At 35.9% G+C, this 288358-nt stretch overlaps 2 protein-coding genes and 1 long non-coding RNA gene across 6 annotated transcripts; 2 read left to right on the top strand and 1 right to left on the bottom strand.

The window, feature by feature from the left end:
- Positions 1-50903: 50903 nt before the first annotated feature.
- Positions 50904-102286, top strand: FBXL5 (F-box and leucine rich repeat protein 5). Of its 2 annotated transcripts, none has more exons than XM_007496706.3 (11): positions 50904-51132; positions 62556-62771; positions 69083-69178; positions 71226-71412; positions 73071-73253; positions 75346-75474; positions 78661-78809; positions 79135-79217; positions 79453-80178; positions 86381-86529; positions 101479-102286. In XM_007496706.3, exons 1-11 carry the CDS (start codon positions 51049-51051, stop codon positions 101553-101555), a joined length of 2079 nt encoding a protein of 692 aa, XP_007496768.1. In that variant the 5' UTR covers positions 50904-51048; the 3' UTR covers positions 101556-102286. The 2 variants fall into 2 exon arrangements, with proteins under 2 accessions (XP_007496768.1, XP_001363313.1); XM_001363276.5 differs by having other exon boundaries at positions 50913-51132; positions 75349-75474.
- A 15077-nt stretch (positions 102287-117363) lies between these two features.
- CC2D2A (coiled-coil and C2 domain containing 2A) lies at positions 117364-262017 on the bottom strand. Of its 2 annotated transcripts, XM_007496714.3 has the most exons (37): positions 261844-262017; positions 256951-256999; positions 254786-254866; positions 251566-251689; positions 240302-240390; positions 239869-239967; positions 232206-232307; positions 231339-231518; positions 224086-224248; positions 217636-217772; positions 215299-215430; positions 204242-204451; positions 203370-203476; positions 198319-198459; positions 195746-195902; positions 193121-193353; positions 189681-189858; positions 178856-179012; positions 176609-176756; positions 171779-171917; positions 167126-167329; positions 165174-165266; positions 160195-160286; positions 154777-154944; positions 152407-152512; positions 152119-152228; positions 149412-149508; positions 148355-148453; positions 145257-145433; positions 138643-138846; positions 132983-133072; positions 131245-131358; positions 128283-128417; positions 126905-127027; positions 126657-126715; positions 119024-119201; positions 117364-117923 (listed from the first exon to the last, which is right to left on the bottom strand). In XM_007496714.3, exons 2-37 carry the CDS (start codon positions 256987-256989, stop codon positions 117735-117737), a joined length of 4854 nt encoding a protein of 1617 aa, XP_007496776.2. In that variant the 5' UTR covers positions 256990-256999; positions 261844-262017; the 3' UTR covers positions 117364-117734. The 2 variants fall into 2 exon arrangements, with proteins under 2 accessions (XP_007496776.2, XP_007496778.2); XM_007496716.3 differs by lacking the exons at positions 254786-254866; positions 256951-256999; positions 261844-262017 and adding an exon at positions 253350-253482.
- LOC130455041 (uncharacterized) lies at positions 131352-171534 on the top strand. Of its 2 annotated transcripts, none has more exons than XR_008912833.1 (5): positions 131352-132327; positions 151060-151169; positions 154468-154607; positions 162498-162603; positions 169786-171534. It is a non-coding gene; the product is annotated as an uncharacterized LOC130455041 (long non-coding RNA). The 2 variants fall into 2 exon arrangements; XR_008912834.1 differs by lacking the exon at positions 169786-171534 and adding an exon at positions 164033-165186.
- Positions 262018-288358: the final 26341 nt, after the last annotated feature.

The following is a 288358-nucleotide window of genomic DNA, read 5'->3' as shown; positions in this document are numbered from 1 at the left end:
AAAATACTTATAAGTTTTAGTTTCTACATCTCACTTGAAAATTTTGTTTACTTTCAAAAGCTTTTATGTATCCAAACATAATGTCAATACTTTTGCCAAAACCTTGTAACTTTAAGTTCAGTTAATTAATATGAACCAAGAGATCTGTAAAAAACATAAGGGTGTTGACACACTTATCATCATCATTGAGCTAAGGAAAGTTTCCCAGATCCTTATCCTCAAGAAATACTTTAATTTCTTCAAAGCACTCCACAAAGCACTCAAGAACTTTGCCTCGGCTCAACCATCTTACATTATTATACATTAGCAGTCCACTGTAGGTGGAATCAACCTCCAGTAAAAGTGCAGAAAATTCTCACTTGTGAAGAGGACAAGCACCTATTAAATTAACTATTTTTGTAACAACTGACATTAAGTCATTTAAGTAGGTGAATCCTGCCTTGGCACATAAAGCCTCCTGATGGATAATACAATGAAAAGGTACAATCAGATGTCCAATAGCTTCTGTAAACAATTTGACAAATTCAACTTTTTCCCCCATTATGTTTAGTACTCCATCTGTCATCACTGACACAACTTTAGAGATATCAATGCATAGGTCATGGAATGTTTGTATAACTACCTTACATATTTCACTTCCTGATATACTTGTTGACTCTGATACCAACTTTACCAACTCTTCTCTATAAGACCATCAGAATATAGACCAATAATGGCCAACTGAACATATGATGTGACATCAGTAGTTTCATCAAGAGAGATTGAAAAATATTTACAATTGCTTATGTCTCTCTTTAATTGATGTTGTACATTTGTGTTCAGTCTCATTATTCGGTCTTTTATATTTCTATTGAGTTGTAAGATATTCTTTTAATAATTGCTTCTTTATTCTGCATATTGTAAAATAGAACTGGTGCACATCGTAGGAGAGCTTCTTTAATAAATTCTCCCTCACTGAGTGCTTTTCCATGCTGAGCTATGCTCAAACTTGCAGATGCTAAATTTGTAGAGCCTTTTACAAATTTAAGGATGGAGTTAGATTGGCTCTTATAAAGGTGTAGCTGCCTAGAAATGTATTCCTTCCTTTCATCCTCATTTTTTTTTCAAGAGCTGGGAATGATTAATTTCAAAATGTCTATATTCCACATTCTGCTTACTACCATTTCAGTACATAGAATGCAAAATTATCTGCCATTTTTTCTATGCAATACATCTTGGTCCATGTCTCTTGAAAGAATTGACTACTGCTACTATCACTTCCTTTACTTAATCTTGATTTTTTTATTTTTGGGTTCTCCATCCTTGGGACAGTGACAGAAGATAGGATTATAGATAAACTGTTAGCCCTGTGGGCACTTAGGGGTTAACTAGTCTAACTGATCACAAGATGGCACATGCAACTATCTTTTATGAAAGGGCAGGGTTAATAAGCAGAAATAGGAGTTAATAAGGATGCACAACATAATAATGGTGAAATGGAGTCTGCACTCTGCTGCAAGATGGTGTTCCTTATGTAAATTACATATACACATAGCAGGTATGCCACTATATGCACACACACATATATGTACAACCCACTCAGACACATATACACACTCATATACAATATAAAACTAAGAGACCCAATGTGGAATGATGATAGAGAGCCAGCATTATAGTCAAGAAGTTCTAGCCAGTTCTGCCTCTAACTCATATTAACTATATATTCCTAGGAAAACCATTTCACCTCTCAGAACATCTTGCAACTATCTATAAATTACCAAAGAACTGCCAATCTGCTTTAGTGGAATGAAGGTCCATACCAGGAGTTTCTCATATTGATGAAAACATAGTCTTGGACCTCTCCTCCCTTTTAAGAAAAAGACTAGAACATTATTTTCATTTCCTTTTTTTTTTAAACCCTTACCTTTTATTTAAGAATCCATACTAAGTATTAATTCCAAGGCAGAAGAGCAGTACACTCTAGGTATTTGGAATTAAATTACTTGTCCAGAGTCACCTAGATAGGAAGTATCTGAGGCCACAGGACTTCCCATCTCCAGGCTTGGCTCTCTGTCCACTATTCCACCTAGCTGCCCCTAGATCATTATTTTTAAATGTTCGTGATTAAAATAATGGGATAATTCAAGTATGATCTGATATTTATATGTGAAAAATTTTTCCTTCATGTTCCCAACTTTTTAAATCTAGATTTAGTTCATGACTAAGGACTTTACAAAGGAAAAATAGAAAGAAACTCAATATACAATATGAAGCAGTTATTGAATAACTATTTATTTCTTCTATTCAAAAGAAATGATTAATACACACAAGCATGTTTGCTTTGATGGAAATGTTGTGGGGGGCTTGACGTGAACCCCCTGGGTTTGGGAAGGGGACTTTTTGCAAGAATGCAAGACTCCATAACTTAGCTTTAAAAAGGGAAATTTATTAATTTGGAATTCATGTTGAATTTGGCTGGGAGGACAACATAAATGGAAAGCTTCCTCCTAGAGGATATCAATTCTGGGGTCTTTATACTCTTTACAACTGACCATATGTGACTGAAGGAAGATATGCACTCATGCATGGTTGGGTCATCCAATTGGAGTCAGCCTGAAGACATAGGGGTGACCCTCATAAATTAGGGGACATATAGATGTCTTAGATACAACACTATGGTATCAAAACATAGCCTAGAGGTGTATCTCTATGTCTATCTCAAAACCTAAAAGATCTAAGGAGGATAATTCTCTCAAGGGTCTTTCTTATCATTAGACTTTGAAGTCCAGGCCAACCTTTTTGTTAGCCATAACAAAAATGCAAGGAAACAAAGGAATTTTCCTGCTTACGGTTTGGCGTAAAACACTTCTATAATTTGGGGGTGCAAGGTAAATGTAGGGTCCCACATCAGTAATAATTAAAATAGGTTATTGTAAATTTTTTTCTTATTACATTTTTCTGGGATGTTTACAACCTCAAGACTTGACACAATTTACAGAATTTCGCATTTGTGTTTCACCTGGGCTTTTGCCATATAAAAAATTCCCTACCCTTTGACCCAGCCATAGCACTGCTGGGTCTGTACCCCAAAGAGATAATGGACACAAAGACTTGTACAAAAATATTCATAGCTGCGCTCTTTGTGGTGGCCAAAAACTGGAAAACGAGGGGATGCCCATCAATTGGAGAATGGCTGAACAAACTGTGGTATATGTTGGTGATGGAATACTATTGTGCTAAAAGGAATAATAAAGTGGAGGAGTTCCATGGAGACTGGAACAACCTCCAGGAAGTGATGCAGAGCAAGAGGAGCAGAACCAGGAGAACATTGTACACAGAGACTAATACACTGTGGTATAATCGAACGTAATGGACTTCTCCATTAGTGGCGGTGTAATGTCCCTGAACAACTTGCAGGGATCCAGGAGAAAAAAACACCATTCATAAGCAAAGGATAAACTATGGGAGTGGAAACACTGAGAAAAAGCAACTGCCTGAATACAGAGGTTGAGGGGACATGACAGAGGATAGACTCTAAATGAACACTCTAATGCAAATACTATCAACAAAGCAATGGGTTCAAATCAAGAAAACATCTAATGCCCAGTGGACTTACGCGTCGGCTATGGGGGGTGGGGGGGGGGAGGAAAAGAAAATGATCTATGTCTATAACGAATAATGCTTGGAAATGATCAAATAAAATATATTTTTTAAAAAAAGATATAAAAAACTGAGACCCAAAGAGCTCAGGCAATTTATCCCTAGTGAGGGAGTAGCAAAGTAGATGTTCACAGCAGGCCTTCTCACTCTTCCAGCAGACAGAAGTTTCTTGAAGTCAGCAAAATGTTCAGTTTCTGTCTTTCTTTGTCTAGCCCCTCATAGGCACTTAATAAATGTTTGTTGAATTAAAAAAAAAAGAATTCCCACATATTAAAATTTTTGGGATACAGCAAAAGCATTACTCAGAGGAAAATTTATATCTCTGAGTGCCTGTATTAATGAAAGAAAGGAAGGAAGGAAGGAAGGAAGGAAGGAAGGAAGGAAGGAAGGAAGGAAGGAAGGAAGGAAAAAGAGATGAACAAATTGGGCATACAATTAAAAAAACTAGAAAAAGAACAAATTAAAAACCCTCAGATAAAGAACAAATTGGAAATCCTAAAAATCAAATGAGAAATTAATAAATTGAAAATAAAATAACTATTGAACTAATAAATAAGACTAGGAGCTGGTATTTTGAAAAAAATAAATAAAATAAAATATTGGTTATTCTAATTAAGAAAAATAAAGAGAACCAAATTAACAGTATCATGAATGAAAAAGGTGATCTCATCTCTAATGAAGAGGAAATTAAGGTAATTATTAAAAATTATTTTGCCCAATAGTATAGCAATAAACATGGCAATCTAGGTGAAATGGATGAATATTTACAAAAATATAAATTGTCTAGATTAACAGAGGAGAAAATAGAATACTTAAATAATCCCATATCAGAAAAAGAAATTGAACAAGCCATCAAAGAAATCCTTTAAAAAAATCACCAGGGCCAGATGGATTCACAGGTGAATTCTATCAAACATTTAAAGATCAATTAATCCCAATACTCTACAAACTATTTGACCAAAATAGACAAAGAAGGAGTCTTAACCAAATTCTTTTTATGATACAAATATGGTACGAATTCCCAAGCCAGGAAGGCCAAAAATGAGAAGGAAAACTATAGACCAATATCCTTAATGAACATAGAGGCAAAAATATTAAATAAAATATTAGCTAAAAGGTTACAAGAAGTTACCACAAGTATTATTCTCTATGACCAGGTGGGATTTATACCAATAAAAACCCCACTTTATTTATACCAATAAAAACCCCACATTTGTCACTTTAGGCAGGCAGACTCTCACTAGGGAGCTGCCTCCTAGCCATCCTTCTCCCTAATAAGCCTTTTTGACTTTATTGGAGTACTTTTATAATTCTTTAGGTAGGAACTTTCTCTGGAATGAGGACAACTGTCCCACAACACATGTCTTCTGACAAATCCAACCAAGGTTCTTCTAACAAATCCAGCCAAGGGTCTTCTCTCTTTACATAGTCATCCTCTCCAATGCAGAAATTCCCCCTATTCTTAATGAATGCCAACCAGGGGACACAGGATTTTGAGACTTATCAAATATATAACACTTTTCCAGGGCTGGATACATCCATCTCAGGATCGCTGTTTGGTCACCATTTGGAAAAAAACACAAAGCCAAAAAAAGGAAAAAAATCCACATTTGACCAAATTTGCTCTGCATCTTCAGTCTTGTGACAACATGTATAGTGTTCCTGAAGCAGGCAGAGTGAGCTGCTTATGTTCAATGGGATATACCCAAACTACAATGCCTACTCCAACCCCCACCAAACAAAAAAAAAAGAAAAAGTGATTTGCTGGATCATAATTAAGCCATAAATTATAAAGCTACACAAGGAAACTAAGATGGAGAAATAAAGGACTTTGGGGGGAGGGGGGACATAAGATTCTTTAAAATACTATTGAGGCAAGATAGTTTTCCCCAGGTTGACTTTCTACCTAATTCCTCATATTGCTTTCCTAAAATCCCAGAGCATCTCTAGTCATCTCAAAGAACTTATTGAAATTCTCTTATAAATCTGCAAGTTTAATTTTAATTCATTCAAATGTTTTTAAAGTGCACATCAGGGAGCAGTGAGGTAGCTGTGACAGAAGCTGGCACTAGAGAAAAAGTGCCAGGCTGAAGAGTGTGTGGAACTGATCACCTCGACAGGGGAGGGGACCCAGGAAATTAGAATCTTGAGGAGCAGAAGATTCTGACTGGTAGATCAATTGGTCTCTCAGTCTAGAGAAGTCAGAGAGAAAAGTTTGATTAAGACTTTCTCCTGAGGGTTACCCACTTTTTCCTGTTTGTGACTGGAAATACTTCCCCCCCCCAACATTTCCCAAGAAGATCCTCACTGAAAAGAAACCTGAGAAAAGGCATTTTGAATCTCTGTCAGACTTTACCTCAGCTCCTGTTGCCCTAGGTCTGAACTGTGGCCAAGGGGCCAAACCTAGGGTCAGCCAACCTGACTATCTGTCAGGGGACTTAGGGCTGCCAAGGCCTGGTTCCCCCCAAATTCGAGGAGAGAGGAAAATGGGGTTAGAAAGAGACAGGGACCCCCTTTTCCCACTTTCCTTTTCCCATTCTTCCCTGCCCGTTATTCTTTTTGTATTACCTGATTGAGTTAATTTGACATTAAAGTAGTTATCTTACCCAAGCTGTGAATCAAGTGTGAGTGAACAGATGAAGGGGAGAGACATCTTCCTAAGAAGAAACCCTTTGGTCTCTAGTAGTGGAGGGGGGACAAGAGGGACAAGAACAAATTCGGGAGAGTAGCCATAGCTAAGGAGACAGAGGCTGAAGGGGGAAAATCTTCAAACCCCCTCTCCTCTCTCTGAGCCAACCCTAAACATCAGCTGTCTCTTTTAGATTCTGTTCCCTTTACCATCTACAAACCTTTTCTTGATTACATTTGCTGTCTCCCCAACCCCATTTTTGAGAAGAGAGGTCTCCACTCTTTTTCTATATATATATATATATTGAAAGACTTAACCTTCTCTCAATTACATAGCTCAGTGTATTGAAAGCTAGAACTAGAGAAAGGAAGTCTTAGGTTCAAATCTGGCCTCAGACACTTCCTAGCTGTGTGACCCTGAGCAAATCACTTGACCCCAATTGTCCAACCTAAGGGTCCCCAAACTAAAAACACAGGGAACCAGTTCATTGTCCCTCAGACTGTTGGAGGGCCAAACTATATTTAAAAAAAAACTATGAACACATCCCTATGCACACTGTACATATCTTATTTTAAAGTAAAAAAAAGAAAAAGAAAAAATGGGAAAAAATATTTAAAATAAAGAACAATTAAATTTAAGTCAACAAACTGACCAGTATTTTGATGGGAACTATGGGCCTGCTTTTGGCTAATGAAATGGTCAATGTCTGGTTCCATATATGTCACTCTAATCCTTACTATTCTGCTGCATTAGAATCAATACAGTCTTAACTCTAAGATGGAAGGTAAGTGTTAATAAAAAGCATACATAATATAAGCACCTGGTAAGTCACTTGATCCCTATGTATCTCAGGTTCTACATCAATACATAAAATGAAAGAGTTGTACTAGATTACCTAAGGGGTCACTTCCAGTAATAGACATATCACCTATGGCTTTAAGGTTATGAGAGACTCATGGGAAATGTCACTGATTTAAACAATAACAAAGTTTATTAAACAATGTCAGAGTTAAAAATTGTTAGGAATCACTGGAATTCAATTTATTGGAGAAATGATCAATTCTCTGTTTCACTGGCTTGAGCCAACAGATGTCATTTTCAAATATCTAGAGAACTTGGTCCTCTGTGCCGTGGTGAAGCAATCAGCTGCTAGATTTCATCATAAAAGTGACTGGAAGCCTGTCAGCTTTCAGGAAGTGTGTCATTCTTGTCAGCTCCAAACACTGGAGATAATTATTGAGTAAAGCTGTCTCAGTAACTAGAGAAACTCTGCCTTCAAGTTAAAACAATGTTGAACACTTCTTATGCTTGTTGCTTGTAATTACATAGTCATTCTTTTGATTTGAAGGTAGAGGATTGAGTATCAATGTGTGGTCATTAGAAAGGGAAAGATAGTCAATAGGAGGGAATAATTGTTTAAATGGAATGTGATCCAACTGGGATTTTTAAAGTGAACCTCTGTGGGAAGTATTATTTGTTGTTATTGCTGTGGTTGCTTTTGCTGTAGCTGTGCAATGCTACTTGTAGAGAAGTCCATTACATTTGATTGTCCCACAGGGTATCAGTCTCTGTGTACCATGTTCTCCTGGTTCTGCTCCTCTCACTCTGCATCAATTCCTGGAGCTTGTTCCAGTTCACATGAAATTCCTCCACTTTATTATTCCTTTAAGCACAACAGTATCCCATCACCAACATATACCACAATTTGTTCAGCCATTCCCCAGTTGAAGGGCATCCCCTCATTTTCCATTTTTTTGCTACCACAAAGAGCACAGCTATGAATATTCTTGTACAGGTCTTTTTCCTTATTATCTCTTTGGAGTACAAACCCAGCAGTGCCATGGCTGGATCAAAGGGCAGACAGTCTTTTAGTGCCCTTTGGGCATAGTTCCAAATTGCCCTCCAGAATGGTTGGACCAATTCACAACTCCACCAGCAATGCATTACTGTCCCAATTCTGCCACATCCCCTCCAACATTTATCTCTTTCTTTTGTATCAGAGTGGGATACAATCATGTATCTATGGCTACATTGATAATACATAAACCACCTTCACACCTATTCTTCAAACATTCTTGGAAGGTAAGATGGTATCAAAGAATTAGATATGTTCCAGAGAGCACTTTATTGGAGAATTTATATAGTGGCTAATCAAGTAGCCAGTGCTATTTTAGAAGAAGAGATGGAAAGGAAGATAGATAAGGAAATAAAAGTGGTCACTGATTGTTGAACTGAACTCAGTGGCAGATTTAGCGAGGTTACAGGTTATAGGATTTTACAGGATGAAATGCCTTTACAAAATCAAGCAACCATGTATAACCAACCCCTCTTTGGGATAGAAAAGAACTAAGCCTGTCAATTGGGGAAAAGCTAAACAAATTTTGGTACATTAATGTAATGCAATACTATTTTGCCACAAAAAAAGGGTTGGTTTTGGAGAAAACTGGAAAGATTTGTATGAACTGAGAGAGAAAATTAAACAGAACTAAGAAAACAGTACAATAATAGCAACATTGTAATGACAACTTTGAAATACTTGAGACCTCCGAGCAATGCAAATATAGCCATAATTCCAGAGGACTAATGCTACTGTATCGTATTTACCTCCTGGCATATAAGTTATGAATTCTCATATGCAGAATGAAATATACATGTTTTAAAATATGGTCAACGTGGGACTTTGTTTTGCTTGTCTATAATTACTTGCTCTGAGTTTTTGTTTCCTGTTCCCAATGGGGGAAGGGAAAAGTGTGATGAAAAGAAAAAGAATATTTTGCTAATTAAAAAAATAAAATTAAAATTGGGATCTATTTTCATCTCTTTGTATTCCACATGTAAAATGCTCAATAAAATGAATAAAGCAGGTGCCTCATTCTAAGCTTATAGTCTACCCCATCGCATGGTAGAGGAAGAAAAATATCCTTGTGGTATCAAGATGGAGAAAAATAATTTTTTTAAGTCAAGAAAAAAAACAAACAAACCCTTTTCATCCCCTCTCTGTGATGTCTTTGACTTGGTTTCAGAGGAAGAAGACCTTTATTTACCTGTCTAAAAACTTTATTTTCTTCTTAATCCAACTCCTTACAGTTTTCTTTAATACCTTGTCTCAGTTCAATAATCCCTTTCTCTTTTATCTTCAAACTTTCACTGTGTACAGTAGCAGTTCTCAAACTTTTTTGTCTCAGAATTTCTTTATATTGTATATAATATATAATATATTATAAAATATAAATGTAAATATAAAATATTGAGGAACCCCTCTCACACACACAAAAAGAGTTTTTGTTTATCTGACATATCACTTGACATTTACACTAAACTATCTTAGTAGTATTATGAAAATAATTTTGATCCTTCAAATACCCTTAAACTGTCTTGGGAAATTCTAGGAGTCCCCAGAACAATTTTGAGATCATTCATCTACAGATCCCTTCTCATGTGCTTAAAAATACACCCAGGTCATCATATCATTTAGGAGATCAATTTGTAGTTATATCCAAAGAGATATAAAATTATGTAATGTATAAATGAAAATCTGTTACCCTAAAGAGGTAATACATTTCCTGGGAGCCCACTGACTTCCTGTCCTTACATACTTTCTGTAGACAGGGGATATTAGGCAGGGATGTGGAAGGTCCCAGCCTCTCTTTGGCTTCATGGCAAGGATGGAGGTGGTAAGCCTGGGGATTTTGAATAGGCTGATTAGCCATGAGCACCAGGTTGGTTTTTTATTTTTGTATTCCTTTTTATTCCTTTACTTTTAATGGTCTTTAATAAATCTCCTAAAACATAATATTTTTATTATTGAGATTTAATTTTAACTTTTATACTATCTTCCTGATATCTGACCTTATCTGCCTGGAAAGAAAAGATATTTTAATGTATTCTCAGCAGAATAAGCATGCTTGCAGGAACCTGGGAACCCCTCTTTCCAGGCCAACAGAAGAATTACCACTGGCAACAGGACACATCATTTTCATGGCAACTTGTCTCCCAGCACCTCAGACCTTCCAGGTGCCTCCCATGTGGCTGGCAGGATGCCCACAAGAGAGACAGATTGCAACAGACAGTGTAGAGAGAGGGAGAGTGAGGGAGAGAGACAGAGAGACAGAGAGAGAAACAGAGACAGAGACAGACAAACAGCAGAAAGAGAGAGAGAGAGAGAGATTGAGCAACCCCCTTCAAAAGGCCTATGACACTCCAGGAGGAGGAAATCATCCTGCAGCTGATGGAGCCTTAATGAGCAGCCCAGTCCCAGGTCCACAAGAACAGATAGACAGAGGAACACTAAGGCAGCTAGCTAGAGAGGAGGCAGCAAGGAACATTTTAAGCTCTTCTGCTAGATCATCATCTATCTTCTGTCCTCTAAGCATGGCTTAGATCAGTCCTGGGTAACCTGTTTTTCTCTCTGTACACTTACTCCCATGATTCCATTATCATCTCTATGCAGGTCAAATCTATTTCCATTTCTAATCCTTCTCAATACTCCAAATCTATATTTCCCCTCTCTACTGGAAAACTGTACTGAATGTTCCTTCAGCACCTAAATCTCAGCATGTCCAAAATGGAGCTCAAGTCTCATGTTTCATCTTTCCCCTTGAAACAAGTCCCTCCTTTGAATTTATTTCTGTTGAAGCCCTCCTAGTTACTCAAGTTCACAAACTCAGTCACATTAGACTTTTCTCCTTCCTTTACACCCATAAACAACCAGTTACTCAACCCTACTATTTCTATCTCCATAGCATCTTACATCTAGTCACTTCTTTCTAATCATGAGACCACCACTTTAATTCAGGACTTTATTACTTCTCTCCTGGGTCATTTTAGTCATTTCCCAATTGGTCATCCTGGCCGATAGTCAAGTCATTTCCCTTTCTAATTCTCACTCTGTAGAGTAATAATAATTTTTTTGTTTATTTTTCCATTCCACTGCTCAAGAACCTTTAGTAAAAAAACTCCTCGGCCTGTAAATTAAGGCTATTTATAATTTTATCTCTAATCTATCTTTCCAGCCTTTTACTTTTATTTCATACTGTCTTTGCCATAGAGATAGCTAGTTTTTCAATTCTAGACAGACCACTGATTGGTTAGAGTGACTCTTCAAATGCGCATTGTGCCTCACCATCCAAAACGCGCCCAGACAGTTCGCACATCTTATAACGTGAGTCGTCTTAGAGATCCATCTCATTTGCAAACATTCCAGTCCTGCCTAGATGACAAGTTGTCTGTCAAGGGACCACTCACTGGAAGCTCAACAGAGAAATGGAACCAGTGAAACATCAAAGGCAGTCCTAGGCCTCAAACAATGCAACCACCAGGACTGGTTCAACAAGGACAACACTGCTATTGAAGACCTATTGAGCAAAAAGAGCAAAGACTTTATGGAGTGGCAAAATAACCCAAACTCTGCTCCTAAAAAGGACAGATTCAAGTCTCTCCAAGCCATGGCGCAGTGTGAGATCAGGAAGATGCAAGACTGATGGTGGAAAAAAAAAGGCAGAAGAAATCCAGTGCTTTGCTGATACGAAAAACTACAAACAATTTTTCAGTGCCCTTAAGACTGTCTATGGGCCATTAAAACCCACCACCACTCCCTTGCTATCCTCTGACAATGACACTCTCATAAAAGATAAAAAAGGCATCAGCAACAGGTGGAAAGAACACTTTAGTCAGCTTCTTAACCAACCTTCTTCAGTCGACCAAAGCGCCCTTGACCAGACCCCCCAAAACCGCACCATTGAACAACTTGATGTCCCTCCATCAATAGATGAATTCCAAAAAGCCATTAAACAAATGAGTACAGGCAAGGCACTCGGTAAAGACGGGATCCCAACCAAGGTGTACAAGGCCTTAAAGGGAAAGATGCTTCAAGCATTCCACATAGTGCTGACCAGCATACAGGAAGAGGAAGACATGCCCCCAGAACTCAGAGATTCCTCCATCATAGCCCTTTACAAGAATAAAGGAGCACGAGCAGCCTGTGACAACTACAGAGGCATCTCACTACTCTCCACTGCTGGAAAGATCCTCACCCGTGTTATACTCAACAGACTCATGTCATCTGTTTCAGAGCAGAACCTGCCTGAATCACAATGTGGCTTCTGACCAGATCGCAGCACCATCAACATGGTCTTCATGGTGAGGCAAATGCAGGAAAAATTCCTTGAACAGAACCTGAGTCTCTACATTGTCTTCATAGACCTGACGAAGGCATTCAACACAGTGAACAGGGACACATTGTGGGTGATCCTTAGCAAGCTCTGCTGCCCAGCAAAATTTGTCAAACTGATCCAGCTCTTTCATGTCGACATGACAGGGGAAGTCTTATCTGTTGGAGAGACTTCCGATCGCTTCAACATCTCCAGTGGCGTGAAACAAGGCTGTGTCCTCGCTCTGGTACTATTCAACCTATTTTTCACCCAAGTATTACGACATGCTGTGATGGATCTAGACCTGGGCGTCTACATCAAATACCGACTGGATGGCTCACTATTCAACCTCCGCCACCTGACTGCAAAAACAAAGACAACAGAGAGACTCATCCTGGAAGCTCTCTTTGCTCTCATGGCCCACCAAGAAAATCATCTTCAAATCATTGTGGACAGGTTCTCTACCACAACAAAACTGTTTGGCCTGACTATCAGCCTCAGCAAAACAGAAGTGATGTTTCAAACTGCACCAGGGAGGCCAACTAACCAGCCGTGCATAACTATCAATTGCACACAGCTTTCTAACGTCAACACTTTCAAGTACCTGGGCAGCACCATCACCAACAACGGGTCCCTAGACCACGAGAGCAATGCCAGGATCCAAAAGGCCAGCCAGGCACTCAGGAGGCTGCGCTCCAAAGTCCTCCAACAGAACGGTGTAAGCACTGCAATAAAGCTCAAAGTGTATAATGCATTGGTCCTCAGCTCGCTCCTGTACGGTGTGAGACATGGACACTGTACTGGAAGCACATGAAACAGCTGGAGCAATTCCACCAAAACTCCCTCCGGTCAATCATGAGGATCTGATGGCAGGACCGAATCACCAACCAGGAAGTCCTCGACAGAGCCGACTCCACCAGCATCGAAGTCCTGGTCCTCAAAACCCAGCTACGATGGTCTGGACACATCATCCGCATGGACCCACAGCGAATACCAAGACAGGAATTCTATGGTGAACTGTCAGCTGGACTCAGGAAACAAGGCCGACCAAAGAAAAGATTCAAGGATCAGCTAAAGTCAAACTTGAAGTGGGCTGGCATGACACCAAAGCAACTAGAACTCACTGCCTTTGACAGAAGCAGCTGGTGAAACCCACATTAACCATGCCGCCACCACCTTTGAAGATGAGCGACGTCGACGTCTTGCCGCTGCGCGTGAACGCCGACACCAGGCCACAACCCACAACCGCACCTCCTGTAACAACTGGCGTCCCATGCCCCATGTGCCACAAACTCTGCGCCTCAGCCTTTGGACTCCAAAGCCACATGAGGGTACATCAATAGATGAGAATGCATAAAGACAATTGTCATTCTCGGTCACCGAGAGACTACTACTGTTTGGAGTCACAACCTGAATTCAAATCCAGCTTCATACATTTATCACAGTGATCCTAGGCAAGTTGCCTAACCTCTTCATCTGTAAAGTAAGCAAACAAACAAACAAAAACAGTACCTACCTCACAGGATTGCTGTGAGGATCAAATGAGATAATATTTGTAAAGCTCTTAGCACAGTGCCTGGCATATAATTGGCTACCATCATTCATTAGTTTTCTCTAACTCTAAAGCCTCTGTGCTTTTTTATTAATGTAAGTAGCTTATAGGCAGAGTCTCTCTCTCTCTGTCTCTATCTCTCTGTCTCTGTCTCTGTCTCTGCCTCTCTCTCTCTCTCTCTCTTTGTCTCTCTCTCTGTCTCTGTGTCTCTCTGTCTCTCTCTGTCTCTCTGTCTCTGTCTCTGTCTCTGTCTCTCTCTCTCTCTCTCTTTGCCTCAAACCCTTACCTTCTGTTCTGTCTTGGAATCCATAGTAAGTATCAGTTCCAAGGCAGAAGAACAGTAAGGGCTAGGCAATTCAAACATAGGAGCTCCCATCTCCAGGCCTGACTCTATCCACTGGGCTACCTAGCAGCAACACCCCCTCCCCTTTTTGGAAATCTTCTGCATTAGGAATACTGTTCAGAATTAAATTGTTTTTGCTAAATTACTTTAAATCTAGGCACAGGCTTTGAGCTAAAAGGCTTACTTCTAGTTCTCCCCAGTGGACCTTGTTATTTGGGCTAATTATGCCCCACTAGGCCTCATTATAGGGTGGAACTCCCTTACTCACATCCCCCCTCACAAGCATAAAATAACATTTTAAATAAAAGTAATATATTACTCTGACTTGGGATGAGGGAGGCTTTTTTCCCAGATATTTTGTTAAAATATAAAACATGTAATCTCCATTTTTACAAGCACTGGGGGGCAGCTGGGTAGCTCAGTGGATTGAGAGCCAGGCCTAGAGAGGGGAAGTCCTAGGTTCAAATCTGGCCTCAGACACTTCCCAGCTGTGTGACCCTAGGCAAGTCACTTAACCCCCCATTACCTAGCCTTAGCCCTTACCATTCTTCTACCTTGGAGCCAATACACAGTATTGACTCTAAGACAGAAGGTAAGGTTTAAAAAAAAAAAAATCACTGTACAAACAAGAGTATCATTGTCACTGTTTTGTTTCTTTGATTCTTTTTTTTTTCTGATAAAATACTGTGTTTGAAACTGTAGATTAACAGGAAGGATTGAAGTAGATTTAGGAAGGGAATTCTGATGACAGCTACTACAAGATAAGCTTAAGAATTACTGAAGTATTTATTCTGGGTTAAAGAGATATTGGGAGTTTCTCAACCAAGAGATCCCAAGATCTTCTGGAAGAATAATTCTTCCCTTTTGATTGATTTGACTGATTAATTTGTGTGGTTACCAGGTGATTAGCAATGCCAAGGAACAAAGGGAAATACACACATCTGGATTATATATAGCTTTAAGGCAACATTAGTCCAAGGTCAAAGGAGATATCCAAGGAGGATGCCCAGCCACTTTCCTTACTTGGAGGCTGATGGATAGGAAGTGGATGTCAAGTGAATTGGGGAGAGAACATTTTAATCTTGGGGTCTCAGGAGTTGGAAAGATCCCATTTATTTCAGTGACTAGTCTTTTTTTTAATATAATTTTTAAAAATATTTTTTCATGGTTACATGATTCGTGTTCTCTCCCTCCCTACTCCCAGAGCTGACAAGCAATTCCACTGGGTTATACATATATTATCACTCTGATATCACACTCAGATATCAGAATATTTGGATAGGGCAGGAAATCTCTAAGCTAGAAGAAGTCTTCTTAACAATGAAATCAGTAAGGCTCATCTTGTCCTTGCCAGCCCTATTGGCTCCATTTACACAACCTTGTACCTCTGTTTCTTTGATTTTTAAGATTTCTTTTTGTGGGAAAATGTTTCCCCAAAACTCTTTGTCTTCTTCCTCCACTGATACTTTCAAAAAAGTCTTGAACCTATGAAATGAAAGTGTGTTCTTTTTTCATTCTTTTGTTTTCTTTCCTTTAACTGTTTATTCTATTTTTATTTTTTCCTTTACTCCTCTTTTTTAAATTCTCCTCCCTAGGTCATATAGGCAATGTATTCTGCCTTTATATATTTGCAATTCAGTAAATATTTAAGTGTACAAGATGCGTTAGACAAAGATGGAAAATCTGTCTTAATGGAGCTTATAATCAAATAGGGGAGAAATAACATGTACATAAATAAGCAAGATACAGAGAATGTTACTTGAGGCAAAAGATAGACTCATGGGAAAATGTTTTAGAAAAATTTGAGGAATGATTACTTTTAGCTGGGGGATAGAATTCAAGAGAGGAAGAATCTAGGAAATTTTAATGAAGAATGTAGTATATCAGATGAGTTTCAGAGGAAGAAAGGGTTTCACAGGTAGAGAGAGAGAAGGTGTGTATTTCAGGCATGGAAGATGTTTGTGTGAATGCAAGTAGAATACATCAAGAGATTTTAGAACAGCTGGTCAAGTTTTTCTGAATCATAGATTATGGTTGTAGAGTATGAGAGATGAAGTTCAGATAGACAGTGGATTCCCCACAATGAATCACTAAAATGGGGTCAGGGAGCCTTTCCATCAAAACAAGTTAAGTTTCCCATTACCAACCTAAGCCCCAGATCATACAGATAGTATTGAAACAGTTCTTCTTTTGACTGGTTAAAACCCACTTGAATAATTAGGATAATTGGTTTTGTAAATTGCTAGTTCCAATTAGCTAGCTTTCAGGATAAAATTGTAACTCTCAAGTAACCAGCCAGTGGTGAGCAAGGAAAGAGACCATCTTTGTGGCAGGGACTAGGATTAAAAGGAGTCTGCCTGATCCCATTCTTTGTACTTGTTGTCTGGCTGTAACACTTGTAATACCAGCTGGTGAGTACCCATTCCCTCAAGGATGAAATAAAAGAGCCTTTGACACATAGGCATGGAGTTCAAGATTCTTTTGAGTAGGTGGTCATTCCTTTCCCAGAATCACAGAACCTTAGAGTTCCATGGGTCCTTAGGAGGGTTTGAATCTAAACTCTCTAATCTTTTTTTTTCCCTTTTAATTTAAATGTATTTATTTAGTCAATTTGTAACATTATTTTTTGGTTACAAGAATCATATTGTCTCCCTCCCTCCCCCTATATACCCTTCCTGTAGCTCATGAGCAATTTTACTGGGTATTACATGTGTCTTTGATCAGAACCTATTTCCATGTTGTTAATGTTTGCATTAGGATGTTCATTTAGAGTCTACATCCCCAACCATATCCCCTCCACCCATGTATTGAAACAGTTGTTTTTCTTCTATGTTTCTAACTCCCACAGTTTTTCCTCTGAATGTGGATAGTGCTCTTTCTCTTGGATCCCTCCAAGTTGTTCAGGATCACTGCATTACCACTAATGGTGAAATCTATTACATTCAATTGTACCACAGTGTATCAGTTTCTGTGTACAATGTTCTCCTGGTTCTGCTCCTTTCACTCTGCATCAATTCCTGGAGGTTTTTCCAGACTCCGTGGAATTCCTCCACTTCATTATTCCTTTGAGCACAATAGTATTCCATTACCAACATATACCACAATTTGTTCAGCCATTCCCCAATTGAAGGGCATCTCCTCATTTTCCAATTTTTTGCCACCACAAAGAGCGCAGCTATGAATATTCTTGTACAAGTCTTTTCCCTTATTATCTCTTTGGGGTACAAACCCAGCAGTGCCATGGCTGGATCAAAGGGCAGACAGTCTGTTAGTGCCCTTTGGGCATAGTTCCAAATTACCCTCCAGAATGGTTGGACCAATTCACAACTCCACCAGCAATGCATTAATGTCCAAACTTTGCCACATCCCCTCCAGCATTCATTACTTTCTGTTGCTGTCATGTTAGCCAATCTACTAGGTGTGAGGTGATACCTCAGAGTTGTTTTGATTTGCATCTCTCTGATTATGAGAGATTTAGAATACTTTTTCTTGTGCTTATTAATAGTTTTGATTTCTTTAACTGAAAATTGCCTATTCATGTCCCTTGTCCATTTATCAATTGGAAAATGGCTTGATTTTTTTTTTTACAATTGGCTTAGTTCTTTATAAATTTAAGTAATTAGACCTTTGTCAGAGGTTTTTGTAATGAAGATTGTTTCCCAATTTGTTGCTTCCCTTCTAATTTTGGTTGCATTGGTTTTGTTTGTACAGAAACTTTTTAATTTGATGTAATCAAAATTACTGATTTTACATTTTGTGATTTTTTTCTAGCTCTTTCTTGGTTTTAAAGTCTTTTCTTTCCCAAAGATCTAACATGTATACTATTCTGTGTTCACCTAATTTAATTATAGTTTCCTTCTTTATATTCAAGTCATTCACGCATTCTGAGTTTATCTTGGTGTAGGGTGTGAGATGTTGATCCAAACCCAATCTCTCCCATATGGTTTTCCAATTTTCCCAGCAGTTTTTGTCAAATAGTAGATTTTTGTTCCCAAAGCTGGGCTGATTGAGATAATCATGTGATTTTTGTTGTTTTGCTTGTGCCTTTATCATTTTAGTAGGGTCCGCATTGTGTGTCTAATAAGGTTGGAAATATAGATTGGAGTCTGGTTATAGAGGATCCCAAATGCCTAAAGAGCCTATATTTTCACAGAATCTCAGAATGTGAGAATTGAAGGGACCTCATTGGCTGTGTCATCAAACCCATATATGAAAGGAGTCTGAACTACAAAATAACTGACAGGTGTTCATTCAGCTTCTCCCTGAAGACTTCCAAGTAAGGAGTAAAATAGTCATTGATGACTATATGGAACACCCCCAATTTACCTTTGTCCCTTTGGAACCTGCCTTCAAGGAACTTGTCTTAGACTAAGCAATAAACCTTAAATAATAATCTCAGCATAGATAGAATTAGTACATATGATGAAATCTTAAGTATCCTTTTGTCTTAGAAATTTCTCCCATTGTATATAGGCCTTTTCCAGATAGTCCAGTCCCTGGCTGGAATCCTCCTTCCCTTGTCTCCATGTAAGCCAATCAATTGTCCCCAATGAGTAGATAAGATCCCAAGTTCTTCAGTTCATTTGAAAATTCACTTTCAGGTGCATTTTTCCAGAAACAGTGTTCCCAGAGTCCCAGAGCTTGACTCTGTGTGGTATTTTGGGAATGACTCTATGTGGTGGCCATTAGAATATTGCCTTCCTTGTCCTGATTAAAGACTTGCTCTTTCTAACTACTTTGGTGGTTTTGTGTTTTTCAAGTTTGTCAATGATAACGGTTGAGAACATTAGTTCTGGGTTTTGTTCATATTGCATTTCTAATATATTCTTTTTTTTAATTTAATTTTTTTTAAATTGTATTTAATTAATTAAGAACATTTTCCCATGGTTACATGATCCATATTCTTTACCTCCTCTCTTCCCTCCCCCTTCCCATAGTCAATGAAAATTCCACTGGGTTTTCCATAGATCATTGATCAAAATCGATTTCCATATTATTAACACTTGCATTAGGGTGTAGAATCTCCATCCCCAATCACATCCCCATAGAATCATGTGATCAATCATATGTTTTTCTTCTGCGTTTCTACTCCCACAATTCTTCCTCTGAATATGGATAGCGTTCTTTCTCATAAGTCCCTCAGAATTGTCCTGGATCATTACATTGTTGTTTCTAATGTATTCTTAGATGAATGTTTCTCTATAATAACCTTAAATGCTTATAGTTTTAATATTAGTCAATAATGTTTAAAACTATATTAATTATTTGTTCCCCAATAGCTGCAAATATAGATGATCTGGGTATCAGAATCTCTAGCAAAAGATAAAAGAAAGGTCCAGTATTCATGACATTTTATTTTAGTGTTTTAACAGCATTTGACATGGTGAATGTGGAAAATATTGTTAGTCAACAGCAGCTGATGTTTTTAAAAACCCTTACCTTCCATCTTAGAATCAATACTGTGCATTGGTTCTAAGGCAGAAGAGTGGTAAGGGCTAGGCAATGGGGGTCAAGTGACTTGCCCAGGGTCACACAGCTAGGAAGTGAGGCAAGGTTTGAACCCAGGACCTCCCATCTCTAGACCTGGCTCTCAATCCACTGAGCCACCCAGCTGCCCCCAGCAGCTGTTTTTTTTTAAATGATGCCAGTAATGAAACGTATACTTATTATAGTATTAACTCTTGATTTGAATATTATAATTACAAAATGGTTAAGCTTAATTCTACCTCGATAACAAAGGACTTTTCTGATTAATATGTATGTAAGAAAGTAAATTTAGGTTAGGTAAACTGCAGACCTGACAGGTTATTACAAATAGACAAGAATTAGTTAGGAGAATACTTTGTGACTAAAGTAAAAAACAAAACAAAACCTAGAGTGTTTTAATCAAACAGCCCAAGTTTCTCTTCAAAGTGACTTCTACCTGAGACCAAATGAAAGATGGTTGGAGCATAGCTTATGCAAATGTAATCTTTTCTTGGAGATGAAAATGGAATAAAAAGAGAATTAAATCTGAACTCCTTGAGCCCTAATTATTATCTCAGACATTTCCTAGGAAGCTAAAACTCCCAGACAAACTTACTGTACAGCCTGAATTTGATGGAGTTCATCTAAGATTTACAAGGAATGTTATAGCCAAATGGGAAGGACCTCATCAAGTCTCTGAAGACTCCTAATATGGCTAAGGATCCTCTTTGCTCTCCCTTCTATTGTCCATTAGATTTCTTTCAATACATGTCCCTGTGGTAGCTATAAAATTTGGTCTTATTATTTCCCCCCAGGAAGTCTAGTGGTACCTACCCTGAATGAGGAGGTCCCTTTTAAGAAAGGCAGTTATTCTGCCCTGAGAACTAGAAAAGTCAGAAGGAAAAAAAGTTAGTCTTCATATACAACTAAAGTAAAAATGTTTCAACTCAGTCATGTTTATTTTGTTATGAGGTTTAATATCTATTAATTTGGATATTTGCAACAAATTTTCCAGAGTGGTTTTTGAAGTTTGTGCAAATTTTCATATACTCAGTATTTTTGTAAAATTGTAGAACATAATTATTTCTTAATCTGATGTCAAAAGAATTTAGGAAAGAATAGTGGGATCTGATGATTTTATCAATATAGTTGTAACAACAAGAGATAGTCATATTCAACCATAAACATGATTGGAGAGAACTGCCATTGAGCTTAAATTGTATGGAACCTAATTAGAAGAAATGCTATGGAAACAATTGGTCGATAATTCAAGCAGTCCATCAGGGGTGTCTTCTTGTAACTGCATGCATAGTTCCGTATCATGGGCAAGCTGAGAGGGTTTTCAGTTGTCTTCCCTAGAAAGAAACTTCAGTTTTATACCTAGCATGTTGGATACATGACTTTGCATCTTTGCCAACTTCTACCTGGTATTAATTAATATTCCAAGTTAAGGGGAGTCTTCTCTTGTTTTAGTTATATCCCTTATCTCTCCTTTTACAGCAAGTTTTCTATAATCATGAAAAGTGATATAGTCCTAGGTAGGTTAATGCTCAGATACAAAAGGGAATTGAAGATGAAGTTATGTAGAATTTTTAGTCATTCAAACAATAAAGCAGTGAGGAATAGTTCCAGGTCTATTTCTCACTCTTCACTTTTATTTGACTTCTACTTTCATTCTTCTTTCCAAGTGTACATTTAGAAAGAAGTCTCTTAAAGGTCTCTCTATTGTTATTTTGTTACTGTTGTTGCCCTTGGTTACTGTATTTCTTTGCCCTTCAGGTCTTTGTTTGTTTTAGCCTAAAATTATTTCTAATTTTCTATTGAAAATCCATCTTTTAACATTTTATGGTTAGGCTTAGATTTTCAGGGTAGGTCACCTTGGCTACAAGGGAGTTTCATTGCTCTTTGGAACATTTTCCATTACTTTTTGTATTTTCTGATGGATACAGAATAATCCTGTGTTGCTTGAATTTCTTCTCCTTTATGTTTGAAGACTCTTTCCCTCATCACTTGGCAAAATTTGTAGTTTCTCAATGGAATTGTTTCATTTCACCACTATGTGTCTTGGAGTTTGCTGCCTCAAGGTTTTTGTTTTTGTTTTTGTTTTTCTGGAGGCAATCTTTGAATTTTTTAAATTGGCACTAAAGTTTTCTGTTTTCTGAAGTGCTGAAAATTCTTATTTCTTTTGTTATGTTCAGTTTTTCATCTTGTGTTCTTCTTGGAGGCCTATATTTCTTAAGTTGTCTCTACATCCTATCTTCAAGATCATTATTTTCCTTAGAGAATATGTTTTCATGTTATTTTTTTTATTTAATAAATTTTTAAATTTATGGTCAGTCTCTTAATTTTCACCCTTACACAATCATGTCTATCCCTTCATGACTCCATTTGGGGTTTTCTTGGCAAAAATTTTGGAGTGGTTGACCATTTCCTTCTCCAGCTCATTTTACAGAGGAGAAAACTGAGGCAAAGTAGGTTCTCAATGGGGAATCCAGAAGCCCCAGACTTATAGCCTAGTAAGATTCCATGACCCCCAGTTTAGTTAGCTTAAAGGTGAAAAAGCTCCAAGATCTTGTCACATGTGAGTCTCTCTCTGAGGGAAAGTCCAATTTAAGAGTCTCAGACTAACAATAGACTTTAAAGTAGTTTAGGTGGGATTGGCTAATCCCATCAGGTATTAAGTACCTCTTTTGTCCCAATGATCTCTCACCTTAGACCAAAGCCCTTTACCTAGGTCCATGATGGCAAACCTATGACACATGTGTCAGCACTGAAACGCATAGCCATTTTTGATGACACACAGCCACGTGGGGGGCTCAGTGCGCCTCGGGGCCTAGGAGCCACTCAGGGAGAAGCCATGGCTGTGGCCATGCCCTGCCCAGCCCAGAGGGAGTGGTGCTTCACCTGCTGGCTACAGGGGTGGAGGGTGAGCAGCAGTTGGCATAGGGTAGGCAGTTGGAGCAGATGGGGCTCCCATGTGCCTGCAGAAGGAGCGCACAGGGGCAGGCAGGTTGGCAGGCAGCAGCAGCAACTCAGCACCCCCAGGCCAGGTGGCTGGGGAGGGGAAGAGTAGGGCCTATGGAAGACTGGGCTGGGCTCTGGGCTCTGGGCCACCTGCAAGGGAGGAGTTCCTAGAACCCATCACCAGACACTTTTAGCACCCTGAAAAATATAACAATGGCCTTACTCACAATTTTTCCCTCTACATACTTTTGTGAGACCTTAGTCTCAGCATTAAATAATATCAAAACCAACAAAATAAACAGACTGACAGATGAAGTTAGTAGCGCTTGCTTGTTTGGATTTAAAGTATACAAAATACCAACCTTCAATTAAAGATTTAGCCAATGAGTCTGTCTTTGTTTCCTGAAGCACTTATGAGGTAGTTTAGGAATAATGTTTCAATCTGATATTTAATTCAAAGGGAGAAATGCTTGTTTTCTTTCCTTTAAATTTTTTTTTTAAATCAAAATAGTGTGATGGGTGCTAATTCCCTTTCTGCATGGTTTACAGTGTGTACTAATTGACTTTAAAACCTCATCACAAATAAGTTTATGAAAATGGTTAGAGTACACACTACTTAAAAGCATTTTTCTTATTTTGTTAATGCTCTAAGAATAGCTTTTTTCTGAAGTCATAACTGTCTTATGTTTTCTGCCCCGTAGATTGCAATTGTTGTAATGGCAAGTCCTTATTTGATTTCATCCTTTGTTCCCCCACCCCAAGAAAAGAATCCTGTCATTTATTCCATAGTCTGAATATTATGATACTGTGGCCCTTGTTATAGAGAGGATACTTATAAATATTCTGTTTGTCTTGAAAACTCTTGAAAGTAATTGCTTGTTGTTATGTGGTTCTTTTTTAAGAGATTAGACATGATGTGGAAACATCATTTGTATATGGCTGTCTATGACCGTTTATCTGATTTAAAATGTTCAGGTGGTGGGAAAACCTGCCCATGGATATGGGGTACCAGAAAGATCAAGAAAATCAATCTACAGTTGGCATATAGTAACGCACCTGTAATTCTGAGAGGTGGTAGTTTCTACAATACTGCATTTCTTGGTGTTGTGCTGTTACTGGTATAAAGTCAAGTGCCTTCAATGTTAAAGGCACTTGACTTTATACCAGTAATGTTAAATGTCCTTGGGAAGGAGATGTGAGAGAGAAGGGGTTGGGATGTGGAGTTGGATTCTGTTTCTGGGAGTTGGTCTTCTTGTATAGTCTTGATGCTAGTGAGTGGAATATAATGTGTCTTTCTCATAAGAAGTGTTAAGTACCTAGTTAGAAGTTAGTATTTTCCCTTCCTTTTAGAACACCTGGGTCTCTAAAAACAAAACTCTTGGACCATCCACTTCCCATTTCAAAGGGTAGAATACTTCTTTGGGCCCAAAGAGTCTTCACCAATGGTAAGTCAAGATCGATCCATCAATGTCTTTATTTTGTAATCCACAACCCAGTAATTTACTTATCTATTAACTAGATGTCTAACTCAGTGTAATCTACAACACAAGACTTCACTTACTAGATGTCTAACTCATTTCTTATAATCTACAAACCAGTAAATTACTTCATGTCTAACTCAGTGTAATCTACAACCCAGGAATTCACTTATCTTTTTAAGATATCAATAATACAACTTCTGGCCAGAACAAAAGGTGGGAAGAGGAAGAAGGGAGGAGGCAAGTGGAGTTTCTTTGGTTGGAAGACCCTATAAATTGAGTCTTTGGACTCAATTCTTTGATGATCCTTAGGCACCCAGAGCTAAGGAATGTCCTTTTCCCAAAAGAATAAACTGATGCCTTCTACATTGACTTCTGAGCTCCATTTTTGTGAATTTCTTTCAGTGATGGAGCCCAGCATTAGTAAAGCTGTCCCACACACTGGGGACACAGTGGGTGGTTCTGGAGGGAGTGTTCAATGAACACTTGTAAAGGGGTTAGTGAATATTGACCTTTTCTGCAGTTAGTTTATTAAGATTTTACCTTGCTTGGGTTCTTGCTGTACTAAATCATGGAGACGATTGAAATTGCTTTATCGCTGATGCATAATTCCTATTTTGGAGAGGTTTGAGAAGTAGAAGATCAAGGAAAATGCTTTGTTTTCCACCTTGTTAGTCAAGTAACCCAGAAGTCCCCATGAACAAGTATTTTGATTTGTTTCTCCATAATTCTGCCAGACCTATTTCATTGCTTTAAATGAGCTATTCTTAATTTGGAATCTGAGTGTTTGGATGACTTTATTTAAATACAGTTGGTTTCCTTTGTAATCTTATGTATTTTATTTTATGCATTTAATAATATCCTATTCAGTCATTTCTCCCAATCATTGCATTTGTATTATTTCCAGTTATTTTGTCATTACAAGCAAAGCCTCCATGAATATTTTCATACACACATAGCTTTTTACTCTCTCAATATTGCCCTAGTAATGGGATTTCTAGGTCAATGAGTATGAACAACTTTACAGTTCTGAATGTATATTTCCATCTTCTTTTCTAAAACCAATTCACAGTTATACTGGCAATGTAATATTGGGCCTGTTTCTCCATGTTCCTATCAGCATTTAATTTGATCAATTTAACCTATCTGGTTCTCAGTTAACATCCTTTACCAGGGCCATATTTAATTAGATTGGTCTTCAGGTAGCAAATAGTCTTTTACGAAGATTACATTCCTTTCAAAACCAAGTCTTTCCATCTTGGTCATACCCAGTGGAACTTTTGTTCCAATGCCATCATCCTTGAGGAATGCAAGATTATCTCCCCAATAAGATGCATGTTAAAGATTTTTACAGAATATTTATGCTCTCTATACCATTGTTCCACCAGAAATTATATTTGGATTATGTATATGATCAGGCTTAGATCTACTACTAGACTTATGCAGGTGTGTGTGGGCTTTCCACATGTCTGTCATGTTTAACTTATCTAAAGTTCTATTCTTCTCCTTGACTTCTTATTTATTTTTTGGTTAGATTTATCTAGTTCTGAGAGGATAGAACCAAAGTTCCCCTAGTATTGTTTTGTTATCTATTTCCATGTCTATATCATTAGTTTTTCTTTAAAAAATTGGATGCTATCACTCATGGTGCATATAGGTCCAATACTGATAATGCTAGTCTGTTGTATCCCTCAACATAATTACCCTCTTCATCCTTTCCAATTATATCCCTTTTAACTCCAACTCTGCTAAAGAGCATGACTGCTACCCCTGCCTTTTTTATATCAGCCGAGTCTTAGTATATTCTGTGCCAGTCCCTTATTTTTACTCTATATATGTCTCTAATTTTTAGTGTGTTTTTTATAAAGAGCACATGGCCATGTCCTGGTTTTGATCCTTTCTGCCATCCATTTTCTTCCCATGGGTAAATACATCCCATTTATACTAAATGTCTTCGATACTAGCTGTGCATTTCCATCTACTCCATTTTTTCTCAATGTTTGTTTACTTCTTTTTTTCTGCCATACCCTTTCTCAGATGTCTAATTTCTTTTGACCAATACATCTCCAAGTCACATCCTTTCCCCAAAATATTCCCTTATCCTTTTCCCTTCCTCTCCTAATTCCAAATTAGTCCACCTTTCCAATGGTTCCTCCTTTGCCCCTTCTACTTTACCTTTTAATTCTTATTCTACCCATCTTTCCCTTTCCCAGTAATCCCTTTCTATTCCCCAACCATGCCCTCCTACTTCTTGATTTCCCTTTTTCTTCACCATACCCCCCCACCTCTTGATATATATACTCCCCTCTAATATCCTTCCTTTTCCTCCCTTTTCTTATCTCCTTGTCCCACATTTTGGTTTGTGTGGATTTAATATAAATTGCACTGCTTATTCTGTTTGAAAACATCCTTTGACTGGGTACCATGGCTTCCTGGCTGCTCTGAAGGGTTTGCCTTAAATCTCAAATGATTCCTGCATCTGGATGATAGGGCTCTGACCTGAACTGATTAAGTTTGAACAACCAGAGAAATCTAAGAGGAGTGGCAAAAATGGCTTTATAGGAAAGGGGACAGGGGGAGTAAGGACTCTGTTTTGGGATGTTTGACTCTTGGTATAGAGGGGCTAGAGACTTGCTGGTGTACCCACTTTTGGTAGGTGAACAGAAATAGTGTGGCAAACTCAGAAGAATTAAGAGTAGCTAGATGATCATGTGACTTTCTCTTTCTCTATAACTTTTACTAATGAATAATTACAAATTAATAGTCTCTAGAGAATTTTAATCATAACAGACCCATTTCATTAAATTCACTTTGATCTTGAGTCTTCCATCTGTTATGATGGGATTTTGGGTGAGGAAAGAACAAGAGGGAACAGATAAATAAATTCAAATTTATTGGTTGGGAAGAGTAGTAAGGAACAAGGGTTTAGGAGTAAACTATACTTGTATGTATCTTAAGAGCTAATATCTATAAACTATCTAAACTATCTTATTAAGTTAAGTATTAACTTTCCAATATCCAAGTTTCATACCAGGAGTCTAATCAAATGGGCCAGGATCTTCAGTTGGTTGATATCCAAGCAGGTCCACAGATCTTACTGATGCTGCCAGTAGCCAGATCCAAAAATCGCTTTCCTCTGTTGGTCCCAAGAGAAAACCCTTCCAATCCTTAAACTCAGGTCCTTCCAGGATAGAAGTCAGTTGAACATAGAATCTTTTCTTCAGATCTCTAGCCTCAGGCTCCCATGTGACCCTTAGTCACATGCTCCTATCAATCACTCTGAGGTTTGCACCTCTCAGTTTTTGCAAACTTTTCATCCTTTATCACACATCCATATATGCTCCTTTAAAATACCTAGGAAATTATGCCATTCCCAGGGACAATAAATGACATTTTCCCATACAAGAATCCAACACTGGCCTTTTGGGTCTCTTATGATTAGTCTTTAATTACCTTTGTATGTTTCTTATATATTAGATTTTCTGCTGAGTTTCAGGTTTCTCCACAGGAAAAGTTGAAACTCTTTGTCTTTTATAATTATGCTTATCTTTGCCAGATACGTTATTCTTGTTTGTAAGTCCAGTTCTTTTTTTTTTTTAATTTTTATTTGGTCATTTCCAAACATTATTCATTGGAAACAAAGATCATTTTCTTTTCTTCCCTTCCCCCCCTCCCACCACCTCTCCCATAGCCCATGCGCAATTCCACTGGGTATCACATGTGTTCTTGATTCAAACCCATTTCCATGTTGTTGGTATTTGCACTAAAGTGTTCATTTAGAGTCTCTCTTCAGTCATTTCCCCTCAGCCCCTGTAGTCAAGCAGTTGCTTTTCATCGATGTTTTTACTCCCACAGTTTATCTTCTGCTTGTGGATAGTGTTTTTTAGATCCCTGCAGATTGTTCAGGGACATTGCATTGCCACTAATGGAGAAGTCCATTACCTTCAATTGTACCACAATATATCAGTCTCTGTGTACAATGTTTTCCTGGTTCTGCTCCTTTCCCTCTGCATCACTTCCTGGAGGTTGTTCCAGTCTCCATGGAATTCCTTCACTTTATTATTCCTTTGAGCACAATAGTATTTGATAGAATTCATTTGTGAATCCATCTGGACCTGAGGATTTTTTCTTAGGGAGTTGTTTGATGGCTTGTTCAATTTCTTTTTCTGAAATGGGGTTGTTAAGGTAATTTATTTCTTCCTCTTTTAGTCTAGGCAATTTATATTTTTTTAAGTATTCATCCATATCACCTAGATTGCCATGTTTGTTGCCATATAATTGGGCATAGTAGTTTTTAATGATTGCCTTAATTTCCTCTTCATTAGAGGTGTCTCCTTTTTCATCTTGGATACTGTCAATTTGGTTTATTTCTTTCCTTTTTTAAATTAGACTGACTAGTACTTTGTCTATTTTATTTGTTTTTTCAAAGTACCAGTTTCTAGTCTTATTTATTAAATCAATAGTTCTTTGACTTTCAATTATATTAATTTTTCCTTTGAGTTTTAGGATCTCTAATTTAGTCTTCATCTGAGGATTTTTAATTTGTTCACTTTCTAATTTTTTAATTTGCATGCCCAATTCATTGACCTCTGCCCTTCTTAATTTGTTAATATATGAACTCAAGGATATAAATTTGCCCCTGAGTGCTGCTTTGGCTGCATCCCATAGGTTTTGAAAGGATGTCTCATCATTGTCATTTTCTTCTAGGAAGTTATTAATTGTTTCTATGATTTGTTCTTTAACTAACTGGTTTTGGAGAATCGTATTGTTTAATTTCCAATTAATTTTTGATTTATCTCTCCATGTTCCCTAACTAATTATTATTTTCATTGCATTGTGATCTGAGAAAGTTGCATTTATTATTTCTGCTCTTTTGCACTTGTTTGCAATGTTTTTATGCCCTAATACATGGTCAATTTTTGTTAATGTACCATGTGCTGCAGAAAAGAAGGTATATTCCTTTTTGTCCCTATTTCTTTTTCTCCACATGTCTATTAACTCTAATTTTTCTAACATTTCATTCACTTCTCTTACCTCTTTCTTATTTATTTTTTGGTTTGATTTATCTAGTTCGGATAGAGGAAGGTTCAGGTCTCCCACTAGTATAGTTTTTCTATCTATTTCGTCCTTGAGTTCCTCTAGTTTCTCCTTTAGAAATTTGGATGCTATGCCATTTGGTGCATACATGTTGAGTACAGATATTTCCTCACTGTCTATATTGCCTCTTATCAGGATGTAATTACCTTCCCTATCTCTTTTAACTAGATTTATTTTTACTTTGGCTTTGTTGGTATCATGATTGCGACTCCTGCCTTTTTTTTGTCAGTTGATGCCCAATAGATTTGGCTCCACCCTCTTACTTTCACCCTATGTGTATCTACCTTTCTCATATGTGCTTCTTGTAGACAACATATGGTAGGGTTTTGGATTCTAATCCACTCTGCTATTCGCTTGCGTTTTATGGGTGAGTTCATTCCATTCACATTCAGAGTTATGATTACTAGCTGTGTATTCCCAGCATTTTGATTTCTGCTCCTTTACCTGCCTTTTCTTCTTCCACTATTTCCTTCTACACCAATGTTTGCTTTTGAACAGTCCCCCTTGTTCCCACCCTTATTTTACTTCCCTTTCTACCCGCCTCCCTATTTATCCCCCCCCTTATTTTCCCTGTAGTCTTTCTAAAATTAACCCCCCGCTCCCTCTCTCTCTTGTACTGCTTTCCTCCCCACCAGACCATTTGTTACCCTTCTACTCCCCTATAGGGTGCAAATCTATTCTCTGCCCCCAATGGATTGGATTGTTTTTCCCTTTTTGTCACTTTCAAAGCACGTAAAAGTTGCGTATTTCCTGTCTCTGACCTCTTTACCCTTCCAGTGTATTGATGTTCTCCCCCTCCCACCATGAGCTTCTTTATGACATATAAATTTACCCCCATTTGTTTCTTTTCCCATTTCTTTTAATATTAACCTATTTTTAAGCTCTAGTTATATATATATATATATGCATACTCATGCGTATGTATTTTTGCATGCATATATCTATATACCTATTTATGTCTTGTCCTTTCATCCTATACAGTTAGTTGCTGTTCCCTCTAAGTATACTTCTTTTTGCTGCCCAGGTAATAACAACAGTTTTTAAGAGTTACCAATGACCTCTTTTCTTATAGGGATACATATCATTTTAACTTATTGAGTCTCTTAAATTTTTTTTTGTTTTTGTTTTTCTTTTTCCCCCTCTTTTTTAATTACCTTTTGATGATTCTCTTGAGTTCTGTGCTTGTACATCAAATTTTCTGTTCAGGTCTGGTCTTTTCTTTACGAATTCTTGAAATTCTTCTATTTTGTTAAATGACCATACTTTCCCCTGTAAGAATATAGTCAGTTTTGCTGGGTAGTTGATTCTTGGTTGTAGACCTAGTTCCCTTGCTTTCCGGAATATCGTATTCCATTTCTTTCTTTTTTTCAGTGTGGATGCAGCCAGATCCTGAGTTATCCTCACTGTGGTTCCTTAGTATCTGAATGACTTCTTCTTGGCAGCTTGTAATATCTTTTCTTTGGTCTGATAGTTCTTGAATTTGGCTATAACATTCCTGGGTGTTGTCAGTTGGGGATTAAATACAGGAGGTGATCTGTGGATTCTATCAATCTCCACTTTTCCCTCTTGTTCAAGGATTTCAGGGCAGTTTTCTTTAATAATTTCCTGTAATATAATGTCCAGGCTTTTTCTTTTGTCATGGTCTTCTGGTAGGCCAATAATTCTTAAATTGTCTCTCCTTGAACGATTTTCTAAATCCTCTGTTTTGTGAATGAGATGCTTCATATTTTCCTCAATTTTTTCATTCTTTTGGTTTTGTTTTATAGTGTCTTGCTGCCTTGTGAGGTCGCTCGATTCAAATTGTTGTATTCTGGTTCTTAAAGACTGGATTTCATCCTTAGTTTTTTGGTCGTCCTTTTCCTTTTGGTCGGATTTTCTTTGGAGGTCACCTTTCATCTTCTTCCCCTCATCTTTCATCTGCTTTGCCTCATCTTTCATCTCCTTTGCCTCATTTTCCAGCTGGTTGATTTTGGCTTTCAAGACACTATTTTCTGTTTCCAGATGACTTATCTTAGTTTTTAAGTTCTTTTCCCAATTGTCTTCAGCCTCTCTTAATTGTGTTTTGAATTGCATTTTGAGTTCTTCCAAAGCCTGTATCCAATTCGCTGGGATTTCTGATTTTTCCTTTGCTGGGTCCTCCCCCTCTGTTTCATTCGATCTTTGCTCATTACCTGTGCAGAAGCTGTCTATTGTAATTTCTTTCTTCTTTTTCTGTTGTTTGCTTGAGTTTATCCCTTCTTTGCTCCCCGTATTTGGCTGTGCTCTTGCTCCTCTCATTTGGTTTTGGTTTTGGGGCTGTCAGTCTCCCCTCTTGGAGCTTTGTCAGATCTCTTGGTACAGTCTTTAGGGGAGGAATGTTAGCTTCCCTGTCCTCTGGAGGCTTTTGATTGGATTGAGTTCAACTGGGCTGGGCTGCATATGGTATGAAGTTGTGAGGCTCTGAAGACTCCTGGAAGGCTGGGCCACCCAAGCTCTCTCCCATTCTCTCCAGCTGCTTCTCCGCTGTCCCCAAGTGCTTTTGCCTGCCTCCCTAAACTCTGAGGAGTTCTGATGGGATTATATTTAACTGGATTGGTCTGGATATGCCCCGAGGCAATGGTGAGACAGGAGCCCGATGGAGGGACCCAGCCATGGCCCGTTTCTCCCTGGTTTCCTCCCCGCTGTCCAAGCTGGAAGCTCCGAGCCCGGCACCCCCCTGCTCACAAGGTAGACCCTTCAAACCAGCACCTTTGCCCGCTCAGAGGTTCCCGCTGCTGCTGGGGGCTCAGCCCTCTAGGTTGTGGGGGACGGGTCCTGGGACCTACCCTATGCCTTCCCCTTAGCCCTGAGTATTCTCGGATTCCAGCTTTTGGGGGGCATACCTTTTGATTTGAGTCCAGAAGGAGGGTTTGCCGCTTCTGTCCTGTTGTTCAGCTTGAATTTTGGTGCCCTAGGAGCCCTAGGAGTCTGTATCGGTTAAGGAAGGGTCTTCCACGAGGTCTGAACTTTTGCTGCTTGCTAAGCTGCCATCTTGACCCCACCTTAAGTCCACTTCTTTTGCCCCTCAAAATGCTGTGTTTCATGTCTTGTGTTCATTTAATTTTGAGCCTGGTAAATCTTTTGTTATTCTAACTGTAGCTTCACAGTATTTAAATTGTATTTTTGTTGTTGCTAGTAACATTTTCTCCTTAATCTGGGAGCTACAGAAGTTTGTAATGATGTTCCTGTGCATTTTCATCTTTGAGTCTCTTTGAGGTGAAAGAAAATAATAATAAAATTTTAAAAATAAAAAGTATATAGTTCAAAATCAGTGACACACTGTGTTTGCCTAAGGAGAGGCAGACAATATCAAATAAACCTGATACCATTAGGATTCACATGAGTCTCCACTGCCACTGACACTCATGGATACTTGTCATGATTTATTTAGATTTAGCAAATCTTTCAACCTTGACTGAGACATTTTTAACAAAGTCTATTACTGCCATAATTCCAAATTTTGGCAGAAGGACCCAGAAGAAAACCTCTGCACTGCTGATGAAAATCTTTTGGATCTAAAATGTCACCAAGAATCTAGATCATTCTGGCCAAAGGGTAGAGTAAGCTGAAGAGTTACAAATATAAAAAAAAATCATAACCTACTAGGCTTCATGGGAAATGATCCCTTTTGGGGCCATTCAGGGGTATCATGCCCCCTAGGAATACCTTCCCACTTCCCATGTGGGATTATAACCCATAACAGGGTAACCAAACGACTTGGGAAACTTCCCTCCTCTGTCATGAGACTGTAACAGCTGTAAAAGACATGTCTTTATATAAGAAATCCATTGCAATGTGGAGGCAAGGGCTACAATAGTGAAAATAACTTCAGATGTCTTATCCATTACATTTTTATAAATGTAGAGATGGGGAATATAATAGTGCTACAGCACTCCATTTCAGCTACTAAATGGACCCTTTTCCTCTTGTTACAAATAATTACAAACAACTCAAAGGTAGGTAAATGATAAGTCAGAGGTAGTAGTGCTACTGGATATCTAAAAATCATTTCTTAATCTTAAAATCAATTTAAATTTTTAGATCATTAAATTTTCCAAAGGTTGTATACAAGTTGAACCAGTTTGATGGAGTTCATCCATCATCATCTGTGTGTTAATTAACAAAGGCCAAAAGGCACAAAAGACCGTTTAGGCTACATGTGACCTTGATGGATATGGTGACAAACCCAGCATCCATAAGGACTTATGGTTTTGCCATGGAAAAGGGTTTGTGCAAGTTGTTTATGGACTTTTACAATGATATCTTCTCCAGTCCAGTCAAATAAAGATAGTAAAATGGTGCAAATAAAAACAGTGTAAGAGAACATCTGGCTAATAGCCAAAACACAGTAACTTAAAGTGACATAGTATAACATAACATATTGGATTAGATCAATATGTCAACTTAACAAACAAAATTAAATCTTAAAAAAATAATCAGCAAATACAATATAGGTGATAGGATATAGGAACTAAATTAAAGACTTTTTTTCAATTCTGATGGCTGTGTTACAGAGACTTCTTTGCTATTTGGAGGGAAACAAAACTGAAAGAGTTAACCTTGGAGTCTGAAAAGTCTTAAAAATTCACCTCCAAACTCTTTAAGATTCCTTCCCCTCCTGAGTATCATCATCCATCTTGATTCCTTTGGTCACACTTCTGGGGTTTCCCATTCTTACACTGAGCATAGTGGGATATGTTGCAGAGACTGGGCAGCCCAAAATGCCAAGGGGGTATAGGGAGATGAATCTCCCCCACCCCCTGAATCTCAGGATTACTTAAGCTAATCACAAGGACCAGTGCACTGGGGAACAGTAGCAAGAAAAGATACCCCAAAACTTTGAGCAGTGAAAGCTTGGTAATGATCTCCCAGAATGAGAACTGTTTGAGATAAGCAAAAAACTGGGTCATGCTTGCAATTCTATTTATTAAATTGGTTGCAAATCTATTTCCTGTTTGGAAGAGTAACCTTCCTTCCCCTCCCTCCAGTGGGTAAAAATGTCTGGGGCCACGTGAAACCTCAATCCCCACCCCCACAGCCAGGAACATGGAAGCCCTCCTGGGTTAGTTTAAAATCGACCTGGGAGGTAAATGAGGGTAGTAGTAAGTGGGGATAGGCAGAATGGAAAGGGCCCAGGATTTCCTGCTCATGTTGAGCTGGTATGGTAGGCTGGTGCTAGTCTAAAAAACCCTTTTGGTCCTGAGCTACTACATACATGCCTGAGACCCATGGGGTTTGGGGGAGTTAAGAGGGTGGAAGTGTCCCTGGGAAAGTGGCTCACAAGAACCCCCAGCTTGAAGAGTGGCAGGTTCACAACAACAGGTGGCAGTATCAGCAGTAGCAGGTGCAGCAGTAGCTGTATAAGGACCACCAAGGCAATTAGCATCAAGAGGAGGAGGAGTGGCAGCAGAGCTGGAAAACTCTGAAGAGTGTTGGGGCAGGGGAACAGCACCTGAGAAGGCAGTGGCAGGAGAGAAATGTGGTTTATGTTCAAACTAATTTACTCAGAAAAAAATAAGGGTTCTAAACACAACTTCTGGTCGCCATAAATGTAGGATTTAAATTAATATCCAACTCTCCAAAAATTATAGTTTATAAAGTTTATTAATAATCACTTGAAGTAGGAGGAAGAAAAGGAAATAGAACAATAAAAAACCCAATTACTTAACAAAATTAAGACCTTGTGACTAAGTTCTCTTTGCCTATTTAAAAGGCCCCCTCCACCAAAGCCTTGACAGGAAGAGAATGAGAGACAGGGCTATGCCAAAATTTATATCCTTCCTACGGCAGCATGTAATGTGAGAAGGAGAGAGGGGTGCTAGGAATAGTAGTTTTAGGGTACAGAAATTCTGTACAGTGAGTTTTGAGTTCCTACCCTTAGGACCTGGCACCTATGCATTTAATAGCATCCACTCCTTCAATTCCCAACTATGGGCTAGCTGAGGTTTCTGGAGTAGAGGTCTTACCAGAGGAAGTTTCTGCCATGTTCCAAATTTCAAACTAGTGATAACCACATGAAAATTGCTTTAAATAACTAATAATATTAGAAATAGAAGTGATAAATACTTTGAGGGTTTACCTCAAACCCAGTAAATTGGTAAAGATGACAAAAGGAGGGATGATCAATGTTGAAATTAGGTGGCACAGTGAATAGAGTGCTGGACCTGAGTTCAAATTTTATATCAGCCACTTAACTAACTGTGTGATCATGGGCAAGTCACTTGACTCTGTTGGCCTCAGTTTTCTCATCTGTAAAATGAGCTAGAGATGGAAATGGTGAACTGATCTAGTAGTTTTGCTAAGAAAATCCCAAGTGGAGTCAGGAACAGTCAGATTTGACTCAACATGTTGAAGGGAACATGGAAGTCAGGCACATAAATCCATCATTGTAAAGTTGTATATTGGTCCATCCATTCTGGAAAGCAATTATTAATTATTTGAATTAATGAAAGTGTCCATGCCCTTTGACCCAGAGATCTCATTGCTAAGCATATACCCAAAGGAGGTCATATATAACAAAACTGGTATAGTAGCACTTTTCTTGCTGGCAACGAATTGTAAACAAAGTAGATGCTCATCAATTGAAGAATTGCTAAACAAATTGTGATACATGAATGTGATGGAATATTATTGTACTGTGAAAACAATGAATATAAATAATACAATGGTAGCTGAGGGAAGACTTCTATGAAGTGATGCAAAGTAAAGTAAGCAGAACTATTAAAAGAATATGAAAGGGGAAAAACAGAACAATTGCAACAACCAAACATCAAAACTGAATACTTCAGAATTATAATGATGAAATTTGGTCTTAAAGAAGATATATGAGAATGTACTTCCTTCTTTTTTTTTTTGCAGAGGGTAGAAATTATGAATATGGATTTATGTGCCTGATTTCCATGACCCCTTCAACATGTTGTTGAGTCAAATCTAACTGTTCCTGACTCCATTTGGTATTTTCTTAGCAAAACTACTAGATCAGTTTGCCATTTCCTTCCTTTCCTCCAGCCAGGCATTCTGTATCCCCAACATGAAGCCTGGCACCACTTTGACCTCTTCAGCATGACTTAATGTAGGGGGTCAAGAGACTTGAGTCAGGAAAAGTGCTGGTCTGGGGAAAATCCTTAGTATCCTCATCTGTAAAATGGGGCTGAGAATCCTGGGGTCCCTACCTCACAGGGTTGTTTTGAGGCTCAAGTTAAAATCCTTGGCAAGATTTTTCAGAAAGATCAAAAAAAAAAGCTATGTGTCCTGCTGGACTGGACTGGTACATTGATTAGTTTTTCTGAATGATTTTTTCCTCTTTATTTTTTTTTTGTTTTAATATTTTTAAGATTTGCTTTTTGGATAATGTATTAAAATAGGATACTGAGGATATATTTCTAGTTGTAATAACTGAGATACTCTGCCTTGACTAGAGAGACACTAAGGGAAACTTGTAAGTGCCTAGTTGTTGAGGGATACTATCAATTCCCTAGATGACTATATAATATATAATGGAGATAGAGCTACTTCTGAGAGATAGAGATATTACTAGAGAGGATACTCTGGGTTTGCCGTTTGATCACTACTGATGGCTAATAGATCAAGATATTTCCTACCCTCCACCCTTCACCTCCCAGTTTTCCACCCATGCACTCCTGTCTCCCTTCCCCTCCCCCCTATTAGTCAGCCACCCTTTTAAGTAATTCAAAGGTGAACTGTGAGTTTTAGAGAAGATACTCTTGTTCTCTTTCTCAAGTAAGGAGGTTTATTGGGGAGGACACGGATGGAAGATGAAGTGAGAGGGATGAAGTTTTCCCTAATCTATTAGGAGGGTTAGGAGGATTTTAGGAAAAGTCAGTCCTGTCACAGCTGTGACACAAGTCTGTCAAGGAGATGGGAGGATAATTGTTTAATCTTCTTTCTTCTTCCTTCAAACTCAAATCTCAGAGATACAAATATCTTCTTCACTACAGTAAGCCACCAACAAAAGTTAATTTCTTCTCAGCCTAGCTCCAGAAGCCACTCCCCCAAGGTGCCTTCAGCCTAGGACAGAAGCTAGCAGGGGTCCAGTTCAGAGCTTCTTCCCCCTTCAGCCTGGCTTGACTCTCCAACTGACTTTCCTGGGAACATTCCATTTAGAATGTTTTTTGATTAACAACTGAGGTCCTTTACTTTGTCTTGCATGCATGAAATCCTCTCTTCCTTCATGCCTGTTCCACATTAAGGATACAAGGGAAATGAAAATAATATAAAAAAAGATGTTAGTAAAAATTACTTTAAAGAAGAAAAACTGTTCAATTGCATATATTCTCAGATTTGGGAGATGTATTGGTTTTTCCCAAGTTTCTTTTGTTTAATTCTTGATTATAAGAAGTAGATTTCTGAAAAGCAAAAGAATATATTTAGAAACAAGGGTAATAAAACCCAAAAGATTTAAATAAAAAGAAAAAAAGTAACATTTCTGTTCTTTTCCTGTGGTCATAGCTAATGGATTTAGCCAGGTAAAAAGATATAAATATGAAAAAGGATAGGCAACAAACATAAAATAAAATAAAAATATTATAATAACATAAATATACATACACAACTATTTTCTAAGAAATAAGAAGATTTAAAGGAAATAGATATTTGCTTTGGAAATATAAAGTACCCTAATTAAAATAATAAGAAACTAATAATCAAGATAAACTAATCACAGGGATAGAATCAAAAAATTAGTAGAGAATTATCCCATAAAAGACAACTTGCCCCAAGAGATTCATAGGTAAAAGGCTTTAAACCTTAAATAAAGAAATAATCCTTAGATACTAGGAATATTTAATGTTAATTAATATATTAATACATAATGAAAGATAAACTACTCTGTTTTTTTTTTAATTTGGTCAATTTCAAACATTATTCCTTGGTTACAAAAATCATAATCTATTCCTCCCTCTTCTCCACCCGCCCTTCCCATAGCCAATACGGAATTCCACTGGATATTACATGCAACCTTGATCAGAACCTATTTCCATGTTGTTGATGTTTGCACTAGGATGTTCATTTAGGGTCTATATCCCCGATCATATCCCCCTTGACCCATGTATTCAAGCAGTTGTTTTTCTTCTGTGTTTCTACCGCCACAGTTTTTCCTCTGAATGTGGATAGTGTTCTTTCTCATAGATCCCTCCAGGTTGTTCAGGATCACTGCATTGCCACGAATGGAGAAGTCCATTACATTAGATTGTACCACAGTGTATCAATCTCTGTGTACAATGTTTTCCTGGTTCTGCTCCTTTCGCTCTGCATCACTTCCTGGAGGTTGTTCAAGTCTCCGTGGAATTCCTCCACTTTATTATTCCTTTGAGCACAATAGTATTCCATCACCAACATATACCACAATTTGTTCAGCCATTCGCCAGTTGAAGGGCATCCCCTCATTTTCCAATTTTTTTGCCACCACAAAGAGCGCAGCTATGAATATTCTTGTACATGTATTTTTCCTTATTATCTCTTTGGGGTACAAAACCAGCAGTGCTATGGCTGGATTAAAGGGGAGATACTCTTTTAGCATCCTTTGGGCATAGTTCCAAATTGCCCTCCAGAATGGTTGGATCAATTCACAACTCCACCAGCAATGCATTAATGTCCTGACTTTGCCACAAACCCTCCAGCATTCATTACTTTCTGTTGCTGTTAGCCAATCTGCTAGGTGTGAGGTGATATCTCAGAGCTGTTTTGATTGGCATCTCTCTGATTATAAGAGATTTGGAACACTTTTTTCATGTGCTTGTTAATAGTTTTGATTTCTTTGACTGAAAATTTCCTATTCAGGTCCCTTGCCCATTTATCAATTGGAGAATGGCTTGATTTTTTGTACAATTGATTTAACTCTTTGTAAATTTGAGTAATTAGACCTTTGTCAGAGGTTCTTGTTATAAAGATTGTTTCCCAATTTGTTACTTCGCTTCAAACTTTGGTTACATTGGTTTTGTTTGTACAAAAACTTTTTTAATTTGATATAATCAAAATTATTGATTTTACATTTTGTGATTTTTTCTAAGTCTTGCTTGGTTTTAAAATCTTTCCTTCCCCAAAGTTCTGACATGTATACTATTCTGTGTTCACCTAATTTACTTATAGTTTCCTTCTTTATGTTCAAGTCATTCATCCATTCTGAGTTTATCTTGGTATAGGGTGTGAGATGTTGATCCAAACCTAATCTCTCCCACACTGTGTGAACCTTAAAAATTCTCAGACCCTACTTCATAAGGTTTTGTTAAGACCATTCCCCACTTAAAAAATGAAGGTACTTGACCAGGAATGTGAGATCTCTTCTCCACCTCTACTTAAGCCTGCTTTAGGGGAAGAAACTCCTTGCTGAACAATGAAAAATACTTAAACCCATATTTTAATCATTACAACTGTCTTCCAATTTTCCCAGCAGTTTTTATCAAATAGTGAATTTTGTTTCCAAAAGCTGGGATCTTTGGACTTATCATAGACTGTCTTTCTGAGGTCACTTACCCCAAGTCTATTCCACTGACCCTCATTTCTGTCTCTTAGTCAGTATCATATTGTTTTGATGACCACAGCTTTATAGTATAGTTTGAGATTTGGTACTGCAAGGCCACCTTTGTTCGCATTTTTTTTTTATTTTGCTTAATATCCTTGATCTTTTGTTCTTCCAAATGAACTTCGTTATGGTTTTTTCTACTTAAGTAAAAAAATTTTTTTGGTAGTTTGATGGGTATGGCACTAAGTAGGTAAATTTAGGTAGGATGGTCATTTTTATTTTGTTAGCTCGTCCTACCCATGAGCAGTTAATGTTTTTCCAATTGTTTAGATCTAGTTTTAATTGTGTGGAAAGTGTTTTGTAGTTGTGTTCATATAGTTCCTGTGTTTGTCTCAGCAGATAGATTACTAAGTATTTTATATTGTCTAGGGTTATTTTAAATGGATTTTCTCTTCTAATTCTTGTTGCTGTGATGTGTTGGAGATATATAGAAATGCTGATGACTTATGTGGATTTATTTTGTATCTTACAACTTTGCTAAAGTTGTTTATTATTTCCACTAGTTTTTTAGTTGATTCTCTAGGATTCTTTAAGTAGATTATCATATCATCTGCAAAGAGTGATAGCTTGGTCTCCTCCTTGCCTATTTTAATGCCTTCAATTTCTTTTTCTTCTCTAATTGCTACTGCAAGTGTTTCTAGTACAATGTCAAATAATAGAGGTGATAATGAGCATCCTTGTTTCACTCCCGATCTTATTAGGAAGGCTTCTAGCTTATCCCCCTTGCAGATGATGTTGAATGATGGCTTCAGATAAATACTATTTATTATTTTTAGGAAAGATGCTTCTATTCCTATGCTTTCTGGTGTTTTCAATAGGAATGAGTGTTGTATTTTGTCAAAGACTTTTTCTGTGTCTATTAAGATAATCATGTGATATTTGTTGGTTTGCTTGTTAATATGGTCAATTATTTGGATGGTTTTCCTAATATTGAACCATCCTTGCATTCCTGGTATGAATCCTACCTGATCATAGTGGATAACCCTTGTGATGACTTTCTGGAGTCTTGTTGCTAGTATCCTACTTAAGATTTTTGCATCTATATTCATTAGGGAGATTGGTCTATAGTTTTCTTTCTCTGTTTTTAACCTGCCTGGCTTTGGGATCAGTACCATGTTTGTGATGTAAAAAGAATTTGGTATAACCCCTTCTTGGCTTATTCTGACAAATAGTTTGTATGATATTAGGATTAGTTGTTCTTTGAATCTTTGATAGAATTCATTTGTGAATCCATCTGGACCTGGGGGAGTTCTTTGATGCCTTGTTCAATTTCTTTTTCTGATATGGAATTATTTAAGAATTCTATTTCTTCTTCTGTTAATCTAGGCAATTTATATTTTTGTAAATATTCATACATATCACCTAGATTGGCATATTTATTGCCAGATAACTGGACAAAATAGTTTTTAAAGATTGCCTTAATTTCCTCTTCATTGGAGGTGAGTTCTCCCTTTTCATCTATGATATTGTTAATTTGGTTTTCATCTTTCCTTTTTTTTATTAGATTGACCAGTACTTTGTCTATTTTGTTTATTTTTTTCAAAATACCAGCTTCTAGTCTTATTTATTAGTTCAATAGTTCTTTCACTTTTGATTTTATTAATTTCTCCCCTAATTTTTAGAATCTCTAATTAATTTCCTTCTGGGGATTTTTAATTTGTTTGCTTTCAAGTTTTTTGATTTGCATGTCCAATTCATTAACCTCTGCCCTCCCTAATTTGTTAACATATGAACTCAACGATATACATTTTTGCCTGAGTACTGCTTTGGCTGCATCCCATTGATTTTGAAAGAATGTCTCATAATTGTCATTTTCTTCAATGTAATTATTAATTGTTTCTATGATTTTTCTCTAACTAACTGATTTTAGAGAATCATATTATTTAATTTCCAATTAATTTTTGATTTGGCTCTCCATTTACTCTTGCTGATCATTATTTTTATTGCATTTTGATCTGAAAAGGTTGCATTTATTATTTCTGCTTTTCTGCATTTGTTTGCCATGTTTTCATGACCTAGTACATGGTCAGTCTTTGTGAATGTACCATGTGCTGCTGAAAAGAAAGTGCATTCCTTTTTGTCCCTATTTATTTTTCTCCATATATCTATTAACTCTAATTTTTCCAAGATTTCATTCACTTCTCTTACCTCTTTCTTATTTATTTTTTTATTTGATTTATCTAAATTTGATAGTGGTAGGTTCAGGTCTCCCACGAGTATAGTTTTCCTCTCTATTTCCTCCTTCAATTCCTCTAGTTTCTCCTTTAGAAATTTGAATGCTATACCATTTGATGTATACATGTTGATTACTGATATTTCCTCATTGTCTATACTCCCTTTTATCAGAATGTATTTATCTTCCCTATCTGTTTTAATCAGACCTATTTTTACTTTGGCTTTGTCAGATATTATGATTGAAACTCCTGCCTTCTTTCTATCAGTTGAGGCCCAATGGGTTTTGCTCCAACCTTTAATTCTATCCTTGTGAGTGTCTACCCACCTCAGGTGTGTTTCTTGTAGACAACATATGGTAGGATTTTGAATTCTAATCCACTCTCCTATTTGTTTTTGTTTTATCGGTGAGTTCATCCCATTCACATTCAAAGTTATGATTGTCACTTGTGTATTCCTCAGCATTTTGATATCCTCTCCTAATTCTGTTCTTTCTTCTTTTGTTCCATCCTTTTAAAGCAGTGGTTTGCTTTGAATCAATCCCCCTAATCCCCTCCCTTGATATGCTTCCCTTTCTGACCACTCCCTTTTTGTTCCCTTCTTATTTTTTTAGGGTCTGTTATGTTCCCTTCCCCCTCTCTTTCCCTCCCTTTTTGTACTCCTTCCCTCCTATCCCCCTTAGTTTTCCTTTCTCACTTTCCCTATAGGATAAGATAGAATTCATGACCACAATGGATCTAGATGCTCTTCCCTTTCAGAACTGATTTCACTGAGAGTAAGGTTTAAGTATTACCTATTAGCACTTTCTTCCTCTCCTTCTTATAAGAGTATTCTTCCCCTCCCCTTCCCATGCATATCTTTGTGTGATAAAGATTATCCTATTTATTTCATTTCTTCAAGTATCTCTTGGTGCCATCTTTGTTCCCCCCTCCATTTTTCTTTTTTTTTGCATATCATCTTATTGCACTTATTACCCCAGTCTCTTCCTGTGAATGATTCTTCTAATTACTATAATAGTGAATATAATTTTTGACAGTTACAAATAACATTTTCCCCATATATTAATATAAATAATTTTATCTCATTGTACCTCTTAAAGAAGAAAGTTTGACAACTCTGAGGTATCACCTCACACCTAGCAGATTGGCTAACATAACAGCAAAGGAAAGTAATGAATGCTGGAGGGGATGTGGCAAAGTCAGGACATTAATGCATTGCTGGTGGAGTTGTGAATTGATCCAACCATTCTGGAGGGCAATTTGGAACTATGCCCAAAGGGCGACAAAAGAATATCTACCCTTTGATCCAGCCATAGCACTGCTGGGTCTGTACCCCAAAGAGATAATGGACAAAAAGACTTGTACAAGAATATTCATAGCTGCGCTCTTTGTGGTGGCCCAAAACTGGAAAACGAGGGGATGCCCATCAATTGGGGAATGGCTGAGCAAATTGTGGTATATGTTGGTGATGGAATACTATTGTGCTAAAAGGAATAATAAAGTGGAGGAGTTCCATGGAGACTGGAACAACCTCCAGGAAGTGATGCAGAGCGAGAGGAGCAGAACCAGGAGAACATTGTACACAGAGACTAATACACTGTGGTATAATCGAACGTAATGGATGTCTCCATTAATGGCGGTGTAATGTCCCTGAACAATTTGCAGGGATCCAGGAGAAAAAAACACTATTCATAAGCAAAGGATAAACTATGGGAGTGGAAACACCGAGGAAAAGCAACTGCCTGACTACAGCGGTTGAGGGGACATGACAGAGGAGAGACTCTAAATGAACACTCTAATGCAAATATTATCAACAAAGCAATGGGTTCAAATCAAGAAAACATCTAATGCCCAGTGGATTTACGCATCGGCTATGGGGGGTGGGGGCTAGGAAAAGAAAATGATCTATGTCTTTAACGAATAATGCTTGGAAATGATCAAATAAAATATATTTTAAAAAAATAATTAAAAAAAAAGAAGAAAGTTTGAGTAAAAAAACATTTTTCCCCTTTTCCCTCTCTTTCTTATTTACCTTTTCATGTTTCTTTTAATCTTTGTTTTTGGATATCAAACTTTCCACTTAGTTCTGGTCTTTTCTTTACATATACTTGGAAATCTTCTATTTTGTTGAATGCCCAATACTTTCCCCTGGAAGTATATAGTCAGTTTTGATAGATAGGTGATCCTTGGTTGAAGACCCAATTCTCTTGCTTTTCTGAATATCATATTCCAGGCTTTGCAGTCCTTCAGTGGAGAAACTGCCAGGTCTTGTATGATCCTGATTGGTGCTTCTTGGTATCTGAATTGTCTCTTTTTGGCTTTTTGTAGAATTTTCTCCTCAGCTTGAAAGCTTTTGAATTTGGCAATTATTGTCTTTTGGCAATTGGCAAAATTGTCTTTTGAGGATTCAGTGTAGAAGGTGTTCTATGAACTCTTTCAATGTCTATTTTGCCCCCTTGTTCAAGAACCTCAGGGCAATTTTCTTAGATGATTTCTTGAAGTATGATGTCAAGATTTCTGTTTATTTCTGGCTTTTCAGGCAGACCAATGATTCTCATATTGTCTCTTCTTCCTCTGTTTTTCTGATCTGTCATCTTGTCAGTGAGATATGTTATGCTTTCTTCTATTATGTCAGTCTTTTGACTTTGCTTTATTAATTCTTGATCTTTTGCAAGCTCATTGTCTTCCAGTTGCCTAATTCTGGATTTTAAAGACTGGTTTTCCTTTTCAGTTTGGTCTATCTTGCTTTTGGTGGCTTCCAGCTATTTCCTCCAATTGGGAGTTCTTGTCCTTTAAACTGTTATTTTCTCTTTGAACTATTTCCCACTTTTCTCCAATTTAAATTCTTCAAGAGCTTGTGGACAATTTCCACTTTTTGGAAGTGTTGGTGCATTTATTTGAATTTTCTCTTCTATTTCTTCTGTAAACTGGGTTTTTCCTCCCTAAAAATTTCCCAGGTCAACCCCTTCTTCTTATTTTTTCTTCTTGTTTTTCTTGGAGGGAGGTTGTTCCTGAGCACTATTTGCCATCACCATGGAGGTTTTTTCTTTTCATTTTAGTCAGAAATCTGAATGAGATGGGTAGGCTCTCTCTGTATGGAGTTAAGGAGCAAGGATTTTGCCTAAGGCAAGCTCTCAAATCTCCACAGCTTCTGCTGTTTCCTGCCCTTCTCTGTGCTATCTTCCTGCTAGTGCCCACCGTCTGTGCTCTTTAGCCTACTGGGGTTTCAGATATAGCTGCTCTCTGGGGTGGGTCCTTGGTGGTCTTAGTCAGCTCCTAACGACCTAGAGGTTCCCCTCACTTATTCTAGAGGTGCTCCTTGCTCACTCACTTATTCTGGTGCGCTGGCTCGGACTCTGGCTTGATAGGTGGGGTGGGGAAGGATAGATCAGCTTGCATTTTGGTTGGAGCTTTTTTACCCCCTCATAGTGTGGAAATGTCCCAATCCTATGTACCTTCAATGCTTTGCCCTACTGTAGAGTCCCTTTATTCTCATGAATTTGTTTTTCTTTTTTGGTCTTTTGAGGTAGTCTATATTGATGGGTGCTGAGGAGAGGAAGAGTCCTGATTCTAGACTGCCACCATGTTTACCTGGAAGTCTAGTGATCTATTTTTTTTTAAGGATAAATATGGTGTTAATTTTTGATGGATCAATTACCTTTAAAAATATAGACATAAAAATACCAATTAAATTTTAGCAGATTATAACAATATATTAAAGATTATTTAAAATGAAAGCATAGAGTTTATATAATATATGTAAGGCTGGTTCAACATATGAATCATCAACATGATGAAACATAAACACAAAAATTTAAAAATCTTATCAATGGATACAGGAATGGTGATTTATAAAATCTAACATTAATTAATGATAAAACACTAAAAAGCATGCAGTTTAAAAGATTGCTATAATATTGACTGAAGAGTAACCTGGAGAACAACCTATATAAAAATTATAATATTATAAAAATAATCAGCTTTAAAAGACTTGGTAACTCTATTTCACAAAATGACCTCCCTCCATTTCAATAGAGAACTGATAGACTCAAGACTGTAGTCAAGCTTATATTTTTCTCCTTTCTTTTTCTTGTCTATTTTGGGGAACATGGCTAATATAGAAATGTATTTTGTACAACTAAAATATTTTTGACAGGTGTTGTTGGAGAGAAGAAAGAGATTGAAAGGAACTGAAAAATGATTAATAAAAAAGCCTCTGTGCTTTAAAAAAAAAAGTTAAATTAAAAGACTCATGACTATCTCTAGTTCAGTGGAATTTTTTGTGTAATTCTATTGATGTAAATATGGCTTAAGTTTCTCATTTCAGTACAAACCCTATTCAAACCATAAAGGAGAAACACAAAGTAATTAAAATACAGAATCTAAAGGTAACTACACAGGGAGAAAAAATGGATAGCACAATCATTCTCATTCCTCCAACTCTTTCCTTTTACATAAAATGGTTTAACCTTCTGGAGCCCCAGGAGTCAATGAAAAATAGCCAGTCCTAATTGGAAATATGCTGTAGGCTCTTGGATGCAGGGATTTGCTTTAACTACAGTACTAGATCTTATTTTACCTTCAACAAAGTCTCTGGAGCTTAAATTTGTTGTGTGGGCTGAAACATTAGTAAGTCATATTCTATGGTATCAGTTTGCTTTTGCTGTCTGCCATCTTCAGCATGCTTTCTTTGGATGGCAATAAAAATTATGTTGCCACTCTTATGGCTTCCTCTTTCCAACTTTTCTAAAGCAAAGCCATTTGTGTGCATTTCCTGCATCCTATGGAATTTTCTCCTAGAAATCCTAGAATTTTCTTCAGTAAACAGTAGCTCCTTGCCTCAGTCAATTGGTCTGTGAGAGCTGGATTACAAGGAAAGTTTGAGTGTTGCAGAATTAACATTTTTAAATTGTGGTGCTGGAGAGGTCTTTTGAGAGTCTGTTAAACAGCAAAAGAGATAAAATCAGTCAATAATTAAATAAATTAATTCAGGCTATTCCTTAGAAGGACAAATTTTGAAGCTGAGCTGAAGTATATAACGGGAAGACAGGACTCCCTGGAAAGATTGTTGGGAAAGATTGAAGGCACAAGGAAAAGGGGACAACAGAAGATGAGATGGATAGTTAGTGTCATGGAAACAACGAACATGAACTTGGACAGACTTACTGAGATAGTAGAGGACAGAAGGGCCTGGCTTGCTATTGTTTGTGGGGTCAAAAAGAGTTTGATGGGCCTGAACAACAACAGCAACAAATAGCATTTATTAAGCTATTATGTATCAGGAACTGTGATAAGTGCTGGGGATATAAAGAATGACAGAAAATAGTCCCCACAGATTTCAGATATTAATGGTAATGACCAACATGTTTCCTACTTCAAAAGCAACTTGTCTTCTTCCAGAAAAATATATCTCAAATTTTCTACCAAAAGTGAATAGGAAAATGGGCTTTAATATAAAAGAGAGATAGGAAATTAGAGGAATATATGTTTCATAAAGGTATAATTACTTTAAAAATTATTTTAAAAATCTAGTTATGATAATATTTCACTTCAGTAAACTATCTTTTCCCTTAATATTGTTACTGCTAAAAACTTTATGCCCAAAACAAGATGATCCTGAAAAATCTCATAGCAGTTACTGATTAACTAGTTTGGCTGACAATAATACTAACTGATATTAAGGGAGTCAATAGTTCCCAGCCTTTTCTCTATTGTAACACACTATTTGATTTTTAAAAACCAAACTATTGAGAAAACAGTCCTGCATAATGTTAGACATATAGATATACAATGGTAGACACACAAAAAAATCATATAAATAATTAATCAGAAAACTTTGATATGCTTTGAAAAATTAGTGACATTCTTCTAACCCTGGTTTTATGAATCAAGGAATTACTGAGTTCTTAGGAGATCATAAGATTATAGGGCCGGGAAGGTAAATCTAGACTCTTCATTTTACAGTTGAAGAAAGTGATGTCCAGGAAGGAGAAATTGCTTGCTTAAGCTTACAAAGATAGTAATAAAGTTTACGTAGATAATAAGAACTGGGATTTAAATATAGGTCCTCTCCTTTTAAATTCAATATTTAAATTCTCTTTATATCTCAATGTTCTGTATTGACTCTCATGCACATTCTGAAATGTTATTACACTGAGTTAGTTGTATAAGTGCACTCTCAGTTCAATAAACACTTATTAAGTGCCTATCCTGTACAAAGCAGTAACACATCAGTCTTTCATATCACTAGGGAAGCATTTAGTGTATTATTGAAATAATGTGCCATGCTTGATACACAAAGATGACCGTTTTGACTCATCATCAATAGGGTATCCCCTTACAATATATGTGACTCAGCTTGATCATCTGATCTCCCTTGTGACAAACAGAATATATTTGTAAGATAGTTGGTCAGGGTCAGAGGTATAGTATGTGGAACAGAGAGAACTCAACCACAGAGGAGGTCATTCATCTTTACAAAGTGGGCCAGATCCATGGCCTTGGCTTCTTTAGCATGGGGTTAATCAACTGTAGTTGCTACAACTTGAAGTAATAATACTTAACCAATATTTTCCATTTCTCTCTTGTAAGGGTAAAGTTCAGTTTACTTCAGCTGTTTAATTCTGGCTATCTCATGGTGATAAAGCCACACTATTCAGCTTTTAGAGTAAGTGTTAATAGTTAGCTGATGTAAGCTGAAATTAAGCTTTGGAAGGGAAAGAAAAATCACTGGAATTTATTTTATGTTATTCCTTCAGTTCTGCAACTTAAAACTCAACTGAATTCAGTCAGAACCCAGGGTGGGATGTGGTGGTGGGATTCCAGTTCAGAGATTAATAAGGCTCAAATCTCATGTCACAGTGAATCTCTGAGAGTAGATTTATTATTTTTTTCTGTTACCAGAGTGCATTGTTTAACATGTATGACTACCCTCTATTTATAAGCCTATTATAAAACATAATAATTTCCAGGAGAAATTACTAGAGAGAAAGTTAGAGGGAGAGAACTGAAAAAAAGAAAAGTGAGAGCAGGAGAAGGCAAAAGTAATTTATCAGTCCTCTTCCAGGAAATAAAAAATGCAAATGAGGCCAATTCTTAAAGAAAAGTTCATAGAACAAAATGAGGGAGTAATAGGTACTAAGGAGCAAGGACTTGAATCTAAGTTTCCTCAATCTAAGCATGTCTGAGGGTTATTGCTGATAGCATTAGGCTACCCCAAGGACTCAACAGCAAAGGTTTATCTTGGTACATGTCGGATACCTTGGTTTTCTATTATATGATAGCACAAAGGACCTCTAACTCTGACTTCAAAGGCTTTTATTTGTCTTGAAAACTAGACCCCTAATTATCTTCCTCAGTGTCAATTATTTTTTACCAGTCTTCTAAGACAATTTAGCCTCATTCTTATTTTCCTCTTAATTTCCTTACTTCATCCTCTGTTCAGTCAGATATTTTAATCAAGGTACTTGCCAAGAGGTAAAGGTATTTACTACTATGAGAACTTGTATAAGATATTTTGAAAAGATACAAAAAAAAAAGACAATGTAGCACTTGAAACCCAGAAGCCAATTTATACTCCTGTCTCTATCACTTACAAACTATGGCTCCTTAGTTTTCTTTGAAACTGTTTCCTTAAATATAGAAGGAAGAGGATAATGAATAGACAATATCATCTCCATTCTTCCTCCAAAATTCTGTCTTTTTCTTCCTCCTTGCTCTAATTGACCTCATTTTTTCTTGATCTGGCAGGGCCAGTTTTGGCTTGTACTTCCCTGTCTTGTCCTTTCCTACTATTAAAAGATCCATTTTACTATCAAAATGCCTGAATGAAAACGAGAAAGTTATTTTACTTCTTTGATCATAATATTCACGGTCATCATTTCATCACAAAAAGGACTAATATGGAATCAAGGAATTTCAACATGGCATATCATCCAATCCACTATCCTCTCATATTTTAGAGATGAAGAAACTGAGGTCCCAAGAGTTATGGGGACCAGCTCAATGTTACAAACTCATTAATAGCTTTTGCTTGTATATATTTATATACAATAAAGCCTTTATTATATTTCACTCTGGGTATCCATTAACACCGCCCCCCCCTTCTTCTGCCTCCATGATTTAACTGGCGTGGGCCAGTGTGAGCAACGCAAGGCCCCTATGGCATTACATCCTGATGATTATGATGAGGACGGTCTACAATTAAGCCATGTGAATTCAGAGAACTATTCCAGTAAGTCTTGAAAATGGCAGTTCTAAGTAGAACGCGGTCAGCAGGCCAGCTAAAGTCCTATCATTCCGAGATCAGGACAACAGGGTAACTTTGGCTTGGGGCACCAAGTGCTTGGGGCTTCCTGCTGGAATGATGTTACCTAACCACAACACCGTTACAATCCGAGCTATTATTATATTTGGCACAGGGATAAAGAAAAAAACGAATCAAAAACAGCACCAAGAAAAAAACGCAGGGGGCAGGGTTTGGTGCTTTGCTCGATAAAAACTGCAAACGGGGTTGAGAGAAAGAAATGCATCTTCTCCCCTTCCTCCTCCTTTCACGCGGAAAACATTTTTCCAGAAAGTATAATTTTGAATGCCGCTAACAGAAAAGGTCTGGTTTTTGTTTGTCTTCTTTTTCTTCTCTTGACTGCGTCAAGTAGAGCGAAAGAAGGATGAAGAATGCAGACTCTAGAGCAAAAGGAGTAGTACTAACAGTAGCAGAAGATCTAGCTAGGGCAGCGCGCTCGCCTCGGTCACGTGGGCCGGGAGCTTTCTCCACCCCCCAGCCCCCACCCCCGACCGCGTGGTGATGGCCCCCGAGCCCACTAGCCTCCCCCCTAGGAGGGAGGGCTGAGACGTGCGCGCCTGACGGAACGGACGCCCGCGCATGCGCGCGCAGGGGAGGGGCGGTCGGCGCGCGGCCGCCTCTGCCCGGCGGTGAGGGAGTCTATGGAGAGGCGGCGGCGGCGGCGGCGGCGGCTGAGAAGGAGGAGGCGGAGGAGATGGCTCCCTTCCCCGAAGAGGTGGACGTGTTTACCGCCCCGCACTGGCGGATGAAGCAGCTCGTGGGACTCTACTGCGATAAGGTAAAGGAGAGGGTGGGGCCTCCACTGGCCGAAGGTTGGGGGCCAGCGGCCGAGGCGGCGGCCCCAGCCCGTCTTGGGCGGCCTGTGCGGCGCCCGGAGCCCTAGCGAATTACCGTCTGCGCAGCGTAGCTGTCACCGCCTCTGCCTCCTTGGGGATGCCCCGACTCCAGCTTTTTGAGGCCCGCTTCCGCGCTCCTCCACCCAGTAGCTTGGGCTCTGAGGGGCGCGGGGGCTGAGTTAGGCCTCCCTGGCGGCCCCCTCGGGGTTTGGCGCTCGGCTCTCGGGGGACTCGAGAACTACCTGGGCGAGGAGGGGAATGGCACTCTCTTCTCAGCCCCTTCCCCATCTCTCTCCCATTTCCCCCTTTCTCAGCTTCTCCCTTCCCCCATCTCAGTCCCTTCCCTATCTCCCCTCCCCATGTTCTTCATCCATCTCATCCCGTCCCCCATATCCCTCTATCCCCAACCTACTCCTTCTCCCAACTGATCCCCTCCCCCAATTGATCCCCTCCCTTTCTCCCCCTTCACCAACTCTTTCCTTCTCCCCCTCCCTTATTCACCCCCTTCTCCCATTTCTTCCCTCCCCCCCACTCCATCTCATTTCCCCCAATCTCCCTCATTTCCCTGCTTTCCCAATTCAATGAATCCGAACCTATTTATCAACTTGTCTTCTCTCCCTTCCCTTTAAATTTCTTTCTTTTTTTAAAGTGTGTGTGGGGTAGAATGGGATAAAGCCTCGTTCAGGTCACTGAGCACCTCTGACCAGAAGACTCGGATTTGTGCTCTTTTCACCCATGCTCCCAGCCTTCGCGTCTGGAAGGACCCTGAGCAGAGGAGGAGGCTCTGCCCCAGTAGAGTTCTAGGAAACCTTTCCTTAGTGGGAAGGCAGGCAGCACAGTGAAAGCTTTGAGGTTGGGAGTGAAAATAACCTATTTGGGTTTTGTATGACCACTCACCTGTGTGATTTCTCTGGCAAGTTACTTGATCACTGTTTCCTCATTTGCAAAATGAAGGAGATTAATTTGATGATATATAGGCTCCTTTCTCATCTCAGAATCTTTTTTTGAATTTTAGGCTTTCTATGCAGATTTCATTACTTTGAGATTGTTTAGACTGCCCCATTTCAGCACAAGATTCTGAATTACTACATTGAAGTCAGCTAAGAGCTTGCCTGCCACATGCTATCTAAAACTAAATTAAAGATAATTTAAAAATCTATAATTCATGTGAGTTTGACTTGATTATATATGGTAATGGGGAAGACTAGGCATAGATTATCTCATAACATAAACTGTAGGACATGGAAATTAGGTACTAATTCATAGCGTTTAAAACTTCACTTTTTAGATGTTTACTTAACCTGAAAAACAGAAGATGTAATAACTTTTTTGTGTTTTTATGTGGGTAATCAGGAAACAGGAAGCTTACTTGAAGGACATTACAATTATTGTTCAAAAATCTCACTGATAGATGGAAAGGTTTTTAACTATCTTATCAAATTGTTTTTGTCCAACGAACTTAGTGACTAATGCAATACCAAGAAACACCACCACAAATTGCTGTGTTTGAATTTTGTGTCCTTTTGAAAAAAATAAATTGCCTACCATTTGGTGATGCCAGCATAAATGAAGAGTAGTTCCCAAGTTTGAGTAACTTGGTTTTAAATTCCCTTTTACTTATTAGCTGTTTGACTTTAGGTTAGTCACTTAAACTCTTGGGACTTTAGTTTCTTCATTTATTAAGGGTGGGATTAGATGACCTTTAAGTTTACACTTTAGTTCTAAATCCAGCAATCCTATGAAAAAGATAGAAAAAGTCTAAGAGGGAAAAGCATGTGACATGAACAAAAGACAAAACTGGGAATCATTGGTTGTATGGTAGTAACTTTTTTCAAACTTAACTTTTAATATTTTGTGACCTCTATAACACCATTGTCTTTACACAAGAAAATTTAGATTTTTGAGACTTTGAGACCAAATGCTAGTTGATGGGAGAATTTGGATTGGTGGAACCTAATGAGATTTAGGTTTGGTCCAGTCTGTTTTATGATTGGGAGTACCTTGCCTCTTTTTTTCACCAAATTAGAATTTAAGAAAATTGTAGCCATTGTTTTCTCCTGAAAATTTCTGGTGTACAGAAACCATTTGAAAATTGAGGGGAAAAATGTACAGGCATTCCTTTGACTGTTATTGTAAGTTACATATTCTTGCAATGCTGTTTACCTTTTAATTTGTTTAGAAAGGCTTTTTCTTCAGTTAGGATAAAATTTTAAAATAAAATAAACTCTAACACTTATATAAGAGGACAAATTTTAATGGAGTAGAATCCAAAAGCATGATTTTATTTATGCTAAAAAATGATTCACATTCTGAGAACTATAGAGTAATTAATCAACAAATGTTAAGTGCCTACCATACTCCTGACACTATACTAAACCCTGGGGATCCATCAACCCCTGCTCCCCTTCATCCCTAGAGACGCTGGAAGTCTTAAATTTGCTTGTGGAAATCCTGAATCTTTGGGTTGTTTGGAGAGGATTGGGCTCCACCCACGTGATGGCACTTAAGAGTTTCTCCTCAATTTAAAAATTGTATTGTTACAGCTTGGGGGAGTTGAAATGGGAAACTCTTCTCCAACAAATTTTCCAGCCATAGATGGAAATGTAGTTATTCTCATTTCAGATACTATTTCAACTTCAGAGACATTATCCCAATTATATTGGCTATTTGTACTCAGTCAAAGTATCTAGCAGTTTCTCCTTTACAATAAAATTTTGAAACTTAAAACACTTTGTTGAAACTTAACTCTGACTATACAGATAGACACCAGTTTAGAACTTTATAGTTGGCCTGGGGCATTGATTTGCCTAGGGTCATGTATCTGAGGCACTACTTGAACCCATATCTTCCTGGTTTTGAGACCTCCTCTTCTACCTTACCATGCTGCCTCTCATAGACATTTTAGAGAAGAGGTTACAAGGTATGTTATATTTAGATTCTAAATTATTTGGTGGCCACAGAGATTGAGTACTAAGTAACTAAAGAGTCAATTCATAACTCACTATTAGCTTCATTATTAGTGAACTAACATTTTAGAAATGAAGATGTGTGCAAATAATGTGAAAACTATTAAAGTAGGGGGAAGGGAGGGAAAGAGGGATAATGGTCTCAGTTAAGATTAGAGGATATTCTATACTGATCTTCCAGAATGTTTCTAAAATACGTTGACTATTCAGTACATAAGATACATAGAAGAATGTAAGCCTCTCTTTTCAAACAACAAACATTAAGTGCCTACAAATACTGTGCTACCTAGTCTGGTGATTAAAAAAAAAACAGATTTAAAAGAACAGTGAGGGGGCAGCTGGGTAGCTCAGTGGATTGAGAGCCAGGCCTAGATACAGGAAGTCCTAGATTTAAATCTGGCCTCAGATACTTCCCAGCTGTGTGACCCTGGGCAAGTCACTTAACCCCCATTGCCTATTTAAAAAAAAAACAAAGTGACCATTTGAATTTTACATTTTATTGGAAGGAATAAAGGTGTGTTTACAGTTAACTTTAATATAAGAGACAATTCAAGCAAAATTCTATGAGATATTTGAATATCTAATAGATATGATGTACTATCTTCCCTAAGACTGTAAAGATTAAAATTTAGGGGAGAGGGGGAGACTGAGGCAGGTAGAAATTAGTTTCTCTCTGCAAGGAATATTATAATTTTTAGAGGTTTATTAAAGGTTAAAGATTAAGAATATACAAGTAAGAAACATGTGCCTAGGCCAGAGGCCTAGACAAAATAACCTCACATCATGGAAGAGACGCCTCTGCTCCAAAAACGGAAGTCCAAAAAGGCCCCAGCCCCTCAAAAGCCTTTGCTTAAATATCTTCTCGATCTCGGCCCAGGTGAGATTACAAGGCATTCTGGGGAAGTGGAGCAAAGGCTCATGGGGATTGTAGTCCTGTATTCGAGTCTATTTTTTACATCCCCCCGTGTGATCATTTGTGGAAAAATTAAATTTTTCCCCAAAAGGATCATAAAAACATAATAAACTTAAAAGATTACAATAGTGTGAGGATAAGAGAAAAAAGAATAAAACCAATAATTTCTGAACACATTGACAAAAAGCCGTTAGGGGGCAGTCCCCTTTGGCATAAAAGTATACATACAAATAAATGTTCAATCAACCACACCCAAAGTTCAATTTTGTGCAACTTGTGGTCTGGAGGCTTCTTCATGGTGGCTTCTCCAACAGTTCAGTTCTGGATTCAGAGAGGTAGCATCTTCTTCACCTAAAATTCTTCTCAAAAGGAATTTAAACTTTGCAATTTAAATAATGATATTTTTTACATTCCCCCGTGTTGTGGGTGATTGAAAGATTCAGAATCAGTTAGGGATGCATGGCTGAGGTATGAGGTATATGAATCAATTGGCAAGAGATATTAAAAAGGCATCAGAAAATCAAAAAGAAAAGAAAAATTTCTGGATGAAAATATAGACTATCAAAGTCTTATATGTAAAAATTCCAAGTAAAAGAAAAATAAATCTATAACAGGTCCTTCAATCAGGGCCCAATCAAAATGATCTAAGTAATGATGCATTTACCCAATCAGCGCCAGGACTACAGAAAGGTACCACACTATGAGAGGCAGAAAAGAAAGGGACCAGATTATAGAAGCCAAGTAGGAGCCAAGGTTTCGGGGATACTCATTTGTGAGTATCTTCAGAGTGAGTGTAGATACAAGGAAAGCCTATGTCTTAACACATGTTAAACATAGTAACCTTGAGTCTTCACACTAGGTTCAAGACCTTTGTATTGGCTTAGAAGTGCATCAATCCATCCTAGATTGGCCTTTCTTTGGCCCTATGAAATGGCTCTTGTGTGTATCTCTTGTCCTGGAATCAGACAGAATCATTAAGTCAGTCAACTAAGACAGTGTTTCTCTTGTCAAGTCTTTATAACTGACACACAACTGCAAAAAAAAAAAATTCCCCATAATCTTAGTAGAGACATTGTTTAATAGTGCAAAATTCTTTTAATGTAGTCAATCCCATTTAAAATTTCATATATTTTCCCATTTGCTTAATAAATGTTCATCCTCTGCACATTTCAGATTTTTTTTTCTGGCTTTTAAAAGTGATTAAAATTATTTACCTAATTGATCCAGTTATTATATAGTATGAAGTATGACTCCAAACCCATTTTTCTTGTGAATTGCCTACAATCACTTTGCTTGGAACTGTCTAAGGCAAGATTTGAACCCAGAACTTCTTCCTGTACACCTGGCTCCCAAACCACTGAGCTACCTAGCTGTCCTTTCATGAGTTCTTTTGAGTTTATTGCCCTCTTTGCAGTTAAATAGGTGTGAAGCTTCAACATCATCTTTGATTCTTCACTTTTTTTGACATTGCTATTAGAATTATCTTCCAGCTCCTGTTTTTTTTTTCTTGCATTTGCCTCTACTCCATTTACACCTTTTTCCTGTGCAATTTTATCAACCTCCTTACCATTCTTTCTGCCTCAGTTTTTCCCCATCTCCAGTCTGCCTTTTATATAGTTGCCAGAATAATCTTACTAATTCACAATTCTTATGTTTCTTCCTTACTCAACAGCTGTAATTAGTTTTGTACTGTTTAGGGTATAAAATACAATTTCATTGGCCTGACATTAAGGACCCATGGGATCTGGGTTCAACCTGAGTTCAGTGGACCTTTTTAGGTATATAATACAATTGAATTATATATTCATGCACACTTCATTCATTTCAGCACCCTTATCTGTACCTGTCTGAAATCCTTTCCTTCCAGGGTCAGCACAAGTGCTGCTTCTTTCTTGAAGTCTTCCCAGATCCTTTTAGTCAAAAGTGTTCTCTTTCCCTCCTCAAATTTTCAGAGCACTTTTTTTGTGGGTTTTTTCCTTTGCTGAATTTATACTACCTTAAATCAATCTTACTCCTGTGCATGTTTCAATCCTTCCAATTAGGTTGTAAAACTACTGAGGGACTGGGACTGTCTTTCTACCTTATATCCTCAGCTTAATAAGATACTTATTGACATAAATACATAGTCAAATTGAGTTGGAGAAGGGAAAAACAAGCAATGCTAATATTAATAATGTCTTATGGGGATGACAGAGCTCTAGTCTGACTTGTACATAGTTTGTGATCTTGGGCAGACCAGATCACTAGAGATCTCATTGTTGATAAAAAGAGTTTTGAAATGACATCTCTTTTTCCTCATCCTATTGCTAATTATCAGAAATTCTCCTAGGTCAGTAATGGCAAACCTTTTAGACCCCTGCCCTCACCTCCCACCCCCAGACTGAGTGCTGTATTCCTGTTCCTCACCAAGTACCAGATGTGCCCAGCCCTCTACCTTACCCTGCACAGGGGAGGGAGGAAGCATTCCCATTGTGCTGCTGGGCGGAGGGGTAGGTGAAGTGAGGAATGTCCTCAGTGAGTGTAGAAAGGGGAGGAGAGGAGTGGCTGCCCACTGGTACCCCTGTGCACTCCCATTTTGCTATTGGGAAAAGGGGTGGGGGATGTAAAAAAATGTCTTCAGACACAGTGGAGATGAGAAAGGGAAGCAGCTCTGCCTTTCTAGTAATGAACTGGGGTCAGAGGGGTTTAGTGCCCATAGAGAGCACTCTGAGTGCCATAGGCTTTGCCATCACTGTCCTAGGTTATTTAAATATTTAGTGTATACCAACAACTTAGAGGAATTGGATTTTAAGATATCCTTTGTGTTGGATAATTTCTTATATAATTCATTTCTCATTCATTCAGGACCATGAGGATACTGTGCTTATCTTGTTGAGCACTACTGAATATGACAAAGTTCTACTATATCCCAAGTTCTGTGGTTATGGGTTACTGAGGTCTTTTGTATTCTGCTCTAGTGCTAGTGTGTCCCCAACAAGTAGAAAAATTTGTCAATATTTATATCTATCCATTTATCTATATCTATCTATTAAATCCCCCTTACCTTTCATCTTAGAATCAATATTGAGTATTGGTTCCAAGGCAGAAGAGCAGTAAGGACTAGGCAGTGGTGTCGAGTGACTTGTCTAGTGTCTAGTGTCTGAGGTCAGATTTTAACCCAAGACCTATCTCCTGGCCTGATTCTATCTACTGAACCATTTCACTACCCCATATCTATATTTAAAAAGTCAACTTTAAGGTTAGTGTAATTTGGATGAGAAGAATCAGGAAGAATCGCCACTTAAAAACTATAGGATTTGGAACCAGATGATATAGGTATGAATCTAAGCTCTGTTACTTTGTGACCTTGGAAAAGTAATTTAACTGCTAAGGCCTTAGCTTTCCTTATTTAAAATGGCAATCCTGTAATATTTGTTTAAAAATATATATGCACATTTAATTTCAGGGATGGGAGGTGAAGTATTAAAATTAGGGGAATCTGAAATCTGGGAATGCTCAAGTGACTGCTAAGTGTCTGCTGGGTCACATGGAGCACAACAAGATGGAGCAGTGGATAAGAATGCTGGTGTGTAGTCTGAAAGATTCATCTAGACAACTTTAGATATGTCCTCAGTCACTTATTGTGTGACCCTGGGCTAGTTACTTATCCATTTGCCTTAGTTTCCTCACCTTTAAAAATGATCTGGAGAAGGAAATGGCAAACCTCTCCAGTATCTTTGTCAAGAAAACCCCAATTGGGGTTATGGAGTCGGGCACTGAAAACAACTCAACAAAACAACATAACACGTGGTTTAGGTGGCATGTGCATTGAATCTTTTCTTTTTTAACCTGTCTCTTCAATCTTAGCATCAATTCAAAGACAGGAGCAAAGGCTAGGCAATTGGAGTTGAGTCCAGGGTCACACAGCAAAGAATTGTCTGAGGCTAGATTTGAACCCAGGACCTCTTCTCTCCAGGCGAGGCTCCCAATCCCCTGAGCCAACTAGCTGCCCTCTATGCATTCAGTCTTGAAGGAAGCTAGGGATTCCACAAAATTGAAATAATAAAGACATTCAAGTCATGGAGGAAAAAGCCTGTGAAAAAACAAAGAGGAAGGAGGTGTAGTACCATTTATAGGTAACATATGTAGATGATTTTCATTGGAATGTAGAGTCCATGAAGGAATCATTGGAAATAAATTTGGAAAGATTGGAGCCAGATTAGAAAGGCCTTAAATGCCCAACATCAGGGTTTCTTTTTTATTCTAAAAAAAGTAGGGAGCCATTGAAGGCTCTTGATTTGGGTAGTGACATGTTCAGACTTGGGCTTTTAGAAATATCAATTACTTGAGGAGGGATGGAATGGAAATATATAAGTGACTGAAAACAGGAAAACAAGTAGGCTATTGTAATAGTGAAAGGTGTTGCGGCCCCGAACTAAGGTAATAGCCCTGAATGTGGAGGAAAGAGGTATTATGAAGTTAAGAGAATTGATAACTTATGACTCTAGAATATATATTTTAAATATTAATCCAAATGATAACAATTTTGTCCTTTAATTCTTGATTGTTATATAACAATAAAGTTGGAAATTTAAGTAATTTGACTTTATAGGTGCTTGAACTGAAATAAATTAAATTCTAAGATCACCTGATGAAATATAATTAATAATAAGTAAAAGTATTTTGAAAATTATGCTGTACAAGTAATTTCCAAGTTGTGAGCATAACTGACTTATAAGTTGGCCTATACACAGGAGTAGATTCTCAAACTACTATAGGTTTCAAACTGGAAGGAACCTTTTTGGGTCATGCAGCCAAAACTCTTCATCTTAGAGATGAAGAAACTCAGATCTAAAGAGTTTAAATGCTTTGGTCAGGATTATGTGGTATTGAAGGTGGGGTTCAAATCCAAGTCCTTTGGCTCCCTAGAATCAGCACTTTTCCAATTGCACTACTTTACCTCTACTTATTACAACAATTATCCATTTTATCCTTATTCAGGTTTCTCTGTGAGAGAAAAATCAGACCAAAAAAGAACATCACCCCTTTAGCTTTAAAAAAAAATTTTAAAGTTTGCCTTTTTTTTTAAAATACTGAATTATGTTTGGAAAAGCTTTAGGGATTGTTGTGTTTTTATCTTTGTAGCACCTAGCACAGTACTTGGAACTTGGTAGGTGCTTAATAAATTACTTATTGATTGATTTATAGAATAATAGAGGTCATCTAGACTAACCTTCAATTTTCCCAAGGTTATTCAGATAGTAAGTGGCAGAACCAGGATTTAAGTTCCTTGATAATAATTCTAGATCTTCACTGACTTCAAGACTCAAATTCTGTCCAATATGCCACCACTCTTTCTAAAGGATTACTCAGTACTTTTCATCTTTTGGACGACCAAATTACTCTCATTGTAAAGAATATTTTAATTGGCCAATTTACTGTTTTTAAGTGGTTACCTGTATTTGCCGTTGCAAAATATATCTGAAAAATTTCCCCTTGTTTTTTTTCCCCCTCAAAACCTCTTCACTTTGATTTTGGTCAAATAAAAATACTGTTTTTTTTTTTTAAATTTGTTTTTTAGGATTTTTTTTTAAAAAGTATTTTAATTGCATTACTTTTAGATTTATTTTGAAATAGAATGCCTTCTCTATAGTTTTGGCCTGAGATACAGATAAAGCTTCTATAACACAATCTATTCTGTGACTAATTTTATGGTATAAAGATGACTACCTACTAATAAAGCAAAAAACTAGGAATTTTAACTGAAAGTTTTTGAAAATTTGATTATTTTTTCCCAACAGATTATTTTAAGTGAAAAAAAAAATTGGTTCATAAAGAACTATTAAATAGTATTTGTTTCTTTATTCAATACATGTCAAAATATACATATTCAGATATAATTTGGCATAAGAAAAATGTATCTCGCCTACTTCCCTTTATTTTTCATGATGTATTGTCATTAGTCTGAATTTATAATTGAAAAGTGGCTTTAAGAAAGATCAGATCATGTGTTGAAATTGCAAAATATCTTTAGAAAGTATAGTTTAGGGGGCAGCTAGGTGGCTCAGTGGATTGAGAGCCAGACCCAGAGATCGGAGGTCCTGGGTTTAAATCTGGCCTCTGACACTTCCTAACTGTGATCCCGGGCAAGTCACTTAACCCCCATTGCCTAGCCCATACCATTCTTCTGCCTTAGAACCAATACCCAGTATTGAAGGTAAGGGTTTTAAAAAAAAGAAAACAAAAGAAAATACAGTTTATTTAATTGAGGGAATTTTCATTATTGTGTTAAACTCAATCAGAAAATAAATATAAAAAAACTCATTTAATTATCTAATGTGTTCGTTGATTTTTCCTTGCCCCATTCCTTTTAATTATTGGCCTTGGGAACTGGTTTAATGAGTGGAGGAGAGAATAATATGTAATGAGTAGAGAATTGTCAACATTTGTTTTGAATTGGTTTGAATATTTGAATTTTGTTTGGGTACTATAATGTGATTTTGAAGTGTATTCTTTGGTATTTAAACTTAATATATTTGGTAATAAACTTAAATTTAAACTTAATCTTAATTTTGTCATTTAATTGTGGTTAAAAACTAGATGAAGTAGCAAGTCATTGTTGATTTTGGGCAATCATATTTGGGAAAGTAATCATATTGTGAAATTCCTTTTCTTGTTCTTTAGATTTATTGCTCTCCTAAACTATTCTTTTTTCTAGTGTTAATGTTTTAGTTCTGTAGTTTATACTTAATATCCCTAATATTTGTTGTGATGCTATTCTAGACTGTCTTGGACAATTTACTTAATATTTAGTATCTTTTATTTTTGAAAGAAATGCTTAGATACTTTATATCTAATTCAGGAAATATTTGAAGTGCTTAAATTTGTATAGGTACCTCCTTGTATTAATTGTTATAACATTTTAGAGGGAGCTTACAACATAGTCTCATTCTTGGAATGATGAATACCTACTTACCAGATGCTTTGCAAAACAAGTATATAGACATCTTCATGTCTTAAATTTTATATATATATGTATATGTACACATATGTATAAATTAAAAAAAATAATGTTCCTAACATAACACTATTACTTCACTAATGTTGGGGGGAACCATGTTGTAACTTTTATCTTTACCTGAGACCAATCCAGTTTCTTCCTTTCTCTGCTTGGCTCTCAACCTTTTCAGGATTGTTTATGAGATTTATAATTTTATTCCTGAGGTACTAATTGTCCCCTTAAATATATCCAAAGGAACATCATAGAACCAATCCTTAACATTTTTGTTATTTTAATTGATACTTAAATTTTAAAAAAGCAGTAGTCTGGGGTCTCAGAAGCATAAAATTTTTAAATTTAATGTCTTAGTCCTTGGGTTGTAGGATCATAAATAGGAAGTCTAAAGAAAGGGAGGGATTTGCAAATAAGTTAACAATGGTAAGAATTGTAACATTTTTTTCAAGTTAATTTGAATTGTTTTTATTTTGAACACTTATTTCCATTCAGCTTTCTAAAACCAACTTTTCCAACAACAATGATTTCCGTGCTCTTCTGCAATCTTTGTATGCCACATTCAAGGAATTCAAAATGCACGAGCAGATTGAGAATGAATACATTATTGGCTTGCTTCAGCAACGCAGCCGGACCATTTATAATGTGCACTCTGACAACAAACTCTCTGAGATGCTTAGTCTCTTTGAGAAAGGGTTGAAGAATGTGAAGGTAAGTTTTTAAATATTTAATATTTTCATAGTCTCAAGTTTGCTCATTGACAAAACTTGCAAGAATTTCATCAGTTTACATTATATGTTAAGCACTGCTAACTAGAGATTTAAAAAAAGAAAGTCCCTACTCTCAAGTGACTTATATTCCATCACAGACAACATACCTATGTTTTTCCATATCTTTCACAATAAATACAAAACATGAAAAGTTAAAGGCTAAAGGATGCCACTTAGTGATTTTTTGTGTTTAGCATCACTTTCATAGTGAATTAAACTGAATTCTTCTAGATCTTTCTAAAATGCTAAGTCCAATGGAAACAGTAAAATTTTCAAGTATGTTTGTGTGAATCAAAGACAAGTCTTAAGTGACAATCAACTACAGTGTTAAAACTTAAGTCCAAATGCTTCTTATTCATTGTAAGTTTGTTGCCAGTTTATGAACGCTTCTATTTTGTTGTTGTTGTTATTGAAGTAAATAAATGTGATAAATAATTCAAGCTGTTTTTGAGGGTGGTGATTAAGTTCAGAATTTTCTTGGATGTTCTTAAAGTATTGAGTACTTCTGCATTTGATCCTGATTTATCTCTACTTCTAGTTTTGATGGAATAGGCCCAGATAGCAACCAGTTACTGTCTTTGCCTATTAATTTTACTAATTGAGTTTTTATGAATAATCCTGAGTCTTAGAGATAGAGAAATAGGAAAAGGTTTGGAATGGAGAGATGCTAATATTTTCTTATTTTTGTTTGTTTATTCATTCATTTTAAAACCCCCATACCTTCCCTCTTAGAATCATTGCTGTATATTAGTTCCAAGGAAGAACAGTCAATAAGAGCTAGGCAATGAGACTTAAGTGACTTTCCCAGTTCACACAACTAGGAAGTAGCTGAGCTCAGATTTGAACCTAGGACCTCCTGTCTCTGGGGTGGTTCTCAATCCACTGAGCCACCTAGCTGTGCCTTGTTAATATTTTCACATCATTTATCAGAATTAGGATTTTGAGTATAACTGTTATTCTGATATTTTTTAAAATTAGGGTCCAAATCCTATGGTGATACAGATTGTACATTTTCCCTTACATTGACAAAATTGACCAACATTCAAAGATAGATTATAAAATGTGCTTTTCTCATAATTCACTTTTTAGTAATTGTACAGATGGTTTTTACAAAAATTATAGAAATCAAAGTGTCTTATCTTTTTGATACTCAGTGATGATATTTAGACCATTTTATTATTAATTTTGATGAAAAGCACTCTTGATGCATTTATCCTGACAAAATACAGGCTCTATCTGCTTTACAGAATTATGAGGAAAGTGCTCCTGTAAACCCTATAGCTATGTAAAAGGTATTGGGAATGTTTTATGGGTTAAATTTCTAGAAGTGAGCAAGGGTGTCCACCACCCTTTTTCTCAAAAAAAGCTACTTTTGATTTCCTTCAAATATTATAACTTCATATTTATTTAGTGCTTTTTATATTTTGTGAAATATTTCATAGGAGGGACAGTTGCTGATAGTGTAAGTTGTTGACCATGCTAATGAATTCACAGAAAGACAAATGTTAAAACAAATATCTTAGAGATCAACTGTGCGACTTAGAGATTTTGTGATCTACAATTTGGAGAATCCTTACTTAGAATGATGACTGAGGTGTGCTCCCCCATTGATTCAATAGGAAAAAAGGTAGATACTGAAGAGTTTTGGAGAACCTCATGAAAGGAATGTTATAAATCCTGAAGTAGTGGCAAATAATTATGCCATCATGTGAACTGGGGTACTAATCATGCTCTAAAATCTGTGAAGGAGGAGCTTTAATTTTAAAAGGAAACATTAGATGAATGCTATTAAGTCTGGTTATTTAAATTTGTAAACTGTAGTAAAATTACAATTAAAATTGTAAATTGTAGTAAAATTTTTTAAACATTACTTTTTTACATATGCCACTAATTTAAGTGGAAAACACTGAACTTGGAGTTGGTAGACTTAGTTGAAAGTCCCAGTTTAAGCATTATTAAGCATAAGTAATTAAGCATTATTGTTGCCTAGTCACACATAAGTTAAGTGACTGCATGCATTTAATTTTTCTGAGCTTCAGTTTCATCATTATAAAATGAGAGTAATATGACTACCACTTATTTCAAAGAATTATGAGAAAGAAAGCACTTTGTAAATTATGAAGTACTATTTAAATCTTGTTAATTAAGTCATTGGTAATATTCTCAGTAAGAACTCTTAGAAATGGTATTTTTTCATTTTATTTCATAGCTGGAATGAAGGAGTTTGTTATTCAGCCTATAATTATTAAAACTTAACTTTAAAGTGCTTTAGGAAGGGCTAGTAGTATGTTATTTTGTGACTTTCCATTTATTGTGTTAGTCATTATTTTTTGTAATATATTTATAGTTGATATACTTTGAAATGTAAGTGCTTAAATTGTGATATATTTTGTGTATGTAAAACTGTTATTCTGAAGGGGTCCATACCATATTGCTTAAAGAGTTCATGACAACAAAATGTGAAAACATTTAAAAAAGCCGCCCCCCCCCCAACTGCTTTACTTAATCAGAATTCTGCTTGCTTTTCCATAATTTATATTTATTGGTTATTGAAATGACTAGTCAATTAAACACATTTCATTTTCTTTTTTTTACTAAGTTTGAAGTGCAAAAGATAACACAAAACTATTGCTGTGGCCTTCCTATTGTTTTTTCGGTCAAGTCTTTTCTCTAGTTCATCTATGTCCACTTGCTCAGTAAGTTTAAGTGGCTCCCTATAGAGTCTAGTATCAAATAAAAACTCCTTGCTTGTAAATTTTAAAGCCCTTTATAAGTTGGGCCTAATCCACCATTCTAGGGTTATTACTTTGCACCACTCCCTTTCCCACACATCTAGTCTTGGCCTTCTTGCTGTTCTTTATATTTAACATTCCACCTTCTCTCTCTCTCAGTCTGCATAGGCTCTTCTCAGTATCTGTAATAATATACTCTCTCCTTAACTCTATATCTTTAACAGTACTCAGCCCAAACACTACCTCCTGTATGAGACCTCCCTAGTTATTAGTAGCTCTTCCATTTATCTTGTATTTACTTTGTGTTTTTTGCTTATTTATAATTGCATGTTGTACCCCCGATATAAGATCCCTAAAAGTAGCCACTGTTTTATTTTTGCCTTTGCATTAAGTATAATCTTTGACTTCTGTATAGATGGATACTTTATTATTTATTAATTGATTTAGGTCTGATGTGTTTATTAACATAGTCACACTGAATTGTTGGCTTAGACATGCAGTTTATTTTTGGAAGTTCTATAAAGTTTTATGGCCTTTATTCTCTTAAAAGTCTCATTTAAGGGGGCATCTAGGTAGCTCAGTGGATTGAGAGTCATACCTAGAGATGGGAGGTCCTGGGTTCAAATATGGCCTCAGACATTTCCTAGCTGTGTGACCCTGGGCAAGTCACTTAACCCCCATTGCTTAGCCCTCTTCTGCCTTGGAGCCAATACACAGTATTGATTCCAAGATGGAAGGTAAGGGTTTCTAAAAAAGTCATTTATGTTACATAGAGTAAGCAAAACAAAAGAACATCTGAGATACTTTTTAATATGTAGATTGAAATTAAACTTTTTTGCATTAAATATGTATAGTTTGTGTTTCATTCTTTGTTTAGAGAATAAAAATATATGAACTTGGAGTAGGAAATACATTTTCCTATATTGGGATTAGAGGAAAGAAGTTTAGGAAATATGAAAACCTTTCACAGACTCATTTCCTCATGATACACTAAATAACTGCTCACATAGATGTGCAGGAATGAAAAATAAAATTCATACTACTTATGGCCATTGTTCAGACTATAGTTTTAAATTTTTTTGCAGTTGTGAAATTTCTTAATTTAAAAAGAACATTTTTTGATGACTATTCTTTATACAAGTCATTTTTTTTAAACCATTAAGAAAATGAAACTTAGGTAGAAGTTTTTCGCTCTTTTAAAATTATTTATAATTTTAAAATTGGCTGCCATTAAAAATGGCTACCAAGTAAGATTGATTTGGGGGAATTGAGTTTTTCATTGCATTTGAATTCTGAGTGTAACAATGCTAAAACTTTTTTTGAGAAATCTGATTATGGGCTATTAATTTTTTTATGATTGGATAACTATTGGATTGTGATAACTTTGTAAGACACTTCTCAAGAATGCTCATTTTCCTTTTTTATTAATATAAACCAGGGGTCTTTTTTTGAGATGGAATTAATCCCATTTTCACTTAAATTTGACAGTTTTTCTTTTAAATGTGCTGTGCAAATGGTTGTATAATTTTGCTAGAACCATGGAATTATTTTTAAAATTTGATATAAAATGAACAAATATCATATATCAGAAGCACTTCTAAATTTGATGATTAGTTATTAGATAAATATAAAATATGTAAATATAGATAAATTATTCATATTTTTATCTTTGTTTTTGGAATTTGGTATTTAAACTATATATGTATGTTATTCCATCAAAATATTTAATATTCAAACATTTTTGTTTTAGTATCATAGAATCATAGACTTTGTTTTAAGATTATAGGATCCCTAGTCTTAATTGTTTGATTTTAGGTATTAGACGAGAAATAAGTAAATTGCTCATGATTACATGAACAGGAAGTGATATAGCTGGGAATTGAGCACTAGTCCTCTGGCTCCAAATCTAGTACTCTTTTACTATACCATTTGCTGCTTTTTTTTTCCCCATCAAATTTTCTATTTTTGCCTAGCTATTTGTAATGGAAAATTTTACCAAAAGATAAGGATATTTGTGATTTAAAAAACCCAACCCTACAAAAATTAATGTAAGTTGATACTAATTATTTAATACATGGTCAGCTGAGATAGTTAACTCTGTATCTCATTGTGTACATTCATTATTTGCTTTTAATTGATTTAGCATACAGTTTTTTAGCCATCTGATTAAATTTAATAAATCTTTACTTCGGTGTACCAGCTGAATGCTGCATTTCTTGTGCATGATTAACATAGACATAAAGCCAGATGGTTTTACTATTTGTAGTTGTCTGCTATTAAGGAATTAGAAATTAATGGGAACAAAGGAGTTGGGAGGGGAAGTGAGATTGTTCTAACTTGGCATTTGTGACAGGAGAACAAGAAAACTAGACATAGTAATTTATGTGTACCTTACTTTTTTGGAAAGCAGATGCCTAGGACTTTTTGAGAAAGGATAGCTAGGATCCCTTGACTCAAAATTCTGTAGAAAGAATCTACATTAAAAGAATGGGAAATAACTCAAGAATAAAATTCTCAAGGTAAAAGATAAAGCTCTAATGAGTAAATGGGGTAGGTGGCATGGGCAAGGAATATACAAACCAATTTAGATATTAAAAGCATGCATTGAAATGGAACCCACAATAGGTACTTTAAGGATAAATGTGAAAATTACCCATCACAGTCCTATGTAGGATAAATGTGTGTCAAATGCTGTTTCATAAGAAAAATGACAGATAAAAAAAATGTTTTTAAAAAGGCATTTTGGGAGAAAAAAAGATCAAGTAATAAAACCATTATTTGAGGTAGGATCCAAAGGAATGATGATGATGAATAATTAGGAGAAGGCAGAACTATTCAACTCATTCTCATGAATTTATGATTTTCCTAAGACCGCATTTACCTCTCCAGGTTCTAACTTTGATGCTGTAATCTTTGTGCAATATCACAAGAAGTACTTAATAAAGCTCTCCATTTCCTAAGATTGCCTCAATTAAAATGGTTCCCAACGAATACTTAATACATTATAACCCCAAATCACTGTCATGTTGTGAGACCCTTTTATAACAGCTTTTGACCAGTTGTCCATTCAGCAACATTTGTAATATTGTTCCTCTGTAATTAATTATGCTTCCTGTGATATCTTGCTTACATCATATTTTTGCAAGATGAGTAATAATTGTTCGCAGATGTTTATAAAAAGAAGACAAATTGGAATTATCTAAATTCTCATAAAAATTCTGGATTTATAGGCAATTAATGATCATTTTAAATTTTCATTTGAGTAAAAGTGCACATAATCAATTGTGAGACCTGTAGTATTTTATAGCAGAAGTTATTTAATTACATTATAGAAATTTAAGGCTTAATATTTTGAGGGCATTTCTTTTCACAAGGCCTTTATATACATGTTACTATAACTTTATTTTTTAAAAACTTTACATAAAGTTTAAAACTGCTTCCTGAGATCAGTATGGGATAAAAATAAAATATTTCAATATTAATTTAATTTTAAAATTAAACTTCTTTTTGTTTTATCCAGAATGAGTATGAGCAGCTAAATTATGCAAAACAACTGAAGGAGAGGCTGGAAGCTTTTACAAGAGATTTCCTACCTCACATGAAAGAAGAAGAGGAAGTAAGTATACATCAATTTTTTTCTTATGAATCTTCTTTAAGATAAGTCATTGCATTGATAGGAGTGAAGTTGGCTCTACACTTATCTTATTGTAGACTCTAGAGAATGCCAAAGAAGCTAGGAGGTCCAAATTGTTTGTGGATTAATTCCCTTCATTTGATTTTTTAAAATTCCTTCTCTTCTTTTCCTTATACCAGGTACCTGGTACTTTGCAATTATGTTTTGAGATCCTTCTAAAACCTGTACAGTGAACTTTTAAGATAACTTTTTTTATTTCTTTACTTAATTTAGAGAGAAATAATAATGTTTTTGTGCTAGTGGTCTGATTTTATATCAGTATAGTTAAGTTGAATAAATATAGAGCATTTAAAATGTATAGATACCCATGAGAGATAGTCCTCTTGGAACTTAAAAACAAGTAAATATCTTCTAGCATAGCATGAGTTTTGGTACTGAAAACTCTTGTAGGTCCTTACAAGTAATATAAAATTGGCCACATTTCTGCATTTTCCCTTGCTCATCAGATTATTTCTAGGTTTTTGGGATGTTTTATATTTAGCAACCCTTACTATGCCTTAAAGAATGCCCTTTCTTATATACTTAATAAATATATTAACCAACATTGCCATTGTCCTTTTAAAAAACCTTTTAATATAGGTGATTTTAATTTTATTTACTCCAGTTTCTGATGAGGAGAGGTGGTCTTTCTCTTTGGCAATCCTTTTCAGTATGTATATACTCATCTTCTCCCCATCTTTTCTGGCTGAATAGCTTTCTTTATAATCCTATGCATGGCACTTGGCCTATTTTGGCCCCATTTTACTCATCTATAAAATTGGGATGGCAATAGTACCTCCTACTATTATTAGTTCCCTTCCTGTATCAGATAACAAAATATTTATTTAAAATGCTTTACAAAATTTAAAGAACTATATAAATGTTTTCTATTACCAACACTGTCATTGTTACATTTTCACAATAGTCTAACTTAATATAAAATATTACATAAATATGATAAATCTTAAAATTCCATTATTTTTCTAGTTTGAAAAAAAATTATCAAAGTGAAATATCAACAAAGTCATTACTTCTCATTTTGTGAAACAACTTTTGAATTCATTCTCCCAAGTTGGAATTTATTCACTGATTTGCTATCCACTTAAATGTTGAAATGGAAGATATGTTGGTTTATGTTCCATAAAGTGGATATTGATTTATGGTTACATGAGTGTATAATTATATGCAGACTTGGTTTGGGCTATGAACAAAACAGTTTAATGATTGAATATTTTTAAACCCTTATCTTCCAAGAATCAATACTGAATATTGGTTCCAAAGCAGAAGAGAGGTAAGGACTAGGTAATTGGGGTTTAAGTGACTTGCCCAGGGTCACACAGCTAAAAGAATTATCTGAGTGCAGATTTGTACACAGGACCTCCTGTTTCAAGACCTGGTTTTCTATCCATGAACCCACCTAGTTGCCTCAGTGATGGATATTTGGTAGTTTTAATGGGTCATGGAGTCTGTCCTGCTTCCTTCAGACAGATCTTCATTTAAAATATCCAGTAAAATAGTTGTAAAGGTTTAATTAGATGGCTGAGAATTAAGTCCTTTTTCATTATTCTAGTGAGTCATGAGGCCTGCTAAAAAAAAAGACATGCCAAATGAGTATAAAACTTGGTAATGATTAAAAGTTAAAATCTGATTTGAAGCTTAGACTTATTTTATTAGTAGCACTTTTGTGATCATTTTGACTGTTTTATAGGTATCATTTGTAGTAAATTTAATGTTTCTGCATTTTCCTCTTATGAACTTGGTGTAAAATAGTCTAAACATGCATCTTTTATAATTAAAAGTTGAATCAGCATCTTATTCATTTTTAGAAAATTTCATATTCTATAGTTCTGAATATTAACATTTTTTGATTTTTAGAGTTCTAAAGGAAATTGCTCTTAAGTTGAAAAATATTTGCATAGTACCACTAATACTTGGAAGTCATAACTTTATTTCTTTTCAAATACTTTTTTCTGACTTTGAATTAACTTAGGTTTTTCAACCAATGTTGATGGAATATTTTACCTATGAAGAGCTAAAGGATATTAAAAAGAAAGTGATAGCACAACATTGTTCTCACAAGGACACTGCGGAGCTTCTTAGAGGGCTTAGTCTCTGGAATCAAGCTGAAGAGAGACAGAAGTTTTTTAAGTATTCCGTGGATGAGAAAACAGATAAAGGTAAGGCTTAATGAAGTTAAAAAAGTAATTTTTTGTTAGCAAAAGCTGGTTAAAATGAAACAGATTTTTGTAGGGATTTTAGAAATGAAACTAAGAACTGAAATTTTAAATTATACATTTGGTTTAAGCTTCTTATCTTGTGTTAAGTATATGTATTCTAAACAAAGGCAATAGTCTCTTTATGATAGAGAGGAAGGTAATGACTTTTGGTATCTTTAGATAGCTATAAATCTGGGGAGATTGAAAGTAAGAGGGGGCAGCTGGGTAGCTCAGTGGATTGAGAGTCAGGCCTAGAGATGGGAGGTCCTAGGTTCAAATCTGTCCCTCAGACACTTCCCAGCTGTGTGACCCTGGGCAAGTCACTTGACTCCCATTGCCTGGCCCTTATCACTCTTCTGCCTTAGAAACAATACACAGTATTGATTCCAAGATGGAAGGTAAGGGTTTAAAAAAAAAACCCAAAAGAAAGTAAGTAAGGGAACTATGTTTTTTGGAATTAAATGTGTATTTATTGCGTATTGCTGAGAGAGATTTTTTCTTTTTATGTTTCCATAATTGAAATGTTCTGAGTGATGGTTGATGAAATTTGTTTCCTTTGTTTCTTTGTTTATTAAATGAAGAATTTAGGGACTATAATTTAAAACAAAAGTTTGTAGGTCATCATTAAAACCATAAAACTTGATTTTTCACTGGGAAACACAGGCTTACATTTATACGCTGGTTGTGTCATGTTTTATTGTAATTATAACATATGATTTAAAAGCATCATACCTGGTGTATTTTAATTTCCCACTCCTTCAAAGAAAATTCCAGTTGTATAGTTTGAACCTTCTTTCTTCCTTTTTTCTTCCCTCCCTTTCTTCCTTGTTTCCTTCTTCCCTCCCTTCCCTTCTTTTTCTTTCTTGCTTTCTTTCGTACTTTCTTCTTTTATTCTTCTTTCCCTCCTGTATCTCTAAATATAATCTTCAGGTTATTTTGTGAATCTAATCAGTTATGAAATGTAGTCAGTTCTTGGCATAATTTATGAGATACATTTTATGTTCCATCTCATTTTTTCATTCTTCCTGAGAAACTATTGTAGTTGAAGTTAGATTCATGCCACAACTACATTGAAAAATAGTATCTAATAGCAGATGATGTGTTAGTTTCTATACAAAGGGCAAAACATATTGATATGATTTTGACTTGCTTAATTTTGAAAGGTAATTGTTAATGACAAAGGTCTAATTAACCAGTAAGTAATGATATTGAGTTTTTGGATTTCATAATTTGGCATGTTTCACACCTCTTGTTTGTTTTAATAAAGGCTTGTCTGCTTTTAAAGCTGTGCAACCTGTCTAGTTCCTTTTTCAAATGATTGTTTTCCTCTGATGCCTTTGTAAAAGGAAGTTAAGTCATTTTCTTCATAAATTGTGCATCCCATTAATAAAGAATTACTTATACCAGAGTAGTTTGACCATACAGATCCTTAGCAAGTTAAGTTTTCCCGTGGTAACCTCTAATGCATATTGTTTCATTTGTACACCTTTCAGGCAGGAGGAATCCAACTTCAGGCATTGGCTTTTATATATATAGAATTATATATTTTGTTTTTTCTGTTCATTTCTTGTAGTGTTTTTTTTTGTGTGTGTTGAATGATTTTCTTTCTCTCTCTTCAGAAACTGAAGTGCCAGATTACTCCACAAATATTACCCATCTTCCCCCTGAAGTAATGCTGACAATTTTCAGTTACCTTAATCCTCAAGAGTTGTGTCGATGCAGTCAAGTTAACACTAAATGGTCTCAGCTGGCGAAAACTGGATCTCTCTGGAAACATCTTTACCCTGTTCATTGGGCTAGAGGTAAGTGATTATAATTTTAATTTTATAAGAATATTTTCTTAAGTTTATTATTTAGATATAGGATGTATTTAAGTTAAATAAAAAAGTTAAGTGGGAAAGCTGAAGCTAACAAAGCAATTTCTTGAAATAGAAATTTTACAATTGTTTTAAAATTAAATAAAAACTAAAATAGGCCAGTTGATTGGAATCGGAAGAGGCTAAATATTCAGAATAAAAATTTTGTTAAATCAAGAAGGAAGATGTAGATAGACTTGGGGAAGAACGGCAGAAAATTCAGTAATAGGTCATTTATTTTTCTTGCAATGCATTCAATTTGAAATTAGCATTTTCATGATAACTTAATCCCTTTTGCATCAATACATCACAGAAAATTTATCTTTTCATGACTCCATTCAGACATGAGATAAAATGCCACATAATATGAACTATACTTTGCTCTCTGACTTAAAAATAATTTAAATATTATTCTAGGTATTATTTAGATTCTCATTTGTAAGTTTTGCAACCATTTGGTTTATTGTATAATTGTGACAGTTACATTGAAAATGTGTTTTCCCACCTAATTGTGTATATGTGAACATATGCATGTTATATTTTTAGATTTCTTAATGTAGAAATGCAATTCCTTTGTTTTTTTTTTAAACCCATACCTTTTTTAGAATCAATGCTTTAAGTAATGGTTCCAAGAGAGAAGAGCAGTATGCACTAGACAGTAGGAGTAAAGTGACATGCCTAGCATCCCACAATTAAGGAAGTGTCCAAGATAAGATTCAAACCCAGGACCGTTAGTCTTCAGGGCTTGCTCTTTATCCACCGAGCCACCTAACTGTACCCTCAGTTCACTGTTTTAAAACATTAATTGGAAATTGAAAACAATTATGCCATTTGGTTCATTTCATAGATATACTATAGTCATTCTTTTGGGTATTTATATTCTCAATTATTACGATCCATACCTTTAGATAGTTTTCTGTGGAGACTTAGTTTTCCTGATTAACTATTTTTCTTGGCATATAGTAATGAAATAATGAATGAAGGTTTGACAAAGGTAAATACACTGGACTTTTGAACTGTTTAATAGTGTCACAGACAGATTAAATACCATGTGACATATGGTATTTCTATGAAGTCTTAATATTTTAAGGTTTTTGAGCCATTTAAAAGTATATCTATATCCATAAACACAGAGCCAACATGAATATAGTCAATTTCTATGTGACCTACATTTTTGCTTCTTTTGAATTCATTTAATCAAAAATTCTATGCAAGAAGTAATAGTTTTATTTGGTCTTTCAAGCAAATTCATCATCTTGGATGTATGTAATATTAAAATAATTGAGAAACTGAAATTACATAGTAACCTTTAGCTGTACAGATGTCATATGCTTGTATTAAAATAGTAATTGCAGTATGTTCTGCTAGAACGTTAGCTTTTCCTTGTATCTTCCCCTTTGACTTCTGTACCCACCTACTTCTGTTTTCCTGATCAATTCACTGCAGACCAGAAACTCCTGCCTTTGTGTATCAACACCAGCATATTGGGGTACTACTGCCATGGCCAGTATGCAGCCACAGTTTTCACCAGTAGGGGTCAGAGGTTAGGTCACTTTCATTGACTTCTAAGATTGCATGTAAGATTATTGCTGTATTGATATGGTTACTGGTAGGAATGGGATTATAGCTATTTTGCTTTTTTCAAGCTAAAACAAACCAAAAAAAGTCCAAACTTCAACGATAAAAGAATCCAGACTAGTATGTATTTATTTATTTATTGGAAATTTGAAAACCTTCAAAAGGAAGAGGGATATACCCTAAACACATTATTGGTTAATTTTTCCCATGGTAACGTCTTATGTTGATCATATCAAAGTGCCTAAAGGTCAGATCCTGTTCAAGTGAACTTCAATGAACTATCCAAATTTTTTGTTGAACTGGAATTTTGATGTATTTCTTGAAATTGATGGGCTACTCTCTGTAACACAGAAGTCTCTTCAAAATTTTTTCATTATGCAGTGATGTTTGTTATAATGGGATTTGTTGTAAGAAGAATTGGTCCATACTTATTTTGTTCCTTTTCTTTCCTTTTGTTGAGAAGGTGACTGGTATAATGGTCCAGCAACTGAACTTGATACTGAACCTGATGAGGAGTGGGTGAAAAATAGAAAAGATGAAAGTCGAGCTTTTCAGGAATGGGATGAAGATGCTGATATAGATGAGTCTGGTAAGCCAAATTATAAACAAAAATTAATTTTTTATAGTATTTTCTTTCTTCTCTCACAAATTGAATACAAATAGTTTTTTTGCCTTTTAAATTAGGTGATTATGTAAAACAAATGAAAAATTTATCATTGCTTACTGATAATAGTTTTGTAAATTGGTTTTTATAGCTATGTTTTCTTTAAACTTTTTTTGTAGCAGGGATACTAGTACAATTATTTTAACTGGGTGGAACTTGTCATTCCAATAACAGTTTAAAATAGAATCATTGAAAGATGCGATTAACTACACCAGACAAAAAAAAAGTCGTGGACCAGACTTTTTTTCTGCTTAAAACCAAGTTTATAGTTTAGTTTATCAAATAAAATAAACTATTCTACTTAGTTGGTCTGGAAGAGAACTCAATTTTTTTTGAAAATTTAGTAATAATTGTTATTTTATTATACATGTGACTGATCAGTGGGATAATTTTTTTGTATCATTTTGAAAGACAGGTACTTAAATCTCCCATAGATTCATATGATCTATAAAATTATCATTAATACTAAAACTATTTTAAATACTAATTAAATTTTTTTCTTCCAAAGTGTTTGAAGTGTGTTCAAAGGATTCAGTTGTATTTATCTTTACTTTTGCTAGAAAGTAGGAGAGAAAATGAGATTTGTTTGAGGATACAAGGCTCTGTTGGACCTTAGCTTTCATGCCTTGTTTTAAATCACATGGGAGGAGAATAAATTTTGATAAAAGACAAGAAACCCATTATGTTTAAAATACTAGGCCTTTTGAACATTAAGGAATAGAATCCTCAGACAATTTAAAGATAAATATAAAAATGGAATTAAAATCTCAATATTTTGAGGAACTAGGTGGAGATCTAATCTAAAATCTAAGTAATTAAAAAGAGGTCTTTGAAAGACATAAATTTTATATATTTAATAAGTCACAACAAACATGACCCTAAGATTCTAGGTCTTAGCAAATTCATTCATTAGCTCATGTTTATACTTCTGTTATTAGTTGTCATTAGTTTTGTTTCTACTTCAGACTACTTGTTTTATTATAATGATATCTAGCTGTAATCTTTTATTAAGTATGGTTGATTGGAATTCTTTTATTTCCCAGTAGGATCAGTTTTGTATGACAGTTCTAAAAAGATAGGGGAAGATTTTCTTTAAGATTGACAAATAATGATTTGGCTTCTTTGTTTGGGGATATTACCTAGAGTTGCATCCTTCAGGATGCATATATCAATAGGACCTGAAAAATGGAACCCAAGTTTTAACTCCTTTAATCTTTTTAGATGGATAAATTTCTTAGATGGAAAGGGAATATTGAATAGAAAGTTCTATGCTTGTAGCTTCCCAGAAATTTTTACATTTTTATCTAAACTTTCTAAGTTATTTTAAAAAATGTCTTGGAACATACCGTATTGACTACAAAGTTCCTTTTTGATTTTTGCTTCTTGATCATACTTCTTTATGAATTGTTTCAGTGGTTTTACTGAGACTTCCCTGATTACCAGAAAGATGCTGTTTTTTCCCCTTAATTTACCTGTCTCCAACCTCTAAGCATTTTCACTGGCTGTCCCTCATGTTTTGAACTTTCTTGTTGTTCATTTCCACTTTCTGGCTTCTTTCAGATCTTAGCTAAAGTACCATCTTTTTGCAAGAGGCTCTCCCTGGTTGTCCTTAATGTTAATATAGTGCCTTCTCTCTGAGATTGTCTATAATTTATCATATGTATGCCTATATATCTATATCTACATATAGCTTGATTATATATAGGTGTTTGCTTTTCTTCTCCTTTAGGCTGTGAACTCCTTGAAAGCAGGGACTGTCCTTTGCCTTTCTTTGATTCTCTAGGTGTTAGCCTGTACCTGACACATAGTAACTACTTAAATGCTTCTTGACTAATGTAATTTTTTTAAAAAGTCAGATTTGAATTTGATGTGGTGGAATGAAAAGAGAACTTTACTTGCAATCAGAAGACCTTAATTTTAATTCTGGCTCTGCCATTACTAGCCATTTGATCTTAAGCAAATCAGTTAACTTCTCATTTTCATCATCTGTAAAGGAAGTTGAATTGAGCACTTTTAAAATCCTTTCTAGCTGAAGGAAACTATGGTTCCAAAATATATATTTTTTAAAAACAGAATTATAAAGTTTATTTTCAGTTCTAAATTCTCTAATCTTAACCCCTCACTGGTTAGGCAAGAAATGTGATACTCACTTATATATTGCCATTCAGAGCATTTCCATGTTACATATATTGCAAATAAAAAGCAAGAAATATAAAGAAAAAATATGCTTTAATTTCAGATGTTCTCTCAGTAGATGGTTAACATTTTGCATCAAGGTTCTTTTGGAATTATCTTGGATCACTGTATTGATCAGAGTAGCTAAGTCACAATTAATCATTGTTAACAATATTGCTGCTGTTATTTACAGTGCTCCTGATTCTGCTCACTTCAATTTGCATAAATTTATATTTTTTTTTCTGAAACTATTTTACTCATCTTTTTTAATAGCACAGTAGTTTTCCATCACAATTTTCTACCACAGCTTCTTTACCCATTCTCTAATTGATAGACATCTCCTCAGTTTCTAATTCTTTGCTTCCACAAAAAAGTGTTGCTCTAAATATTTTTGTACAAAGAGGCCCATTTCCTTTTTCTTTGATCTCTTTGAAATACAGACCAAGTAGTGGTATTGGTAGGTCAAAGGGAATCTACAATTTAAAGTCTTTTAGGCATAGTTCCAAATTGTTTTCCAGAATGTTTGGACCAGCTTATAGCTCCACCAGCAGTTTCGAAATCTATCTTAAGCCAATATTAGGGTGGACAAGGGAGGAAAATCATGTCTTAAGTTAGAGATTAAGTAATTGGTTCTTTGTTCTGCTTTTGTTGAATTGCTTAATGTTGATTGACTAAATATTTTCTAAGCTATATAGTAAATGAAAAAGTATTTTGTTAATGCTTTTTACTTATATCACAAAATGTTTTTTATAATATTTCTCTGCTACCAACATAGTATGTAACATAATCTGTAATTTGAGAATACTTAAGAATTTATAAATAATGGAAATTCATGGTATTAGTTCTACTTTCACATTTGTTTTAGTGTCATTTAATATAGAGCATAATATAGAGCATTTGGAATAGCTATAACTTTAAGACTTTTTTTTTTAACAGAAGAATCTGCAGAAGAATCACTTGCCATCAATATTGCACAAATGGAAAAACGTTTACTACATGGCCTAATTCAAAATATTCTGCAACATGTTGGCACATCTGTAAAAACTTTAGTATTAGCATATAGCTCTGCAGTTTCTAGTAAAATGGTAAGTATTAATCAGAATCATTAGATATTATGAAAGAATGCCTTTAATAATAATGACGACATAATTGGAGGTTTTCAGTCAAAGAGGTGGTATTAATTGGTTCTTGTTTTCAGTATGAACTTGTACTAGAAATAAATCGGCTACCTTTTCATTCTAAAATTGTATAATTATGTCATACATACACGTGTGTCTGTTTGTGTGTCTTGGTGAGCAGAAAGATGAATTCAAATCATTATATTGTAAAGATATAGATTCTCTTTTGCCTTAGAATCTTAAAGCCTGAACATTTTAATTAAAAAGTCTTATTCCCTCTTTTCCACTTCAGGTTAGACAGATTTTAGAACTTTGCCCCAACCTGGAACATTTAGATCTTACCCAAACAGACATCTCAGACTCTGCATTTGACAGGTAAGTAAGTAATTTTTCAATTTTCAGATTACCTGTAATTATTATGAAAGTTTAAAAATTTTTTCTTTTTTAGTTTAAATAATGATTTAAATTGTAATTTCTTTTCCATCAAGGTATGGGCAAATCAAATTGTGTTACACTTGTAATAATTCAGTCTGCAGCTAAGTAGATTGTTAAGTAGTTTTGTAATTTAAAAAAGTATTTAGACTAATAACCTTTTAATTCTTGCTTATAGTTGGTCTTGGCTTGGTTGCTGTCAGAGTCTTCGACATCTTGATCTCTCGGGTTGTGAGAAAATCACAGACGTGGCTTTAGAGAAGATTTCCAGAGCTTTGGGAATCCTGTCATCTCATAAAGGTGGCATTCTGAAGACTTGCAGAAACAAAAGCACATCGACTTCATGGAGAAGTAAAGACATTACTATGCAGTCTACCAGCAAATATGCTTGTTTGCATGATATAACTAATGAAAGTCTCAGCAAAGAAGTAGATAACGAACGACACTGGACTAAACCTGTTTCTTCTGAAAATTTCAGTTCTGCTTATGTGTGGATGTTAGATGCTGAAGATTTGGCTGATATAGAGGATGCTGTAGAATGGAGACATAGAAATGTTGAAGGACTTTCTGTAATGGAAACAGCATCTAATATCAGTTGTTCCACTTCTGGTTGCTATAATAAGGACATTGTTGGACTAAGGACTAGTGTTTGTTGGCAGCAGCATTGTGCTTCTCCTGCCTTCACATATTGTGGTCATGCTTTTTGTTGTACTGGGACCACATTAAGAACTATACCCTCACTCCCAGATTCTTCTACATTCTGTAGAAAAGCAACAAGGACTAGACAGTCTGTGGGAAAAGACTTAATTTACTCTGGGAGTGAAAAATCTGATCAAGAGACTGGACGTGTACTTCTTTTTCTCAGTTTATCTGGCTGTTATCAGATCACAGATCATGGTCTCAGGTAGGTAACTAATTGTAGAATGTTAGGAAATAAGAGCTAAGGCAGAACTGTTCAATTCTGAAGTTCTGAGGAGTGATGAAATAGTATGACATGGTCATCTATAGCATCAAAATGCTGCCCACTTTACAAGAATGTGACATCTTCTGTGATGATCTGTGTACAGGCATACTGTATTGTGCATAATTTGTCTATTCCTAAATAATTATTTGTTGAGTCTTTGTAAATCAAATCCTGTATTCATTGCACTTGGAGGAATCAAATAGTTGAATCCTTTTGTAAAGCGCAAGTACTCTTAAAGAGTAAAAGACACCATAACATTTCCTGAATAGTATTTTGTCTGTATTGACTTTAAAATATTAAATCGATATGCTTATAACTGTATTAACCAATCCAAGTTTTATGTACTTCAGGAATATGGATTGTATAATGAGGGTCATGCAGTGTTGTTGATATTAATTGGTGCTGCCTGTTATTTGACTTGCACTTCAGCATCTGATTGTGACCCTGTGCTGGTTGTTTGACTTTCCTTGATATAAGAACTAATGAATGTTAAACAACTTTTCACTGCCCTGTATTCAGTTTAGATTTTATTGAAGATGATTGTTTGCTGAAATGCTAATCATATGGTCCTTAGGCAAAACAGCTATTAAAAACAAAACTTGAGGACAGTATAAAAAAATTAATAGTAGCCAGAAAAAAAAAATACTTTTTTAAAATCCTCCCCTTCCGTCTTGGAGTCAATACTGTGTATTGGCTCCAAGGCAGAAGAGTGGTAAAGGCTAGGCAATGGGAGTCAAGTGACTTGCCCAGGGTCACACAGCTGGGACGTGTCTGAGGCCAGATTTAAACCTAGGACCTCCCATTTCTAGGCCTGGCTCTCAATCCACTGAGCTACCCAGCTGCCCCCCAGAAAATATTTTAAAGATCAATAGGGATTGCTACTAGAACTTATTACAAAAAGCATAAAAACAATGCCAATTTCTTTTTTTCTTTTTTTCCTTATTTAGAATATTTTTTCATGGTTACATGATTCATGATTTTTTTTCCCCATCTCTCTTCCCTTTCCCCTCCTGGAGCTGACAAGCAACAATGCCAATTTCTTATTACATATACTTTAATTTTCTTTGATCCATTATTTATATATTTACATACAAGTACCTTAAGCCAAAGACTTTAACTTCTTTACTTGACTTCTGTTTCTCTTGAGGTAATCCTTTGGTCCTTTCAGGATTGACTATCACACTCATAACAATTTTATCAAAGTTTACTCCATCTTCTGACACTGAATATATGTGAAAATAGCCTCTCTGTAGCTGTCTTTGCTTCCTTTTTAGGGTGTTACAAAAAAGATAATGATCATCGTTTATCATCCTGAATCTCAGTCCCCTCTTTTATCCTAATCCACACCTCAAAATCTCCTTTTTATCTTTCCTCCTTTGTTGTAGTTTCTGAGGAGAAAAAAACCTTCCTCTTTTCCAGAAATGAGAAACTGGAGAAAGTAAATATCAAGATCAGTATTATAATTTTAGATACTTCTATCTCATGCCCTCTTATCTTTTTCAGGAATTTTCCTTACTGACAATGCTATTCTGTCTTCCCCTTTTCTCCTTTTCTCTTGCCTCTATGAAATTGAACCTGTTATATTTTGCATGATTCTGCTTTTCTTTTGTGTATTTTAAAATGTTTCATTGACATTGCTTTCCTTTTCCTTTCAATCATTTCCTTTTGTCTCTTCCTTTCCACATCTTCCCTGTCTTAAAAACAAACAAAACAATAAAACTTCATTTATCCCCACTGTTTTATTCCTTTCATTGCTGAAGTCTTAAAGTTTTTGTGTATGTGTGGTGTTTTGTTTGTTTTTTTACAGTCCCATGTACTTTTTACTTTGACTTTTTGGCTTACCATTCTAATGAAACTGCTCTAAAATCAACAAAATCTTAACTGGTAAATTTATGATCATCATTTCTTTTCTTTTTTTTTTGATAGTTTGTTTATTTTTTTAGACGTAAACTTTATTTTTAGAAATATTTTCCCATGTTTAGATGACTCATTTCCCCCCACCCCCACCCCCAACCCGGAAACGATAATTCCTTAACTTGTAAATTTAATGATGTTTTATCAATCATTTATTTATCTCTCTAGTTACTGTTGACAGCCCTTTCTTCCTAAGTGGCACAGTTGAGAGAGTACTGGACTAGAAATGAGAAAATCTGGCCCTAGATACTTATTGGCTTTGTGACTTAAATGGGAAGAATAACAGTTCTATTCCAGGGATGTTGTGAGGATAAATATTATAGAGTGCTTAGCATAGTGCTCTTTTGCCTCTTAATGCCTCAATGCCACTTTCTTAATGCTGATCCACCTTACCTGCCCACTAATGTTCTTTCCCCATGATTTTCAGAGAAGCATTGTCTGGTATGAAAGTGACTTGGACTTATTGAGAGGCTTAGGTTCATATTTTGTTTCTGGTACTTTCTAGTCATGTGACCTTAGGCCAGTCAACCTTCTGTAAAATTAGACTAGCAATAATTGTACCTTCTTTACAGAGGTGTTAGGGTCAAATGAAATTTGTGTGAAATGTTTTGTAAACCTTAAAATATTCATTAAATTTTAATTGGTATTATTAGTTATTTTCTTGATATTACTGTCTTCTATTTCTCTTCCCTATCTGATTGGACTTTCTGAATCTTCTTTAATATACCATAAACAATTTCCTGCTCATTAATTAACAGTATGCCCCACAGCTTAGTCTTGGGGTATTCTTTTCTTTCTGTTGCTTATCTACTCCCATGCTTTTTCATGCTACATAGACGTTACAAGATCTGTAGATCTGATCCTAATTTGCTCTGGATTTGCTGAGCAATCTCCTTAAATGACTTTATAATTTCTTATTTGTGTACATTTATAAAATTTCTCCCCTTCTCCCCCCATTACAATTAGTGAATATAATAAATTCACTAAAAGAAATTGTGTTTTTTGTTTTTGGATCTTCTATACTTATTACAGTGCCTTTGTGCATGGTAAGCACTTAATAAATGTTTGAATTGAACTTTTAACCCTTATATCTGCCATTTTCTAAATATCTCCCTGTGGATTTGTCTTATTAGCACCTCAAACTCACATGTCCAAAATGAACCTTGTTATCTTCCAACCCTAAATCTAACTCTTCCAAACCTGCTTTTTGTCTTTCCAGCCATTGAAAAGTTTAAATATTTGTAAACTTAATATATTTCCATTGTCTTTAATGTACTTCCTCCTCTTTACCTTCCTAACTAGGTTTCTCATTCAGTTCTACACACATTAATTTATAAAGCCTTGATCAATTCCCCCTTCCCCAAATGATTTTTCCTTCTTCATTCTTAAATTATATTATTTTTTTACATAGTATATACCCTCCTAAAAGGGTAAGCTTCTTAAAGTCAATGATTGTTTTTTTAAATTGTATGCATTGCATATAATAAATGCTTAATAAAGCTATTGAATTGAGATATGGTGCTGGGTAGTGAAGACTACTTTTTCTAGCCAGAGGATATTGGGAATTTAATCCTGCTACTACTGCTCTTTGGCAAATCATTTAAGTTTTCTGGGCCCTCCTTTTGATATCTGTTTAAGGAACTTGATGGTTTCTAAGGTTTCTTCTCCCTCTAAATATATGATTTTATAATCCATTTTTATATCCTTTCCATTTTTTCCTTTGTGACCCTAAAACAGCATACAGTGGAGATTGTTTCATTTATTGTATTTGTTTGCAGAATAGTGCCTGGCATATAATAGATGTTCAAACACTTGTTGGTTGATTGATTAATAGATTGGCAACTTTAAACTACATCAGACATGGACAGACATTTGGTCATATGAATAGTGACAGACAAAATTTTGAGATGAAGTTTTGGTTTTAAACTTTGCTTTCTCTTTATAATCTACAAGGTAAGTTTATTTGCAGAGTATAATCTTTGAAGGCTTGTAGGAGAGGTATGTATTCCCATTAGATGAGAAAACAGGCTCAGAACTTCCCAGTTTAATACAGCATATATTAAACTGGAATTTAAGCCCCAGTTTCTTATGTCCAAATCTAGTGTCCCACCCTTTTCCCAAGGTTTTTTCAAGTAACATTATCTCAGTGTCAGGAATGAAAACTATAATCCTATTACAAGTAGGTAAGTAGTAGTCTTTAGAAATTTTTATTTTCTCTTTGGTAAATAGGAAATGACTCACTTTAAACATTTAAATACTTCAGGGTTCTGTTATTGTCAATAAATGAAGCACTTTTTCATGCTTGTTTAGTGGTCTTTCTGAATTGATTTGGCCCGAACACTGTATTGTTGTGGCAGTCAACTTCTCTGAACTTAGCTGGTCTAAATGGATGATAGAAAGATAGTTTGTCAATCACTCCTTTGATATTTTTGAAGCCTTTAATTCTACATTAGACCTATGAGAACTAATACTCTGCTTTTTGTTTATATAGCCATAGAAATCCCAGCTTCACCTCCATGCCTAGAAATGAGCATTAGAGTAGAATTGTCTTTGCAGCCTGCAAGGCAGACTGTTTTGGTTATGTTGAAAAAAGATTTTTTGCAATTTCTGTTAAAAATTAAAATGCCTTACTTTTTCATGGAAATATTTTCTGTAGTATGGCATATTGATATTTACCTATTGACCCTCTTTAGGGCAATAGGAATTTTTAAATTACTTATGCCAGTAATTCAGAAATTCAGAATTGCCAGTGTTGTGAACATCACTCCCCAAGAGGTAGGAAATTGTTGAATTAAAGCATTGTATTTCCTAATTTAAATTTTGGGGATGTATGTGAGTACACATGATATTTTGTGTGTTTGACATGCTTTCACATGTAATATTCCCTTTCCTCCATCTTTATTTTTCATATTTTTGTATTAAACTTTTATACATTTTTTACTGCGTCCTCATTGATAGATAGCTCTGTATTTTTATGGTTCTTTTATGCTTTTAGTTTTATAATCATTTTATCTTGTAAAGATTTCTTTTCTTTTTAACGCTTACTTTCTCCCTTAGTAATAGCTCATAAGACAGAAGAGTGAAAGGGCTAGGCAATTGGGGTCAAGTGACTTGCTCAGGGTCACACGGCCAGGAAGTGTCTGAGGTCAGATTTGAACTCTGGGCATCCCAACTCCAGGCCTGACTTTCTATCCACTGTGCCATCTAGCTGTCCCTTTTTAGTAGACTTAATAAAAATTCTAGTGTTCATTTTAATTTGGACTGACAGATGGCTATAAATCACAGAATGTGAAAGCAACTTTTTTTTTTCTTTTAAGGATTTTGAGTTACTGCAACACATTTTACCAAGGCAGATTAGGAGTTCTTAAGAACATAAGAGATTAAACAGTCAACTTGAATAAAATTTTGCCTAAAATACATTATTTAAAAATGTTTATTTTATATATTTGCGTGTATGTATGTATGTGATTAAAACTGATTTCATGATTATGGTGAGTTTTTAGCAAGCAACTTAGAGCAGGGTTTTTTTTTTTTGTTATTTAGTCACTTCAGTTGTGTCAGACTCTTCATAAACCAAGTCATGAAGTTCCCTTCCAATCCCAAGTTGGATTTTTCTTGACAAAAATACTGGAGTGGTTTGTCATTTCCTTTTCCAGCTCATTTTACAGTTGAGGAGCTGAGGTTAACAGAGTTGTGACTTGCCCAGAGTCACAACTGTGAGATCCAATTTGAACTTGGGGAAGAGGACTCTTCTTGATGACAAGCTCAGAACTCTATCCACTTGGCTTCATAGTTGCTTAACTTGAGGGGAAAAAATTAATCTTTATTTTAGTATTTTACTTTATAATTATATGTACTTTATGTATTTGAAAACATTATTCTGAGGAGGGTCTATAATTTTTCATACAACAGCAGAAGGTTCCATGACACATGAAAGGTTAAGAACTCCTTTCTTAAAAATAGCCTGGGACAGTGAGAGTTGTTACTTTTCTAGAATGTGTCAGATACAGTCCTTGAAAGCAGATCTTCTTGACTCCAAGGCCAGTTCTCTTTATCTATTCCACTGTACTGGCCTCTCTGTTTTATAAATATTCTTTAATACTTTTATTTCTGGATCACATGAACATTATTATAGAAAAATCTAAACTATCTTTAAGTGGACCATCAGAGTGCTTGCTTAATCTTCCCTTTTGGATAGTTAATTTGATTTGATTATCTCTTTTGACAGGGTTTTGACTCTGGGAGGAGGACTGCCTCATTTGGAGCACCTTAATCTATCTGGTTGTCTTACTGTAACTGGTGCCGGCCTACAGGATTTGGTTTCAGCATGTCCTTCTCTAAATGATGAACACTTTTACTACTGTGACAACATTAACGGTAATGTTTCTTTTTTGTGTGTGTGAGAAATAATTTTGAGATTATCAGTTGAAAATTGTGCTTTAAAAATACTAGTATTTATACTTAATTGCATTAGCTATCTTTTCATCAGGATATTTAAATTTCAAATTCATTTTTTTGTATTTTGATAAATTTAATAGTTGCATTAACATTTACTAGATTCTTCCAAGGTAAGTTTTATTTGTGAATACTTTTTTATTGAAGCATGTGATCATTTAAATATTCAAATTGATGAATGTTTGGAAGTATTTGCAGTTTAATTGTTTGCAAAAGGTTTAGAAACATCTGGAACATGGTGGAGCCTCCCCTGTTGATGGCTCGGGGCATTGAGTGTGAATTTATATTTCCTAGTTATTTCTGTGTTCCTCTTATCATTTCCTATCATTAACCCCTTTGCCTCTAGCTGCCATGAGTTTATCCCTGAGCTGAGTTATAAACTAGAATGCATATTCGAAAAACAAGTATAGTAGAACAGAATTCAGAGTAAAATGTTGACTTAAAGACCACCTAATAGAATTACTGTGTTTTCCATATGAAGAAACAATCTAAAAGAGCTAACGGGGTCTCATTTCTACCAGTCAGTAAAATATAGTGAGAATTCATATCATCATTATCTTTTTCCTTGATTAGTGGACAACTTTTTACGGAACTATTTTAAATCTTTGGAAGTAAGAGTTCATAGGGTAGAAACTTTGCTGACTATTTGAGGGTGCATTAGAGTTTAGAGAGCAGATAAATCTGTCCTAGAGGCTACTTTATAAATTCTGTTGATTCATTCTTACTCTTTGGATAATGGACTTGATTGTAGGAGTGGGTAATTGTGGTGTTGTAATCTCAGTTTTAAGATGCTTAAATTCCCTGAGATTAATCTAGCATTAATAAAAATCCTTAAGGGTCTTTGATAATTAATTCTTTCTACTAGAAGGTGAAGGTCTTCTATTTTTTAAGATTTGGAGGACCACTCGGGTAGCTTTAGTTGTTTTAATCTGTCAATGAGGCAAACATCCAGTATCATCCTAGTGACATTTTAAAAAAATTACTATGAAGTTCAAGGTATAGCTTAAGGTGAAAAAATAACATCCAAATGGAAGTAAAAACAAATAAGGCAAGCCAATTTGCTACAACATAAATTTCTACTTAAAAGTCCACCCTCAGGTCCTCCTTTCCCCACCCATCCCCTCCCTCCAAAAAAAAAAAGGGGAAGGAAGAAAGAAAAACAGGTAGTGATTTATATTTGAAAATAACTTTGAAATGTGATTGACTTCCTACATGGATGGAGGAAGTGCTTTGTTGTTTTTTTTCTCAGAGCAAAAATTACCAACTCACTTTAGGAAAATAAGAAAAAGAACTCTTGTTTAAATGTAGACAGAAAAATTAGGAGTCAGGTCCCTTATTTCTGGGACCACTTTAGCAGTATTAGGGTCATGGCTAGATTGAGGTAAAGAAACCTTTCTTTTTAAATCAATAGTAATAAGCTAAAGAGTACTTCTTTTTGCCATATTGTCTTCAGTCTAAGATTGTCAAACTGGAAAGGCAAATGAACAGGCACCTTGGACTCTTGTTTAGATGAAGATGAAATTTTAAAATTTGGAACCTGTTGAATTTATTGTAAATCCAAACAGCAGTGAAAATGGTTTTGATATTATAATAATTGTATAGTCATCAGAAATCAAAAGATCCTTTGGTTTTTAAAAGTCCAATACTATTGTACTTGTGTTTGTAAATTCCATTTAACTTTTAAAGGAGAATAGATGTTTCAATTTTTTTTCCTACTTTAAAAAAAAAAAGAGCCAGACTGTAAATAATAGAAATTTAAAACAACCACTGATATCATTTGTATAGATATGTTGATGTGTATATAGAACATTATTTATAAATATATATCTTATTTACAAGGTTCAGCAAATTAGGAAGTTATGCTTGTGAAGTGATTTAAATGATGTTGTTCACAATAATAAAATATTTCTGTGCTTTTATTGCATTTAGATACCTAGTATGTGTAAGATATCAAGATACAAAGAGGCATATAATACTGACCATTGCTCTCAAGATTATAATATAAAAGGGATAGAGAAAAGTTCAGATAAATGTTTTATTGGACAGTGAACTAAATATAAAAGGGAAATCAGTTTATTTTCAGAGTATAGCAGGAAGGGGTGAAGTAAGGCCTCACTGAAGAGGTGACATCTGATTTGGACCTGGAATAAAAATAGCCTACATATATAGTATTCTAAGTTTTTCAACCCTTAGAACAGATTTGTGTAGGAAGGTATTACACCTGATGTTAATTTCATTTTACAATTGAATACTAAATGCCCATTTGAAGTCAAAAGATCTTGAAGTTGGAATCCTAGCTCTACCACTTAACTCCCTATGTGGTCTTGGGCAAATCACTTAATATCTCTTATTTTCAACTTTCTTATCTGTAAAATGATATGACCTATAAGGTCCCACAGAGCACTTGATCTGTGATTTTATGACTACTCAGTCACTCATCAAGTAAGTTTCAGAAAATGAATGAATGAAAAAATATTGAACCTATTTTTATGGTAGACATTATCTTCTATGCTGGGATAAAAATATGAAAGTGAGCCAGTCTTTTTACCTTTAGTTTTGTAAAGAGAGAACATGTAGGGATGGTGACCAAAGAAAAGAAAGTTTTGATTTCAATAGAGTAATGAGTTGTATCATAGGGTAATAATCATGCCCTTTCTAGAAGCAGTGTTAATATTAATCTGATTATTCTTTCAAAGTAGGAGGTTAAAAAACAAAACTGAGCTGGGTTAGGGGGCAATTTGGAGGAGAGATGGCAGAACGATGAATGAAACATGTTCTTAAGGGTATCAGTGGGCTGTAAAGTTGGGTGAAAAATTTATCTTTATTTCTGTAGCCTTTACTGGACTGCCCAAGGGCTGGAGACACAAAAAAGATTACTTTGATAGGTTAGTTCAAGTTAGCCCTTTCCTGGGATGAGAGTTCAAAACCTGAGAAGATTTACTCTCAGAAAGAGGTGCGTGGTCTATGAAGATTGTCCATGGGCACTTTTTCAGGTTCAGTGTCTGAGTAGATGAGGGACAAAGTTTGAACCTATGTTTTCTTGACACCAAATCTGTTACTGTTTGTGCTGTTTGTGCTGCTTCTTAGGTGTGTAGGTTGGAGCCAGATTGTAGAACAGGCTAGGAAACATGTGTTAAAATGCCTGTGAAGATTTAATAGTTTACTTAGTGGACCTTGGGGAGCTAGTGAAGGTTTTCAAGTAGAGGAATAATTTCATAGTAGTACATTAGGAATATTACTTGATCAATGATACTACAGTATGAGTGAAAAGAAGGGAACAATAGAATGAAAGCCAAAAAACCAGTTAGTATAGTAATCCATTTAGACAAGAAATGTGAATACTGAAGTTGTAAATACTAAATAATTTTTAATTATCTAGACTAAAAAAAGGTATATTGAATATAATGATTATTAATTTGGTCAACCTTGGTCAACTATAATAAATATCTTAATTTGTCTCTATAGCTACATATGTATATATAAATGCATTAGAAACCCAAAGTTCAAAGGGATTTCAAAAGTCATCTAGTTAGATCCTTAACATGTATTTATTTTTCCCCTTGGAGAAATCAGAAACTTATTTTGAAATTTACTGAGAGGAAAATTTGAAGAATTTCCTACCCCAGTTTTGGATAATTATTGAGAAATACTTCTTACATTTGACATTGGGGGAAATTTAATGGATGGTCCTGCAGATTGACAGTTGTTATAAAGGTATAGATAGATAGCTTAACTATAGAAGAGTTTAAAAAATTTAGAGTTTTTTAAATGAACTTTCACATTTTTTTCTACATTTTTCTATGGAAGAAATGTTTGTGGTTGAAGGAAAAATCTCACAGAATTATAGAACATCAGAACTGATCTTGTGATCATCCAATTGAAAACCTATTTATAATATAGGTTGGGAAACTGAAGTTCAGAGAGTAAAATTGACTTAAGTAGATATGTAGAAATAGTTAACAACATCATAAAATTTAGATTATTATTATTATATAGTATTTTCAGATGTAAAATTAAAATTTCTAATGTATTTATAAAGGCACTTTTTACCCTGGGAGTTTAGCTTTTGTGGTATCTGACTGGTACTTTTTAGGCCAGGTGATTTTATCTATTAGCAATTTATTTAGCATCTGAGAAGTGAAGTTATTTGCCCATAATCACCCAGTTAGAGAATGTGTCAGAAATCAGACTGGAACCCTGACTCTAATCATGCTTTCTCCTTAAGGCAACCTAATATAGGATTAAATTGGTTTGGATTTGCCTGCTGTTACAATATTTCAGTTTTAGTTGTATGGATTGAAAAGGTAAAGTTACATTTCATTGACACTTAAGACTAATTCACAGAAAAATTTAAACCAACAAACAAAATAAGTGTTTTGAAATCAGGGTTAAACTTTGCTTTTTAACATGATTTGAGAAACATGGCAACCCTTCAAAGTTTACACGGAAGCTTGCTTTATAATATTTATCCTTGTAATGTAAACTTGTGCCCTGTTATTCTAGCCAGTTTCCCTCAAAGCAATGTTGCAATATAATCTTTTCCTTATGGCATTTGGACAATTTGTTTATTACCTACTAGTAAGATTTTATTGTACTTATTTAATTTTGTACAGTGTCACAATTATTTACCTTCTAAAAACAGCCACTTGGAATTTAGTGAGGTCTAATCATGTATGTAGGTACTGTAATAATTTAGTATAAGTAGTTTGACTCCCTAGTTTTCCTGTTTGTGGTTTTTTATTTTTATTTTTTAAAGGTAAAGCTGTGCTAATAAGTATGTTTTTCTGTAGGTTTAAAATAAGATATATGTATTTGAGGAAGTATGCAAAAGATGGGATCTTTGTAATTTTAGACATTAGTCTTTTACTGAAGACTTGGGAGGAATGTAATTTTCATAAAAATTATTTGTAAAATGATTGAATTAAACTCATGCAACTAACTTTTCCTTTTGCCAACAACATTTTTCCTATTGAGGGAAGATGTGGGTTTTATATTATGTATAAATGAAGTCAATACTTAAAATGAATAGTGCTATTAACATAATGTGAATACTTTCCCTTCCTGAATGTTAGATGTCAGCATTTGTGGGGTGTAAGATGGGAAAGAGGAATGACTTTATGAAACAAATTGGAATTGGGTATCCACTCCTTGTTATTGTATGCTAATTTAAAAGCTAATTTGGTTTTCCACATTGTTTCCCTATATGGCATTTAATAGTCTTTGAACATAAATTCAATTTGATAATGACAAAAAAGTTGTATCTTAAGGCTTACAGTTTCATAATACCCCATTACTTAAAAACACATTTTTCTATTGTTGTAGGATTCTAATTCAATAGTATTTCAACTATCTGCCCTTTAAAACAGCACTTACTTGCCTTTTAAAATATGTTTAAAATCACAGAAAATTAATTCACAATTTTGGGGGTTAATATAGCCTTAGATGATTTGCTCTTTTATGTTTTTAATTTAAGTTGAAGAGGAGTAAAGGTAAGTTAAGGTAAGTTCAGATGTACAGCAAAAATGATATAAATGAAGTTAGATAAACATTAGCATTCTAATAAATTTTGAGGAACAGTAATCAGATTTGACTTTAGAGTTATTTTTTTTCCAATGATATTTACTCAGTTATTTTTCTCAGAAATTATACTTTACTTTCATGTACTGTAACATTTAAATTAAGTCATAAACATTCTAGTTTAAAAGTTTTATAATCACATAACATTTTATTTAAACTATTATAATAATAATGAGGCTTGTTAGTCAAGTATTTTAATTATTTTAAATTATTTTTTGTTATTTTAATTGTAATTATCTTATTTGATAGGGATCTCTTCATGATAAAAGTATCTAAAAAGGATCACTTTATTTGCTGTGCAGTAAAATACGAGTATACATCTTTTATCAATAATATAATTTGAAGAATTATTTTACTTAAATAGTATATTCATTTCTTTTATCCACTTAACTTAATTCCTTTATGAGATGTTCTAAATTGATAGTTTGCTGACTTTGAATGGTCTCTATGCTTGTGACTGCTGCGTTTTGAGAACTACTTCTCTTTGTTCAACATAACCCAACCTTAGTGTGAAAAGCAGTACTTGTTTCTAATCATTGCTTTAACCATTTTGTTTTCTCTTTTTTGCCCCTCTGTCAGAGCTATTAGGGAAAATCAAGTCATGAGTTGCCAACACATTCATGTATTGCAAGAACTTTTTTGCCAGATGGCTATGCTATTGATGACAGTTGAATTTTTTAGATGGTGAAGATGCCTGGGATTAGAATTTATCCTGACAAATCCTGTTTTATTATTTTGACAGTTTCAAATTTAGTGAAGGGAGAGAACCTTGGATTTGGTGTAGCTCTATTCCTTAGTTGTGTCCTTGAGCAGGTCATTTAATGTCTCTGAACCCCATTTTCTTTAAATGTGAGAAGATTTAATTAGGTGATTCTCAAGTTCTAGTGTCTTTAAATGTGAGAGGGTTGGATTAGGTAATCTCAGTTTAGTTCTAGGTTCTTGATCCTTTCATTTTGTGACATTGCACTCTATTTTTTGCTTGAAAAGAAACCCTTTGAAACTCAAAATACTTTCCTTCTTCCCAGGAGGTTTTGAGAGGGACAATTCTTAAGTCATTTTTAGAGAGAACAGTTGATTTTGATCATTAAATGTGTTATCAAGAGAGTTTAAAAAATGGGTGACAATCCAGCTCTTCAGAGTGATTTCAGTGTTTTATTTGACATGAATTCTCATGAGTACTGGGTATATTCAAACATAACACTTGAACTGAGTCTTGATTTTAGTTCATGGATTTCAAGAAGCAGAAATGATGAAGGAAAACATTCCAGACATGCATAGGTAGAGAGAGAGGAGATGTGATGACATTTAGTGGGAACAGCAAGGAGACATTTTTGGCTGGGAATATAGAGTATAATTGTACTTCAGTCTAGAAAGAAGAACTGGAGCCAGATTCTAAGGGCTTTAATTTCTGAACTTGAGAGCTTAAATTGCTTTATACATGCCAAAGGGAACCCCTGAAATGTACTGAGCAAGTGAGTAACATGGTCCTATATATGCATTAGGAATATTGATTCTGGTAAAAATTTGTGGAGGGTGTTTAAGAAGATTATTAGAGGTGGGAGATCTATAAGGAGGCTGTTTTATTAGTTCAGGGGAGAAGTGATGAGGGCCTTAGTCTATTTCATGTTTGTGGTGTCAGTGGAAAGAGGATGATAGATGCAAAAACATGTGGAAATACAATTAGTAAGAATGAGAACTGGTCAAAATGAGAAAATTAGAAAGGTGACAACAAAACCTACTGGCCCAGATGATTGGAAGGGTAGGTTAATGGTGTCCTCACTAGAAATTGGCAGAGAAGGGTATGTTTTTTTGGGGGAGATGATGAGTTCTTTTGTAGACATGTTAAATTTAAGTTGCCTTTGAGATGTCCGGGTGGAAAGTATTTGAGCAATTAATGTGTGGTGGGCTAGAGTTTAAGGGAGTGTTGAAGACTGGATTCATAGATTGGGGAATCATTGGTATAGAAATGATAGTCTTAACTCCCAGGAGCAGATGAGATTACTAAGAGAAATTAGTGAGAGAAAATCTTAAGAGCCAAGGTCATATTTAGGTATGGGGCAGGGCATAGTATCATAGATTTAGAGCTGGAAGGAACCTCACAAATGTAAAAAATAGACTCGAATACAGGACTACAATCCCCACGAGCCTTTGCTCCACTTCCCCAGAATGCCTTGTCTCACCTGGGCCGAGATCGAGAAGGTATTTAAGCTGATTCAAAGGCTTTTGAAGGGGCTCTCTCTCTTGGCTCTTTTTGGACTTCCGTTTTGGAGCAGGTGCGTCTCTTGCGTGATGTGAGGTTATTTTGTCTAGGCCTCTGGCCTAGGCACATGGTTCTTGTATATTCTTTAATCTTCAACCTTTAATAAACCTCTAAAAAATATAATACTTCTTGCAGAGAGAAACTAATTTCTACCTGCCTCACCTGTCTCAGTCTCCCCAGTCTCCCCTAAATTTTAATCTTTACACAAACCATCTGTTCTCTTCTAGTTTTATTTTACAGATAGAAAAACTGAGGTCCAGAAAGCTTAAATGACTTGCCCCAAATCACACAACTAATGAATGTTGAATGTCATAACTGGAATAGTAGAACAGAATCTGAAGGTCTTTTCTCTCAAGGATTTAAATTCATTCCCTAATTTAAATACAAGGTAGGGAGAGAAAGCAGTAGCAGCTGGGAGAGATCAGGACAGGCAAAATATAGCAGGTCATCTTTGAGTCATTTTTTGAAGGGAGTGAGACATTCTTTGAGGCACAAATTAGGAGGAATGTATTCTTGACACAGGGGATGGCCAATGCAGAGGAGTGCCATGTATGAGGACCATCAGGAAGATTTGTTTGTCTGGTCTGCAGAGTAGATGTAGGAAAGAGAGTGATGCATAACCAGACTGGAAATACTGGATGGGGACAGGTAGTAAAAAACGTTAAAAAACTAAATAGAGTGGCAACAATGTGGTTTGGTGGGTAGAGTGCCAGGCCTGTAGTTGGGAGGATCTGAATTCAAATCTGGCCTCAAATACTGCCTAATGAGCTCGTTTGACTTTGGACTAGTTATTTAACCCTAGTTGCCTAGCCCTTGCCCTTCAGAGTTGTTATTAGGACAGAAAGTAAAAGTTAAAAAAAAAAAAAGCTAAATAAAGGCATTTGTATATATACACTGGAATTTAAAAATAAGAGTTTCATGGTTAGTACTATATTTAAGAAAAATCACATTGCATTGCTATGTAAAATTAGAATGGACTAGTAAGAAAATTGAGGCAGGGAGAACAATTAGAAGAATTATTTCTGAAGTATCTTCCAACTCATTAATATAGGCAAGAGGTGATAAGGGACTGAATTAAGATAGTGACTGTGAGATATAAGAAGTTGACATATTTGAGAGATGATTTGAAGACAGAAATGGCAAGATTTGGCATGCTTGAAAAATTGTAGATTGGTGAGAAGTCAATTGATAATGTCAAGGTTTTCAATCTATGGATGTCTATCAGTTTGAAATGTTTACTAGATGATAATGTGGGTCTAAAACTCATGAGAGAGCCTGGGGTTGGATATATAGTGCTGGAAATTATCTGCATAGAGATGATAATCAAACCTATGGGAGCTGATGAGGTAAGCAATAATAACTTAACATGGAATTGACATTTTTAAGGTTTGTAAAAAAAAATGCTTGACTTATATAATCGTATTTAATTCTCAGAACTGAAATAGTTGCTATTAATTATCTGCTTTTTATAAATGAGAAACCTAAGGTGAGAATAAATGACTTACCTAGATTCACAATTTTTTTAAAGGTTATTTCCCCCATTTTTTAAAAACATTTTTCCATGGTTACATGATTCATGTTCTCTCCCTTCTCTCTTTCCTCCACCCTCCTGGAGCTGACAAGTAATTCCACTGAGTTATACATGTATTATAAATTAAAATTTGTTTCTATATTAATTATTTTTGTAATTGAGTAGTCTTTGAAAACCAAAACCCATGTTTTTCTTCTGTGTTTCTATTTCCACAGTTCTTACTCTTGTGTATAGCATTCTTTTTCACAAGTCCCTCGGGATTGTTCTTGATCATTGCATTGCTACTAGTAGCAGAGTCTTATTATATTCGATCATTCCACCATGTTTCAGTTTCTGTGTACAATGTTCTCCTTGTTTTGCTTATTTCTCTCTGCATCGGTTCTTGAAGGTCTTTCCAGTTCACATGGAATTTCTCCAGTTTATCATTCCTTTCAGCACAATAATATTCCATCACCATCAGATACTATAATTTATTCAGCCATTCTTCAATTGAAGGACACCCGCTTGTTTTCCAGTTTTTTGCCATCACAAAGAGCGCAGCTATAAATATATTTGTAGAAACATTTTTTATTATCTTTTTGGGGTACAAACCCAGTAAGGTATTGCTGAATCAAAGGGCAGGCAGTCTTTTAAAGCCTTTTGGGCACAATTCCAAATTGCTTTCCAGAATGGTTGGATCAAGTCACAACTCCACCAGCAATGCATGAGCATTCCTATTTTGTCACATCCCCTCCAACATTTATTACTTTCCTTTGCTGCCATATTGGATTCTACCTCAGGTTTGTTTTGATTTGGATTTCTCTAATTACGAGGGATTTAGAACACTTTTTCAGGTGATCATTGATAGTTTTGATTTCTTTATCTGAAAACTCATGTCCCTTGGCCATTTGTCAATTGGGTAATGGCATGATTTTTTGCAGATTTTACATATCTTATAATGTTCTCTATTTCTTGCTTGGTCTTAAATTCCTTTCCCACAGATCTGACAGGTTTACTATTCTATATTCACCTAATTTGTTTATGACTTCACTCTTTATATTTAGGTCATTTATCCATTTTGAATTTATCGTGGTATAGGGTGTGAGATGTTGATCTAAACCTAATTCTTCCCATACTGTTTTCCAGTTTTCCCACCAGTTTTTGTCATATAGTGAGATCTTGTCCCAAAAGCTGGGATCTTTGGATTTATCGAACACTAGCTTGCTGAGGTCATTTACTCCAAGTCTATTCCATTGATCCACCCTTCTGATTCTTAGCCAGTACCATATTGTTTTCATGATCACTGCTTTATAGTACAGTTTAAGATCTGGTACTGGTAGGCCCCTATCCTTCACATTTTTTTCCATTACCTTGATATTCTTGATTTTTTGTTCTTCCAGATGAACTTTGTTATTATTTTTTCTAATTCAAGAAAAAAGTTTCTTGGTGGTTTGATAGGTATGACACTGAATATGTAGATTAATTTGGGTAGGATTGTTATTTTTATTATATTAGCTTGTATTACCCATGAGCAGTTAATGTTTTTCCAATTATTTAGATCCAGTTTTCATTGTGTGGAAAGTATTTTGTGGTTGTGTTCATATAATTCCTGTGTTTGTCTTGGCAAATAGATTTTAAACCCTTACCTTCTGTCTTGGAATCAATACTCTATATTGGTTCCAAGGCAGAACAGTGGCAAGGCCTAGGCAATGGGGGTCAAGTGACTTTCCCAGGGTCACAAAGCTGGGAAGTGTCTTGAGGCCAGATTTGAACCCAGGAACCCCCCTCCCCCCATCTCTAGGCCTGACTCCCAATCCACTGAGCCACCCAGCTTCCCCCTCCCTTTCTAACTCTTGCTGCTGGGTTTTGTTGGAAACGTATAGAGAGACTAATGATTTATGTGGGTTTATTTTGTATCCTGCAACTTTGCTAAAGTTATTATTTCCACTAGCTTTTTAGTTCATTTTCTAGGATTCTTTAAGTAAACAACCATCATATTATGTGCAAAGAGTGATAGTTTTGTTTCCTTATTGCCTACTTTTTAATCCCTTCAATTTCTTTTTTGTAATTGCTACCACTAGTGTTTCTAGTATAATAGTAAATAATAGTGGTGATAATGGGCATCCCTGCTTCATTTCTGTTCTTATTGGGAAGACTTCTAAGTTGTCCCCATTGCAAGTGATACTTTCTGAGGGCTTTAAATAAATACTACTTATTATTTTGAGGAAGGGCAATTCTATTCTTATATTCTTTAGTTTTTTTAATAGGATTTGGAGTTTGATTCACAAGTATTAGAGACAAGATTTGAACTCAAAAATGCAAAGGCTTTTAGGTCTTCCAACTCCATGCCTGATGCTCATTCTACCATTCATTCATCATCAGTACCAAGGGAGAATATAAGAGAGGACTTGATGAAGACTCCCTTTCCCCACCTTTTTTTAAAAATGGAGGAAACTAATTTCTACTTTGCAAATAGAAGGGCTATCTCTTATCAGAGATTATAGTAAAAGGAAGAGAGTGTGGTGGATATTAAACGGTTTTGAAAGGAAGAGAAGGCTAGAAAAGAGGCATAGTCCACACTGAATGATCTCAGTTTTCTCTCTACATTTAAAAGATAACATCCTCAGATGAGATGGTGAAGGATCAAAGGTAGAATATATGCATATGGGAGAGGAAAGAAGGTTTGGATCAGCTTCTCTGTAGAGCATGATAGGAGTTAATAGAGGAGAAAATGGTTACTGCATTAAGGGCTTATTGTGGTTTACTTAATCTATACTGCATATTGGGCTTATTTGTGTTTCTAGTTGTATTTCCTGTTTGATAGTAGGTGAGGACAAGTAAAGGAGGTAGATAATGGGAGTAATGCAGAATAGAGGGTTGGTAAGACCTAAACATGTATAGAACAAAGGTGCAAAGGCTTACAGAGGCATGGGAATGGTATGGGATTGAATTGATACCTATAGATAGAGACTGCAGAGAAAGAAAAGGAGTAGGAAGCCTGAGAAAGTACTTAGGGGCTGGAGAAATTGGAATTTACTGTGGGGTCAAAGAATAGATTTGGATAAATAAAAGAAATGGGGGAGTAATGTGAAATGATAAGATAGAGGAATGTAGGAATCTTTGATCATAGAGGTGGGAATATTTGTCGGTTCTGGTATAATCCAGGGCATAGCCATCTCTACTTAAGTAGGTTGTGAGATGAGGAAATTTAGGCATAGAGAGGTTAAGGTACTTGCCTTTTAAGCATGTTTCTTTCAGAAAGGATATTTCTGCTTTTAAAAAAAAAACAGGATTGATTTTTTCAAGTTACTTTGTTCATAAAATTTCAGACTTGCTATCTGGGGGGGAAAAGCCACTGAAAAGGCACTCCTGCAAAAATGTGTAGTTTGTATCTTTTATTAGTTAACATATTTTGACATTCTTTTGAGGTATATGTACTCATATTTATTTGAATTCCATTGATCATTTATACTGATAAATTTCCTATTCTACAGTTTGAGTTTGATTTCACACTAAAAGTGAGAACATGGGATTCCCAGAATAATGTTTAAATTACATCCAAGTATCTATCTATAAAATGATTGCCTAGGTTCTAGTTGTCTTTTATGTTGCTTGAATACTTGAAAGATCAGTTACTTCAATTGGTGTAAGTCAGAGATCACAAATTCATGGCTTGCCAGACTCCAGGAACAGATTAATATCCAACTGAGAAATGGTTAAAAAAAAAAAAGTATGATAAACCACAAATGCTCTTAATTTTGTAATTTTCTGAAACAGTATACTACCTATAGGGATTGTTTCTGTTTTGTTTTTTGTTTTGTTTTTTGACACTACAAATATTGGAATTCTCTTTACTGATAAAGTTTAACCCTTGCTTTCTTTAGTGGATAGTTTTTCTGAGCTGCCAGTGCTAAAAAATTCACCTTTTTGGCTAATCCTCTAAAGAACTCTTCTCCAAACTTAATTCAACTAGTACCAAGATGGCAGAAATGCAGTCCAACTCTGGATTTATGCAAAAATCTTTTAGACTGAATTTCTTAAAAAACATGAATATTGTAATATGAATATTTGTGAAGTTCTGAAATTAGGCATGAGTAGTAAACATGGATTTTCTTTTTCTTTTTTTTAACCCATACCCTCTGTCTTAGAATTGATACTAAGTATTTGTTGTAAGGCAGAAGAGTAGTAAGGGCTAGGTAATTTGGATTAAATGACTTGCCCAGGGTCACATAGCTAAGAAGTGTCTGAGATCACATTTGAACCCAGGACCTTTCTGGTCCAGACTTGGTGCTCTATCCACTAAGCCCCTATAAACATGGCTTTTCAATGATAACATGTTGAATGAAACAAATCATAGAGGTCATCTTAAGAAATTCAAATACTTCTTAAGGAATTACCATTGCCACTATTTTAGGTTGACTTGATGATAAAAACAACACAACTACTTTTGAATTTTTTGGTTTTGAATGAGATACAATTTAAGGAGGCCTTGATAGTTAAAATGTATTTTGCCACACATTCTCATTTTGTTTTTGAAAACTGTCACATTGATCCACTTTAAAATCTAAACATCTGAAATGAAACCTTTTTAATGGTAATTTCATCTTGAATTTGACTTTTCATGTTATACCCAAGGGCACTTGAGTGACTAGGTATCCAGAAAGCCTAGGATAAAGTGTTAACCATATTATGAGTGTTTGATAAAAATATACTTTACCATAACCTTATTATTTGTTTTTGTAAACTGTCTCATTGATCCACTTACTTTAAAATATAAACATCTGAAACGAAACCTTTCCTATGGTAATAATTTAATCGTGAACTTATCTCTTCATGCCATGCCTCTGGGGCTTTAATTGATTGACTAGGTATCCAGAAAGCCTAGGATATTGCAAATAGATAGTTTTTTGGTAGCTGCTGATTTGTAAATGAATTATAAATCTCATAAGGTCTTTGTGCCATTCACCCTACTTTCGTTTTATGAATATTTCATTGCTAATATTATATGTAAGCCAAATATTTAAAAACTGGATTTATATTATGAGGATTATTAACAAAAATGTTACTTTAAACATTTTGAGTTAAGATGCTGCTATTATATGTGCAAGCTTTATTTTGTTTTTGTTTCTGGGATGTTTGTTGCAATTGCTTAATTATACTGTATTATGTGGGAAAACAAATGAACCAGATTTAATGTTTTTTTTTTTTGAAAGTTTGGATTTTAACAAACCTGTTATGACCTAAGATCTTGTTTCATTGGTTTTCTTCTCTCAACCAGGGAGCATAAAATTTTGTTAACTTCTTTTTCTTTTTCTCAAACCCACTTTTGAATAATAGCAAGTCAGGCTTTTTAAATATATTCTCTTTTTTTTTTTTAAAGTAAAATTTGTGTTTCTTAGTTATATAATAATATATAACTTATAAATGCAACCAGTTAGCCCTTAAAATACCAGTGATCTTAGATTATCCTCAGAGGTTCTTTTAAAAAAAAATTCTTCCTTTCACATTTCTTCTGTTTCCACAGGTCCTCATGCTGAAACCGCCAGTGGATGCCAGAATTTGCAGTGTGGTTTTCGAGCCTGCTGCCGCTCTGGTGAATGACTCTTGACTTCTGAGCTTTGTCTACTTTATTTAGCTGAGCAGGCTTCCTTTCATGCACTTTACTTACAGTACACCTCTTGTGTTAACCATCCCTTTTTGAGTATGACCTATTTTGGCCCCTTCCCAACAATCTCAGAAATTTTCATTCACCAATGAATTGTCCAGTGTTGTATCTCATACAGATCTCATTTTGTTTCAGAACAGGGTTAGGCTTTTTGGTGGGGGTGGGAAAACAGACTCATCAAATATATTTTTTAGTGTCGTTTGTTTTTTTAATGACACTTCAGTATACTTTGGATTTTTTTCTGTTATAGAGTATGTGGGACCTACTATTTTTCTTGAGCTATACAAATAGCATAACAAGCTTTGCAGATCATTTAAGTTGTGCATCTTTAGAAGTATTGTTTTTCTAAACCACCTCAAATGGAAATTTAGGGAAATCTATTTTTTTCAACTGCATTTTCTTTTATTAGACCATATCTATAGAGCCAATATAAATATACCCAAATGCAAGTTTCTTTAAAAGGTTACTATCAAATAAATTGGCTGCTTGGTGAATTAGCTGGTGAGAGCTCTATAAAACATCCACTATATATGAAGTTCCTTCAAAACCCCACAGGTTCCCACCAATGACCCTAAACCTTCAGGAATGTTGAGTCTTGGAAGGGATTTTCAACAGTTTCACAATCATATGAACAAATGTATAAATAAAATCTACTTTGAAGACTTCACCGACTAATGTCTTTGTGTTTTGATTTCATTGTTGGAAGTGAGATTAAAGACTTATTTTGTATATAGGACAAAATAACTTTTGATCTCCCATTAAATAATGAGTCTGACAAAGCAACCTTTGACTTATATAAATTTCATTGAAATGTATTTTCTTTTTCTAAATAGGTACTACCCAAGATTTTAAATTCTATAAGCTAGTGATAGTTCGTTTGTTGAGAAAGACATGGGTGACTGCAGATACTGAAAAACATTTTAAATGTTGAATATTTAAAGAAATTTTACATGATTTTGATATTCATGGGAGATACCTTTTTTGAAAACAAGTATTGTTATTTGACCTCCTACTTCTGTAGTGATGGTAACAGAATGTCAGGAAGATAGTGGGAGTGTGAGATAAGAGACTGTACTGAGGTGAGCCCTATCTTTAACTTAATTTGGCTTTGGGAATTTTGAAGTGTGATCATTGATATTGGTTGGTTTGTTTTTGGACCCAAAGAATATGAGCTCCAATAATTAAGAATCGTGCCAATAGGTTATAGATTGCTTCTTGAGGTAGTTCTAGAAGGTTTTCCTTCAGTGGAGGTTTTTTTTTCATTCTGCCTCCAGTAATGATCACAGAAAACTTCAATTCTCTAGTAATATGTATAGCCAAACTATGCATTCTCACATTGGGCAAAAGCTAGATGCCAATGCCCATTTGCTTAATATATAGTGGTGGGCTTTTTTGGGGGGGGTATGTATTAGATGGCCAGTGAGCTCCCTTTTAATTCTGGGATTATGTGATTTCCCTTGATTTCACTAGCTGGTGATTTTTAAAAAAATTAAACTTTCTGTGGTAAAAACTTAAAAACTAAGATTCGAATGGGGAAGAGACAAGAAAAAAAGCAAAACACCAAATAAGAGCAAAAGTGGTAACAATAAGAGGTCATGACAAGTAGTATCTGATAACAGTTTCTTATGGAAGACCCCAATTTAGGAGGTATATCAGTTTCCCTAAATGATAATAGTAATAGTCTATGATAAAGACATATATAGTGCAGCTATACATTTGAATAGAGTGAAGGTCTGCAGAAGTATCTTGAAAGACGTGCTATTTGGTCCCATACAGTCATTTTCTGTAGTCCTGTAACATTTATACAGAAAAATAAGACTAGATTTCTGTTGAGAACAATCCTACAACCAGAATTCTACACTCCAGTGAAAAATTGAAAAATCCTTATCTGTTGGATCACTGCCTTTTGAGAAAGCAAAAGATTTTAATGAATAAATATATTTAACGATGGCATACATTTTTTTAGCATCCAGTGCTTTGAAGATATAGTAAAAAGAGGATGACTAAAAATGATTTAATTCAACATTTTCTTCATACATTATCATAGATGTTTGGGACATAAAAATATGAGATAATTCTTGACATCTTGGTGGATATTATAATCAAGGAGAAAATATTTGTAAACATACAGACACATACATAACAGTCCCTGAATTATACATAAGGATTTGTAATACTACGTTTTATCAATAATTGAGCAAATAGGGAAAACAGTTTTTATTTCTTAATTAGTAATATTCTACATTCCTGTCAATTTCTGTCAGAATGATACTTAATAATCAACCCTACTCAAGTTATGAACAAGGGACTTAATAGCACCTATATGACCAGACCTGTTGGTTATGTTGTAAAGCATGGCTTTTTAAGGTTTGTGAATTTTAAAAATATTTTGATAACTATATTAGAGCAACAATTCTTAACTGAGGCTATGTGAACTTAAATTTTTTTTGTTGATATTTTAATGTAACTGGTATTTCTTGTAGCCCTGTATATTTTATGCATTAAAAAATATTGTGAGGAAATGATGTATAAGATTCATCAGACTGCTGAAAGGTTTCCATGACACTAAAAGAGTTGAGTCTAAATTCTATAATCCCTTAAAGGACTTCTAACTAAAGTCTCTGGAAGTGCTATGAAATCAGATTAATTTGAACATCTCCCTGTGAATTCTGTGCTTTGCAGAGGAGATATATTTCCTTTACCTTCATTTTTGCACTTCTTTTCATTTAGCAACAGTGCATTAATGCAATGAAACAATTTTGCATTTTTTTCAGAGAATTCATTTTTAAACATAGTTCTCTGAACCATGTTGATGTTTTGACAAAGGCTGGCTTCACACAATAAAGACAGTTTGATTTTTAAAACATGTCAGTAAAGAGTCCTAAAATAATCTTGCTGTCATAATCATAAGGGTCGAAGGCAGAACGTTGGTAAGGGCTAGGCAATGGGGTTTAAGTGACTTAGCCAAGGTCACACAGCTAGGAAGTGTCTGAGACCAAGCTTAAACCCAGGCCTTCCAGTCAACTTTCAATCCACTGAGCCACCTACCTGCCCCTGAAATCTACTTTTTATTGATTTAAGAGAAATTTTCCATGGTTACATGATTTATGTTCTTTAATACCCCTCCTCTAGCCAATGCACAATTCTACTGGGTTTTACATATGTCATTGATTAAGACCTATTTCCATATTGATATTTGCACTATGGTGATTGTTTAGTTTATATCCCCATCGAGCCATGTGATCAAGCAGTTGTTTTTCTTCTGTATTTCTACTCCCACAGACCACATTCCACAGGATATGGATAGTGTTCTTTCTCATGAGTCCTACAGAATTGTCCTGGATCATTGCATTGCTGTTAGTAGAGAAGTCCATTACATTCAGTCGTGCCACAATGCATCCCTCTGTGTACAATGTTCTGGTTCTGCTCCTTTCACTGCATCAGTTCTTGGAGGTCATTCCAGTTCACATGGAATTCTTCCACTTTATTATTCCCTTGAGCACAATAGTATTCCATCACCAACATATACCACAATTTGTTCAGCCATTCCCCAATTGAAGGGCATCCCCTCATTTTCCAATTTTTGGCCACCACAAAGAGCACAGCTATGAATATTCTTATACATGTCTTTTTCCTTATTATCTCTTTGAGGTACAAACCCAGTAGTGCTATGGGTGGATCAAAGGGCAGACAGTCTTTTAGCACCCTTTGGGCATAGTTCCAAATTACCCTATCGAGGGTATCTTTGAAGCAAATTTGAGAAGACAGACTTTCATAGTTGGTTTTTGTTTTTGCTTTTGCTTGCAGGTCATGTTTTCATAGCCATATAATTGACTGAATGTAGCAAGTAAACACTTTTAGGGTCTAACTTCACTATAACAATAGCACTTAGTAAAAAAGTTACAGTTTTAGTTTTCACGTGACCTATGTTAAGATCATGTAAGATTCCTTGAACTTTGTTAAATGGTTCTGTGATTATAAATACAAAGTCATGATGGAGACCTGCTTGCTAAAGAAATTTGCCAGCTTCTTGTAGGGATAGTTTGTGCAAAATCCAAATGGAAGGGAGATTTCTTATTGACTGTGTGGTTCTCCAGATCAGTAGTGTCAAACTTGATTAGACATGGGTGCCACTGAACTCTCTAAGGAGCCTTGTGGGCTTTGTATGATTTAGAAAAGCATATGTTTGACACCTCCAGATAATCCTAGATTCTTAACTATTTGGTAAGTCTTCCCACTTTTTCACCCCATCTTTCCTATCTGTTTTTCATTACTCATAACCACTGTTCAGGCCTTCATCACCTCATTTGGACTATTGTAACAAATTATGATAGGAAGCAGCCTCAGGTCTCTTCTTCGGTCCATCCCTGTGTATAGCTTTCAAACTAATTTCCTTATGCATAGACCCGACTTTGCCATTCCTGTACTTGTTAAACTTCAGTGGCTCCCTGCTGTCCGTAGGAAAAAAAAATCTAACTTCACAATCTGGTCACTATTTTGCATCATTATGTATTTACTTCTTTATCTGCATCCCACAAACCAGCCAAATTTTTTTGCTTTTCCTCACACATGACACTCCACTTTGTGTTTCCCTATCTTTGTACTGAATGACCTTCAAGTTTGGAATGCACTCCCTACCACACTCTGCCTCATAGTTCTTTGTTTCCTTCTAGGTTCAAATACCATATACTCAAGAACTTCTTTCTTCCTAATATCATACCCCCATATATGTTCTTTGTGTCCTCATAAAAATGTTCCCTCCCTCTATAGAACTAAGTTCTTTGCGGACAGGAACCCTTTTATTTTTATCTTCAATACTTAGCACAGTGTTGGGCACTTAGATGCTTAGTAAATGCTCATTGATTGATAGAACTGTCAGTGAATCCAGTTTGCTCCCTGCTGCAAAATTAGTTTTTAAAATGTCTCTTTCCAATATGATTACGTGTCCATCTGGAAGACCACAGTCTCAGAATTAAAATTGCACTTGATTCAGAGAACAGTGGAAAGATACGTAGTGGATAATTATGACTAGAAAAAGAGGTTGCAGTGTTAGAGTGAGATTAAAATTAATATCCAATAACTCCAAGTACTATATTTCATAAGATTTATTAATAATCGCTTGAAGTAGAAAATACAAGTAAAAACCTGAGTAAAGCAAGCTTTCCCAGCCACGTTTGCAGAAAAAGAGGTGGGGTCCCTATCTCCAAAATGCAAGGATGTAAGGGAGAACAAAAGTTGGATGCTGGGAATTGGAATTCTGAGGAGCAGATTCTAATTACATACAGTTGTGGGATTTCAAATGGAAACCACAAATGGTACACTGGTATCTACAAAATATGAGGACCCAGAAGAAGTCTTACATTACCTTGAATAAGACTTTCTTGGAAGATTTCATGAAGTATACAGAAAAGAATTCTACACAAGAAGGCAAAGATGGGTTGCAATCTTCATTGATTAAATCAGTCATTGAAATAATTATTTTTTATTAACTAAAACTCAAATACTTTGCAATTTTTTCATGTTCTTAATCTATTATATAGTTACTGAAAAGCTTTTAAAAATTGCAAGATGTCATAAATGAAAAGGGATTATTTGTCTAACCCTCTCATTTCACAGAAAACAATCTCAGAGAAAAGAGAATTTGCCAAGACTTACAGCTGGTTTTTGGCATGTCCAAACACATCCATTGTTCTTCTGCACCAAATTGCATGTTTATGTGTGTTAAATTCTTCCTGTTATACTGTGAGACCCATAAAGTCAAGGCGTCATTTGTTATTGTCTCTCCTAGCACCATGACCTTTGTATATTGTAGTGCCAGCAATAGTTGAATGAATGAAAATTTAGAACTTGAGAAAGAGAACTGTGTACCACTACTACCTTCCTGTATTCCAGTTTTAGCTCACTGATTTACCTATGTATTGGGGGAATGATCAGGATATGATAGGAATTTATAGAGACTATCCACTATGTAGGTATGCTTTTATGGATTATTTTTCAAGGAATCTAACATTTAATGTTCATACATTTTTCTTGTATAAATCAAACATTAAGGCTTAGAGATAAATTGTGATCTGCATTGTATGTATGCATCTATTTTTTGCTTTGCTTTTTATATCAATCATAATCATTTCACATTAATCATGAATATACCTGTTATCCCCAGAGCCAGGGTGCTTTATAATTTTTTTTTTTAAGTTAAGATCATAAAGCAACAATAAAGATGATTCTAGAGGTCAGAGAAGTAACTTGGGAGCAGGTGGCTTGTATGTTGAAAGGTGGTCATGTCTGAAGGTCACAAAGCTGCCCGTTGTTCATTTTTTATTCTTTTGAAAAAGGTGCAAGCAATCAAAAAGCAAACTACAAAGCTACTTTTCCAAGAAAGCAACTTTCATTATCTCTTGACTATTTGGTATTGTAATCCACCCTTAGCTAATGTTCATCATGATGACTGAGTCATCAAGTGCTTTCTGTATGCCCTACATAAGGAAATTTTGTTAACATTTTATAAAGATTTACTTAAAAAAATAGTTAAAATGTTATTAAGAGGAGCAGGTAGGTTGCACAGCTGATAGAGTGCCAGGCCTGGGTTAGGAGGACCCAGGCTCAAATCTGGCCTGAGACATTTCTAGCTGTGTGACCTTGGGCAAGTCATTTAACCTTTATTGCCTAGTTCTTGTCCCTCTTCTGTCATAGAATTGATATATCAGAAAGTAAGGGTTTAAAAAAATGAAAAAAATTATGGACTTGCAGACCTAGGCATCACAAATGACAAATGGTTGATTTGAGTGGACCAATAAATTATTAATATCAAAGAAATTATATCGTTGAAGTATAGGTTAAAGCTTCAGCACCATAAAACATTGGATATAACATTGAGGATGTTCATCCTTCTGGAACTGATTTTTTTCCCCTTCTAGTAATGCTAAGTAAAAAGTGCCTGGTATGTTTTTGCTGAATTTTAAAGTATGCAAGTGATTTAATGGGGCTTGGAAATATTTTTTTGTTACATTGTTATTGATTGTAACTGATTTTGGCAAAAATTTAAGACTGTGTCAAGTATTCTGTTACATGTGGAGGATACAAAGAAAGGAAAAAATATATACTATTAAAAAAAAAAGTACAGCCCCTGTTCTTGAGGAGTTCACATTTTAATGGGAGTGACAACATGCAAACAGTATATACAAAATAGGATGTGGAGTGCAAATTAGTGGTAAGGCACTAGATATAAAGGAGAAATCAGATTTCAGGGTAGAGGGGAGGAAGGAAAGCTTTCAGGCATGGTGGACACAGTGAAAAGGTACTGAGTCTAGTGATGGAAATATTGTGAACAAGGAGGCCAGTGGCACTGGATTATAAGACTGAAGGGGAGATAAGTTATAAGAAGACAAATTAGAAAAGTATCTGTTTATGAAGGCCTTTAAAAGCCAAATATAATTTTATATATGGTCCTGGAGGCAATAGAGAACTAGTGGAGATTCAAATATGAAGATACAGTGGTCAGTATTGTTCTTTATAAATGGAAATTGGATTGGGTTGGGGAGACCTGGGCTGGGGAGACAGGAGACTTGCAGTTCTCTGGGTCTAAGATGATAAGAACCTGCACCAGAGGGGGACTATAAATATAAAGATGTGAAAGTAGAATTGGCAGGACTTGGTAACAAATAGATTGGATAAGGAGTCAAAGGTGATGTCTTGATTGCAAACTTGAATGCCTGGAAGGATGGTGATCTGAACAGTGATATATGACATTTTGAAGAAGGGAAGCTTTTGGGTAAAAGATAATGAAAACAGTTTTAGACAAGTTGGGTTTAAGATGTCTACCATCTAGTTCAAGATGCCCAATAGGCAGTTGGATGAATGAGATTTTAGGGCTAGATAAATCTGAGAATCATTGCATAGAAATAATTGAATCCGTGAGAGCTGATGAAATCATCAAGGCAGTACAAAGAGAGAAGGAAAGAGAGCCTAGAACACAACCCATTGTTAGCACCTGTGAACTGGATGAAGCTTCAGTAAAGGAGACTAAGAGACAGAACTGGTCAGACTGATGCACTAGAGAGTGCCACAGAAACTTAGAAGAGATTAAGAGGAAGAGGATGCCCAATGGTGTTAAAGGCTACAGAATGATTTGAAGGATAAGGATTTAGAAAAGGCTTTTGACAGTTAAAAAAATCATTGGCAACTATGGAAACAGCAATTTTATTTGAATCGTGAGGAAAGAAGCTAAACTAGGCTTCAGAAGTGAGTGTAGAGGAAATGGAAGCACCAATTGTAGGTGACTTTCTCAAGGAGTGTGGTCCCCAAAGGCAAGATATAGGATAATAACTAACAGATCAAGTGAGGATTTTTTTAGGGATGAAGGTCCCAGATGTGTTTATAGGGAACAAGGAAGCAGATAAGAGTTTGAAGATTAGTAAGAGGATGATAGAGGGGGCAGTTTTAGAAAAATTGGTATGTCTTGGGACCATGTGTGCATGCAAAGGGGCTTGCCTTTGTAAGCAAAAGGGTCATCTTTTCTTAGAAGATGAATGATGGAGGAAATGCAGAAGGGGAGGAATCTGATGTGAGATGAACAGAAGAGACAGCTCTTGGTGAATGGCCTCACTTTTCAGTGAAACATGAGGCAAGTTTCCATTTGGGAACCTTTGGGTGAATTGATGAGGGAAAACAAGGTTTGGAACTACTACTTTGATGAAAAGGTTAGAAAATATGCAGTTAAATAGTGCTTATTTTGTGCCAGACACTCCTGTGTGCTTTTTACAAATTTAGTGATTCTCACAAACAACTCTGACAGGGTAGGTGATATTTTCCTCATTTTTCAAATGAAACTAAGGTCAAGTGACTTGCAGGGCTATTAAGTACAACCGGATTTGAACTTAGATTTTCCTTAACCTAGGACCATTAATCTAGCCATTGTTCCAACTCTTTGATGAATGGAATAGTGAGTCAATTAGGAGTTGTAAAAGGATTGCCTTGTTGAAGTGGAGGCCTAGTTGAGATTATGTAACATAAATTTGTAGTGGATTTAGTAATGACTTTGTAATTTTTCTCTAGTTTTGTTCAACATAAGTACATAGGAACAAAGGCAGGAGGTGGTAGGAAAAATTCAAGGTTGGGGCTTGGCAGAGAGTGATTGACAATGGAATGAGGGGGTAAGGGACAGTGTAGAATTGAACTCATGAAGAAGTGAAGATAGGGAAGGATAGTGAGAGTAGCCAGTGGAAGAGTGAGAATGGCTTGAGAAAGAATTGGAGAAGTGGGAGGTTTGCAGATCATGATGAAAATGAAGAATAGGGCTGGTGGTCAGTACTTGTAAGGTAGAGGTTTATGTTTAGAAAAAGGAATTTTGGAGTTCTTGACAATAAAGTGGAAGACTTGTGGGTGATAACAAAGTCAAGAGTATGACCATCTCTAGGTATAGTTGAAGTAGAATAGAGGTATTACTTTATGGGAAATGAGAAATTAGGGTTTTTGGAGGGAGTATCAGACTTTCTTGAGGACCATTCATCTCTTTTAAGGCTGGTTTGGAAGAATTCTTGGAGCCTTTCTAGTTGTTGCTGCTACTAAGCTGCCATTTTGGCTCCACCAAGTCCTCTACTGGCCTTCTAAACCTTGCTATCTTCTTATATAGTAGGTGGAGGCAGATTCAATGTGTAGAGCTAAAGTCCATTGTTAGCTTGAAGGGCTAGCTACTGTTGAATGCAAGTTAAAACAGAAAATGATGTAAAAATAGTGTCTAGCGGGGGCAACTGGGTAGCTCAGTGGATTGAGAGTCAGGCCTAGAGATGGGAGGTCCTAGGTTCAAATCTGGTCTCAGACACTTCCCAGCTGTGTGACCCTGGGCAAGTCACTTGACCCCCATTGCCTAGCCCTTACCACTCTTCTGCCTTGGAGCCAATACCCAGTATTGACTCCAAGATGGAAGGTAAGGGTTTAAAAAAAAAATAGTGTCTAGCACAGTTGGACTATATCAATGAATTATATATAGGTTTTTGGAGGAACTTGCTAAGCAGAGAAGGGGACTGAAGGAGCAGAAGGGTCATCCAAGTTGAGAAGACTTCTGGGAAACGGTGAAATCCAGAGACAGAAGGAGAAGAGTCCCTCCTTATTCTTTTTGCCTAGCAGCCTTCTCACTCTGGGTGATACTCTTGTTCTGTCCTCTAGTCTCCCTGGCTAGCTCAGCCCAGCCAACCTCAGTCCTTTACTGCTCTGAAATCTGCTCTTGATTCTTCTCTGTGGAATTCTCTTCCATAATCACTATCACCCACTCCATGTTCCCTACTCCCTACTTTCAAATCTCTTCTGTTTTCTCCCATTAGAATGTAAGCTCCTTGAGGTTAGGGACTTTCTTTTTGCTTGTGTGTGTATTTCTAGCATTTAGCACATGGAAAACATTTAAGCAATGCGATTTGACTTTCTTGAAATAGAAGAGTGAAAGGTGTGTGTGTGTGTGTGTGTGTGTGTGTGTGTGTGTGTGGTCTATGTGTTTTGTTTCCTTTGGAATGTTGTATATTTAGCACATATACTAACATGTTGTAGGTACCTGAAAATTACAGTTTTTCCCTTTGAACCTTGATTTTTGTAACATTTCCTACTTGGGATTATGTGCAAAAGTAATAATCTTGAATTTAAAACAGAAACCAAACATATATAACAACCAAAATGTAATAATTTATATAAATTCAGTATAGTTGAAAAAACATTGTGATCTATATTAATATTTTTGAATCACAAAGCATTAATCAATTTGCATTATACCTCCAGATATATTTCCCATACATTATTTAAATTGTTCTTTAAAAAATAAATTTGCACTGATTGTTTTTATATCACTCACTCCCAAAGGATTTTATCCTTTTTCTAGAGAACCATCCATTATAATAAAGAATTGAAGGGGAAGAAAAATAGGTTAGAAAAACTAACCAAGATCATGAAAAAGTCTACACCACACCTCTATAAAGAAAAGGCACATAGTGCCTTCTCATATATCTTCTCTATATCTTTATTCTTCATTTTTTTCTTTTTAAACTCTTAGCTTCTGTCTTAGAATCAATATTTGGTATAGGTTCCAAGGCAGAAGAGCAGTAGGGCTAGACAATTGGGATTGAGACTCACCTAGGGTCACACAGCTGGGAGTGTCTGATGCCATATTTGAACCTCAAACCTCCTTTCTCCAGGCTTGGCTCTCTCTCCATTGAGCTACCTGGCTGCCCCTATTTCTATTCCTTCGTATCATTCAGATTTCCACTGATTTGCTGCAATTCTTTACATTTACATTATTGTTGTTGTGTGTACTATTTTCATGGTTCCACTTTAGTTTTCCTTAGTTCATGTCTTGCCATGATTCTTTGTATTTGACCTACTTATTGTTTATTATAGCACAATAAAATTTAATTTATTCATATTTAACAATTTGTTTAGCCAGTCCCTAAAATGAACAAATTATTTCCCCCTCCCCAATTATTTGCTACTACAAATAATGTTGCTATAAATATTTTGGTAAATATGAGGCCTTTTTGCCATTGACTTCCTTGGGATATGTGTCTAGCAGGGGTGGGATTTGTGGATCAAAAAGTATGGAAATTTCAATAGTTTTCTTTACATAATTTCAAATTTATTTCCAGAATAGTTGGACCAGTTTAAAACTCCACCAGCAATGCATCAGTATGAGTATCTTTCCACAATCCCTCCAATATTATTTTAATCTTCTGTTGTCTTTGCTAATTTGCCAAATGTTGAATACATTCTTAAGAGCATATCTTCAATAATGTTAGTTTAATGTTCAATCAAAATTAACCTGGAATGATCTTAAATTTAGAGTTGCAAGCGACATTAGAGATCAATCTGTTTATTGCAAAGATGAGGAATCTAAGACCCAGAGAAAGAAAAGAATTTATCAATGTCACAAAGATAATAAGATGTTGAGCTAATATGCAATTCGGGTTTTCAGATGATAAATTCAAAGTAATTTTTATTCCATTAATTATAATGTGGAACAGATTAGGAATTTTAGGATAAAATGCTGATGCAGATAATTTCCAAACAAAAGGTCTAGTTTATTGTCTACTAACTGATTGCCTTCTAATGATCCAGATTTGTTGCAGATATTTTTTTTAAACCTTTACCTTCCATCTTGGAGACAATACTAGGTATTGGTTCCAAGGCAGAAGATTGGTAAGGGTTAGGCAATGGGGGTTAAGTAACTTGCCCAGGGTCACAGAGCTAGGAAGTGTCTGAGGCCAGATTTGAACCTAGGACCTGGCTCTCAATCCACTGAGCTACCCAGATGCCCCCCCCCGCCCCCCGCAGATATTTGTTTTAGAAAGTATTATGTCCTAATTTGAGAAAAGAAAATGATATTTAACCTATTACCTTTTCTTCCCTCTCAAATCCCACTTCTCCATTAAATTAATTAAGGGCTACATTTTTTTTTTATTTTCTTGGAAGTTGGCTTCTTCAAGATTACAGTAAAGATTTCCTAATCATAGAGCTGTCCTAAAATAGAATGAGTTATTGTTTTGGTGGTGGGATGAGCATAATGAACTTCTCTTGACTAGTCTTTAAATAGAGGTTGGATAAGCAATTATTAGAGATATTGTAAGAGTTCATATATCACCTATTTTTAATGTTATAGTTTTTGTGGAAAGTTTCCTACCTAAACTATTTGAGAGATTTTAGTTTCTAGTCTTGATTTATGACATACCTGGAATAAATGAATCAATTTTTCCCTTTTTTTAAAGTACTTTGGACATATTATCACTCTATTTGTATGTACTTTTTGACTTCCTCAGTTTGCCTGCTTCCCACTTCTTTAATAGTTTTTGTTGCTTTTACCTTTAGTCCTTTTTAGTCTCTTTCCATATATTTTTCAAATGTGAAAGCCCAATTAGTTTTCCAGAAATTCTGATCATAGTTAAACATAGTATCATTTGGCACTTAATATATCTTAATGTAGGCTGCTAAGATTCATCTTTCTCTGTGCTTATTTGGCCCCAGAAACTTACTAGTGTATGCTACTTAACCTTGTTTGCCTTAGTTTCCTCATCTGAAAAGCAGAGTCCTCATCTGAATGGCAGAAGGAAATGTCAAACCATTCCAATATTTTTGCCAAGAAAAGCCCAAATGGGATCACAAAGAGTCAGACATGATTGGAAAACAGCAGAACATCATATGTTAATGAACCTATTCATGTTATCTCAATGGTATGTTCTTTAAAGAATGCTTTTATTTTTTCTCAATTACAAAAATAATTTTAAATATTTTAAATATGATTTTTGGGTTCCAAATACCATCCCTCTTCTCCCCCCTCCTTGAGAAGGCAATCATTTTGATATAGATTTTACATGTGCAGTCATGCAAAACATTTCCCTATTAGTCATGGTACAAAAATGGAATACAGATTTTTAAAAACATCAAAAAAAGCAGAAAGATAAAACCAAAAACAGAAAAATAAAGATAGCAATTAAGGAAGGCTTCCATTTGCATTCAGACTCTATTGCTTTCTCTGGAGGTAGATAGCATTTTTCATCAGAAGTCATTTGAAATTGTTTGGAATCATTGTATTGCTGAGAGTAGCTAAGTCATTCACGTTTGATCATCATACAAAATTGCTGCTATCATGTGTAATGTTCTGTTTCTGCTCACTTTTTATCAGTTCAGTCAAATGTTTTTCAGTACTATTTTGGTGTTTACATTCTTAAATTGAAACTTGCCAGTGTCAAGCATAAGTTAATGTAGTGGTGTGTAAATTTCTTGGGATGAGCAATAGTTGTGATATAGTTGCATTTTGTGAAATCAGTGTGCTTCCACTTAATTTTGACCAGAGTGAGTTGATTTCCCTACCTTTAGTTAATTCCCTATCTGCTGAGTGTTGTATTTCATTGCTGTCTTATTGTATTTTAAATTAGTTTTAAGAGATGTCTCTAATGAAATGTGCAAAAATTGTAGTTCTTAAAAGAGTACTCTGATTATTAAAGATATTTCAATAGTTGTTAGTTCCTAGACATTCAAGCCCACAATGAAATAGAAACCAAAGCCCAAAGGAGAATGTGACAAAAAAGAGGGAAAAAAATTACGAAGTGACAAGTGCAGTAAATGATTGCTGCAAAACAACATAATACTCAGAAAACTAGCAGCGGCTTTTAGAGGGACTGGGTAGCTGGATGGATTGTTATTGGTTCCTCTTCATTGAGGAAGCCATTGAGGAAGGCTTTTTGAAGTTGGAAGAATAAATAGCAAATCCAACAAAAAATTGATGCTAACCATTCCTATGAAGAATCTTGAATTCTAAAAAAAAATTCATGAAATTACTTTTAAAATTCAGTTCTGTAGCAAAATTGTAGTCAGAAGAACTCTAGGTGAGCCTGTAATGATTGAGCATATTCATGAAACTGAAATATCCACACCACAAAAAATTTAAAATTCCAGTGGGTCTGGAAGTTTTGTCTCTATGGAAAGAGTGATCAACTTTCTTTTTTTCTTCCAAACTTAAAAAAAAACCAAACAAACAAATATAGCAAGGATTTCCATATACAAAGAAAAAGAAGAGTATACATAAAATGGTTAGCTTACTTTTCATCATATCTTATATAATAAATCCCATCTACAAGTGTTGCAGTCACTCTTCCCTTCTCTTTTCCCTTCTCTCCACAGAAGGTATTGTCTGGGAGACCAACATGTTCATACAAATTAAGTCCTTCATGTTTTCACTGTTTGGTTCACTCTTTGGAAGTAACATTCACAATTTATTCTTCCCAGTATTAATTCTATAGCTCTGTATAACGTTCTCTTGCTTCTACTCATTTCATTGTTCATGATCTTGTGTAATTCTTTCCAAGTTTTTTTTTTTAATTAGCCTAATCACTTCTTATGGCATAATAGTATTCCATCAAGATTCCATCACAGTTTAGCCATTTCCCAAATAATGGCCATCCCCTCAACTTTCAATTCTTTGTCACCATGAAGAAAGCTGTTATAAATAGTTTGGAACATATAGGTTCTATTTCTCCCTCCCCCCGGCCCCCCCCCCCATCTCCTTGGTGTCTAAGGGTATATGTAGTTTTATAACTCTGGGTGAAATTCCAAATTGCTCTCCAAAATGATTGGAACAGTTTGTAGCTCCAACAATAGCATGTTAGTGTTCCCATTTTTTCCATATCCTCTCCAACATTTATCATTTTGTCCGTTTGTCATTTTAGTGAGTCTGATGGGTGTGAGTTGGAATTTCAGAGTTGTTTTGGTTTATTTTACATTTCTCTACTCAGTAGTGATTTAGAGCATCTTTTCATATACCCATATAGGGCTTTGATTTCTTACTCTGAAAAATTTTCATATCTTTTGCCCATTTATCATTTAGGGGAGGGCTCTTACAGAATGATCAACTCTTAATAAATATAATGATAGATATCCTGAGAAACATAGTTGTTCAGAGTTTTTGGAAATTTCTACGTGGAAAAGGAATTCTGAAATATAAACTTGTACCATGCCACATATTTTAAAAAGTTAAGTAATTTATCAAAAAGATATATATATATATATATATACTTCATTTAATTTAGACTTCATTAAAAACCATTAAAATTTTTAAAAAACTATTAAAATCCACATGCTATGATCAGACAGAATTGGAAAAATAGACAGTTCCCTAAAACTGGTTCCATGATGAAGAATTAAAGACTATGTAACAAAAGTCTGAGCTTAAATAACAAAGCATATAAAACAAGTAACAAAAGAGCATATCAGGTATTGTAATTTTTTTAAATATGTAGAAGTTGTAAGGTTTATTGTATAATTTAATGAATTAATTTAATTCATGTCAAATCACACACAACCATAGTTTTGGGAGCTTCTGTTCTGTACAATTGGTAAATTTTTTCAAAGCACGCAATGATACCTTCCTTACAAACAGAAAAACTTATTTACATGAACAGCAGAATAAAACCAGTAGTATCAAAATGAGGTAAATTCATCATTTTTTAAAAAATGGCTTTCAAGTTAAGCATTCTCATTTTTTCCTTGGCAACTGAAAATGTCCTTCCCCAAAGTAACCAGTGCTGAATTCTTGATTTAATTTTATCTGTGGCTTGCTGAAGTATACAGTGCACAATTCAGAGCATTTATTTGTTACGAACAAGTGAAGCAACATAGATCCATACGGAGAGTACATTTTTGGGATAAGCATGTATGTAGACAGCCAAAGCAAACTCAACATTAGAAATATCAATATTATGAACTCCAGTGCTGTATACAGCCTCTATCAAAGGCTTCACTTCAGAAAATGCCATGTGAATTGGAAATCCAGAGAACTAGAGGGGAAAAGGAAATTGAGTGGTTTAAAAAATTAGTAAATAAAAAAGCTTTTCCCTAACATTTTCCATTTTCTTTCCAGTAAATGCATTGTAGTTCCATATATAACTGGCTTAACTACTAAATTGAAGTTCTTTTGTTTAGTGATTCTATTTATATTTCTAGAATATATATGTATTATACATATTGAAATATATGTGAGTCTGCTAACTTAAAAGCAATGTAAATTATGGGAGCAGAATTAACTCTGTGACCATGTTAATGTTTTCCATGATATTTAATATATTTAATTATATATATATAATATTAAATAACATATTTAATATTAATAATGTTTAATATAATTTAATCTTAAAGGTAAGAGATATTTTAATCAGTGTGCAAGAAAGTTAAACAACTATTTGGTCCTATAACTAAACTATTCAGTCAGTTTGGTACACCTGAAGCAACAGGGCTTTTTTTTTTTTTAGTTATTATAACTTTCTGAGTTTTATATATAAACTAGAACTTGATGAATAGAGAGGTATAAATTTAGAAAATATATATAAATAAACAGATTTAAGTATAAATATCTTTTATAAATCTGTTTATTATATTATTATATAATTATATATAATTATATAAATCTGTTTATTATATTATAATCTGTTTAAGTATATATATTTCCTAAATTTAAACCTTCTCTCCATTGTAGCGTGCCATGAAGATTGGTTGAAGTACTTTAACTGGTTGCTGAATCTAAAAGGATTTGACTAATTGATCTTAGTACTTGAATCGTGTTTTTGAATGATTAATTATTTCTCATGCAATCCTTTGGCAGAAATGGTTTCCCTGATCTCCCATTTGGTGGATAAAATATCTTTTATATCTTATAGGTTTCAGAGACAATTAATGATACACATTCCAATTTCCATTTCTATTAATTTTCTAAATGCTTAATGCACACCAACACAACACAACAACTTTTAGGTATAAAAGAAGAGTTATTTGGGCAAAGAACATGATTGGACGATTTTCAGCCTTTAAAATGCGATGTTTTATTAATATTTTCTCTTAAATAATGTACTAATTACAAAAAATCATTTGAATTCTCTCTTACCCTATAATCTCCTAGCTGTCTCAGGAGTTCTGCTCTATGGTCATCTTCTACATCTTTTCCTTGATTCTTTTCTAGAAGAGGCAGGAACTGCCGAAGAGTAGAAGTACAATATCTATTCCATCGAGTCAGGTGGCGTGGCCTCCATTCCATGATTTTCTCCTTAAGTATTTTTTCAATCCTGCATATAAAAAAGGTTCAGTCCATAGGGAATTCTTCCTTTAATTTCTATAATCCTATAATAATAATAATAATAATAATAATAATATAATCCTACAATAAGCCATAATTAAGATTTGTAGGAGGATTCATTTACTAGGTGAGTCTGATTTGCTGAGAAGTTCAAACCAATTGCTTGCACAATTATAGTAAAAAACTTCAATTCCAGAATTAGTAGAGAAAAAGCCCAAGGGAATATATAAGCAAAATTTCACAGGTGATTGTAAAGAAAAGGTTTTGTAAACTCTGGTATGCTATCTAAATGAGAGTTATTTATATTATTACTTTTCTTGAGTATGACATTTGATGATTTTTTTTAACTTTTCATATCCACTGTAACCAGACTCAGAGACAGGAAAGGAGAAGGCTTTAGGGCTACCATGATTTTTTGCTCCCCTGACATAATTTTAATTTTTAATTATAAGATTTAATTATAATTTTAATTTGTAAGATTAAAATTTTAAAAATTATATCTGTTCAAAAGACCCTTTTTTACACATCTTGAATAGAAGGTAAGTCATTAGAAAGGATAGAAACAGATAAATTAGGGATGCTGTTGATTTTACTTTGTTACATGGTTGTAGTAACACTACAATACTCAGTATCATCATATTACTTTCATCACAACTACCCATTTTATAACAGGAAACTATAAATCCTTACCATTGGCCCCCAAGGTTGACTGAACAAGTATTAATAGAATAAAAGCACTCTTCTTATATTTTGTGTCCTGAATCTGTTCCACTAATTGATCTCTATTTTTAAACTAGTGAAAAATAGAATTACTGTTTTGTAGTATAGTTTGAAGCCTGGTACTGGTTAGGCTCCTTTTGTTCACAACCTTCCCCCTCCATTATTTCTCTTGAGATTATTGAAATTAAAAAAAAAAAAAAACCTCTATATAAATTTTGTTATTATTTCTAGTCTTAAAAAGTCATTCTTTAGTAGTTGATTGTTATGGCAATCAATAAGTTAATTTAGGTAGAATTGTTACTTTTATTATATTGACTCATCCTACCTATGGACAAATAAGATTTCTCTATTTATATATCTGTATTTTTCTAAACAGTGATTTGTAGATGTGACTATTCTAGTAGGCCGACTCTGAAGTATTTTATATGTTCTGTAGTTATTTAAAAATACTAGGGGGCAGCTGGGTGGCTCAGTAGATTGAGAACTAGGCCTAGAGATGAGAGGTCCTGGGTTCAAATCTGGTCTTGGACACTTCCTAGCTGTGTGACCCTGGGCAAGTCACTTGACCCCCATTGCCTAGCCCTTACCACTCTTCTGCCTTAGAACCAATACAGAGTATTGATTCCAAGATGGAAGGTAAGGGCCTTAAATAAATAAATAAATAAATAAATAAATAAATAAATAAATAAATAAATAAATAAATAAATAAATAAATAAAATAAAAATACTTAGTAGTACAATGCCTGCCACATAGTAGGTATTCAGTAAATGCTGGTTCCTTCCTTTTATTTAAACAGAATTTTTCTTCCTACCTCTTCCTGCTAGGGTTTATTGGTATTATATAGAAGTTCTAATGATTTATATGGATTTGTTTGTTGTAGTCTATAACTCAAGTTATTATTTAAATTAATTTTTAATCTAATCAGGGTTCTTTTAAGTATATACGCCATCATATCATCTACAAAAGTGACAATTCTGTTTCTTCTTCACTTATTCCCATAATTACTCTTATTGCTAGAGCAGTGAACCTCTGATTTCTAATTTCTCTCTTTCTATTGCTATTGCCACCATTTTTCCAGTCACTGAGACTTATACCCTCTGAGTGATCAAGTTGCCAAAACCTATTGGCCAATTTCTGCAATTTCTCACATTAGTTTCCTCTTTAATTCTTGTGATAGAGATATGAGAGAGAGAGGTTTTGCAGGACTTGTGGACCAAGATGCAAAAGTCAGGGTTCCAATGGAATGTCCCCAGGAGGGACAGTTGGGGGTTTGCTGGCCACACTCTGAGAGGAGAAACTTGGCTTGTGAACTTTGTCTCTGACTGGGGGACACACTCTCTTTCCCAGGAGGTTTGAAGCTGGCTGAAAGGACCTTGGGGGGGCTGACTTGGCTTTAGGACTTTGTCTCTGGCTCTAAGCAGTGGAAGCTGATCAAGGAGAAGCTTTGAGTTGGTGGTTTATGAGAGTTGAGCTGACCAAGAGAAAAGGAGAGACTTTGAACTTTGTTTCTTTCTGGAGTTAAGCTGAGAGATCTGGCTGATTTGTGAAGAAGAAAAAAGAAGATTTTTGAACTGCTGTTGTCCTCCATCTTTCTAACTGTCTAAGAGTCAACTTGTGACTCCCCAAACCCTCAATTTTATCTCATTTAGATTAGGGAAATTCCTCATCCCTCTTACCTCAGTTTCACATCCTGTTATCCCAATAAACCCCTTGACTGAGAAAACAACTAGAGTATCATTATAGTTCAACTCAGGAGGGAGGGAAGGAGCCAAAGGCTTCAAGAAGATTGGGGGAGTGAGGGAAGCAAGAGAGGGAGTGAGGGAGGAAGGGGGTTAGGAAATAGATTGATCCATCAGCAATCAGTAGGGATCAATAGGCAAACCCCAGAATAAACCCCAGGGCAGTCCTTCATAAGCAGTGTCCCCTGTGTACCAGTATCCCTGTGTGTGTGGCATCCCTCAGCATTTCTCTGTTCTCCCTCCATTACATATAATCAGATTTAGGTTTAGGTTTAGGTTCCTGTAGCAACCTCTCTAGTCACAGCCAGCCAGAGAACAGCAGTTTCCCCCAATTTACCTTACTATTTCAAGCAGTAGTAGTTTCCAATCAGTTTATCCTCTCTAGTTCAACAAGTAATGTTTCCTTCAGCTTACTCTTTATTACCCTCTCCCACCTCAACTACCCTAATTTAAGTCCTCCTATCTTCTTTCTTGTGGCAGTTCAGTGGCACAACACAAAGAGCCCTGGGCTTGGAATCAGGAAGTCTCATCCTCATGAGCTCAAACCTGGACTCAGACACTTAAGAAGAACTGGCTGACTCTGGGCAAATCACTAACTCTGTTTGCTTCAATTTCTTCACCTGTGAAATGAACTGGAGAAGGAAGTGGCAAACTGCTCAATATATTTGCCAAGAAAACTGCCAGATGAGTCACAAAGAACTATTGAACAACAACACATTTTTCTTGCTTAAAATATTATGAATGTCCCTACTGGTTTTGCTTCTAATCTAATCACATTACAATTGTTATACTACACATTACTGCCTACTCTGAGTAATTTCCCTTTTGAACCACTCTCATCCTGCTATTCCTTTACTCAGAAAACTTGAGTAGCTTCCCATTTGCCTCCTGAATAAAAATATAAACTCTTAGTTCTGGCTTTAAGTACCTTTATTATCTAGATCAAATGCCACTTTGTTTCTTCATAGACTCAGTGCTTTGATCTAACAGGATTACTCTCCACTGCCTGTTCCTATTCTATTACTTCATATCGCCAAGACTTTATTCATGTCATTTTCCATGTTTGGAATGGCTCCTCTTCTTTTTCTGTTGAAATGCTTCTTTTCTTTTAAGGCTATATTAATATTTCTCTTCTTCTTTTGAGTCTTCCCTGACTCCTTTCCCCCTCCAGGGTAAAATTATTCTCTTTCTTTCCTTTGGTTTCTTATAGCCCTTGGTCTGGATCTTGTCTTTATGCTTAGATCTTGGATATTGTAATTTGTGACTTTGTCTTGCTCCCATTGAGGGCAGCTACAGGTGGCTTAATGGACAGAGTTCTAGGCTTCAAATCAAGAAGACCTGACTCCAAATCCAGCCTTACTAACTACATAACCCTGCACAAGTCACTTAACCTGAATCTGCCTCAGTTTCCTCAACTATAAAATGAGCTAGAGAAGGAAAATGGCAAACCATTCTGGTGCCTTTGCCAAGAAAACCCCAAATGGAGTTACAAAGAGTTGGACATAACTGAAGAGATTGAACATGAGTGGTAAAATAATCTAATATTACAAATAAAACAACTGAGGCAGAGCTCCAAGACAATAGTTATTTATTTAAGGCTCTCTCCAAAAAAATTGTATCCTAGATCTTCCCACCAATATGAGACCCAGACTTTCCCAAAAATATACGTTGTAGACCTTTCAGGACCCAATCCTGGCTTCATGTGCCTGAATGGTCCAGGAAGGGTTAGTCCAAAGTATATAATTTCATTGGTGGAGCCTAAACACTTGGCATGCCCCTAAGTCACATTGCCACAAAACAACAAGGTGAGCACATGGCAGCCAGCCCCTTATCCCCCCTCTCCTTCCCCCTCTACATAGCAATGGACCTTGAATAGGTTTTGGGTTCAACCTCTTATTTGGGCTCACCTAGAAAATAGGTCTTGAGAAGGAAGTGGCACAGGCTGGAGGGGCTCTTAATGAATGTATATTTTTAAATGAGTAGTTTTAATAATGAGCTAAACTTTCTTAATTGGAGTTGTACAAGTAGATGTTAGAGATTTTCTTACTAATGTTGGTATTATTTGGGGGGTGGTAAGAGGAGACCTTTTGTTTTGATGGAAACACCAGTCATTTCTCAACAAACACCACTCCTTACCCCATTATTTTTCTTCTTTTTTTAATTCTAGTTTTTAAAAATTACTTTTTAAAAACTCTTACCTTCTCTCTTAGATTTAATACTAAGTACCAGTTCTAAGGCATAAGAACAGTAAGAGCTAGGCAATTGAGGTTAAGTGATTTGCCCAGGGTCACACAGCTGGAAAGTGCCTAAAGCCAGATTTGAATCCAGGAACTCCTATCGGTAGGTCTGGCTCTCTGTCCACTGAGCCACTTAACTGCCTCTACCTTAATATTTTTTTAAAATAAAAGTCAGATAAGGAAAATTGTATAATAGAGAGTTTGATCTGTCACTTGGTAACTTATACAGTTTAACAGAAAGGAAGGATGTCTATCTTAACTTTAATAATTAGAAATCAACATTATCCATTTTGTTTTACCTGAATTTTTTACCTCAGTGTTATTTATTTACATGGTTGGAAATACTGTTTTATATACTGTCCTTTTGGTTTTGATTTCTTCATTGTGCATCAGTTTATGCAAGCTTTTCCATGGTTCTTTGAATTCTCCATAGTCATCATTCCTTACTTTGTAATAATTTGTCCTCATTTGTATACCATAGTTTGTTCAACTAATTCTTAATCTTTGTGCACACACTCTGTCCAAATTTTCCTTAGTATGCTATGCTATGTATGGCATAGCATACTAAGGAAATTTTTTTTTCATTGCTATGAATATTTTTTTGGAACAGATTCTTCTTTTTCTGTCATTGACTTGTGAGAGGAAATGTTGTGGAGGGGATTCATGGTTTAAGCATAGTTTGAACCAACTGGCTTCTGAAATCCCCAAAATTGGATTCTGATTCCAAAGGCCATAATTAAACTGAGGAAGTACAGGATTTAACCCCCCCCCCCTTTTTTAAACAGATAACAATATGTCTCCAAAGAGACCTACAATAAACTGGCGGTAAGTGGTAAATTAAGGATGTAAACTTTCCCTGACTTGCATCTACTGTTCTATCTACTTTTATATCCTTACTAAGAATTAAGGAATTAGAACATGAATATTGATTGTGATTTGGAGATAATTCTTTTGCTCTTTACAGTCACTTAAGCGGATAAGATCTCATAGCCTGAATTTAGAACTTGAGTATCGTAGAATGTTAGTATAGAAAGGGCTTTGGAGATTGTCTTGCCCTCCCTCCTTATTAGATACATAGAAGTAATTTGAAGAGTCATGGCCAAATTCAAGTGCTTTCTTCAGAGGGTCCTGTTAGGTCAACAAAGAAATTACTAACTTCTATAATCATTATATAAAGCAGTCTTACTTTTCTGCCACCCTTTCCCCTATTCCTGACATTTCTGAAAGTAGCAAATAGGAAGTCCCTTAATTTTTTTTTTTGCACCTCTCTAGTCATCTTGATTTTCTTGTGAGTCAAAGAGAGGAACAAAACATTCTGACTCATAATAACTACACAATATTAAATAAAACATTTTACAATTTAAAGTTTAAACACAATTCACAATACATCTTCATATCACTGAACTCAATTGACTATTAACTAGTACTGTAAAAGGGAATTCTTTGTTCTCTCTGAGTTTACACTTGTGAAAGGGAATCCTTTATTCCCTTTGTCTATTTTGAGTTAACACTAACTTAAGCAACCCTAATTAGATTGTGTAGATAGGATTAACTCTCCTTTCTCTACTTTTGAATTGAGTCAACAAAAGATTGAACACCCTACTTAGTACTAGGTGAGAAGCTAGCAAGACACTTAGAGAACTCAAAAGTCACTTACTTAGAGAGCTCTATCCTTTTAACTCAGTCCCAAACTTGTGAATGCTATGATCAGAGTTTATACCCTCAGAAATTCAATCAGCCAGGAATTTGTGAACTCTTTTGATGAGTATTCACCCCTCCAGAAGGTGAGAACTGGTTCCCACAAACACTGCCCCTTGGGCAGTGCTAAATAATTTGGAAACTGTGATTGGCCCCTGTGAAGAGGGGCAGGGACAAGAAATCACCATAAAAAGCCTTGAAGCCTGCAGCTTGAGTCAGCCTTGTGGAGATAGTCTCCTGACTGGAGAGAATTTTAGAGGGAGTTTAGCTGGAATGTGGCTTGGATTATGGGCTTGGAGCTAGGCTTCAACTTGGACTCTAGACTACTTCATGGGGTGAGTAAAAGGCTGACTCCTTTCCTAGTTTCTGAAGAGACTAGCTGCTATCTTGGAGGAGGTTATGTGATTACTCACTACCAGCCTTCCTGGTTGAGAGCTAATTAATCTCTGCCTGGATTAGGATAGGAGAGATAACTTTTCTATCCTGTTAAGACTTTCTCCCAGCTTCTGTCAGTCTCTCTCTCCTCTTCACCAACTCTCCTAGCCTTTCACCTCCCCCATCCTCTGTTATAATCATAAAACCCCCTTCAGATTTCTCTATTGTTTCCTCTCTATCTTGTAAATAAATTTCTGACTTTAGATATAATAAATATTGGTGACATCATAAAATTATTGTCCAACAATTAATTTTCACCTTTATAGTACCTACTCCTGGCTGAAAGGAATTAGTGGTGAGTTGTTTTTAATTAGAACAGGGGGAAAAATGATAGTCTGGACTTGAAGCATTTAGTTCTTATTTCATGCTCAGAGCTGGTCTTAAGGTCAAAACAGACCCTATACCAACAGAGATGCAACATGGGGCAAGTTCATTCATATATGCTAACTAATAACGTCTAGTGTGTTACTGAGTAGGAAAAGGTCCTAATTCTATATAGAAACAAATAAAAAATAATTCTTTAAGTCCTTTGCTTCTTTGATTTAGACTACAACTCAACTGGATATTTGTTGTTACCCACAGAATTAGATAGTAAATTAAAGAGAGAAAATTACCTGTCTTGTAGTTCAGCTGCAGCAACTTTGTCTGTATGTTGATAAATTAATTCTTCAGGCTAAGAAAAAGTTGAAATGGATATGAAGACTTTAAAAAGCTTTGACATTCTGAAATAATATAGCTTGAACATCTGTGTCTATTTGTGCCAAATAAATATTGAAAAGTTCTGGTTGTTAAAAAGGATTCTATATTCTCTTTTAACTGTTTCCCCATGTATATTAATTGGCCACAAAGATAACATAAATACCTGAACACTTGAGAGTCCTGGATATGGAAGACTTCTTGAAAAAAATGATTTCCATAGTTTGGGTTTGGTGATGTCAAAATTCATCCTTATTGGAGAGTCATACTGTTGAATATTAAACCAAATCTAAAAAAAAATTGAAATACATTAGCAGAAAGTTATTCATCACATTTTAGAGGCTTACTCTCTCCATCTCTTCAGAAAATTTATTCTAAACATGGGCAATATTAAAATTCATTCGTTTTTAACAAGCCTTTACCTTCCATCTTAGAATCAATACTGTGCATTGGTTCTAAGGCAGAAGAGCCGAAAGGGCTAGGCAATGGGGATCAAGTGACTTGCCCAGGGTCTCACAGCTAGGAAGTGTCTGAGGCCAGATTTGAACCCAGGACCTCCTGTCTCTGAGTCTGGTTCTCAATCCACTGAGCCATCTAGCTGCCCCCTAAAATTCATTCTTGACTATTTCTTTTGTCCGAAGGACATAATTGCAAGATTACTATAAAACAAATTCAAAGGGGATGAATTTAAAACTTTTAAGAGCTTTATTACACAAATCTGGAAAGGAATAGTAAGACTAGCTCCCAACTGGATAGAACTCACATTTGCATTACTATCAGAATATGTTTCTCCAGAATATGCTGACATTACTAAATGATACAGTAGATAGAAATGCCGAACCTGGAGTCAGGAAAACCTTTCTTCTTGTATTTAAATTTAATTTAAGTATTATTTAAATTAAAACCTATTAGGTGTGACCCTGGTCAAATCATATTAACCTTGTTAGCCTCTGTTTTCTCATCTGTAAAATGAGCTGGAGATGGCAATGAAAAACCATTCCAATATCTTTGTGACTCCCCAAATAGGTCCACAAAGAGTCAGGCATGACTGAAATGCATGAACAACAAACAACATGGCTATTGATGACTTTATATAATTTTATCTTCAAACTTGACAAGGGAGGTTTATCTAAGGATCAATCAATCAATTAACAAGCGTTTATTAAGGATAGTTGGGCTAGATCCAATCAAACTATAATTTTTTTAAAGATCTTTACTTTCCATCTTAGAATCAATGCAATTGGTTCCAAGGCAGAAGAATGATAAGGGCAAGGCATTGGGGATTAAGTGACCTGCCCAGGGTCACACAGCTAAGTGTTTGAAACCACATTGAAACTCAGGACCTCCCATCTCTAGGCTGGGCTCTCAATTTACTGAGTCACTTAGTTTCTCCCCAAACAGTAATTTTAAAGTTAATTTGCCACCAAAAGTGATTACTGGAAAAGGTAAGATTTAAATACAACAAATAAGCCAATACTGGACAATATTATTGAACTATTAAGTAGAGAAAAGAAAGCAGTGAAAGGAACCAAGGAACTACTTACATTGTCAGGACCTATTAAGCAGCCCACACTTTTTAAAGGACAAAATGTATCAAACTGTCCATAAAAGCGTCCACTACAGGGATTCCATATTAAATATTGGCTTTGTTCCCAAGTTAGCACATAGGCAGTTGGTCCCTGGAGGATAAGTAAACATTTATTAACAACTGGATGATTTTTAAGTTCACACACAACTAAACCACAAGCATTAGTTATAATTTTACATTGTTAGATGGTAGTATATTACTTTAAATTATAAATGGACATTTCTAAAATCATGAAATTTTAGTTTGGAGCTAATTAAAATGTCCAAGGACAAAATTCTATCCAAGGAACATTAGCTATACCACGATGCTTATTTTTATAGCAAAGCTGAAAGAACAGTGGACTTAAGTGGATTTGAGTCTCTCTGCCGTATTTCCTTTTCTGGAAAATTTGGATTATAATGCTTGAATCCCTCCATTCTAGCCTTCTTTTATCATTTCATCATGAGTAGAAATGACTCTAGATACTTGAAGATTTTACTACTGAAGTCTAAGCTCTGCCACATTTTACTAAGCATGCAACATTTTGGGCACAAATCCCATGATAAATTGTATTTGTCTTCTGAGGGACCAACCCAGCTAAGTGCAGAGAAACTAATTACAAAGTGAACCTCCGAAGAATTTTTTTAAAAAATCAACTATTAATAGGTTTCAATCTGCAACAATAGAAAAATGCACATCTGCTCAATAATTCAATGGAGCCTTCCAGGGAGAGCTGTATTTGCACTGTGTACTTCAGAGGGTTATTATTATTGGTGGGGGAAAGGTCTTTGTATACTATAAAGCTCTATGTAGATTGAACAGCTATTAATCCTCAGCTAAAAGTAATGATCTAAGGTTAAGACTGATGATATTTTTGTCAGCAAGACTAGCCTCTTTTCTCAGGAGTTTAGTACTTCACTGTCTTTCTCTCCTTAATTCCTACCTTTATATTAAGGGGATTTTAGTGTACCTCAAGATACACTGTCTCTCTGTGTCTCTCTGTCTCTTTGTGTCTCTCACTCTCTGTCTCTCTGTCTCTGTCTCTCTCTGTCTCTGTCTCTCTGTCTCTGTCTGTCTCTGTCTCTGTCTCTCTTTCTCTCTCTGTCTCTCTTTCTCTCTCTCTCTGTCTGTCTGTCTCTCTGTCTCTCTCTCTCTCTCTCTCTCTCTCTCTCTCTCTGTCTGTCTCTGTCTCTGTCTCTCTCTCTCTCTGTCTCTCTCTCTGTCTGTCTGTCTGTCTCTCCCTCTCCCTCTCCCCTCTTTACCTTCAATCATAGAAGTGATATGCAGCATCAGTTCCAAGGCAGAAGAGCAGTAAGGGCTAGGCAATGGCCATTAAGTGACTTGCCCAGGGTCACACAGCTAGGAAGTGTCTGAGGCCAGATTTAACCCAGGACCTCCCATCTCTAGATCTAGCTCTTAAACCATCTAGCTGCCCCCAAGATCCTCTCTTAAATACTGAAATCTCCCGATCTCCTTTGCTGACACAGAAAATATTGGTATATATAACCTACATAAACAAAAGCCTTTTGGGAGGTCCTCAGTAATTTTAAGAACATAAAAGGGTCCTCAAACCAAAAAATTTAAGAAAGTAAGGTTTTAGAAAAAAGAGAGCAGATTTTCAGGTAGACTAAAGTCCTCTTAAATATAAAGGTAGGAATTAGAAGGAGAGAAAGACAGTAAGTCAGATACTAAACCCCATTGTCTATCTTTTGCCACTCTTCTGTCTTAGAATTGATACCAAGATAGAAAGTAAAGGTTTAAAAAAAAAGAAAAGAAATGTTCAATAGCAACTGGTAATGTGGGACTGGAGCTCAGGGGATAACTAGGACTGGCTATAGAGATTGGTAGGCACAGAGATGATAATTAAACCCATTATAGCTGAGAACATGTAGAAAGAATAGAAAAGTAAACCTTGTCTTCACTGTGACCTCTGTTTCCTCCACTCACTAGCATCCTCCTAGACCAATAACCCTGCTCTTTCCTTTTCTTAATAGAGTTCTGACTCTATTTTAAAAAAATTTTGTTGTCACATGAAACCAAACCCTCAAAATAAAACCAAAAATACACGGATGTGAAAGATGACTCCAACAGTTCTTTCTCTGGAGGTGGAGAGCATCCCGTCAGAAGTCTTTTCACATTGTCTGACCCTATTGTTAACCAGTTCCGGAGAGTAAAACAAACAATCCAATTTTGCCCAATGGCTCCTTTCCAACTGCCTAGGTGGCACTCACCTGTGATCTGAGCTGATAAAAGTTACTAATGACTGCCTTATATAACTATTAGTCTTTTCTTGGGTCTAAGAGGAAACACCTCAGACTTTTCTGCAAATATCATGTCAACAATATTCACAAATGTAAATAAAATTCTAAGAATTTGAGGAATTTTCTATTTATATAGAAAAAGAATTTTCTACTTACATAGAAAATTCATCAAATTCTTAGAATTTGGTATTGAATAATGGTGTTGAATAAATGGTATTGATGATGATGAATTGAGATATGATGGGGCATCCATGAACTAAATATCTTTAACTTCTCTTAAACTATCATACCATTCAGTTCTTAAGGACAATTTATCAACTGGAATGTTCACTTAAAAATAATAGTTACATGAGGTGTGCCGGCACTATGGATTGGTGAAATGAGCTGAGAGCAGCCACCAGCAGTGACCAAACTCTCTGCAGTTTTTTCTTTAAACACAACATTCATTGTCATTAAGTAAGATAAAGTCTGTCATCCCGAGCCCAACCACAGGTCATTTCGCCACTTTCCAATAAGCAGCTCTGTATGTTTATGGAAGAGAAGTCTGCCCATGATTAGATCTGTTACTTAAATTTCAACCTTGACTACTTTGGGGATGTTTTAGAGGGGTTACACATTTCATGAAAGGCTTCTGAGGACCCATCCAACTGTGACTCTGGGAAATACAAATGATCTTACCTCAGGAATAGCACTGCCCATCACAAGCCAGGCTTTTTTACCCAGGGCCAGAAAGTAATTACACAATAGCACCGCATGCTCTTCTTCATCTCCCGCCAGAAGATCAAGAAATTGCTAAGAAACAAAGACATATTTTGACTCATAGACTGGCTGCTTATTCATTTTGGCAAGCTCTTACTTTCAGACTTCCATTAAAAAAAATTGTCTTAGAATAAATGCCTTAATTTTAAAATCCTCAGCGAAAAGTTGACATCCAGCTTAGCACAGTTAATGAAGAAATCACACTAGTTGGGAATGAAGTACCCCACTGATATGGATGGTGGCACTTAGGGGTGTGTGATTACAGTAAAGAGATAAGATAAAAGACAAGTGGGGGCAGATGGGTGGCTCAGTGGATTGAGAGTCAGGCCTAGAGATGGGAGGTCCTAGGTTCAAATCTGGCCTTAGATACTTCCCAGCTGTGTGACCCTGGGCAAGTCACTTGACCCCCATTGCCTAGCTCTTACCACTCTTCTGCCTTGGAGCCAAGACACAGTATTGACTCCAAGACGGAAGGTAAGGGTTAAAGAAAAAAAGAAAAAAGACAAGCCTCAGAGGTTAAATTTGACTTTGAGAAAATATATGCTTTGAAAACGTTTTAGGTAAAAAGAAACTGGGATCCCTAACATGACCAATCTGGATGTTTTCAAAATATATTGTGTAACACCTCAATGATTTCACGGAAATGCCTTTATTCTTGAACTCTCTGGTTTGTACCTAATAAGGAATCGTGTATTGAGATGGCAGCTGAATCACAGGAGATTGTGGGAGACACAGGTTTTTGGTATTTAAAGGAAGTACATTGCATGCAGTGAATAAGCATTATTCTGTCTGCTGAAAACCACATGCTAACGATTCTAGATGCTTCATCTCCAGAATGCCTAGGGAAGAGCTGACTCTCTCTCAGTGCCCCCTGGAACAAAGGGTGCAAGACCACTTTGAAGTGTCATAAGGATCAGTGGGTAGTAAGAGGTTGAAGAGCCTCCTAATGATTTTGAAGCTCAAAGAAGAATGGATTTGTGAATGGACAATGAAGGACGCAAGGTCAGTAATTGGTCACAATACTGCGGGAAAAAAAAAAGATGATGGGCAATTGGCCTACATGTGCTTCCAGATGGTATTTAATGCTATGTAGATTCCTATGTCAAGTGGCAGATCTGAGTTAGCCTCAGAGTCTCTTCCAGGCTACTAGGTAGTTCACAATGGATAAAGAGAAAGAATGTTTAATCAGACACTTATTAGCTATGTAACTTTTTGCAAGTCTCTTGACCTCTCTCTGCCTTAGTTTCCTCATCTATAAAATTGGGATAATCACATGTACCTTGCATAGGTATGGATGTAGAGGTGAGGATGAAATAAGACAATTTTGTAAATTGTTTTGCAAGCCTTTAAGTGCTAAGTAAATGCTACCTATTTAATATAATTACACATATATAAAATAATAATAAACATATTTTATATAAAATATAAACAATATAATAAGCACTAACAATAATACTAAAATTATATATAATATAAATTATATAATATGTAATATTCTAATAACAATATAGATTATAATATGTTATCTATTTTTTAGAACCAACTATGTATAAGGCACAGTGGTAGGTATTTAATAAATATTTTGTGTTTGCAAGTCTAGATAACAGATTTGAAATGGCAAATATATGAGGAAGAATGAAAAATTGTCTTTACTTACATCTGATGTACTCCATAAATCACAGATTCCAGTAAATGAAACACTGTCAGGCAGAAAAGGAATCAAAGCAACGTATCTGGCCACTAGCTCCTACAGAATGACAAAAAATGTGAAGATTTTGTATTTGGTAGGCTTTATGCCAGATAAATTATTTCCAAACTATACCACTTGCATGCTGGCCACTACCTTTGACCTCTTCATCCCCCTCCCATCAGAACCTTGGAGCCTAACCCTGGGACAACGTACGTTGGGTTCCGGCAGGTGAGCTTTCATTTTAAAGGTCTGCTTTCACCTTAAATTTTGTTGAGAATCAGTTTTCCACATTATTTCTTTTTTTTTTTTAATTTAGAATATTTTTCCATGGTTACATGATCCATGTTCCCCCCCCCTCTCTCTTCCCTCTGTCCTCCTGGAGCTGATACATGTATCGTTGTTGAGAACCTATTTCCATTCCACATCATTTCTTGACCAAACCTAAATCATGCTGTCTGCTCTCTGACTTCAGTCCCTCAACCTCCCCATTCTCTTCCCACTGGAACCCTGGTATCTGACCCTGGGAACATCTGGGTTCTGATAGGTGACAATTCCCTTTATTTTGCCTGGAAAAGGTCTCTATATCACTTCTTGGCCATCTCCAAAGCTTGTGGTCTCCACTAACTCTACCCTATCCACTTCTGGCTTCTTTTTTATGTGTCATCTTCCCTCATTAGGATGGAAGCTCCTTGAAGGCAGGGACTATCTTTCTTGCATTTGTAGTCCTAGTTCTTATTTCAGTACAGTGCCTGGAGTATATTAAGTGCTTAATATGTACCTCATCACTGATTATGTATGGTGATTCCCATTTCGCTTCAATCAATCAAGGAAGAGGGACATTTGAAGAGATGATCTCAAAATATCTTACCTGTCTAAGGTTAGAGTATTGGTCTTGGAATCTGGAAGACCTGAATTAAACTCCTACCTCAGAAACCCATTACTGTTAGATGGGACAAGTCACTTAATCTGTTTAGCTTAGTTTTCTCATCAGTAAAATGTGTTTAATAACTGCACCGCCCTCCTAAGATTATTCTGAAGATTAAATGGAAATTAAATGTAAACTGCTTTGTAAACCTTAAAGTGATGTAGTAATGCCAGCTGATGATAATGATGAAGAAGGACATGGAATCTGGGATCAAAAGACTTACATTCAAGTCTGGTTGTAGTCAGAGGTAGACTAATTGTACAAATATGACAAGTCTCTCTATTAGGGGCCAAGTGACTTGACCAAGGTCACACAGCTAGGATGTGTTTGAGGCCAGAAATGAACCGAATTCCAGGCTTGACACTCTATCCACGGTGCTACCTCACTGCTCCAATTGGCAAATATTTACTAGGTGCCTACTACATGCTACACTGTGGGGATGCAAAAAAGAAACAAAAGAGTCTCTGTCCTTGAAGAGCTTATCATCTAATGGACTATATAATTGCATAACTATGAAGGATACAATCTGATCTATATTGACACACTTTGGTGACAGTATGTAGGATGGACTGCATAGATAGAGACTTGAGTCACAGTGGTTAGGAAACTGTTGCAATAATCTGGGAAAGTAATGATGAGGATCTGATTTAAAGTGATGGCTGTGTGAGTCTAGAGAAGATACTTAGATCTGAGGGATATTTGCAAGGCAGAAATAGCAGGATTTGGTGACAGGATATATGTGGTGAGACTAAGGAGTGTAACAAGATGCTGTTACATACCTTGGAGTGTAGGAGGCTAAGTAATGCTTTTAAATATAGTCTAGATATTTTACCCAACACTGAAGAGATCTTGAAGACAAATTCAAAGGTACTGGGAAGCTGTGTATTTTTAAAAAGTTTTAAAATCATAAAATAGTTACCGCCTACAGAACAAAATCGATTAACAAGGAACTGAAATCCAAGATAATGTGAACAGGGAAGAGGTGCCTGGCTGCCCTGAGTACCTTTAAATTATTAGACTTAGATACATTTCATCCTAAGGTATTGAAAAAACTGGCAGCTGCAATTCCTCAGGGGCTATTGTGGTGTTTGATGTTATCATGGAGAACATGAGAAATACAGTGAGATTATCAAAAAAGGAGAAAAGGTAGAGTCTGCAAAATCCAGGCTGGTGAAGTTGACTTCAATTTCTGGCAAAATTCCATATGGTTTGTGAACATTTAGAAATGAAAATGGTGATTCCCATTTCGCTTCAAGTGCTGGTTATGCGACTCTAACTTAATTTACTTTTTTGATGGTGTTTCTAAGATGAGCAGAGTATAAGAGAAAGGATACTTTACAATGGCCGACATTTTTAATACCCATCATTTTTAAGTATTACAAAACTTTTTGGCATTTCAGTTTTAAGTATTGCAATATTTTAAGTATTTCAAGAATTTTTAGATTCTTTATCTCATTTGATTCTTATGATGAAATTGTCAGGTATGTTGTTTTTTTTTTTCTTAACCAGGTCCTTAATTTCATCATTGAGGGATTTTGCTACCAATGCATAATGAAATCTTTACAATTTATAATTTTCCAGTTTCCTGTAAGTCTTGGTGACTTGTCCAGGGTAATACAGTATATAACAGGCAAGAGTTGAGCTCAGATCTTCCTGACCCCATAGCTAGCTTTTTATACTCTACATTGCCTCTAAGGAAGGTAATAAAGTTGTATCATTCCAGTTTTATAGATGAGGAAACGGGGAGAGATTAAGTAATTTGTCAGTGCTAGAGGCAAGATTTAAATCCAAATCTTGTCCAACTCTTAAGAGTTCTATCACCCCTATAAAAATGCTGCTGTACATACTGTGTATTTAGTTCTGGACTGTTGAGATCTTTTTGGAGTTTAACTGTCATCTAATAGGTTAACTAGCTTTCCTTGTTTTGTGTTATATGCAGATTGGATAGGGATGCTATCTATGCTTTTGTTCAAGTAACTGGTAAAAATGTTAAATAATATTGGGCCAACTATTTACCCCTGTAGCATTATGTGATTGACATCAAACCATTAATAACTTTTTAAAATTGATTCAGTTATAAATCAGCCTAACTACATAATATGACCAACATATATCACTTTCCCTTGTGTACAATGATACAGATTTTAAAAGTCTTTGCTAAAATCTAGAAAAAGTTTATCAACAGCATTATCTTGATCTACCAGTTTGGGCAATTATTGGGAATAAAAATTATATGAAATTAGTCTGGTGGGATTTGTTTTTAATGAAACCATTCTGGCTCTTGGTGATTATTGCTTCCTTTTCTGGATGTTTATCAACCATCCTTTTAGTTCTAGCTTCTGCATTCTGCCCAGGAATCAAAGTCAAAACTCGTTGTCCTATTTTATATACTTTTCCATCTTCCTTATCAAATTAGCAAATGATATAAAACTAAGATAGGTAAAAAGTTGCCTGACATAATCCAGGTCTAAAAAAGTTAATATTCTGGAGTCAGGGAGGAGTTGTATTCAAATCTGTCTTCAGACACTTCCTAGCTATGTGACCCTGGGCAAGCACTTAACGCCATTTGCCTAGCCTTTGCCCTTCTCTTCTGTCTTAGAGTTGTTTTTAGGACAGAAAGTTAAGGGTTATTAAAGAAAAGTTACTTACATGTTAAGCCATAGGTAATAAGATAATTTTCTCAAGAGAGAGAAATTTTGAAAGCACTTGGGTTCAAAAAGTCATGTTAAGGGGGCAGCTGGGTAGCTCAGCCGATTGAGAGCCAGGCCTAGAGATGGGAGGTCCTAGGTTCAAGTCTGGTCTCAGATACTTCCCAGTTGTGTGACCTTGGGCAAGTCACTTGACCCCCATTGCCTAGCCCTTACCATTCTTCTGCCTTAGAACCAATTCACAGTATTGATTCCAAGAAGGAAGGTAAGGGTTTGTTTTTTTTTTAAGTCATGTTAATAAAAACAGGATGAAAGAATGTGTTAAATGGCAGTATTTATGACTCCATAGTCATCAGTGTGTCAGAAATGTGCCATATGCACCAAATTCTTATTCCTTTTTGTCACAGAACTGGTAAGAGAAGGGTATGAATTTATTAAGTGAGTCCTAACACTCACTTCACAAGTTAGAAAGATTTCTCTAGTTTAAAAGTCTCAGTTTATCTGGAGACCCCGCTATGGGTTATTGTACTGAATAATGGTGAGTAAATACTTTCTGGTAAAAAAAAAGGATATGCATAGCCCAGTTTGGGGAATATCAGACTTTGTGGTGGTGATATCACTCATGTGGTTGTCTCCTGATCCTGTACATCCTTTCAGGGAACCTCACCTAAAACTATATCCATGAATTAGAGTAATATCTTGCAATTTTTGCAGCTGGGGTAAGCCATTGTAGGGTGAGCAGAGGGAGTTTGTGATATTTCTAGGGAGAGAGAGACTCACCTAGAGTGTAACCAATGGAGAGAAAGCCTCTCTTGGATATGTCAAGCTTTCTATATTGCCAGATCGTATGAGGCAGAGAACCATGGGATACCAGAGAAAGCATGGCCCAGAGAAGAAAGCATGTGTACCTTCTAAATTTTGTCTTTGCCAAAGGCAAAGACCTACTGGTCTTAGTCACTTGTAGTTCTGTGCATAGACATCTACTCTGCCTTTAAGCAAGATGCAATTTGGGCAGAACATCATAGGGTGAAATGGTTAGACGAGTTCATGTGGAAAAAAAATTGGGTTTTATTGGCTTGTAAACTCCATATGAATAAACATTGTATCATGGCCACCAAAACTTGTGCGAAGTTGTATTAAAAGAGAAACAGTGTCAGGCTGAGGGAGCTGAAAGTCCTAGTCTCTGCTCTTGCCGTATTCATTTCAATCCTCACTTCCCAAGGGAGGAAACCTAAAGCAGTCAGAGACTTGCTCCAGTTACCACAAATCAATTTGTCCTAGAGCTGGGGCTAAAACTTGGTTTAATTTCCATTACTCTGAACAAGGAAAGCTTGGACAGATTGCTTCTGGTCTATTTGAATTTTGAAACTCTAGATGGGATGCCTTGGAGATAGGGACAGGATTTGTATATTTGCTTGATTCCAGAAGGAAGAACTAGAATGAATGCAGGCAATTTCAGTTCCCCCTCGGGAAGGACTCCTTAAAAGGATAGAAAAAAGCTTCTCATGAAGTGAACTCCTGTGCTCCTAGAGACAGTCAAGAATTATCTGGATCACTTGTCAGGAACACTGAAGGAGGATTCATGCCTTTCATAGAAACTGTACCAGATAATTTAAAAAAAAAAAAAACTCATACTTTCCTTCTTAGAATCAATACTATATATTGGTTCCAAGGCAGAAGGGTGGTAAAAAGTAGGCCATAGGGTTTAAGTGTCTTGCCCAGGATCACAAGCTAGGAAGTATCTGAGGCCAGATTTGAACCCAGGTCCTTCCAAAGTGGCTCTATCCACTGAGTCACGTACCTGCCCTCCCTAATGACTTCTAAGTTGTTCTACAATTTTATGCTTGATAAGATTAATGTAAAAATAGTAATATTAATTTCTGTCAAATCATGATCTCCTGAGTAAAATAACTACACGGTGACTTTTGGCAACCCTTCAGGTTCTCCTCTTGGGGGTAAAGACTATCCCCTCTGACCACATAGATTTCTTGAAGTGAAATTGAAATGTCTTATTCTCAGTTAGCAAGAATGTTGCTTAGAAATTCAATACTTACTGCTGTAGCTTGTGGATTATCAGGGTACATGTCTAGAAGCTCCTGGGGTGGATTTAAAGGCTTGAGATAACGTGTGATAAAAACAGTTTTCCCTCGTAAATTGATTACAGTGGTAAGGCATTGCCGTTTTGGAAATTTCAGGGCACATTCGACATGAAACTTCTCTGCTGCTTGAAGTAATTTTTCATCTTCCTGAGAATCAAACTTCAGAAAAGGCATGAATGAACAGATAATTATGGATACACAATAGGACATGTTTATACTGCAAGGTCCAACATGAATGAGAATTGCAGGCATATGGCTAATGGAAGGATTTTTTAATTAAACTGGCTATTCTTATTTTTCTATCGATTATCCATATAAATCACAATGCTGCTTACCAAACTTTCCAGCTCTTCTACCCCTGCACTGAAATGGCTACAATTGTAATTTTTTTTAAAAAGGAAATCAATTCTTTAAAGGCATTCAATTCTTTAAATAGAATCCATAGGCAACTTCTGAATGGAGAGGTGCAAATTAACTGAAAGGTTCATTTCTTGGGAGACACATCATTAAAGATCCCATAAACATCAACCTATTGGAGCAGCTAAATGGGTCAGTGGATAGAGAGCTATGCCCAGAAGACCTGGGTCTCAGACACTTGATATCTGTGTGATCCTGGGCAAGTCATTTAATCCCAGTTGCTTAGCCCTTGCTGCTTTTCTGCCTTTGATTTGATACTTGATATTGATTCTAAGAGAGAAAATAAAGATTTAAAACAAAACAAAAAAAAAACAAAGCAAAAAAACCAGCCTATGATGCACTAAGGTAAATTGACAAAAATCATTGCAGTCCCAGGCTATGTTTGGCAGTGTTCCCCTCAAGCAAACTTCATTGCTCTTATTTTCAGGTTGCTAAAACTATCCTTTAGGCTTAAATATCAAGAAAATTCTGTTTGTAAGCTTACAGATGTGCCTATGTGTGTATGGGAGTTCCAGATTCAGTTTCATAGGGACAACCAAGGCTTTATCCATCTCCAGAAAAAAGGATGTAGAAGCAGCATCACTAAGCCATAGCAGGGTGATTGACTAGCTTGCCAGGGTCTTTAGGTAACGTTAAACAGATGTTACAAAGAGCATGGCATACTTGTCTTAGAAACACATGTCAAGGTCACAAAATCAATCCGCTCATTGTTCCAGTGTTTATGTATGTATACATATGTATATGTATATATATATATATATATTATGTATACAAGATTAGAATATCCCCGCCACATTTTTTTATTAGCTGTTCACAAAAAGAATGTATAGGAATGAAGGCTGATTTCTATTTAGAGTGGCTTTCACTTCAAAGAGCCCAAATTTGTCAAGCTTACTAACTAAAGAAAGTAATTTCTTAGTCCTTTTAATTGGTATTCATAGTTGAAATGTGAGCCTGGTTCTTGGATTGTGTAAAAGGGATACTTGGGGAATGTAGGGTAGAAACATTTCCATCTTTTCTTTTTTTTAAATGTCTGGTTCACAGCCAAAACTGCCATAATGCTATCCCTTACTTTAAAGCTAAAGCTTAATATCTACCTTTGGCTTAGTGTGAAAAAGAGAGGGAACATTTAATTATAGAATCAGAATTTTAGAGTTCAAAGGGAGCTTAGAGGTCATCTAGTACAACCTTTTATAGTCCAAGTAAGAATCCCTTCTACAAAATCCTGAAACTGTCACTTTCCACTTCAGTGCTTTCTGTGATGAGGAACTCATTATACCTTCCAAGGTAGCCCATTCCGCTTTCAGACAACTTGGATTGTTAGTAACTTCCTTATGTTGAATGAAAATCTGTCTTCCTGTAATTTTCACCTTTTAGTTTTAGTTTTGCCCTCTTGAGCCAAACAGAAAGAATCTAATCCTTCTTCCACATGACAGGTTTTCAAAAAATTGAAAACAGCTATCAAATTCCCTCCTCCTCCTCCTCCTCCTCCTCCTCCTCCTCCTCCTCCTCCAGGGCTTTTTTTCCCTCTGGCTAAAACTTCCTGACTTCCTTCAACTCTTCCTCTTTGGATAGGGATGAGGTTTTGAGTCACTTCACCAACTGGGTTAATTCCCACTTTTGAATTGTTCTTCTTCTAGATTGTGGGGCCTTTTTACTGAACACAGTAGAATGGATGTGGCCTAATCATTGACAAATACAGATTTGTTACATGTTTTGTTTGGCATAGTGAATTAATGTAGACAATAATTTTAATAACTATTTGGATCTTTATGTGATGGTTTGTTAATATTTAACTTGTAATCCACTAAAACTTTTTAAACATTTTTATGAAATGCTTTTAAGCCATGCCCTATATTTGAGCAGTTTAAAAAACTGAAATGAAATAATTTATATTTAACTTTATTATAATTGATATTGTTGGGTTTGACCTTTTCTTCCAACCTATCACAGTCTTTTATTTTTTAAAACCCTTACCTTCCGGGACTGTGTATTGGTTCCAAGGCAGAAGAGTGGTAAGAGCTAGGCAATGGGGGTCAAGTGACCTGCCCAGGGTCACACAGCTAGGAAGTGTCTGAGGCCAGATTTGAACCTAGGACCTCCAGTCTCTAGGCCTGACTCTCAATCCACTGAGCTACCCAGCTGCCCCTATCACAGTCTTTTAAATTGATAATCATCAAACAATGTGTTAACTATCCTTCTTAGAATAATGCCATCTTCCATTCTGATAAATACATCTTTATTGACTTCATCCAAATCCACTCCCTGCCCAGTACCCTATCTACCATGCTACGTAGGTGCTTGTTCAAATTACCAGGCTCAAATGAATTATGTCCCAATTGGTGAATTTGATTACTATGCCACTGTCGGTGATCTTTTAATTACTGTGGCTTTCATACACAGAGAGAGAAGCTACAGACCTAGAGAAAGACATATTTTGTTTCTATTTTACAATAAAGCTTGACTTAAGTTCTTGGCAAAATTCTAGAACCTATTATCAGGAACATGTTATGTTCAGTGAATATTTATAAAGTGATAAGAATAAAGAACCAGAATGGATTCATTAAGATCAAGAATGTTAGACTAATTTTGTTTCTTCTTTTGACAATAGCAGCTCCAAGCAATATGGTAGAAATAGTTCACTTAGGTTTTAGCATAACATTTGAGAAAATCTCTCAGTAATCATGTAGACTAGTGGTGTGTAAATCAAGTAGAAAAAAATCCCCATGGGCTGTGTATTTACTTAGAGAACTACAAATGAGCACTATCTGTTACTGTATTTTTAATTGATCTTTAAAAACATTTCCCAATTACGTTTTAATCCGATTCAGACTTGGGGTTTCTTCCTTCCTTCCTTCCTTCCTTCCTTCCTTCCTTCCTTCCTTCCTTCCTTCCTTCCTTCCTTCCTTCCTTCCTTCCTTCCTTCCTTCCTTCCTTCCTTCCTTCCTTCCTTCCTTCCTTCCTTCCTTCCTTCCTTTCTTTCTTTCTTTCTTTCTTTTTTGGGCTGCTTGTGACCTTCAGGCTATGTTTTTGACACTCCTGTTGCAGACTAGATAGAGATATGTAAGGTAGATGATGATATAATTAGATAGATTCAGAACGAGTTGAGTGGCTAGACCCAAAAAGTAATCATCAATTGTTTGATGCCAACTTGGAAGAAAGTCTCAAGAGGTTTGTGATCAGCAATGTTCTATTTAGCATCCCCCCACCCTGACTTGCATAAAAACGTAGGTTGCACGCTTATCAAATATGCAGACAACAACAAAAATAGGAGGACCTACTAATTGGTTGTAGGACAGAGTCAGGATCCATAAAGATAAGCAAAAACATTGACCAATTGTAATAAAATGAACCCTAAAGGGATAAGTGTAAAGTCTTACAGTAGGTTTCACAAACACATGATAGGGACAGCATGGCTAGACAGTTTATCTGAGTAGATTTGGAAATTTAGAACATTACATTCTAAATATGAGTCAGTTGAATGATACAGAAGAGAGAAAGCTAGTGTGACCTCAGGCAGTATTTCGGACCAGAAAATCCTATCTAGACTCCATCTGAAGTATTGCCTTCAGCTCTGAGCTCCATAACTTAAAGATGTTAAATTATGGAGGAGACCTAGGTTGGTTCATGACTGGCTTTGAGCCTACTTCATTCATGTCAGAGACCATTTCTGTGGATGGTTTAGCTTTGAGAAGAGAAACTTCAGGGAAAACAACAGTTGTCTTAAAAGGGATGTCATGTTAATAATTTAATTTAAATTGTTCATTTGGATATGAGAGGAAGGAACAATGGATGAAAGTTGCAAAGGAGAAAAATTTAGGTTTCTGATCAGGGAAAAAGAATACCTTTCTACCTATCAGAGCTGTATTACAATAGAATGGTCAGTCTCAGTTAATCGTCTCTGTCCTTTCCTCTCTGTGACTCTGTGGAGTACATCTAGAAGAGGTTCAGCATATAAACTAGGACTTAAAAGCTTTCAAAAGTAGAGAAGAGACAGCTGCTACTACAAGACCAGCAAACACATATTGACTGGTTTATTATAAAATGAAATATTTGTTACCTTCTTTAGCATGTCAGTCATCTATCAGAAGCAAGAAAGAGAAAAAATAACAAGCAAAACAGTGTAATAACAGAAATATGAAGTTTAAAAATGGAAATGTTAATTTTCTCTTATCAAAGTAATATAACGGAGGACCTGCTAAAATGGAGAAAGACATTCAGCTTCTACACTTATTTGTTTAAAAATGTTCCATTAAGAACTACTTTTTAAATGGTATAGAAAAGTCTGTTTGGTTCATAGAGTGAATAGGATAGACCAATACTCCATTCATCATTCCTCAAAGTTCTCAAAATTGAAAAATGCCATCAGATCCTACATCATGCTTTGTTCTGTGGCTGTTTTATGGCAAGAACTTATTTTTTCCTGAATAAATCATTTAAGAAAAAAATGCCTGCTCTCTCCATCTATTAGAGTAGAATGACAACCATACCATGTGTGGCTCTCACCAAATGAGATACAAATGAGGAGAGATATAATAGAAAGATAACATATGATTGTTGATTGGCTGAAAAGACCTTTGTGCCTGTCTCACCAGAAGGCATGAGAATATTTCTGTGAAATTTCAGTGTGTGGGCAAGTCCAAATACATAGCGTTCATGCTTGCTCTGACCACACTGGGGCAGTGAGGTACCAAAAAAAAAATGAGTGGATTGGGGAAAAAAAATTTTTAAGGGGAGGAAAGAATATAAAAAATTGTGTGTTTTTTTTTTAAGGTGAGAGGCTTAAAGGACATTGGAACACAATTAAAATTAATGAAAAATGATGTCCAACATCTGTAAAGCATATACCATTAAGGATGGGAGGAATCTTGAGTTATTTTAATTCTTTTAGCCATATTCACATGCATTGGCAAACCCATGTGAAGATTTAATATCCTTAACCCCCTTTCCTTTTCCCCTTTCCACCAACCACTTCACTTCTAACCCTATTCCTTACTTACTAGATTGTTCTACCTCCTGACCAGCAGTCTTGCCCCAATCTGGGTATTCTCTTGCACTCTGTCCACCCACCCCTCCAAGCTTTCCAACTTCTGATTATATGTTGCCTTCTCCCATGAGAATATAAGCTCAAAACAGTAGGGACTACCTTGTTTGCTTATATTTGTACTCCCAATGCTTAGCACCGTATACGGCATATAGTAGAAAGTTAATAAATGATTGTTGATTGATTGAAAGGACTGTCTACTGAGTCATGGGGAGATTATGGCCTACATTAGTGGAGGAAGACCCCCACATTGAAATCACAAGTTCTTAAATTGTTTAAATAGATATAGCAAGAATATCATCCTTTTTCTTAGAACAAATATCTATATAATTATGCTTGCTTTTTTGACTTGGCTATTATTTCTAATATACAAATATAGAAAAAAATATAAAAGTATAAACATTTTCCCTTTTAAAAATATTTTGAAACAGATATGACCCAGAGTGTTTCCTAGTGAACAACACTTTTCTTCAATGATAAATATATCTACTAATTAAATTGACTTAAAATTTGATAAAGGATAGAATTTTTAAAAAAGCATTATGAGATTTCGTGTATTTCTTAACCCATTTAGTAAAGTACAAAAAGTGAATATAAGAATCTATTTGAGCTTGGGTATGTTCATAGAAGGTGATGAGTGGTTTTTCCACCTTCACTGAAGGCAAGACAGAAGGAAACAGTGTTAAATTGAAACATGAGGGAGGAGCTTCTTCACAGAAGAGATTGTTAAAATAGTTACCAATGAAGACAACGAAATTATCTTGTTTATAGGTCTCTAAAAATGAATAAACAAGCAAAAATGAAAGAAAATCTAAACCCATTCTTTCATTGGCTGTTCCTGCCTGAAGGCACAGGAAGATGACCTCATCAGGACATCTGGTCTTATGAAAGATTGTCAATAAATTAAGCATGTGGATCTAGAGAAAGAAATATGTCACTTTCAATCCAACACTAAAGGCATTAAGTCATTGAGCCAAGCCAGAAAAGATATGTAAAAACATTTCTGTAAGAGAGCTCGTATGCCTAAAATAACACAATCTGTAACACACAGAGTATAGGATCAAATTTTTTAATGACTGAAATGTTAGCAAAGTTGCAAACCATTTACCTTTTCTCGAACGGACTCCCCAGGTACAAGGTGAGGTTCAATAGTCATAAAAAGTGTAATGTAGGTGCCTTCACTAAGACTTCGGAAAGAATCAAAGCCCCTTTCATTAATTATGTTTCTCTCCTTACTATACCCCAGGAGAACTGGAGGAATATCTATTTTAAAGGTGCCATCAATCTGTAAGAAAAATAAAATGCAGTAAATCTCATGGAAAGTACAAAAGTATCAGTCAACCAACAGGATTCAGCTCATAAAATCTGTTTAATGAGGCACCAAAGAGGTTCGATCTAGTATTTCAGTGGTGTGACAATGGGCAAGCCATTTCCCTTTCTCTAACTTAAGTTTCCACAACTGTACATTGAACTAGATGGCATCTACTTTCCTTTCTAGTTCTGGAAGTCAGAGGATCAGAGTTCTGATTTCTCCACTGATGTTTTTGCCTATATTAACATTGTGCAAGTCACTGAACTCTCTCTGGCCCTCAGTTTTCCCATCTGTAAAGTGAGAGAATTGGACTCAGTAGTATCAATGGCCCTTTCTAACTTGATGATTCGGAATTTGGCTGAGTTCTTCTATGATAATGGCTACAATGAATACTATTAACATAGTACTAAATAAACCAGTGTGTGTGTTCTGGGGAAGCTGAAATTCACAAAAGTGAAATGTACCCAGTTTACATATTTATCTTTATTGATGGGCTTCCATATATGAAAGGCTAATGAGATAAACCAAACTTTTGACAATTTTTGAAGGGCAATTTTGACAATTGCCCTTCAGTTTCAATTGAACCCTTCTCTGAAGATATATTTTTCCTAGGTTATAAAGATGTTGTGCTCCAAAACCTGGAGCAGAAACATGTAAGTAGCATCAGATTTTAAATTTGTAAAAGGGAAGTGTCATAATAGAATTTTTGTATAGCTACCATTGTACCTGACATCTAATTTTAAAAGTGGTTGCTATCTGGTTAGTTCCTGCTCTGTCTGAATTCCACTTTATAACCCTTAGTTTTTGCTTATTCAATTATTGTTTTTCCTTATGTAGATCTTTTCTTCCTGTTATGGATTCTTTGATGTGTACATCTTTACCTTCCCCTTTGTCCTCTGTAAAATTCCAATTCTATCTTTCCTGCTGGTGTAACTAAAGCCTTTTTTGAAATGCTACTAATGGTCCATTACCATGGGACTGTGCACTGAGAATATAATAAACTGGTTATTAAATGTCTACATTGTACATCCATGAAAAAAGGGATTAAATTGCTACTCTTGGTGAGTTTAGAGCTCACCTATGATAAGCATTTAATTCCCTAAAAACAGCTACCCATTGTCACTTCTGAGAGAATGATTGCTTTGATTGAGATGGAAAATTGTCACCTTGACATTGAATGTAATCAGATTTGAAGTTTGTGTTCTAAACTAGGGAATCACAGAATTTTAGACCTCAAAGATGATTTAGTTCAGCCCTTCCAATTTTACAGATATGGAACTGGGGCCTAGAGGGGACAAATTAGTTGTCCCAGAAACTAGTTTTTCACAGAATCAAAGTTGGTAGGAACCTTAAAGGTCATTTCTAGTCTAGCCCCCTGTCTGATAAATTTCCTCTACAACATACTCAACAAAGTTATTCTCTTTTAAGCCTAAGGTATTCTCTATTAACTCTTCCATCCCACCTCTCCTGTTGTGTTGCTTCAGGACAAGTCTCTATTGAGTTAAAGAGGCAATTCTTTTTTTGACTGGTAGAGATTAGCTACACCCTTAAAGTTTAGGCCTGAGGTTGCCTAGATGTCCTCTCAGGATATCAAGGGCACTAAATGGATTAAAGCTATTTCAGGAGAGAAATACTAAAGCTACCAAAGATTTAACCCAACAGATTTTCTTAAGCAAATCCCCCAACTCTGCTGAGGTATATATTTCTTGACTGTATTTCTATCAGTTTTTTTTTACTCCTTTCTAGATGATCAGTATTGGTATATTGACCTTGACTGTCATTGCTCTTAGATATATTTTGTCTTTTCCTACTTTTCCCTTTTATTTTTGTTAAATTTATTATTGTTTGGTCTTTTTCAGTCATGTCTGAACTCTTCACAACCCCACTTAGGATTATCTTGGCAGAGATATTGGAGTGGTTTGCCATTTCCTTCTTCAGCCCATTTTACAGATGAGGAAACTGAGGCTAACAGGCTTAAGGCACTTGCCCAGGGTCAGATAGACAGTAAATGTCAGAGGATGGATTTGAACTCAGGATGATTATTCTTCTTGACTCCAGGCCTGACACTTATCCACAGGACAACCTAGCTGCCTATCCTTTGAAGTGAACCTTAAATGCTGCCTCTTTTTCTGATCCTCATGGCAGTAAGGACTTTCCTTACTAAAAAGTATTTCATTTTTATACCTCTAAATGTATTTACATGTATCTTTATCATCTCTCTTTTAGACAATAAGTCCTTTGAGGGAGGGGAAATACTTTACCTAAACTTTATATCTCCTCAGAATTTAGCAATGCTCTGAAACTAACTTAGTAAATGTTGTTGAATGAATATCATAACATTCTATTAAATGTTATTACTTTAAATAACTTAGTTATTCATTCACTTTTACTATTCTGGCCAATTTTTCAATCTAATGCACTTTCTTATCCTCTACCAATGTTTTCAATTGTTAGAAAAAATAGAAATAAGAAGAGAAAAAGGGAAAGAGAGAGCTTGTTTCAGTAGCCAACTACTAAAATCTGTTAATAAATATTTATTAAGTACCTACTATGTGTAAGACACTGTGCTAAGCATTGGGGAAGTAAGGAAGATATATTTTTTAGAAGTCATACATGTGACAAAAATGAGCACTGATGACTATTATAATATCACCTATTTGCATTATAATTTGGGATTTTTAGAGTGTTTACACATATATTATATCTTAGTGCCTAAAACAATTCCCCCTCAACTACCCAATTTTGAGAGGTAGAAGTTGATTGACTCTAATTAATTCTAAAACTTCTCACATACATTCCTTATTACCATAGGTAACCCAATTAGACAAGACTGTTGACACATCTGATGTAATTTTGTAGTGTGAACTTTTCAGCACTAAATTTCAGATGCTTACCCTGCCCTGAAGATATAAAGTATTAAATGGAATTCGAACAGATCCCAGCCAGTGTCTCTCAATACGAGTATGGATACCCCTTCCTCTTTCCCGATCATCCTAGAAAAGGTTTAAAAAATTGTAGCAGTAAGTTAATAACCAATCATAAATTCAATTATTTGAAAAATGTTGGAATGGCTTCTATGTGCCAGGAATTATACTAAATGCTTTGGAGGATACAAAGAATAAGAAGAGGCAGGTTTTGTCCTGGTGGAACTTAAACAATTTTAAATGGCAATTCACATCTAATATCCTTGAAAATTATCTAGGGAATCCATTCTGTCAGAATAAATATTTATAAAGTTTGTGTGTGTTTTTGCCAAACCCTAGGTAATTCATTAACATGCCTCTGTGTAGATAATCTAGAAATAATATTCTGGTAAACATTGCAGGTTGAATACTTTCCAATAAGATTTTAGAAAACTGACTTGATTTTGGCATTGACTCATGGAGAAAATGAGGTTGGTATTACTTTAGTTCAGAGGAATTAAGAAGATTTGAAGGTCATCTCTATATGACTTGGCATTAAACACACCCACATCCACACAATAGACCTAAAGACCAATTCTGTGGAAAATTCAGATCATTTCTGGTCTGATTTGATATCCTGTTTCTTGCCCATTACCATACTACATTTAGATTGAACTCCTGTCATTCACTAGTATCCCATTGGATGCTGTAATTCTTGGTTTTGACAATGCTTCTGTTTCACTCTCGCCCCTTTTGAGCTCAATGACTTTGTTTGGTTTTGGAGCTTAGTTTGATCTTGACTCTTAGCTGCAAAGGAATTCCTTGACTGCAATTTGTGAGCATGAAGAGAAATGACCAAAATTTGACAACCCCTTTCTTTCTAATCCTCAAATCAGAAAAGGCTCATTTAGCACCACGGACCCTACTTTTTCACAGTGTTATTCACAGACAGAACTCACCCATTGTTAGGATCATGGTAACAGTACCTACAACCACTAGAAAATATGAGCAATACTATGGACATTTCCTTCAAAAACCTTGAGCTTACCTCCAATATATCAAAGAGTACTTCATCAAAAATGTTAATGAATACATCATCCTTCACTGATTGCATACTGGTTGTGCTATAATCACTGTTGGGAGCCCTATAAAAGAAAATGCAATCAGATTATTATAAAAATGAATAAATGAGGGGGCAGCTAAATGGCTTAGTGGATTGAAAGCCAGACTTGAAGATGAGAGGTCCTGGGTTCAAATCTGACCTCAGCTTTCCAGCTCTGTGACCCCCTGGACAAATCCCCATTGCCTAGTCCTAACCACCTTTCTGCCTTGGAACCAATACACAGTATTGATTCTAAGACAGAAGGTAAGAGTTTAAAATAAATGAGTGTAACGGGTGGGGATGTTTCAGGGGAGTCCTTGGAGGAAGAAAGACTAAAGTTAAAAGAGGAAAAGGGTAAAAAGATCGAGCAGGATCATTGGCTCACCTTTGAAAAATACTGTCCTTAGTTTCAGTGGGCCAGTCAGCTTGGGGGTAGCCCAAGTTCCTGGAACCCAGCCCCTGTCTTCTTAACAAGGTACCGATGGATATGATTATACAGATGTAGTTTCCTGATGCCACTAAAAGGTATGCACCCTGTAAGCTTGTCAAATTGGTGGGGAAAACATGACTCCTCTGATCAACTTCCTTTATACTAGATATTGTAAATAGACTATTTTCCTCATAACAACAAAATAGGTAGTACAAATATAATTTTGTTCATTTTACAGATAGAGAAGCTGAGGTTTTGAGAAGCTGTTATGTACCTATGGGCATGCAACCAATATGTGGAAAACAAGTGACAAATTTTTATTCGCTTGTGATAAGAATTTTTTTTCTGTACTGGCTTCCTTAACCACCATTTACATAAAAAGGCTGGTTGTAATGCAAGCTAGAACATGTTGAATTTATTTGAGACACCAAACTTTAGATCAGATGATTAACTGATTAATGGTAAAAGAATTTTGGCTCAGCTTTATTACATCTACTTACTTAAGCTGAGACATCCACTATAGCCTTAGTGCTATCTGATTAATTCCTGCTCTGTTTGGAAAATTCCAGCTTGAGATATAAGCTATGAGCTTCAGGGTTTACTGGCTAGTTTCCTGTTTTACCTGATATAGATCATCCCTTTCTGCTATGTTCTTTGATGTGTAAATCTCTTATTCTACCCTTTGTAAAATTCCAATTATATCCACCCTGCCTTGTGACAAAAATCTATAAAAAGTTACTGAAACTGTTTGACCCATTGGTTTTTGTGATTATGCTCAGAGCATTTAATAAATTCATTATTAAAAAGTCTCTGCATGTTGATAAGTATGATTGGCAATAGGACATAGTGATCCTCAGGCAATTGTCACATTCTAGGTACAAGAAAGTCAGTCAATCCACAATGATTTATTAAACACCCAGAATGTGCTAGTCACTGGGGATGAAAAGATAAATAAGATGCATCTTTGCCTTTAGGAGCTTACATTTGATTGGAAGAGCCAGCAAGGATGTGAGTAAATAGCTCCAAAATAAATAAATAATAGTAAAATAATAACATTAGTTAACATTTATTATAGTGCTTACTATGTGCTAGGCACTATGCTAAGTGCTTTATAATTATTATCTCATTAGATAATAAATTATATAATATGATTTTTTTTTATAGAGGGAAACCTAAGGGCAGTAGCAGCAAGGCAGAATCAGGAAAGACTTCATGGCAAAGGTGCCAAGTGGGCAAATTTTCAAGGAAATGTGCTTGTATGAAGCAGAGAAGAGGTAAGAGTACATTCATTCTAAGCATGGGAGTAGCCAGTACAAAGACTTGTAGGTGGAAGATAAGATATGATATTGTTTGTGATGAACAGTAAAGGGATTGATTTGATTAGAATACAGAGTGTGGGAAGAGGAATGATGTATAGATGGATAGGAAAAGCTGAGGTCAGGTCATGAAGGACTTTAACAATGAAGTAGAGGAGCTTATATTTGATCCCAAAGGAAGAAGGGAGTCATTGGAATTTGTCCAGTCGGGGAGTAATATGGTTATTACTGCACTTTAAGAAAATTACTTTAGCAACTAATCCTGGATGGATTGGAGAGGAGAGAAAGTTGAGGCAGGAAGATCAAACAAAAAACTATTGTAACAGCTTAGGTGAGAGTTAGTGAGGGCCTGAACTGCTAGAGTGCTGGCTCTGGGAGTAGAGAAAAGGGGATGGATTTGAGAGATATTGTGAAGGTAGTAACTACCAGATTTGGAAGCTGATTGGATAAATGAAATGAAGGAGACTGAGGAGTCAGGCATAATGGCCAAATGGTTGACCTTGGAGACTGGGAGAATGGTGGTACCCTCAATAGGCATAGGAAAGTTTGGAAGGGGGGAAACAAACTGGGCTGGAGGATGAGGGAATATTTTAATTTTGGATTTTATCAACCTAAAAGTATATCTATTATGCACACACTAATTCAGACTTTTCACTAGTGATATGGCCATTTCCCTTTTCTTCACAATTGACCTGAAGATCTATAGTGGATTAACAATCAAGAAACCTTGTTTCTTATTTTTGCTTTGGCACTCGTTCTCTGCCTGACTTTGGGGAAACCTATTTCATCTTTCTAGATCAGCTTCTTCTTTCTGTAACATGAGGGAGTTGAGTTGCATGATCTCAGAGGTCCTCAAACATTTTTACATATCTACTATGAGAGAAAAAAATATAGGATTTGTTCTTACCTAAATGGAAGTTCAAGTTCCTCATTCCAGCTAGGATTTGGACCTTCAGCTGTAGTGGTACGGCAAACAGTTCTTTGAAAAGAAACTTCTACAAAAGGTCGGACTAAAACCTTAAAAGTGAGGACAAATTAGAAAAACAGAACAAATCCATAATAACTAATCCAAAGGTTTTTGTCTCAGGCAAAAGCATTGGACAAAAGAAAATATGGAGTAAGATGTATTGCCTCTCAGACTTAATTTTAGAATGAAATATTTTTTTAAAATGAACTTCAGAAATTGTTTTGTTACCTGACTCAGCACATTCTCCACAGTGTGGGTTGGACTTTGTGCTGATGGGGAAGTTGCGAGTGTTTCACTGAAAGGCCTTGAAGATCGGGAGGGCTTCTGGAGTTTGCTAGGATAGAAAAAGGTGACAGGAGGCCAAGGATGAATGAATCTTCATAGCATTTAAGGAAGAATTTAAGCTGATTATCACCCAAAAGACAAGAGAAAGGTGAAAGGTTGGCATGAGCAGGTTGGAGCATGTTATAAAAAGGAATTGCCTCCAAGAAGTGATATAAAGGAATTCATCAAATAAATGCAGTAATAGAAAAGCATTTTGGTGAGTCACAAGGCAAGAGAAAAGGTAGCAACTTGTGGACCCCACATGTTAAAAGAACATGAGCAGGGCAGCTAGGTGGTCCAGTATATTGAGAGCCAAGTTGAGAGATGGGAGTTCCTGGGTTCAAATCTGGTCTCAGACACTTCCTAGCTGTGTGACTCTGGGAAAGTCACTTAACCTTCATTACCTAGCTCATACCACTCTTCTGCCTTGGAACCAATACATAGAATAGATTCTAAGACAGAAGATATGGGTTAAAAAAAACAACAACATGAGCTATATCCCAGGAGTGGACAATCTAATGCAGATTTAATGGGAATATATAGATGAACAACAATTGCTGGACAGAACATCCACTTTTAATATTTAAGAATGTTTTCAATAGATGATGATGCATTGAAAATTAATAATCTCCAAATTATATGTGAACTGAAAAGCTCTTCAAGGGAAACCAAGCCAGGTTGATTTCATCCTGACGCAATATATCATCTCCATTGTTCCAAGGTGTTGTCTCAAAGATAACTTTGACGAGCCTGACCAGGAATTTATATGTGCTTGTTCAGTTGTTTCAATTGTGTCTGATTCTTTGGGACCCCATTTGGGATTTTCTTGGCAAAGGTACTGGAATGGTTTGTCATTTCCTTCTCCAGTTAATTTTACAGATAAGGAAACTGAGGCAAACAGGGTAAAGTGACTTGCCTGGGATCACACCGCTGTTAAGTCTTTGAGTCTGGATTTGACCTCAGATCTTCCTGACTCTAGGTCCAATGTTCTACCCACACTGTTCTACCTATCTATCTTTTTTCCTTTTTTTTCTTTTTTTTCTACCTATCTACCTTTAAGGAGTTCATATGTCAGCACTTTTATGTAATTACCAGCAGCAATCATTTTTACACCTGTGCAATAGTCCACTCAATATTAATTCTAAAAGAACAGCAGGCTATTGATTTGTCCAAGGACCATTTCTATCTGAACTTCATTGAATATGTCAGTCAGAACATAATCACTATTTACTCTATGATCAAGTACTCTGGGAAAAAATAGATGAGTCAGATCTTTTACATAAATTATCTTATTTGGCTGTACTTTATCTTTGTTCCGTAGTGTATTCTCTTCCCCTCAACAAATGAGGAAGCAATGTATGGTGCAGAGAAAAGAACTAGTTGGCCTGGAAAGAACCAAATACCATCATTGATGAGATTACAGATATCTGGGAGTATTGTAGTCACACTTAAATGTGTAAATATAGATTTATTTATGCTTTTTTTTATTTATTTATTTGAGGCAAAGTGGATTGACTTCTAAAAAATAGTCTTGAGCCTTCAATAACAGAATCAAGAAGTACATATTTTCTAAGAAACATGCCTTTTGGTTTCACTATTAATCTATGATACTTTTAGGGTAAAAAGTGATCATGTTAGTGATAAAAAATTCATACAATTAATCCAATTACATACATTAATTCAATACTGTATTAATCCTTTTTTTTTTTAAACCTACTTTATGACTTAGTAACAACTCTAAGAGACAGAATGGCAAAGGCTTTGGCAAATAAGATTAAGTGAATTGCCCAGGGTTACACCACTAAAAAGTGTCTGAGACCAAATTTGAACCTTCTTTGGATTCCAGGATTGAAATTATATCCACTGAGTTACCTGGCCGTCCCACAGTAAGCATTTAATAAAAGCAGATCATTAGGGGAAAGGGAAAGAACACTAATAGCCATTGTTCATTTTTCTTTTTTTAAGGTAGAGGAGAGATTAGACTTATTCTGCTTGGCCCTGGGTGGACGTTTCAGAGAAACAGAATTTACGTGGGCCCAAAGAAGAACTTCCTTGGTACAAAGAAAAACCATTAGGGCTATTCAGAAGTGGAACGGATGTCCTTGGTAAGTCACAGGCTCCCACTCATCACAGATCCTCAGGTGGAGTCTGGGTGCCTCCTTGTTCAGGACGCCATAGACGAGATAGTTTTTTCCACAGATAGATTGGACAAAGGAGCTCTCAAGTCCCATTCAGCCCTTAACTGACAGTCCCACCTTGGTGGCTCTTTCTTACCTGGCTATGGGTTTTCGTATTGGAATGTCATAGGCTCTAAGGACATTAATCAAGAGCTTGATATCTCCATCTGACAGATTTTGTGCTGGAACCTTTTTCCTTCCTTTTCTTCTGGGCTTCAGTGGTCGTTTTTGTTCTGCCAGCTTGAAGAGGCTTATGCCCAGAATACTAATGACCACAGAATAGGAAGTTAAAGACATTATATTTATTTATTTTAATTTCATTTTAATTTTCAGTTTCTCATTTTTCCCTCTCCCTCCTCACCTCCCCATCCATTGGGGAAGTCAGAAATATGGCACTTGTTATACACACATACACACATTCATGCAAAATTTTCATATTAACCATGTTCTGGTAAAAAAACAAAATAAAACTAGACACACAAAGGAAATAATATGCTTCAATCTGTACTCTGAGTCCACCACCTCTATTTGGAGGTGGATAGCATTTTATATCATGAGTCCTTTGGAGTTGTGATGGATCATTGTATTGATTAGAGTTACTACATTTTAGAAGATGTATGTTTGAAAGATCATCAAATCTTTACTCATAAATCTCCTTAAAGCACTTTAAGGGCCTGCCAAAGGACCTCTGGCTATTTTAGGACATTGAGATTGGCCTACATATCCTTCTGAGATGGGAGAGACACTTCAGTAGTGACTGTTATTAAATTTAAATTATTAAATTTATATTAACTGCTAACTGCCAAAGGAAGAATATCCAAATTCTGATCTTTCTAGCCCTACTCTATATTATTCCAGTACAAAAATCCTCAGTTCTAACTAGATCAGTTCATTAATTGCTTAATAAAAAAACCATTTCCCCCTGAACTTAAGATTATTTCACCTTTTTCTAACAAGGAATGCTCCCCACCTCGCTTCTCCATTTATGCAATCCTGTCCTTACCCAAATCCAATGACATCTCTTCAGTTAAGCTTTCCAGAGTCACCTCCATTAGAAACAGCATTTGCTTTCTCTAGTCTCTGGAGGCATTTATTGTCAATAAAAGCATTTGTTAAGTTTATTTGGCTTTTTTGGGGACTTGAAATAGTTGTATAACATAAATCTATGACCAAAGGGTCTAAAGATAAGGAATGCCTTAAAAAAATTAAGGGATAGACAATTCCTGAGCTACATGGAGGAAATTAAGCCTATTTTTATATTTGAAGAAATGATACAGTGACTAGGCATACACACATACATACAATATTATATTTAATATTTTTACAAAGAAAATAGCTCTGGCGATAAATTTTTCTTAGGGGATCTCTCTCCACTTGGAGCAGAACACCAAGTTTCTTTACAACTTGATTTGGGAAACTGGTTCATAGCACTTATGGCACTGACTACATTTTCCTTTGGATTTGGTTTACCTGTGTACTCATCTCCTCTCTTCTACTAGGTTGTAAGCTTTTGAACAGCAGCATTTATACATTTTTTTAATCCCTCCCTTATAGGACTTCTCACAATACCTTGAACATAATAGGCATTCAATAAATAATGAATGAATGAAAACAATATGTCAGAAAATATGAGGAAGGATAATATGAACCAAAGAATTAAATTCTAATCTAGGAGCTAAAAATATACAAATGCCACTTTTAACTAAATCTCATTCTATGGATGGAATTATGGAGAGTGGAGCTAAAAGGTTAAGGGATGAAATGAGCCTCGAAGGGTCTTGATCTCACACTGGTAGTGGCTAGAATCCTGTGAAAGGAGTCAAGTTTGCCTCTCTGGGAAGGATCAGAGTGCTCACCAATGTTTATGTGAAGTAAGTTGAACCCCTGGCTGAGGTCTACCTGATCTTTTCTTTATTTGATCTCTAAGGCAGCATCTCACCCCAGAACTGCAACTGTTGGTAACCCTCACTTGGCCCCCTTTGGCCTTGAGGGTAATTCAATTCCTCCAGATCTTTCTGTCCTCAATATAGAGGTATTCTTTTGTCTACTTAGTTCACTTGAAAAAGACAATACATTGAAAAGAACCCACTTTTTTTTTTCAAAAAAGGGAAAATGATACTCTTTAAAGCAGTTCTTAACCTTCGGCAATCTAGTGTAGTGTATGGCCTTCTCAGAATGATATTTTAAAATAATAAAATAAAAATACACAACACTACAAAAGAAAATAATTATGTTGAGATAGTTATTAAAATATTTCTAAAACAAACAAGGTCATCGACTTCAGATTCAGAAACTAATTTTAGGGAAAGAAGATAGACTAGAAGAGCAGAAAATTGATGAGTCACAGAGCATGGAAACATTGTCCTAAAATACTCTTTTCTTTAATACTTCAAAAAAAAATCAGTTTTATTTATTTATTTTTGTTTTTTTTTTTTAGTCTGTGTAGGACAAACCTTCTATTGATTCAGATTACAATTACTCCATGTTTTATGAGTTGCCATGGCCAAAATATTTCTCTTTGTTTGGTGGCCAACTTCATGATGAAAATCTCCATGTTTAGTCAGGCTTCTCCTTGAGTGAGAGATACATAGTTAGTTAGCTAGCTGGTACTTGGTGTCTTGCTTTCCAGATTATAGGATGGAAAATAACTTTTAAGAACTGAGAGTCTTATGTATATCATGATGAGGCAGTGGAGTAGAATTTTCATAGAGGAGGCAATTTCTCATTTGGCCACAAAAGACTGGCATCTCTTTGTAGACTTAATGAATTCTTATTTCCATATAAGTGGTATCTGATCCTGACTGTGTTCTTTTGAGAATTTTGTTTACATGTGGTTTTGTTGACATGTTTACATGTGTTATTGGAGGTGTGAGAAGAAAAAGGTCAGCACTCTGTACATCTTTGAGAGATGGGATTGTTTTAGCCACCAAGGAAAGAAGGCTTCATCTAGAACTGGGCTTGACTGTATGAGCTGGTTTTCTTTGGGGACATTTTTTTTTCCCAGTGTTTGGTTGGACTGCACTCTCCCCTAGGCAGCCTGCATCAGCTGCTAACAAAATAGATTCCTGTGATGGTGACTGCCATAGGTCCTATTGATAAGATCTTTTAAGAAAGTGGGGTAACTACCAGTTGGCTATTTGCATAATCATGCTCTGTTATCACCAGGGATAGGCAGGTTGTTCCAAGGAAGGCAGGGTTGGGGGGCTGAATTTGGAGTTCTTCTGTTGTCAGGCTAGGGGGCTCAAGCACCTCCCTAGATCTTCTAAGCACTTCTCTGATCCTAGAGAGTGACCCACCTGCAAGATAGTCTACTCAATAAGCTATGGCATATTGACTTGGAGTACCGAAAACAGTAGCAGATTAATAACTAAGTGCAAGAACAAAATAGGAGAGCACATACCCTGAGCCATTAGACCTTAATGCCCCAAATAAAGCAGAATGGCATGCATAAAAAGAAACAACAAAAGTGAAAAATAGGCATTGACATCTATTCTACAAGTAATTTGCAGGATTGTAAACAAACCACGAACATTGTAAGATGTAAATTAATATCCAATAACTCCAAGTCTTATATTTTATAAGATTTATTAATAATCACTTGAAGCAGAAGAAATAAAAGGACAAAAGTAAAAGCCTGAGTAAAGCCAGCTTTCCCTGCTGCATTAGCGAGGGAAAAAAGAGGGAGAGGTGGGGCTACATCAAAATATATCCTCCCTACATAAGGGCGTAGGTAAACATGTAAATAATATGCTGAGATTTAGTCCTGGGGAGCAGATTCTGATTATACAATATGGATTTCCCCAAAGTGTAGTCAAGAGAGAGCTTTGGTGCATATTACTTTGGATGTACTCAACCCTGTACCCAATCAAGGAACTTTATGGGCAGCTGTTCTACTCTTGGGCTTCCAGATTTCTGCATATCCAAGGAGAAGTGTTTGAGAGGGAAGGGTTGAGGAGGGGAAGAATGGGTGGGCTATAATGGAATTGCATAGTTGTCTTCTCCAGTTTGTTTTGCATTCTCCCACCTTATGTTTCCAAAGAAAGAAAAACTCTGAAACAGAAATGCCCTTTTGGGGCACCTATGTAACCAGGTAATTTTGTGGAAAGCTAGTAAGAGCCCATGGCAAAAGAGTAGATGTTCATTGGTAATTTGTTTATAACACAAAACCATAAATTCAGCAACTCTTTTGTCACAACGAAACCTTTGGAATATTTTCATGCTTGCCTCCTCTCTGCCTTATCACCTCCGGTCCACAACACATAATTTTTGACCTTATTCAACACAACGTATTTGAGGAATAATCACACAAAGAAAGCTGACCTTGATACAGAAAGACCTGGGTGATCAGATAATTAAATGAACCTTCTTAAACTTCAGTTTCTTCTATAAAATGAAGAGATTGAATGGGATGATCAGTAAGTACTTTTATGTCCAAGATAACCTACCATAGTACATTTATTAAGCTTCTTCTTAATGTATGGTATGATATGAAGTGCTGGGGGTCACAAGAAATTTATGTCCTATTAATGAGAACAAGTTATACCCTTAAAATAAATGTGACATAATAGATTGGGATAAAAGCAACAAAGAAATCCTGATAAAGTATTTTCCTCAAATCTAAGGAGATAATTGTAGTTAGAAAGATCTAAGAAAACTTCTTAGAGAACATCTTGCCTGACCAGGTTGGGACTTGAAGGAAGGGAAGGACTGTAATAGATGGAGATGAGGTAGGAGTCTTTTTCAGACATGGCAGATCTGCTTGAAGGAATTAATAAAGGCAGGAGAGTACATGATGATACTGAGGAATACCTAGTAATCCAAGTTGATTGGAATATGGATTATGTGAGAGGGAAGAGTGAGCAATCAGCCTTCCTGGGAAAATTTTTATTATTTATGGAAATGAAGTTGATAAGGGAAATATGGTCAACTGACAATTTATATGAATATACCAGCTATCCTTGTACTGGCTGTGGCCATAGCCTTTTTTCCATTGGGATAGCTGGATTCATCCCATTACTACTTTTACATTGACTGTTTTCCTTAGCCAAATCCCTATGCTTCTGTGATAGTAAGGTATGGGAAAAATTGGACAGGAGTGGAAGGAGGGAAGGAGTTAGAATGAAATGAAAGAATACCTTGAAGAAATAGGATATACAGAATCTGGTTCAGGTAATAGCCCTGGTGGGGGGGGGGGGGGAGGAGAGAAGGTGGCAGGAGTTGGTAAAGTCATCTTTGTATACATGCTCCTATTGTTTCCTGTCCCTGGAATGCCTTTCTCTTTTATCTCCACCCCATGAAATCTCACAACCATCCTTCAAGGTCCATCTTACAAGCCATCAGGTTAACCCTGATTCATCCTCCCCACCCAGTCCCACTCCCCTGCCAACACAAAGCAATGTCTCCCTTTTCAGACCTACATTAAAAGACCATCCTTCCTTTAGAAAAGACCCTAATGATTGCAAGCTAAATAAAACTCAAAGTTCCAAAAAAGAACAACCTCCCCTGCTTTTCCTACCTGATATTGGGAACATCCTCTTCTATAACCATGTCCGAAAGAAGAAAATGATGTTTTGCAATTAGGAAACGGTTTATCACAGATTCTCTAACCTGGAAGGGAAAATTCAGGTTCACCTGCAATTTTCTTAGTAAATGCATGATAACAATTCAAATATATAGAGGATTTTAAGTTTTGAAAAGAAGTCCATGAGTTAGAGTAACTTTCAATGATCACACAGCTAATATGTATCCAAGGTGAGATTTGAACCTATGTGTCCTGACTCAGAGTACAGTATTTTGTTTACTCTTTTGTGATGCCTCATAGGTCTTTATTTTAAAATGCACTCTAGGTCATCATTCTAATAGAAATTAAAAGTCTGGGCTTAATTCCAAAAGCCCCTCTCCTACACACTGAACTTGATGACTCATTATGTATAAACTACAATATACCTTATAATCAAATCAAAATTTGAATTCTAACATTTTAAGCCTCCCTTTTTTTAATCAATTACTAATCATCCCTGAGATTCAGGGGAACCCTCAGCTTTTTGTGGGAAGGAGATACTTTAAATTCTTATTGTGTAGGCAATGATTATAGTAAAATAAATTACTAGGGGGCAGGGAAGAGATATATGGAAGATGATATTTCTATGCATTTGCAAGAAAATCCATTTTTTTACATAGGGGACAATTATCTCTCTGGTAATAAATGGAGAGAAAAATTAAAATGGTCTTATGATGGTAATACATTATATGTTACCTTGTCAGAGAGAAGAAAGGGCTGATGGCTTCTCATAGCAATTCATAAAATTGGCATGGAGCCAGAGTATAGTCTTGATAGAGACTTATATTAGCTGAACATTTGCTATATCTTACTCTACTAAAATCTGATAAATTCTTGACTGTGCCTTGTTGACAAGACCATATCTCAGAAGGCAGAGGAAACAGTGAGGGAAACTGTTACAGTAGCTTAATTCTGACCAACAAGGTTGGCAAAACAGACTTGATGAAAACCTTGGAACAAAAGGGATTGTTTTCTTAAAATCTGTGATAACCTGCAAGTGGGAGTACTGGAAAAAGCCAGATATCTACTCGACATCAGGCGTATAGATTGCAATAAATTTAGATAAACGAGAAACATGATTTCATATCCTGAGACACCAAAAGGAAAGGAGTCATAAGAGGGATGGGAAGCCCTCAGAATTAAAATTCTATCAATATTTCAGCATTGATCCCAATGAAGAAAAAAAGGAAGAAAAATCTGAAACATTCAAATTCTTTTCTCTCTGCTCTTTCTTGGCAATTTCCTCAGCTCTCTTGGATTTTATAATTGATTGAAAACGATTCCCAGATCTATATGTCTGGCTCCATCTCTCTTTTGAACTACGGGCCATTTACCAGTGGGATAGTTCAAACTGAATATCAAAGACATCTCAAGTTCCAAGTGTTCAAAACCAACCTTATTGTCTTTTCCTTCAATGAACTTCCCTATTTCTGAGATATACACGATGAGGAAGGCTGCCATTCTTCTAGTTTCCCATGTGTGCAATCTTAGAGTCATTTCTGACTCTTCTCACTCCCTCTTCCCATATATTCAATCAGTTGCCAAGTTTTGTTATTTCTTCCTCCACAACTTCTCTTCTTCCCCACAGCTTCATTCAGAAGGCCACAACCCTGATTCAGGCTTTTATCACATCGTGATTGGAATTTTGCAAACCACTACAGTCTCTTTGCCAAGGAAACCCCAAAGTCAGGTCATGAAGGGTTAGACAAGATTGAAACAACTGAACATCATAATAGTCTATCCTCCACATGTGCCAAAGTGATGTTCCTAAAGCAGAGGTTTAATCATGCCATTTCCCTATTCAACAAAATCCAGTGGCTCCTTATTATATTTAGGATCAAAGAAATGAAACTCTTCAATTGGCACTGATGCTTGTTAATTGATTGATTGGTATTTAAATCCCTTTACAGTCTGCTTTCAGTTAGTCTCATCAAATACTGCTCCTGTTCACACACTCTTCAGTCAAACTGAACACCTTCCTGTTTTGTTCATATACAAAACCTAATCTTCTATTTTTAGGTCTTCGCCCAGGTTGCCTCCCATATCAAGAACTCCTTCCTTCCTCACCTCTGCTTCTTATGAATCCTAGTTTCTTCAAAGCTCAGATCAAGCACTGCCTTTTATAGAAGACTCTTCCTGAGCCCCAGTGCCCCAAATTACCTGGTATTCATTGTATATATTATATTTATATACTTAAGGTAATATAGAAATTTGCTTGGGATAAGCAATAATTTTGATATGGTTTCATTTTATGATAGGAATGCTCATGCTTCTTCTGACACCTGGCTGATTCACAATATCTGAGCCTAGCAAGATGAAAAAGTATTGAGTTGTTTCCATCCCTTTTATTTAATTATCTGTCAGGTAAGTGCTGGATTTCTTGCTATACCCAATATTTCATGTTCTTTTTTTACTGCATTTTTAATCTGTGATTTTAAAAAATTATTGTCACTTTAAAGAAAATTGTAACTTTATAGAGCACACTTCTTTGACTGTTAGAGATATTGCAGTGGCTGTTGGTGTGGGAAAGTAAAGCCTTTTAAAGAAATTCCCATTGATAATGAAACACTATCAGTTTGCATAAAAGCACAAGGGAAAATGCAGTTGAAAACCAAAAAAAAAAATCCCAAGTACTGACAAACTATTCCCTTGAAATCCTTAGAAAATTAATCCTTAGAAAAATAAAATCCTTAGAAAATAAGTACACACTTCAGAGAGTCTTAGTAGCTGGAGTGGTTCTAATCAATAGTTCTTCATTTAAAAGAGCATTAAAAAGAACTGTAGAAAAGTAGTTGATAATTGTTACTACAAAGAAAAAAAATTTTTCTTGTGAGCAAAACACTACAAAGACTAGGGTACTAAAGACTGATAAAAGGCATTTTTTACTAATGAAATTCACTTTTTCCTTCAAGGCTATGCCAAAACTCTTGCCAGAAGTCCAAGTGAGCTTATGAGATCTGGACTCTAAAACATACACTCCAAAAATATTTTTAGGTTTTTTTTTTTAAGCTTCTAGTGGGCCTGGAGGTTTTATTTCCTTTGAGGGAATGATTAATTCTGACAAATATATTAATATCCTGAAAATCAGCATTGTTTGGGAATTACAGAAATTCACAAATGATTGTGGAATACTACAATATGACCTTTTACCTTGCTCCAAATTTGTCTCAAAAGGTAAAGAAGTTTATCTAGGAGATGGAGAGAAACATATTTTAATAGCTTAGGAACTTATATTAGTTACACTTCATTTAAAACCTACCCTTATTGGACAATTTTGGAACAATGCACTGTTCATCTGTTTTGTTACTTTTCTTCTGATTGAGACGTGATGAACACGTGATCTGATATGAGACATGGGAAACGTGGGGATTTGCTTTGCTTTGCTATGCACATTTGATGCAAAGGTTTTGTTTTTCTTTTAGTTTGGGGGGAAATAGTAGTAGGGAAAGAGAGGATTGTGATGTTATTAAAATAAAAAAACAAAAAGAAGAGAGAGTATCTGAAGAATTTAAAACACGAATAGAAGAAAACTAAAGGAAGGTCAGCAGGGAGATTTGTCTTGTAAGATCTAGCCTATAAGACATACATTACAAAATCTATTTTGAGGATTTGTTGTTTAAAATGTTTATAGTAAAACAGGAAAAGTTGTAAATAACATGTTGAATTTTTTATATAGCTAAAAATAAAAGCAAATTCAACAGAATAATGTTATAAATTAATAATATATTAAAAATAATACAAATAAAAATAAAAGATTTGCTACTTCATGCATAATTATCTTTTTCTGTTCTAGTTTTCAATGGAAATGCTCATCTCATTTAGTGTTAAAGTCAGAATTAAGAAAAAACCTATGGGCTATACTAAAAACGTTAAATGGACTGTTTGTCTGAGGGATACTTCATATGCAATGAGAAAAAGTATGGATTCATGATTTCCAAAATCTTATGAATTCAAATGTCAAATAATTTAAAAGAAATGATTATAGCAAAAAGAAGACATATTATAGATGAAAGGGTTTTTTAAAAGATGTAAAAAACTTGTAAGGCTTATTGATTGCCAATAAATTTCATTATTTTACTTTGTCTCAAGTAATTCAAAGACCACTTTATGTATATATGTACTTGCTATCTCCCTTAATATTTATTAATATTAATACCAATTTTGTGATAATATGTATCTCCACCACATAGCAAAATGCTGGCAACTACTTGGTGCTTAATAAAAGCTTATTGATTGACTAATCTATGAGTCCATTATTATAATGATATACTTTCATTGCCATATTTCAATCATATCACACCAAGTCTCAATGATACCTATGAGGTCAAATTTACTTCTCTCTGCTAAAATGTTAAGATCATTTTGTTTTCTCTCTTACTGGGTATGTGTTGGTATATAGGTATCTGAAATGTAAATTTTATTTCTGACCTTCTTTCCAATTTTTTGCTTTTGTTTAGATACCTCCTTCATTGTAATTGCTTTCCCCCCCCTTTGTATAGGAGCTAACGGTCTCTGTAGTACCCAATTTCTATTTTCAGCTGTTCATTTTCTGTTTCCCATTCTTCTTCATCAAAAAGAGAAAGCTGCCTAAATATTTTTCCAGGCTTCATGAGATATACTCTGTTCCTAGCCAAAAGCTCTGAATTCCAGTGTGTTTAGCTAAATCCCATTTTTTAATCTCATCTACATAGGCAACTGTTTACTATGCTTTACTTTCTTTTCCAAAGCCCATTTCCTTTGGAAGAAAAGATAAAAACAACTCCTTCTGTCCCAATGTACTTCAGTTTTCTGCCCAGGATAAGTCCCATGTGACTTTTTTCTTTCTTTCAATAATATACACATTTGTGCCTATATTCACTTATTAATACTATGTCATTTACAATACAAGATTCTTTGCAAAAGAGAAAAAGATTAAATTAATTAATTTTTCTTACCTGTTGAAGGTACTTGGCCACTATAGCTCTATGAGTATCTAAGTGATCTTTGGTTTCAATGATACCTCTGTCACGGATCCGTTTCTCATAATCCTGCATTTAAAATAAAATATAATTTTATTACTTTTGATGTCATAAAGAACTTGAGTATGTTCCATATTCTGTTGTTTGATTTTGTTTCAAGTAATCTTCCCCCCCCCCAATTAAATTGTAAACATTATCTGACCTCCTCAGTTGGTAGTTTTCTCTTCTCTTTTGGTCTCATAGCATGCTCTTCTTCTCTGGGTGTGTAAGTTTATCAGTATAGGCATTCCCTCTCCTGATGATGATTTCAACCCATCTCTTTCTTTACTTTCCCTGCAGTCTTCTCCATGTCCTTCCTTAGAGGTAGCCATGGTGTAGCAGAAGCAGCAGTGTATCTAGTCAGAGAATCTGAGTTTGTGTCTTAACTCTAAGACTTAACTGTGGGAACTTGGGTGATTCACTTCCATACTGTGGGTTCTAGTTTCCCCATTTATAAAATGAGGGTTTTGGACTAGAAGTCCTTTAAGGTCCTTTTCAGCTCACAATTATCATTATTATCCAAAGGCTCTAACCTGTCTAAATTCATATGTTGGTATACCCCCAAAGTTGATAGGCTTTGTATATGCTTAATATGGGGCAGCAGAAAGTAAAAATAGACAAACTCAATGGTGGTTATGGATCCAGTCATCTAAAAGTATGAAAGAAGGTAGGCATCTCAAGATGAAGGGTAAAGTCAGGTAACATTTGTGATATGTTAGGTTGAAAAATATTGGTCAAGTTGAGGCAAACCCCAAATGGTGAGATCAAAATGAGGCCCATGGCAAAGAAGAGAAAGCCAATGGGAAGTTGAGACAAAAGTATAGATGCCTCTGGATTGGGAAATATTTTGCAGATAGTCCTTTGACTCCATCTCCTGGCTTCCTTGGCTTCCTTCAAGACATACTTTAAATCTTGCCTTCTGCAAGTCTTTTCTGTTCCTTAGTTTTAATGCCTTCTCTGAGTCTCTCTCTCTCTCCTTCCCCACCTCTCTCCCTCTTTGTCTTTGTCTTTCTCTTTTTCTCTCCCCCACTGCCTCTTTCTTTCTCTTGTTCATACATAGTTGTTTGCTCAATGTCTCTCCAATTACATTATGAGCTTTTTGAGAAGAAGGGTTGCTTTTGCTCTTTTTTTTTTTGTATCCCCAGTGCTTAGCACACAGTAGGGTCTTAAGAAAAGCTTACCACCTTTTCTTGACTATTTGTGGTATAGGAGGAAGAACTCTTGAATTTGGAGTCCTGGCTCATTTTTATGACCTTGATCAACTCAACACACTTTTCTGGGCCTTATCATTAAAGAATGAGTTTGAAGTAAATGAACTCTAAGTTCCTTTGGAGCTCTAAATCTATGATCCTAGGATTTACCAATCAACCCAGAAACATTTGTTAAGTTCTGACTCTGAGCCAAATCCTTCAAGGGTTCTTAACATGGACTGAACTTATCTTTTAAAAAAAAAAAAAAATATTTTTGATAGCTGTACTTCAATATAATAGCTTTTATTTATAATCTTAAGTATTTTATTTTAGACATTTATGAACATGATTCTTAGGAAAGGTTTATCTACTTCACCAGAATGCTACAGGGGTCTATGATACAAAAAATAAGGATGAGAATGTCTGTTTTAGGTCTTTGTATATTTCAAGTATGACTATACCTTTTATGTATTGTCATGCATATTTCATGTATTCATGATTTTCTTATTCCTTGTTCTTATTACCAGGTGGGCCCATAGTCTTAGTAATGAATTTTACGCCACTTCTGACTTACAAGTCACTGTGGGTAGGATGTTGCAGTCTGCAACTCACTAGGCACTTAAAATACCATGGTGCAGGAAGTAGCTGTATGGATGGAACCAGAGAACAGTGGAAGTACTGATGGAGAAAATGTCTTACCTGGAATACCTTTTCCATGATTTCTCGGTCATAAATGGGAACTTGTTTAAAATTCCGGAACTCTGGCACCTCCTGGGTTCTGAAATGGAGAAGTCTGAATCTCTTAGATCTATTTAGTGCCTCATCTGAAACAAAATTAAATTCCTGTTGCAACTGCTCCACTCTGAAGAAATCTGGAACATAAGTATCTCCACTGTTAGCAACCTAGAGAAAATAAGGAATATGAACTTAAAACACATCTATATCATTCAAATCAATTTGTCTATGTAGGTTGTATTTATGGAACCTATTATGACAGAAATACTACCTATGTAAGTTAGCACTTGTGATAATAGGCAATTAATTATTTGAGTAATTATTTAGACATTTCAAAATCCAGATGTGAGGCCATCATGGCATTAAGGCAACCCTCTATTCTCCAACATTATGCAAATGGAATTCAAGCTCTATAGCTAGGTGAGACAGTGGTTAGAGGGCTAGACTTGGAGTCAAGAAGACTTGAGATCAAATCCACCTTTGGACACTTACTAGGTGTGTGACTCTGGGCAAGTCACTTAATCTGTTTCAGTTCCAGTTTTCCTATCTGTAAAGTGGGGACAAAAACACTCACCTACTTAACAGAATTGTTGTGAGTATCAAATGAGAGAACACATGAAAAATGCTTTGCAAACCTTAAATGAATCATGTAAAAGAGAAATTTTAGGTTTTACCATTCTGGAAAGGCTTCAAGTATAGGTATAGTGATGGACTATATATTTGCCATTTGAAAACCAGCCTAGTTAAATTCAGAGAGACTCTGTTGGCTCTACAACAACTTTATTTTTTTTAAACTCTTACCTGCTGTCTTAGAATCAATATTAAGTATTGGTTCCAAGGCAGAGGATCTGTAAGAGCTAGACAACTGAGGTTAAGTGACTGATTTGAACCCAGAACCTCCTATCTCCAAGCTTGGCCTTCCATCCACTGAGCCACCTAGCTTCCATTCAACACCAACTCTTGAAAATTATTGACTAACTTAGAGGGGGGAGTAGGGGAGATTGGGGTCTGCATTGATTTCAACAAGTTTTCAGATTCTTTCAATATTGAAGTATTTATTAAGTAATCCAAAAGATCTAGTTTGGGTACAAAATTTATTGAGTGTTCTTGATACTTATCATTTGGTCCTTCCAACAATAAGAGGAGGAAGGTGATATAAATATTATTGCCCTCTTTTCAGGGAGGAGGGAAACTGAAGCTCAAAGAAATGATGTTATTTATCCAAGATCACACAACAAATATCATATTTGAAATTTGATCCCAATTGCCCTGACTCCTAAACCAGTCGTCTTTTTTCCTTTAAAATATTGGTTCCAAGGCAAAATATCAATAAGAGCTGTACGATTGGGGTTAAGTGATTTGCCCAGGGTCATATAGCCAGGAAGTATCTGAGGCCAGATTTGAATCCAGGATCTCCTGTCTGTCCACTGAGTGACCTTGCTGCTACCAGTGATCTTTTCACTATTTCATGCTCCCCCCCCCCAATATTATTGGTTCAAGGCTGTGCTAGGGACTATTGAGGAGACAAAGATATACATATGTAGCATACTGTGTAGTGCCTAGCACATTACAGGCATTTAATAAATATTTGATGACTAAAACATGATTCCTTTCCTGAATCCCTCCAAGCCATTCTATGCAATCCTTTGTGGATCCAGTTGGTTCTATTTGAGAATCTCTAAAACCAAGTTCAAATTTGCAATATTATTTAGAAAAGTTAAAACAATTGTTTGGTGATGAGAAAAATTACAATTACGTCAAGGAAGTGAAGAATTCTTTGGGTACAAGAACCCACAAAATGATGAAAATTGAACTATATAATTATCTTGGTGGGAAGCTAGTCAAAGAACATTAGTCAAAACACTTTGCTAAGTCCTTAACATTTCAAAGGTATGGAGCCCATATCTCTCCAAAAACTTACTAGTACCCCCTTTCCCAAATTACCTTGTATTTAACTACTTTGTATATATTTGGGTTTATACTTGATACTTATAATAATGATAAGAGCTGACATTTATAGCTCTTTAAGACTTACAGAAAACTATATACATGATCTCATTTGTTTTTTCAACATTTGAGAAAGGTGGTATGATATTATCAGACCCATTTTATAGATGTGGAAAACTATATTTATTAATTTTATATTTTTGCTGCATATATTTTTATATGTTCTTCTTGTTCCTGGAGGAAGGATTGTTTTATTCTTTGTACTTATATTCCTAGCATCTATTACAGTGTTGCAAACCTATTGGCAGTTGCTGATTGATTGATAGAAACATTCTGTATGTTTTCAGATAGATACTCTTTTTCTTTAATGTTTATAAAATATCTTGCATGTAAATATCTCATTGCTTTATATGCAAACCATATAAATACTAGTTCATTGGATCTAGAGTTCTGATCAACCTAGTATCAAATAGAAAAAAAGCCAACTCTATGATAGTTGAATAATGAATGAATATGATAGTTGATAAAAGAAAACTAACCTCATGTTTCCTCTCCATTTCATAAATGAGGGCTTCTTTTCTTGCAGTGGGTTTCAACTTAAGATTGATTCTAATATTAGAAGATTTTGTATAGTATTTTATATACATTATCTGACCCATATTCTGTTTATTTTATAGATGAAGAAATTGAGGATCAGAGAGGATAAAGGACTTGCCCATGATCACACATTTGACAAGTGTTTGAAGCCAGATATTTGGACCCAGATCTCTTTTGAGTCCAGATCCAGGCCTCTTCTTATTGAACTAGACACAATGCCTGTTATGCTTTCCATTGTATTTTGTAGGAAAAGACTTTTTTTCTTTCTCACTTCCTACTCTCGATCCTCTTCTCCTCGGCCTCACCAGAAGCTATACCAAAGATCATACTTTAGTAGAGGCTTAACTTCTTTCATCTCTGGAAATTCCATCTGACAATCAGACTGCCCCAACTAGCCCACACTTCACTCTATTTCCAGCCATCTATTTCCCTAGAACCTCATTCATCATCCTTGTCACTTTTTAGACCAAAGGGACCCTCCGTGGTTAGCACTCCCTGTGTGTGTTGCCTCCACAAATGAGAAAGAAAGTTTCTGGAGGACAAAGACTGCCTTTTTTTTTTTTTGCATTTCCATCCCCAATACTTAGCACTTTTTTGGCCACAGAAGGAGTGCTTAATAAATGCTTTTTCATTCATTTATTCACTTCTTTGAGTCATACTTCAGTGAATTATTCTTCTACACCCAGCAAAGCCCATTCTAGATTTAAAAAATGTCACAAGAAGATTGTGGTTTTGAGGAAACCATGGTCAGAGATCCAATTCTCAGGGGAACTGGTAAGTTTTACTTTGTTCTGTAGCCAGAAATTATTTTCCTGGGCTTCAAATAACTGCATAGACTCAGTAAGTGTAAACTGGAATGAAGATATGACTAGTTCAGTAGGAGGGGAAGCAGTTTGTTATAAAGTGGAAAAATTAGGTTTAATATTTTACTTTATTTGTAAAAGCTCTTACCTTCTATCTTAGAATTGATACTAAGTGTGGGTAAAAGAGCAGAAATGGCTAGGCAACTGGAGTTAAGTGATTTATATAGGGTCACAGAGCTAGAAAGTGTCTGAGGTCAGATTTAAACCCAGGCCCTATCCTCTCCAGGCTTAGCTCTCTATTCACTGAACCACCTAACTCCCCCAGGTTAACATTTTTACTTTCTTTTTCTTTATAATTAAAGGCTGTAGCTAAACATTTTTTCTTATTAGCTGTATGACCAAGCACAAGTTACCTGACCTCTCTGAATCTTAATTTCCTAATATACAAAATTGGACTAGTGATACTTATATTTCTTTCCCAGGGGGTTGAGTGGAAAGGGATTTGCAAACCTTAAAATGCCATAAAAATGTTATCACTATTGTGGGACCATAGCTAACATATGAATTGAGAAGGAAAATTTGCATATACTATATATAAAATTAATTTATGACAGTAAATTTAGTTTCCAAAGTTTATATGCAATAAATTTTACTGCTCTCAAATCATGCAGCTTTATTCTTTACTACTAGAAAGAATATTTATCACTTCTTCAGCAACCATTTCCTGAGCATCGCTTATGAAGTAGGCAGTCCCTATTAGATACTGAAGGATGCAAAGAACATTAAAATATGGTTCCTGTTTTTATGTAATGTAAAAACTAATGATGAATATTAAAGAGTTTATAAAGTCTATGAACTCACATTGGGACAAGTTTCTAAAACGCTAGAATTTAAATGGAAAATCTTCACCCTGGTTATAATTATCTTACTGATGAAATCATCATAATAAACACAATCACAGGAACATGTTGCTAGGAGCACTTCCTGGCCAGTATATTTGTTTATCTATAATATTTTTATGCTAATATGAGCACTTCCAAGAAAACAATTCAATTGGCTGCCTGGAAAAAAACGAGATTCTTGACTGATATAATCACCAAAGAACTTCCAGTGTTATGCTGGGCAAAAATAGCTTAACCACTAAGTATTGATATAAAGTTTAGATTTCAATCACCTTAAAATTAGGTTGTTTATTTGGATTTATCTTCAGAAGGCCAAGTTACTGTAAAACACACAATTCACTCAAAGTGGGGTTAAGAGTGTTCCTTACCGTTATTAGCTGCATCAGTGAGGCATTGTTTGGATCATTTGGATCCAGTTTTGATTCTGCTGCCCACTTTGCCAATTTCTTCATGTCCGTTAAACCTGATGCACCAATGGATGCAATGGCGTCAACTTTCCTTAAAGCACTGAAATAATAAAGTAAGACCCAAATCATTCTAATTTTAAAACCAGACTTGTTTTTAATCAGGATAAGGAGAATCCATCAATAGATTTCCATCATGGTCATGTGTTTTTTATTCTTCATTTGAGAGCCAGCTCCCTCCCTCCTATAGCACTTTCTGTATTTTCCTCATTTGATAACAAAAATGAAATATTTGTGGCATCTAAGCAAATAAAAAGAATTATTGCTAACATAAATGGGAATAACCCAAAACAGATACACACTAGGAACCAATATAAAAAATAAGCTTTGATTGCTCTAGAGGGGAACTGGGCCAATCATAACAATCCCTTGACTTCAGATTATAAAAGCATTAGAAAGCTATAAATCATACTTAACTGGTGATCATTTGTAGCAGTGCACTGAGCACAAAGTTAAGGGAAAATAAAGTTTTATGGGCCAGCATCTGTTTTTGACAGAAAAGAATTTCAAAAAAGATCCAAGTAAGTCAATGGGATCATAGGATTTAGAATGGAAGAGACTTCTGAGATCCTCTAGTCTTACTCCAATATTTTATATTTGAGGAAAGTTGGGTCCAGAGAGAAGTGAATTTTCTCAGGGTCATACAGATAGTATGAAGTGGACCCAAGATTTGGAAGTAGGTCTTATGACTCCAGGTCAGGATGATCTGAGTTCAAAACCAGGCTTAGAAACTCACTAGATGTATGACCTTGGGCAAATCATTTAACTTCTATCTGCGTCAATTTCCTTAACTATAAAATGAGGATAATGGCAACATCTATATTATAGGATTGTTGTGAGGATCAAGTGAAATAATATTTATAAAGTGTCTGGAACACAGTAAGAACCTAATAAATGCTTATTTCATTCTCTCTTTCAGTTCAGTGTTCATCCCTCTCCTCCCCACAGCCTTGATTTCTGAGTGTCTTTTCATTGTGTGAATATTTTTCTCTCCTGTTATGATATATGGAAGGCCTCCATTAACATGGAGGATCTCATGTATTTAATTTAGATAATAGGTATGTAGAAGTACATAGTGTGGAAAGGAAACTAGACTAAAAGTTGGTGGGGAAAGGGGCAACTGGGAGTGGCAGTTGGGTCTTGGGACTAGCACTTCCTTCTTGCCAGGGTTTGACTTCCTTTCTGGTGTGGAAGGAGAGAGGAGCTTGTTCGGCCCAGTCTGGTGTGGTGTGCCTCTTCTTGGTTCAGCCCGAAGATTCAGGCCCAATCACTTCTGAAGGTCAGAACTGTTCTTGTTTGCTTTCTGTCTACTGCTAAGATTCTGAATTAGACAAAGCAAGGACTGACATAGAGTAGACGGGAGTGGGAGAAACCCTCTGCCAGCCTCTGGGGCCTGGCTTCAACTCTGAAGCTGAGGAAAAAAACTCTAATCCCAACTGGTTATTAAACTTTATATTATTTGAACCCGCAGTCAGATAAGTGGACTATCTTTTCTAGGCACAGAGGGAGCTGAACTTCAGTTCAGTCATTCCAGGACAAATAGTCCTTATCTGACCCCTGCTGTTTCCTCTCAGCAGGGGGCATCTCTCTCCTTTGCTTCATCAAGGAATATTCCCTCTCTCCCCTCAACTCCTCAATACCCCCATACAAACCTCCCATTATCCTTGGTTTTTCCAATCCCCCCCATTTCTTTTCCCAATAAATATTACAATAGATAAGTAGATATGTAGAAGCCAGGAAGGTAGCAGATATCTCCTCCTTGAGCTCCTCCAAAGGGGCCACAAGGTCTCCAGATCAAAAATGGTGATTTCCAAAAGTATAATATTTAGTTTTTATTTTAACTGCTGGAATCTGCTCTTTTTCTCCCAAATGCATTCAAGCTATTCAATGTCTATCTGATCTCTCCTTTAAGAAGCAATTGAGAGTAATCCTGTGAATTGTGGAGTTCTGTAGACAATGGATCCCTTGCTATGGGGAAATTCCTAAGGACCTTGTAGCTCTGATGAAAGATTTGGCTCCTAAACCTCTTCAGTTAGATTCCTAATACCTGTTAGCTCCCAGAGAATTCAAACAAGCCATTCTGTCTACGCTTGCTCTAGGAATTCCAGATACTGAAAGCCATTTATATTGTACCTACATGAATATATTGGGGTGGCTTCTGGGGATCCAAGCTTTGGGATCCTCACACCACCCTAATAGCCTACTATTCTATACAGCTGGATGCAGGGGCTGCTGGAGTTCGGCCCTGCCTTTGGGCTGTGGTAGCCACAGCTCCATTGATGGAAAAGACCTTTGATATATTCCTAGGTGCTCCTTTAACTAGTGGAACTCAGCCTGCTTGGGAAAGTATATTGCTATAATTTTTATGTATATACACACATGCACATATATATATATATATATATATATGTATACATATATATGTACATATATATTTCTTATTTTGGGGGAAGGTGATTTGGGAACATTCTTCTGTATTAATATACATTTATGGTTGTGCTTATATATAGCATTAAATTCTTGGCAGTATCTCATTCTCCTTAAGGAGCAATGTGACACTAGCCTAAAGATTCATATATTCTTTGTAATAAGATCTATTTTTTGAGCAATTTTAGGGAAAGATGTTGTTAGTGACCTGGACCAGGAAAGCAGATCTGCCAGAGAAAATGCTGCAAGAACCATCATGATTCCAGATGGCCTAAAAAGATGACAACTACAGAAGAAGCCTACAGAAATCAGACACAACGTCATAAGACTGAGTGAGCCCTTGGATATAACCAACTGAACTGTAAGGATTGGATGATCCATAACCTTTGGTCCTCCCCATGTGCTGATATTTTATTTTGATTGTAAAATCTTTGTGCCCAAAAGGGGAATATCCCTTAATAGCTCCTTGTCAATGCATCTATCATGCATTTCTAATATGTTAAAAAACACCCAAGCATACATAGTAGGACTCTGTATGAAATATATAATACTTTTGTGTCCTTAGTCTGGTGAGGCATACAGGTATATGCATATATATTATACATAGAATGATTCATTGGGGAGACTAATATGTCCTCTCACAAATCAGACAGGGGAATGTGGAAAGTTAATATTAATTTGAATCCCCCTTTCACCCTCAAAACTACCTTTTGATTTTAAAATAAAAAAAAAAAAGGTTTAATCTTATGATTGAAGTAATGAACTGCCCTCTCCCCACAGGCTGAGGCAGAGTGGAGACAAATTCTTTGTTTATCTGTAAACAAAAAAAAAATCTCTTGGGTGGTAAAGTAGTTAAATGAGCTAGGTAGAGCCAATGTGCTGTGTGGCCATTCTAAAACCTGCATGGTCACTGTTGGCATCCAGAAGACCCATCTTTTGTCCTGATTGAAATCTGAGTCCTACAATTAGAGAGGCTTGGGAAAGGAACATCCTGAAGAGCACAAATTTATGGAGGGATTGAGAAGTTGGTCCTTTTTCCTGGAAGCAAGGACTGAGGAGGATGAGTAGTGTGGTTCTGGCTTGCTGAGCCTGCTCTTGGAGGAAGAGGCTGAAAAGCTAGCTGACCACATGTATTTTGTGCTTCTCTCCCTCTCTTTCTGGTTCACTTTTTGCTATTTAATGAATAATAATCATAAAATTAAGTTACTGTCCCTAGAGAATTTTAATAACAAGATTTAGCTATAGATTGGATTATTCTAACATATTGGGAGTATAAAGAATTATAAGATATGGGTCACTGTTGTCATGGGCCTTTTATTCAAGACTGGGAATTACTACATGTATTTTTCAGTCAACCAATCAATAAATACTTATTAAGTAGTATACCATGGCCTAACCACTAAGAATATAAAGGGAAAAAATGAAATCGTTCCTGCTCTAAAGGAGTTTATATTTCCTTGGGGATCCAACTCATCTCTCTGTAAATATCTACAGAATACCTATAAAGTAAGTAGGTAATTTGTTGGGGCTTGAGATATTAGAACTTGGGGTGGTGGGAAATAGCAGAGGTTTTGGGTGGGAGATGGCATTTGGATTACATTTAGAAGAAAGCTAGGGATTCTAAGTAGATATGAGAAGATGATGCATTCTAGGCAAAGAGTGTCTGTTCAAAGGCACATAGATAAGAATTGTAATGTCCCAGGTGAAGAATAGCAAGAAAATAATGAATAATTGCAAAGGATCTAACAGAGAATAGGCTAAGGACTACACAAGTTTAGAAGTAACTGCTGGCTGGAGAGGCAATGTTGTATGGTGGCATCTTGGTTTGAATCTGAGATCTGGTATTTCCTAGTTGTGTAACATTGGAATTTTGAGCCTGAGCATTTTCATCTGTAAAGCGGAAATAACAATACTGACATTGCCCACCTCATGGGGTCATTATAAGATTTGTAAACCTTATAGCAGTACATGAATATACATGCTTGCTATTACAGTGTAACTGTGAGAGAACTTCATAGAAGTGGCATTTAAATTGGTCCTTTGAGGTAGACTAGCCTACTAATAGGAGTGTGCAGGATTGTAGAGGAGGCTATTCGAGGCAAGAGGAATGTTTGGAGGTGAAGTCCCATAGCTGTGACATTTTCTGCACTCACATATTGCATGGAATGTATCCCTTTTAGGAACAAAAAATCTTGCCAGGAGCTATTATAGTAAAATAAGAAAATGAATGCAACAAATACTTTCTTTAGAGATACATTTAACTCTTAATGACCTAGAGTTCTGAAGTTTATACTAATCAAACATTACCTTCTAATGCCAATGTTTTGCTGTGATGCTGGTGGGATCAAAGGTATCCCATTTTCTCCAACTGCCCAGGCAACGCTATTGGACACTTTTCCAGAGGTCATTAAAATAATTTTGTTACTGCCATCAGCTTCAAATGAAAAGGGCTCACCTGTAAGAACCATATCACATACTGAGAAAATCCATATGAAGAATGACTAAAATTTTCTGGCTGGGGTGGGTTATAAGGGTCAGGGAGATAGTATAAATAGTAAATATGACCTATGGAAATGTTAGTTACCTTCTGGGGCTTTGGGTTAAGAGTGCTGAACTGTACACTATGATAAGGATGGTTAATCTCTCCCTGCTACTACTGAACCCTATTGAGTCTATCCATCCATCTATCCATCTATCCATCTATCCATCTATCTATCTATCTATCTATCTATCTATCTATCTATCTATCTATCTATCTATCTATCTTTTACCTATCTATCCATCTATCCATTCTTCCATCTATCCATCCATCCATCTCATATATGTATTATACAGCATATGTGTAATATACATATAATGCATATAATATACACACACACCAGAGGGTCTTATTTTACATGAATTCAACACATGTGAAATCAAGTATATGCAACTGACAATTGAAAAAAAAAGCAGAAAAATACATAAAATAAAATTTTAGTTACATGTTAAATCCCTGTCATTTTCCCAAGAGGCTTAAAAGTCTCTCAGTAGTTCATCTAATCACACTCATTCTTACTCTGAGAAGTGTTAGTGTGAATTATTATGTTATTTTGCACCAAACATTAGTTCTTCCACCATCCCTTCTGGATTTCTTGCTTGTAACAAGTCATAACTGCATCAGAGCAGTACTCCTCTTTGTTTCATTAAAGCTATTTAGTTATTGTTAATGACCTCGAAGTAAAAGAGGAGTGATGCTTGCTGGTACCTCTGATAAGCTCTGAAGAATCATAAAGTGCTTAGGTTTGCTTTTATAAGAAATACTTATTAAGTAAATAGGTTTGCTATTTTGTGTGATTTTCAACTTCTGTGAAAGGTCTTAGAATCTATTATTCACATAAAATGAGCTTCTACTAGAGTGTGTGTGTGTGTGTATACAGGTGTGTATATGTGTATGTATTCACACAACACCTCAATGAAAAAAAATGCCTCATTTTGTATCTACGTAGTCCAGAAAAATGTAATCACATCAATCACAGCTGAAAATGTATACATCTTTCTGCATTTTAAAGCATGTAAATCTGCTAAGCTGGTGAGTATAGGACAAAATCTCATTGAAACAAATTTCTGATGATATGAACAAGGGATTGGACTGTGATTTGAATATCTGTGAAAAATTCAGCCTCTTTATAATCATACCATTTAATAATATTTTGGGGACTAGATCTATGATTTAATTGGTCTAAGGAGCTCTTGAATGAGGAAATTCCCTTTACCACTGAAGACTGGCACTTGCTCTATGACTTCTGGACTTTAAGAATTGCTTAGGGCCTCAGAGATCAAGGGACTTGTCCAAGGCCACAGAGCAGTATTTGTCAGAGCCAGAATTTGAACTCAGCTGATCCAGTCTATAATGCTTGATATCTAGCTACTCTATCATGCTGTGTTTTTAGCAGAGGTTTTAAAATTGAGGGCTCTGATTTTTTTTTATTTAAAAAAATGCGATTGCATTTTAATATGTTGGTTCTCTTTGAAATCTCATGTATTTTGACTTATGTATTTAAAAACATTCTGAGAAAGGGTCCATAGGCTTTTCCAGTCTGCCATTTTTGTCCACGATACTCACAAAATGATAAGGGTCTTTTCAAAAATTCGTCATGGTACAAAATGGAGATGATAGCAATCATAGTTGTTCATCTGAAAAGGTCAGTAATTTCTACAGAATTCATAATATTTTAGAGAATACTGTCCAAAACACATCTATTAAGAATTAGCATGTTATAGTCAATCAAAATATTCATTTTTGCAGAAATGTCTTAATTATCTGTCTTCCCTAGCAGTGAACACAGTCACTGGATGTCCTGAAAGCCAATAAAAATTGCCAATTCTGCCAATGGCAGTTTTGTCTCTTTTAGAAATCTGTTCTCAAAGTCCACTGGTTAGTAAAACGAACATTCCAAAATCTTTAATGCCAGTTTGGTCACCATGCAATTGTCTAGGAGTTAAGGAAGCATGCCAAATGATAAAATGATAAAATATAACTAAGAAATATTAAAGATAAATAGCTCTTTGTACCACTTCCGACTCCCTCATGGTCCAGTGTCACATGCTGATTGCTGCTAAATTCAGTTTCTTCAATAGAGGCTCTTCCAGTGAACACTGTTGTTTCAGGGATGGGTAAAAAGACTTCTGCTAACAAAATAGTGCTGCCATAGCCAACTGTTTCATAGACCTAAAGTCAGGTAAAAAAAACAATCCAAAATAAAGGCAATAATAATAATATAGATCATCCTTTATGCAAGACAGTAGTACTGACAGGTCCCTTTTCTTTCCTAGTCAGATACTTACCTGCTTTCTGTTCTTCTCCTGGTAGTAGGAATACATTTGTGCTTTCTCCATCTGGTTCCTCTTGTAGTAATATATTTTCAAAGCAGCTGACCTGGCTCACAAGAATAGTTTGGGATGATGGAATAGAGCCAATCTACCTGGCTCATGTGAGGTCTGAACCCATGACTTTGCCATTACTACTGGGATGTTTTAACTAATGGAGTTAATGAACCATAGACAAATAAAGAATGTACCATTAAGGAGAATATTCCCTTGTATACATATGAAAATTCATATACGATTTGTTAATATAAGAAAGGGGGGAAAGATTAAATATATGTTAAATACACAAAACAATGAGACTGTATGGTTTACTGGATTATTCTTTTGTTAAGCTATGAATTACGAAATCTTGAGAAAACAACAGGATTATAATGCTATATTTGAATTTTAAAAAACACAGCATTTAGTTAAAAGTAAAAACAGCAGATGCTAACAATAGAAGAGATGAATTCTGCTCAGCTCAGTCATGATTTCAGAGGGCTGATTAAGATGCATGCTACTGACAGAGAGGTGATTGACTAAAAAGGCAGAAGGAGACATATTTTTAGATATGACCAATATGGAAATTTGTTGTGCTTGGTTTTGCCTATTTATTATAAGGGTTTTGTTTTTGTTTTTGTTGTGCACCCCAAGACGGTGGGGTGAGGAGGCAAGTACAAAGAAAAAGAATGCTTAATGATTTGAAAAAAAATTACAAAAAAGAGGTAAGTTCTGATTCCACCATGTGAATTGTAACCAACTAAATGAAGGATCCTGTAGGTTGATGTATCTTACATGAATAACATGGTATCAGCATGTCATTCTATATATGCCTTTTCCTTTAAAAAGTATGTAGTATAGGCCAGTAAACAGCATTTGCAACACAATTGTAGTTATGGAAAATGGTCTCCTCTTTCTTGCCACAGGGAACAGGAAAATTAATGAATTCAGAAATTCAATTGAAAAATTTATTAAGGTTTTTTCCTAACTCTAGTCTAAAAGAGCCAATTAATTTAAATCAATAATTTCTGAGGGGAAAGGCAAATGATTGAAATGCAATAAAGACTAAATAGCATACACTAACATTTGCATTGAAACTATTAAGGATTTGGCAATGGTTGATGCCGTCAAGTCTTCATAGTTTGAATGTTAAGCAGAATGGGATCATATTCTTTGACCTCTTTCTAGAAATTCTTTCTTATCAGATACCTCCTCCCTGAAGTTATATGAAATACTTAAAGGCTCCTTGGTATCTGCCTGCACAGATAAAGGGGGTAACATCCTACCTGGGTTTCAAATAAGTATAGCAGGAAATCAGTCAGAAGATTCTCACTGCTGGAACTCTTCTGTTGAAGTTATATTCATTTATTTATTTTATTTATTTAAATCCTGATCTTTCATCTTAGAATCAATATTGTATATTGGTTCCCAGGCAGAAGAGCAGTAAGGGCTAGGCAATGGCAGTTAAGTGACTTGCCCAGGGTCACCCAGCTAGAAATTGTCTGAGGTCAGATTTGAACCCAGCAACCCCCCCCACCCACTCCATCTCTTGGCCTGGCTCTAAGTCCACTGAGCTCTTACCTGTGGCTGTTTATTAAAGAGAAAGACCTATGGTCATGGCTTCCTTAGTATGATTATCTTTATTATGTAGAATTATGTAGAATAGCTTTTCAAAAGTATCTCCTTGTCTGGTCATTCTTTTATCTTCATAACCATTTTAAAATGTGGAAGGGAAAGTGTTACTATCTCTAATAGGAGAAAAAAAATTGAGACATTTGGAGGTATAATTTAACTCAGAGTCTCAGAGTTAGATAGTGATTAAGCTAGACTGATCAGAGGCAATCAAGGCAGCTTATACTGACTGAACTCTCCTGACTCCTTGCCTGAGTGATAATGATGATGGTAAACAATAACAGACTTTAAATTTTGCAAAGTGTTTATATTCATAACCTCATTTGTATATCATGACAACTTTAATGGAGGGGCTATAGGTATTATTGTCACCATCTTACAGATTAGGAAACTGAGGCTCAGGGAAAGCTAGTGGTTTGCCTATGGTCCTGCTAAAACACATGCACCCTACAGCTCAAACAATTGCTTGACAATATTCCTCCAGCAGCAAATATGGCTGTATAAAAGGCTAAATGTGCAGTACAAAAGGTTACCTTTCTGAAATTCTGGCTTCTAAGGGTGTATGAAGAGATTTCCCAAATTAGGGGGTTTTTATTTCAAAGAAGGCACACACTGCTCAATCAAGTTAAGTATACAAAATGTTATAATAGTCTTAGTGCTGCTTTAAGCTATTAGAATGTTTACCATTTACATTAGTTCTGACTCTTCACCTAGTCTATAAGCTCTATGAGGAGAGACACAATCTCATTCTTCTTTTGTATGTTACGTAGTGACTACCATGCTGTTTGGTACATAGTAAGTGATTCTGGAAGACTGAATGATGCGTATTTTCACCCTTTTATCTCAGCCCTGAAAAGTTAGGCTGACCTCCAGTGCCAAAGAACATGAACCACTACCACAAGGTTTTCATGTTATTTTGCTTTACTGTCTCATTGGTTGTAGTGGTCAAATTTAATCAAGGTATTTTTATCTGAGCATTATTAAGAATAGAAAACGAACCTGTTTTGGTCTTTCAGGAATCCATGGTTCTATTGATATTAGTATTTCCTCTATACATGTACATAAAACTCTTTATTGTCTTTAATAGATTGTCTCAGGGGCTATGGCCAATAAGCTTCATCTCCACTGGCCAACCACTGGCTTCTCTGAACTTATCTAGGTAAGTCCTTGGACCACAGACATATAGTCTATTAGTTGACTTGTATCTGAAATTTTTTCAGTTTGGTACGATTTGTTGGAGGGTATATTTCACCCTATATATTTGGAGTATAGGTGAACAAAGAGCAAGTCTTCCAAAACTGAGTCACCTCTACCCTGTGATAAGGCATTGGGATAGCATAGGTGCTTTAAAATGTTATTGTACTCCTTTGTAAGACTTGTATTATATTTCAGAACCACAATGTTTTCTATGAGATTGTCTCTATCATAATATGAATAAGGAAATATCTTTTAATTTATGTTCAAATTTTTGGGAAAGTAATCTGTTACAAAAAGCAAGGTAGATGAGAAATCAGAATAGCAATCATCAAATTCAAGGAAGTTGAAATGATACGGTTGTATTCTTAATTTTCTCCTTTATATTTAGAAATGAAAAATGCTTGTTTTAATTTAATACTTAAGTATTGCCTGCTTTTATTGTTTGGGGAAATGAATTACTATAACCCAACATAAGATTCTAGGGAAATTATTTATTCACATTATGTTTCTTTCCCTAATTAAAAAAGACTTCAGAATTTTACTTCTATAGTTTTTTTTTAATTTTGCTTATAAAACTTATGTAACTAATATGTATTTCATGAGAGAGATCCCATCCTTGTAGAATGATTTATAGGCTATCTGCATTTTTAGCTTTTGACTTAGTATCCATGCAATTCAAAGTATTTACAGTCACATGAAAGTGCCAGGTTCTCTGAGAGCAGAGAACATATCTTAGTTTGGACACATTACTTTCACCCTATTTACACCTAGATAAGGATCACATCTTGCAGCTTATCCATTCTTGGTGTGCTCATTCATTTTATTCTTTCTTTCCATTTCTATAGCCACTCTTTTAGTCCAGGCCATTATCATAATATTCTGGGATGCTAGCCTCTCAACTGATTCTTCTTCCTTCAGTTTTCTTCACTCCAACCCATTCCATACCCAGCTTCCAGTAAAATCTTACTCAAATATTTTCTGTCACAAAACTTCCTGGCTCAAACATGGGTCCCTATTCACAATCCTCCTTACCCCACATTCATATCTTTCAACAACCCAAGTTATTGACAGCTCATTTGCCTAGTATAGCCAAAACAAGAATGACAAATTACTTTCTTAGGTTAATATCTTCAAATGTTTACCTCACATAAAGTTTGTCTTAATGGAACATGGGTTATTTCCACAAGCAAACAATAATTGAGTCAGCTAGGAGAGAGTTAGATGGCATATCTGTCCAACTAATTATACTTTTTTCTCCTCTCCTCAACTCCAAGGATGAGCCAGAGAAATCCAGAGAGACCAAGGGAGGAGAAATTAAAACGATAAAGTAGTAGAAAATGCCAACTGGGTTAAAATGGAAGTTTCCATTTCTCTTTCCCCATGGCGGCAGCATAAAAACCAATCATGTTTATTATTAAGGAGAATTTATGTTTCTAAAGAGTGGAGGAGATGCACAATATTAGATGCTCATTCTTGAGCGCCTTAAAGATGCATCTGGGGTCAAAGTCATAAATGTGGGTGACAAGTTAAGAAATAGAGGTAATCATCATAAGACATTTTGATTTCTAGGCCAAATTTTAGTGTTGCAATAAGCAAAGGACTTACTTTATAAGGAAATGAGAAAACCAAGAATTACTTTTCAGACCTTGCTGCTCAGGAGCTTGTAATACCCCGAAGCTCAACCCTGTCCTACTTCCTGAGTCTCTGCAATGGTACCACTGTTATCCCGGTCTTAAAACCATGACATGGTATTTGTTGTTAGATTTTTTTTTCTCTCCATATCCAAACTTTCACCCAGTCCATTCAATTTTCTTTGTCATGTCACCTAGATTTCTTTTGATTTTCTGTGTCTTGGGCTACCATCCTAATAGACAATCTCATGTCTTAATTACTTTCACAGTGTACCTAATTTATTTTCCTATTTCCAGTTTTTTCCTTGTTATCTTGCCCTGCATTATGGATCTCTAAACTTGGTTAAGAAAGTTATAGTCTAGTTGGGGGAAAACATTTAATTCAACAAGTATCAATAACTCTCTGGACATGAATCAGTTAGATACCACTACCCTGGTGCAGCCCTCATTACCTTATGCCTGGATTATTGCAATAGTCATTCTTTTCCTGTATCTTGCCCATTACTTTATATTGATTTCTAAATGACTCATGACCAGTAGTTATTGATGCTTGTTGAATTAAATGTTTCTCCCAAATAGACAATTAATTCTTAAAAAGTTTAGCGATTTGGAATGAGAGATCTATTTTCAGACATGATCAATATGGGATTTTGTTTTGCTTGTCTATACATTCTTGCTATGAAGGTTTCCTTTTTTTTTCTTTTTTCTTTTAGTTGGTGGTTGGACTGGAGAGAAAATGAATGCTTGTTACATGAAAAAAACTAAAGAAAAACTTACAGAACAAATATTAGACATCCCTTGTATCTTCCCCTTGCACTATGTTTGCCACATAGTAAGCATTTGGACTAATCAAACATTTTAAATGAAATAAGAGTTGATTAATCAATTAATTCATTAGATTTAGAATCTGTGAATTTGTTCAAAATGGATTAAACATTAAGGTTAATATGTGATAGCCTTGGCCTTAGTCATATGCACTTCATAGGGTATCATCACTTTTTCTTCTAAAACTGCCAGCAATTCCCAAAACATTTCCTAATTCCAAGCTAGCAATTGTATGGACATTTTCCAAAGAGTGTATTACTTTCCTGATGTAGATAAATATTCCCTGAGAACTGAAATGCAATATCCCCCCAAATTAATTTCATCTGTAACTTGTCATTACAAATTATTCCATGAATCCACTACACTCCATGATCAGTTATTAAATCCCCATGGAAAGCTTTAGTATCTAGCCAAGTTTAAAACTTTAATTAATTTTTATTTTCTAAAAAGATGCTACACAATTTAGGTCCTAGAATTTGGGCCAGCTATCCTAAACTATGTACAAGTAGATCTGAGAAATATTGCAACTTTATCTTTTCATGCAAATATTATTTCATCACATTTTAAATAATCAGTTTAAAAAAGTTATTCTAAATAAAATAAACATTCTAATTGTGACAGCTTGCTAATAGATTCAATATTATGAAACATGCAACCTTTCATGTGCAGAAGTATGTGCTGTAGAATATTCACATGCCAATGATTAATGAAGGATTATAAATTTAGACATGAAAGAGACCTCTACTCAATAAATTCAATAGTCTTATTCTGTAGAGGAAAAACCTTAGACTTATAAGGGACAGAATTTGCCCTTGTTCACTAAGGCAATGAGTGGCAGAGCCAGGACTGAAATCTCCAAGTCTCCTGGCTCTTACCACTGCACCAAACTACTTCTCTACTACCTCAACTCTTATGTTAGTGGATCTTTTCTTCCTTAGACTTTACATGGCATTTTGTAGCTCCCATCATATTCCATAGCTTCATAGCTATTACATATTTACACATATGCCAATTAGATTTTAAGATCTCTGAGGGCAATCATCATGCCTTAATTATTTTCATATCTCATCTAGAATTTTTTTGGCATTGTATATAATAGAGGTTAATACATTCAACAAATTCAAGCCAACAAAAAAATTTTTTTATTATTAAACACCTCCTGTGTTTGAGGCACTGTGCAAAGAGTTAGGGAAATTCCACACGTTACGATAAATAGATAAATACAAAATTCAAATGGTCCATGTCCTCATGGAGCATATGGTATAAGAAGGGGATGAGAGACCTGGGACATCATCTAAAGTTATATACATATATGATATGCGATCAGTATATTAGAAAGTACAAAACATTGCTAGCTGAGTTTTTTTTTTTAGGTGGGGTCACAAATATTTGGTGAATGAATGAACAAAGAAATGGATGGTATTTTTAAGATTACAAAGGAGTAAATAAAAATAGTAGGTCATCCAACATTTTCATTAATAAAGAACAGGAAAATGGTCAGACAGAGGGAAGGAAAAGTCATTATTTTCTTTCTCAACTCTTTTTTTTTGTCTTTTCAATTGAGACTTGTTTCTGTTGCAAAGGCTATAATCCTTACTATCTGTTGCCTTACTTTCATATCTTTGCTGTGCTTCCCTCTCTTCATTCTAGCCTTTCTATCTGGTCTTCATGGGCTATCCTTGGTCTTCCTCTGGTCATCTTTCCCTCTGCAGGGGAGGAATGGGAGGAAACATTAATGATTATCTGCAAATGTGTTTATCAAAGCTTTGTAGAACCAAAAGCTATACAGAATGATCTTTGTCATCAGTTGCAGTCAGAATCATGCAGAGTCAGCACCCTAAGATCCTATTTGGGCTGAGTCTTTTGACATTGCAAGATCCCCAAATCTACTTTAAGGCCTATTAGTAGAAAGCTTCAGATTTAGAACATAAGAAAAAACAACATAAGCTGATTTACTGGGTACAGATTCATTCATTAAAATGGCTTTCTAATGTGGATGGTCTTTAGTCTCATAAAATTATCATTTCTTTTCAGGGCTTGCTTTATGGAGATATTATATCTCCTAAAGAATAAATAGAATCTTACATCTTTGCTAACATATTTTGGAGTTTATTTTTGGTAGCATAAATTTGGTGCACTCAAGTGTTGACTCATAGGGTCTTTTGGAAAGGAAATTTAGAAACAATTTTTAAATTTTGAGTTTAGAGACAATTTAAATCAACATCCAGTGTAAGATTGTATCCCCTCCATGCCATTCCAAACAAGTACAATAACTGGGAATTGACCGTTTAAAAGAAAACAATTGCCTTCTTTAAACTGTTCATTATTAGAGCTAGATTATTCATCTTAACAGCATTACAGGAAAGAATAGGATCCACCATTTGAATTGTTCTGCTTGAAAAAAGCTACACAAAAATGGAGTTGAGACACTAGATTCCAGCACATCAAGCCTATACCTATCAAAGCTCTCCATTGAGTGGCAACGAGATTGATTGTTTCTCCAAGCTGACCTACTAGTTAAACAATTTACTTCTGTGGTATAGATCCATCCTCATCTCTGTGAATGGCAATAAGGGAAGTAAAAGGAACAGATTAGGGAGGGGACTGTTTTCCTAACAATACTCAATGGGGCCAGGAAGAAATAAAATACTAACAATAAAGAAAATTTGGATGCTCCAAATGTACTACCAAAATGTAACTGCCTCAAAATGTCTTTTTCTCCTTATCTTTAAGACATTCTCCCCTTCCTCTTTTATGTTTTTGGTCCATATAAAACTCATTGTAGGAGAAAAAGGAGTTGTGTTTTTTAAAGTTTCTGAAAAAGTCAGGGTTCATTGGAATTCTTAATTACTTAAAATTTAGAGGAAAATATTAGGATTCATCTTTGAAAATATCCAGTTTTAATCAGTAGCACTCTACCTACTCTAGTATTCCAAAAAGTGCTTTGAGCCAGATATTTCAGACTCATGACATCATAGAGAAAATGTCATTTTGATAAACTAAATAAAGATCATATTACCTAAACTTTGTAATTATTTGAAAGAGCTCAGGTTTATCTATGAGGAATAGATTCTGAATATTTTCCTTTCTTTTAAAATTCTTTTTTGGATGAGACAATTGCAAATTAAATACAAGTTTAAAAACTTATGATGATAGGATTATGCAGAGTTCTGATTATGAAAGTACATTCTTGAGTATTGTACTGATATTATTGATTAAACTGTTAGGAACAGTGGGGGAACAAAAATTTCAACTCCTAATTATCTTAATTTTATAAACTAAAATTTATAAAAAGAATGTCTGAAGAAAGAGAAAAGGGCAAGATGGAAACACATTTGTTTTTCCAGTTTATATCAAGGAGTCAATTACTCTCATTGCCACAGTTAATTATGGGTAAATGTTTATGAAGGTTGTCTTTGGTACCTTCCAATATCTCCTTTTCATCCTTTCTCCCAGGACCTCTGGCTGCCAGTTGAGTCCTGTAAGGAGTGGTAGCTAAAAGAGCAGAAGGAAAAGTGTTCTGGAAACAGTAGTAGTTGGGATTGAGTTTTTTTTTTTCAGTATTATAACATTTACTTTCCAACTTTTCTCTTTAAGCACATGCTTAAAAACGTGCACCCACATAATAATTTATTTAGAACTGGAAAGGATTTTAGAAATTACCTAGTTCTCTTATTTAAGAAATGAGAAATCAGCGGTCCATTGAAGAGGACTGTATTGTTCAAAGTCAAAACAGCCCATCAAAGTGTACGATTTTTATTTTGTAAAAACTATCATTTGAAAAAGGTTTCACTAGAGTATTCCTTTAAGGTGGTATTCTGAAAATAAGATTCACTTTATGAAAATTCAATTTATAACCCCCTTTTCAGGAAAACATTCATTCTGTACAATGGGGTGCCCTTGTAATACAGATCCTCTTAGAAGGGCTCACAAATTCTCATAAACCCTCTGATAAGCTGTTTGGTAAAGTCAAAAAGGTTCTACCATATCTGGGAGGTGAAGAGAAGAGGGATATATTGGAAAAGAAAAATGGTATAAAAACAAAATATATCAATTTAAAAAATGATTTAGTGTTCTATCCCTCTTCAGGATTTTGCAATGGAATAGATCTTCCTGGAATCTTCTGAGTTATACAATATTCTTCTACTTTAGAGGATAAAAGGTCATAATGAGAGCCTTGTTTCAGACTCTTCTTCTAGCAGCTTTCTACTAAATTGACAGCAGGCTTGGTGAGGATTAGGGTCAGAATACAGGGAAGGATGGGGAAAAAGTAAGGAGGAGCATCCATACCTTCCCTCCTCTCATGTGTAGCCCATCTCCCCATGGAGCCCAATCTATCATCTAGCCATTATCATCTTCCCAAAGGAGTTAGCTACTAAAGTTAAAGCTACTACTTTCCTCTCTTTTATTAGAATTTTTATGATGATAGTAATAAATTAAATTCATGGTTTATGAAAAGCTCTTAAATCTATTATCATATTTTATCTTTCCAGCAGCCCTATCAATATAGGTATTATCTCTGTTTTACAGATGGAACCAAAGCTCAGAGAGAGGAAGTGACTTCCTCAGCTATTAAATGATAAAGGTGGGAATCAATCCTAGGTCTTCTGATTCTAGTACTAGTTTTCATTTCACTAAATGAGCTATATAGCTTCCCCCATTTTAGTAGGAGAATCTTGAAGACTAGAGATTATATCTTTAATGTTGGCATTCAGGCATAATTACAAAAGGTACCATTGAGGAAATATTTTGGGTAATGGAACATCCTTAATATATTTAAAATCATATTACCCTCTAATTGTGGTACAAGTATCTATTCTTAAGGCTATCTCTACATATGACCATGCCAGGAGTTGATAGTAGCATATTTTTACCCATGAAAAACTGATTCAACCCCAGTGCTTAAACCATAGGATTTTGAAATAAATGTTTCTCTCAGAGCCATTTACATGGAATTGATAGGGCCAATGATTCTTACAGCAAATCCTGAATGTGTTCTGCCAAGGTCACAGACATGGAAACACCCATGGACTCCACCTATACTGTTAAAAGGGCAGAGAGACTGCCCTTGAGACTATGCAGAGTCACAGAATCTTGGGAGTTAGAACCAACCTAGTCTTAGCCTTCACCTGAAGAAGCCAACAGCCAATTTATCTTCTAGACATTATAAAGGCTATCTTAAAAAAAAAAGAATTACACAACTGTAAAAACATCTTGAACAATTTACTAAAAATTAAATTTATTACCTGAAGTGTTATACTCTCTGGCCAATTATGTATCTGCAAATTGAAAATCTGTCCAAAATGAACTCGGAAGTCCATGCCTATTTGGCGACTGACTGTCCGTGAAACTTCTTTGTTGTTGAAAAGGACTTTTAAAAATACTGAACGCTTCTTTATGTCCTCTCTTCTCAAGATCTCTGCCCTAGAAAATTAGGAAATTAGAAAATTAGAATCACATTTTCATGCAGGTTTAAAACAAATTTTGATAAAGACTAAACATCTGCCAAATATATAAATAATATGTAGAAACTAAAAAATGTTAGCTGAAGGGAAAAAAAAAACAAACAACCCCCCCTCAAACAGTTTAAGTTCTGACCATTTGGGATTTTATTTTTGGTGCACATTTACAATCACCATCAACCCAAAGAGCCAAATGACCATGCCCAGTAGAGCCTAGTATAGTATCTTGCTTGGTTGTTGTTCTTCATATTCATGAAATCATTATGTCAGGGTCAATGTATATTGACTGATTAGACCAATATGAACTTAGAGAAGGCTCTACCAAAGTTGGATACAAATAGCTCATATGAACATTTGGGATGGAACCTAGTATAGTATATTATTCTAACATAGAAAGAAGAGGTTGACAGAGTTACTACTTGCATTGAAAGAAGATATGAAGGGTAACTAGATGGCTCAGTGAATAGAGCTAGGCTTAGAGTTGGGAGGATCTGGGTTCAAATCTAGCCCCAGATGCTTCCTATATGTGTGACCTTGGGCAAGTCTCTTAACCTTATTTGTGTAGCCCTTGCCCTTCTGTATTAGAATTGTTATTGGCCAGAAAAGTGAAAGTTTTTTAAAAATCATATGAGAATTAAAAAAAAAAAAGACACTGTGCTAGGTTTTGTGGCTAGAAAGACAAACACAAGAAAAAGTCCTGCCTAGGTAACTTTCATTTTATTAGAATATCAATCTCTATCTTGTTGGATGTTTCATATGTCTTTCAGGACCTTATTAATTTCTTCATTATATTTTGGATATCTGTGAATCCATCTTGCCAACTTTGTATACTGTAAGCTCATTTCTCCTCAGCACTTATATATAGTAACTTGCTTATTGTAAATGCTTAATAAATGGTTGTTGTATTGAATCAAATGCTTACTAGGCAGTATGCCAGGAGAGTAAACGTGAAAATGTGGGTGATAAAAACATCTTTCATACAAATAGAAAGATTAAAAAAAGAGGAAAACAAAAATGGCAGGTTGTAGTTTCCTTATATACGTTTATGATGTTCTCAAAACCAGCTGTTGACACAGAATGCCACTGAAGAAAGCCAGAATGTTGACAAAAGGGGATAAAAGATCCACTAAAACTAGAGAATTAAGGTCTGAACTAGGTTTGAGGTTTCTAGATAGGCAGTGTTGACATTTTTCATACTCTTTCCCAGACACATTCAATTTCTGATGCAGTTTCATTAACATATTAATGAGCATTTAGCACCAATTGGCAAGAAAATGTCACCCCAAATCCTAGTGAATAGTTAATTTAGTTAGATGGAAAATAATCAAAAGTCACACACAAGGGGCTAATGAATAGTTTATTCCCCAATTATCCTATGGAGTCAGCTGAAGTCCTTTATGTGTCCTGTTTCACTAATCACTTGGGAAAAGGGGAAAGATGGTGGTTACTTGTGGTTTGGCTTAATTTAATATGAATGCTTTAAATCTAGATGTGGTAATGGAATATTCAGGGAGACAGCCTGAGAGGGGAAAAGACTCTTAAATGCTTCTGAAGCAAGAATCTTAAAGGTAGACAATTGGAACCCACCCTTTCCCTTAAAAGACCAAAACGTAGAGTCCCATGAGTATAGTTGTTTGGATAGTTTATTTTAAGAAATATTATTTGTAGCTCAGAATTATCCAATGCCTAGCCAGGGCTTAATTTTTTATGTGTAGGATTCAAAAATAAATAATTGTTTAAAAATGGTTATGGAAGGGAAGAAAGTCACTACAGAACAATGTAAAAGTAAATGAATATTTGATGAGACATAAAGTTGTCACTAGTAAACTACTAAAAGACTGAAATGATCCATTGAGACTTCTAACAGATCATATCTCTAGTGAGGTAACAAACTTATTTGAATTACAAATATTTTACAAAATGCTTTACATTTTGTAAATGTATTTTTTTACATTTATATTTTTTATTTATATATAATATATATATATATTTTATATTACATTTAACAAAAAATTACCAAAATTTTCCAGGACAGATTCTCCTAGTTCCTTCAGTTCTTAATGGATGCAAGATAAATTCCCTTCCAGATAGTAAGCTCTCTGACAGAAATGGGAAAACAATAACAACATCCAGCATAATCCTTTTTCAGTGTATACAGCCACACCTCCCCAACCAGACTTGTAATTTCATTTATGTGGAAACTCTCAATGATGACATTCTCCTAACCAATGAAGATTAGTAATTTTTATATAGCTTAGTTTGTAGCCCTAGAAGTTAAATAACTTGCCTAGAAGTACATGTCAGAAACTGGACATAAAGCCAGATCTTCCAGCCTCTAATGTTGGTTCTTCATTTACTACATCACTGTTTCTCAATGTATGCATGTAAATGTGCATATATGCATATAAATTATAATGATTTGGGGATTTTTAGACCTCCAAATAAAATCCTGCTCTAATTTTCCATCATTGGGGTGGAGGTAGGGAAACTAGTTCTGGGATTTTCAAGTGACAGGACGATTCCAGTGGAGCACCCATTCAGGGACATCCTACAAAGTTGGAAAGACATTGACTATTGGTCTTGTTTCTTGTCTGAGCATCAGGCCAACTAAAGACAAAGACTACAGGCTGATCACCAGATCAAGAGTGATTTTTGACCAAAACAACTTATGAACACTCTTTATTAAAGTGGAGAAGATTTGCAATCTGCATTGGTGGAAGAAGTATAGCGATGGTCTAGAGAATCTCTGTCTTTCACTTTGAATACATAAATTTGGTCAGCTAAGGTGACACAGTGGATAGAGTTTTGAGCCTGGGATCAAGAAAGACATATTCCTGAATTCAAATATGGCCTCAGATACTCACTAGCTGTGTGACCTGGGGCAAGTCATTTCACCCCGTTTGCCTCAGTTTTCTCACCTATAAAATGAGCTGGAGAAGGAAATGGTCAAATATCCCAGTATCTTTGACAAGAAAACCCCAAATGGGACCACAAAGACAGCCATGACTGAAAAATGACTGACATAAATAGATGAATAGAAAGATTTGTGTCTATCTGGCTATCTTCTTTCAGCCCTCTAGTTTTAGGGATGTAGTCTACATATAGACCAATGTGGGATATGGCTATAATATGCATACATCACTTATATTTATGGATGGCTAAAGAGTTATAAACGAAAGAAAGGTATGGATCAACGATTCCTTTAAAGTTGGAGAATTTCTTACCTTGGACAGAGCTCATTTGGTGTCACACTTCCAGCCAGGCTCAGCTCAGGGACTAGAATTGGCTCTCCAGGTTTCCTCCTGCTGTGTAAGGCTTTCTCTCTAACCTGTTGTTCTATTGCCAACTTATCAACAGGTTCTGGAGGAGTGGGCTTCACAGGTTCCTTACCATATTCTGACTCCTCAGCTACCTCATCTTGTTCTTCTTCTGTCTTCTTTTTCTTTTTCCTGATCCTCTACACAAAGAAAGTGAAGTTACAAAGCTGAGACGGAAACTTTCACCATCCTATGTAATCATTCTAGTACACTGCATTCCGCTCAGCAACTATTTGTTGGCCTTTATTTGTGGATCTAGCACTGGGCAACGCAAGAACTATACACAGCAGAAAGTAAAGAAGTGTATGTCAGGGTCCTGCCCTCAAGGACTTTATTCTAACTGGGAAGGAAATAGAAGACTCAATAAAATTAAACACAAATATGTACAATACGTATCACTACATATACACAACATTTTGTGTAAATATGTACCATTATACATAATATACATTGTTTTATTATATTTCCTCTTCCATTTCCACAGTACATATACACATACATACACACATGTAATATGAGCCGTGAGAGTTCACTAAGGAAGAGAATTAGAAAGGGAAGGGAGTGTGAACTGTATCTTTCATTTGCTGAATAGGAATTTAATACATAAATTGTAAGAGCCTGTTTAGAATTACTTCACTTGTACCGAAATGTAGTGTTTCATTTATTTGATTCAGGTTGTCTTTTTAGGAGTCAGGATAGTTTTTGCCACACTATTTCCCCTTGTGACTAATGGTTCCCATGTGAAAAATGGCCAGATGTGATTAGGATTTTAGTCAGCAGTTTGGAAAGAATAAAACTAAAAGGCCTTTGAGGGATTTAAAACCATGATCTTGTCCTCTGTCACAGTGTTCTAGTTAACTGTGCTGCTCATGGACAAACATTTTACTAGACATGAACTCAAGATGGCACTATTGTCCTCCTTACCAGTTCTATAACTATGGCTTTTGAGATTCAGCTTTTCGTGACACCAGAAATTAGGGGCTCTAGGTAAGAGCACTTATCCAGTCTAGGTGCCCTCCAGGGAGAACTCTTGAAAACAGAGTTCTTGGTATTGCTTACTCAGCATCAATAGCTAAATCAAGGTTTTGCATTCATAGCATACATCTCTTCTTTTTTTCTCTATTGTCCCTGAATTCAATTTTTAATGGCTATGCTTTCAGCATCATCATTCTCTGAGGATTCTTTAGGAACAATAATATTCATTCATTTGCCACTCACTCACTCACTCACTCATTCATTTAAAAGTAATGAATATTAGGGCAGCTAGTGGATAGTTCAGCGATGCCTCGAGATGGGAAGTCCTGACTTCAAATCTAGATTGAGCTACTTCCTAGCTGTGTGACCCTGGGTAAGTTGCTTAACTCTAATTGCCTAGCCCATTCATTCTTCTGCATTGGAACTAATACTTAGAATTGGTTCTAAGACAGAAGGTAAGAATTAAAACTGAATCAACATTGCTTTTTAGTCACAAGAGGATTATATTCCTGGCAGCAGATGCCAAGAAGCCTCCAAAAGATCAACAGAGGAACAGCTTTTAAGGAAAGGGTCCTATAAGCTGTAGTATCCAGAAAATACATAGTACTTGTGAAAACTCTATACCCAACAATATTTATTTTCACCTTCCTTCTATGTCAAGAGCTAATAATGGGGATGTAGACTCTAAATGAACATCCTAGTGTAAACAACAACATGGGTTCTGATCAAGGACACAAGTAATACCCAATGAAATTGTGTGTTGGCTATGGGAGGAATGGGTGGAGGGGAGGGAGGGAAATAATGTGATTATTGTAACCAAGGAATAATGTTCTAAGTTGACTAAATAAATTTATTCAAATAGAAAAACATAAAAGGAAGAAATGTTTGAAAAGCTTAGCAAAACCAACCAATTTCTAAATAAAATAAAATAAAATGACAAAAACAAAAAAAAAGAGCTAATAATTTAAAAAACATGGGTAAAGAGAAATAAGGATAAGGGAGTCAGTATCTTAGCCTACACTCTTCTAATGATTTTCAATTAACTGATGGCAGGTTTAGTGAGGTTTGTGGTCAGCAATCAGGATATAAAAAAAGACCATAGAATATAGGGTCCACGAGAGAAGGGGATGCACCATTTTTATGTGACTAGAGGGTAGGAGAGGATGGGGAGGACCACTAATGGTTTCTTGGAGAAGGTAGGATGTGAGCTGATCCTTGAAGAAAGTCAGGGAAGGTAGGAGATAGAAATGAGGAGGAAAAGCTTTTTAGGCAAAGGGGACATCATTGCAATGTCATGGAGGCAGGAGGTACAATACTATGTAGAAAGAATGATAAGAAGGCCAGTGTTGCTGGGGAATAAAAAGTAAGAAGACTGAAAAAAACATCAAAATGTCAGTTTGTGAAGGGCCTAAAATGCTCAAGGATTTTATATTTGTTTTGGGGATAACGGAAAGCCCATTTAGCCAAACCTACTCACCACTGCATTTACTCACCATCAAATTTCCTCCTCCACACTGCCAAAGTTCAGCCTTGTCCAAAGTTGAAACCTCTACCTACCTGTGCTTTCTTCCAGGTTTTCCATTCTTGATATTCCATTCTATATGCCTCCATCTTCTTTTCATACTCGTCCATAAGCTCTTCTAACAATTCATTTGCTTCTGCTTGAATTTCTGTTTCAAATTCCTTTTCATCTATTTTCCAGTCAACTTCTTCCCTTTAAAATAATTTATAACATTTATATTTTCCCTCCTCAACAAGTCCTTAAAGTGGGTAAAGCACATTTAGTGCTCTCAAGATGATATTATTTCAAACCACAAAGACTGTATTTAATGATGCTGGCTTCTCATTAGCATAACAAATCACTTCAAAACTCTTGGAAACTATTTGTTTGAATTGATCTGTACAACCCAAGTGAGGTTTCATTACTCTAGAGTGAAAAATGTCCAGTGCTAGCAGTTCAGGCTATTAGAAGTCATGAGTTCCAGGTGGTTCAGATGACCTCCTCTTTGTTTTCCTTTTGCAAACACAGTTGTTAAGTCCCACCATATTAGACTTCCTCTTCTCAAGTTGAACATCCTTTTTAGGTGCCTAGAGCTGTCAAGCCCTGATGGATTAAAAGGACACTCACCTCTACTTCACATTGACTAGATGTCCCAAGGCATATACTCACTACTTAAGGGCTTCAGATTTTGACTTAATAAATCCCTGTTTAGTACAATAAATGCAACCTGACATCTTTACACATGCACTCATCCCTACCAGATTTAGTAGATTAAACAAACATTATTTAACTATAAACACAAATGAGAGAAATGTACACTATTTTAATTGGCATTAAGAAGCATTTCTTAAAAAGATGTCAATATTTTTTTCTGAAATACACAATGTTTAAAATGGCAGAGGAGGTATGAGTAATACAGAAAAGCTGCAGAGAAATCTGTCATTTGGTCAACTAGAATTTATTAGAACTATTTATTTATTTAAAAACCTTACCTTCTGTCTTGGAGTATTGACTCCAAGGCAGAAGAGTGGTAAGGGCTAGGCAATGGGGGTTAAGTGTCTTGTCACACAGCTGGGAAGTGTCTGAGGCCAGATTTGAATCCAGGACCTCCCATCTCTAGGCCTGGCTCTCAATCCACTGAGCCACCCAGATGCCCCCTATTAGAACTATTTATTAAGCTTACTTCTGTGTTGGGTGCTGCGGTGAGGGCTAGAAATTAAAGAGAAAGGAAAAAAATGAACAATCCCTATTCTCCAGGAGAGCAGTAGAGATCTCAGCCTCTGTTTGCCTTGGGCCAGTGGATAGAGTGCTAGAACTAGGGTCAGAAATATATGACTTCAAATCTGGCCTCAGACACTTATTAGCTGTGTGACCCTGGGCAAGTCATTTAACCTTTGTCTGCCTTGATACACTGGAGAAGTAAATGGCAAACCACTCCAATATGTTTGCCAATAAAACACTGTGGACTGGTGTGATCCATGGAGTCACAAAAAGTTAGACATGCCTGAATGACTTAAAAAGAAAGTTCTCAAGGAGCTCACAGACTTGGGGACAGTTAGCTTGATAGAGCTCCTCAACAGGGAGCTCTAAGCTAAGTGGCAGTAGCACCTTTTCTCTTTCCCATTGTCCTTTGTCCTTGCCTGGGTAATTGTTACCCAGGACTTGTCAAGGTTGTTTCTATGCTTTCATGACTTGGATGAGATGGGCGTCACCAAGGCTTTTCATTCATTCAAAACTCAGATCAAAAAGGGAAATCATTAGAACCCTGAGCTAGCTCTGCTGAAAACAAAACATGAAAAATATATCAGGATATCTCTTCCTCCTGATGTGCTATCTAATAGATGATAGCATATTTTCCTTTTAATTTTTTTTACAAGTAGATTTTTAAAAATAGCAACAAAATAACCAAAGTTCCAAGGGAAAACATCAATGTGATATTATAGTATCTTCCTGAACCTCCATTTCATCATTTATAAAATGGACTTAATCATACTTGCTGTACCTACCTCATAGGGGGTAAGAAACATTCTTTGTGTATTTTTAAATCCTATATAAATGTGAGATATTACATATTGGAATTTCCCCCTTTTTTATGGAATTTCTGATACATTATTTAGTTAAGGGGATAGTATACTATAAAAAAAGAATCTTAGCACTGAAAGGAGTCCCAGAGGCTATTTAGTCTAAGATACTGTTTAAGAATTCTTACAGTATCTTTAATATGAAGCTATTATAGGTAGCATGGTAAAAAAAAGTTCTGAGCCTACAGTCAGGAAGACTCACCTTCCCAAGTTCAAATCTGGCCTCAGACACTTACTAGCTGTATGACTTTGGGCCAGTTGCTTAACCTTGTTTTCCTTAGTTTCCTCATCTGTAAAATAAGCTGGAGAAGGAAATGGTGAACCTCTCAAGTATCTTTGCCAAGAAAATCCCAGATGGGGTCACAAAGAATTAGACACAACTGAAATAATTGAACAATGAAATCTCCAATATACAGCTTGGAAGGGAAAAGAAAACCAGAGATTTCCCTGACTTATTACTTTGGAAAGACTTAACTATCAATGACCATTCTCTGAACCACATATAAAAATAGTTCCTACTAAGAAGCACATGTGGGATCAAAACATACTTCCTCAAGAATAGTTTTATGGGTGTGTTGGTAAACTTCTGAAAGTCTCGAAGGGATTTAATTTCTTTCCAAACTTTTATGATTGTCTTAAGCAACGTTCGATCTTTTTCTTCTTCAGCATCACGTAGTCTTCGTGTTTGCCTACAAAATACACAGAATATCCAAATATGAAAGATTATCTTGGCATAAGTAGCCCCTAAACTAAAAAACTAGTAAGAGCCAGAGCCAAGTAAACTGATCTTCCATTGAATGGGTAAGATATTTAAACCATGGGGATAATAGTTAACAATCTAAATTTGAAGAGGCAGGATCAGTGTCCCTTTTGAGGGCTATATTTTATTCCCTTCAAGAGAGAGGCATATTCTTCAATTATGGTTAATTCTGTTAAATTGTATAATTTAATTTAAAAACCATTACTTTCTCTTAGAATCAGTACTTAGTATTGGTTCTAAGGCAGAAAAGCAGTAAGGGCTAAGCAACTGGGGTTAAATGACTTACCCAGGGTCACACAGCTGGGAAGTGTCTGAGTTCAATTTTGAACTCCTGTCTCTAGGCCTGGCTCTCTATCTACTGAGCCACTTAGCTGCCCCTATTGTATAACTCTTTAAGAATTCTTCTTACAGCTGGACATCGTTAGAAAAACAAACTGTTTCAGAATGATGCAAATAAGTAATATGTTGTTTGGTGAAGAAATTTCCATTCAAAGTAGTTATCCAAACTGGTAAAATTGCAGGGCCAGATCACTAGATCCATACTTTCTACCAGAAAGATTTGCATGATGCATTTTTAAGGGAATTAATTAGCAACTTCTAAGAGCACAATTTACCAAGGATATTTCACAATGTACCATTTTCACTCAATAGTTAGGTAGTAATCTCCTTTTTCTCAATGCAATATAAATAGTTGATCTTGCCAAATGAACTTTGAAATGTTAATTTTTACTTTTTTCATCAAACTCTCGTCACAGATAATCCTAAAAGATTTCAAAAAGAGTTCTGAGCAAGCAAAACATTTAAGGGTGGTCTGAACTGGTAAAAAGTGTAACATTGCTCTCCATAATAAAGAACAAAGGAGAAGCATGGTGCAGTGGATAGAGAAGCCTCCATAAGCCAGGAAGACCCGTGTCCAAGCCTTATCTCTGACACATAATAATTATGTGACTCTGGGTAAGATACAAAACTCTCCGTGTTCTAGGCAACTCTTTAAGACTATAAGTTTAAGATAATAAATCTCAGCCGTGCAATGATCTGAGACGAATTTGAAAGACTTATGATGGGGAATGCTATCCATTTCCAGAGAAAGAACTGTTTGAGTTGGATGGATGCAGATCAAAGCATCATATCTTCCACAACAGTGTATTTATGGTTTTATTGAGAAGTTTTGGTTTTGTACGAGTATGTTCTTACAACAGTGGCCAATATGGAAGTGTGTTTTGCATGACAATAAGAATAAATTTAAAAAAGACTATAAATTGCAAAGAAGATGCTGCTTTGTATTGGCAGAGGGAATTTCCATGCCTAGGAGTTCTTTATAGCAATGAAATCACAGTTCCAGATCCTATCACCAATATAGGACAAGGGATTTAATTTAGTCATTTAATTGTAGAGTGTAAAATCATTGAAAATTAATCTTATTTTAGTATTTTGAGTAGAGTGTACACAAGTGAAGATGAATTATTGAAGAATAAAAGTCTCCTTTGATTTTAGACAACTTAACTACTGAAAAGCAGGCCATCCCATTGGGAATGAAATGAACCCATAGACTAATGGTCATTTGGGAGCTTGGGTACAGACTGCACAGGATGGACAACATCACATACAGCCAACAGAGGAATGGACATGACATAAAGACCTGGGAGTTTGGGTGGATTGCTGTCCTGTACTATATATTTCTTGTTAAGGTTTATTTAAAAGGAAAATGAATCAAAGACCTAAATGAAAATCCAGAGAAAGAGACATCTCACTTATGTGGCTTCAGCAGGAAATGAGCTGATCCACATAAATAGACTTTCCAGATAATTTAAAGCCAATATTTCTTTTATTTTAGCTATTTTGCATATAAATCTTCCTAAAATAGACATCGTTTCCCTTCCTTCTTTAAAAGAACATACAGAACATAACAGCCTTTCAGTGATGACTCAGTATCACCATTAAGAATGTCATTTGTTGTTGTGGGCTCTTATACAGTGGTGACTTCAGCAGCTATTGAGGCAATAGGGCTGTTCACTCCTGAACTAAATGGTCCCAGACTGCTGTGCTTTTTGAATTCTTGTGTCTTCTTTTAATCCTTTTTCTGTCTCCTCCATTCCTATGAAACTACCAGCTGTCCCTTAATACCACTCTCTGTCTGTCTGACTTAAGCTTCCTTCCTTCTTATTTGCTGTTTCTAATTGTCTATGGACTAGAAAATGAGGTTATTAAACTAGGAAGAACTTTTTGTCTAATGTAAGAATAAATGTACTTGGAATAAGGGTCCAAGAAGCTCTTCTGTGAATCAAATAATGAAATTAAATGCAAAGTCTCTACCAGATATTCTTACAATCTTTTTTTTAGCTGCTTTCTTGGTTCTCAGTTATGTTCATAATAGCTCACATTTGCATGAGGAGTGGACACTTCATAAAGCAAGATATTAATGATATATGCTAGTAACACGCACTTCCCCTTTTTTCCTCTACTGAAGACCTTTTCCCATGCTTCCTTGTGGTGGGTCCTCAAAGGTTATTTCAGCAGGGTCTTGATGACTCACTTAATCTCTCACATCTTCAGTTTCATGTCTATAAAATGGTGGAACTGATAGCACCAACCTCCCCAGGTTGTTTTGGAGATCAAATAAGGTAACATGTAAAGTGTTTTACAAACCTGAAAACATAAATTCTAGTTACTACTACTACTACTACTACTACTACTACTACTACTACGACTACTACTACTACTACTACTAATCTGTAGGAATGTAGTTAAGGGATAGAGAAAATTGTACGGATTAGCTTTAAAGGGAAGGGAGGAGAATTTAGATACAAACACCTGGAAGGAGGAAAGCAAGATCCAGAGAGAGAGAGTTAAAAACAGTCAAACTCCAAGATCCTTTTCTCTTTCCAGAATCTTTCCCAGGGTTTGTATCTAAATTATCTTCCTCTATTTCATGTGAACTGGAACAATTTCCAGGAATTGATGCAGAGTGAAAGGAGCAGAACCAGGAGAACATTGTACACAGAGACTGATACACTGTGGTACAATCAAATGTAATGGACTTCTCTGCTAGCAGCAATGCAATGACCCAGGACAATTCTGAGGGACTTAAGAGAAAGAACACTATCCACATCCAGAGGAAGAACTGTGGGAGGAGAAACACAGAAGAAAAACAACTGCTTGATCACATGGGTCGATAGGGGGGGGCATAGACTCTAAAAGATCATCCTAGTGCAAATATTAATAATATGAAACTAGGTCTTGACCAATGACACATGTTAAACCAAGTGGAATTGCCTGTTTGCTATGGGATGGAGTGAGGGGAGGGGAGGGAAAGAACATGATTTTTTGTAATCCTGGGAAAATACTCTAAATTAATCAATTAAAATTAAAAAAATAAAAAATAAATAAATTCTCCTCCTCTCCTTTTAAAGCTAATCCATACACTTTTTTTCTATCCCTTACCTTCATTCATATATATCATTACCACCACCACTACCACCACTTGCAACTACAATTATAAAGTATGGATTTAGTGATGGAAAGTATGTCTGTTATTTGAGGTCCAACCTTTCTGAATTCCAGTGATCTCATCACTGAATGGGCTAGAGACTGAGTATTGTTTACCTGAAAGAACTCTGAGATCATCTACTAAATTATAAAAGGATTTGCAGTTTGCATCAGTGGAGGATGAAATTATAGTTCTTTGAAATACTTTCTCTCCTTTTTTATGATCCAGGCCAATATGAAGAAATGAAATGAAACCACCAGGTACCTAGGTGGATAGTGGCTAGAACACAGGGCTTGGAGTCAGAAAAAAACCATCTTCCTGAGTTCAAGTCCAACTCAGACACTTAATACCTATTTGGCCTTTGGAATGCCACTTAATCCTGTTTATCACAGTTTCCTCATCTGTAAAATGAGTCGAAGGAAATGGCAAGCCACTCTAATACCTTTGCAAAGAAAACCCCAAATTCGGTCCTGAAGAGTCAGACATGACAGAAACATCAAACTATGAAGACTGGCTATGCATTTATGACATTGTATGTTATAATTAAAATGAAGAGGGCTGTGAATAGTGGTTACCTAATCTGATCAAACTTTCTTTTATTTATTTTTAATTTAAAAATTATATATTTAATAGCTGCCACCGCCACCACCACCACCAAAAAGAAAAAAACCCATTTAATTAAACAAGTGTATAAGAAAATTACAGCAAACCCACCAACCCCCCATTGTTTATGATATGTAAATTATATATGTCTAACCAAACTTTCAGAGACTCCCTTGGGAGTACTAGAGGAGAAGGCAAAGAGAATTTGGTGGCCAGAGGCAGAAAAATCTCAAGTTTACCTAGAATTGAAAGCTTGGAGCAATTTCTTTACTTATACATGTGCAAATAACTAACTGCATATGGACATGCTTTATCTCAAAGTATAAAATGTGAGTTTTATGAGCCATTTTTTTGCATAGAACCAAATAGCAGCTGTGATTGATGATATGGAAAATGGCAGATGACGTGGTGAAAACAGAGCCGGCAGAGTGGATCTATGATTTCATTTGGTATGGGTAACTCCTATATGAAAGAGATGGATTGAGAGGTTAAATGATGTGTTGAAGGTGGAACATGAATGCATTTTTAGATGCTTACTTTTTATTCCTTTTCTGAAGAGAGAAGAGTTATTTTTCAGGGTATCTGAACTCAGGACCTTAAGGTATTAGGTATTATTGAATTTGAAGCGAATTCTCAGTATTTATGCGTTCTATTAGCTCAGAGATTTTTTTGCATTTATAGGAAGACTCTAGAAATTTCATTCCATGATGAAAAAAACCCCAGTGACCACAAGTTAACTTTTTACTCACCAAATTTCAAATTTATACTTGTTCATGCGTTCCTGAGCTGTGTGACCAGACCCATGGGGTTTGGTGGAATCAGGGACAGTGTGAACAGCATTCCTCAGTGCATTGAGCTAAAAACAAAGAATGCCAATTCTGAGTTAGGAACATTTTTGAAAGAACAGTATTATTCACAATAAGCAAGGTGACTGATTGCCTAATGCCCTGAGGAAAAAGAATCAAATAATGAAATGTTGACAAAATTAATCTCAAATTGGGACAGCCTTGGACAAAGTGTGAATCAAATTTATAAATTTGGTATGATTCATCTGGTCATCTAATCTATTCCTAAGTCTTTGAACAAGATTTCACAAAGATCAGGAGAGAGGGAAATAATCTACTTAGTACTGTTGACATTTTAATGTGTGTATAATGAGGGCAATGAGAGTAGAGTGATGTGTGACTTAGAAATATCAGTGGTACAGTAGTCAGCAAAATATTTTTAAATCAGAGAATCATAGGGTTGAAAGAAAACTGAGAGTATAGCTTTAAAAAAATCCTTACCTTCCGCTTTATAATCAATACTAAGTTTTAGGCCGAAGAGTATTAAGGGCTAGACAACTGGGGCTAAGTGGCTTGTGTCTGAGGCTAGACTTGAACCCAAGACTTCCTGTCTCTAGAGCTGCTTCTTTATCCACTGAGCCAGCCAAGCTACCACCCTACCCCACCCCACCAGTATAGATTTTTGAATACAGGAAGGATCTCATATAAGTATCCCATATAGAAGGGTAATCGGTAATCTATAAAGAAATATTTTTCTGTTGGGAAGAATTTTATCCACCTTAACTCACTAAAAAAAAAAAAATCCAGCTTAATAGAAGAGAATCAATCATAAATACCTTATCCGTGAGAAATTTTGTCTGGTTCTTCTGACGTCTTGCTAAATATTGATCATATAGCTGACCCAGTTTGGCCGCTAAAACATGTTCACGGCTGAAACAGGGATGATGAGTAAATATTAGTCCTGAAATGTCTATGTCCAGTTGGAACTGACCCAGAGAGTCTCCAGAACCAACAATGTACTGGTTTTTGTGTATAGAGCTGACTGCCTGAGGGTGAGAGAGAAAAAAAGAGAAAGGAGTTAGAAACCTCTTCAGATAATTATTCTATGGTTTGTCCATACTATATTACTTTACATACTATTATTAACAAATATTCAGTTATTTTTTATACACTATGCCTTGCACACACAAGTTGGAAAATTGCCTGAGTAAATAGCCACATGTTACTTACTTCAGTTACTCTTAGTGCCAGGGAACAATTTGACAGAGTGAAGAATTGTTTCTGATGTGTAGCTTTACTGATAATAGCTTGTATACATAAGGAAGCTAGGTGGCATAATGGATAATGTTTTGGGCTTGGATCAAGGAAGACCTGAATTCAAATCCTTCCTGAGTAACTTACTAGCTTTCAGATCTTGGGTAAGACACCTCTCTCAGCCTCGATTCCTTCACCTGTAAAATGGGGATAATAATTGTACCTAATTGTTTTGAGGATCAAATGACATGATCTATGTAAAGCACTTTGCAAACTTTAAAATACTATGTAACTAAGAGCTATTATTACTATCATTTTCATGATTATTATTATGTACCTTTTCCTTTTATATCTTCCACATTTTTATAATTAGCAGAGAAATATAATTTAATAATTTTGCATAGCCTACATATTAGACTCAGAAAATTCACACATATCTTTTTTATCTGTAAATTAAATGCATGTATATGTCCATATTTATTTGTACACGTGATATGTATGTATATAGAGATGTATTTCTTTTCTTCCTTCCTTCCTTCCTTCCTTCCTTCCTTCCTTCCTTCCTTCCTTCCTTCCTTCCTTCCTTCCTTCCTTCCTTCCTTCCTTCCTTCCTTCTTTCTTTCTTTCTTTCTTTCTTTCTTTCTTTCTTTCTTTCTTTCTTTCTTTCTTTCTTTCTTTCTTTCTTTCTTTCTTTCTTTCTTTCTTTCTTTCTTTCTTTCTTTCTTTCTTTCTTTCTTTCTTTCTTTCTTTCTTTCTTTCTTTCTTTCTTTCTTTCTTTCTTTTTTACTGAGCTTGTGATTTCATTGGTGTGGGGGACTCCTTCAACCAATGCAGATGGACAGTTCCTCTGCAACTTAAGAGTCTTGGGCAAGTATCAGGTTTAACAAGAGGCACTTAGTGACTTGTCCAGGGTCACATAGTTAGTATGTATCAGAGAAAGAAATCTAAGCCAAGTCTTCCAGATGCTGAGGCTCATTAGCCCCTCTCCATTATGTTCCAGCACCCTTCATTTTATTTATATACATACACATCCATAATAATTTTATGTTTGTATAAAATGTACAAGTAATATGTTATAAATTATATGACTAATATCTATATTCATTTAATTAATACTATCTACTTATAATTATATAATTAATCATTTACTAATGCCCAACTCCAATCCTTTGTTGTGAATTCTTAAAGGAAATCCCTGTAGCCTTTGGCAGAACCTGAAGTTAGACAGGCCTTGAGGACTGATCCAGGGATGAACTCTGTGTCTCCCCTCCAAGGACTGACCTAGCTAAGCTCAGAAAGTCCTTTGCCCAGAAAATTTGTCACCAGGTAATTCTTCTAGATATTCATCAACATGATTTATCACAAATGTAGAGGTAGGGAGAAGAAGGGGTATAATCAATGCTAGTGAGGGAAATATTTATATCTGGGGCATGGATCATTTTTTCTTCTATATTTTTAGAAATGTATTTAATTAATTAATTAATTTAGAATATTTACCATGGTTACATGATTCATGTTCCTTCCCTCCCCTCTTTCCACCCTCCTCCCTTAGCCAATGAGCAATTCCACTGGGTTTTAGATGTATCATTGATCAAGACCTATTTCCATATTATTAATATTTGCAATAGAGTGATTGTTTAGAGTCTACATCACCAATTATATCCCCATTGAACCATGGGACATGAATCTTTTGAAGTCTTGGTGTATATATTTCATATCCCTATATATAAAATATTTAGAGCCTTTTAAGTAGCCAAGAAACATTGAAAAATAACTGCATTTGAGAGAAAGCTTTGAAGTTATGAGGTACATTCAGTGAGAGGTTAAATATGAAACAACAACATCATGAAAAGCACCACACTAGGGAAAGAACAGTGGGGATGCACCATATAATTTGTAAAATCAACTATAAAGCTACACAAAGAAAGTAAATAGGTAAGAGGTCAATGAAGAAAAGACAAGAGATAAACTAACCCCCAGGAAAAGAAGAAGTAATATTTAAATTTTATTTTCTTTGTCTTCAAATAAACAGATTTCCTGTGTGGTGCCACAGGTCATAAGGGTTGACAGAAGATAAAAAATAGATAAAAAAAATCTCTGAGGCCAACAAATGTAACTCTTTCATTATAGAGATGAGGCAACAAATGTAACTCTTTCATTATAGAGATGAGGTGATATGAGACCAAGAAGATGTGACATGATTTACCCAAGATTACACTGCCAGTGAACATCAGAGTGGGATCTGAACTCCATACACTATTACATGATGTCTTGGATATATGTCAAAGCTTAGTTGATCAATATACCAGACAGATAAATAGTATTTGTATTAAATTCTCCCTCTTCACTATTCTCTGTTCTCCTCTACAAGGTCAAGCCACATTGAATACCCTGCCCTTCCTTTCTCTTCTTGTAAATGTGTGTTCTTAGCAGTTGGGGTAACTTTGGATTAGAAATTCAGAAATTGTGAATTTTATTGTGAGAGAACTGAAAAAGAAAAACTATCTGACTCTCTGATCTTTTTTTTTTTAAATTAACTTTATTAAAAGAAAAAACCCACCGAGTTCCCTAGCTGAAATTAACTAGAGCCCCTGCTACTCTGAACCTTCTCAGATTCAAAGGTCCCCTCCCGGGCCAGAATCGGTCCTCATATAGACAAATCCTGTGCCTGGAAGTAGGGGGCATGGCCCCTCCCTAGCACGAGATTGGTCCAATTCAAGACCAATCCCACAACAGCAAATGGGGAGGCAGGGTCCCACCCACAACATGGGATTGGTCCATTCAAGACCAAGCCCACGCCAGGAAGTAGTAGGGAGGGACCCCTGAGGCACGCTGGGGGATGCAGTTCTCCGGCCACAACATTTTGAAACTCAAAAAAAAAAATTTGTAAACTCCTCTGGAAATCTAGTTATTAAGCCAGTCTATTTCCTACTATTTGAATTGGGGATCTTAACATTTTTTGCGTTACAGAACCCTTTTGTAGTCTGTTGAAGTTTATGGAACTGTTTTCAGAATAAAGTTTTTAAAAATTGAAAGAAATGCCAAATTTAAGTTAAAAGTTAGTGAAAATAAAGGTATAATGTTCTTTCCATGCAAGTTCACAGACCTGTGCATGTCCATAGATTCCAAGTCAGAACTCCGGATTTAGTTACATCTGGGTCTTTCTCTGCTTACCATGCATTCCTTTTTTTTTTTTTTGACAACCACACCAAATCTGTACTTTTCCCCTTTGGGAAGGAGATCTCTTGGTTAGTAAGTTGGAAAAGCAAAATGCCCTCCCATTGGTAATATCTGTATAATATGAACACTTTCCCCTAGATATTGATAGATATAGTGGTGGGCAATAATATATTTAATTAGGAAACTGATGTACCCATATGTGTGCTTTATGGAAAGTTAAAGCCATTACTTATGGCTGCAACTTGTACACATACATACATCTATATACCAGGGAAGAGGTAGCTAGGTGATTTATTGGAAAGAGAGCCAGGTCTAGAGATAGAAGGTTCTAGGTTCAAATGACATTTCCTAGCTGTGTGACCCTGGGCAAATCACTTAACCCCTACTGCCTTACTCTTATCCCTCTTCTGTCTTGGAACTGATAATATGAATTCTAAGACAGAAGGTAAAGGATTTAAAAACAACAACAACAGGGAAGTTGAGAGATTCAGGGAAATTCCTCATTTATTCATTTATTCCTCTTATTTAGTTGAAGCATCCCATAATCCAGAGAGAACACAGATCTTTCTAGAATCAAGCAGAAAATCCCTACTGATTCAATATTAGGAAAACTAGAAACATATTAGGTCATCTAGGTGTTGCAGTGGATAGAGCATTGAGCCCAGAGCTAGGAAAGACTTCAAATTCGATCTCAGATACTAGCTGTGTGACCCTGGGCAAGCCACTTAGTTCTGTTTACTTCAGTTTCCTCATCTATAAAGTGAGCCGGAGAAGGAAATGGCAAAACACTCCATTATTTTTGCTAAGAAAAACCCATGAGATTATGTAGAGTTAGACATGACTCAATGAGTGAACAACAACAACAATAATCTTTCTGAAACCAAGAACCAATATTATTTGTAATGGGGGTAAACTAGAAGCCCTTCCAATATGATCAGAGGTTAAACAAAGATATCTATTATCATGATTACTATTCATCAAAGGGCTAGAAATGCCTCTTATCGCAATAAGATAAAGAAATTAAGGAAACAAACAAGGATAGACAAAGAAGCAACAAATTATTGGGGTTTTTTTAGTAATATGATAGTCTACTTAGTATACCCTAGAGACTAAACCAAAAAACTAATCAAAATAATTAACAAGTGCAAAGTTGCAGGATATAAAACAAACTCACATAAACTGTTAGATTTCTATACATTATTAATAAATCCATCAAGATGAGACAGGGACATTCCATTTTAAATAACTAAAGAAAATATAAAATACTTATGAGTCTCCCTGTGAGGATACATGCACACAAGAACTATATAGTGTGAGAAAGTGAACTGGAGAATATATTCAACAGAGAGAAGACAAGAAAAATGCCCAAATGAGTATTAGTTATAGGGGAAAAAAACCAAGATAATTTAGAAAATATAATAACTGCTGTGAATGAAGGTGCTGAGTGTCATTTTAGTTCATACAATCACATACAGAGAGCCAGAAAGGGTTTGAGAGGTCTAGAGATGCAAAGTTACTAATCCAAGGTCATGTGGGAAAGGAAATGGCTTGTTGACTTGATATGAGAAGTCAGGATTAAGGCTTAGTGAATAGAGAGCCAGACCTGAAGATAGGAGATACTGGATTCTGTAGTAAGGGATTTCTAGCAGGACATAACAGGACAAGCTGACAGCAAGAGACCCTGCAGATCAACATTCCACTCAGAACTCCCAGAAACTGGGACTGGAGACAGAGCAGTTGCAGAAAGTAGTTGGTGAACTCTGGAAGAGTGAGGCTGCTTTCCTCTAGCAGTCAAGAGAACCCAGGGGTGCTATCTGGTTATTTCTGGGGTGGACCCAGAGAGCCAGTGGACCCTTTTCCTTTGGGCTTCCTTATTTCCTACCTGTCCTTGCTACTGGATCTGGTGCTACTGCTGTGGGGAAGATTTCATCTGACATCTTACTGGGATTTGTTGTTTGGATCAAAGAAAGGACTCCTGTGTTGTGAGATTTCTTTGGGTCCTGTTTTCCTTGCCTCTATCAATCCTTCTTTAACTTGAATTAATTAGTTTAGTATAATTATAGAAAGTATAGGATTTTAATATTTGGGGTGTGTTAGAAGTAAGGTAGTCCCTGATTCCCTTCCCTTCCCTCCTCCTTTTAGTTAAATAAACTTTTATTTTACATATATTTAGCTTGTCTAACCCTTTCTTTTACCCTCCACATAACAGTTCAAATCTAGACTCAGACACTTCTTAGCTGTGTGACCCTGGGCAAGTCTCTTAATCTCCATTGGCTAGCCCTTACCACTCTTTTTGCCTTGGAACTAATATGTAGTGTTTATTCCAAGGTAGAAAGTAAGGTGTGAAAAAAAAAGAGAAAACTCAAGATGAAACTTGAAATTCCAAATCCATCTCATTTTCCATTGACCTTACTTCCCATGTTCCCTATCTGACCTTGGTTCAGAGTTGTTTTACCTTTTCCTTGCAAATGATTAAAGAGTAATTGTCATTAATGTGATATACTCCAAACAGTAAGAATAATACCAATTGGTTCATGGAATTAATGAGCAGAAATTGATTAGAAAGATATAAATTCATAGTTTCACAATGTTCTCTTTGAACCCTGGTTTTATAAACTATGGGATATGTATGTGTGTGTGTGTGTGTGTGTGTGTGTGTGTGTAATATATGTGTACAAGTAGTTCTATATCATTCTGGAGCCCAATCTGGTTCTACAATCATCCCCTCTTCTTCTTGCCTCAGACTTTTCTGAGGATGTCAGTTTAGATTAAAATAAGTAAATTGGATCTTAGTCACCATTGGCACATGACTAATTTAATACCTATATGAATTGACATCGAGGAAAGGACACCACAGTCAAGATTCTATTTCATCCATATCCATGAAATTGTCACAGGATATTCCAGAGCTCATTTAATAATAATTGTTATGGATGTCATACTGGCACAGAATGGGACCACCTTCATTTTTCTGTTATGGCATCTTCTGTTGTATCCTCTCTCATATTTGATTTGGGTTCAAGATATCAAATCATGTCCAATTGCAAGATCTAGGTGCAAGATAATTTTATTTAGTGCATAAATGTATGTGGACACATGTATTTCTAAATGATTTCTAAAGTTCCTTATGGGACTATCTCCAGTAAACCTTAAAATTGAGACTAAACAGAAAATTCTTCTCTAGCTGATCTATTCCTTATGTGGACTAAAAAATTCCACTTTTCCTGTTAGGTGTTTTTTTTTTTTACTAGCTGGCTTACAAATTTTACAGGAACATTTTTGGGTGACGTTCTCAAGATCTATTCTGTAACACTACAGCTATAAGTTAAAGTAAGTTTTAGAATCATTGTTTTATTTATTATTTTTCCATTTGGTCACCTAGGACACTTGCATCTTACGTTATTGTACCCAAATCTATATGATTTTATATGCCAATAATTTCCTGTGATCTCAGCCTGGAGTTTAGATCATCTAACTCCTATAGTTACTTTCATTTAAAAGAAAAAAAAAAGATTGGATTGGGACAGAGAGAAGTTGTTTCTGGATGAAATGCTATCTAGGAAATACATTATTTTGGAACTGACTAGTCAGTCTTCAAACCAAAAACTAAAAAAAGAACCCAGTCCCAGAATTATTCTGTGAGGAAACTAGAAGGTGAATAAAATGCATATTTACTTCATGGGAAATAATATGTCCTACTATGTTTAAAATAAAACCTTCTACATTAACATTGGAAAATTATAAAACCCTTAACAGAAAAAATGGGCGTATAAAAATAAAGAATGTAAAGAGGTTGGGAAAGCAAAGTACTCACTGGGTTCCTCAGAAAGTTGAAAAAACCTGCATAAGTTAGAAAGGGGTCTTTATAATAGAAATTCAAGTCCAGATTTGGATTCTGAGGGAAGAACTCTTTGGAGAATTTTTAGACAACTGTAATACCAATTGTAGTGAGCTGCATTTGATATTCACTGCTTAATATTCTTCTTTTTTTTTTTTTTTAAACCCTTACCTTCCGTCTTGGAGTCAATACTGTGTATTGGCTCCAAGGCAGAAGAGTGGTAAGGGCTAGGCAATGGGGGTCAAGTGACTTGCCCAGGGTCACACAGCTGGGAAGTGTCTGAGGCCAGATTTGAACCTAGGACCTCCCATTTCTAGGCCTGGCTCTTGATTCGCTGAGCTACCCAGCTGCCCCCTTAATATTATTCTTAAAGTCAAAATTATTTTCTTTCTTAGATTTTTGAGTTGTTTACTCCCAAATGTGTTTGTTTTCATTTTCCCTAAACTGAACTTAATCTCTATTCCAATATACAACATTTTTGTAGCTCTCTGTCTTCAATGGCATTTGTTAAAATAAATTATAAAATATATTTTTAAATATTTTATATGCATATAAAATATATATAAATATATATATGTATATATATAAATAAAAAAATTAAAAAAGAGATTTCATTAGTATTTCCATTTCCTTTCTTAGGTAAGTGAAAAAAAACCTAATAGAACTGGGAGAAATGCCAAGTCACATTGTTTTTAAACTCTTCCTTCAATCTTAGAATCAACATTATGTATTGGTTCTAAGGCAGAAGAATAGTAAGGACTTGGGCAAAGGGGATTAAGTGACTTGCCCAGGATCACACAGCAAGGAAGTGTCTGAGGTCAGATTTGAAGCTAGGACCTCCCGTCTCTAGGCCTGGCTCTCAATCCACTGAGCTACCCAGCTGCCCCCTCCAAGTGAATTTTGTATGTCAACTCAAAATGTGTCAAATGCCAATTTTCTTAATCACATGGGAAATGAATAGAGTAGGAGATTCCATTCTGTTCGATCAGATTCCTAAAATGATTGCCAAGGAGTTGTTTTTCTTCAGTCCTTTAGATCCAAGACATCTCATTCTATGATCATTTGAGGTTAGATGAATCATAAGATCAAAGAATCCTATCTCTAGAGTTTAGAAGTCATTTAGTTCAATCCTCTCATTTTACAGGGAAGGAAATTGAGGTCCCAAGAGATTAAGTGACTCATCCAAGGTCACCCAAATAGCTAATGGTAGAGCTGAGAGTCTAAGTTTGGACCTCTTTTCATTTTACTAAGCAGCTTTCAAATAATGATGAGAATTTGGCCAGATTTCAGGAGAACATGTGTTCTATATTTGGGTTAAGGAAAAAAAAAACCTAAAATCTGAGGTGTAGAGGGAGGAAGGCATTATTTTTTAAAAATGCTGCTTTTTTAATTGCAGATATGTGAGAATATCCTAATGATTTAAATACATAATGGAAACAAGGGCACCAGATAATTACTGAGCACTTACTCTGGGGGGCATCCTTAGAAGTAGCAGGAGCTTCCATAGGGGAGGGAAAGTTAGAAAAGGGTTGAGAACGGACAGATTAGAAATGATAGCATTGCTGTGAGTGGTGTACTCTGCTCTAAATCTCTGTCTGAAGAGAAGTTAGACTTCTGTGTCTTAAAGAACCCAAGCTCTGAAGAATAAAACTGAAAATAGAATTTGTCATATTACTATTGTATGAAATATACACGCCTTTCCCCAAACCACCAGTCTCACCACACACAAAGGGATGTCCCTGGTGCAGTTTTAAGTCTTAATAAGGTAAAAAAAATGCTACAAACTTCCAAAAATATCATTTGAAAATTTAATCATTTATATTTTTACCCCTGTTTTGTGGAGCTTTCTATTTGTGTCCTTTTCTATCGCAAGCTGAACTTGGTATTTAGTTCCGTACACTTCTATTCCCAGTTTCCCCTCATGAGCTGAGCCAAGACAGGAACTGGAACCCTCCTTTTCCACAATCCAACATCAAACTAAGCAGCTTATCACAATAGTAGACTGCTCTGGGTAGATTAGAATTTCAGGGGAGGAAGATGAAGAGTAGTAGGAGAGGCAAATCATTTCCTCCCATTTTCCTACTCCACTTCCCATCCTGTCATTCTCTAAGATCAAAGAAATAAGAAGGGATGTCGAGAAAGCTCAAAGCTGAGGGGTAAACAGGAAAAAATCTGGGACTGGATAGACTGAGAGTGAGGACATAGAGAGGCAGGAATGAAACAAGAAGCGGGGGGTGCCTGAAGCGCTGAGGTAATGCTCAGGGGAGCACCCTCTCTGAAAAGATATCCTTGTGCTCCAAAAAGCCTCCTTGCCCAATTGCCCTGTCATTTGTCTCCTGAACCCAGCATCTTCACTTCAGGGTTTCCTCCAATCTTGCCCCACTCTTTCCTCAGGTGTAAAATGAACCTGAGAAAGAAATGGCAGAGCCACTCCTGTATCTTTACCAAGAAAACCCTAAATGGCATCACAAAAAATTGTACATGACTGAAAAAATGACTGAACCATAATATATACAATCAGTGGACAGGTTCTAGACTCAGGTTCTACTTATATGTATGCATAGTGCTTAATTAAATTAATCTCTAAGACGAGAGGGTTGAAGTAGAGGACTTTTGCCCTTCTAAATGTATTCAGTGGTGTATGGAGATTGTTTTATGGCATCAACTGTTTTCTCCAGCTATGAAATGGAAACAATAAGAAACAGAATTACAGCCTCTATCTTCCTAGCCCCTCAGTAAATTGAACTAGAAAAAGTACAGAGTAATTTAATCCCTGTCCTTAATAGGGTAATAATATTTCCTCTGCAGGTAGTACTTTATGATTTTTAAAGCATCTTCATATCCATTATTTCCTTTCACTCTCACAGAGATGCTCTAAGGTAGAATCATTTTGTAGTTGAGAAAACTGACACTCAGAGAAAGGTAGTGATTGGCCCAAAAGCTCCCATAGGAAGTAGTGGATTCAAGGTTTGAACTTGGGTCTATTGACTTTCAGTTCAGTGCTCTTTGCACAAATATCCAGTGGCCAACTCGAAACTTCTGCTTAACCAATGGACTTCCAAACTATATTAAAGAGCAGTTTTCACAGTTTGGAAGAGTTTGCTGGTCAAGTATTTGAATTCAGAACCAAAAAACCCAAACACACTGATACTACTCAATCAACTGTTGTTGAGTGGTTTCAATCATGATTTCCTTTCCCCAGCCCTGGCTCTCTGTCCACTGCACCAACTACCTGCCCATATTTTATAGGAAATACAAGAGAGCTATTAAAAATTTAAAAAAAATGTGGAGCACATCAACACATAAAAATGTTCATATGAAATAATGTTAAATGAAACAAGCAAGAACCCAAGAATTCATGATTATAACCATGCAAATATATGTATATATTTTAGCAAAATATACAACAAATATTTGTTAATTAACTATATTTCTCCTGTCCAGTCCCTTCCCTAATATTTTTGCTGTTAGAGTATTTACATGTTATACATTTAAAGTCTATGAGCATAATACGTTATGCCTTAAGACATGGTAAGGGCTTAGTAAATATCCCAGGATTGAATATTTAGTGGGAAGGGACATTAAAGCTAGCATATGTTTAAAATCTGAAACTGTTATTACCTTTCTATATATTGTTTCTAGTCCTGCTTCTATGCCTTCTTCGGGTGAGAATATTGGTGGTCTTGTAGAAAACTGTTTAATTGGATTGGGAAGTGCTAGGATCCTGCCATCATCACCGAACCATTTTCTTTCCTGTGAATTGAGCATAAAGAATATATTTTTATCTTTGTAATATGGAAATGATTTACAAAATGACAACATTTGAAGAACAATTTAATGTCAAACATACATATCCTGTGACATAATTTTTGGAAGTTCCTTTCCTAGAAAGAAAACCTTAAGTATTTTTCCCATTAAAATTTTAGCCTTAATCTGTAATCTATTTTTACTATTCCCAAATGAAACATTTTGCAAAAAATGAAACAAGAATCTAAAAATGGATTGTAAAAGAGCTAATCTATTGTATGCTAACATTCTGTACTTCATTACAGTATTTTTTTTTCTAGATTTTAACCAAATAGACATATAGAAAGAAAGATAGAAAAGATTGTTCATGGTTAAACTGAGCCAGTATAATAAAAAGGCAATACTACTTAAATTAATTCATTTATTCAATGTTATACCCCTCCCAAAAAAACCTATCATTACTTTTTAAGCTCTAAAATATACAAATTTCATATGAAGGAAGAAAAGATTAAGAATATAAAGATAATCAATTAAAAAAATAGAAGGAAGGAAGCTTAATAGTACCAGATCTCTAACTAAATGACGAAGCTGTAATCATCAAAACAAGGTAGCAGTGAAGATACAGAAAGATTTATCAGTGGAAGAGATTAGGTATATTATATACAGAAACAAAGAAGGATAATTGCTTAGTGTTTGATAAATTCAAAGATCCCAATTATTGAGACAAGTATTTGTTATTCAACAAAAAACTACTGAGAAAAGTAGAAAGCAGTCTGGTAGACACTAGATGTAGACCAACTTCTCAGTCTGCATAAACTTCAAATGGTTCATTATTTAGGCATAAAAGGTTACATCATAAACAAATTGGAAGAAACTGCCTATCAGATCTATGGTTAGGGGAAGACCTGATAACAAAACAAGAACTAGAAAGGTTCACAGAATTTTGATTACGTAAAATTAAAATTTTTGTCCATGAACAAAAGTGATGGAATTAAAATTAGAAGAGAAGTAGGAAACTGAGGGGAAAAAATCTGTGAAAAAAGTTTCCCTGATAGTCCAATTTCTAAGATATATGGGGAATGGAATTAGATTTCCAAGAATAAGAGCCATTTCCCAACTGATAAATGGTTAAAGGACATGAATGATTTTTTTGAGGAAGAAATCTAAGTCATCAGTGGCTATGTGAAAAAGTACTCTTTTTGTCACTAATAATTAGAGAAATGAAAATTAAAATACCTCTGAGGTACTACATCAAAACAATCAGATTGAAAAAGTTGACCAAAAAAAAGTGGAACAATAAATGATGGATGGGCTGTAGAAAAAGAGTGCTTTCATGCACTTTTGGTGGAGTGGTGAAATATAACCAACCACTGAGGAAAGCAAATTGGAACTATGTCCCAAAGGCTATTAAACTGCATATAGACTTTGAACCACTGACAGGGTCTACAGGTTGATACCCCAAAGATCATCATGAAGATGAAAAGGACCCATATGCACAAAACTATTTATAGCAACTCTTTTCATAGTGACAAAGAATTGAAAACTGAAGGGATGCCCATCAATTGGGGAATGACTGAACAAGCTATGGTAAATGAATGTAATGGAATATTATTGTGCTTTAAGAAATGAGAAATGGGGAAGATTTGTATGAATTAGCCCAAAGTGAATTGAAAAGATCTAGGGGGATAATTTATAACTATACAAATATTAGATATTCAACTTTGAAAGACTTAATAGGTCTAATCAACATAATGACCAAACAAAATTCAAAAAGATACTTGGTAAAACATGCTATCTACCTCTAGAGAGAAAGACTCAGAGTTCAGACTGAATCTTCTTTTCTTTTGTTTTTATTATTATTTTTTGGATGTGACTAATATGGAAATTTGTTTGGCAAGACTATACATATTTGAAATGAGTTTTGCTTTTCTTGTCTTCTCATCGGGGAAGGGAGGGAGAAGAGATGAGAGAATTTGGAACAGAAAATAAATTTTGAATGAAAAAAATTACAGAAATAGAAATTTGACTGACGTAATGAAGTGAACTTTATTTAGATATCTATGATACTGTAATGGAAAAAAGACAAACATTCAAAATTCACTAGGTACATAAAATCAGGAATGATGATGGTGCTTGAGATTCTCTGTCTAGGCATAGATATATATGCACATATATTTAGTGGTATACATTACAGGGATACTCATTACTTACTTGTTCTTGTATCAACAATCGGTTCTCCATGATGTTCTGATTAATTCGAGGGACCACTGGCCTTTCTCCAGTGTAAAAGCCTTCATCTTCAAGGTACCTTGGTTGCATATTTTCTGGAACTTTTTTATAAGTAGGCACTAGGTAGTAAAAAAATAAAAAAATTACCATCACACTGCTTTTCAAACTACTTAAAGAGATATAGTCTATTGAAGATAATATAGGTATAGAGGAAAGAGAGATACATTTAGAAAGAGGAGGGAGGAGTTCAAATCCCTTGTTTAACAGTTGTGTTTCTTAGGGCGAATCACTAATCCTTCTGAGTTTATGTTTCTTCATCTGAAAAATGGGAATAATCATGTATTTTATACACATATCATGAGGACAAATAAAAATGCAATAATTGGAGAACATTAAGTAGGGTATAAATGCCTGCTGTTATTATCATTATTAATCTATTAAGCTGTTCTTAATTTCATGCCAACTTAAGACATGATTGTTCTTTCTTTTTTTTTCTTTTAAACTCTAACCTTCTGTCTTAGTATCTTTTCAAAGATAGCCAAGGCAAGGGCTAAGTAGTTGGGGTTAAGTGACTTCTCTGGGGGTCACACAGCTAGAAAGTATTTGAGGCCATATTTGAACCCATGTCCTTCCAACTTCAGACCTGGTGCTTACTTTATCCACTGTGCTATCTAGCTGTTCTTTCAATTTCTTTTAAAACAAGATTTTTTCCAACCTAATTTTCTAGAACTGACATAACAAAAAAGCTAAATATATAGATTCATGATGTCAAATTATGTAAGTCCACACTCCCATTCTACACCTCCTATATCACTGTTGTCCAATATGCTACTCATGTGACCTTGGGCAAGTTACTTTAACTTTCTGTGCCTTACTTTCCCCATCTGTAAAATGAAGGGGTTCAACTGGATGAACAATATGATTTCTCCTAGGATCACCATTTGTTATACTTCCTGCTTCCCCCTAAATATTGGCCCTTTTTGATATAAACATAGATTTTAAGTTTCCTGAGGACAGGAACCGTTGCTTAGTTATTTTAGTATATCCCTCAGCATCTGGGACAGTAGGTGCTTAATCTATGCTTCTTGAATAAATGAGTAAATGACTGTTTTGTGGTGGGGTGAGAGCAGCAAGGTAAAAGTCATCCTAGATTCTTTTTCTGTTTGATCAACATTTTCTTGCCAGTGAATCTGTGACATTCAGAGGAGCCTCCCTCTCATCTCCTAACTATGCAAATTTTCTAGGGTTACAAACTAGTAACTCTGGGACCAGAGCAAGTGAGAGGATACATGTAACAAAGAGAAGCTCTGAATAACATCCTTGAATCCTAGGGTTGTTGGTTTGATTAAGGATAGATTTGAATAGGGATGTAAAGGTCTGGGGGAGAGGTGAAAGAAAAAAGATAGATGCAAACTAACTCTATTCTTCAAAAATTTCCAATTAACCAGGAAAATATGAGAAGAATTTCTCCTTAGTGTCTAAGCCTTCACATGTTAAATTATTCTTTTAGCCCCCTACAAACAGATAGTCCATGCTGACCCTGTACTATCTTTCACAGTGTTTCCAGTCTTCTTAAGGAAGAAAGGAAAGACCGATCCAAATCAAATGAGGCTTTCTAGGGCTCTTTTGAGCAAACCAGAACCCTAGTCTGATGTTCCCTATTGATTTGTCTTCTCAACATTCCTCTAGCCTGGAACCTGGCCCAGATTTGAAGCAGACCCCAATTCTCTAGCCTCATTTATGTTGGGCTCCAAAGGCATCTAATGGTATAGGAGGAACAACAGAGAACTGTAAGTCTCCTCAGAGATTGTTTTAAGACAAGACTCCTAACAGATATGTTCTCTGATTTCAATTTCTTTCCTTTTCTAGCTTCATAAGTGGGGGTGTTCCCCTCAAAGAAGCTCTGTCCTCTGACTTGTCTTCATTCTTTTACTTTACACCTCAGAGATATCATCCATTCCCATATCTACAATTAGCTTCATAAACTTTCTCAGCTTCTTATATAATGGGGCAGATTATTTTCTTCCAATTCCCAATCTATCATAAAGGGATATTGGGATGATTAAGAAATTATAGTTTTTTTTAATATCTCAGAATCAACACGTCATATAAAAGTGAAATTTTATTCTTTTAACATAATTCTACATTTATTGGAATTCTTCTAGTGCTAGATTTTTCATGAGAAAAGATTTAAGCAAAAGGAGTCACAAGATGGGGGAAAAGAATATGAATTTGTAAGTGAGCTGATGAAATACTTCAAATCACAAAGACCAAGAAAAGTGTGTTCCCTCATGATAATCAATCACTATAACATACCATCTGGTGATGCATATTTCTGGCTTTTTTTGTTCTCTTTTTTCCAGAGATGAAAATAATTTTTCAGAGAAAAAGAGAAAATAGATTAGGAATGAGAAACAATCAGAGAAATTTTGCTTCTTTGAAAGGGAATTTCTCAAGCATGGATTTTGACTATTCTTGAACATTGGTCTTTAGACAAAAATGCTGTTAATCACTGAGGCTTTTAAATTGAATGTCTGTTTTATTATATTTGTAGGAAGATTTCTGCTAACTTAACTACAAACCAAAGATTCACCAGTTACTTAAATCTTAGGAGAGCATGTAGAAATGGCTTATCTGTCAGAGTTAAAATCTGTCAACCAGGTAAATGCCCATTAATCATCTGTCATTCCCAGAGCCTGAGTACCAAAAAGAACATTATTAGTTAATTAGTTCAACCTCCCATTCAATAAAGGACTCTTCTATATTCACTACCTTGACTTCCTTAACATGCACTAATTCATTTTTTTAAACACCCTACCATCCATCTTAGACTCAATACTGTATATTAGTTCCAAGGCAAAAGAATGGTTAAGAACTAGGCAATTGGGGTCAAGTGACTTTCTCAGGGTCACACAGTTTGGAAGTGTTTGAAGCCACATTTGAACCCAGGTCCTCCTGTTTCTAGATCTGGTTTTCAATATACTGAGCCACCAGCTGTCTCTTACCATTCACTAATTCTTACAGCCTTGCAGTCTAGCTTTTGCCTCAATTACTGCAGTATAGTTTCTCTTTTGACTTTGATATGGACTTCCTATTCACTAATCCAATGGTTTTTCTCATTCATCTTTGACCCAAAGACCTTCTTGATTGAATTGTATAAGATCTCCTCTTTTCTGCCTTTGTTTCCATGGAACTATGCCATACTTATTCTCCTACCTGTTTGATGTATTCTTCCACCATTTATCACCTTTCACTGCCTCTCTTTATACCCCATAATATGGGCATTCCCCCAAATTCTTTCCTCTTCTCTCTTTTCTCCTTATTTTCTATTGCTGGGAGACATCTTATATATTTATATAGTTTCAATGCAGATGACTCATAAATCGACATATTCAAATCTGATCCCACTCCAAACCTCTAGTTCTCTTTTTCCAAAAGTTATTTCATTCCTTTGCTCTGTCTGAAACCACAAAAGATAATTAAATTTTCAAGAGATTTTTCTTATGGGGTCACCATCAACAAAGGCTAATCTCCTTTTGATTCTAATAGATTCTGAAATTAATTTATCAAGCAGCACTTTCTTGGAATAATTTATGACTAAAGAAATAGGAAGAGAACTTCTATATTTGAGCATGAGAGATTTTAATTAAAAAAGAGAAAAGAATGAGCAGATGACAATGTTTTTAGAACATTAGAAAACATTACTAAGTGAGGTTTTAGAATATGAATATTTAAAAATTAGGATAGGTATTTTGTATCTAGTCAAACAAAATCTGAGTAAAGAGAAAAACAAGTGGACTTCTTGTACTTAGTTTGTGCATTATATTTGTCTTTTTTATTACTCTCATGTTTCTTCTTCAAAATGCAGTTTCTAATCAAGTGCCCTTTCCTGTGGCAAAAGAAACACTGCCTAGTTTCTCTTTGCACTGATCTTGCCTGGTAACTAGGTTTTTGGTAACTAGGTGTTTCAAAAGTCCTAACCGTGTTCAGATTTTTAATTTCTTGAATTTCCTTTTGTTTCAAATCCTTTTCAGTCCTCTCTAACTTATCTTTCAGATATTGAACTTTCTTGGCTTGATCTGAATTGTTTTCAAATAGGTAACTCACTGTGTCTCTCAATTCAATCAGGGAAACTGAGCCATACTTAGGGAAATAGTTCTTGAAAAATGTTCTCAAATTGTGTGTGCATCCCCTAAGAAATTGCCTATGAACGTGGCCAGCTGTCTCATCAGACATCATAGACCTAAGATCGACTCTGCTATCTCTGACAGATGGTCTATGTATATGGCAGGATGTTCCCCTTTATCCTGCCTGATCTTGTCAAACTTGGCCCATGCATTTGGCTTGGAACAGCATAATTTAATGGCCTTCAGTAAATCCTCCCTGTACCTTTTTAGATGGGACATGCAGATTGGATTGGCAAAGTCCATATCCCCTCTTTGTTCTACTGTTGGCCAGCTAGTCAAATTGCTGTCAGATCTAGTTTTCTCTAAAAATTGCCTCTGTTCATGGGGGCTGAACAGTTCAGACAATAGGAACTCGACATCTTTGAAATCTGGATCAAAGATCCTGAATACCCAGGGATTTAAAAGGATTGTCCACAAATTGTGGGAAATGGCTCTTTATGGACTCCAGTTCCTGTGTGGAGGATTGTCTATGGGCTTTTTGAGTGTGTCACACCAGCATTAGTAGTCAGCTTAGTGACCTCCTTCAAAGGACAGATTTTCTCAGGGTCACTAGCAGGCTGGTTCTCATTTTCATTGCGACTTTCAGTTTTTTGAGGTGCATTCTCTTTTTGCCCATTGTCCTTGCCCATAACTAGATCTAGCCCTTTTTCCTTGATCAATTGTTCAAACAAAAACAAATAAACAAAATCATGCCTTCTAAGTTGGTATCAATGACCATAATCTTCTCTGCTTTAAGGGGTACTACAAATCTGAATACTTTCTTCACTTGGGTTAGAGTCTGCAACACAGCTATAAAGATTACATATACTTGTGTCAGGACTTGCCAGAGAACCAGTTTGTATTAGAATGGCAATTGTAAAACAGTCATTGTAATGTTGCCAACATAATCTATAGTGTCCACTACCATATGGGTTAGTTTGCTATATAGAATATGATATACCCAAAAGCAGGCAATGGCTGCCAAGACCACTACACCAAAAACCACTTGTTTGAATATTTTGAAGGATTGTGGGACTCGAGTCAAACTAGAGGTGTCAAATGAAATAGAAAGGTAAATCTGTGTGACAATATTACTTGTTGCAATGACTGATGTACTCTGGCTGATAACTAGAGAGAGCTGCTAGTGGTATGGGGACACACCTGAGGGTACCTACTTACAATGGGGATAGAAGTACTACAGAGATAGAGAGATAGAGAAATGCTAAGAGATGTTGCTACAGTGAATGCTGCCACAGGGATACTGTGCTAAAGGGGAATCTGAGGATGCTTGGTTGTAATGTAAATAGAAATGAGAGATACTGCTACAGATAGAGGGATGTTACCACAAGGGAATGCTCTAGATAAATACTGAGGAATGCTCTGGGGTTTGCCTACTGATCCCTATGTGAGACTAATGGATCAATCTATTTCCTAACCTCCTTCTCCCTTCACTCCCTCCCTTCTCCAACCTTCTCCCTCCCAATTTCTTCTTGAAGCCTTTGGCTTCCTCCCTCCCCCCTGAGTAAACTAAGATATTTATGAGAAAAAAACTTCTTTCTTTCTTTTCTCAGGTAAGGGGTTTATTGGGATAACAGGATGGGAAACTGAGGTAAGAGGGATAAGGATTTCCCTAATCTATAATGAGGCGAGGAGGGTGTGGGAAATCACAGCTGTGACTCAGAGACAGTTAGAGAGATGGATGGATATCAGTTAAAATCTTCTTTCTTCTTCACAAACCCACCAAGGTCTCTCAGTCTAATTTCCGAAGTCCCCCTCAAGGGTCCTTCAGCCTGGGACAGAAGCTACAAGGATCAGTTTAGCTTCTTCCCCCTCAGCCAGCCACCAAAAAAAGTCTCTCCTTCAACCTGGCTTTCCTCCAACTCTTGGTCAGTCAAATCTCAGAGAGAGCAGAGGTTTCTCCCTTGGTCATAGAGCCCAAAACCCAGCCAGCTCTATAAAGGTTCTTCACCCATGGACAGAAGCTAACAGGGATCAGTTCTCAACTTCTTCCCCTTCAGTCAGGCTCAACTGCCTCTCCTCCTGGGAACATTCCATTTGGAACCTTCTCCTTGATTTTGCAGATCAGGTCCCCAGCTTGTTTCTTGCATCTTGGCTTGTCCTACAAAACCTCTCCCTCTTCAAGTCTCTACCACAAAGCCAGGACTAAGTTGAGTGGTGCCCCTTTTCTATTATATTCAACCCATATTTTGCTTTCCAGAAAGTGCTTTTCAACAAGCAAAACAGACAAAATAGAAAAATCTAATACCTGTATGAGAACTGGGTGTGAAGAGAATTTCTCTTTCCTTTTGCTTTATTTTATGAATGCTTTCATATTCTGCAGCTCTGATTTCCAGAAAATCATCAATTGTCTGATCCAAGTCAAGCAAGAAGTCATCAGCATCTTTCTTATTAATAAGTTCCTCTTCATCCTACAATCAGATAAAATTTGCAAAAAAAAAGTCTGTTCAGATTGTATTTTGCTAGGTTTTCTTAGAAAAGGAATTCTTGTTATAAATTAATGTTTTAACATATATCATCCTGAACAAGTTCTTTTTCCATTTTGATTCTTTACAAGTTTAAGCCAAATTGTGCATCTGATTCTAAAGCCTTTTATAGTCATCATCATTATTATGAATAATAACTCATATATATTACATTGAAGTTTGAAAAGTGATTTCCTCAAAAAAATACATGCACAAAAATATTCAAGGCCGCACTCTTTGTGGTGACAAAAAATTGGAAAATAAGGGAGTATCAATTGGGGAATGGATGAACAAATTGTGGTATATGTTGGTGATGGAATACTATTGTTCTAAAAGGAATAATGAATTGTAGGAATTCCATGGGAACTGGAATGACCTCCAGGAAGTGATGCAGAGTGAGAGGAGCAGAACCAGGAGAACATTGTACACAGAGACCGATACACTTGCACAATTGAATATAATGGAGTTCTCTACTAGAACGCTATAGCGTTTTTTCTCATAAGTCCCTCAGAATTGTCCTGTATCATTGCATTGCTGCTAGTAGAGAACATTTGCTAGTAGAGGGAGATATGATTGGGGATGTAGACTCTAAGGGATCACCCTACTGCAAATATTAATAATATGTAAAACCCAATGGAATTGCTTGTTGGCTATGGGGGAGAGAGGAAGGAGAGGAGTGAAAGAATATGAATCATGTAACAATGGAAAATATTCTAAATTAAATAAATAAATTTAAAAATAAAATAAAATATCAAAAAAAGTGATTTCCTTAAAACAATCCTGAGAGGTATTATAGATATTATGTAGTATGTGTTATAGGTATTATATTTATTTTGCAGGTGAAGAAGCTAAGTTTTGGAAAGGTTAATGAACTCACTTAAGGAAACAATCAGGGCTGGTACTTGAATTCATGTATGTTATCTATTGTTAACTCCCTGATTTGGGTTGAGGGTAACTACGTGGTGCAATGGATAGAACACCAGACTTGAAATAAGGAAGGCTCATCTGGCCTCAGACCCTTACTAGCCATGTGTCCCTGGGCAAGTCATGTAACTGTCTCAGTTTCCTTATCTGTAAAATGAGCTGGAGAAGGAAATGGTAAATGACTTCAATATCTTGCCAGGAAAACCACAAATGGGGTCACAAAGAGTCAGAGGTTACCACACAATTAAACAACAACAAAACTTTATATTAAGACCCATGCCGTATTTCTGTAACTCTAGGTTTTATGTTTTGGCTTAAGTTCTGTGTTTTTCTCATCTTTGTTCACTGTTATTTTTGGAATGGTTTTAGGTCAGAAAGATCTTCAGAACCTGGATAAGGAATACTTAGAGCTTTTTAAGATAGAGCTAAGTGGGGGAAGCTTGGTTAATTTTAAAGTAGCCATAGTTAGAATGATGAAGGATAAATGTGCTCAAGAAAAGGAGGATACTGTGTCTTAGAAGGTAAATCTCTCATGGGTGCTTCAAGTAAAAGTATTAGTAACTGATAAGAAATCTTTGCTGAATCTCATGTCACTGCAAGGACCTCTCAACCTCTCAAACTAATCCACCAATCTTTTCCAAACTATTTTGAAAAATTATTATAGTAAGGATACAGAACTATGATGCATTTTTAGCTAGTATTTTTTAAAAAGAAGTAGGCTAACATTTTCTTGGCCATGAAAACATTTGAATTATTAACTTTTATGTAGGTTAAAAAAGAAGGATGGAGAAGCGATGCCAATTACCTGCATAGAGTTCCCAATTATGCCCTTAAAAACATGGTAATAGAAGAAATGGTATTGTAGGGAGCAATTAGGGTCTCAAGAGTATCATTATTCTAAAGGGGTTACCATCAGAACAATGTCACAATTGTTTTTTCAAAACTTTTAATTGGGGTCTGGTTATATGGTCAATGGATATTGGTCAGGCCCACTTTAGGTAAGTTAGGTCTGTATTGAAAAATACACACACCAAAGTGAAAATGTAGTAGATGTGGGACCCAGTGAGCCATGCTTTGAGAAGGAACTGTGCATTTTTCAAAACTTCTTAAGGAGCCTGGAATAATAAAATAGAAAAATCAAATCACTTGGCCTGCAAGGTTGTTCCAGTTATTATTGATTTTTGACCTAGTTTACTCTTATTATTCATGAACTCTTTGGTTTTCCTTCCTAGAGACTACAGTTACCCAAAGGGGGGAGAGAAAGAGAGACAGAGACAGAGACAGAGACAGAGACACAGAGACACACACACATACAGAGAGAGACAGAGAGAGATAGAGAGAGAGACAGAGAGAGACAGAGAGAGACAGAGGGAGAAACAGAGGGAGAGGGAAAGAGAAAGAAAAAGGGAGAGGAAGAAGGAGGAGGAGACCAAAAATTGGCATGATCAAAACCTACAAAGTCATGAATGTTGTGATAAGGACTCATTCACCCTAGAGTACAAGAATCATAAGAGGAAATACATAAAGATTGAAAGGGGTAGTTTTAGGACAAAGTAAAGGAAGTAAAAACATGTAATAGGCAATAAATCTTTTGATCCTAAGAGATGGTCGAGGGCAATATGACAAAAAGGTGTATATGGTATTATCTATGTTTATGGGTAAAGCTTCATAATGGAAAATTAAGGGAAATGAGAGGTTTAGGGGACACGGAGGGAGGAGTGCATTATAATCTTCTGAGGTTTGCTCATGGAAGATAATCATATATTCTGAAAAAAAAATTCCTTAATCCCACTGTAATTTCCTTAATGTGGTTTCAGGATAATCTAGTAGAGAAATTAAACATTTTTTTTTGTTTTTATGCTTAAACCATAGTAATAAAAACTGATGGGAACAAATCAGAAGGAAAAAATGATTATTATAATGTCTACTAGTAATTAACATCCTAGAACCTTACTATAATTTGTTTGCTATAGAGGGGAATTCAGGGTAAGTCTTAGGCTCTATACATGGTGGGATTATTCAATTATTGCAGTTCCAAGAAGACCTCATTATATAAAGATAGTTCCTCAGGGTGGCAGAGTCCCCAAAGACAGCATTTTAGTTCAGCTCTGAATTACTGTTCTTAAAATTTGAAAGTAAGGAGTTGAGTAATTATCTTCAAGTAAAATAGTGATTTTAAATATGATTTTTCTGATATGTAACTAATATTAAAATGTTCAGGGTACAGGAAATTGGGATTACTCTCAGATGCTGACTAAAATATGCTTTTGATTTGTAAGAAAAATGAAAAATTTAAATATTGGCATTTAAAATCAATATACTAGCATTCAGAAGGTTTTCATTCATTTACATTGGGAAAAAGTTGACTTTGTTGATATCATAGACTTCCCTTTCCTTATAGATTACATGAATCTAAGCCAATTTGATTGTAAACTAAATGTCAATAAAGCACTATGCCTATTAGAAAGTCCCTTGCTCATCAATTGGGGATTGGCTGAACAAGTTGTGGCATATGGTTGTAACAGAATATACTATTGCACCATAAGAAACAATGAATGGGATGATTTCAGAAAAAGTCAGAAAGACTTGTATGAACTGATGCAAAGTGAAGTGAGTGGAACCAAGAGAACAACATATACAGTAATGGAAGTATTGTACAATGATCAACTATGAACTATTATCAACAATACAACAACCCAAGACAACCTCAAAGGTTGTGAAAAGTGCTAGCCACAGCCATAAAAGAATCTTTAAATGCAGATTGAACCATGCCATTTCTTTCTTAATTTCCTTCATGAGTTTTTTCTAATATGTACAAAACATGTCTTCTTTCACAACTTGAGGAATAGGGAAATTTTTATTGCATTACAATGCTGGAATAACCTATATCAGATTGCTTACCATGTGGGGAGGGAAGAGAGAAGGGGAGAGAGAGAGAGAGTTTGGATTGCAAAAGATCAGAAAGCCAATTATTAAAATATTTCTGCATATAATTGAAAAATAATGAAAGGAATCAGTTGATTAAAAGTTAGAAAGAAAATGAAATTCTTGCCTGGTTATTCACAGTGTATTCATAACTTTGTGGATCTTATATCTATGACTAGGGTCCTGCATTCATATCCACAGATCACAGGTATTTCTTTCATAATTGGGCATCCTTTTACTCTATTTACATGTCTGTGAGCTTTTATTCTGTCTATTTTAGTTTCAGTGTCTGATGGAATTGGGATATACGTATGTGTGTATTTTTGAGAGTAGTTGCCACCATTTAACATGATACATTTCAGTTTTCAAAACTCCTTAACTTCAACGTTTTAATTTATTTTAAAGAATTCATTATCTGTTTTTTTTAAAAATAATATCAGCTAGAGAATTTATATTTTTCCCTTTAAAAGGAAGGATATATGTAGGATATTGCTTATTTTATAATTTCTCTATTATCTATAGTCTTGAGTCCTTCTAATAAACTTTCATGTTTAGTCTGTGCTTTACTCTAAAGTTCCTATGACTATTTTTTGCCCCAAATATTCAAAAAGTATGTTTAAGACAGGTAGTGGTTTGGTCATGTGAAGAAGATACATAGCTCAGCATGTGTCTGTCAGAAATATTGGAGAAAGGTTTCATACTACATCAGGGGGTTGAATTAGATGACTGTTATGGTTCTGCCCAATGATGAGGCTTAATGAATTATAGTATATCTCATCGAGAGGCTTTTGGACTTCCCAAAATTATAGACTTGAATTTACACTATAGGCATGAGAGAAGAGTCCGTGTCTCTTCATTTCATCACATTGGCTTTGGTTTTTGGAAGTCTAAATTCATTAACACACAAGCTGTGACAATTCCAATGGTAGAAGCATCTCAAGAGACTGGGTAGACTCAGAGACATTCTTCACCTAAAGGTTGACCACTAGGCGAATGAATACTTCTGGCAACAATAACTTAAGCTTTGCTAAGACATAGAAAGTTTGTGACTTGCATCAGTAGAAGGAATACCCAAACCAGAGTAATTGCCATCCTTGAAACAAAAATAACTTGAAAAATGAGGCCAGATAGTGTTTAGACATTCTAAAATTGGTCTAGACCTTTCTTGAAATTGAAGATTTGAGTTATGAGTCTGGTCTAAAAAAAGAATTCTTAAGTAGTGCAAATAGCACACAAAGTCAATGTAGTTTTACAATTTAATAGCTTTTTCTTTTTTTTAAACCTTTATTTTCCATCTTAGTAATAACTCTGAGACAGAAGAGTAGTAAGGGCTAGGCAACTGAAGTTAAGTGACTTGCCCAGGATCACCCAGCTAGGAAGTGTCTGAGGTCAGATTTGAATCCAGGTACTTCAGACTCCAGGTCTGGAGCTCTATTATTCCCTGTGCTATCTAGCTGCCTCAATAGCTCAAAACTTTTAAAATGCCCTGAATATTGTACCTCCTAGTAGGAAAGAAACTCTTTGAAGGCAGAGGGTATCTCACTTTTGCCTTTGTACTTGTCAAGATGCTTTGTACTCTAGCTAATATATGGTTAACGAGCATCTGTGAATTGAATTGAATTTGTGAAGGGAACCCAAGGTAAAAGTGACCAGATCTCAGTAAAAAAGAATCCAACTATGTCCTGGAGACACTTTTCCCCCTACATCAAGATCTTTTGCTGCTTCTAGATAAAAAATTCTTCTAAATTTGCAGATGGCATTTTTTTAGAAGGTGTAGGCAGATTTTGCTTAGTGTCAGTGTGGTGTAACAGAAAGAACATTGGATTCAGAACCAGAAGATCTGAGTTCAAATACTGCTTCTGATGGAGTAGCTATGTGATCCTGGGCAAATCACTCAACCACTAGGAAATTGTTTTTCTCATCTGTAAAATGGAGATAATAATACATGCCCTCCCTACCTTGTAGAGTTGCTCTTAGAAAAGTATTTTGAAAACTCTGAAGAATTATGTAAACGAGAATTATCATGACTTGAGGGTCAGTGGAATAGTAGCCATTAATAATGGATCATTCTAAGAATTAATGTATATTCATTTGCATGTTTGTCTCAATCTGTGATTTTATTGGTGTGGGGAGCCCCCACAGTTCTGGAACTCCCTCCACCAAGCCAGTGTTCCTTAGTCCATTAGTACATTTCCTAGTGCTCTGAGAAGTTAGGGACTTGTCAATAATTGGATCACCATGTTGAAACACAGGCAGCACCTAGACCTGGTTCTTCATGGCTCTACTGCTGCTCTGCTGGTCAAAAGATGTTGTTTTTCCTGTATTTTTACAGACTGTTTATAACCAGAGGGTTCAGGGATTTTCCTTATTATCATATTTAAGCATAAAAATCCATTGGACTGAAAGCAAAACACAAAGGCCATTTTCTTGACTTTAAAGGCTGAAATACCAAATGATAATCACTGAACTGAATTTTAATTCAGGGGTAATGCAAAAAAGCCTTCAAAAATAGATTCCTAAATGATTAAAAAAAGGTTGGATCTATTTAGTATTTTTATTAATGTATATAATAACTTTATAAAATTAAAGAACTATAAAAAGTCAGCTATTATTAATATTTTAACCATTAATCTCTGTCAAAGTATCAACTCTAAGACAGAAGAGGAAGGGGTAGGCAACTGGGATTAAGAGACTTGCCCAGGGTCACCCAACTAGGAAGTGTCTGAGGTCATATTTGAATCCAGGACCTCCTGAATCCAGGCGTTGCTCTCTGTCCACTCTGCCACTTAGCTGCACTGCTAACATATATTTTTTAAACCCTTACGTTATGTCTTAGAATTGGAACTATCAATTTTAAAGCAGAAGGGCAGTAAGGGCTAGGCAACTGGAGTTTAGTGACTTGTCCAGGATCACAAAGCTGGGAAGTACCTGAATCTAGATTTGAACCCAGATCCTCCCAACTCCAGGACAGGTACTCTATTCCCTCTGCCACCTAGCTGCCCCTGTCAGCTATTATTATTAATATCAAATGAATAAAGTATAATTTTTGTGTGCTGACCTTCATATACAGGAATAGTCTACCATTAAGAAATAAACAAGTTACTCTCCCAGCAGTGAGTAGATATTTGTTCTATATCATACGTTCACTCTTTTGCTTAGGATACTATCATTATTGTGATTTTTGTACCATTTTTTCCACTTGTTCTTCAGTAGCAGGTTTCTCTTCCTCTTCTTCCTCCCCTTCTTCCACCTCTTGATTGGATTCCTCTCTTTTTTGGTCTTTTGTTTCATCATTTTCTGGTTCAGGATCGAAATTGAAAGTAAAGAAGTTATAGGCTTCTTCGGTCGATGGGAATCCAGGGAGAACCTACACAAGGAGACAGAGTGTTTTTAGATGATTTAAATTTAAATAACTTCTGTACAAGCAACTAACTCAAAGCAATCTTTATGTGACCAGTAGCAATAACATTCCAGTCACTGCAAGGCTGGTATCTCAAAAAGTTAGTGGACTATAGACAATGAACTTTAATGAATGGAATTTATTGCCTCAGGGTGTTCTTTTATAGGTCAAGTTTTGATTAGTTCGCTTTTCATGAACCATAAAAAAGCTTTTTCTAAACCATACAAATATTTTATTTGTAGCCACGAGACCTGATTAGTTTAGCAGTGGTTTTCAAAATGCCAAGGACTACTATTTCATAGGTAAATGTTAGAGCAGTTCTATTTAATTAATAGTAAGGTATAGTTTGTTGCACATTCAATTTTATAAAGGCCAATTCCATTCTTTTTTTTTTTTTGGTCCTTTCTGGTTTATAGTATATGTAGTCAAGATAATAACTTTTTATTAACCTTTAGGAATCTAACATACCTATACAGGCAGCCTATTCTTCCATAAAGTATTCCTTTCCCACCCGGAGCCTTATATGAGAAAGAGAATAATCTGGATGGATGAACAGGATGTGTAACTTGAAAACTGAATAATTTCATTTTCCTCCTATGCTCTCTCTCCTAAAGAAAAAAAAAAACCATTAAAGGAAAACACACCAATTCTGACCTGTGGTTTGAATTTGAGTTTCCTCACTGAATCTTGAAATCTGACTCTTGTAGATTTCTGGGATTCTTCTTCTTGTGGTTCCTTTAGTACATCTTTGCCCGTCTGCATTTAAAAAAAAATTAAAAACAATTTTAAATAAAACCTTTGAGTGAGTATCTGTCTACCAAATCCTTTTCCAGTATCTCATATGGAACAAGAGCCTTCTTAAAGGCTCTGCCAGCTAAGCCCTGTCTGATCCTGCAAATCTGTGGGGGAAAAAAATCAAGTGTCAACTTGTTGATGAATTGTGTGTCTCATCAGAGTACCAGCCTAGCTAAATTGTAAACGCCTCATCACTTTAACTCTGTCCTCTGAAATGATGAATCATTTTGGCTACTTCATCTCAGGAAGATTAGTTAGTAAGGCAACTCAGGTGCTGGGGATTGAGGCTACGATCTACAAGAGTGGGTGAAATTTCTATATAGATGAAATAAAAGGGTCAGTGAAATAACCACCTAGCAGAAATAAAAAAGTGAATGATGTTCCCATATAGCTTCTTGCAGTTCCGAAAGAAACTTTAAACAGGGAATGTTGAAAAGGAACTAGAAAAGATGGAAATTAACTCTAGAAAAGGCTAGCTCTGACTATTGATTATTGTAATTCCTAAGGAATAGATGCAATTATAAAAGCAAAAATGTAAATGAAGGTAAAGTGATCAGATATGACCTTTTTTTAGTTCTGATGCTCTGTGACTTCTGTGGTATTTGAAACTGTTTTCTTACTTCTCTCCCTGGATAATTTCTCTTCCCTAAATTTTTGTGCTATTGGTCTTTCTTGGTTCTTCATCTATCTCTTGGACAATCGGTCTCTTTTGCTGGTTCTTTATACCTACTAATCATGGGCACACACCCAACAGATCAGTCCTGGGCTTTACTCTCACTCTTTATTATCTCACTCAGACCTAATATACTGCCATAGTTTCAACTATCATGTCTATGAAGGTGATCTCCAGAACTAGATATCTCTCTAGTGTCTCTACTGAGCTATAGGTTCATTTGCCACAGTCTTTAAACCTCTTAAACTGGACATCTCATACTGGACATATCCAAAACAATTCTCATAATTTCCCACCTCCCCAGGCCTTCTCTTCTGAAGTTTCCTACTGTAATAGTTACCTAGCTTAAAAATCTTAGTCCCTTCTTGACTCCTAACTTTCAGGGGTACCACATATCCAATCTGTTTTTAAACTTTATCATTTCTACTGTCACAATCTCTCTCTCATACACACATACAAATCACGTGTTTGTATGTATACACACATGTACATACATGCACATCCACATTTACTTTTCTTTCATGCACACATATTAACATACATACATGGAATATATATACCCACACATACCCACATTTCTCTGTCTCCATCTCTTTCTCCCAAAGTGATTTTTTTCAATAAGTCTGACCATGCTCTCTAATTTTCTACTCCCTAAACTCTGGTGACTCTATGTTACATTCAGGACCAGATGCCAAGTCTTCTGTTGGGCATTTAAAGATTTTTCCAAGTTAATCCCTTCTTATCTTTCCAGTCTTTTTCCATTCTTACTCCCTCTAAAATTTCTAAGCTACACTTACCTACTTATTTTTCTTCATCATGGTACTCCACCCTTATTTGCTGTTTTCCATCCCTTGAACGCTCTCTTTATTTGTCTCTGTCCTTTAATTTCCCTGAATTTTGTTCAAGTCTTAGCTCAAACTCCCACCTTCTGCACAAAGGTCTTTCCTAGTCTTTGGCTGTCCCCTACCCCTCTGCAGGTCCAATGCTAGTGCCTTCCCCTCTAAGAACCTCACATCTACTCTGGATAGAATATCTTCTCTTTGATTATTGAACCCCCTTTTAGAAGGTGAGCTCCCAAAGGGCAGGGATTAGGTTTTTCTCCCTTTCTTTGTACCTCCAGTTCTTAGTACAGTGTTCTAGCATATAGTAAATGTTTAATCGATTTTATTTTTTAAACCCTTATCTTCTGTTAGCTCCAAGGCAGAAGAGTGGTAAGGGCTAGGCAATGGGGGTCAAGTGACTTGCCCAGGGTCACACAGCTAGGAAGTGTCTGAGGCCAGATTTGAACCTAGGACCTCCCCTCTCTAGGCCTGGTTCTCAATCCACTGAGCTACCCAACTGCCCCCTTAATCAATGTTTTTGATTGACTGATTGAATATTTTTCAAGTCACTACTCACTCATTAGCTGAGCATATATCTAAATCTATCCATCCAGCTAATGTGCTCAGAAGACTCTGACAGTGAAACCTTGAAAGGGAATATAAATCAGACATGGTTGAATGGAAAGAGCTTTGGGTTTGGAGAGAAAGGATTTGAATTTTGCCTTTGTTGCTATCTGTGTGAAACTGTGTAGGCAAATCTATTCTCTCTGGACTTCTGCCTCTTTCTCTGGGTAGATAGACTGAAGGATATGTAGAGTACCTTCCGATTCTAAGCCCTACAAATCCTACCAACTAATTTAATATTAATTGATAACAATTGATGTAAATAACATAAAATAACATCCATTAAGTGCCAGACAAAGGGTACAAAGACAAGAATGAAGTAATTTCTTCTTTCAAGGAGGTGATATTTTCTCAGGGCAGACCTTATTTACATATTGTAAAAAAGAGAATAAGCAAATGTTTTAGGGAGAAAGGGAAGGCAAGCAGCTGAGATAAGAAAAGGCTTCATGTAGAAGGTGCTGCTTAAAGGAGCTACCTGAGCCTTTTAGGAGGTATGCGATTCTTCAAGGTACAAGTGAGGAGGGAGTATATTCTAGGTATGAGGGCCAGCCAGTAAAAAGTCACAGAGATGGAATATGGAGCATCATGTATAAGGAACAACAAGAGGTTTATTTTGGTTAAACCAAGAAAGCTGTTTTGATGAAGATTGCCTTATAAATATTGCTTGAGCTCAGCAGGAGTGCAGTAGTAAGCTCAAGGAAGATCAGATCAGTAGTCTGGTGACTATTGGCTAGCAATAATGACAACAACAATAATTGGCACTTTAAGATTTGCAAAGTATTTCATATTCATTATCTTGTTTAAACTTTGCTACTTTTTTGAAAGTAGATTAATAATGATAAAGCTGGAAAAATGGGCTGGGATCTGGATGGTCTTTAAAAACCATGTACAATGTTTAAAGAATCTTCCTTTTCTCTTTGTATCTCCAGAGATTTGTCCATATTGAGGGCTTAATAAATGCTTTCCTCATTCATTTCTCTTAGATCTAATAGGGATTGTTTAGTACTTTATTGAATATTCTATTATAAGGCTTCTAGGTGGCACCTTACTGCATACAGAGCTGGGACTGGAGTCTGGAAGACTTGAGTTCCTTAAGACACTCACTAATTGTGTAACTCTGGGCAATTCATTTCACCTTTTTCTGCCTCAGTTTCCTCAACTGAAAAATGGGAATCATTAATGGCACTCACTATTTATAAATATTTATAAATAAATGTTTGTAAAGTGCTTAGTCCAGTGCCTAGAGAATAGTAGGTGTTTAATAAATTGCTTATTCTCTTTCAAGGGGGACTGTTGTATTCAGACATATATTTAGGAAAGCTCACTCCATATAGTTTGGTTATCTCTTCTTGCTCACAAAAGAAGTGGATCTAAATAGCCTACTCAATCAAATATAACAATAGTGGCTAACATTTGCAGTTTGAAGTGTTGCAGAGAGGCAGCATAGAGAACCAGCCTTAAAACCAGAGGGATCCTGTCTCTGCCATGTATCAGCTATACGATTCTGCTGCATGTCACTAAATTCTTCAGTGCTCTGTATAACAATCACAGACTATACATTGCAGAAAAGGTGCCAACCTGCAGTGGCAGAGGGAGTTTCCTCATCTAGGTGTTCCCTATATGAACAAAATCTCAAGTCCAGCTCCTATCCATTAAGGTTTGCAAAATGATTTATATCCAAAATCTCATTTGCTTTTCATAACAGCCCAGTAAAGGTGCTGCCAAATACAGTATCAACATCTTATGATTTAAAATGGGATTCAACTTGCAGGTTTTTGAATAGTTTCTAAAGACCTAAATGGCCCCCTGGAACCTGACTCTCCTGTTCAGTCCCCTGTTATTCAGGGCTACACAAGGATTCCCCTGGCACAAGCAGCAGCAGCAGCAGCAGCAAGACACTTTAATGCTCCTCAGGCTCATTATTTCTGCTTGAGAGAAAGCACTCTGCTCCCCCACTACAGAATTAACAACATAAACATAATCTTATGATTGGATTTAAGATATTAACATCAGCAATCATGCATCAAATATTAATCTAACTGGACACAATACAATAATCATGCTTCAGAGATAATCATAGATCATTTGATTGCACAATAATTGCATATTTTCGCTATCATTTCAGAATAGCATACCATTTGGTTAAAAGTATGCTTAACACACCAGCTCCCCCCTCCCAAGTTCTCTTTTGTTCATGGAGCAGTCCCTCCATAGCTATTAGCTACCTCGGCCCCTTAACTGGGTCACCCATTAGCCAGATAGTTCATTTTCTACTCAGATTGAGGCAATGTGTTTTTAGTCATGATTGTAGCTCTCCTGTGATACTTGTATCATCTCTGAAGGTACTCCCTTTGAAGGATGCAGAGTGTGCCTTACTGGCCAACTTAATGAGTTATTGGGGCTCCAGATCCTCCTCATCTGGTGCTCCAGACTCTGGTCATGTAGATTGATTTTTCCATTCTATAATGCTGCTTCTAGATTCATTCTTCCTAATGCCGTGCAGGTCTAATGATGTCATTGCATTACTCACAAATCTTCAATGCTCTCTCCCATTGCCTTGAGACTCATATTCTTGCTATTTAAATTCTTTTACAACCTGGCTCCAACCTATATTTCCAGCCTTATTTCTGATCAGTCTCTTTTCTATGTTCTAGCCAAATCCAACATGTCTCAAGTCTTTATTTACACAGTTGATAGAATGCCAGACCCTGAAATCAGGAAGACTCATCTTCCTGGGTTCAAATCCACTCTCAGAAACTTGTTAACTGTGTGATCCTGGGCAATTCACTGAACTCTATTTGACTCAGTTTCTTCATCTGTAAAATGAGCTGAAGAAGGAAACGGCAAATTACTTCAATATCTTTGCCAAGAAAAACCCAAATCAGGTCACAGGGAGCTGAATATGTCTGAAATGATAACAACAACAACTATCCCTGAAACACCTATGCCCAAGAGCTTAGCCAATTGAAATCCTACTCATCCTTCAGGGTCTAGCTTCAATCAGACGTTTTCTTTGAAGTTTTCAACACAGTTAGCAGTGCTCTTTCTCTTTTAATTACTACCATAGCATTCTATCCATTTTCCTCTTGCCCATTTGGTATTATCTAATTTGTATTCAAATAAAAAAACAAATAAATTAATTAATTAATTAATTAAAATATATTAATTATTCTGGTGTCTCCCTGTGTTTCTGGAAGATGTACCCTGAGGGAGAGAAAGACTTTGCAAGTAGGAAGTAACAAAGGCATGGGTTTGCAAAGGAGGGTCTGGTCACATGCACAGTTCCAGAGCAGTTCCAGAATCTGGGGAAGGGATAAAACTGAGCACCAAAGACCATTGAGGATCTGTTTTTCCTGTTCAGCCTGGAGAGTGGAGAGATCATTTCCTGTTGGCTGTTTGTCTATGCCTAAAGGAGGTTCCTGTGTTTCCAGCTATGAAGAGACTCCTGAGATCCTGTCCATCCTTGTCTCCAGTTGCCATCTCCCAGAGACTTGTAAACTCCTGGTTCCTGAGAGATTTTCTGACTGAATGTATGTGTGAGAGCCAGAACCCAGATAAAACCCTGTCTTTGAAGAAGAGGCTTGTAGCCAGCTTGGCTTCAGCCCAAGAGGCTGAGTTCATCAAGAATTCAAACCCTCTTTCTACTCTGATGAACTTTTACTATGTCTACAATTTAGTTTGAGGGCCAGTAGGTTAGGGTTCATTATATAGAGGGGGTTTTAATTAGAGAGAGCAGATTTAAGCAGCTTGAAGACCTGAAGATGGTTCCATGAGGAATTCATAGAAGTTGGGTGGAGAACATAGATTTTTAGATAGAGGGACTCCTTTTTCCCTGGTCCTCCATCATTTCATTTTACTTTGACTATTAATAAATGATGTTACTATTTTTTAAAAGAGAGTCAGATAGAGTTTTGGCCTAAGAGTTTATTCTCAAGCCTACCCAGGCCTGTAGAGTGAGTTCCTCTGAGTATCTATAAAGAACAACTATACAAACTCTTTTAGTCATCTTACCTATTTCATCTTCCACCAATGAAATATTCTCAGGGCATATGTGTCACTGTGTCTTACCTATTTTTATTTCTTCTCACCCCTTATAAAGTGTTCTTTGATGATAGGCACTTAATAAAGAGTCCTTGAATTAATTTAAATGGAATAGAGTAAAAATGGGGGACATTCACTTTATTGACCTTCGTAGGGTTGCATTTTAATGGTTTCTGTGATTTAATGCAAAATATCTATCTTATCTTTTTTTTTTAAACCCTTACCTTCTGTCTTGGAGCCAATACTTCTGTCTTGGAGCCAATACTGTGTGTATTGTGTACTGTGTGTATAGTGGTAAGGACTAGGCAATGGGAGTTAAGTGACTTGCCCAGGGTCACACAGCTGGGAAGTGTCTGAGGTCATTTGAACCCAGGACCTCCCATCTCTGGCCCTGACTCTCAATCCACTGAGCCACCCAGCTGCCCCCTCTATCTTATCTTATCTTTGACCTTGTACATTATTTGCTTTTCCCAATTCCTGATTCCATGCCTTTGTACACAGGGTTGTCCTTGCCAGAAATCTCCTTCTTCACTTCTGACTCTGACTCACCTCCCTGGCTCTCTTCAAGTGCTACTTCTTCAAGAGAACTTTTCTGATTCTGGAAATTGTTAGTGTCTGTGTCACAAAATCATCTTATATTTATTTTGCATGTATCCCACATTAAGTTATCTGTGAAAATACTTTGTTTGTCCAATAAGATATAGGCTCTTTGAGGGACCACACTCTCTTTATATATTTCTGTCCTTAGAACTTAGCCCAGTGTCAAGCACATTGTTATTGTTAAGTCATGTCATTTGGGGTTTTCTTGGTGAAGCGACTGGAGTGGTTTAACTGTTTCCTCTTCCAGCTCATTGAATAAATGAGGAAACTGAGGGAAGCAGGGTTAAATGACTCGCCTATGATCACAGAGCTAGCAAGTAACTGGGATCAGATGTGAACTCAAGATGAGTCTTTCTGATTTCAAACTGAGTGTTCTCTCTATTGTGCCACCTACTTCCCTAGTCGAGTACATAGTAGTTACTTAATAAATGCTTTTTGATTGATATCTCTTTCTGGGCATCAATATCTGCATCTCAAAAATGAAGGAATTAGCCTATACAATTTTAAGTCTTCTTCCTATTTTAAATCTTCTAGTGTTTCAATAGAATTTAAAAATGTACATAATTTAAAAAAGAAACCATGCTTTGTTATCTTTCTGTTGGAACATATTTAGATTTATCTGATTGGAGAACTCTGAAATTGAATTTTAAAAGTATTAGACATCTCTTTATATCATAGTTAAAGGAACTTTTAGTGAGATGCTAATGTATTTCTTTGTCTACTGATGATAACAGAAGATTTTAACTTCAACCACCTTTCTTACCTCTTCACCAAATCCAGTAACTTCTTCTTCTTTGAGACTTACAAAGCGCCTGGGTCTTGGACTAGGGATTTCCTGCTGCAAAGCACTTTCTGCTTTGGACTAAAAAAGTCAAATAGGAAATCATTATCTGTGTCATGTCAATAATACAGAAAGAGCATCTGTCAATCAGGTCTTACTTAATATTAATCAGTGAAAAATAGCCAGAGTTTTCACTTTTAAGAGGTAAATGAGAATCAAATTAATTGTTTAGAAAATTAGATAAAATTCTTCTTGTGGGTAATAATCATCCACACCAACCTAAAATACCACATTAACATTTGCAACACAAAAGATAAATCCAATATATTCAAATGAATGCAGCATTAAGCAAATGAGCTAGATAAGAGCTATGGAATTGCAATCAGCATTGAGCAAATTATTAATGTAGCCTTACCCTTGCAGCTTTTAATTTTTCCCTCATTCTTTCCCTCATGGAAAATTCTGCAAAGCCTGTTCTTGAAGTGGAAGGAACTGGAGGTAAATCTATAACAAAAATGTGAGAATAGCTTGTAGAAACTTGAATTTTGTGGTAGTTGCATCAACAAAGCAGTTAATAAGTGCCTACTATGTGCCAATCACTGTTCTGGGGCTACAAAAAATATAGTGATCTCAAATTAGTAGTTAAAATGGAAAATCATTTTTCAAACAATAATAATTGAAATTTATATTGAGCACTTCAGTTTGAAAAGTAATTTCATGTATGCTATTCCTTGACTTTCACAACAATCCAGTGAAGAAGGCAGGAAAATTATCATGGTTCCCATTTTACAAATTATCATTATGAAAAGAGCTAGAATTTATAAAGTACTTTAAGATTTGTAAAGCTTTTGTGTCAACTGACCTTCTAGGCAAGGAATGCATGAATGATTTAATAAGCTTTTTATTAAGTGTATACTATATATCAGACATTGGACTAAGTGTTGGGCATAGGAATGCAAAAGCCAGACAGTCTCTAGCCCCCAAAGAACTTACAGTATAATAGAGGGAGAAAACAGATATAGAGGAGTGGTGGCCATGGATGGATGGCTTGATCTGGAAAGCCATAGGGGTGATAAATAGAACAATAGAGCAGTCTGATGACAAAGCTTTTCCAGAATCAATGATGGGGAATTTGATTGTACCATAGAAAGGTTAGGTGGAAGAATAAGAACTCTCAGGAAGAATCATGATCCCCAGGAGGAAATTTGGAGCTGAGTGACGTAGCTCTCCCTGGAAACTGAGATTCAGAGAGGTTTCCTGAAGCGACAGGGTCACGTATTTAATATAGATCTTTTGACTACGACTCAAGTACCCTTTCTACTATTATATCTTCCTTAGTGTGATCCATCTCCTTTATTTAGAAAAAAGCCTGAAGCTTGGAAGAGTAGAAATGATTTTGCCCAAGGTTGCACCAGTAGTAAGAAGCAGAGAAATGATATGAACCCAGATCTTTGACTAGAAAGGCCCAATATTCTTTTCAGGATATGATTATCCTTCCATGTGATTGATATAGCCTTCTTAGCTCCAGAGAGAAGACCTGGAAGCAGTTCCTGGAAATCGCAGAGGTAATTTTTAGGCTCAACGTAAGCAACATTTTTGTAACAATTAGAGCTCTCCAAAAATGAAATGATTTGTCGTAGTGGTGGTAGTAGTGGTGATGATAGTGGTGATTTCTTTTTTTAACCCATGATCTTCAAATGTAGATTGAATGATTAATAGAGGCTTTTGTTCAGGTATAGGTTAAAATAAGTGATTTATAATCCCTCTTCCAACTGTAGTATGCTATGATTCTATGTAATTTAAACCTTCCTATAAATGGAAGAGTACATGTGTTGGTAAATAGAAAGCTGCCCTCAGAGTCAGGGAGACTCTAACACATAGTAGCTGTGTGACTCATAGCAAATCATTTAGTCTCTTAATCATTCATTCAATTAGCAAACATTTATTAAGCTCTTACTATGTGTTAAGTACTGTTTTAGCAATGGGAATACCAGGAAAACAAACTGGTCCCTATTTTAAAGGAGCTTATTTTCTACTTCTGTGTCCCAAGCAAATCTCTAGATGACATTGAGAAGATTAAATGGCACAGTTGTTTCTGAATTGAACTATTAAATGTCTTGGAGTATGCAGTCTTTTTTCCTCCCAGAAGTGATCTGTGAAGTCTTGATTTTAATTTTCTATGTTCGGCAAGTTCTGGGCAGTTCTCCTCTATTATTTCCTTCATTATGATGTTAATGTTTTTTGCCCTATCGTGTTCTTTTGGGAGATCAATATGTTTTACTTGCATAGTAAGTATGTTTTCTTTTTGTGTTACTACTTTTTGCTTCTCTTCTTCTACAATGTTTTTTATATTCATATTCTGAACCTGTTGTTCTCTCTTGTTTTTTGATGAGTCTCACTATTGCAGATTCCAATATTCCTATTCTGTCTACAGTCTGACTGTGAAGTACATGAATTTTGTTCTAATTATCTTAATTTGTCTTTTGAACCAATCAGAAACATTGTGTTGTGGTTCCATCTTCTCAAATTCCAAGATTTTTGTCTTATAAAGGCTTACTATGTCCCAGACATGATGCTAATTGCTTTACAATGATCTCATTTGATCCTCACAACAACCTTGTGAAATAGGAATCATTATTATTCACATTGTACAGATGAGGAAGCTGAAATGAACAGATGTTAAGTGACTATCCACTGTAGTTGCACTTAGGGAACTCCCAGTGAAGAAACTCCCTCCATTATAGGTTAATCTCTTCTCTACAACTTGTAGTCTAATAGAGAGTAACTTGAGACACTGACAGGTTAAGTCATTTGCCTAGAGTCACACCAGTCACTATGTGTCAGAGGCAAGAGTTGAACACAGGACTTCCTGACTTTGAGGTTCTCCCTGGATCATAGGTCTCAATAACTATTAGTCACAAAATAATGTGACCTTTATTTTGGTAGCACTTAACAAAATAGTGTTTTTTAAAACAGCTGCAAACAGCATAACATCCAATGTAATTTTTAAAAATTATTGTCAATTACACCACTACATTACTAGTCAGATGTGCGATCCAAACACTACTCTATTTTTCCTGCCCCTGGGAAACAAATCTATTTGCCAAGACTTGAGTCAGGGAGTGATTTCACATTTATATAAAGTATCAAATTCATGAAAATATCACTGTCCCAGCCAAAAAGACATGAAATGAGCACATAGCATCATTAATATCAAAGTATGTGAGGTGAACATAACCTCTGATTTGTTGCATTACTGTATTACCATTCAGAGACATGCATAACTTAGAGTTAATGTCAGGCTTTTAGAGGATCCAATTAAAAGGAAAATATGCATAATGTCCTTCAGACACAAATTTCGAATGTATTGTTCCTTGAAGAAAGTAGCGTGACTTATGTGTTTAAGCAAGAGATTAGAAATTTGGGGCTAAGAGAAATTCTCCTCTTGAGTAGTCATACCTATCAACAAGTATTCATTAAGCACCTACTGTGTGCTTAATAGAGAAAGTGTGCTAAAGGCTGAGGATATGACTACAAAGAATGAAGCAACCTCTACTCAAAAGGATCTTACATAAATTTCACATGTAAATATGTTTAGCAGGACTATAAAGTGAATAAATACAAAAATATACAAATAGTCAAATACAAGGTAGTTTTGGAGTGAAGGGTAAATAAAGGGTTTATGTAGAAGATGGTGCTGGAGTACATCTCAAAGGAGGAAAGGAACTCTGTGAAATGCAGAAAAGGAGATGACATTCCAGGTATAAGGGATTACCACAGAAAAAGGAAAGGGGGGATATATTGTGACCTACTCTTTATTGCATTCCATTATATCCCACTTCCATAGGGACTTCAATATCATTCCAAAATATATGAAAAGACAGAAGCCCTTTTTTAATTCCATAAGTACTTCAACTGATATTACTTTTGATAAATATATAAAAACACCATTATCTCTTCTTAAGTCAACATCAGTTTAAGTGACCTGCCCAGGATTTTTAAAGCTATTATGTGATTGAGGAAGATTCAAATTCAAGTCTTCCTCACTCAAAGTCCAGTGGTGTAACTACTATGGCATCTAGCTGAAAGGAAAGTGTTTACTATTCCTGGACTGTATGCTTTTAAAAAATGATATACAGGGTTAGCATATACATTATGGCTGCAAGTTTGTACTCAGCAAATGTTTAAATAAGAGGCAGACCCTGGGCAAGTCATTTAACCTCAGTTACCTAGCCCTTATCACTCTTCTGCCTTGGACCTGATATTTAATATTGATTCTAAGACAGAAGGTAAGGGTTTAAAATAAATAATAAATAAGAGGCAGTAACATATTATAGTGGGTAGAGGGCTGTCTTTGAGGTTAGGAAGACTTGTTGTCAAGCCCTGCCTCTGACAAATAGGAGCTGTGAGACCCAGTGGGCAAGTCACTTTTTGTGACCCCAGTCAACTTTCTAAGGCTATAGTTTACATACAAAAGGACAATCTTCATTGGTAGAGAGAGTTTTTGTTGCAGAAATATGCTGATGAAAATGAAATGTCTAAATAACTAGATCTTATAAAAATATCCTATTCATTATGACTTTAGGATTGTGGAAAATTCCCATGTTACCAGGACATCAGAGTAATTAATGGATTATATAAAGGAAGTAGAGACACTTTTCAGAAGACCATTATTAAAATATACTTTGATTCTCCTCTCCCAATAGCATAGACTTGTTATCAGGCTCATTGACAGTTCAGTCCTGAAATGGTCCTGAGATATAAAACAAGTGAATTTCAGTAATGGAAGAGAGAGAAGAATGGTAGAGAAGAGCCCGAATTGAGGATAGGACAGAACTCAGATACCAGGGAAGAGAGTGGTCCAATATAATTCCATGTGTCCATTATTTGGTGTAACCCCTGTCAGAAGTAGGATCCATACACAAGCTTCTGACTTCTGTTTATAATTGAGCCACATACATAAAAGTGTAAACAGATTCTAACCTAAGAATAGAGGATCCCTACACTGTTCTTCCCAAGTCCTTGGATTCTACTTCTTTTGTCCTGCTGTCTTTTGTCCTAGTGATTTTTCTGGTTTTGATTTGATCTTTTGTTTGTTTACAAATGTACTATTTTCCAGGTTTTTCTTTAGTAGATAGACTCCTGGTCTTGGCTATTTATGAACAATTAGCCATGCCTTGGTCACACAATGGTAGCCTTGAAGAAGAAACTCTAAAAGAGAGAATAACTGGAAGGTGGATCAGGTCAAAGATTGCTTCTACCTTGATAATCTTTCCTCAGAATGGTTTTAATTCTCCTTTGGAATAGTTTCCTAAAATCCATTTATATTCTTTCATCATTCTGAAACATAATCTTTTTGTTGGTGTGAGTTAGAAACATTATGTGTGAAATACAAATTCTTATTATACCACTTTTTAAGTCTCTTATGCTACTCCCTCCAAGACCTGCAAATTTAAAAAAACTTTCCCTTGAAATAAATTTGCCATTTCCTCTAATTAATCTCAAATTCTACTGGATTCCAAACCATTTTTTTAACCAACACTGAGAAACTGGCCCTAAAATAGTTCTTTAATCATAGAAATAGAGAACAGCTGTTAGTAATGAAGAAATCTGTGTTTATAAGAACCTACTTAACATTTGATAGCTACTCCCTAAAGAGTCAGAACAAGAAGGGAACAGAGAGGTGGAAGGAGAAATGTGTGCTTTTTAGGATATTTGTTTTGCTTGGAACATGATTTTTTAAAAAAACCAACATATCAAGTTTTAGTTTCTAAGATTTATTGATTTTTGCTGCTTGTAAGGCAGGCCTTGGCACCTTATTTATTTAACAAATCAATTGGCCAACTAATAAGTATTTATTAGGTGTTTACTCCACAGTACGCTAAGGGTTAAGGATAGAAAGAAAGAATGGAAGGAAGAAAGAAAGAAAGAAAGAAAGAAAGGAAGGAAGAAAGGAAGGAAGGAAGAAAGGAAGGAAGAAAGGAAGGAAGGAAGAAAGAAAGAAAGAAAGGAAGGAAGGAAGAAAGGAAGGAAGAAAGGAAGGAAGGAAGAAAGGAAGGAAGAAAGGAAGGAAGGAAGAAAGAAAGAAAGAAAGGAAGGAATGAAGAAAAGAAGGAAGAAAGGAAGGAAGGAAGAAAAGAAGGAAGAAAGGAAGGAAGGAAGAAAGGAAGAAAGTAAGAAAGGAAGGAAGAAAGGAAGGAAGGAAGAAAGGAAGAAAGGAAGGAAGAAAGGAAGGAAGGAAGAAAGGAAGAAAGGAAGAAAGGAAGGAAGGAAGGAAGGAAGAAAGGAAGAAAGGAAGAAAGGAAGGAAGAAAAAAAGAAAAAAAAGGCCAAGAATAGTCCCTGGCTTATGGACTCCATAATGCAGTGGGGAAGACCATTCTGATTTTGAATTACTTAGAGACAAGATACATATAGAACATTGCTTCTATTATTGACTTCTTGCCTACTGCTAATGCCTTGTATCACTGCTTCTGTTTATTAGTTCTGTCCTTTAGCTCTTTTAGGACACTAGAGGGAAAGGCTGTAGCAGGTAGAAAAACTGGGAAATTAAGGGTCATGGAGGGTCACAACTGGGTAGTTAGGTGGCAAAGTGGATAGAGTGCCAGGCCTAGAGTTAGCGACACTCACCTTTTTTGAGTTAAAATTCAGTCTCAGACATCTACTAGCTGGATGAACTTAGGCAAGTCACTAAACCTTATTTGCCTCAGTTTCCTCATCCATAAAATGAGATGGAGAGGGTAATGGGGAACTACTCTAATATCTTTGCCAATAAAACCTCAAATGGGATCATGAAGTTAGACACAAGTGAAAAATGGTCAAATGAAAACAATAAGCATCATAGTCAAAAAATCTTTGTTGACTTCAATACATCTGGGTGGTGATCAGACTGAAGCAGTGGTGGTTAAGAAGCTAAAAACACCTGCTATTAAAGTTCAATTTTCTTGGTACTAGAAAAGCATCTAGAAACACTAAAGATTTTTGTCTCTCTGCACCCCCCCAGTCAGTGAGGGTATTAGGAATCTAAAAACACTCCATTTCAGCTGATTTCACAAGTAGATATGATATACAAATATATAAATAGAAATCATGTATAGGGTTATATCAATATAAGTTAGCAGGGAATGGTATAAATATGGGTGAAATGGCAGGTCGTGTAATCTAATCAGGCTGGCTTGAACACCATGTCCCACATAGTATTCTAAGAGTTCCAAATTGTTATCATCAGGACAATAAATGGTCATACATGAGAAGTCAAGACCACAGGAACTTGAGACAAGGTTGAAGGAGCAGCATAAAGAGTTGATATGGAAACAGGTTGGATCTGTGATAAGATCTGGAACCAGGTATGTAGTCCAGGATGGAGGCATAGGATCATAAATCTATACCTAGAAGGCTATTTTGGCCAATCCCTACATTTTACAGATCAGGAAATCGAGGCCCAAAGCATTTAAGTTGTTTTCTAAAGATGATGTGAAAGTGAGAGCAAGATCATTGTTAGAACCAGATAAGCTGGAGTTGAACACATAGATAATGAGGTCTTAGGCAAGCACTGGGTCAGAGATGAAGCAGACAGAAATCAAAATTAATTCAAGAAGGCAGAACCAGGTATGTGTTTGGAAGTAAAGAATAAGAAAATATTCAGAAGTAAATAAATAGGAGGATGTGAGATGTGAGAAAACAGCAGGAGACAGGACCTGCATAACAGAAGCGATGCTTTGCTGTTACCATAGTTCTTTTATATTCTTCCTGTTAGAATGTAGGCAAATGGAAAGCATGGGTACTCTGGAAGCAGTAAGGAGGAAAGCCTAGCTGGAATGAGAGAAAGGCAACTATCAAGAGATGTCTTTTTTTTTTTTAAACTATTTTTTAATTGCTTTTTATCATCTCCCACTTCCCCCTCAATCCAGTCACTTCCTCCTTCCCTTATCAAGAGATATCTTGATACTACTCTTTATGCTTTCATTCAACCTGCTCTCAGTCATTATCCAACTGGGTAACTTTTTCATTAAAGTTTTCATTGAAGTGTCATTAAAATTTCTCTAGGCTTAATTTGTTCTTCTGTAAAATAAGGGTCTCATGCTAGATGATGTCTAAGGTTCTTTCAAGCTCTAAATATGTCTTGAGGATCCTATGGTACTTGAAAGAGAAGCAGGAGGTGCCACAGACAACCTCTGTCTAATCTAACAAAAATCTTTATGACACTGGCATAAAGGCCCCCCTCCTGTCCTGTCTACATACTCTTCATCAGGCTGCTGTAGTAATATGAAATTATTGCTGATTACTGTTGGAACTGCAAATGATTTTTTCTTTTCTGTAATACAGATAATTTTGAATATATCAAAAAGACTCATATATTCAAAACATTTGTAGCAGCTCTTTTTTGTGGTGATGCACAAGGGGTGCTCATAAATTGGGAAATATTTGAACAAATTACAGTATAGGAGTATACTGTAATACCATTGTGCTGTAAGAGATGGATGGTTTGGCTCCCAACACATAGCAATAAATGACCATTGCCACCTAGTATTTGACAAACCCAAAGATTTAAGCTTTTGGAAAAAGAACTCACTGTTTGACAAAAACTGTAGGGAAAACTAGAAAACAGTATGTAAGAAATTAAAAAAATTAAAATAGTTTGAGAAGTGCTTTAGAACCTGAAACATATCCTTAAAAATGTTTAATTGTTGCTTTTAAAAAACATTAGTCCCCTTCCCAAAACTTACCCTCCTCATCCAACAGAACCTTCACTTATAACAAAGATTTGTTAAGCCACTCAAAACTGTCTCACTGATTCTCCCTGACAACTTGTGTCTCATTATCTGCTAGAACTTCTCTTAGAATGAACTGTTGAGCAAAGCAGAATGCTTTATCCACCTCATCTGTCTGCATCAAGCAGATTCTTTGCAATAACCTCAATTGTGACATATATTAATAGTTCCCTGAAAGTGAATTCCATTTTTTTACCAAAAGTAATTCTGAGAAAGGGTCATGCTTACATCAGATCATACCATTTCTGGTCAAATGTGGAGCATGACTAGAAAGGAACAAAATTCATATTCTTGCACGACTTATAAACAGATTCTGAAAAAAATTCAAGTGTTAAGCCAATGGCAGCATGATTGGATTTAGGTGCATAACATCTCTAGGGGGCTACTTCAAAGGGAATAAAATTAATCTCATTGCAAATATTCTTTAATTATGTATAACTTTAGAAATTCAATAACATGTGATTTCACTGGCAAAGGTATTCTAATCACATTCCTTTCCATGACTCTGAGGTGATTTTCAAGAGTTGCTTTTGCCAAAACCTTCAATATTCAACACTCTACAGTCAACCTGGTGATGAGTAGTTATTTCATGTTATTTTTCCTTAGAGCTCTTATATTCTCTCCCAGTAATAACTCTAGGACATAAGAGCAAAAGTTAGGCAACTGGGGTTAAGTGACTTGCCCAGGGTTACACAGTTAGGAAGTATCTGAGGCCACATTTGAATCCAGGTCCTTTTGACTCCAGGACTAGCTCTCTGTCCACTGTGCCATCTAGCTGCCCCAATGAGTAATTTTGATGGCATTTAGACTTAGCTACAGGCTGTTCACCACTAGACCCATGCTCAAACCCTTTCCATTTTGACCTGTCAAAGATTGCAGTCCACTAGCATGGATTTCAAGACCTTAAGGCCACTTCCATGCCATGACAAGGGATTAGATGGAATTTTAGTGGAGGACTTTTTCCTTCCCCAATTAAAAAGAAATATTAGAGGCTAGGTAGAGTACTGGATGGAGGCATAGCCAGTCTCCAGACTAGAAAGATCTGAGTTCAAGTGTTATCTCTGAAAAATGCTAGCTGTATGAAACTGGGACAAGCCACTTACCATTTAGACAGCTAAGGCAATAAGTTGCAGAGAAATCATGACCCTGCAATGATAGAGGTAGTTTCCTTGCCTAGGATTTCCCTATACCAATGAAATCACAGGCTCAGTCGCTATCTCCCCTATTTCCAGCATTTATTAAGAGTTTACTATGTGCTAGGCACTGTGCTACATGTTGGCAATACAATAAAAGGTGAGATAAAAATTGTCTTTACTCTCAAGGAGCTCACTATCTAATGAAGAGGTGGTTGTTGTTTTTAGTGGTATCTGACTCTTCATGTTCCCAATTAGAGTTCTCTTGGCAGAGATACTGGAGTGGTTTATCATTTCCTTCTCCAGCTTATTTTACATATTGGGGAACTGAGGCAAACAGGGTTAAGTGATTTGCCTAGGGTCACACAACTAGTGTCTGAGGCCAGATTTAAACTCATGAAGATTAATCTTCTTTACTCCAAGTCCAGTGCTCTATCTGTTGCACCACCTAACTGCTTCTAATGGAGAAAAATAATAAGCAAAACCCCACTATGTTCTCAATCTCTCTTTTTGTCAGTTTTTCTCTCTCTCATATTATATTGGATATTAATCTAACATATAGAATATTATAGGTATATTTTATAATAGAATCATACATAATAATAAATTATAAACACTTGAATGGAGTATATATGTGTTTATAGTTGTTTTTTGCATGTTGTCTTCTCCCATTAGTGTATATACACATATAAGCTACATATACATAGAGATATGTATATATACACATACACACAAATGCAGGATAAATTAGACATAACCACAGAGAGAAGGCACTAGCATTAAGGAGGACAGAGAAATCCTTCTTGCAGGACTCCTCCAACTGAGACTGACAAGAAGACAGAGAAGACTAGAGGTAGAGATAAGGAGGGAGAGAATTCCAGGCATGAGAGACAGACAATGAAAATACATGTAACATTACTTTGAAAGAAGTTCTTTTATGTATGTGTTTCCAAATAATAGACAATTACTGACTTTTTTTTAGTTGAATTGTAGTTCATAATAAATTTCTTAATCCTACCCCACTTTTTCAGTAGATAGGCAATGGATGATCAGTCTATGAGTCTTTTATAATCAGTGAAAAGCCTATATATGGTCAAATACCCTACACCAGTGTTGGCAAAGTATTGGCAAGTATGCCTAGCTGGTAGGGTGGGAGGAGCTGCTCCATTCCCTTTCTTTCCAGCATCAGAGAACATTTTTTACCCACCCTGCTCCTCTGTCCAGCCACCCAAGGTGAGCACTTCCTCCTACTTCCTCCCTCCACTCTCTGGGGTAATGTGGAGAGCTCGCAGATAGCTTGAAGTTGCAGTTTGGGCACACAAACTTGAAAACCTTCCCCAGTGCTGTCCTACACAGTTAATTCTTATTCCAAAGGTAATTCTCTTCTCTATACCTGGGAGGTAGGTGCTGTTATTATCTCCATTTTTCAGATGAGGAAACTGAGGGAGAAAGTGGTTAAGTGTTTTGTACAATTTCACATAGCTAGTCTCAGTCCAAATGTGAACTAATGTTTTCTTGACTTTAGGTCCAGTAGTCTTCCTGGATCACCTAACCTCTTAGATAGCTAATTTAGCAAATGAAGAGAAAAAAATAATCTGCATTGGGACAAGTTTCCTCATTAGGAGTTCTCTATATTAACAAATATTCTCTATTCTAATATATGAGTCTAATAACAAACAAACAAACAAACAAACAAACAAGCAAACTCCACCAGAGCAGGGAGCTCACAGTAAATACTCAGTGATCACTTATTGAAAGAATCTGAGACAAACTCACTCCGTGGCCCACGTCGGATGGCCATGCTTAGGAGATTTGGTTCTGATCCGTTTAGATGCTGCTCCTCTTTAAAGCTGAGGTTAGATGCCCCTTCCAGTTGTTCCTCAAGGTCAGAGTCCTGCAGCTGGATAAGCACCAAGGTAAATGGTTCATTGAAATACTTACAAAATATCACTATCCCTACACTTTAGGAAACAAGTTCCCATTGTTCCCTATGCTGGTCAAAAAGAATTTTAAAAGACATGAGTCAAAATGAGAGGCAGCATGTAACATTCTACTAAAGTAGGTCATAGGATTTTAATGTTATTTGGGGAACATCTAGACAAGCCACTTCATTTCAAAGATGAGGATGAGGAAGTCCAGAGATAATATACCTTGTTCAGTGTCACTTAGGATGACAAGATGGAGTTGGTTTTGTATATAGGTCTTCCAAATGTGGTAGGTAACCTTTCCTAGTCTACCATGCTGTTTCTTTTAGACACAATTTGTCATTGTAAGTTGGGCTATTAGGGTCTTATGATTCTGGATTCTTGAGGTTATCTCCTATAATGTTATTAACAACTCTCTAAACAAAGATTCCAATTTGTTTCTATTTAAGATATAAAAGATGCCCTCATTTACAGGAGAATATAAAGAAAGCATAAAACAAAGCAATAATGTTCCCAAGTTCACAAAAATAATTGGGACTCTCTCTCAAAGTTCCCAAGCATTTTTTTTAGGTTTTAAAATTTTTTAAATTAATTTTTTGGTTTTATTTAAGTATTTTCCCATGGTTCCATAATTCATGTTTTCCCTCCCCCTTTCTGGAGCTGAAAAGCACTCCCACTGTGTTATACATGTATTATCACTCAATATCTATTTCCATATTTTTCATTTTTGTAATAGAGTCATCTTCTAAAAACCAAAACCCCAAATCTTGTACCCATATAAGCAAGTGATAAATCAAATGTTTTCCTTCTGAGTTTCTACTCCAACAGTTCTTTCTCTCCATGTGGATAGCATTCTTTCCATAAATCCCTCGGGATTATCCTGGATCCAGGTATCTTCTACTCAGCCCTGGATTCCTAAGAAAACTGCCCACTGCTTCTTTCTGTACTCAAGTCTAGACAGGTCTGAGTGGGAAACAAGGTAAACAGTGGGTGGGGAAGATGATGAGATTTCTCTCAATGCGTCCCCCTTCCACATTCTGCACATCTTACTTCTAGACTTCCTAAACTCTGCTTTCTACTTCCTTGCTTTGCCCCACTCAGCCCCCAAGCAGTGACTGTCCCTTGCAAGGATTCACTTCTACTCTGGGAGTAGATCCTAAGGTCTGGAGCTCCCTTCTTCCCATCCTGTTACCACCTCCCTCCCCTCTTTTCTCTCCCTCATCAAACAGTCCTCCCAGGAACCATGAGGGAGGTGCTTAGATGGGGAAAAGGGCTGCCTTTAGATGAGCTGGGAACTCTAGGAGCCAAGAGCATCAAGAGTTCTTTGCCCCAAGTAGCAGGCACTGGGAGCCAACTGCAGTTGTGTCAGCGTCAGTAAGCAGCTTGGTGTGCTCCCTATCCCAGTCCCATCACTTTCCCCCCAGCCAACATGCTCTTTCCTCATTTAATCTGATCGGTGCCCAGGCTAACCCAGCCCCTAGCATGCCAGAGGCATCATGTGCTGCTCAAGATGGCGTCCCCCTGCCTCCACCGGGAGTCTGGATTCCACAAAACTCATGCTGTCTCCCAGATTAGGACAAAAGACTTGCGCTCTCTATGGGTCCTGTCGATTGCATGTTTTCTAAAGGCTTTTACCTTAAATGAGGCTGTTCAGAGCCAGAGAGGATGCCCTCCTGGGGCCTGGGGAGAGGGGATCGATTGGCAACTCGGATCCTGGGTGGCAGGACTTCTCTCCCAGTTCAATCCAACAAAACCTTTTTTTTTTTTTTTAAGAGGAGGGAAATCTCAACCCTCGATGTGGAAAACCTAGAGCTCCATGGATTTGTAAGCCTGCACTGCCATCTATTGACTATTTTGGTATGTGGCTGTCGGGCCAATCCCAAGATTTCCTTTCCTCTCTGCCTAGGATTCGATTGTTTGCACTTTCTTTCTTATAGAAATATCCAAGCTGATAAATCAGGAAAAGACACGCAGTTCCCTAAAGGGATTGGACGTCACTGTCAACATCAAGTCTCCCAAGGGTATTCCCTGAACCCAGTGTTCTAGGAAGGAAGGGTCCAGGTAGCACAGAGGCATGCAAATGAAACTCTCCCTTCCATCCCTTTCCCAGCCCAGCAGACCAGGAGCCTTCTCAAAAGGTATTCCTTAGTTCTTTACCCACAAGATACACTTTGCAGAATTCATTCCATTTCTCCTCTCTAGAACTAAAGAACTTTCCAAGGTAAAAGGCAGCCTCTGAGCTATCTAAGATCTCTGAGTAGTCAAGAATAATTCAGAGGAGGCATCTTTTTATGAAGGATCAAGTATGTGCTATTAGCCCAGGATGGAGGGTAGATTTTTGTGTTAATAGACTGGCAGATCCTAGAATCATAGCTCTAGAACTAGAAGGAAACTCGGAGGTCAGGCAGTTCAGATTCATCACTTTACCTATAAGGGAACTGAGACCCTAAGAGGTTACATGACTTGCCCAAGGTGCATATATATATATATATATATATATATATATATATATATATATATATATATATATATACATATAATAAATAGTAAATGTCAAAGATGGGGTTTAAAACTCAGTAGTTTGACTCGACTCTACAATCAGTTCTCTTTCTCATTATGCTTTGAATGAGATCTACTTTTTCCACTTCCCAGCAGTTAACTTAATGCCTTTCATCAAGTAGATGCTAAATAAATGTTTAGTGATCAACTAACTGATTGACTACTGAGTCTGAATCCTGACTAGGTGTGCTACCTGACAGAAGTCATATGAATTCACACATTTTAGTAAAACGTAATGCAACTAGCTACAAACTATTTAATACAATTGCCACAGAACCAAAATTGCAAAGGGCAATGGAGAGCTCTAGGGTGAGTCTGAAAACACTGTTGTATATTCCCACTGAAGGCCACTTGCAAGAAGGAAACTAAAAATATTTATGAACAGAAAAGGCAGGAGATAAAAGCAGGGGAAAATGGAGAAAGTTCCCATGTACTGCATCGATACTCGTATAATGCTAAAGTTAAAAAAGAGTCAAAAAGAAAGACAAATGCCAGATTAGTGATAATCCTACCTGTTTCTTTCTTCTTTGTTTTTTAAGTTTTAAGTTTTTCTTCAGTTTTTCTGTCTCCTCATCTTCATTTTCAACAAACTCCTTTGTCCAAAAAACCAGAAAAGTTGAAGTGTTTATTTGCTGACATCTAAAACAACTTAACGGGAAAAAATCTAGAACTATATTTTTAAATATTAAAAACAAAATTGCAGCAAAAATGAAAAAGTTCAGACCATCTTCATTCTGTTCTTGTTCATTAGGAAATAGGAGGCGAAATCTCTCACTATGCAAATCATGGCCCTTCTCACCATCACCCTGACACCAGGTGACATGATATGAAGGAGTCAAAGACCTATCATCAGTTTCTGGCTCTGTCACTTATTAGCTATGAGATCTTAGAAGAGTCACTTAATTCCAAAGCCTCAATTTCCTAATCTGCAAAACAGCAGAATTTGATTACAAGACCTTTCATGCCCCTATCATTTTTGTCTCTCTGTCTCTGTCTCTCTCACTCATTAATATCCATATATCTATTATATATATATATGTATATGTAAATACATCCTTATTTGTATATGAATAGATGGATTTATTTATTACTTTACATCAGATCATAGGATCAGAGATCTATATCTCAGACTTCATCTGGTTTAGCCTTTTCATTTTACAGGTTAGAAAACTGAGGCCCAGGGAGCTTATAACTCCCTGGTCATCTATTTTAAGATTCTTGAAAGCAAGAATTGTCTTTTGCCTCTTTTTGTATCCCCAGAACACACACAGGAGGCACTAGTAAATTTTTATTGATCACCTCACAGATTGTCTTTGGCCCCACAAGTGTTCATCCAGCCTCCACAAAAATCATTCAAGGCAGATTCTGAGGCAGCATGATATAGATCTCTGATCTATATCATCTCTATATCATCATCACCACTTCATCTCTCTTGATCCTGATAAGGTTTTGGAAACAGCTTCAGAGTGAGACCAGCACACTTGCTGTCAGTGAATAGGGAAGTTGCCTTGATTCTGGCTATGTTGACTGAATCAGAGGAGTCATAATGGGAAAAAATACACTTTTCAGAGAATATGATTAAGGGTAGAAGAACCAAAATGGGGTGAATGTTTTAGGATTGTTTTAGAGGAGTAATAAAGAGGAGGAAATGAAAGAGAATTTCCTCCAAAAAACCATAAAACATGAGAATTTGAATGGACTTTATTTATTTATTTATTAAAAACCCTTAACTTCCACCTTAGACTCAATAATGATTTTAAGCTAGGCAATGGGGGTTAAATCACACAGCCAGGAAGTATCCGAGGCCAGATTTGAACCTAGGATCTCCAGTCTCCAGGTCTGGCTCTCAAACCCCTAAGCTACCTAGCTGCCCCCTTGAATGGACTTTTATAAAGAGTTCAGCTCTCATAATTTTTGTATAAGGAAATTTAGGCCCAGATGAGGGAAGTGACTTGCCTAAGATCATACAAGAAGTATAATTTCTATACCATAATATTCAAGAAAATGAAGAGAAATAAACTTAAAAAAACCCCTTTACTTTCTGTCTTTGTATCAGTTTGAAGACAGAGGGCAAGATCTAGGCAACTGGAGTTAAATGACTTGCCCAGGGTCACACAGCTACAAAATATCTGTGGCCAGATTCAAGCCCAGTTTCTTCTAGTTGCCTCCCTGAGAAATAAATTTTCTGGAGGACAAGTACTGTTTTGTAATTGAAAGGGGGAAATAATATACTTCATCAGTCTTCCTCCCTGGGCTGTCATGAAGAAAGTATTTTGTAAAATCTTAAAACACTTTAGAATTGAGTTATTTCTTTTTTCCTAAATGTTCAGTAGATTCAAGGGTGTGCTAGGTGTGCTAAAATAGGCTCGAAGACTGTTAAATTTTCAGTGAAAGCATTTATACCTTGGAAATCAGTGAATACTAAATTGAGGCTTGATTGCTTGCTTTGTTGATTGACTAGATTTAAGAAAGTGATGGAGAAAATGTTACTAATACAGATTTACCTCAAAAAGCATGTTATTCCCTTCCCCCTGCACCCAGAGTCAGTTGCTAAACACTTACCAGCCTAATCCTGAGTAGAATACACTCTGTATACAGTAGAGGAACCAGAAATAGTTCATTATTAGTGTTTCCTCACTCACACAGAACCCTAAAAATTACATAAGTATCGACTCACCTCTGAGATAATTTTCACTTTTTCTTCTTTGTGACTCATTTCTGGATCCCTGACAAGGAAAATTAAAAACAAAGAAATCAGGCATCGTGTATGCGTGTGTGCATGTGTGGGCACCCACGTGTGTATGTGTGTGTGTGTGTGTGTGGTCATTGTTGTTGAGGAAATTGAATTGAGTGAGTATGGCTTGAAATGAAAACTTATGAAACATTGGTAAGAATACTCTAAAATCCAAAGGCTAAATCATCATCTGTTTTAGTAGGATTATAGCTAAGCTATAGTTTAGGACTCATTAAAATTTACCTTAAGTAGAAAATTAATTCTATATTCTCTCTTGATAAATTGGGGCAACTTGTCTAACTCTAACTTATAATATTCTTCCTTCTTCCCTACTCCCACTGCCATTACTCCAACATTGATTCATCATCATCAGTCCATTACAAGATCATCCTCAAATGTTTTCCTTATATTCTCTTTCTCTATCCCTTCCAATTTAGCTTTCAAAATCACTGCTAGATTAGACTTTCTTATACACAGATATCTGATCATGGAGTTCACTCACTCAAAAACTTTTGGTGACCTTTTATTGCACCAGAATAAAATATAAACTTCTTGGCCTGGCAGTATTCATCCTGATCCTCCAAATCTCACTATCAGCTATTTTCACTTCACTCTCCTTATGTTCCAACCAAATTAGTTGGTCCCTAAACTCAATATGTTGTATTCAATTCCAATCAACAAACATTTTTGTTAAGCATCAAGTATGTGGAAGACACTATCTAGGGATACAAAGACCACCTGTTCCCCAATCCCTGCCCTCAAGGAGCTTGGAGAGGATACTTAAAGACTAAGGAAATTAGAAAAGATTTCCTATAGGAGGTCTAGTCCGAATTGATCCTTGAAGGAAGCTAAAGATTCTAAGAAGTATCAGAAAACCAATATACATAGTGAGTGACTATAATAATGTAAATGAAAACAAAGATGAAAGGCAGGGAACTTTTCACTAATTGTAATGCTCAGTCTTGGCTACAAAGAACAGATAATTAAACACATTTCTTTCCTCTTGGTAGAAGACTAAAGAATCAGAATATTGCCTACCCTGCCAAATGTTGTTACTGTATTGGTTGGATCTGCTAACTTTTTTTCTATGTAAAAGGGATGAGGAGATATCAGATCAGAAATGTCACATAAAAGCAAAAGACTTCATTTAGTAAAAGTGAGTAAGAGAAAAGAAGAGAGAAATATAGAAGAGGATGGGACGAGATGAAAGAAAATGGTATGGGGAGCTAGAATTTTATAAAATGAGGTAAAGAGCCATCCCCAAATGCCTCATTTATCATTCAATAGCACCCATGTTCTTCACTCATTTGAGAAAAGCTGTACAATATTGTTTCTTTTTATCGAAGGAAATTTTATTCTAGAACAATCAACTCTTGATTATCCTAACACTCCTAGGACACTTCTGTCACTTGATGTGGTTTGCTTCCTTTTGCCTACCAAGATTCCAATACTGAAAGACTCTTGCTACCTAGTCAGACCTTCATTTCCCCCCCCCCCTTGTCCCATATCCTCTCCTTCCCTTCATATTCACTATATTTTCCATTTGCCCATGCTTAGATGAGTCTAGGGCCAGGATTCCATAAGTAATTTGGTCACAGCATTCTTGTCCTGATAGATGTTGATAGAATTTATAAATACTGATCCAGGGCCTCAGAATGGACAAAGGTGAAGAAAATCTCTGAAAAGCCAGTGTTGGAAGAAAAAAAAACTTTGAAGGCTTGAGCAGCTGATAAATGTAATGGCCAACTATGGTTCTAGAAGACTGATGATGAAGCAAGCTATGTATGCCTTCACAGAGATGAGGACGCAAGGTGCTGAATTAGATATATTTTTTTAATATAGCAAACATGTGTATTTGTTTTTTTTGGACCCTGCATATTGTTACCAAGATTTTGTTTTATTCCCCATTTCCACTCCCAATTTGGAGGAGAAGGAAGAACAAGAGGGATAAATTTTTTTTTAAAGGATTGGGAAATGAAACCTATTTTTATACTAAAAAGTAACACAATTCTTTTTAACATATACATAAATGTCACATTTAATATTTCAGAGAGAAAATTAAAGCTGGTAGTAAATTTCCCCCCATGGAATCATTATTCATATCCCACTAAACAAAGGCAATCTAGGTTTCGTGGAATATCCTGGGACAAGTCAGCTCATTTTCCTCCTTCTACCCATTCCAGATCTGTTCTTTTCTCTCTGATGAGTTTACCCTGATTCAAATTGTTTCAGGGTTGCTATAGGCACATAGTAGATACTTGATAAATACCCACTGAATTGATTAACAATTTGAAGAATATTTCTTCCACTTCATATCATTTGAAAGTAGGGATTCGAAATAACTCTAAAGAAAAAGTTTAGTACCTAGTTCATATAAAGAATATGCAAATTTATATTAATACTATGTACAATAATCATGAGAGGTTGCATAGCATAGCAGGTAAAGAACTGGCCACAGAGCCAGGAAGACTTTAATTCAAATCCTTCCTCTGACACATAGTGACTGACACAACATGCGTCCCTGGGAAAATCACAACCTCCCAGCTTCCCACATAACTCCTGAAAGCTTTAAGTTATAGAGAAGATGCATACTTGCTTCTGTTGAGGGAATTATCATAATGGGAGTTCCATATATTAACAAAATCAGAGAAATTGACCCTCTAAAATAATATTTAGACAGCATGAATATTTCATTACTTCAAAGATCTGTAATTCCATCATGTGAGTCTTTCCTCCCGCAATTTAGGAGATGATTTTTAGGAATTACTACAATCAGAAATTTCATTATACTTTAACCAACACAGTGATGACCATATGGCACTCAGACTTGAAACATACATTCCATCTCTGGGCCCATATGCAAAGCTTCCTAAAACTCAAGTCTGAGCTTGTCATTCTCCTGCTTCAGAACCTTCAGTGATTCCCTACTACCCCTAAAATAAAGTATAAACGTATCTAAGGTTGGTATTTAAAGCCTTTGTAATTTGGTTCCAACTTATTTTTCCTGATGACTTACATTTGACTTTTATTCGTGTGCTCTATCTCATAACTAGATTGGCCTGCTTGTTTTGCTATTCCTTGTACATAAAGTTACATTTTCTCTCTCTGGGTTGTTAGACTATCTAGAATCCATCTTGGCTGGGATGCCCTATTTGTTCACCTCTGCCCTTTGGAATCCCCAGCTCCCTTATTACCTCAGTTCATGTGCCATTTTCTACAAAGCATCTTTCCTGGTCTCATTAATTACGAATGTTCTCATCCTCCTCAAATTATCATTATCAGGCATCTTACTTACATGCCATGCTCCCTGGTTAAAGGAAGCCTGATTTGGTGGAGAGAAGGTCCATTCACCTTGGAGTAAGGAAAATCTGGGTTCAAGTGTTAACCATAATCCATCGTGGTTGTATAGCTCTTTGGACAAATCATTTAACTTCTTAGGATCTCAGTCAATTTTTAAGACTATAAATTATAGAACATGTGTTGATTTACATTAGTAGAGAGAATTTCCTTAGGAAAAGTTTTTTGCACCAATAAAGTCACAGGTCTGTACCCTCCTTTATCCACCAGTAGAATGTATTCTTTTTAAGGGCACTGCTTCTCATTTCATTGTTGTATCTCCAGTACCACCACAGTGTCTGGCACACAGTAGGTGCTTAATTAAATATGCCAAAGTTTGGATCAGAGATATCAGGTCACAGACTCTTCTGGCCTAGGCTTTTACTTCCAAGTGTCACCTCTATTCCACGATGAGGCATTTGGAGGCTTTATTAGAGGAATAACACTATATTTAATAAAATAGAATGATTTCATTAGAATATAAAAGTCATATACATTAGTATAGTAGATAGAGAAAACTGGCCTTGAAGGGAACAAGATCTACCTCTGGCAATGCTGGCTATGTGACTCTCAGAATTTTATCTCTAAGAAGATAAATTACTTTGGTGGAAGGAGTTTCCCCACACAAAAGTTCCCTTATTAGTGAAATGGTCTACTCCCTATAGGGTTTCCTATAAATGATCACTTTATAGTTAAATAGATATTTCTAAATAGATATGTAAATAAATTTGATAAATATCTATGTATATAAACAATACATATATGTATATATTATCCATATATAAAAAGTGATATATAGAGATACTCATCATTATGTTGGCTAAAGTATGTATTATATATAAATACATGTGTATTACATTATACAAACATTATAAATACATATGTATAATACTTTAATATACATAATACACACATATATACATACAACTTCATAACTCCTCTCCTACAGAGGAAAAAAAGTTATTTTAAACTGCATTTAACACACCATCTTTTCAAACTAGCAAGAGAAATTTTTTGGATGATGGTTATCATGCCCCCTTCTCTGATTACTACCAAGAAAATGATGCTACAAATGACTTTTGTTTCCCATCCAACATCTTTCCTTATTTAAGTGATGATAAAAAGGCCTAAGGCTATGCCATATACTAAAATGTTTGCAGCAAACCTCAAATACAAATGGACCTGTAAAACTAGCTAGTAAGAGAGCCCAGGAATAGGCCTTGAAATAGTGCTGAGAGCATCAGGGTAGCCGCCCCTGGATTTCCAGCTTTCAAATCAGGCACCAGATTTGAGCTAAGCTCAAAATCGTCAATGATCACAAGACTTGGAATTGTGCCAATCTTTTCCGAAGCAAAAACACCAGGAAACAAAGCTAGTCATGTAAAATTCATGAAACCCACTGCCCTCTGTACTCAGGTAGGCTGAATTCTAGGCATGTGGGCTACAAATCTGAAAGTGTTCCAGAGTTCATGGTCATGGCCACATTTGTAAATGCTTTACCTGAAGGAACTTTACTCAAGGTTCGCTTGAAAGATTTGCTTCTCTTAAGCTTAGAGACAAGAGAGCAGAGGGTGCCGTCTTTGTGCCGAGTCTTCTGGATAATGGCTGGAGTCAGGACTGGCTCTCCTTAGGCTTCACTTCCGAAGTTGTAAGAAGCTGCTCACATAACAAAAACTGCCAGCGTAGCAACGCCTGTTGCTAAGGGAGGTCACTTAGATTTTTTTTTTAAAGTGACAGTTTACAAGAAAACCTTTTATGGAAAGCAAAGGGAGAAAAAATATTGGGTAAGGAGAGGAGCTGATCCAACTGGAAAAGAACAGAGACCAAACTCAGACAGGAGACAGAGGGAGAGACAAAAAGTAGCCAAGATTAGCCCCCCCCCCCAACACCTTTTTTCTTTTAATTTATAATGTCATAAGAGTTTATTCTAGAAAAATTAATAGTCCAGTGCAGACAGACAGACTTAAGGATTTGGAAAATTTGGAGTGGTGAGGTATCTGTTTTGTGACATTAAAGCTTTTATTTAGAATTTTTCTGGAGCACATTTTAATTTTTCCTCCTTATTATCCAGTCTGCTTCTCAGTTGTTTCTCCTTCCTATTAACTGATTTACACTCACTAATATTAATATTCATCCAAAGAAAACACCATAAGGAAGGTGAATAGTTTTAATCTGTCTCTCATCAGTGTATCAGATCTCACTGGTATGGTTAATAATTTCAATAGTGTAGGTTGCAATATATTCTTTTTTTTTAAACCCTTACCTTCTGTTTGGGAATCAATATTGTGTATTGGTTACTAGGCAGAAGAGTGGTAAGGACTAGGCAATGGAGGTTGTGATTTGCCCAGGGTCACACAGCTGGGGTCACACTGTCTGAGGTCAAATTTGAACCTAGGACCTCCTGTCTCTAGGCCTGGCTCTGAATCAACTGAGCTACCCAGATGCCCCCCCCCCAATATATTATATTCTGAAACTGTTGTCCACATTCTTTCCCAAAACCTTAGATGTTAGCCTACCCAGTATTCTGGGGCCTTCCTCTAATATTCTTGACATTGATTGGATATCAGTAAAGAATACAGACTGTCTATTGTTTACTTTGGGACCCATCTTCTTTTCTGGTCATATGTCTCTTTGATGACAGGAAGGTGAATAGTTTGCACCCAAAGCCTATACACAATATATATACACAAGCATATATATATATACATACATGTATATATATACATGTATATATATACATATACATATATATACATACATATATATATACATATAGTGCTCTTTGTTTACTGGATAAGTTATTTTATCAGTTGCATATAGGTATATAAAGAATCTAGAAAAATATATCTGAAACTTTCAATCCTAACTACTAAAAAAACCTTATATAAGCCTAAGAATGACTGTAAACTAGTTGCACAATTAATAGTCTCTCTGTTATTCTATTGTATGACTTGATATATTGTGATACTTCTCATTCTAAATCATTCAATAGCTAAAAACTGAATTATAATAATATAATTCAGTTATCTTTGGGGAAAAAATAGTTTTAAGAGATTTGATCCTTTTCTTCTTCCTTCTTTCCTTCTACAACCATATACTAAAGACTTACCTCTTTACCATGGATCTATCCTCTGATCATCTTCCACTCCACAAGAAACTTTGAGTTCATTGGGGGAGGGCAGTCCTCCTCCTCTTAGAGGTGAGATTTTTGTCTTATTTTGCTTAGACTCATGTCTGCAATCCATAGTCTTTCCGTCATGCCCATATCTGGGTATTCCCCATCTCTTTCCAGCATAATTTTATGTATTGCCTTCCTCTTTTAGAATGTAAGTTTCTTCAAGACAGGGTCTATATTACTTTCATGTATTTGTATCTTGCACATAGTAAAGCATAATAAATTCTCTGCCTCCCTGCCTGTTGTCTATCTGCCTGTCTGTCTATCTGTCTATCTAATATTGGGCTAGGTGTTCCCAGTTTTCAAAGACTCTATAATAGAATCCATTGTAACATTTTCCCTTGTCCTCTGTATAACAATAGTTCATGATGACAAGTTGTTTTATTTATCTGTTAATTTTGTAACTGTTTATTTATGTATCTGTTCTAACTGTTGTTATATAGAATTTGAGGGCACAGGATATGCTATGTGCTATTCAAAATGTACAGAGAGAATCAGAGCTAGAAGGTACCTTTAAGATCATCTAGTCTATATGACTTTCTCACTTTAGAGGGGAAGTCATGACAACTCCATGTGACTCATGATGAAAAAAAGCCACCTACTGCCCTACAAGGAACTGAATGAGTCTGAATGCGGATTGAGGTATATCATTTTTCAATTTATCTCCTTTATGAGTTTTTTCTTATATAAGAGATATGGATCTTCTTTCACAACAAGATAGACATGTAAATATGAATTGCAAAATAGCACGTGGATAACCTATATTGTATTTCCTGCCAACTTGGGTGAGAGGAGGAGAGAGAAGGAGGGAGAGAACATTGATTGCAAAGTGTTTGAAAACCATTATTAAAAAATTATATCAACATGTGATCTGGAAAAGGTACAATTAAAACTACAACACGAACAAAGAGAGGCAATCATGAGACCAAATGTGGCTATGGGACTTTCCTCTGGTCTCATGGTTAATGAGGGTTGGAATGTAGATTTGAGTCCAGATTGTACAACTCCTAGTACAGTGGTCTAAGATCATTTCTGTCCCTCAAGAAAGTTACAAACTCTTGATGGCTTGTGCCTTCTGTTTATATTAAAAGACAGACTATCATAGGTGCTTCTACCCTTTGACCTATATTCACATGGAGAGCAGCACTTTCTCCATTTGTTCTACCTGTGACCTATCAGATATATCTCATACATTCATTTATCAATGCCACTTCTGTCATTTTTTGTACCTGCATCTTTGCTCTTGATTTTAGTAAAACATGTTATGCTTCTTTGGAAAGATTCGTGCATAAGATTACTTTTTACCTAGGAGTAATTTTGATCCGGTAAAAAGAGCGATGAACTTGGTATCAGAAGACCTGGGGTTCAGTTCAAACTCTGACAATTATTAGCTTCTTGTAATGAGGATTTAACATATTCAAAGAGATTAAGATAAGTAGGAGGGCAGAGGTGGTAAATAGCTTTGAGTATTCCTCATTGAAAGAAATCTGGGAACCAGAAGGGAAAACAAACTGGAGAGCATTTGTGTAGACAAGTGAAGGAAGAAATAAAAGTGATATTATCATTAGATTATACTACGGATCACCTGAACAGAAAAAGGATATAGGCAATAGATGATGGAATTGGAACATATGTCACAAGCCCGGCACATAGATATGACAAAATGAATAGTTATGAGTACCTTCTTGTGAAGATATTTACCTGAAACTCTGTTGGCTAGAAAAGCAAGGCAGTTAATGATCTGTTGACTTTCTTTAAGGATAATTTCATTCTATGAAAGGAGGATGAATTAATGAGGGTGACTTACCTTCTGGACCAATTAGTATGTAGTGGTTTCTGAAATGAAGGAAAAATGAAGGAAGCTTTGGAGGAGAATCACAGAGCTTTTTAGATTTTGTGATAAAGGAGAGGAAAGCAAGCACAGCCTATTTTGTACCTTAGATTTTAGGAAAGCAACTTTCAAAAGATTCAGGTAGATTGCCAGAGGTAAAAATTCTAGAAGGAAAGTCAGGCTTGGAGTGTTGGGGAGCTTAAGAGACCTTGTCCAAACACATCAATGTGAATTTTCCTGGAATCCATTAGCAAACTTGGGAGTTTAAAAGCTAAGAATAGATGATAGAAGCAAGGCCGGGAAATGAAGGATTGATATGAAAGGATGGCAAAGTTCTGACAAAGTTTGAGGAGTATTGAAGCTCAAAATAAGGGGAAGATGGTGAGACTTCAGAGACAGAGCATAGGGATTCTTAAAACAATTTAATGTTTTAGAGCAGAATTAAAGGAGGGAAACGAGAGATTTTCTGGGTATATGGAATATTGATAAGAGAAAATAGCATCTCAAGTTGCCGAAGTCTTATTTTGCTTCTGTTTTCATTTAATTAAGTTTAATTAGTTTGTTTTATTGAGGGCATTGATCTTTGAATTAAAGAGAGAGAACAAAAAGATGTAAACTAGCAAACATGCTCTAGATAAAGCAGGAAGATAGTAATAAAGTTCTTAATTTATCTTGATGAATTCCAGTCACCAGGACTATCTGTCTGTCTGTCTATCTATAAATAAAACCCAGGATATGGTTTAATTGTGTTCAGTCTTGTCTAACTTTTTGTGACCCCCTTTTGGATTTACTTGGCGAAGTTACTGAAGTGTTTTGCCATTTTCTTCTACAGCTCTTATTACAGATGAGGAAACTGAAGCAAATTGAATTAAATGATTTGCCCAAGGTCATACAGTAAATGTCTGAGGTCAAATTTGAACTCATGCTTTCCTGACCACTGAGCCACCTAGCTGCCCAAGTCAGGACACTAAAATAATTTTCATATGTGATTGGGGCAGTGAGATGGCACAGAAGATATAGCAGAGACCTTAAAAGTCAAGAAGATCCAAGTTCAAATGTGGACTCAGCCATTTTCTAGCTACTTGACCTTGGGCAAGTTCAGTTTCTGCCTCTGTAAATAGGAATAATAATAGCACTTTCCTTGTGGAGTTGTTGTGAGGATTAAATGAAATAATTATTGTAAAGTCCTTAGCACAGTGCTTGGTTGATAGTAAGTGCTTATATAAATGTTTGGTATTATTATTATCCACTCATTGACAAATAGACTTCAAAAAATATAGATGTTTGGAAGGTTTTCCAGTGATCTTTGAAATACCACACAAAGTGGAAGAGATGTTTCTTTAGCAGAGAAGCACAAATGTCTAGATGTATTAAAAAAAAAAGCAAGAGAATGGAGTCTGTAAACTATGAGCCACCGTTGTGGGTAATTTTCTAAGCCTGGGTTTTTTGAAAGCCCAAGGAGAATCTGATTCACAGATAGGTCTACATGACTGGAGGCCAAATAAAGTGAGTAGCCAAACTGAAAAATAAAAGAAATAGCCAGCTAAGGAAAGCTGCTCAGATTAATAATCAACTTCAACTTTCTAGGGTAAAATTTGATTACTTATAGCTTGTTAGAATTAAAATACACAGCCTACCCCAGAAAAGAAATGGTTGAGGGCAAGAACAAAAGCTATGAAGTTATAGGAGTTGATAAAGATCAGGACTGTTCCTTAGGGAAAATATATTACTCTGTGGTTAGTAATCTTTAAGATAGTGGAGGTGCTTACAAGATAGAATCATTCTGTATTATCTTGTTGCCAGTAATAAAGGGAATAAGATAAAAACTGATGGTTTCTATTTATGCAATCCCAGAGGTCTTCTTTCACACTGGAGGCTATTTTTTTTTCTGGGGAGGGTGCTAATGTTCATCTTTCTTCTCTACATCAGGCAACAGTTAAAATCTTGGCAAAATTATAGCATATGTTATTAGAGATGTGGTTAGTGTACTTCTAAATGGAAGAAGAGGTCATAATGGCTCACATTAGTTACTTAAAAATAGGTCAGTCAGGCACACCTAGGTGGCTCAGTGGATAAATAGCTAGGTACAAATCTAGCCTTAGATATTTCATAGTTTTGTGACCTGGGAAATTTACTTGGACCCAGTTGTTTAGCCCTTACAGCTTTTCTGCCTTAGAACCAATACATTGTATTGATTATAAGATGGAAGGCTAGGATTTGAAAAAAAGAAAAAAGAAAGTCAGGCTACAGTGACCTAATCCTTCCTCACACCTTTTATTTTAGCAAGATTCTTAGATTGGAGAAATGGTAGATGCAGTCTATCTAGAATTAATACAGTTTCTGACAAAGTTCTTTAAGCTATTCCTAGATTCAAGATGTAGATATATGTGCTGGACAATAGTACAATTAGATGTATTTGAAACTGATTGAATGGCTGCACTCTAAGAGTCTTCATTAATATTTTGAGGCCAATTTGGAAAGAGGTCACAAGCAGGGACCCTAGGGATTGGCTGGTTTCTTCTTTAACATTTATTTTTCAGTGGCTTGGATAAAGAGAGAGAGCACATATTTATTTAAATTTGCAGATGATGCAAAGCTAGGGGAATAATCTAATGTATGATATAGTTAGAATGGCATTATGTCTCAAGAAACTAGGATGTTGGATTGAATATGTCAGATGAAATGTTTGTAAGGATAACTCTAAAGCCTTATACTTAGGTTTAAAAAAATCTAACGACTTTACTGCAATAGGATTAGACAGAAATTCATCTTTAAGAATGCTAAGACTTTTGATCTCATGAGTTAACTGGTATCTGTCAATTAAAAAAGACAAAGTAAGTTTAAGTTGCATTAAGAGACAGTGACTGAGATAAAGAAGGTGATATAGTCCTGCTATACTTTGTCCTAGACGTACATACCACATTTGACATCAATGAATTCAGTACTATTGTGCTTAGTTTGGGGAGATATTTTAGGAAGGAGATTGATAAATTCAGTGTCTAGAGGAGAGTAATTAGGATAGCAAAAGGCCTCATGATTATATTACATAATAATTAATAGAATGAACTAGGAATATGTAACCTGGATATGGAAAGATGCAGGTGGAACATAAGTACCCCTAAATTGAATGTTTTCAAGTACCTTTATGCTCTCTAATGTCCTTTCTAGGTCTATGAACCCATGAGGTTGGGACTCCATTTAACTTGTTTCATTTCAGACCCAGTTTCTTTTTTCTTACTTTACTTTACTTTTTACTTTTTATTTATTTTTAATTTTTATTGTCATGTAAAACACACTTCCATATTGAATATTGTTGTAAGAGCACACTCATACATAACCAAAACCCCCAAATAAAACCAAACATACACTTATGTGAAAGATGACTCCCACAGTTTTCTCTGGTGGTAGATAGCATTTCCCATCATAAGTCTTTCAGGATTCTCCCAGATCATTGCACTGATGAGAGTAGCCAATATTCAAAGATAAACATCATGCATCCAATGCTGCTGTTATTGTGTACAATGTTCTCCCAGTCCTGCTTATTTCATTTTGCATTTGTTCAAGCAGATCTTTCCAACTTTTTATGATATCATCTTGCTTATCACTTCTTTTTTTTTTTAACCTTGGAACCAATTCCAAGGCATGAGAGTGGTAAGGGCTAGGCAATGAGGGTTAAGTCAATGAATACATGTTTAATTCTTATATATTATATATTATAATGTTATATACTTAAGCTACCAGAGAAGAAAAGACCAATGCCACCATAAGATTAAGAGTCAAGTTAAGAGCTAAATAATTACCCAGTCCAAAATTCTCATTTTACATAAAAGGAAATTAAAGGCCAAATAAGCTAAATAATTTGTGAAGAATCTGAAAGGCAGCAGCCCTAGGATTCTGTCATTCTATGAAAGACTTGGGAGCTTGCTTATTGTCATGGGGTGGGAGTGATATGGTTGGGATTTGAACCTAAGTCCTCTTCCGCTGTAGTGAATACTCTCTAAAACCATGAAGTAATTTTAATCTAACCAATTACATGTTTCAGAGCAAGCATCATGTAACACCTGAAAGAAGACCATATCTTGCCTAGACTTTAATTCCACCCTACTCTACCTCTGATTTTATGACTTCGGGTAAGTAGCCTTACACATCTGAGCCCCAGTTCCTTTAGCTTCTCAATGAAGAAGTGCACTATTTGCTTTCTCAAATTTCTTCCAATTCCCTAAAATGGCATGATCTGATTGTTTAGTTTCTGAGACTCAAAGAAGATTTCTTTGGAAATCAGTCAGTCAATCAATAATCATTCACTGAGCATCTACTTTTGCTTTAAAAGGCATCAAAAATTAACATATGGTCTCTTCCTTTTGGTATTTACATTCTTGTGGAAAAGAGACACACGCACTGTTGTCTGATCTCTTTCAGGGCTTTCTATTGCTGCCAGAATGGAATATAAGCTCCAAATCCTGGCTCTGTTTTGGGGAGGGGATGGCATTCCTCAATCTGGCTGCAATGTATCTTTTCATCCTCACTTCTTATTCCCTTCCTTCACATATTGTTCATCTTAACTAAATTAGAATCTGAATTGTTCACCTAACTTGGCAATCAATCTCCTGTTCCTCCTTCATTCACATCTGTGAGCGCCAAGGATGTTATTGGCAGGCAAAGATGGTAACAGGAGAAATGAAATAAGAGAACAAAAAGAAAGGAAAAAAGCCAGAAATGTGGGAAAGCATAAGAGGAAGGCAGAGCAAAAAGAGAGAAAATGAAGTTGAGGGAAAGAAAGAGAGGATAGTTGACATTTTTATAACATTTTAAAGCTCGCAAAGAATTTTACATATGCTATCTCATCTGAGTCTCAACAACACTCTTAAGTTTATACCATGAGTATTTTCTGAGGACAAGATTTCTGATTTCAGTAATGCCAGGAACTCCCAACGAGGCAACTCCCTCTACCAATGCAGATTATCATATGCTGTGTATTTTATAATTATAGAGTTGCCCTTGGCACAGAGAGTTTAAGTGGCTCTCCCACGGTAACACAGTCAGGATGTGTGAGAGGAAGAACTTGATCCCAGGTCTTACTATTCTCCCATGATGCTTATAATGTTATGAATATTATTATCCCCACATTATAGATGAGGAATTGGAGGAATCTAGAGAATTTGAGTAATTTGTCTCACCACTTGGTGGTGTATCCAGTTTTATAATTCCCTGACTCAAAGCAGCACTATTTCTAGCATACCAATGAGAATACTCTAAGAGAAAAAAAAGGACAAGAAAAGGAACACTGTGTGCTACATCAAAGATGGATACATATGAATTTTTATATCCCAAGTAATGTACATATTATAGTGCTTTATTTATATACCCTGATTTATAGATACAAGATCTGAGCAAAATTTTACATTTGTTTTCAAAAATGTAAATTGGAACTAAGGCAACCTTCAAGAGTAATCTCATTAGCCTGCTTAGCAGCTTAGTTAGGAGATTAGGTGGGTAAGGATAGCCCTTGCCAGCTCAGCACCTTGGAAAGGAAAGTGTTGTGCTATATTCCATTCGGAGGAAAGCCACAATAGAACACTGTTCAGTGTATTAATATTTCAAAATATGCTATTCCTAGGTGAATGTAATGAATATAATGGCTGCAATTAAATGGGTGTTATTTCTATGTTGTGTAGACATAATTCTTAAATGAACAGTATTGTGAAGTTTTAAATATTTTGTACTATAACAGACCCATCACCCCTAAATACTAAAGTATTACACCTGAGAAAATCAATGAAATAAGGATTGATTTAATAGCTAGTCACTCATTGAAGAATCACCTTGTGAATTTTATATCTCATGGTACCAGATCCATCATCTCCTGGAATCTAGAGGTACAACTAAGGTACTTATCCCTTCACATTATCTGCCAAGATGTTTTAGATCATCCAAGCAACTGATGCTATATCTTTAAAGAATAAATTGGCAGAACTCCTTATTAACCAAAATCTTAAAAAAAAATAAAAAGGAATACTTCGTTTTATTGAGCTTTGTAGTTTTGCATTTTTTACAGTTTGAAGGTTTGTGGGACCCCTTCATTGATCAATCCTATTGGGGCTATTTTTCCCAAAATATTTGCTCATCTCATGTCTCTATCACATTTTGGTAATTCTCATTATATTTCAAGCTTTACTATTATTATATCTTTCATGGTGATCTATATAATCAGCACTCTTTAATATCACTCTTGTAATTGTTTTGGAGCACCATGAACCACACCCAAATAAGATGGTGAACTTAATAAACATTGTGTGTTCTGATTGCTCTGCCAAACAACTATTCCTCACCACTCCTTCTCTCCTCAGGCCTCCCTATTCCAGGAGACACAACAATATTTGAATTAGGCCAATTAATAAACCTTCAGTGGCCTCTAACTGTTCAAGTGAAAACAAGAGACAACTGATGCAGCAAACTTCATTGTTGTCTTATTTTAACAAATTGCCACAGCCACCTCTAGCAATCATTACTTTGATCAGTCAAGGCAAGATACTCCACCAGCAAAAAAATTACAACTTACTGAAGGCTGAAGTGCTGATTAGCATTTTAAAACATTTGGATATTTAAAAATTAAAGTACACAATTAAAAAAAAAGACAACAACATTGTATACTTAAGAGACTACAGAATAGTGTGAACATAACTTGTATGCATTAGGAAAAAATTGGTGTGACTACCTTTATTGTGATACTCACTTTGTTGTGATAGTCTAGAGCTGAACTTAAAATATCTCTGAAGTATGGCTATATTTGTGTCTTTTACTTTATAACTATAAATTTAAATTTTTTATTCTATAGTTATTTGCAAACTTTTCTGGATTTTCACATCTTCTGATGGATTTGTTTGATTTTTGTGAAACCTCTTTTTTCTTCCTAAATGTGTGATATGCTATGATGTTTTTAGATAAAGTTAATTGAAACTAATTTTCCTTATAAAATTTCATGCCATTATGATTTTTCACTTGGTTATTTGGGTTTATGTTTTGGGGTTTTGGTTTTATAAGTTTATTCATTTACAAAAATGAACAATATGTAAATATGTTTTGCATGATAATACAAATATTACACAAATCTAATCACCTGCCAGTACTGGGAGGGGAAAAGGAAGGGAGATAAGTTCGATGATATAACTTAGGAAAACTTACATGAAAAATTGTTATTACATGTAACTGGTAAAAAAATAAATTTTCATGCCATTTGAGGTAACTAGAGATATTCTGGGATGAGGAAAAATCAGAGCTGAAGATCTCTCATGGTGAATACAGTGAAATACACATATCTCTGGAAATTAATTACATATTTGTCATAAGGCCCTTTGAAAATGGATTGTATTGGCAATGCCATGAATTTGTGTAATTTCATTGCTTCCCACAATTTGAAATCATTGTCACAAGTTATTTTTAAATTTAGGTTATTATAAATGAACTATATTCTTGAATCCAAATTCATAAACTTTCAGTACCTAATCATGGGAGAAACTGATTTTTGTTCTCTAATTCAGAACACCTGGAAACTAATTGATTTAGAGAAGTGACTCTTATTTTTGGCTCTAAAGACAAAATAATTTGAAAGATAGGGTGAACTCTTGGGAACAATACCTATTGAGAAAGGTTTCTTTGAAAGGCCTTCTACTAATCAATTCAAGCCTTAATGTAAAACTGCCCCCTAGCCAGATGAGCACCATTGTTTCTGGCACCAAAAGCAGGAAATGGAATATATAGACCTAGATATTCCTTCTTGGCTATTAACCTTCAGATTAGGGATCTGGGGAAGAGATGCAAAGATTAGGGAAATCTCACATCCCAGAGGTTTATATGAATTTGGCTCTCATTCTTGACCAAACCAGATTGCCAAAAAAAAATCTGAAAGTGAACCAGCCTCATTAAAATCATGGACTCCAGTTACAGATCTTTCTCCTTCTTAATTCCTGGTACAATAAAGTCATTTCTCCTGGAGTAATGTAGTCCAGCTTTAGGCAGGGATTTCTATTGCTATCCACAGAAATCGGTGCTGAACCATCCAACTCTTGCTTAGTTTTACCACAAACGCTAGCTATGGTGCTGACAGTGCTTTTTCTTATAAAGCTGTAGAGTTAACATCCCTTTGTAAAATTGCTATCTAATATCTAAAACAATCAATTCATAAGCAATCCCCTGGGACTCACCCATATGTGAGTTGGTGACTGCCTTTCAAATCATGTTTTGCTATAAAGCTTGACCCTGAAGGGGAAGGTAGTGGTTTCCCTAAAGAAAGCTTTACAATTTTTAAATAAAAAGAGAGACTGACCTTTTAAACTGAAATCTCAAGATGGTGACTTTTCTTCAGGGTGTTAATATGTATACACAATAGCTATTCATTAATTGTGGAATGACCAAACAAATTGTGATACATGAATGTAATGTAAAATGACTGTGCCATAAGAAGTTATGAGTATGAAGAATTTAAAGAAATAGGAGAAAACTTATACATACTGATGCAAAATAAAATAAGCAGAACTAGTAAAATGATATGCATAATGACTAAACCATCATCAGTTGAAATAACAAAACCAAAATCAAAAATTGTTGTGTATAATTATAATACTGTTTGTCACAGAAGAAGTAATGAGAACATTAATTTTCCTCTCATCAGTCGAGAGGTGGGAGTCTGTGATTATGGAAGTTTATGTGTTCTATCAAACCTCAGTTTATTTGCTGGTTAGTTTTGTTGAACCACTATTTTTCCTTCTCTCTCTCTCTCTCTCTCTCTCTTTTTAAACCCTTGCCTTCTGTCTTAGAACCAACACTGTGTATTGGTTCCAAGGCAGAAGAGTGGTAAGGGCTCTACAATGGGGGTTAAGTGACTTGCCCAGAGTCACACAGCTGGAAGTGTCTGAGGTCAAATTTGAACCTAGGACCTCCCATTTCTAGGCCTGGCTCTCAATCCACTGAACTACCCAGCTGCCCCCTTCTTCTCTCTTAAAAAAATTGTTTTGTTATCAGGTAAGAGAGAGGAGAGGGATATATTCCAAAATGTACATTATTTTAAGCAAAATATTGAATAAAATTTTAATAAGAATTTTAAAAGCATGTATTCAACATGCTTAGTAATGCTTTCTTATAGAAAATCTCTTAATTTCTGTTTCTGAATGAATACTGTGCATTTGTTCCAAGGGAGAAGAGCAATAAAGACTAGGCAGTGGGGGATAAGTGATTTGCCCAGGGCCACAAAGCCAGGAAATTTCTGAGGCCTGATTTAATGATGCTTACTACTCTGATGCCCAAACAATACTTAGAAGAGAACAGAAATCACTTATTAATTTATCATTTCCTTATGCTCTGTGTTTTTACTTCAAGCTCATGCAAGGAGTTTTTTTTATTATTAAGAACCTGCTCTGGCCAAGACCATTTGTAAAGAGTGAAGGATGTTGAAAAGTCTTAGTCCCTGACCTCAAGGCACTTTTACAAGCTAATAAATAATCTTAGGGAGGTTCTATTGGGTCATGGTTTGAGACAAACTTATAAGTGAGGGCAAATGACATAATAATTGAAAATATCCTCTAGGGACAGATGTCAAAGCACCAGCATCAGCAGAATGACACTCTTTTTGTCACACTGGATTATGGAAAATGGGGAATCCCTGGTCTTCAAATTAGACTACCTCTCTTGAGTTCTTATGATATATAAGACCTGAAAGGGCTTCAGCCTTCTTGGACAGTTTGAGTTTTAAAGTAATCATAAGTGAGTTGGGACAAGAAGGTAACTGTCTCAGTTGTAGCAATTTGCCAAACTAGTTCATCAAAGAGTATTTGCAACCTTCCTCCCCCCCTCTTCTCTCTCTCTCTCTCTCTCTCTCTCTCTCTCTCTCTCTCTCTCTCTCTCTCTCTCTCTCTCTCTCTCTCTCCCTCTTTTTTTCTCTCTCTCTCCATCTTTCTCCTTTCCCTCTCTTTTCCCTCTCTCTAACATATATTTCATCTTATCAAGGTTTTGACTTTTGGACACTTTTTTTCAGTGAATAAGAAATCAAACCTCATACTTAAATGATACTTTGAGGATTACAAGGTAATTTCCTCACAATAACTTTTTAAGGCAGATATTGTAGTGCAAGGAGAACTGTACCCATTTTATAGATGAGGAAATTTTGACTCATGGAAGTTGTCACTGGTCCTTGGTGATACACACAGTAAGTGTCAGGATTGTTTTTCATGCCCAGATATCCTGAGAAATCCAGTACTCTTCTATGTCATACTGCCTTCCATTGTGGATAAAAAAAATTGCATTGAATGTAGTATATTATCATTGTTATTCTGAAATAGAAGCTTTAGCATCATATTATGCATTCTTTTTTCAGAATCCTGATCAAAGTTTACACAGACAATTCCATTTTTTCCAGCCATACTTTTAATGACTTTTTACAGAGAGAGGTCCAATGGTTTGGGACACTGTAGTATACTTAGATGGATGAAGAACAAAAGACTGGTTTTGACAGTCAGACAAAGACCTTGGGCAAGTAATTTCTACCCTCTTGGCGTCAGGTTCCCTATTTATAAAAATATTGTTTGGATTAAAGTATTTGAAAGGTTCCCTTTGGCTCTATAATTCTGATTTTATATAATCCTGTCCAAATTAATTTGTTGGTATGGTTATTCCTTCTGACCACTAGAGGTCAGTCCTTTAACAAACTAAAACTACCCAAATAAAACTGGTGTACTGAACTGGGTTCTTGAAAGAAATAAAAATTTCAAGCCTTGTTTTGGTTTAATAGCAAATGTTTATAGGAACATTCTGTCTTTTGAATTATTGAATCCTCTCTCTTGTATCTCTAAGTCTCTTAGGACCATAAAGAATATGCATCAAGCATTGTCAGTGAAATGGCACACTGGATAACGATGGACTCAGAGCCTGGAACCTTGAGTTCACATGCCACTGCAGATAGACACTTACTAGCTTGTTGACCCTGATCAAATTTTTAACTGCTCTGTATCTCAGTTTCCTCATCTGTAAAATGAAGACAAAAATAGCACCACGCCAAAGAATTGTTTCAAAGTATGATATAAGTGCTAACTCTTGTTACTGAATACTTTATGGTTTTAAGTGATCATTGCTAGCTATAATGTAGAACACATAATTTTACCAAGAATTCCCATCTCTATTCAATCCATCATACATTTAATGAGCATTTTTGGATTTTTATTTTATTTTCCCAATTATATATAATAACAATTTTAATATATGTTTTCTGAAATTATAAGATCAAAATTGTTTCTTCCGTTCCCCCCCCCCCTTGAGATGGCAAACAATTTGATTTAGGCTATTTTTTAAAATATTTGATCTAGGTTATATATGGTCACACAAAACAGATTTCCTTTAGGAATATTTCTTAAATACTGCAAAGCACTATGCCAGGGAAACAAGGACAAAGTCAAAAACAGTCCCATGACATTTACATATATAAACAAGCACAAGATCATGATTTAAGGAAAGAAAGAGTTATTAAAAATGAGCAACTAGGAAAAAAAAGGCTTCCTGTAGGAATTAGTAACTGAGTGGAATCTGGAAGGAAGCTAAGGATTCAAAGAGGCAGAAGTGACTAAGGAGGACTTTCCAGGCTCAAGAAACAAACTGGACAAACTCTGCATGGAAGTGGAAAGTGCAACAACAGGTAGGGGAAGAGTAAATGGACCAATTTGGCTGGAACACAAATTCATGAAGTGGAACAATGTGAAATAAGTTTGGAAAGGTAGGTTGGATCTAGAGATTTTTTTACTAGAAGAGAGGGATGTGGTCAAATGTGTTCTTTAGGAAGGTTAATTTGGCAGTTGGATGGAGGATAGCTTGGAGAGCGGGTCCAATTAGAAGGTTCTTAAGTGATATAGAAGAGGAGAAACATGGACCGAACTAGATTGTTGACTGTTTGAATGGAAAGGTTATGGAATTGAGAGATGCTAGGGAGGTATAATTAGTCTGACATGGCAACTGATTTTCTACATATATACATGCATACACACACACACACACACACACACACATATATATATATATATACATACATACACATATATGCATATATGGGGCTGCTAAGTGGTGCAGTGGATAGAGCTCTGATCCTGGACTCAAGAAGACCCAAATTAAGTAAGGTGGACACAAGATGGCGGCTTAGTAGCAGCAAAAGCCAAAACCACTCCATCCTTCCAAAGGAAGACCCAAATTAAAATCCAGTCTCAGACACTTAGTAGCTGTGTAACCCTGGTCAAGTCACTTATTCCGTTTGCCTCAGTTTCCTCATCTTTAAAATGAGCTGGAGAAGGAAATGTATCTCTGCCACTCCAGTATATCTGCCAAAAAATCTCAAATGGGGCCACAAAGAGTCACCCATAACAACATAATTGAACAACAACATTTATACATGCATTTGCACATGTGTATGTACATATTTATACATACTTTAAGTTTATAAAGTGCTTTCCTTACAACACTCCTGTGAGGAAGGTATTGTAAGCATTATATCCCCATTTTATAGACTAAAAAATTGAGGCTCAGGGAGGAGAAGTCACTTATCTACTGCCAGTAAATGTCAAAGTCAGGACTCAAATCAAAGCATACTAGTGCTGAGTTCAGTGCTCTTTCCACAACTCCACAATCGATTGATTCAACCATGTAAGAATTTAGAACATTATCCTCATATACCATCCTAAATGTTTAAAAAAAAACCCTTTACCTTCTTTCTTAGAATAGATAGTTCCAAGGCTGAAGAGATATCTATCTAGAGTTTTCAAAGAATTTTTAGAAGAATGAAAACTCTTTTAGAGCTGAAATAATTTTGTATTTTGCTATGCTTTGTAATTATTATACTTCCCCCCCCCCCCTTTAAACCCTTACCTTCCACCTTAGAATCAATACTATGTGTTGGTGCTAAGGTAGAAGAGTGGTAATGGCTAGGCAATGGGGGTTAAGTGGCTTCCCCAGGGCCACACAGCTAGGAAGTGGCTGAGGCCAGATTTGAAACTAGAATCTCTTGTCTCTAAGCCTGGCTCTCTGACTGCTGAGCAACCTAGCTGCCCCTAAATGCATTTTTTTTAAACTTGATTTTTGTTTGTTTTTGTTTGAGGCACAATGAAGAAGAAACATTTTACTTCATCTGTATTTAGATCAGAGGATCTGAGATTAACAATTGGAAGGGAAACCTCCTCATTTAACAGATGAGGAAACTGAGTCCCAGAGAAGAGAAGTGAGTCCTGGCTGACTTAAAGAATGAGCTCAAGTTCTGTGTCTTAAAGCCAATGCTCTGTATTTGTAGCACTCAGTGACTCAACCAGCAGCCAAGAACTGAATAGCTCCCAGCACAAGGTCACAAGGCTTGCTGTCACCTACTTATTATGCCTCACAAAAAAAGAAAGAAACAAAGTAGAAATGATACTTTATGACCAACTATCCCCCTGACAGAAATCTGTTAAAATTAACCTTTATAATATTTACTCCTATGACCTGGTTGCCTTTATAGAGAGTGGACCCTGGGGACAACCTTACGGGATGTGAGCCCACTACAAGGCAGAGCTTGTACAGGCTTCTGAAACATTCACGAAAGTCTCAAACATTTAAAAATCTGATGTTAGGATAAATAAGTGTCAAGGGAAGCCTTGAAAGGAACTGGGGGATCACAAAACAGCAGTCTGTAGGTTGTGCGCAAAGTCACACATTCTTTATATTGGTGATGGGGCAGACCTTAGAAGTTTAAAAAGACTCTTTTTTCCCCCAAAGCTCCAATTTAGACCCACCTTCTATTACTGACTACCATCAATAGGGTGGATGCTTTCCAAAAAGTAAGGCAGGAACTCTTCCCAAAATTTAGTGGATTAAAAAAATTCAGGCTTTTGATTCAATAATGCTTCATTATCCTTACTCAAAAGACATCTCTATGCAGGCGGCTACATGTAGAATGTTATACCAGGAGGGGAAAGGGACTCCATTCTCTGAGCAGCTAAATATTGTCATTCAGCAAAGCTGATTGATTTTCTACTAGAAAAGTTGCAAATCCTTGGAATCAGTCTTGCTTCTGTTATCTGCCTCTCTAGTCCTGCCTTAGCCAATGACTCATTGAATAACTTCTCTTGGGTTATTTTTTCTTCTCATGACCTCAGGCTCTGCATCTGTGAAAATGAGGAGAGTGTCTGCTGTTTGTGAACTTCTTTTTATTTGTAAAATTCATGTACTTGTTTCTTAAATATTTTGATAGCTTTGTTTCAATATAATTGACTTCCTTTTGAGTCCTGTGTGTTTTGACTTGGGCATTTGTTAGCATCATTCTGAGAAGGGGTCCTTAGACCTTGCCAGACTGTAAAAAGGACCATAATGCAAAAGAGGTTAAGGATCTTAATACTGGATGATCTTTAAGGTCCTCCTAGTTCTGCAAGGAAAAGGAAATGGCCTGGAGAAGGAAATGGCAAACCACTCCAGTATCTTTGCCAAGAAAACCCCAGTGGGGTCATAAGAGTCAAGCTTGACTGAAATGACTGAACAACAAAAGCCCCACATTTCAGTGATTCCATAATATCAACTTTTAAACTGGAGCGAGTCACCTCATTTTAACTCAAAAATATTGTAAGCCTTAATTTAGCAACCAAATGACAATCTAGTAAGTAGCTTATATTTTCAAGGCACAGTTCTGCACATTGAGAATACAAAGATGAAGAACAACCCAGTCTCTGACCTGGAGTAGTCTTTTTTTTTTCTTGAGACTTGGTTTCCCTACCTCTTCCAGGCTGAAAGTGCAGAGGCTACTCATTCTGGGAGAGCCTTTAAATATAATCTATTCTACCTCACTATATGGCTGAGGAAACCAAAGGCCAGGGAATCGAAAGCAACTTCCCAAGGTCAGATTTATTAAATGGTAGAGCTGGGATTTGAAACCAGGTTCTCGGACTCTAAATATATTTATTTTTCACTATACCATGTTACCTTCCCAGTATTTCAAGCATTTATAAATATTTACAAATGTCATATAAATATACATACAACTATAATTATAGAAATCTCTATTACAATATAGATACATGAAAATCTGTGATACTGGTGCAATGTGATAAGTATAAAGGGAAAGTTTAGATAAGATTTTGGCTACTACTACCCTAGATTAGGGACCTCAAATGCCCAGGCTAAGAGAGACAGTAAGACTCTGCCATGGTCAGGTTATATATATATATATATATATATACACACACACACACACATATAGTATGGATTCAGTTCTGGGCACCATACTTGTGGAAGGACTTTGATAAACTGGAAAGTATCAGGAGGAGCACTGTCAAGATGGTGAAGGGCTTCTAAGTCATGCCATGAGTTCCCCATGCCCAGAATGCTCTCCCTCCTTTGCTCTGACCGTTGACCTCTCTTTCTTCCTTTAAGTCTACTAAAATTTCATAATTTGGTAGAAGCCTTTATTAACCCTTCTTAATTATAGTGTCATCCTTCTGTTAATTATTTCCTATTTACCCTGCCTTTAGCTTGCTTTGTATGTTTTCAATATAATCCCTGCCCTTAATAAACTTACGCTATATGGTGTAGCTGTGAACTGATCCAACCATTTCAGAGAGCAACTTGAAATTGCACTTGGAGAGTTATAAAACTCTTTAACCCAGTAATGCCATTGCTGGATCTGTTTCCTGAGGTGATTAGGGAAAGAGGAAAAGAACTTTTATGTTCCAAAATATTTAGAGCAGCTTTCTTTGTGGGGGCAAAGAATTGTAAACTCAGAAGATGCCCATCAACTGGGGAATGGCCAAACAAATTGTGGTATATGATTGTGGTGGAATACTATGTGCCATAAGAAATGATGACCAAACTGATTAAAAAAAGAACGTGGAAAGGACTATATAAGATAATGTACAGTGAAGTGAGTAGAACTATTATACACAGCTACAGAGCCAATAGTAAAAGTGTTATCTGAGTGTTATCTCCAGAATGTGAACAGAAATAAAAAATGAAAGACTTAGTTTATATGAATGTGTTGGACTCAATGATAATGTCTTATGTGGTGTGGGGAGAATAGGGAGGGCTGCGATACCAGTGGATGCGATTTATTATGTAGAAATGAAGAAAAATATAGGAGATCTGTGATTCCATTTGTGCAATATCTCCTTTTTACTTTATCTATGGAAATGGTTATTTTGTTTGGATTTGAAAACATTTGGAATAATAATAAAATTGAAAGTAAAAAAAGAAGCTTACAATATTAACTTCTTAAGGGCAGGGACTGTATTTTGCCTCTTTTTGCATTCTTAGCACTTAGTATGGTGCCAGATACATAGTAAGCACTTAAAAATATTTATTAATTGATTGCTATAGAACTCTGGATTACACTGAGCTCTTATCTACTATAATTGGCAATTCACATAGAGGAATAAGAAAAAAACTCAAATGGATCATGTAAAAGTTTTAGTGTAGTTTTAAATTTTAATAGCTTAAAACTATACTAAGAATTCAGGGATATTTCTGGAACCTATAATGGTTTTCCATGCACTACAGAAGACCATTCAGTGTCATCTTTAATTTTGATATTCAGAAGACTCCTTTAATTTTGTACAATGAGAATAGACAGTGTGTTAAAAATGTTGATATTAGGAGCATTTTACTTTGCATAATATTAAGTAGGTTAGAATATACACATCAAGAACATATTAGAGTTGATTTTTTCACAAGAAACGAAGTTTAATTTGCATTATTTTACTTGGTAATTTCTCCTTTATCCTGGGCTTATTTCATGTGCCCCTACCCTACAAACTGGACAAGAATTCATGAGTTCCGATAACCCATTTCAAAGTCTAGAGTTTTCTGTGGCTGTCAGGTTTGGAAAAGAAGTATTAGCATATATGGACTGAATTTGATTATCTAGAATGCCAACTGTCTAAAATACTTTTTGCCAATAGATCAGACCAATTGAACATGCTTAAGAAAGTCTACTTAAATTTTAGTTTTGAAAACAAGGACTGGGTGTTTTTTTGGCAAACTCTTGTCTCCCCACTATCCTTCCAGAGTCAGTTCATTAACAATGGAGTTATAAAACAATGCCAAATGTATTCTCTGATGTTTTTCACTGTGAGTGGAATAAAATAAAGATGTCATGCCTTTCTTCAGATAGGGATGTTGGCTGTTTCCTCCCATTATTCCTAGAAGCATAACTGCTGGACTTGAAGGGACCTTAGAGATCATTTAGTCCAACTTACTCATTTTACAGGGGAGAAAAATGAGGCCCAAAGAAGGTGAATGACTTATTTAGAGCCATAAGATCTGCTGGATAGTGAACTGCTGGATTTGAAAGGACATCCTCTAATTTAACTCTCTCATTTTACTAATGATGAAAATCTTGTTCAGAATCAGTATCAATGACTTCTTGAAGGCGACCCAGAAGTACAGAATGGAGCCAAGATTTGAAACTCAGTCTGCTGAATCCAAGTTTGTGCCCTTTTTACTGCCCTGATTCTGACTCATACAAGTAGGGAGTGGCAGATCTAGCATTAAAACCTAGGTGCCTTGATTTTTCACCCTGATGCGTGTTTCACTCTGCATTTTGTTGCTGTTGTTGAGTTGTTTTCAGTCATGTCCAAATCTTTGTGACCCCTATTTTGGTGAAGATACTGGAGTGGCTTGCCATTTCCTTCCCCAGATTATTTTACATGTGAGGAAACTGAGGCAAATAGGGCTAAGTGACTTGCCCGGTATTTGAAACCAGAGTTGAATTCAGGTCTTCCTCATTCCAGGCATAGCACTGTATCCACTGAACCACCTAGCTATTTGCCCCTGCCATGTTACTTCTAATAATAACATATATATTAAAAAAAACTTTATTCAATTGTTTAATCTCTCCCTCCCCCTTCTTTCCATAATCCCTCCAGATTACTTTTTAAAGATCAGTTATTCAAATTTTAGTTTTCATAATTTTCATAATTCTATCACTTTGATGATCTAGAATAGGAAATCTTGATCTATTTTTGTGACCTGGGCCCTTGTAGCTATCTGGGGAAACCTATAAATACCTTTAAATGCTAAAACAAACTATATAGAATTATAAAGGGTATGAATTGTATTAAAGTTCAGTTGCCAAAATATTTTTTTAAAAACCATGTACATGAACTCCAGGTTAAGAATCTCTGAATCTTCTTCATATATCAGAAAGGTTTGATTTAACTAGATTGGATTTTTTTATATTACTTCATAATTTAACCCATCAGTTAATATTTCCAAGCCCATAAGGTGAAAATCTAATAAAAATGTCATTAAAATGATGTCATTTAAACTTTACTACCTTCCCCTTTCTTTTGTTCATGGATAGACTTTATTTTTTTTAACATAGGGCTATATTCATCCTTATCTTGCTTTGAAGGTTCCTTTGAAATATACTTGAATTAATGCAAAGGTCCAACTCCAGAGACATTTTTGAACATGAGCCTGATGAATTAACAATGTAAGATTATCATCTCCTTAAACTGTATGTCTTTGTGTGTCACAGTGTCCATAATCTTTTAGGAAGTGTTAACTGTAACTATCCTGTAGATCCAGTATGTCTGGAGTTTAAAAACTAAACAATAATTCATTGACACCTCACTGGTTTTTAGAGCATGGAATTCAGTACATGATGTATCCAGTTACCAGATTATAAAAGGTGGCTGCCCTTATAAAAGGTAAGACAGGAATATTGGGGCTTTTGCCACATTGAGCTATTTGGGGGCATTGCCCAATGAGAGATCACTGGAATTCTAACTACCAATCTTTTCTACTTTCTAAAGCTTTCCTTTGAGACAGATAGTTAATATAGTAAATGGAGACACTAAGAAGTAGTCTGAGGGTGTCGATGTGTCCACCATTGTTCTAATATTATTTTTTTGCAGGGGCAAGGAAATTAATTTATTGATTAGACTAGCCATAACCAATAAATTAATTGGTAGATGATATCTCCCAGTGATCAAAGACCAGGAAGTCCCCTTATGCAGCTCCACAATTTTGGGAGTTCATTATTCAGCTCCTCCCTTGCACATCCCAAGACATCTCTAATTGGTGGATAGCCAATGAGGAGGTGGTCCATCAAAACTCTCTATCCCTCCCCACCCCCTGGAAGATGGTTGGTAGTCATGTATTGATCTCATGTTCTCCAATCAGAAGGGGGAGAAATTGAGTTCTGCCCAGTCAAGAGTGTCTTCTCTCAATGAGAGAGTCAAGGATTCAATTGCAGGTGCATCTGGCATAAGCTGATTCTATTTACTGAGTAAAGCAGATCTCACCATCTTGCCTATAATGTCACTTCTTACCTATTCTACAATGGAAGAAATTTTCTGGGTTGTTCTAATATTTCTAAAATACCTTAGGAGAGACTCGGAAATACAGTAGCAAAAATCATTGGATTTGAAGTCAGAAGTTTCTAGCCTTCTCTTCTAGTTCTGACATTTACTAGTTTGATCAGCATGAGCGTAAATCCTCTGAGTGTTTGCATCTATAAAATATGGATAATAAAATTCATACTACTTATCTCATAGGACTGATATGAGGAAAGAATTCTTATAAACTTTAATGTACTTTATATACCTCAAACACTCCAGAAAATGTGAATTAATGTTGTTTTTACACAGGGCTCATATGGCCTGTGGAACAAGATCTTCTTCTGTTAAATCATCAGAAGGATAAGGGGAAAATGTATCTGGTGTCTTTCAGAGTTCTTTTGTCCCTTTTCATTGGCTACCTCAGATGTCAGTCAGTCTCAAACTAGACATTCTAGTATAATAGTCAGTCAACATCATTGATAGCTGATTTGGTGCTGATGGATTAATCAGCTAATCAATCAATCAATCAATCAAGTATTTATTAAACTTACTTTGGGTCAGGCATTCTTCTATGTGCCTGACATTCAAGGACACTGAGTAAAATGATCTCTGCCGGTAAAGAGCTTACATACTAATGACAGAGACAAGGACATATAAATACATAAAGAGCAAGTATAAAGAAAATAAATGCAAAGTTAAACACAAAGTATTTGGAAAGGGATGATACTAGCAGTTAAAAAGATCAGGGAAAGTTTCATTAAGAAAGCATTAGCCTATGATTGGTGAAATGAGAAGGAATGGTCTCTTTCCCTATATTTTTATTTGTTCCATAATTTTGGGGACTTTTATTACAAGAGTTACTACAGGTTTAATATCATGTTGGTACTTTAAAATATCAAAGTTTCAGTACATCAAGCATATATGACTTTTATTGGTTGGAAAATGTTTGCTTGAAATGTCCCTATTTCCCATTCCTCTGAAAACAATAACTTTCATCTCTATAGTCTTTTAAACTTTTCAGAGAACGTTCCTCAAAGCAGCCCTGTGAAGTAGTTTAAATAACTATATCTCTATTTTAAGTATAAGGGAAAATATATTGTATGTTGGAGGGAGGGCTAAAACTCAGTGCTTTTGGTTCCAAATCTAGCTTTTATTTCCATTGTACAATTTTGTCAATTTAAACTCATGTTGTTCTCTCCAAGGGTAGTATTGCACAGAGGCAAGTGTTCTTCTCATCTTCTAAGTGTTCAGGACACTGCTCCTTATTACATTATTTGTATGGATTTAAGATTCTAGCTTACTATTCTAACAATGGCCAACCACTGTTGGATGGTAGAAGATGGAAGAAATTCATCCTCAAGATATTTTAATAACTATTCATCATGTCACCTTTGGGGGTTTGGATCTGAACTGAGATTTCATTGCCCTAAGAAATTCCTGGGGAGGAACCTTCCTCTACCAAAGCAAATCAGTGTCTGCTCTGTAGCTTATAATCTAAGAGAGATGTTTAGAGAACTGAGAAGCTAAATGACTTTCCCCTTATTAATGGAATACAGAGTCAGGAGACTTGGTATTCTAATCCTCCTATTGTAACACTAGAGGGTTGGATTAGGTGAACTTGAAGGTTCTTCTCATTTTAAGTTCTATTATCTTCCTCACTGGTAGTCATCAAGCAGAGGTTAGAGAACCATCAGTTTAGTGGGTGACAGTAAATATTCCTTTTCAGAAATTAATTGCACTAGTTGGGAGGGGAAGGGAATATGCATTTATGTAATGTCGCATACATGCTTGGCACTGGGGCAAGTGCTTTAAAAATACTGAGGTACTTTTCCACTCTCAAATCTTGTGATTCTATGAGTAGAAAGAGCACTGCAGTGAGAAGTCAGGTTTGGTATCCCAGTTCTTCCACCAACTGATGGTGTGACCTTGGTAGATGGCATTATCTCTTTGGCTCTGAGCTTCCTCCTCTATAGAATGATGGGGATGGATTAGATGATTCCCAAGATGCCTCCTTGACCTTTAATCCTTATTCTTGGCAGAAATAAAGCAAAATTGCAATGGTCACTATGTGAAGGAGTTGGGGTAAGGGAATGCCTCTTGGAATCTCCTGGACTGCTATTAAGAAAGGTGGGCAAATCCAAACATGGGATTTGGAATTAGAAGACTTGAATTCCAATTCTAGTGCTGCTTCTTTGTTGGGGAGATCATGATACTGTGGAAAGGACATGGCTTTGAATCCTAACTCTGCCCCATTCCAAAGTCTCTTTGGTTAGACAACCTGATCTCTAAGGTGACTTTCTGTTCTAAATCTGTGACTCTGTGACTCTACTTTTTTTATTTGGAGGTGTCATTTTACTTCTATGGATTTCAGTTTCCTCTAAGAAACAATAAGAGCAGAACTAGTTGTTCTTTAAGGTTCGTTCTGACTCAAAATCTTATAAATGTGAAATTAATACATTGAGGATGATTGTAAGCTCCCTGAAGGCAAGAGTTGAATTACTTTCCATCTTTGTGGATCAGCAAGCACCATCCATACATTAGGTACTTAATGAATAGTTGCTGAATTGCTAATTATTTTTCCCTTTCCTTTCCTTTCCTTTCCTTTCCTTTCCTTTCCTTTCCTTTCCTTTCCTTTCCTTTCCTTTCCTTTCCTTTCCTTTCCTTTCCTTTCCTTTCCTTTCCTTTCCTTTCCTTTCCTTTCCTTTCCTTTCCTTTCCCTTCCATCTTAGAATGAATACTGTGTATTGGTTCCAAGGCAGAAGAGTGGTAAAGGGCTAGGCAATAGGGATTAAATGACTTGCCCAAGGTCACACACCTAGGAAGTATCTGTGGTCAGATTTGAATCCAAGACCTCCCATTTCTATGCTTGGCTCTCAATTCACTGAACCACTTTGCTGCCTCCATGATTATTTTATTTCAAAAGGTCTTTTGAGCTGCTACAAGGTTTTACCCTTTTAGAAGGCAAGCTTACTTAATGCATTGAAAATACAGTCTACACATACATTTTTATTGCATATGGACTATGTAAATAGAGAGCTTTACTGAGCTCCGTTTCTCTCAAATTTGCTTCTGAAGAGAAAGCAAAAAAATGGTTCTAAAACTTTTTCCTTTTGATATTCTAGGGAAATGATTCATAGGATGAGATAAATAAGGGATGCAGGATGTTTAATTTTGTAAAATGGAGTGGAGACAGGAAAAGAAGAAATGGCAAGATTTGTGATGCCCCCCATGACAGAACAAGATAAGAACAAGAGATTCCATAGGCTCAATTAATAGTTCCTGCCTATATTGCTCCTGAATGTAATATACTTCAATTAACTTCAGTGTCATCAATGGAACACCTGTTATTGGCAAGACACTGGAGGTACAAAGAAAAGGCCAAATGTACATCCCCATAAGGATGCAGTATAATTCAAATAATTCAAAGTTATTTCAAGAAGGAGGGAGTGCAACTTGAAGGAATCAGGGAAAGCATTCCATTGGAAGTAATACTTGAAATGTGCTTGAAAAGAAATCTAAGAGGTGGAGGAGAGGAGGGAAAGCATGGGAAGGTACCAAGTGTGAGGTAAAAGCTTAGAGGCAGGAGATGGAATGTTATGTCTGGGAAGGGCTTCATGTCTATAGGATTCAGGCAATTAATTGGACCTAATGGAATGTTCTGGTCATGCACCACCGTATAGTAGC

Source organism: Monodelphis domestica, chromosome 6, assembly GCF_027887165.1.
Source record: "Monodelphis domestica isolate mMonDom1 chromosome 6, mMonDom1.pri, whole genome shotgun sequence".
NCBI lineage: Eukaryota > Metazoa > Chordata > Mammalia > Didelphimorphia > Didelphidae > Monodelphis > Monodelphis domestica.
Note: the sequence above shows the minus strand (reverse complement) of the source record. Positions and strands in the feature narration are given on the sequence as shown.

Coding starts and splice junctions, on each gene's coding strand:
- FBXL5 (XM_007496706.3), top strand. CDS start 51,049: ATGGCTCCCTTCCCCGAAGAGGTGGACGTGTTTACCGCCCCGCACTGG. Junction 51,133..62,555: donor TGGGACTCTACTGCGATAAG/GTAAAGGAGAGG, acceptor ATTTCCATTCAG/CTTTCTAAAACCAACTTTTC. Junction 78,810..79,134: donor CTGCAGTTTCTAGTAAAATG/GTAAGTATTAAT, acceptor TTTCCACTTCAG/GTTAGACAGATTTTAGAACT.
- CC2D2A (XM_007496714.3), bottom strand. CDS start 256,989: ATGAGTCACAAAGAAGAAAAAGTGAAAATTATCTCAGAG. Junction 231,519..232,205: donor AACTCAAATTCAAACCACAG/GTCAGAATTGGT, acceptor CTCCTTGTGTAG/GTTCTCCCTGGATTCCCATC. Junction 160,287..165,173: donor TGGCCAAGTACCTTCAACAG/GTAAGAAAAATT, acceptor TTTCCCTTCCAG/GTTAGAGAATCTGTGATAAA.